Raw genomic sequence first — 234272 nt, 5'->3', positions numbered from 1 at the left:
CCAGTGAAGTTCAGAAGATGGACCCTGGAGGGGGATGGCATCACTGGTCTTGTCCATGGTCACAGGATTCCTGCCACCTCCCACCTAAGTCAGGCTGAAGGGTGGATGACAAGAGAATAAAGACTAGAAGAGATTCATGGCAGATGAAAAGTGCTTTGGTCTTGCCAGAGGGGAGGTATGCCTGAGTGAGATAATAACAACAATAATACAACTAATAATGCCCCACACGTACCTACTGGTACTTACTTATGCCAGGGGTCATGTTTAGCTATTTAGCCATTCATTCTCTATTGAGACCCTATTCTCTGCCAAGCTCTGTTCCAGGCACCAGCACTCAATAGTCAATATGCTCAGTCTCTTTGAATATAGTATCCTTATCACAGTAGATTCTATCATTGTAGTGATTTTACAGGTGAGACCACTGAGACACAGAGAGGTTAAGAGACTTGCCCAAGATCACACAACACTGGAGTCAAGAAGGCTTGTTTCAAAAGTGTATGTTCTTCCCCACTCTACAGTACTGCCTGTTCTAGGCAGAAAATAAAAGACAATCAGCATGTAGTATACTAGGGCTTCCTTACCTTACCCTCATTTGAACCTTAGGTAACACTTTGAGGTGGATATTGTTACGCCCACTTTACAGAGAGGAAAACGGGGACTGGGGGAGGGTAAGTAGTGGATCTGGACCCACACTCATGACTTACTGGGTCGAAAGCCAGCACTCGAAGCTGTGACACCTTACTGAGCACCAGAAGCAATGCTGACCGTCCCAAGGGGGTGCGGCACCACCTGGACTATGGCGTGCCTTGTGTGCGTCAGGCGCCAAAATGCCAATAAAGGCAAGGCAATGGTATATCTGGAGAGACAAGAAAAGTTCTCATTTGGAGGTCAGATTACTTGTTTTCAAACCCAATCTTAGCTCTGCTGAGATAGGGGATGTGGCAGAATACCTACAATCAATAAAAGCCACAGGAGCTGTCAAGAAGATAATAAGATCACACCCTACCCCCCAACCCCCCCATCCCCACTGAATTTATGGCTTAAAACTGTCAGAAACCCACTCAATCCAATATGGTGACTAATTTCGCCTAATGGTAACCCCTAGCCTCATTCTATGCTGACAGTAATACAATAGCACGCTAAACGGCACACCCCAAGCTGCCCTGATCAGAATGGGAAAAGCCCAGCCCTGGCTAAATGGCTCATTTGGGCAGCTCAGGTGATTGGAACATGGTCCTGTGCACCAAAACTTTGCAGGTTTGATCCCCAGTCAGGTCACATGCTTGGCTGAAGGTTTGATCTGCAGTGCTGATCAGAGGCAACCGATCAATGAATTGATGTTTTTTTCTCTTTCTTGCTCTCCCTTCCTTTCTCTTTAAAATCAATAAACATATCTTCAGGTGAGGATTTAAAAAAGAAAGAAACAGAAAGACCACATAAGCACACAAAATGGCCGATGAAACTTCTCTGAGAAATCTCCTTCCCTTTCCCTGAGAAGGTCATAAATATTTTTCCTCTTCACTGAATACCCTGCCCCCCCCATTAAGTGAACCTCAATTAAGAAAGCAAATTCCACTAAAGGGGTTCAGCTCTGTCTGTGGAGTAGCCCATTCTCTGTCTCTCTGCTTCACTACTAAACTCACTTTCACTTTAAACTCTAGCTGGCTTGAATTTGAATTATGTTCTGTGCAAAGCCAAGAACCCACAGTGGGTCACGGACTCTCAGGTCCCCAACTCCAAAACACCTACATCACTGCCACTTACTGACTAGGTTGTCCTGAGTGTGTGATATCACCTCCTTAGACCCACCATCCCCTTGAAACTGGAAAAGTCAGCATTTCTGCTGCCTGTCATTATGAGAACCAAAAGTGGAGACAAAGATTGAATCTTTATGGCTGCTTTATTCAGATGCTGGCCATCTGAGAAGATCATGGGGTTTGTACCCTCAAAAACCATCTTAACATCTCATCTCAAGCCAACCTTTTTATAAAGAGAAGAAAGGGGTAAGGAATTTGGAAAGGGGTTGATCAGATAAGAGTGAGAATCCAGCTGTGATTTTCCTAGTATTTCTTTATCTGCTGATCCAACAATTCTTTATCTGCATCACAGGTGTTCCCTCCCTGGAACACAGTGGCTCAGATACCATCTCAATTGATTGCTTGTAGACCCCCTAGGGCACAAAGGTTGAATTGCTTGTTGACCTGCTGGAGTCACTCAGGTCATTTATTCCAGTTCTTGGAATAACAGTTTTCCACATACATTAATCTCTTAAGCCTATCAACTACAACTAAAGCTAAAATCTTTAACTCTTGAGTTCCCCTATAACCCTCAGCTACAAAATAATAAAAATATCAAGGTAAATCACTTAGCACATTCTTCCTAAGACACCAGAAAGAGCTTAATAAATGCTGGCATTAATAATTTGTGTTTTTTAAACAAGACAGTGTGGGGGAGGAAAAATAAAATTTTCTCCCACCTTTCTAAGTTCTTTTGGCTAGACTATTAATCAAATTAACAGGAGAAAATAACCAAATTTATTACTCATATACACTTTTGGGTTCTGTAAGAATACGAGACCCCAGCACACATCAGGCAGTTGAGGCTTATATGCCATCTTGAGCTAAGGAGAAGGTGGAGGGCTAGGGAGTCCTTTGGGACTTCAAAGTGGGGGAAGGCAATTCACATGGGGATGGAAAAGCAAACACTTGGGAAATTAGTATTCAATGGGCCATCTTTAAAAGTGTGACACAGAGAGGACTTTGATCAAATGGACTAAATAGCAAGCTAGGATCCTTCCTTTCTATCACACCTAGTTCACATTAAACTATAGTAATCTATAAAAGCTCCCTTCTTTGAGCAGGTCCTCTAAATTCTTTTAGGCAAATTAAGGTGAAGGTTAAAAGTTTTTCCTGAGTCTTTTTTTTTATTTTATTTACTTATTTTTAGAGAGAGGCGAAGGGAGGGAGAAGGAGGAAGAGAAATATAGACAGGTTGCCTCTCACATGCCTCCAACTAGGGACCTGGCCTGCAACCCAGGCATGTGCCCTGACTGGGAATTGAACAAGCAACCTTTTGGTTCACAGGTCAGTACTCAATCCACTGAGACAAGCCAGAGCTTCCTGCATCTTTTGTTTCTTGAAAATTACAAGCTTAAAAGAATCAGTATCCCAAAAAGAATATTTTGGGGTAACAAACTCTTTCCCCTCACAAGAAGAACAAAAGGACTAAAATAAAGTACCCAATGGAATGCTGACTTGTCCCAAAATATGGATGAAGTTAGCAGCAAATGTTGAGGAGCAAGGAGGAGGAAGAGAGAGGAGGACTTCAGTTATGGATGATCTGGGGGAGGCAGGACTATGGAGGAGATGTACACAGCTTCCTATCATGTAAGAAGGTAGACAGTGCTTTGGCCAGGGAGTGGGGGAACCTGGCTCTGGTCTCACTCTGTTTATTCACTCTGTTGATTCACTCTGTCGTTTATTTACTCTGCACCAAATGCCTAGCCAAGGGCCTGGCACATGGTACGTACTTAATATTTTTTGAATGAATATAGGAAGAAGGTCTCTACTGAGTGCCTTCCAGGTAACAGGATCTTGCCAGACAGGAAATTCAACAGTGAGTAACATGGACCCAGTTCCTGAGCTTGGGGAGCTGAAGGAGGAGCTGCCACAAGAGCAGTAATTAGTGGGACTGGATGGTGGTGGAAAGGAAGGCTTTTACCACTTGGGAACACGAATGGAGTTTCAGAATTCCCGGGTGAGAACGGGCCCCTTCTGAGCCCCTATGTCCGCATTGCTTCGATTGAGGATTTCAGGGTTCTGGTCCACTTAAGAGCTGCTCTGAGTCTGAATGAAACTTCCTCCATATGACTGAGCTAAACTGTGTCTCATTTTTACTTATCATTTTGTCCTAGAGCTGTCCTTGAGGCTGTCCTCCTTTGGCCAGTGTCTCGTTCCTGTCAAGCTTTTTCTTAGTTTTTTAAGGAAATAGAACTAATTGGATCAACTCATTCTTGCTAATGATGCCAGCGAATCAATGTGCTGCTTCCTTCCTTTTTGAAGGCAACGTCTGAAGACAAGATATCTTACCCAAAAAAGAGAACCTTCCAAGCTGGGCAAAAAAATTAAAAATGCTGAGAATCCTAGAATGTACATTTTCTTAGAATCAGTGGTTCTTGAGTTTAGAAGGGAATTTGAAGAAGTAACTTCCCATCTATTGTAAAATGCAGCTTCTCTCTGTAACATCCCCACCAAGTGGTCATCTTACCTACTGCCGGTACACCTGACTTTCCAGTTCAGGATGGCTCGGTGGCTTAGGAAACTCCTCTGGAAAGAGCTTGACTGACATTTGTCCTTTCTTTCTCACTTGAAATCACACAGGCCACGTCTAGTCCCCATTTCTTTCAGATATTTGAAGATTGTTGGCATATTTTACCTTCTCTAGTCTGATAGTCCTAGATTCTCTGAATTGCCCCATATATACAGTAAACTATGGCTTATCTGGTGCTAAGTGACTGAAATGGTCACTTTTTAAGGTTCAAACATTTTAAAAATCATGTTGTTGCAGTAACTAAAATGTATGATATTATGGTTAGTGTAGCATGGTAATGGCATAATTCCCCAAGTAGAGGATGACTGTTTGTTGATGTCACAGTGACCCAAACTTCAAGATATGGACAGGGCAGTACAGGTCATAACAGATAATCTCAGGGATATCAAGATGATCTTTCTGGTAACACAAGTTTTGTTGTGGTTTTCAAGATTTGGGGCAATGACTAATGCTTTAAATGTTGAATCGTAACATGCAAATATTATATATGTCATTCTCTATTTCATACAGTGGGGGGAGGGGGAGGGGAACGAGGAGAAAACAACCAGAAGTTAAAGTTGGATCAAGTCATTGTATTATTGTCACTGAAATGTTGTGGGGTGTAAATGTCTAAACTCCACAATATCAGGGGGAGTCAGATTCCAAATAAGTAACATCTCATTTATTGTACAAAGGGTTTCAAAAATCCTTAGTGTGGATGAAAAAAGGTTCTAAAAAAAGTAACCTCACAGAGTGATCATAAATTCCTAACTGGGCAGGTCTTGGTGGGTAGTCACTTTCCAGGCATTTAACTAAAAACCTTTGTAGTTAAAGGTTTATCTTTGCCTTCAGCAAGCCCTGTCCATTGTTTCTGTGCATCTAGGCTAACGCACCTTTCAAATAAGAGAGCACATAATCTTGTTAACTATCCTGTAATCCAATCCTCACCATACTTTCTTCCAACTTTATGGAATCTTCCTTATGTTTTCTGATTTCCAAATTCATAAAAGAAACTGCAAACTTATTCTTGGGAGCACTTGAGATCTTACTTTACAACAATCGTCAGTTTGGGCTCAAAAAGTCTTATAAAAATTCTCCACAGGTTTGGATGTTTTTAAGTTGACATAGCACCCTGGCCCTTCTTAGAATGGGATTCAATTATATCTCCCCTGGAAAGGTTGGGCCAGATTGGGGCACAGTATTTTCAGTACAATAATATATTATATTATATATTTGTTTCCATCCCCTTCTCTTCTCAGAACTGACAACAGCAAGGGACGATAACCAAAACAAGAATGAAAAAGTCAAACACATACACACCCCTTTCTTTAAGTTCCATAAGTATGATTAAGCACAGATTACAGGGTAGTTCTCTTCCTGTCTAGGACATTTGTAATCTCAATTGAAAAGATTTACATATTCCTCTACAACTCTGATGGCTTTATGTAGAAATAGATAAATGATCTGAATATTCCCAAACCTTTGGCTTTCTGGGACTTCTCACTCATAAGGCTGGAGTCCAAATGCCTCACACAGAACTCTCCATTACCTCTGAGGATTTAGGGGGATTTACATTTCTCATATAGTATTTCCTGGTACCAGCAGGCCCAAAGAGGTCTGGCTCCTACCAGCAATTCAGTTCCCTTGGGCCCCCAGCAAGTCCCTTCAGACTGCTGCCAAGACTCTGAGCTCAGAACCTTTTCTTCACCCAACAGAGGGGTGAGTTGGGACAGGCTGCACTGTCCCACAGTATCCCGCAGCACCAGCGAGACAAGGCTCTTATACATAACAGACTTTTGCTAGAAGCTGGAAGGTGGGGGATGGCAACAAAGAGGGCTATACTAGAAGCACCCTGGGTAGTGTAGTTCAGCTGGTTGGAGTGTTGTCCTGTAGACTGAAGGGTTGTGGGTTCAGTTTCTGGTGAGGGCACATACCCAAGCTGCAGGTTTATTCCCCAGTCAGTGTGTGTATAAGAAGGCAACCAGTCAATGTTTCTCTATCTCTCTCTCTCCCCCACTCTCTCTCTCTCTGAAGAAGCACCAATGGCATGGATTGGCTGACCATCATTGGTCATTGAGACCCCTTGGCCCTGCCTGCCCCTGGAGAGCTTTCTCTGGATGACCCTCTCTCCTGGGATTCTGCAGTCTGCTTGTTTGCAAATGTTTTAAACCATGGGCCCTTCTGTGCAAATGAAATAATTAAGTGGAATAATAACTGGTGGAACAAAGGCAAGTTTATCTGTCCTGGTGGAAGCCGAGGCGAGGGTAGGTGACCATCAAGTTGGGCTTTTCCCTCATTACTGAGGCAGCCCCAAGGCAGCTGGATATTTGGCCATTGATTTATCTAAACTTGCAGTGAGGAACCTGAGGAGCAAACAGGGTGAGGCAAGATAGTACGAAGCTAGGGAAATTCCTTGACTAGTGGAATAAAGGAAACGGAGACAAAATAATTAAACAAGGCCAAACCGTGTGAGCAACTAACAACCAGCTAATGAATCAGCTAACAAGGTTTTATCTTCCCTAACCAAGGACACTTCAGAGCAAATGGTTTATATATTTCAGATTGTCTCAGGACAGAATGGCCTAGGTCTCAGTCCCTCTTCAATAACATTCTTTAAAAATAAAACTAACCAGAAAATAACCCCTGGCCCCACTATATGCACATTTTGATGACTCTGCATATTGAAGGACATACCTGAAAAGCCAATGAGTATTCCGTTAAGACCTCCCCTGTGATTCTAGCTGACCAAAGAAAGATAAAAAGCCTCACGACAAAGGACACACAGATTGCTCTCACTAGAGCATGACCATGCCTTGTATCTCTTCTGTCTTTTTCCTAAACACTAAGGGTCCCCATGAGACTTGCAACCAGGGGAGCAGTGGGCAGCAGCAGCTCCTCCTGGGCTAACCCCCTGGACCTCTCTCTGAGGCCCCCTTTTTCTCTGACTCTCCCAGGGAGCTCACTTCTTTTACTGTGACTTCTCTTTCTTAGAGAGCCAAAGCATCCCACCTAGGCTCTTTCCTGTTGCTTCTTGTACCTTAAGCCCTTCCTTTGTTTTACTATCCCCAGCTTTAATAAAGGTACTCTCAAAATCACCTGGACTTGTGTTGTGAAATCTCTCCTGCATGAAGTCAAGAATATACACACTACCAGCAAGCGTGAGGCAGACCTGCTCTGAGCCCAGACTCTGTCTGGCAACAAGGAGACAATGCTTAACCAGAATCATAAGGACAATGAGCACCAGAATTTGGTGTATGACCAGTGCTCTTGCCATGTGTGTGTGTGTGTGTCTGTCTATGGTAGTATGTGTGTATATGTGTACACATGTGCACATGTGTTTATGTGTGTAGTGTGTATGAATATGACGGTGTATGTGTGTGTCTGTGGGAATAAGTGGGTGTATATGCATGTGTATATGCATACATATGTATATGTAGGTGTAGTTATGTGTATGCACACATGACATTGTACATGAGGGTATTTGAGAGATTATACATGTATGTGTGAGGGGGTGTCTCTGTGTGTTACATGTGTGCATTGTGTCTGTGAAAGGCTGATGTGGGTTCCATTCTTGCTCCGTTACAGTTCTCAAGTCCTGCTGCCAAGCATCTCGTTGGGTTCTGTAGTCTGTAAACAGGAGACAAAATTAACAATACTTCTCTCATTGTGTTTTTAGGGAATCACATGAGCTCAGTGCTTGGTGGTCAAGTATTTAGTACAGAGTTTTCATCAATAATTGTTGACTTCAGGAACCTCAACCTTACTTGTGAGTCAGAAGACCACCCTGACCTACTTTTTCTTTACCTGTCCTACTTCCTTTCTGTCAGTGGAGACCATACACAAGCTGACTTATGTCATAAGGCTTATGAGCTACTGATGACCATAAATACAAGAATGAAGCAATGTGGATGGGGTGGGGTGATCTAAAATTAAGCAGTAGCAGATTTGCCTAATAATTGGCTTGTAGTACACTTCATGTTATCATTTACTAAGTGTCCGTTCAGTGCCAATAATTGGAGGCCCAGACCCCTCCGTGCCCTGAGAGACTCAAGTGTTAATGAGAAACTGTACTCATGAATCCACTGTCCTCGCCTCCCGCACATTGTATATCAGAACAATAGTATTAGTAAAGGGACAGCTTGAAAGATCACCGAGTTCTATTTTGTTTTATCCACTTGGATACTTACAAGGGTTCTCCTCCTATATTGCTCTATTTTCACAAACCCATTAAGAAATCAACGTGTATAAAAATATTTCTGCCCATGTGTAGAAGGAAGTCTGTTCCATGACAGACCACATGACCGCTGCCTGAGTGCTGCCAGACCTGCCAGCTAGGTCCTGGTCAGGACAGCCAGTGTTTCCCCCAAGTCCCCTCAGAGGTCGTCTGACTGACCTCTCCCCTACGTGTCCCTCCACAGCAGCTGGTTTATGCTGGCTCGTGGAACGGGTCACTACCTTGCCCCAGGCAAGCACGACAGGCATTTTCCCCTTGTCTTGGTGGGTCATGCCCCAGTACCCCCATGTATCCTGCCATGTCCTATATATTTAACCCCTTCATCCCTGCTGCATGGTATGGAGGTTATCCATGGTGTCTTGCAACCACCCAGGATGCCCTCTATGTGTAAGTTTCCTTAATACACTCTTAATGTAATGATAGAGTTGTCAGCTTTTTCTTCTGATCTCTCAGCCCTGGGAAATTTTCCCAACACCATACATCCAAATATTTGTTTCTCTTCTTAACCACTCTCTTAAATGTATTAAAATTAGTCTACATCCCCTGTCTCCACTTCATTTCCTCACTCTTGGGAAGGACCAGAGCCTGGCAATTCTGCCCTGAATAGAGGTGAATGATGGCACAGATGCTCTGCTCTCTGGGCTGAATGTTTGCCAGCTCCTCCCTGGAGAAGAAGGGAGGTTATCCATCTCTTTCCATGTTGGTCAACCAAGCCAGAACAACTACCCCATCGAGGCCGCACTAACAACAGGCCCACTGGAAGCAATTCCTAGATGTGGTATAGAAATAGCACCCACTTCACACTGCTCCATGACGCAATGACGGTCATCAGTAAGGACAAGGCACCGAGTTTTCATAAGATTAAATTCATTTAACTTGAAGGATTGTCTTCAGAGATTATAGCTTTCCTCTCTTTCTGGAATTAAAATATCTTTTCATGTGTAAAATAGTGGTAATAGAATATCACAGTGAGTTGTATCTGTTTTGATGCCCTAACTTTGCAAAATGAAAACCACAATGAGATATCACCTCACACCTGTCAAAATGGCTACCATCAATAAATCAGCAAATAACAAGTGTTGGCGAGAATGTGGATAAAAGGGAACCTTCACACACTGTTGGTGGGAATGCAGACCAGTGCAGCTACTATGGAAAACAGTATGGAATTTCCTCAAAAAGTTAAAAATTGAACTGCCTTTGACTCATGGGTCCCACTTCTGGGAATATACCTGAAGAATCCCAAAACACCAATTCAAAAGAATATCTGCTGTTTTCATAGCAGCATTATTTGCAACAGCCAAGATCTGGGAATAGCCCAAGTGCCCATCAGTAGATGAGTGGATAAAAAAACTGTGTTACATTTACACAATGGAATGAATGCTATGCAGCAGTAAAAAGAACTCCCCTTTTGTAATAGTATGAATGGACCTGGAGATTATTATGCTAAATGAAATGACAGTCAGAGAAAGACAAATACCGTATGGTCTCACTTATATGTGGAATCTAATGAACAAAATAAACGGACAAACAAAATAGAAACAGAGGCCTGGATACACAGAACACACTGACAGCTGTCAGAAGGCATGGAGGTGGGGGGTGGGGGAAGACTGGATGAAAGAAGCTGAAGGAATTAGCCAAAGAACATATACGCACAACCCACAGACACAGACAACAGTGTGGTTGATGGCCAGAGGGTAAGGGGGCAGGGGCTGGGTGGAGATGGGCAAAAGAAGGGAACAGGGCGGGGAAAAGTTGGCTTATATATCTGCCCAAATTTTGATCTGAAATCTTACACGTGTTCAAGATTCAAAAACATGGGAGCACCACTAACAGACCCTGGATAGAAATCTAACTCTGCTACTTGACTGTGTGAACTTCCTTCTCTGCTTGGAGCCATAGTCTTCTTGAGACAGGTTAGTAAGACAGGGCAAGTGGAATAGGGAAACTGAGCTAGACAGTAAAATGGCCAAGCAGTTCACAGCCATCTGGTAAATTGCGAAATCCTATCTTCCCTAACAGAAGACACTTAAGAGTAAATGGTTTACACTTCTCCCCCACAACCAGAATATAAATAGCTTAAGTCACCCTATTCAAGGAGATAGATAACAGAAATCCAGGTAGTGCCATTTGTGCCAACCACACCCAAGGGCAGATGCCGTTAAGGGAATAAATCTCATTTTGGTGCCTCAGCATAAAGCTGATGAATATTCTATGGACATCCTTCCCTAAGACCTTCCCTAAAATCCCCACCTTTAGAAAACAGGTAAGAACCCTTTGGACAAAGACCCAGCTCTGGAGCACCCCCATGCCTTTCTTCCTTCTCAGGCATGCGTTTTTACTTTTCTTTCGTAAACTCTAAGGGTCCCCAAGAGACTTGCAACCAGGAGAGCAACAGGCAGCAGCAGCAGCTTATCCCAGACTAACCCTCTGAACCTGTCTCCAAGGCCCCTTTTCCTCTGACTTTTCAGGCAGCTACTAACAGCCCCACCATGGCTCACTTCTTTCCTATAACATTTCCAGAGAGTCAAGGCAGAGCACCACCTGGGCTCTCCTGTTGCTTCTTCTACTCTAAGCCCTTCCTTTGTTTCATTGTCCCCAGCTTTAATAAATGTAATAAATGTCCCAAAATCACCTGGACTCATGTTGCAAGATCTCTACTGGGCAAAGTCAAGAACCCACAGACTACTGGCCAGCCCAAGGCAGACCCGCTTTTGGCCCAGTTCCTTTAACATGACATTCTCACCAATAGTGGATAATAATTTATTCCTCATATTTGTTATCACGATATCTATGTAAATACTAGCATAGCAGAGTTTTCTATGGCAGTCATTACTAAAAAAATCTTTTTTTGTCTCAATGAAAACTCCTTCAATGTAATTCTTTCGGTTTCTTTGCCTTCTTCTTGGAACTTATGAATTGAGGTTAGGAACTAAAGGCAACCAATGCACAGTGTGCACTTCTCTCCTCAGGTCTCGGCTCCCGGGCTGAAGGTTCACAGAAGGAAACACACTTGCATCTGTATTTCCAGAAGGGAGATTAAATCTGGGATTAGTCTATTACAAAGGAGACATTTCAAAATTGGGAGCACAGCTGAATACCAAAAGTAAATTACACTGTAAGCCAGATGTTCAGGGAACTTCTTTTCCATTTTTTTTGTTTTGCCTGAAGGAAAAGTTTTAGTTCATAAAGACAACAATGAGCAGAAATTGCTATCACAAAATTGTTCATCATTATTTAAAATGAGCCCATCTGAAAATAATCAAAGATGTGCACAATGATTTACAGAGAAAGTTGTTCATTTCAGTGTTATTTATCATATGTAAAACATAGAAACATTCTAAATGGCTTACCACAAAAGATTTGTTATATAAATTACAGTACTTTCATTTGATATACTGCCACACAAACATGAAAAAATTACATTGTTGAAGAATATTTAATGACTTGAAAAAGTATTTGCAATATTTTCTGAGCAAGGAGAGCAGGTTAAAAAATAGGTTATATAGTATGATAATATTTTATGTCATTATAACTCAGATATAAGCTGGAACTTCCTAAAACTTTGGGATTCAGATAAAATTGGCACAAATTTCCAGTCCCATGGCCTGGGAACATTAAAGCCCTGACAAGATTTCTCCAATATCATAGGTACCTACCTCTCAGTTTCTTCTGCCTCTTGTCAGTCAGCATTTCTGTTCTCCACTTTGAACTCAGTGTGAAATTCAACCTCTCTTTTCTATTTGCAAAACAAACGTTATAACAGTATATCAACTTTGTCAAAGTTCCTCTTACCTTTTGTGGTTTGGAGGTTGGGATAGAAGAGATGGAGTGGGTGGAAGACACATTTATACCACTGTAGTGGGGTGAATAGTGACCCCAAAAAAACATGTCCATGTCCTAACCCCGTGAACCTATGAATGTGACCGTATTTGGGGGGAAAAGAGAGTATTTTGCAGATGTAATTGAAAATCTCTAAATAAGATCATCCTGGATTAGAATGGACCCTAAATCCAATGACAGGTACCCTTGTAAGAGATAAAAGAGAAGAAGATGGAGGGAAACAGAAGGATACAGTCATGTGAAAAGGGAGGCGGAAATTGGAGTTAAGACGACACAGCCAAGGGACACCTGGAGCCACCAGCAGCTGGAAGAGGGAAAAAGGATCCTCCCCTAGAACTTTCAGAAGGTGCATGGCCTCGCCACACCCTAACTTCAGACTTCTGGCCTCCGCACCTGTGAGAGAACAAGTTTCTGCTGCTTAAGCCACCGAGTTTGTGGTATTTTTGTTATGGCAGCCCCGTGACACTAATTCAGTCATTAAAGTGCATATAAGGATAAAAGACACTCTATTTACTAACAAGATCCTTTATTTCCTCCCACTACGACCACTGTGGAGCTTTGCCAACATTAACGATGCTTCCTTGAGCTTCTCTCTCTCTCTTTAACCCCCTCCTCTTTCTCCTTCCATTGTTGTCTTGTGGACTCTAACTTTTCTTCCCTCTATCCTACAGAGTTATCAGCTCACAGCTCACTCTAACTCCTGTTCCCCAGCTTACATGTTCCAAATTTACTCCACCCAAGCCTTCCCCATCTCAGTGAGGGCAATTTCATCCCCATTAAAGCACAGCATACAAACATTGAACTCCCCTTGAGGGCTCTACTTTCAGAATATATTCACTACTGCATCACTCCACTGCTAGTAACCGGGTCCAAGCTACCATCACCTCCTACCTGGATGGCAGCAACAGCCTCCTAATAGGTCCCTCTAGTTCTACCCTTGTCTTCCTACTATCCACTCTCAACCTAGCACCAGAGAAATCCTTTTATAAACTTAGTCTTATCACATTACGCATTTGCTAAAAACCAGGCAAAGGCTCCCCATCTTACCCAGAGTAAAAGCCAAAGTCTTTAAATGCTTCCAAGCCTGGATGATCTGGCCCCTGTAGCTCTTAGACCACATCTCAGACTCCTATCATCTCATTCACTCCATTCTAGTCACAAGGGCCCTCTAACCACTCTTCAAACACATGGGGCACACGCCTGCTCTAGTTTTTCCCTCTGTATGGAATACTCTTTCCACTTTCCCAATTCCATGGCCTCCTATATTTCCTTACTCAAAGGTCTCCTGCTCAAGGCACCCTGCCCCCATTCTTTCCCCTTTAATGTGCTCCAAATTTTCCCATAAAAATAATCTAAGTAACAACATCATGGCACCAAAAAGAAACTCCACAATCAATCAATCAATCAATCAAATAATCTACCGACCAAAAATGAACTAGTTGTCATAAAGGTGCTATGACACCTTTATGTCATAAAGGTGTCATAAAGGTGCTATTATATTTATGTAAACTGAAATATGAAGTCATATTTTTCTAACAGCTGATCATTAAGTATAATTTGAAGCATATAACTCAAAACAAATTCAAATCCTTTGATCTGGTTGATTGATTTGACAATGTGGACTGGCTTGATCAATTATATGATGAATATTTTCCATAAGTTGAATGAGGTAATCCTTCAGTTATGAGGTTCCTTGAAAATATATTTAAGCCCTGGCTGGTGTTGCTCAGTGGATTGAGAGTAGGCCTGTGAACCAAAGGGTCACCGGTTCAACTCCCAGTCAGGGCACATGCTTGGGTTGTGGGCGAGGTCCCCAGTTGGGGGCACAAGAGAGACAACCACACAATGATGTTTCTCTCCTTCTCTTTCTCCTTCCCTTCCCCTCTCTCTAAAAATAAATAAATAAAACTTTTTTTTAAGATTCACAAGTATCATTTTATTTTTATTTATTTTTTATTTTTTAATATATCTTATTGATTATGCTATTACAGTTGTCCCATTTCCCCCCTTCACTCAACTCCATCCTGCACACCCCCTCCCTCTCACATTCCCCCACTATAGTTCATGTCCATGGGTCATACATATAAGTTCTTTGGCTTCTACATTTCCTATACTATTCTTACCCTCACCTGTCTATTTTCTACCTACCATTTATGCTACTTATTCTCTGTACCTTTCCCCCCTCTCTCCCCCTCCCACTCCCCTGCTGATAACCCTCCATGTCCATTTCTTTGGTTCTATTCCTGTTCTAGTTGTTTGCTTAGTTTGCTTTTGTTTTTGTTTTAGCTGTGGTTGTTAATAACTGTGAGTTTGCTCTCATTTTTACTGTTCATATTTTTTATCTTCTTTTCATTTGGTAAGTCCCTTTAACATTTCATATAATAAGGGCTTGGTGATGACAAACTCCTTGAACTTGACCTTATCTGAGAAGCACTTTATCTGCCCTTCCATTCTAAATGAAAGCTTTGCTGGATACAGTAATCTTGGATGTAGGTCCTTGCCTTTCATGACTTGGAATACTTCTTGCCAGCCCCTTCTTGCCTGTAAGGTCTCTTTGGAGAAATCAGCTGACAGTCTTGTGGGAACTCCTTTGTAGGTGACTGTCTCCTTTTCTCTTGCTGCTTCTAAGATTCTCTCCTTATCTTTAATCTTGGGGAATGTAATTTTGATGTGCCTTGGTGTGTTCCTCCTTGGGTCCAGCTTCTTTGGGACTCTCTGAGCTTCCTGGACTTCCTGGAAGTCTATTGCCTTTGCCAGATTGGGGAAGTTCTCCTTCATTATTTGTTCAGATAAGTTTTCAATTTTTGTTCTTCGTCTTATCCTTCTGGTACTCCTATAATTCAGATGTTGGAACATTTAAAGATGTCCTGGAGGTTCCTAGGCCTCTCCTCATTTTTTTGAATTCTTATTTCTTCATTCTTTCTAGTTGGATTTTTCTTTCTTCCTTCTGGTTTACACCATTGATTTGAGTTCCAGTTTTCTTCCCATCACTATTGGTTCCCTGTACATTTTCCTTTGTTTCTCTTCGCATAGCCTTCATTTTTTCATGTAATTTGTGACCAAATTCAACCAATTCTGTGACCTTCCTGGTGACCAGTGTTTTGAGCTGTGCATCTGATAGGTTGGCTATCTCATCATTGCTTAGTTGTATTTTTTCTGGAGCTTTGATCTGTTCTTTCATTTGGGCCATTTTTTTAATCTTGGTGAGCCTGTTATGTAAAGGGGTAGAGCCTTAGGTATTCACCAGGGCCAGTAATGCTGGTCTCTGCGTCCTAAGGCTGTATGTGGGGGAGGGGTCCGATAGGGAGCAATGGTGCTTGCTCCACTCCCTGCCGGTTTTCAGTCACTCCCTCCACTACCCAAAAGCAAATTGGGCCCTTCTGGTGCTGCTTCTCGAGTGGGTGGGTTTGTGTGCGTTCTTGGACCCAGTGGCTCTCTCCAACGAACTCTCCTGTGAGGCTGGGAGCTTCTCCTGCCACCTCAACCCCCACAGGTTTTTCCAGCCAGAGGTTTTGAGGCTTTAGTTTCCCATGCTGGAACCATGGGTTGCTCAGTCTTTCTCTCTCCCCAGTTGTTCCTCCCAGCTTATCTGCACACAAATGTGGGACCACTGGGTCTGCCAGCTGCTGCCTCCCCTGCCCAGTCTGCCACTTTGCCATGGGTCCTCTCTTCCCTGGCTACCCATTTCTGCCCCTCCTACCAGTCTGGATGAATGTGTCCTCTTTAAGACACGATTGTCGATGTAATCTTTTTTCATAACAATGTTACTGAAATGTAATTAACATATGATACAATTAATCCACTTAAAGTATACAAATCAATAATTTGTAGATTCATTGTGCACTTCCACACAGTTCAATTTTCTGGCAGTTCTGGTTTTCGTCTTTAAATTTGTTGTTACCCTTCTTTTGGTTGTTTGAGGAAGCAAAGCATATCTACCTATGCCTGTATCTTGGCCGGAAGTCAGGAGAAAGGATTGTGCAGGATCCTGTCAGTAACAGAAAAATTTAAATACACAACCAGAGAAGAAAGGTTCTTTGCAAAAAGGAAAATCTAAATAAATGGTAAGTTTTAATTTGTTTTACATAACTAAATCCCTAATGAAACATCTGTGCAAGAATTGCATTTAATACCATCTTATGAATTCATAACATTCACAGCACGTCCTTTAGTTTTGTAGATCATTTGAATGGTATACACGTGCTTTTCTAGAAACATCACCTGGATGTTCTTTACAAACAGGATGGAGAAACTGAAGCGGCTTCATCTCTGGAGTGTGTACCACCTATTCATATTATTTTGCACTGCCATGATCACTGAGGGAGGGAATCACTTGGGTATACTGTGGGCTAGGTCAACACCCACTAAATATTTATGCATGTGTAATTAGAGTGACTAAAATAATCTTGGCATAAAATTAGAGGAGAGACTAAATGAAGTAATTTGATTATGAAAATTATTACAAGTTGACTCTTAATTCTCAATGTAGTTAATTGAAAACCACTTGTTATTCAAACCTAACTTTCTCTCCTGGCTTGTACTTTTTTCTCCTTTCCCTGAGAAAGAGGAAAGTGAGAGGATTCCCAGAGGGGAAAGTTGTCATACTGAGATAGTGGAGTGAGAGAATTATGCTTGTTTTTTTTTAAGGCAGCAGCTCCTAAACTTTTACCTCTATTCATTCTGCCACCTGTGACACACTTCTGTGGGCACGTCTGGGGTTGCTAGGCCATGCTGTCCCCTCCCCCTCCAACAACATTGAAATTACAATGACACGATCATTGGTGTAATCTTTTCTCATGACAATTTTATTGAGATATAATTAACATATGATACAATTAATCCACTTGAAGTATACAAAGCAATAATTGTTAGTATTCATGAGTCGTGCAACCATCACCACATTTCATCACTCCATTAGTAGTCACTTCCCACTTCACCCCAAAGCCCTGAGCCACTGGCAACCACCAATCTGTTTTCTGTGCTATGGATTTGCCTGATCAGGACATTTCATGGGAATGAAATCATGTAATATGTGGTTTTTGGTAACTGGCTTCTGAAATTGGCTAATAAAAATATGAGGGAGGGTCAAGTCAAGGAACATGTATAAAGGACCCAAGGACAAAGACAGTGAGGGGGAGGATTGAATGTGGGCGGTGGGGGGTGGGTAGGGCAGTGGGGAGTGATGAGGGGAAATGGGGACAATTGCAACTGAACAACAATAAAAAAATATATGAGCATATTGTTTTCTAATCTCATCCATTGTTGTAACATGTATTAGTGCCTCATTGGTTTTTATAGCTGATTAATAGCCAACTTGTATGGATATATCACAGTTTCTTTATCTGTTCATTCATTGATGGACATTTGGGCTGTTTTTTTCCTTGGAGCTATTATGAATAATGCTGCTGTGAACATTCTTATACAAGTATTGCACATGTAATCTTGAACTTGATCTCTAACAAGAGCAGCTAACATTGCCCAGGGGTTGTCTGGGGTAAACACAGGCATCGTCTTATTTCATCATTTCAGGAATCCTCTGTGCAAAGCTGGGATTCAAATCTTTATTGCTCCAACTCCAAAGTTTCTAATCTCCTTAAATCTAAAGATTAGAGAAGTAAGTCATTCATTACTTCGAGTTAACTGTGTACCACTATATAGATAACTAATGTCTGACATTAGTTAATACACCTCCTAGCTAATTATAGCACATCTTATTTGAAAACCAGTACCCCTAACAGTGTGGCTCCCTAGAGAAATTATCTACAGAGGCAGAAGGAGACCCCTCAAAGTGTATGAGGACAGTACTTCCAGATGCTGCAATCTGCCCTTACCACAGCAGAACTCTAAAGAAGCTTCCAGAAGCAGTCAAGTGAGTTATTCTGAGAAAGAGGGTATGTCAGAAAAAAAGTTGAATGTCGGATCCATATCATGCCTTTTCCTCCTGCAGACGTCTATCATTTTTTATTTTCACCCGAAGACATTCTCTATTTCATTGCTTTTAGAGAGAGAGGAAGGAAGAGAAAGAAACATTGATACAAGAGGAAAGCATCAATTGGTTGCCTCCTGTACATGTCTGGACCAGGGATCCCATGCACCTGGACCAGGGAACAAACCCACAACCTAGGTATGTGCTCAAACCAGGAATCAAACCCACGACCTTTTGGTTACAGGATGATACTCCAACCAACTGAGCCACACCAGCCAGGGTTAGACTTCTTCCATCTTGCTGTGTTCTACTGGGCAATCCCAACACATGGGCCAGGTGTTCTTCAGATTAACTAATCTGAGCAGTACACAGAATGGTGTCTCCTTTTTCCTCCCAGCACAGACATAGCCAGCACCTCTTCACCTCTCAGGCACATGGCACTTAACCCTGACTCTATGCTTTTACCTATTAGTTCTCCCACCAAAATGTCTGTTTCCTCCTTTCTCTTTGGGCAAATTTCTACACATTCCATAGGACTCATGTCACAGGCCACTTTCTCAATAGACACTTCAGGAATTGTGCCCAAGGAAATGACTGAGATAGGAGAGATACTACACAGCAACCTCAATATGAAGGGCCCTTAACAGGCAAAGCATTACAGGGTTTTAGTGTGTATCATATGCTGGTGCCCCACTGTCAGCCCCTTCCACCTGTCACATCGGTGCCTACCTGCCCAGCTTCCAAGTGCCAGCATCTGTATTGCTTTCCATTGCTCTGTCATGGGAAGACCAGAAGTGACAGGGAATAAATGCACCCATATACCAGTACCAAAACATACCCTCAACTCATCATCAAAGTGTGTTAGTGAGTAAATATGAGCTGCCTTGCCCTCCCCAGATGGGATAACTCTGAGAAAGCTGTTTACACCAGATTGCAGCATTTCCCCAGAAGTAGTAAGCTCCAGCCATCCTCTGAAGAGTTGGGTTCTTTTCTCTTCCCTGTCTCACTTCTTCACTCCCCTACTGATATTTCCTGAGATCACTTCCCAAATAAACTACTTGCACTTGACATCTTGCCTCAAGGTCTGCTTCTGGGAAATTTCAAAATAGAATGTAGTGGCGATCTCTTACACTCCAATCAATAGAATTCCTTGCAAAGCCTATTCTGAGTTTCATCACCCCCTCCTCAGAGGAGACACCCCACACAAGAAGGAAGTATTGATGGGGTTTGCTTTTCATGTCCTGAAGGGGGTTCAGAAAAAGCAGGTATGGAGCAGATGTCTTCCAGGGGACCTAGACATTGTGAGAATGAGCAATAGGGAGCAGGCAACAGAATAAACTCCTGGTGGATGATAAACATAACCAGTGTGGCTGTCATTCCTAGGACTGTCTTACCTCCCATTACGTTACCTCCCAAACTTGACATGATGCTTGGTACACAGCTGGTGCCCAGTACATGCTGACTATCATTTAATAAAGATATTCTTTTTGACTAGACAAGAAATGCAAAGAATATGGCTCATAAGCTGCATAAGAAAACGAATTCTCCTCTAGAGCCTCCAGAGGGAATCAGACCTGCCAACACCTAGACTATAGCCCAGTGAAATTTATTTCAGATAATATATCTGAATATATTACAGATATATTCAGTATCTTCTGCCTTTGAATACATCATTCTTTCTTGGCACATGTTGTTTTCACCTGTCTTGTATTGATATAAAGACCAAGCTGTTGTTAAAAAAAGCAAACCCTCAAATTATAGTGGTTTGATACAAAAACTTACACGTGATAAAAATTGTAAAGAACTAAATACACAAACATACACATGCATACACTTAAGTGAATACATGTAAAACAGAAAATCTGAATATGATCTGTGAATTGTATCAATGTCAATATCTTGACTGTGATGTTATACCATACTTTGGCAAAGTGGTACATGTGAATCTATAATTCTCTTAACAAACATTTAAAATAAAATGTTTGGTGACATAAGTAACAGTACAGGCAATCTAGATTGGTAAAACAGCTCTACTACACAAGGACACTCAGGGACCCAGGTTCCTTCTGTCTTGCTCCAGCATTCTCTAGGGTACTATTCTTATCTACAGTGTTGAAGCTGATTCACTGACAGCTGAGTTTTTACAGCAATTTTGTGTTGCAAAATTTGGACACACCATTTCCATTCACACTGTATTGGCAAAAAACTTAGCCATATGGGAACATCTAGCTTTAGGGTTTAAATGTAGTTTTTATTCTAGATGGTCATGTGCTAATAAAACACTGTTATTATGGAAGAAGGGAAAGACATATTTTCAGTAACAACTAGCAGTCTTCCACAAAGCAAACATTGGTTTTATTGCTTGGTTGGTATGTTCTTTGGTTATGTATCAAGAATCCCTTTTTGGGGGGAAACCATACCGGTCATGTTCTATAATAATCTTTCTTTATCCAGCGGTTGGGTGGAACTGGATCCCCTCTGTGGTAGGCTGAATATTGACCCCTCAAGACATTCACGTTGTAATCTCTGTAACCTCTGAATGTTACCTTCTGTGTCAAACAGGACTTTGATGGTATGATTAAATTAAGGATCTTGAGATAAGAAGATTATCCTGGATTATCTGAGTGGGCCCTAAATGTTACTACAAGTATCCTTATAAGAGGGAGGCAAAAGAAGATGAAACTGTAGAAGACAGAGAAGGCCATACAACAACAATGGAAGCAAAGAGATTTAAAGTTGTTATGTTATTGACTTTGAAGATGTTGAAATGGGCCATCAGGCAAGGAATGCAAAGCACATGGCTCATTGACTGCAAAAGACGAGGAAACAAATTCTCTTCTAGAGCCTCCAGAAGGAACCAGCCCCACCAACACCTTGATTTTAGCCCAATAAAATTGATTTTAGATTTGTAGCCTCTGGAACTGTTAGAGAATAAATATGTGTGATTTTTAAGCCACCAAGTTTGTGGCAATTTGTTACAGCAGCCATAGGAAATTCACACATCATCTCAGGTAAATAATAATCCAGTCTCAGTCAATCAGAATATATCATCTCCCAGCTACAGTGATTGGTTAAAAGATGATCAGATGACCCATGACTATCCAATCAGAGTCCTCCATGGGACTTCTGCCAGAAGAAAGGGGGGCAGCAGTCTTTCTCAAGAATCTAAGAAGCTTCTAAGGTATTAGGAAGTTGTTGCCTTTGACTGCCAATGAAACCCATCTTGTTGCCACAGGAAGATTACCAGCCAACCACTAGCAAGAGGAGCTAAGAGATGGAGAGACAGTCCTGATGATATTTGAGGCCCTGAAGCCAGAGCCACCTTTTGAGTAGGGGGGCCTCCTCTTAGGATGTGGTGATGTAACTCAGAATAGGCTTCCAGTTATAGGAGCCAATCATTCCTACCTTTGATTTACCTATATTGGGATGAATTTCTGTGATTTTAACCCAAAGAGACCAGACTAACATAATTGGTATCCACACTTTTCAATCTCTGAAAATAGTAAAGAACAAAAGTGGTAGAGGGAAGTTTTACTCTCTCAGCAGGTTCTTTGTGTCCTTCTAAGAAATCTCTAATGCTTGAGCCCTAAACAGAAAGCCTTTGGCCAAGACACTCAAAATAACATTTAGTTTTAATCAGCACTATTGAAATACTTAGTTTAATCAGTACTGAGAAAGGCATGGATCATAATAATGAGATATCTCAAATTCTTAAAAGGAAAAAGAAAAACCATTGACCCAAATACAATGCTCAATAATTTTGAATCAGTGCTATAAATGGTTATAAAAGAATGTTAAGATGTTTAATTGCTAAGTAAATGAAATATAAACACTTATTTTGTTACTTGAAGCATTCTTTATTATGGGGGAAACATTTTATCAAATACACTGTAAATGATAAATGCTAGTTTCCCTTTTGAAAACAAATCAATTCTTAAAACCATTAACCACCAATTAAATGTAACTATTTTTTCTATTTATTTCTTCCTTTTAATTTTTTTCCACTAATGGAAGAAAACCAATTTATCCAGAAGATAGAGTGCATGGTGGAAGGAGCATGGGGTATAGAGGGATTTGGAGTCAGAAGCCTTGGCTTTTAATCCCAGCTCTGTCACTTACTGGTTCTGTGACCTTGGGCTAACCACTTAATTTCATTTGGCTTCCAGGTGTGGCATGGGACTACTACAAGGAATCTCTTACCCACCTCAGGAGTTACAGTGGTAAACACCTTTTAGGGCAATATGTCTCACCCTTTACTATATATAGGCAGTAACTGGAGAATTTCGTATTTTGCTAGAATTTTTCAGATGCTTGTTAGGTTTGGAGTAGGACCCTTAAATCTGCATTTCTAATAAGCTCCCCAGTGATGTTGATGTTGGTGTTTCACACTTTTGAGTAGCAAAGTTTTATGGTGTCTTCAAGGCTCAAATGACTTCCCTTCTCTAGAAGCAGCCTCCGTTTACAGCAGTGGGCCAGTAAGAGCTGTTCTTGTACCCCCTTGCCACAGCTGACTATAATAGGGGTGACTTCTGACCTAACCTGGGCAGAAAGAAGGTCTCACCTGCAGATCTGGTTTTGAACAGAGGTTATCAGAGGTGTGACATTTGATCACTTGCTCATTCATTCAGTAGCTCTTTTAAATTCTATGTCAGACACTACAACAGAAGTGGAGATGTGCCATCAGTCAAGCAGATCTCTCCCTTCATAGAGCTTCCACTCCAGTAATATACAAGATAGTTTCAGGTGGGCTAAGTGTTGTGAAGGGACTGGAGAATGTCAAGGGTTGCAGGAGACCTGCTTTAAATGGGGATGTTGGGGAAAGCCAACCTCTTGCTTCCCTTTCTGCAGAAATCTTGGAGGCCACATGTTGAATTTCTGTGTGAATCCAATGAGCCAATAGGCGTGAAAGTACTCTGTAAACTATAAAGTGTACGCCTGTGAGGAACTATGACTGCGAATTGATTTTTATGCACTGTAGTCCCTGTGTGGACATGTTAATGGGAGAAAGAAACTAAATAAGCATTGACATAGAAATTCACACTGAGGTCAGTTTCTTTCTCTGGTTATTTCTATCTTTGATTTCTTGTTCAGATCTTTACAAAATCAACCTTATTAAATTTCACTAAATTGCAGCAGAAACTAAGGAAGTAATGATAAAGTTTGTAATTTTCCTTTAAAGCGTGGTGCTTAGATTTTAAAAGAGTCCTTGGTGACACAAAAATATGAACATTTAAATTTGCCACACTTATTCTCATGTGCCATCCCTCCATGCGGATCTGGGCATCCCTCAGAGACGTTGAAATCCCCAACAGAAAATCTGTCTCGGAACTGCATCCTCAGAGGGGTCTTTTCCTCTTAGACTATCAGTCTCAAGAGCATGCAGCTGCTCGCCCAACCCCCTCACACGTTAGAAGAGGGAAGCCTTCCTCTTTCCCTCTTCTAGTTTTTGCACATCCTGGAAAGCCAGAGCTAAGTTGCTCCTCAACACTACTTGGTACAACCATATCTCAGTCCCCTAAGATTTGTGGCTGGACCACAGTTGAAGACAAGACAGATGGACATGATCAGAGAGGCCAATGCTGGGGTCTTAGCTTTCTTCACCTGACCTTTATTAATTTTTATATTGCTGCTGTCCTTGTGACTTTGTGTTCTTAATGGAAACAGCAGTAAATGACATACTTCATATGAGCCTCTTTGAGTCTGAATGCAGCAAGAACAGAGTATGAAGTCAAAATCTCCATCCTTTGAGCCACAAAAAGGAAATACTCCCAGCCAGGGATCAGTGTGTTTGTGTGTACGTGCACAACTTGCAAGCAAATTATCACGCAGAGCCTCGTTCCATAGAACTAGACCCCTGATAAGGAGACAAAAGACAGGCCTCTGAGGAAGACCTTTGAGTGAGGATGCCAACCTTCCTTTTTACATGGCTTTTCTAAGTCTTCGGTTCCTTCAGCAACAAGTTAGTCCTGGCCTTATTGTCCTCAGTGGCCAGAAGAAGTGGAACTGGAAAAAAATAGTGAAAATCAGAAATGCGGGAAAATACATGGACACGCAAATGTGGAAACTCAGAGATAAATAGAAACTTAAAAAGATAGAGGGAGACTTAAAAATATTTAGGAGTCTCGTGGAGCCTCACCTAGCATGCATCCATCCATCCATCCATCCATCCATCCAAGCAATACTGACTGAGTTGAGCCCCTCCTATTTATCAGGCACTGGGTTGAGCTAGGCGGAGCAGGGCAGGGGTTGGGGGGAGGTGGAGGTACACAGAGATGCAGGTGGGAGTCCGAAAGCAGAAATTGCAGGTGGGAATAGCATTAGACCTGACTCTGTAAGAACTCCCACGAAGCTGAAATACAGAGGCTGGGCACTTGGGGGAGATTCATGGAGTGAACCAGCTGCCCCAGCACAGGTGAGAGTGAACAACAACAACAACAACAACAACAATAAAAACCACCTGTACATCATAGAGATGCCAAGACCTCCAGGCTTCCTAGAGAGAACAGGAAGTGGCTCCAGGAGGCCGGTCGGAAGGCTCCGATGGCGCCGAGCTGGGCTGGCCACGGGCACTAGAGTTCTACCCTCCCCGGTCTCGCGCAGTTCGCTGTTGCGGCGTCGTTTGCCGTCGCTGTGAGTGGACCGGGGTCGAGGGGGTCGCCCCTGCTTGGGGACTCGGGCCAAGCGGGCTGGAGCGCCACGGCCCCGACGGGCGTGGGGGTGGTGGGGGCGCTGAGGGTGCCCCTGGCTGTACCTGCGCGGGGTGGCAGCCCGGGTGGGATGAGCCCAGTGGCAGGGGGTACTGACCGCAGTAGTGAGCGACGCTGACCCTAGTGGCCGGGAAATCCTCCCCTTTTCAGTTCCTTAGGATTCTAAGGAGCCGGGCCCAGCGTGGCCTTCTAGAATGTCTCTGAGGCCTGAAACGCTGGCTAGTTGCTGCTGTTCTTTTTTTCTTGATTTTTAAAACAGCACGCCCCAAGCTCAGAGCTTTCAGCAGGCATCCCTGTGTCTAGCTAGATTCGTTTTCACATATTTTGTTTTCATCTCACTTTTTGGGGAGAGATTACCCACTACTTGCAACAAATGACAGTGGTTTCCCATTTAAAGTGCCAGTGATGGGCCAGCAGATTTAAATAAAACATAATAGGTAAGTCATAGTACCAGAAGCACCGCGTGTGACAAGTGGTGGAAGTGCCAAGGGAGCAACACTGCATTGTCCCAACCCACCTGGGGAGCCCTACAGACCTGGCTTCAAGCCCTGGGTCCAGCTCAGCCACTTAGGACATGTATCTGTTTTGGGCCAGTTTCGCTTCGGTTTTTTTTCTTTTTTGTTCTTTAGATTTTTTTTTTCTTCCAGCTTCATTGTCAGTTATATAACTGACATATAGCATTGTGTAATTTTAAGCTGCGCAATGTGATAATTCGATACATGCACATGTTGTAAAATTATAACCACAGAAAGGTTAGTTAACGTCTCCATCACCTCACATAATTAGACGTTCTGTGTGTGGTGGGAACTTGAAAGATCTCATTTGGCAACTTTAAATGATATAATACAGTGTTGTTAACTGTCGTCACCGCATGCTGAATATCAGATCCCAAGACCGTGCTCGGTCCATTTAACTGAAAGTTTGGACCCTTTGACCGACATCTCATCCCCTCATCTCCTCCACTCCCAGCCCTGGCAACTGTTTTATGAGTTCATCATTTTTAAGAGTCCACGTATAAGTAATATACAGTGTTTGTCTTTCTCTGTGTGACTTATTTCACAGCATAATGCCACCAAGATCTGTTCGCATTGTAACAAATGGCAGGATTTCCTTTTCATGACTGAATAATATTCCGTTGTGTGTTTTTGTTTATCCATTCATCTGTTGATGGACACTTAGGTTGTCTTCATGTCTTGGCTATTGTGCATTATGCTGCACTGAATATAGGGGTGCAGATATCTCTTTAAGGTAGTGATTTCATTTACTTCACATATATGTATGGGCAACTTTCTTAACCGTTGAGCCTTTATCCTCCTGTGAGCTGAAGCTAATACAGGGTGAGGCAAAAGTAGGTTTACAGTTGTGAGTATGTGAAACAGTTTATTCTTGTATTATTTCCTAATTAAAATGTTCTGTATAAACAACTGTAAACCTATTTTTGTCACACCCTGTAATAACTATCTCAGAAGATTGTTCCTGAGGTTTCAGTGGTAAATCTTTAAATCTCATAGCCCATAAAAGATAATAAATGTAGCTATAGTTGCTATTTTCATTTCAGAGAGGAGGAAAGAGGGTCAGGGAGATTCAGTGAACTGCTCAGAGCCACACAGGGAACTGGTGGGAGAGCCCAGTCTACGACCCTGATTTTCTAGTTTTCAGCCTAGGATGCTTAACTCTGTATCCCCTTTACCTCTGTCTCATGGGAGGGAATGGGGCACCTCCTTCCTGCCCCTCCAGGAAATGGAAGGGCTCCTAGGAGATTTCACAGTATGTCAGTTGTGAAAGCCCCCATGGGACTCAGGTCAGTAAATTTGGGATTAACAAATTAGTACTTGTCTCTGGAGGTTGTTAGGAGCATCAGAAGAAATTGGTGGAAAGAGCTTAGTACAGTGCCTGGCACACAGTAAGTGCTTAATAAATGGCAGCAGGTATTCCTTGGATATGCTGAAGTGGCAGACGTGCTGACCTAGAGAGGGGAGGAAGTACAAGTGTAGTATTCCTTGCAGACATGGCAGGTGGGCATTTGAAAAGGTTGCAAAGCACTCATTCCATTTGGACTTTATGGTCTGCCAGATACCCCTTGTCCCTGAAGATAGTCCTGAATGGCCTATTCCCGTATGGAGCCTGGGAATCAAACGGGAAATACCAATTATAAAATTATGTAATTACTTTTGTCATAAGTAATTTTGTGAAGAATTGCAAGAATCTTTTGTGCAATAACTACTTGGGTAAAAGGAGTTTGGGTAGGGAGCTGGACAAGGTTTGATATACCTAAGGTGATAAGAATTAGCTGACCTGCCGCTTTTCAGTTTTCCCCAAAACAATGTGTGCAATTCCTCTCTTTTGTGAGTATATCGACTTTTCACTTGATGTTGTGCCTTTCGTTAATTTCCTCCCAAATGTGTTTGGTCTCTTGGTTTTACACCTCATATTCCTTTTGCCTGTGTCAGGGGTACTCTCCTTATCGTTGCTAACTACTTCTGCAGCTTTATTGCTTTGACTGCTTTATATGGAACACAAATAACTTTCAGGTCAGGCGTGGAATTTGAGCAGCACCACTTCTAGGCCCCGCAGCTCCAGTGTATTTTCCGGCTCTCAACTCAGTAAGAACACGGGTATCTTTTGCCTCTGGTCAGTACTCAGGCCGTCATTTAAAACTTGCTCTCTTGGGTTAAACTACCTGGAGGCATTTTTATCTTTCTTAACGTACATACAGTACATTTTAAAAATAAAGCAGTCTTCAATTCTCCTCTCCGTTCCATACTCTAGTGCAGGAGTCCCCGGCCTCCCTCCTCCCCACCTCCTGTCTCCCACCCCGATCCCCGGCCTGAGCTCCCCCTCCGGTCTTCCCCTGCCCCCAACCCCAGTCTGTGGAAAAACTGTCTTCCGGGAAACCAGTCCCTGGTGCCAGAGGGTTAGGGACCGCTGCTCTAGTGGAACCTAGATTTGTGTATTGCATTATGATACTAGAGGGTTAGGAACATAATCTTGAGCTCATGGGATGAAGAACTGTGTGCATAATCTAAGGTTCTTATTACTGATCCTTAGCATTTAATTAGGCCTTTGTAAATCTAAAGCACTCCTAGTCATTTTGATGAGTTTCTTCTCATAACTTCCCTGTGAAGTGTCAACTTTATTACCCTCACTCTATCTCCGTATTATCAAGAGGTCAAGCAGGTTTTAGATTTCATCTTTTTCCCTGTTTGTAATTAAGATTCCTTCCCCTTGATCATGTATTTAACTTTAACCTGTACCCACTGAAGTGACGGCTCAGGTCAGGTGGGACCCTTCCCCACCACCCAGGGGAAAGCAATCACTGAACACAGCCACGTTTTGGAAGAGCCTCAAAGCAATTGCAATTATACATGCCAGTCTGGTGCCCGGCCCCTAGAAGGAATCACCATATTTTTCAGACCATAAGATGCACCTAGGTTTTAGAGGAAAATAGGGGAAAAAATTTTGAAGCAAAAAATGTGGTAAAATATTTAATAACATCCTTTAAAGCAGAAATCCTGTAGAGAGCCAGGTAAGCTACATTTGGACTGTAAGATGCACCCCCATTTCCCTCCCAAGTTTGGCGCATCTTACAGTCCAAAATATACAGTAGATAGAAACAAATTAATAAAGCAGAAGCCATAAAGTATATGAAAATCAGGCAGCTGATTGAAAAAAAAACTGTACATAGGCTTTTTTTTTTTTTTATCCCTTCTGGCTTAGTGTTTATGGGAATTTCTTACGGTTTTCTGCAAAATATGCTTGCTGCAGTTTTTCTGATCTTATTGATATGGTACCAGCAAGGGGGCGAGTGGCTCCTGGGTGGCACCATTAAAGCTGGTGACCTACAATCCAGAAAGGTTTTACTGACCTGGTAGATAGGCTTCTTTTCATTGCTGTTTGTCCTGCTAAATCACTCGTTTTTCCTTAGTCATTGCCACCTTTCTCTCCTGACCTTCCTGATCAGGTCAGTTGCACAAGTTCTTGCCTCAGTTCGTTCTGGGATTAGTTGGAAGGTAATGAGGAAGGTAATTTGAACAGGCCGGCATTAATAATTCGAACTTGTACGTCCCGGCATGATTAGTGTGAACGTGAGCCATGATTGACCTGTGGCTGGACTGGAATGTGCAGTTTTAAAAGCAAAGAATAATTAGAGATTAAGAAAAATCTCCATTGGAATTTTCTAAATTGGACTCTTGGAGGCCATATCCATTTTTGGAATCCCTTGCAGTGGAATGCTTGTGGAGAGGTCAAGAATATCTTAAAATTTATCTGGCATCCTATCAATCAAAACTCTATTACCCAGACAGAACATTTCTAAAACCTGTGTGCTTTTTACTTCGTGACACACCTTCCTCAGACTGTACCGGGCACTGCCTGCTGCCGTTGCAGTCAGGTGCTGGCCAGCCTCATCCCGATTTCAGCCCAGCACACTGGCCCTCAGCCCAGATCCGCATCACTTCCTACCCAGCCTTTTGCCTGTTTTTAGGCTCTCGCTTCTGCAGGGAAATCTTGATCTTTCACAATGACCAAGTTAGCACGCCAGTTCTATAAACCTAAAAAGGCTTTCTATTGTCTACAGAATAGAATTCAAACTCCCCAAAAGGGACTCCAAGCTGTCTGCAAGCTAACCCCAGGCTACCTTTCCACCCTAACCCACCAGCTGTGTGCTGTGGCTTCAGTTTGCACACCAGCCACCACAGACCTGCCACAGTAGTTGCCCAACATCAGCCATCCCTCTTGCCATTCCGTTCATCTATGATGGTCCCTCAACCGGTTGTAACCCTCTGCCTCATCTGAGCCTGCCTAAGGCTTCCCGTTGTCTCAGTTCAATTCCAGTGCTCACTCTTTGATGGAGTCTTCGCCGATCTGACTTTCAGAATCGGTTTCTGTCCTCACCTCACCTCGGTGCTCCCTTAGTACCTTCTTTATACCAACGCTATCACAATAATCTTATTTTCTCCTTTTCACCTTGTACCTTAGATATTTGCAGAACCTCTCTCCTCCACTGTAAGCTCCAGGAAGCAAGAAATCTTTCTCATTTAACTTTATGTTGTTTTCACTTCAGAGCTTCATGGGAAACAAATTAAAATGGCAGCATTAATTTGCATACATAACAATGATTCTTAGACACTGCAGGGCCCTACATAGTTTGTGCCCATCATAATTTTACTAAACTGGATGTATTTCATAGCCCAAAATCATCCATAAATTCAACGAATGTTTGTTGAACATCTACTGCGTTCTACGTTCTGGTGGGGACACGCTAGTGAAAAGGCCAAAGGTCCGACGTCTCCTGGCACTTACATTCTGATGGAAGGAGATCAATAACTTAAAACATACAAACAACCCCAGCTGGTGCGGTTCAGTGGATACAGTACCGGCCTGCGAACCAAAGGGGGCTGCTGGTTCAATTCCCAGTCAGGGCATGTGCCTGGGTTGCAGGCCAGGTCCCCAATAGGGGGCGCATGAGAGGCAACCACACATTGATGTTTCTCTCCTCTTCAAACTGCAGAGCTTGAAGTAAAGGAAATCCAAGCAGAGACACACAGGGAGCACCCATATTATGTCAGGTAGTTAGTTTCCTGGACACTTTTTATACACTATCTGATTCAGTCTTCATAAGACTGTGAGCTTATTATCACTATTTAAATGCAGCTACAGGTTCAGAGAGATTAACTTGTCCAAGTGGTAGGATTCTTGGTTGCTTGCAGTCTCCTGCCTAACCACACCTCTGAGTCTCTCTACTGACGTGTGTGTGCGTGCGCGCGCACTCCCAATGCATCTGAGGACCTGCATGCCTCCTGTTCCATTTCTTCTTAAGTGGAAAGAGTTGAGTGGCCCACTTTTTGCTTGTTCTGTCTTGTTCTTAACAGAATGTGGCCTTGGAACCTTGAGAAGATATTATAGATATTTTTGACAAAATATAATTTATGATGTATAACAATTATTATTCTTTTGGCATAAGGGAAAAGTGAGACCCTGATGGGCCTTGGGCACTTATAAGTACACAGTGCTTACAGGCTGTCCTGGCGGTGGGGAATGTGGTTTGCTATGTGAAGGAAATTTTTGCCCCCTATTTTTTTAAATTTAGGGTTAACAAAATACCAGTGTTAAACAACCATGATACACATGTTTTATTTTTAAATAAAAGATGTTAGAAATTGGATTTAGAGTTCTGTCCTTGATGCATGGGAGAAAATGCTTCTCTCTACCAAATTTGAATGAATTCTTTCAAAAAGGCTCTAATTTTTTCCAAGGATTAAGAATAATGCCTTACATTTGGAGAGTGTTTTGTGGTTTAGGGTAGTTATCTTATTGAACCCTCACACTGACCTTGTGAGGTAGGCAGAGCAGATATTTCTGTCCACATATAGGAAGAAACTTGAAACCCAAAAATTAAAAGAAGAGGAAAAGTTGGCTAACTTCACACAGCCATGACTAGAACCAAGGTCTTAGCCCTTCCTTGTACTGGAGCATCCTGCCCGTTTGTTTTTGTCACCCTGAAATTAGGGTCAGTCATATTTGCGTTTGGGTCAGTAACGGTGTTGCACACTTCTTTATTACAGGTCTGGTTTTCCTGAGACTGCCCCAGATGGACTCCCAGCCATCTCCAAAGGGAAGTGTCCTCATTACAGGAGGAGGTGGCTACTTTGGTTTCCGGTCAGTACATCTATATAATGTGCCCATGGGTTATTTTAATGTTAGCTGTTGGGGAAAGTACACCTTTCAACGCTGACATTAATGCGGGACAGACTTTTACTTGTTTGTATCGTGTTGAGCCAGGAATGAACTATTTTGCCCCCTGCTCAGATACTGAAATTGAGAGCTACAGATATATTCCATGTCAAGAAAAATGCTTTAAAAGCCATAAAATTGGGGAGGGGAGATGTTCACATCACCAAAAACAATGGAAAATAATAGGGATTCTTTCAGTTCTGTTACCATTTATAAATATTCCAAAGAATAGGTGATGGGTCCTGGAACAGAGAGAAAGAAAATGTAACATGTAGATACTACCATCTCGTTGTAATTTAAGTGAATGTGAGGATTCTCACTTTGGAATATTTGCATAAGACTTACCCCAATGAACATGTAAGTAAGGGACTGAGGGTAAGTGGAGAAGCGTTGGAAAATTATTTTGCACACTCTTCCTAGGCATAGCTTTCGAGTGATTGGATCTAAGTTTGACTCCCCATCATTTCAGCCTGGGCTGTGCTCTGAACCAGAGGAGAGTCCACGTGATTCTGTTTGACATCAGTGTCCCTGCTCAAACCATTCCAGAAGGAATCAAGTTTATACATGGGGACATTCGCCACCTCTCCGACATAGAGAGAGCATTCCAAGATGGGGACGTCACTTGTGTGTTCCACATTGCCTCTTACGGCATGTCGGGGCGGGAGCAACTGAATCGAAACCTGATTGAAGAGGTCAATGTGGCAGGCACGGACAACATCCTCCAGGCTTGCAGGAAGAGAGGGGTGCCAAGATTAGTTTACACTAGCACTTTCAATGTCGTCTTTGGAGGTCAAGTTATCAGAAATGGAGATGAATCTCTGCCTTACCTACCTCTTCACCTCCATCCTGATCACTACTCCCGGACCAAATCTATTGCAGAGAAGAAGGTGCTGGAAGCCAATGGTACATCCCTGGAAAGCAATGGTGTCTTAAGAACTTGTGCCCTGAGAGCAGCTGGCATCTATGGGCCTGGAGAACAAAGGCACCTTCCCAGAATAGTGAGCTACATTGAGAGGGGCCTGTTCAAGTTTGTGTATGGGGATCCCAGGAGCCTGGTTGAGTTTGTCCATGTGGATAACTTGGTTCAGGCTCACATTCTGGCCGCAGAGGCCCTGAAAGCTGACAAGGGCTACATTGCCTCTGGGCAGCCCTATTTCATCTCAGATGGCAGACCTGTGAACAACTTTGAGTTCTTCCGGCCTTTGGTTGAGGGCCTGGGGTACCCATTCCCATCCATTCGCCTGCCCTTGACCATCATCTACTGTTTTGCTTTCCTAACAGAGATGGCCCATTTCATTTTGGGTCAACTCTACAACTTCCAACCCTTTCTTACGCGCACAGAAGTTTACAAAACTGGTGTCACACATTACTTTAGTCTAGAGAAGGCCAAGAAGGAGCTAGGTTATGAGGCTCAGCCATTTGACCTCCAGGAAGTGGTAAAATGGTTTCAAGCCCATGGTCATGGCAGAAGGCCTGGGAGTCGTGACTCTGAGTGTCTTATTTGGGGTGGGCTCTTGGTCTTACTCTTGGTTATAGTTGTCACATGGCTGTCTTCTGTGACTTTGTTGCTGTGAAGAAGGAGATAAAAATAAGGTGCTGATCACACTTGCTGAGATGATTTTTAAGAAAGAGGAGTTTTAAAATATAGATGGATAGATACAGATATCTGGTGCCAAATTTCTCTTTAAATTGCTACTTAAGAACAGATTCTTGTATTAAGTCTTCATTTCTCACCCCCTTGTACAAATCCTGATGGGAGGAAAAAAGAAGCAGATAAATTTGAAAATTGATTTTTTTCATGTCCTCCCTCTTTACATGGGCGTGGCAGAAGTCATTTCGGAGCCACAGAGCTAAACTTAGTTAGACTGGAGATGTCTTACCTGAATTCGTCAGAAGCCAAAACTGTGCTTGTTTCTGTTCCATACACTCTGTAACTACTTAAAAGAGACTAAAATGCACATTGATACGGGAATGGCAAACTAGTAACAGGCTTGGAAATGTGTGGAAAACACCAAATTGGGCCAGATCCCTACAGACCAACTATGGGGAGATGGAGACTATTGTAGGGGAGACATTAGCTATTCACAGCGTAGGATTTGGGAATCAGGTTTTGCCCTTTGTGATACAAGCACATTACACCTGTGTGACCACAGGCCAATGTTTGATGTTTAAACAAATAGACCTTTGTCTGACCTCATAAGATTCTTTTGAGGATTAAATTAGACACAGCATATAAAGTGCCACTCAACACACTTAAGCCATTATTTTCATTAACACTTTTACTGTACATTCCTTGTGAGGGTTTTCTTCCTCACAGTATTCTGTTTAAAAGATGCTGTTGCTGCTGACCTTTCTGGAAGGCCTTGTGGTATGCCCTCAGAGTCTGTAACAAATGTGATCCAATATACTCAGTGTTTGTGAGCTTTTGGTCTTTGAGGACAGATTGAAATTTAGGAAACAGTTAAAATTCTGATATTTAAGGAAGATGATCAAGCTAATGATGCTGCTTGTGATTTTTAAAAACCAAAGCATGACTGTAAACGAACAGACTGGTTTTCTTACGGGGGAGAATTTTGGTTCCCTGAAGGCAGTTTCCAGAAAGGGATGTTTTGAACAATGGCAGCATTGTCTGGCCACCCATGGGGACTGCCTTCGAAGACCTTCAAGGTACACCACTGCATAGGAACCAAAGTGGAAAGAAGACAGAGAATCTTTACCCATTCCGTGATTCCAGCTACAGAAAGGACTGTTAAAGCGTTGTACAGCTTTATAGGTTTCTGGGGAAAGTAATGTCAGAGTTGTCCTGGGAGAATCTGTGGAAGGGGGGTGCCAGACGTACAGTCCCTGGTGAATGCTGCCTGGAAAAAGCGCTCAACCTCACACCACCGGAGCCGCCACCGTGAAGATCTTGAGTGGCCTTCACCAAGTCCCTGAAGCCTCTTCCGCCTTCCTCGGTTCCCTCATGGGGAAGTGGGGATGACTACATTTGCCCTTTCTATAAACCCACCTACCCACCGCACAGGGTTGTTGTGAGCATAAAATAAGGTGTGGTGAAAATTTTTAATATATAAATTGCAACATAAGTGTGGTGGTAGTGACTGCTTTTGATAAAATATCCTGGGAGTGTTGCAAGATGCTTTCGTTTCATAGTCTGGGATAACTTGTGTGAACACCTACAGCCCATCTAACACTCCAGGGGCTATGGGGCAGGTTTATCTGCCCTCACAGTCATCCAGCGTAGTAATGATACGGTGTGTCTGTATGAGAATGTCCCTGCTGGCCAGGTAAATATAGTAATGCATTTATCCATTGCCGTTGACAAGGATCACCGGCTTTCAAAACATCTTTTTAAGACTTTTGGGCTTTCAAAAGAATGATAGATCTCAGTTTTCTCTACCCAAGTATACCAAGCATAGTAGGGTTTTGCTTGTTTTTGTTCTTCACAATCAATAAATCTAAATGAAATTCAGGATCAATATATGAGCTTTATTATCATCCATTTGGCCATTTCACGGCATTTGACATAGTTGTCCACTCTCCTTGAAACAGAGTTCATTTACTTTTCATGAACTCACACTCTTCTGGTCTTTTTCCTTGTGGTAATTTTCTATGGCTACATAATAAACTACCCCAAGACACACCACCTTAAAGCAACAAACGTTACCTCCTGGTTTCTGTGGGTCAGGTATTTGGGCACAGCTTCACTGGGCAGCTCTTGCTTAGGGTCTCTCGTGAGGGTCACCTCGTGGTGTTGGCTGGCACTGCAATCATCTGCAAGCTTGACTAAAGCTGGAGGGTCCACTCCCAGGAGGGTCCGTCCGCATGACCGTAGGCAGGAAACCTCAGCTCCACGCCGTGTGGGCGTCTCTAATCCTGCTCTAATGTCCTCATGGCATGGCAGCTGGCTTCCCCCAGAGCAGGTGATTCAAGAGAGTAAGGTGGGCCCTGGCCATTGTGGCTTATTTGGTTGGGGTGTCATCCCGTACACCAAAAGGTTGGGTGTTCGATTCCCAGTCAAGGCACATACCTAGGTTGTGGGTTCAATCCCCAGTTGGGGCTCATATGGGAGGCAATCAATGTTTCGCACATCGATATTTCTCCCTCTCTAAAGTCAATAAACATTTTTTAAAAAATTTAAAGAGCAAAGTGGAAGCTGCAATGTCTTTCATGACTTACCCTGAAATACCATACACTCTTACTCTACAATATGCTGGTTACACAGGTCAATACTATTCAGTGTAGGAGGGAATTACCCAGTGGTGTGAACAGCAGATGGGGAATGTCGGGGGCCATTGTGGAGACTGGGCTCTGCCTCCACGCTCTGAGTCATCCTTTTCTACGAAATGTAGCCCATATTTATAGCTACATACTTTTCTCATTCTGCTTCTGCCCAGTAGAATTTTGGGCATCCAAAAGCCTCTTTAGATTTTGTGCTGTATCTCAGTCCAAGCTAGTAGTGTTACTACGAATATAATTATTTTGAACACTATATATTCCCTATGAGTCTTATTTTGAGTTCAGTCCATTAAGCAAAAGTTACATCCACAAATTTCTTTGAGATAATTCTTTCTCTACATTGGGCTTCTGTTCAGACTGCCGAGGGACAATACCCTTGGGATTCTTATTGTCAGAACATCTCCCTGAGGTCTTAAAACATTTTATACCCACAACCTTAGCCCTGCACTGTCATTTCTGTAATATATTGGCTACATAGGTTACATTAGCCCTATTCTGTGAGGAAGGAGACCACACAAGGATAGAAACACCAGGAGCTGGGGGTCATTGGAGGCCACACGGCTGCATCTCATCAGTTTTCATATCTCCTCCACTCCCACTTAAAATGGTAGATTTCTTCGGTGCTCAGAGCTAAGTCCTCTTCTAATACCATACTTTACCCTAAGTGATCTTATCCAAAACTGTGGCCTTAATTTCCATCTCCATTCCAAACACATAGTACTAAATCTAAAGTTCCAGCCCAGACCATTCCTCTGAGCTTCAGACCCATCTATCCAACTACCTCTGCACCTTCACCTGGATATTTCATATGTACCTTTCAGTCAGAATCCAAAATGAAATTCACAATCCCTCCAAATTCTTGTGGGCTTTCTTTCCCTAGTAGATGTCAACAGTATCCATTGAAATTCTCATGCCAGAAATCAGGGATAATCTTCCATCCTTTCCTTCTCTTAGCTTGGCGCACCTAATCCACCTTTAAGCCCATTGATTCTACCTTCTGCTCATGCTCAAAACTGCCCAGTGTGCAGGTGTTACCTCTCTCCTCTGGACTCCAATAATTACTCTTTCCTCTTCCACCTACATCCACCCCTGCCTCCCTTCGGTCTGTTCTCCACATGCCAAGCAGAGTGGTGCTATAAAGATGTACCTGTCACTTCCTTGCTCAAAACTCTCGATGGTTCAGGTTGAAAATCCATAATGTAACCCCAGAGGCCCTGCCAATCTGGCCCCTGTTTACTGCTCCATGCTCGTCTCATACCATACTTCTCAGCCCTGAATGCACCGGTTTCTTGGAGGTTTGTGAGTCCCAAGTTCCTCACACCCCCACTCCTTTTTTGACTGTATAATGTTTACTCCATGCTTCAGGTTAAGTCTCTTCCAGAGGCCTTCCGTGACCCCAGCGAGTTAGGTTTGCTCCTGCTACAAGCTCTCACAGTGCTCTGCTTTTCTTCTATTGCCTGTACTACAGCTGGTAAGAGTTCGCAATTATTTGTTTAATGCTTTTAAGTTCCATGAGGGTGGGAACTTTGTCTTGCTTACTACTGTATCCCTAATGCCTGGCACAAAATAGGAGTTAAATATTTCTGGAACAGATGCTATTTTTTCTTTTTTGGCACATACATATATAATTTACTGTTTCTAATCTGTTAAAGACTGGGGAAAATAGCCAATGTACTAGAATTGTGTGTAAACTAAGTCAAGACTAGATGCGGTCCAGTAAATAAGCAAGGTCATTCAGCATATGATATGCTGAAGCTGTTAAATGCTGTAAGAGGTTCAGAGAAGGGAGAGGAATGTGGTCAGAGTAGAAGGTTTTATGGGCTCCTTCCAAATCTCAGCTGAAAACTGATCACTTTAAAGAACTCAGTGTATTACCTGAAAGGTAACTCCCTTCCTCTCTAAGGTAAGGTGATAACTGCAGTTCATGAGATTCCATTAGTTCCAGAGCTCCCAGCTGCCGTCACCTTCCCTCAACCTCGGATTGAATCCCCAAAATGCATACAGCTAGGGAACAATGCTCACGCTTGTGCATGTAGGGGCACTCCTGGACACCTGGGCATAAGCCACCCGGCACTGGCAGCCCAAGGTGGCACTTTCAAGGAGTAGGTGGGCGATTATCCATTAGCCTGTTGGAGGGTCACATTGGACAAAGAGCCCTAAAGTGGAACCCAAAGGTAATGTGAAAACTACTCACGTCTTGGGGGTGTGGGGGGAGGGAGGGAGAGAGAGAGAGAGAGAGAGAGAGAGAGAGAGAGCCCATGAGTGCGAGCACCCAGCACTCCTGTTGAAATACCTGATGTCCTTAAAAGTCCTTGAGGAAAACATTGGCAGGAAAATCTCAGACATTCCACGCAGCAACATCCTCACAGACACATCCCCTAAAGCAAGGGACATAAAGGAAAGAATAAACAAATGGGACCTCATCAAAATAAAAAGCTTCTGCATGGTTAAAGAAAACAGCACCAAATTACAAAGAGAACCAACAGTATGGGAAAACATATTTGCCAATGATACCTCAGACAAGGGCCTGATCTCCAAAATATATAAAGAACTCACACAACTGCACTCCAGGAAGACAAACAACCCAATTAAAAAATGGGCAAAGGACTTGAACACACACTTCTCCAAGGAAGACATACAGAGGGCCCAGAGACATATGAAAAGATGCTCAGCATCACTAGCCATCAGAGAGATGCAAATTAAAACCACAATGAGGTACCAACTCACACCAGTCAGAGTGGCCAACATAAACAAATCCACAAACAAATGTTGGAGAGGATGCGGAGAAAAGGGAACCCTAGTGCACTGTTGGTGGGAATGCAGACTGGTGAGGCCACTGTGGAAAACAATATGGAATTTCCTCAGAAAACTAAAAATGGAACTGCCCTTTGACCCAGCAATTCCACTGCTGGGATTATACCCTAAGAACACTGAAACACCAATCCAAAAGAACCTGTGCACCCCAATGTTCATAGCAGCACAATTTACAATAGCTAAGTACTGGAAGCAACTGAAGTGCCCATCAGCAAACGAGTGGATCCAAAAACTATGGTATATTTACACAATGGAATTCTACACAGCAGAGAGAAAGAAGGAGCTTACACCCTTTGCAACAGCATGGATGAAACTGGAGAGCATTATGCTAAGTGAAATAAGCCAGGCGGTGAGGGACAAATACCATATGATCTCACCTTTAACTGGAACATAATCAATAGAAGAAAAAAGCAAACAAAATATAACCAGAGACATTGAAGTTAAGAACAATCTAACAATAGCCAGGGGGGAGTGGGGAGGGGACAGTGGGAAGAGGGGATTACAGGAACTACTATAAAGGACACATGGACAAAACCAAGGGGGAGGGTGGAGGTGGGGGAGGGAGGTGGGTTCACCTGGGGTGGGGTGGAGGGATGGGGAGAAAAGGCATATAACTGTAATTGAATAACAATAAAAATTTAAAAAAAAAAAAGAAATACCTGATGTCCTTAGTGCTGTTCTGGTCATGACTGGCAGAGGGACCTACATTAGGAACAATAGCAGTTATTGGAGGCCAAGTGACCAACTCTGGCATCACACTTATCTAGGCTGTAGCATTTCTCAAGGCTGCAGCATAGGCCTAGGGATTCTTTTCAAGAAAAGTTTTTATTTTCCTCAATCACCTAACATAGTGATTATGAGAAAGCCAGTATTGTTTTGTCATAGATTTAATAAGTTTACTAACAGTCGTTGAGGTGTCCCCTACCATCTATTCCTTTCCAAATCCACGGCAGCTCAACTAGCCTTGTAGACAGGTGGAAGTAGCCTGCAGAATTCTACTCTCAGCCCAGACCCAGCTGTGCACCCTGTAGCTAACGGCCCCCTGTGAGCTGCCCTTGGCAGTCAACACCAGCAGTTAGTGTCTTATTAAAATTGTCACTGTTTGCTAGCATCCCTTGCTTTAGAGAATGACACCCCACTGCCCTTTTTGATGAGAGAAATTCATTCCCAGCCCTTCCATGGGGCTGACCTCCACTTGCAAGGCCTGGCCAATCAGAAGATTGCCATAACTTCTGACCACAAGCTTTGGGACTAGGTGGGCCAACCAGCGTCCTCTTCTCAACTTTTCTCCGGGTGCTGTTCAGAGAAACTCTGTCCGTGGTGGTTCCTTCATCAGGAGTTTTGGCCTTGTGACTGCTGTGGCCTCTCCTACCTCAAAGGAGAGACCGAGCTCTGATAATCTTGTTTGGGCTCCTGGCTGCAGCCACGCATTAGTACAGCAGAGACAAGAAACGCGGAGAAAACAAGGCCTTGAAGACATCCCTTGGGCTCTGCCATGCACCCGTGCCCTGGGCTAACTACCACTGGGATTACCCTATCATGTGAGTCTTAGTTCATTTTCTTTTCTGCTTAAAGTCTTTTGACCTGACCTTTTTCTCCATGAATTGGAAAAGTTCTTTGCTTATGGTCTCTAAAGTCTTCTGGGCACAGGTGACCACTCTCTGTGGCTTCCAAAGGTACTCACTCTCCTGTGTGCATGCGTCCTTACACAGGGGCTCTCTTTTAGCCCCTGGGGCCCAGCATTTGCTGGAGTTCTTCCTCCAGAGTCAGACGGCTTTCCTTTTCTAGAGTCATGTATATTTGGGCAGGGCCTGCCTTGAAGTCGTCTAATTCAAGCTCCCCCATTCTATGGTGAGAAAACTATTTGACAGATTTGTTCCCCAGAATTGTGGTGTCTTGTGAGGGCAGGCCCATGTGTGGTTTGTCAACTTCTATATCCAGAGAACACAGAGCAAACAGTCCTCTCATCTGCCCAATAAGTGCTTATTGGTTGGTGGAATGCATTTATCAGCCAGGTGATTTCATCTGAGATTATGACTGATCTCCCAGTTACCCCTTCCTTTAAGCCTGGAACTCCCCTCCCCACCGAAAATAAGAACACTAGAAGCCCAAGGTAAAAACACGGATGCCAGTATTCAATACGGCATTATCAACCACGGTCCTCATGCTGTTTATAGAGCTCTAGATCTATCCCAGGTGCTCTCATCACCACAGAAGCAGCTCTGTGCGGAGAAATGTTAGCTTGACCGTGGTAATCATTTCACTTGCCATATGTATATCAAGTCATCATGGTGTACACCTTAAATGTACACCAGTTTTTTTTTTTTGTTCTTTTTTTTGTGTGTGTGTGTTTCAGTTTTTTTTTTTTTTTAATTTTTTTTTTTTTATTGTTATGCAATTACAGTTGTATGCCTTTTCTCCCCATCCCTCTATCCCACCCCAGGTGAACCCACCTCCCTCCCCCCTCTCCACCCTCCCCCTTGGTTTTGTCCATGTGTCCTTTATAGTAGTTCCTGTAATACCCTCTTCCCACTATCCCCGCCCCCACCCCCCCACCCCCGCCCTGGCTATTGTTAGATTGTTCTTAACTTCAATGTCTCTGGTTATATTTTGTTTGCTTTTTTCTTCTATTGCTTATGTTCCAGTTAAAGGTGAGATCATATGGTACTTGTCCCTCACTTCCTGGCTTATTTCACTTAGCATAATGCTCTCCAGTTTCATCCATGCTGTTGCAAAGGGTATAAGCTCCTTCTTTCTCTCTGCTGCGTAGAATTCCATTGTGTAAATATACCATAGTTTTTGGATCCACTCGTTTGCTGATGGGCACTTCGGTTGCTTCCAGTACTTGGCTATTGTAAATTGTGCTGCTATGAACATTGGGGTGCACAGATTCTTTTGGATTGGTGTTTCAGTGTTCTTAGGGTATAATCCCAGCAGCGGAATTACTGGGTCAAAGGGCAGTTCCATTTTTAGTTTTCTGAGGAAATTCCATATTGTTTTCCACAGTGGCCTCACCAGTCTGCATTCCCACCAACAGTGCACAAGGGTTCCCTTTTCTCCGCATCCTCTCCAACATTTGTTTGTGGATTTGTTTATGTTGGCCATTCTGACTGGTGTGAGATGATACCTCATTGTGGTTTTAATTTGCATCTCTCTGATGGCTAGTGATGCTGAGCATCTTTTCATATGTCTCTGGGCCCTCTGTATGTCTTCCTTGGAGAAGTGTGTGTTCAAGTCCTTTGCCCATTTTTTAATTGGGTTGTTTGTCTTCCTGGAGTGGAGTCGTGTGAGTTCTTTATATATTTTGGAGATCAGGCCCTTGTCTGAGGTATCGTTGGCAAATATGTTTTCCCATATTGTTGGTACTCTTTGTAATTTGGTGCTGTTTTCTTTAGCCATGCAGAAGCTTTTTATTCTGATGAGGTCCCATTTGTTTATTCTTTCCTTTATGTCCCTTGCTTTAGGGGATGTGTCTGTGAGGATGTTGCTGCGTGGAATGTCTGAGATTTTCCTGCCAATGTTTTCCTCAAGGACTTTTATGGTGTTACGGCTTATATTTAAGTCTTTTATCCATCTTGAGTTTATTTTCGTGTATGGCGTAAGTTGGTGATCGAGTTTCATTTTTTTGCACGTAGCTGTCCAGATCTCCCAACACCATCTGTTGAAGAGGCTGTTTTTGCTCCATTTTATGCTCCTGCCTCCTTTGTCAAATATTAATTGATCGTATAGACTTGAGTTTATTTCTGGGCTCTCTATTCTGTTCCATTGGTCTATGTGCCTGTTTTTATGCCAGTACCAGGCTGTTTTGATTACAGTGGCCTTGTAATACAGTTTGATATCAGGTATTGTGATCCCTCCTGCTTTGTTTTTCTTTCTCAAAATTGCTGCAGCTATTCGAGGTCGTTTATGGTTCCATATGAATTTCTGCAATGTTTGTTCTATATCTGTGAAATATGTCATGGGTACTCTAATAGGGATTGCATTGAATCTATAAATTGCTTTGGGTAGTATGGCCATTTTGATAATGTTGATTCTTCCAGTCCATGAACATGGTACATGCTTCCATTTGTTTGTATCTTCCTTAATTTCTTTCTTCAGTGTTGTGTAGTTTTCTGAGTACAGGTCTTTTACCTCCTTGGTTAGGTTTATTCCTAGGTACTTTATTTTTCTTGTTGCTATATCGAATGGGATTTTTTTCCTGATTTCTGTTTCTGCAGTTTCGTTGCTGGTGTACAGGAATGCCTTTGATTTCTGGGTATTGACTCTGTATCCAGCTGTTTTGCCAAATTCATTTATTAGGTCGAGTAGTTTTTGAGTGGAGTCTATAGGGTTTTCCATGTACACTATCATGTCGTCTGCAAACAGTGACAGTTTCATTTCCTCCTTTCCAATTTGGATGCCTTTTATTGCTTTTTCTTGTCTGATTGCTGTGGCTAGGACTTCCAATACTATGTTGAATAGGAGTGGTGAGAGAGGGCATCCTTGTCTTGTTCCTGATCTTAGTGGGAAAGCTCTAAGTTTTTGTCCATTGAGTGTGATGTTGGCTGTAGGTCTCTCATATATGGCCTTAATTATGTTGAGGACTGCTCCCTTTATTCCCACTTTGCTGAGTGTTTTTATCAGAAATGGGTGCTGTATCTTATCAAATGCTTTTTCCGCATCTATTGATATGATCATGTGATTTTTGTCTTTGCTGTTGTTGATGTGATTTATTATGTTTATTGATTTGCGAATATTGTACCATCCTTGCATCCCTGGGATGAATCCCACTTGGTCATGGTGGATGATCTTTTTAATGTATTGCTGGATGCGGTTTGCTAATATTTTGTTGAGAATTTTAGCGTCTATGTTCATCAGCGATATTGGCCTGAAGTTTTCTTTCTTCGTTGTGTCTTTATCTGGTTTTGGGATTAGGATGATGTTGGCTTCATAAAAAGAGTTTGGGAGTCTTCCATCAGTTTGGATTTTTTCGAATAGTCTGTGAAGGATAGGGGTTAGTTCTTCCTTAAATGCTTTGTAGAAATCTCCTGTGAAACCATCTGGTCCAGGGCTTTTGTGTGATGGGAGTTTCTTGATGACTTCTTCAATTTCCTTTGCTGATATTGGTCTGTTCAGGTTTTCTGCTTCTTCTTCATTCAGTTTTGGAAGATTATATTTTTCTAGAAATGTGTCCATTTCATCTAGGTTTTCAAATTTCTTAGCATACAGGTCTTCATAGTAATTTCTTACGATCCTTTGTATTTCTGTGGTATCAGTTGTAATCTCTCCACTTTCATTTCTAATTCTGTTTATTTGGATCCTCTCTCTTTTTTTCTTGATGAGCCTACTTAAAGGCTTGTCGATTTTGTTTATCTTTTCAAAGAACCAGCTCCTGGATTCATTGATCCTTACAATTGTGCTTTTAGTCTCTATGTCATTTAGTTCTGCTCTGATCTTGGTTATTTCCTTCCTTCTGCTTGCTCTGGGCTGTCTTTGTTGTTGTTCCTCCAGTTCTTGTAGGCGTAGGGTTAGGTTGTTTGTTTGAACTGTTTCTAACTTCTTAAGGTAGGCCTGTATTGCTATGAACTTCCCTCTCAGGACTGCCTTTGCTGTGTCCCATAGGTTTTGGGTTGTTGTGAGTTCGTTTTCATTTGTTTCCAGGAAGTTTTTGATTTCTTCCCTAATCTCATTCTTGACCCATTCATTGTTTAATAGCATGCTATTCAGTCTCCATGCTTTTGAGTGTTTTGGGTTTTTACCCTTGGGGTTGGTTTCTAGTTTCAGACCCTTGTGGTCAGAGAAGATGCTTGATATGATTTCAATTTTCTTGAATTTGTTGAGGCTTGCTTTGTGTCCTATCATGTGGTCTATCTTTGAAAAAGTTCCATGGACACTTGAAAAGAACGTGTATTTTGCTTCTTTGGGATGAAAAGCTCTGTATATATCAGTTAAGTCCATTTCCTCTAAGGTATTGTTAAGTGACACAATATCTTTGTTGATCTTTTGTTTGGAAGACCTGTCCATTTTTGATAGTGGGGTGTTAAAATCCCCTACTATAATTGTGTTGCTGTCAATATCTTTCTTGAAATCCTCCAAGATTTTCTTTATGTATTTGGGTGCTCCTATGTTGGGTGCATATATATTTACAATGTTTATGTCTTCTTGGTGGATTCTTCCTTTGAGTATTATGAAGTGACCTTCTGGGTCTCTCTTTATGGCCCTTCTTTGGAAGTCTATTTTGTCAGATATGAGTATTGCTACCCCTGCTTTTTTTTCCTGTCCGTTTGCTTGGAAGATTTGTTTCCAGCCCTTCACTTTCAGTCTGTGTAAGTCTTTTGTCCTGAGATGGGTTTCTTGTAGGCAGCATATGTGTGGGTCATGTTTTCTTATCCATTCAGCTGTTCTATGTCTTTTGATTGGAGCATTTAATCCATTTACGTTTAAGGTTATTATCGATAGGTAGTTATTCATTGCCATTATTTCCTACCTGTGTTCCTCTGTCTTTCTCTTTTCCTTCCTTTCCTTAAAGCAGTCCCTTTAGCATCTCTTGCAGAGCTGGTTTGGTGGAGCTGTATTCTTTTAGACTTCTTTTGTCTGGGAAACTCTTTATTTGGTCTTCTATCTTGATTGAGAGCCTTGCTGGGTAAAGTAGTCTTGGTTGGAGGCCTCTGGTTCTCAGTACTTGGAATATTTTTTGCCATTCTCTTCTGGCTTGCAGCGTTTCCATTGAGAAGTCAGTTGCTAACCTTATTGGGGCTCCCTTGTATGTTACTTCCTTTTTCTCCCTTGCTGCCTTTAAGATCCTCTCTTTGTCTTGGAAATTTGCCATTTTAATTATGATGTGTCTTGCAGTGGGTCTCTTTGGGTTCCTCTTGTTTGGGACTCTCTGTGATTCCTGGATTTGGGTGACTTTTTCTCTTCTCAGATTAGGGAAATTTTCCATCATTACTTTTTCAAACAGGTTTTCTATCCCTTGCTCTTCTTCTTCTCCTTCTGGTATTCCTATTATACGGATATTGTTACGTTTCATGTTGTCCTGCATTTCCCTTATTGCCTCTTCATTCTTTCTGAGCCTCTTTTCGTTTTCTTGCTCCTTCTGGGTGTTTTTTTCTACTTTGTCCTCCAGCTCGCTGATCCGATCCTCTGCTTCGTCAAGTCTGCTTTTAATTCCTTCTACTGTGTTCTTCAATTCAGAAATTGTATTCTTCATTTCCTCTTGGCTCTTGTTGATATTTTCTATTTCCTTTTTCATGTTGATATAGTTTGCAGTGAGTTCATTGTAGTTTCCTTGTAGTTTCTGGTAGTTCTCTTTGAGCTCAGAGAGCTCAGTGAGTTTCCTGATGACCATTGCCTTGAACTCAGTATCTGATAGTTGACTTGCCTCTTTTTCGGTTAGTATTCTTTCTGAGGCTTCCTCCTTTCCTTTCATTTGGGAATTGTTTCTTTGTCTTCCCATTGTTTGTGAGGCTCTTCTTGTTGGCCTCTGCGTCTTAAATTGCTTTGTTCTGACTCCCTGGATTTATGATATGAACTTCTATGGTAGAATGCCAATGGGATTCGGTGGTGCTGTCTCCTTACTCTCCTGTGCTCACTGGTCTTGAGCTGACGTTTATGTGTTTAACACGGTCTAACTCTAGTCTTTTCAGCACTCCAGGTTTTGTTGTCTCACCTGTGGGAAAAAGAGAAAGGGGGGGCAAAAGAAAAGAAAAAAAAAAAAACACACACACACACACAAAACAAACCAAAACAAAGATGGGAAGGAGGGAAAAAGGAAATAGGAAAGGAGGAAAGGAAGGAAGGAGGGAAGAAGGAATAAAGAAAGATCGGAGGCAAGATAAGAAGGAATTTTAGCAAAAATTAAAACATAGAAATAGATAAAAGAAGGCAGGAAGAAGACATAAAAATGGTAAAGGATGGGAGGAAGAAGGAATGAAAAAAAAGAAAAAAAGAGAGAGGAAGAAGGAATTCAGGGGGAAAGGAAAAAAAAGAAAAAGGATAAAAAAAAAAAAATCTTCTGTTGTCTTTAAACCGGTCAGGTTATTTCTGCTGGTGTCCTGTCTGTGCAACGGGAGGGGGTGGTTGGAAGGATTGGTTTCACTTTTCTCTCTTCCTGGGTCACACTCTTCGCTGTTTTGTAGGTGTGGTCCCTGGCAGTCAATCAGTCCGTTGATCAGCCAATCCAGCCGCTTTGGCTTGTGACACGTGCGTGCGCAGCAGGGGAATCCAGCCGCTTTGGGTCTGTGACGTTATTTTGTGCCCTGAGCGCGCAGCCGGCGGACCAATCGAGCCGCCAGGGCTTGGAACGCTGGCGCGCAGGTGGCGGATTCAGCCGCCTTGGGGTTAGGACACTCGCCAGCAGCTTTGTATTTGGAAAACAGGCACCCAGCCGGCCCTGTGCTTGGTGAGCGCGCGCAGCCCGCTGAGCCACAGGCTCTGTGCTTGGGGGCCCGATCCAGCCGCCCTGGGCTTGAGTCTCTCGGGCGGGCGGGGCCGCCCTGGGACTGAATCACGCGGCACTCGGTTCCGAGGTTTTGGGCCTGTGGGTGGAGCAGCTAGTCTCTGCTCCAAATTATCTCGGAGGTTTCAGGTGTGGGCGCCCCTCCGGGGTTTCAAGTGTGGGTCCCGTTTGCTAATCTGCTCGCGCGCGCGACCGGACCTCAGGTGAGCGTAGCAGTCCAGGGGCGGAGGGGGGAGGGGCGCCAGGGGCCTCGGTTACTACCGAGAGTTCTCTAATTAGCCCCTGAGTGTCTCTATTTTCTTTTTCTTTTTGAGAAATTCCTCCTTTTCAAGCCCCCCTGGTCTAATCAAGCACCTGGCTGCTCACAGCGCAGCCTGGCTCTCTCCCAAGACTCCTGCCGCAGCCCCTGCGCCAGGGCTGGCGCTTCTGCCGCCCTTGTACCGCGCGTTCCCGGGTCCCGGGGACCTTATTGTCCTTGAGCACTCTTCTTACCGTCAGATCTTTCAGTGTCCTCTATCTTTGGTCTCTGATCTTCGTATATGCTGGAATACTGTTGGCTGTTCGCTCTGCTCCTCAGATCAGCTAGGTATTTCCCTGGCGTTGAGGGGAAGTGGACTCCGCTCCCACCTATGTTGCCGCCATCTTGTGTCTCTGTACACCAGTTTTATTTTAAAAAGAAAGTAGACTCCAGAGGAGTGATATCATGCAGAATAGCTGAGTGGGAAGCTCTAGGGGGTCAGTCCTTTAGCAAAAACAACCAGTGAACTGGTACGGGGGTGGGGGTGGTGACCAGAACCAGCAATTTCAGAACTCTTGATGTTATGTCTACTTTACCACAATACAAAATATATGAGCAGACTCCCAACTCTTCCCCTGGTGGTTCTGATTGAGAAGGCCTGTATGGGTTGGGAATCCTTATTCCAGGTGTATCTAATCTTCCAACAAGGAGGTGAAATGCTGCCAGATACCAAATACGAGCTCCCTTTGCAGCCTGTTAAGTGAGAGGCTCCCAGATTCTCCATCGCTCCCTGCTTCCCAGGGCTTTGCCACAGCAGGTGCTTGGCACACCTTTACTGAATGAATGGGGAGATGGGGCCCACAAAAGGACTCTCCTCCTCCTCCTTTTTGCAGGCCCAGTTGCTGTTTGTTGACTGACAAGCAGAGCCGTATCTCAGTGCTGATTTCTCCAGCCTGCCTGGAACCTGCTTCCTTTAGCCAAAGGGCTCCTGTCGGGATGCGTCCAGCTGGGCCTGGTTACCTGATCTTTTAACTCCAGATAGCCATTCACAATTAAAAATCTTACCTGAAATGGAATCGACCAGACCACAGCATCTCTAAGTTGGACGACTTCATATGATGTTACCCTTCTGTATGCTAGGTCATGTACAGGGAAAGATACTTTTGTCATTGAACTGAAGCAATTATGACTGAGGCAAAATCTAGCTCTCCACAAAGAAATGGTCCATAGCAAAGGGAACTGGGAAAGTGTCTTTCTGCCAACAAGGGGTTAATCTGCAGTAATTTGCAATGTTTAACAGAGCTGGTTGAGGCGTAGTAATTTAAAAATTCCACATTACACCCTGGACAGTGTGGCTCAGTTGGTTAGGCGTCATCCTGCAGACTGAAAGGTCGCGGGTTCAAGTCCGGTCAGGGCACATGCCTAGGTTGTGGGGTTGCCCCCATTTAAGGCATGTATAAAAGGCATCCAATCCATGTTTCTCTCTCCCATTGATGTTTTTTCTCTCTAAACCCTCTCTGCCTTCCTCTCTCTCTAAAAGCAATGAAAACATATCCTCAGGCAGGATTAAACAAAAAAAGAAATACTCTGCATTACTAATATGTAGGAATTTTAATCCTGGCAAATATTCTACATATCTTTTTCCCCAGTCCTCCAGGGGCATCTATTACAGATCTAAAAGTGAAATACTTCCATACCAATATATATTTTTAATGTTTTTCAAGGCACATTAATATCAAGAATGCATTACAAAAGGCCCAAATACAGTGAAGGCACACATTCCCCCATTAACACCAACAACTATGCTCTTTCAACATGTGCTTGTCGAATGGGGATTTAATAAAGTTTACAACTAAAAAAAATAATGCAGTGAGTCTCATCATAACCAATGTCCTTATACAATGCAGCTTTGAGTTGAATGTTTATAATGCTTTACACACTTTAAACCTAAAATTTGATATCACACCTTCATGTGTGTACAGTCCTCAGTAAGATTACCTACAGGGTTAACAACCACTCAAAGGTCGATTGAAACCACATTTTTTTAAGGCTCCTTCAAATCATATAGAGCCCCAAACTTAACGGCTAAATATATAAACTGCTTGTACTGATATCTATTATTCGATTCTCTCATAACTATTAAGTTTTCTTAGCAAATAAGCTCTTTAAAGGCAAAATTTACCTCATTGGAGCTCTGACCCAGAAGTTTAATCACAAAACCCACAGTCCTGTTGGCAAAACTGGTGTGGAATGTCTCTAAGTCGCTGTGCTCGAAGTGAAGCGTTGCATACTCCATTCGTGCATTTTACTGGAACTTTCCATGTTCAAGTCATGGTTTTAAGTCTCTCGGTTCTTATTTCTCCAAACTGTTTAAAGACACAAACGTTTCTCAAGTGCCTCCATTGTTCTAGAAGGGGAATTGGTCAGAGGCAGCCACTTCTACATAGTCCAATGCCATCAGTCCTCTGAAGCAAGGGGAAGCGGAAGAGAAAAAAGCTGAAACACAGAGTTCATCTGGTAAGTTTTACTTTACCACTACAAGCTGGATATAGAAGAATGTGGCTTTATTTTTCTCTAAAACACTGTGTCTTGGTGTGGAAATGCGTGCTTAGCTGTCCCAGCTTAGCTTCCCGTAGTGGGACTATCAGGGAATTCTTGACGGGAGAGTCTGATTTGTCTGCCTGTCTGGTATGGAACTCCAGGCACTCAGTTCACTTTGGGCTTGGTCCAGTTGGTCTGTTCCAGCTCACCGTTCATTTTGAGGAAAACATGTTGACCGCTGGGTCTACCCCTGGTGATATCAGCGGAGCAGCACTGGACTTTCGGAGGTACTGGGTTTGAGGAGTGCACTCTGGCATAGCTTGCTCCCCAGTTGCTAGTGTCGTTACAAGGATGTTTTCCCTGCAGGCAGACTCTTGCTGTTGTTGCTTTCATTTTTATTTCTGACTCCCTTAAGTCAGTTCCAACACTAGAGTTCAGATCTGTATACTTGCCCTCCAAAGCTTGCCCATATGCTTCATACGGTTTCCATCTTAATATTAACTCATTTCGTGCCCTCACTTTGAAGTCTGTTTCACTCAGCTGAACCTTTTTGGGAAGAGGTTGCTGGTTGGTCATCTGGAATCCTCTCCAGACAAAGGCCACATGGGCACCACCCAGTCACAGAGGCCAAACCTGCTGCTGCGCCCGCACAGCCCCCATGCTCCCCTTCATTTGCAGGTCTTGCTGCCACAAAATGTTGCTAAGGGAGGAAGTGAGACTGCTGCCCCTGTATTTTTAGATTTTGTTTTGCAGATGAGTCATCTTGTGCTTCTCACCATCCCTGAGAGCTATTTGTCAAATATGGGACTGAAATGCTTTCCAACTTTAAAAAGGAATGATTTGCTGTGTTGCTGCAGCAATTATAACACCCCCACTGAGCTGCGGGCAAGTAATTGTCACTGAGATTTTGCTTCTGGGTCTGTTCTACCCTGGGGTAGTGATTGATATTAATTCGTCACCCTTGTTGACTAAATTGGTCAAGGACGCTCATCTTAAGAGTTACTTGCTACTACTTGTTGAGTGTTTGCATACTACATGTAAGGCTGTTTCTTAAGCTCATTTAGTTCTCTCAATGACTTTAAGAAGTGGATATAGGTCTTTCCAGTGTACACATGAGAAGACGGCGGTTTGGGCCGGTGGAGCATCTTGCTCAAGATCACCCAAGTCACGTGGCTAGGAAGTGACAAAGCTTGGATTTGCGCCAGGTCGACTGAATCCAGACACCAAACCGTTGACTACCGTGTCTGAGGTGGCTTAATCTTTTTAGTGTGATGCTATTCAAGGCCAAACATGACCCAAACTGCATTTGCAATTAAAATAAACTATTTTATTTGCTGCAAAAAACACGTAACTGTACATAGTAACTTTTGCTGCAGAGTCATAAGTTACATCAAAAAGCAAAACATCATTTTACCATGTGAATGTGTGTGTGTTAATCTACTAAAATTCAACTTATTTAAAGTAAGGAGTATGCATGTTAGGACATCTTCCCAGAACAGTGGATTTGCTTTTGTACCTGATTGTACACTGACACTGGTCATATTACACATGTCTGAAGCTGCTCTCCCCGAGTTGGGGTACTAAAGCAGTTTGTCGAGAGCAGAGCTCACGTATTATTCAGCTGATTGATACTTGCCTCCCCTGCAGTCTCTTGCATCACTCTGGGCACGGAGCAAGGGCCTAATAAAAAATCTGCCAAAGTAATAAAAATGCAAAGTCCAACTTGTAGAGATCCCTTAGGTGTCTGAACTCTCCCACACAAAGGTAGACTTTTCCAAAGCACTGCAGAAGTTTCTCTAAGAGCTGGAGACACCTTAGACCTTTGGCCCACGAGGAAAAGATTTCTTTGGCGGTGGGTGATCATGGCTCCTGAAAGCTCAAGCGATAGATGCTCTTGCTTGTGCTGCCTCCAGCAGAATCCATATCTTACTTGCAACCAACTTCAGGCACATCTGCCCTCATCTGTAGAAGGGGGGTAATGCAGTCCCTGCCCCTCCCACAGGGTGCTTGTGTGGACGAATGGCATGGAGGCCATTTTGGAACCTGCAAAGAACTAATGCACATGTCAGGTTGGCCAAAAAGCCCCTTACATTTTTTCTATAAAATAAAAGACACACTTTGTATTTTTACCAATGATTTTATTGATTTGGATATTTTGAGTGTCGGCTATCTACCACTGTTAGCTTCTAGTGGGGTGAGACCAGGGGTGCTGCTAAACATCTTCCAATGCATAAGACAGCCCCACAGCAAAGAATTATTTGACCGAAATGTCAATAGTACCAAGAAACTTTGCAAACCACTTTTGACACATTCGATCAGTCATAGCACCTTCTCCATATGCTGCATAAATGATTTTTTCTTTCTGTTTGTCAGTTGTTTTTACCTTTCTTGAAATAATAAAAGTATAACACACTGAAAATGTTGCATATTTTCTTCCATCTTCAATACTAAAATGGCTGCACAAAAATTCACCAATTTTGATGTTTTTCTTTAAATGCATGCTAATATAACAGCTGTCACAATACAATGTAACAAAATTGTTTTAAGTGAAGTTAAAGATAACTAAGCACTAGTAGAGCCATTGTCCAAAAAAACCCTAAAACTACTTGGCCAATCCAATATATTCTTAATTAATGGTGGTTCTTCTGGGAGAGGCTGAAGGATTTGAAGGGGAAGCTGGTGTGTGCAGGAAGAAATGCTAGTTGAGTTGAAAGCATTCAAGTGGAATGTCAGTAAGTAAGTGGCACAGTAGGACCGGAGTTTGAATGAGGACTGGTTGTTCACATAGTGGTGGTAGTAATGAAAATGTTTCATTGATTCACTGCTCTGTAACAGGTGCTTGTTTGTTTACTGTGGTTTTAAATACCTCGATTTGAGCTCTAAGCTGAAAATGGGAGGATTTTTTTGAAGTTGCAGAGTAGACTACTCTATGATAGAGGACAAAATGGTAATCTTTGCCACCCTACTTTAAATTTTGATGTGTTTAAATACTCACCATGGTATGCGCTGGTTTTAAATCACACTGGGCTGAAAAGCCAACTCAAATATCAGTCAAGCTCTTCATTCCATCCACTCAAAATACTTTTCTTTAGTTGTAAAAGTAGCTATACAAGTAATACACTAACATATTTTTGTTGTAACAAGTTACAACACTGCAAATAAGGCCAAAGAACCGTTTTACCACCATGCCCCAGATTCTGTTTGTGTGCACACTTGTGTAGAAAATAGGGCTGGAGCGCCCATTTTTCCCACACTGTCGTCTCCTACCCCACATTTCCTTCTGCTCCTTGTGTGTCTCACTAAGTTATACACCATGTGACCCACTGACATTAGTATATGGGTAGCTATTAGTATGTGAGTATTCCTTATCTGCTGACGTAGGTATGCAGGTATATAAATGTGGTGATTATATGTCCTGGTTTGCCCAGGACTGTTCCAATTTTATGCTTGTAGTCCCATCCTAATTTTTAAGTGTCCCCTATCACTCTTAAATGTATCCCACTTCCATAAGTTGTACAGTCACCATATATGTGTACTATTACAATTACAAAAAGAATTAAGCATTTTTCCTAATATACGTGTCAGAAGTTGTTATGAAGTGGTTTTGAGGGGGAAATGCCATTTTGTACATGTATAGTAGAATCTGGTAGGAAATCCTAAATTCTGAGCACTGAAATATTAGTGCAAAATTACCTAGCTAAAGACAATTTTATGTATAGGAGTTCGTCAGTGATCCTTTTATGCAGCAAAACGCATGGACTGGTGGAAAAGGAGATGATTGTGCGAAAGTGTGAGGGCAAACACCAGCACCTAGTTCACTGAATGCTGGTAACTGAATCACGTCACGATATAAAGTATATTTGAAGGAACTCCTCTACAGCGTATGCAAAATAAAGCAAATGTCACTGAAGATTGTTAAAGCCACGTTTGAAACGATCGTAATACATTTGAATAAACTCCTCAGCCAGTAGCCACTGTGCATGTGGAAAAATAAATATTTCCGTAAATATTGGTACGAATTATGCAGCACAGTGAATGGTACACTTGAAAGGATTCCAGTATCAACCTTGTGAATGCAGTAAAAATAAACTCTTTCACCAAATACTGTAGCATTCAAGCAACAAGGAAACCATTTCAATGAATTCAAATGGAACTTGCTATTTCAGTAAATATAGAAACATGTTCAAAAGTATTTGTAAAATACATCATAAATGTTTTACTTTTCATTTTTCAAAACCTAAAAAGCCTGAGTACAGGAAGTTCTCCTTATAATTGGCCATCACTGTGTTAACTGCAGAGTCAATAAGAGCTTCAAATAAAGCATTGTTTTGATACTGTGCTTATTGTTCTAGTCATTCTGCCTGAGCCTTGCAAAACAATAACACGTGCCCTGGCGGGGCCAGTCCTTAGGAACAGAGGTGTTCAGAGCAGGTAGAACTGCTGGCCTGGCCCCCACCCCAGGCTGCTCTAGAAGCCTGTAGCCCCCCCGGGTGTGGGGAGCACTCTTGTTCTCTGTGCACCTCAGAACTTCCCTAACTCCAGTTGTCTGCCTGCCTCTAGTGATGGTACCCCTCCTTCTCCCACCTGCCAAATTCCCAAACTCACCAGATGACTCATCTACCTCCAAGGGAGAAGTCTGCGAGTTGGGAAATCTCACTCCTGGACTGCCTTTCTGCTCTTTCTGCTCCCCAACCTGGGCACACATGCTAGGCCTGGCTCAAGGGAGAAGCCTCAGCCCCTGACCTTGACGGTTCCCAGCCTACATCTTGCCTTTGCAAAACATAGGATCCATGGAAGGGTGATACTTTTTGATACAATGGCACAGAATGTGTTTTCTTTATGATCATCAAATAAGATAAATATATACCCAACTCTTTTCTACCAGCTGCACAGTATTCTGTAGTGGGAATATACCACCATTGATTTAGCTGCTTCCTTAGTGGTGTTTACTCACTTTTTCTAGCTTGCCACTTTATCAAACAGCACAGCCACAAAAGCTCTTCTACCCTTCTCCAAATGAGTCTTAATGGTAGATACCCAGAAGTGGAGTTGGAACTTTCATAGGTTCTACTGTATCAAGCATGCATGTAGCTACTCATTTAAAAAATTACCTGAGCATAGCTTAAAGAAACAGGGGGTTCTTTTGTTCTCAGGTAACAAGAGGTCCACAAGTCAGCAGGTCTGGGGCAGTGATATCAGGGACCAGGCCCCATCTTTCCACACTCTTTCACTTTAATAATCCTCACCCCATGGTCCTGGGAAGGTGGCTGCACTTCTAGGCATCATTCCAGGCAAGAAGAAAAGAGAAGACAAGCAAGGTCAAAGGGAATGCCAGCTGCTTCTGTTCCTTCTAAAGAGCTTTCCTGAAAGCCCACCCAGTGATTTCTTCTTACCCTCCTTGGCCAGAACTGAGCCCTGGAGCCACCCCGAGACCAACTCTGAAAGGGAGTGAGGGAGATGGGGTTACAGACTGGGGTTGGGTTGGCCACCAGGTTTATTTGCTTTCTGAAGCGGCTGTACAAATGCTCTTCCACCAGAGTTCCCAGTTCCCTCACACCACGGCCAGAACTTTCTCACATTGAAATGTTTGCCAAACTGCTGAGGAAAACTGTTACCGGGGAGAGGGCCTGGCCCTGAGCAGGGCTGTCCAGGGCCAGCGGCAGTGTGCAGGCTCTTGACTTCGTGCAGGAGAGATTTCATAATATGAGTCCAGGTGGCTGTGAGGGCACGTTTATTAAAGCTGGGGACAGTGAAACACGGAAGGGCTCAGCATGGAGGAAGCAACAGGAGAGCCTAGGCTGGGCTGCCTCAGCTCACTGGGAAGTCAGAGCAGAGGGGTCTTGGGGACAGGTTCAGGGGATCAGCCTGGGATGAGCTGCCACTGCCCATTGTTCCTCTGGTTGCAAGTCTTGTGGGGTCCCTTAGAGTTTAGGAGATGCCTGCCTGTGGGGGAGGAAGTGAGAGAAAAAGAGAGAGAAGGAAATGGCGTGGGCTGCTTCCCAGAGGAGACCTTGAGCTGGGTCTTCTGTCTTGAGCTCTTGCACCTTCTCCATACACTGCACAAATCTTTGCGTGTGGTGTTTCAGTTGTATTTTTACCTTTCTTGAAATAATAAAGCATAATATGCTGAAAATGTTGCATATTTTCTTCCATCTTCGATATTAAAATGACTGCACAAAAATTCACCGATTTTGATAAAGCACACTGATAAGACAGCTGTCACACAATACAGTCTAACAAAATTGTGTCCAGTGGAGTTAAAGATAACTAAGCACTATTAGAGCCATTATACAGAAAAAACTACATGAACTTTTTGGCCAACCCAATAAAATGATGTGGCCACAATGAGAATATTCTACAGAAAACTAAAAACGACTGCCATATGACCCAGCAATCCCACTTCTGGGCATTTATCCAAAAGAATCAAAATCAGAATCTCAGATATCCGCACCCCCATGTTTACTAAAGCATTTTTCACAAGAGCGAAGGTGTGGAGTCCATCTAAGTTCCCATACACAGGGGAATGGATGAAGAAACTATGGTGTGTGTATATACAATAGAATATTATTCGACCATAAAAAGAAAATCCCAACGTGCCACAGTGTGAAGGAACCTTGAGGACGTTATGGTCCGAGAAATAAGCCACCCACACAGGACAAGTGCTGAAGGAGGGATTGAAGGCACTCACACTCAGGGGAGCGGAAAGCAGTGCGGTGGCTGCTAAGGGCTGACCGGGGCAGGAAACGGGGAGCCCTTCAATGGCTATCAAGTGTCAGTCTTGCAAGACAAGAAATTTCTAGTCTGTACAACATTGCGCTTATAGTTAACAGTACTGTACGAGATACTTAAAAATTTAAGAGGGTGGGTACCGGTTTCTTAAATGTGTCTATTTTCCTCCTGAGTTAAGAAAACGTGAACGGGAGACGGCGATGGCCCGGGCTGTGCGGCACTATAGCACCACGCTGCGTGCTGCTGTCCAGGTCCGGAAGTTCTGTGCTGCCCCCCGACCCCGCGTGCAGCTGCCAGGGTGCCGGGTGACTGCAGATGCCCTGGAACTTCATCTCCCCGCCTGCGGCGCGTGGAGCAGCAGCGAAGAGCTCTTGGAATGTCCTCCACTGTTTGCGGTGACTGGTCGGTGAAGAGAGGACACAACCGGGTCTAGTCCCCACACCACACTGTTTTGTGAGGTCTCAGAAGTGTCTCATTTGCCCAGTGACCAGGCCAAACTGTCAGCTCAATTACATCATCTACTAAGGATACTAAGTATATCATCTACTAAGGATACTAAGTATCCTTAGTTAAAGTGAAAAAGCATTTACAAAACAAAAATTTAAAATTTAAAAACACATGCATCACGTGTTTTAGCGCACATGCACACACACACACTGTTCTCTTTTTCTTCATTGTTCTGTAGAAGTTGCCCATAAAGTCACCTGGAGTTGGTGCCACCTAAGGGGCAGGTCTTTGGCTGCTATTTCTACTTTGGCTTCTTTCATTGTAATTGGATTAGTCAGATTTCCAGTGATTCTTGGATATTTAGTCATTTTTCGTTTTAATATAATGCCTGTTTGTCTAAGCTAGTCTTTTCCTTTCTTTTCAAATCTCTTCCATAGTTACAAAACTCATTTTTTTAAACTCCTGATATGGCTCCTTTGTGCTTTTTTTTTTTCTTTATTTCATTAGCCTTTAAAAAAAAAGAACCATTTTGTAAATTATATTAGATTTTAATTCTCTGCTTCATGAATTTCTTTTATAATACAAATTTTCTTTTTTTTTAGTTTTGAGGGTTTTTTCCTTGCTTCTGAGTTAAAAGTTCAGATCATTTATTTTAACCTTTTATTGTTTTTATAATAACTGCACTTAAAGCTCTTATTTTTTCTGAGCAAAAGTTTTGTTCTATCTCTTTAACCTAAAAAATATATTAGAAATAGGTTTTAAAGTTTTCAGGTGTAAGTGCTTCACGGGGATATCTTTTTGTCTGTGGCTTCCATGTGGCCATGAATTTAGACTTGTGTGAGAGCAATTAAAATAGTCCTTCCCGCAGCCCCGGCCCTGTGGCTTGGTGGGTAGTCAGTATCTGTCAGTGTGCTGTGCCCCGACCGATGATCAGGGTGTGTCAGTGGGACCTATGTGTACATTTGATCAAACTTGTGACATATTAGAGTCTCTATGTCCTTACGATACATTAACCTAAAAGTAAAAGGCCACAGTGAGAGGTAACAAGCATTTATTTGTATTTTTTTTAAAAAGAGTAGTTATTTGGGAAGCACTGACTCAGGCAGAAACTCAAAGAGTGTTCCTATCAGGAGACAAAGACAAGGGGGGGTTATGAGAAATGGAACGGGAACAGCCACGTCAATAGAAGGAAGGCATTTCTGTAAGATGACATAATGCTATTCATTCTAAACAATGTTTTTAATTTTCAGTGGGGCACCCATCAGTCCAGTAGCCACTATATCTGCTTCCTTGTTACCTTTGCAAACAGTTCTGTGAGACACAATGTAGCATGAGGCCCAGTCTAAAGGTTATTTTGCCCTGTGTTAACATTCCAAAGGTTTGAGGCATAAGATGAGCAAAGTAATTCCTCTGGGATGGCAGCTCCCACTCCGTTTTAAGGTGGCCCCATTTATCTTTTTTTTACTCCTCCTTAAACTATGGTTTTCTGAGAGACGACTCTTGATCTCTAACTGTAATTGTGAACTTGCTGATTTTCTTCCCCAATCTGATTTTAAAAACTTTGCTGCAAGGAGCATAAACATTGGTGTCTGTTACAGTTTATTGGTGCAGTGTCCTTGTTATTGACATAAAACATTGCCTTTCTTAGTGGCACCTACCTTGCATTGTATTTTGTCTGATATTAACAGTGCTACACTGGCTTTATATTTATTAGAATTTACCTGGTACATCTTTTTATAGCTTTATTTTTCCTTCCTTTTTTTTTTGAAAACAAAATTGGAAAAAATAGGAAAGTAAAGATAAAAACGTAACAGCGTTTTCTCACTACCCAGAATTGCTAGGCACTCACACCGTGTACTACTTATTTTAGTCTAAATCTCTCAGTCTCTCTGATTCCCTGCCTCCTACCTTTGCCTCTCCCTTGTTTATTTTTCATTATTTTTTATTCTTCTCTTTAGGTTTCACCTAGGAAACAGAAAGCTTGAATGTGCCTAAATCCATTTTTGGTAGAACAAGCCTGCTTTTACATTTGTGCCAAGCACAGTGACACTTCCAATAAATATTTTTAAAAAATAAGACATAGAACAGAGCTCAAACTACCTTTCCCTACCTCAGTCACATTGCCTTTACTAACCTCCACTGACTCAGTCTTTACCAAGTGTTCCTTTCAGCCCATTTCTATACTTCTGCCTATCTGTCTGTCACAAGAAATATTGTTTTGCATGTAGTTTTCTAAAATGTGTTTAAGAGGCATCACTGTGTACACATTGTTCTGTATCTTACTTTTCTCCAACAATTTGTTTAAGTGTATCCATGATCTCTGTATGTGCCGGGTTCCATACCATTTCACTTCCTTGTACTGGTCCATCTTGCAAATATCCTGTGTTTCCCTATGCCCTTCCGATAATGTATATTGTTCCATTTTCTCCTTTGGTACATTTGTGTGTCCAGCTTCTTTCACTCAAACTTATGCTCACGAGATCTGTCCATGTTGTTACAAGTTGGTATAACTCAGTTGATTGCCATTGCTATATATGCCCCATTGTAAAAACACACAATTTACCAACCAATTCTGCAGGACAGTGGGACTCTCCATCTTTGCCTATTGTGAATAACTCTCTGTGGGCACTCTCGTACATGTCTTGTGTTGTGTGCATTATGCATTCCTAGTAGGGATACAATTACAAGTGGAGTCGCTGGGTCGTAGGGGTGCATACAGTTAACTTCAGTAGAGAGTGCCAGACATCTTTACAATGTAGTTTTGTACCAGTTTACACAACCAGCATGCCAGTTGCTTTATACTCTTGTCAATAGTTGGTAGTATTGTTAGGCTTCTTACTTTTTACCACTCTAATAAACGTGTAGTGGTATCTTGTAGTTTTAATTTACATTTCCTCTTTCGAATGAATGAGCATATTTTCATTAGTTTACAGCCATTGGGATATACTGAGGTGTTTACTCATGAAATATGCCTATATTTTTTTCTAATGGATTGTTTTTATTGACTTGGAGGGATACAATCATATTTGATTGAGGTTCTTTGTCAGATATATTATTGCCAATATCTTCTTCCACTCTTTGGCTTGCTTGCCTTTTCACTCTTCTAAGTATATCTTTTGATAAACACCAGTGTGAACTTCAGCAGCAGCTAATTTAGCGTCTTCCTTTGTTTAAGCAAGTTTTCCCCACTCCAAGGTTGTGAATATCTTCTAGGAATGTTATTATTTTATCTTTTACATTTTTTACCCTCACCTGAGAGTATGCTTATTGACTTTTTTTCTTTTCTTTTTTTAGAGAGAGGGTAAGGGAGAGAGAGAAACCTCAGTGTGAGAGAGAAACTTCAATTGGTTGCCTTTTGTATGTGCCTCCAACCAGTGAGCCACACTAGCCAGGGCTCTTTTACATTTTGATCTAAAATCCCCTGCACTTGACTTTTGTGTGTGGTGTAAGTTAGGCATCTGGTTTCCTGTCCATCAGTGATGCTGAAATATATTTGCCTAGTAGATACAAAACTGGCAGTACTGGTCAGTGTCAGGGAGCAATGGTCAACTGATCTCCACTGGACACAATTTGTATTTCTACGGACAAGAATCAACTGAATTACTCAAATAATGAAAAGTATAGAATCATGTAATTTTGACAGTTGATAGCCTAAATACTATTGTTCTTTGACTTCACCTTTGAATCAGTTGTAACATTTTATTGGTTCCTTTGTTAATTAATGAGTTAAACATATCTTTTGACATGTGTTTCTTCTATATCTTTATGAGTTACGATTTTATCCATTCAAACATGGTCTTTTAGCAGTTCTAATTCCTTCTTTGCTTTTTACCATTTGCTGTTCATCTTCTAATGTGGGCTTTATTGTGGGCTGTTTTTAAATTTCTGGGCCAGGGACTTCCAGCCAAGATGGAGGCATAGGTAGACACACTGTGCCTCCTCATACAACCAAAAGAACGACAACAACAATTTAAAAACAAAGAGAAACCAGGACTGACAGAAAATCAAACTGTATGGAAGTCCAACAACCAAGGAGATAAAGAAGAAACATTCATCTAGACCGGTATGAGGGGCGGAGACAGGGGCGGAAACAGGTGGAGAGGACTCTCAGCAAGGCGGTGGCTGGCGGACCCAGCGAGGTGGCGGACCCAGCGAGGTGGTGGATTGTGGAGCTGGGTGGGCAAAGCTGCAGCTGGCAGGAGAGGCAGCAGCTGGTGGACCAGGTGACAGACCAAGCAACCCAGAATTCCTGTGTGGGGAAATAAAGCCTCAAACCACTGACTGAAAACATCTGTGGGGGTTGAGGCAGCAGTGGGAGAAACTCCCAGACTCACAGGAGAGTTCATTGGAGAGACCCACTGAGTCCTAGAATGTACACAAACCCACCCACCCAGGAAGCAGCACCAAGGGCCCAGTTTGATTGTGGGTAGCAGAGGGAGTGACTGAAAACCAGCTGAGAGTAGAGCAAGCGCCATTGCTCCCTCTTGGACCCTCCCCCATGTACAGCGTCACAGTGCAGCAACCAGCATTACCCCGCCCTGGTGAATACCTAAGGCTCCGCCCCTTTATGTAACAGGAGCACCAACACAAACAAAAATGGCCCAAATGAAAGAACAGATCAAAGCTCCAGAAAAAATACAACTAAGCAGCGAACAGATAGCCAACCTATCAGATGCACAGTTCAAAACACTGGTAATCAGGATGCTCACAGAATTGATTGAATTTGGTTGCAAATTAGATGAAAAAAATGAAGGCTATGCTAAGAGAGACAAAGGAAAATATGCAGGGAACCAATAGTGATGGGAAGAAAATTGGAACTCAAATCAATGGTGTGGACCAGAAGGAAGAAAGAAACATCCAACCAGAAAAGAATGAAGAAACAAGAATTCAAAAAAATGAGAGGCCTAGGAACCTCCAGGGCATCTTTAAACGTTCCAACATCCGCATTATAGGAGTACCAGAAGAAGAGGAAGAGCAAGAAATTGAAAACTTATCTGAACAAATAATGAAGGAGAACTTCCCCAGTCTGGCAAAGGAAATAGACTTCCAGGAAGTCCAGGAAGCTCAGAGAGTCCCACAGAAGCTGGACCCAAGGAGGAACACACCAAGGCAAATCATAATTACATTCCCCAAGATGAAACAGAAGGAGAGAATCTTAGAAGCAGCAAGAGAAAAGGAGACACCTACAAAGGAGTTCCCATGAAACTGTCAGCTGATTTCTCAAAAGAGACCTTACAGGCTAGAGGGGGCTGGAAAGAAGTATTCCAAGTCATGAAAGGCAAGGACCTACATCCAAGATGGCTCTATCTAGCAAAGCTTTCATTTAGAATGGACAACACAACTTCCTGTGCACTGGGGATTGTTGGCAAGAAAACACAATGACTGACAGTTCTAGCGTGGCCCATCACTTAGCTCGTTGCTCCTCTAGCACCAAACATTCTTACAGTGTTTAATTCAGTGATGAATTAAACAGTGGTCATGTAGTAAATTTGTGAACTTGGGTTTCTACATTACATGAGTTTTTGCTGAAAGATAGACTTGTAACCTACAGAAAAGTGTAACAGGATAGAAAAACACATTTTTTTTAATAACTAAAAAAGTGTATTGGTCTTGGTGACAATTAGCAGTGATTCCCAAATCTGCAGCTCCCGACCCTTAAACATACCCCTTACCTTGGAGACTCTCCTAGCACAGCACCTTCACTCCTTTTTTCTTTTGGTATTTAACAAGAAAAGCAAAGCAGAAGACCCAAATTTCGCCCTTTTTCAAGCATCAATGAATATCCACTCAGAATAAAGTTCTTTTCGTGGATATTCCTGCAGGCAACAGGGAGCCTGTTTAGCTTAACCTGTCAGTGGGCTGATTAGGAACTGCCCACCACACTCAGGTACTGGGCATGCCTGCTGAGGAGTTCAGAGTTTAGGACCAGGGTGGGTGGGGAGATGGGGGAAGGGATGAGGACAGCCTGGCAACCACGAATACCCCCCAGCTCAAACAATCACGGAGACAGCTTCTTCAGAACAGTGGTCTGTTGACCCTGCAAGCCTATGCCACAGACCTAAAAACTGAGCAAGATTCTCTCAGAGGTTAGGAGGAGAACCCCAAACTCAGCTGGAGGGAGCAGCAGGCCTTACAGGCTGGTTATGGTCAGATGATGATCTTACACCTCTTGCTGGAACTGACAGGTTAGAAAAACACATTTTAAAAAAGAATTATAACTGTACCTACCTCATGGCTGAAGTAGTTCTTTATTGTTTTATGTGGGAGCAACGAATGAATAGCTTTTAAAAAAGTAGTTCTGGAGAGATTGTTGCATTCATTGAGATCAAATTTTTATTTTTAAAAATGTGATACAGCCATTTAATTATCACATTAACGATAGCCAACATTCATGTGACTCATACACATTATTCTCTATGTACACAAAAGCACACACTATTTATATAAAAAATAAATTAAGCTTTAATAATGAAACAAGTTTACAAATGCAGCTTTTTAAAGCCTAATGAAAAATAAAGTGTGGAAATTTCTGAGAGACAGCAATCTGGCTCTTCAAGATAAAAATATTTTGAAAATTAAAAACCTGAGACAAATCATTGAGTATTTTTTTCAGTGCCAATTTTTTAATTCTGCATATTTCTTAATCTAATTATTAACTTTTTATTGGCTAGAATATGACTTCTAGGGTTGCCTCCAAAAAGTTAAATGTCACACAAGTCGAAAGTTTAAGTTACATTCCTTTTAAGAGTTAAAAGTATTATGGCCCCTTTCAGCCATTCTTGCTTCCAAGTACAACTCATCATTTAGCGACCCTCGATGAGACAATTACAACTTGATGCTCAGACACCTCCTACGTGAATTTTTAAATTTTTGCCTAAAAATTTTCATCATAAATAGCTGCAAAGGATAAATGTGCTGGCATATTGTCGATATTGCATCTTTAAATAAAACCGCCACATTCCATTTTAAACTAAGCCAAGAGGCTCTACACCCAGCGCTCTTTTGATAAATGCTGTCGCCCTTTCGGAAACTGTGTGAAGAAAGCAGTTTTTCAGAGTAGGAAGTGCCACACTTTGCCTTTTACTCCTTGAATTAGTATTGTTAATTTACTTCCCCCTCCATATTTTAGCTTAATTACTTTTGGCCTTTTTATTGCTTAATTGTAGATCTGTAACAAAATGTTATCTTATAAAATTCTATGTATTTAAAGTTTTTCTTCTGGATTGAACTTGATCGATAAACAAAGTACAAATTTTAATAAATTATCAACCATAGTAAAAGTTAATTGTCCACGTATCACTCAGTGAGATGAGGAAGGCTTCCCCCAAGCCAATTATTTCCTCTATCTGCAGATTAATATTCTTTGTTAGAATGGCCACGGCACAACAGCAATTCTATTCTTTTAAATTTTCTGTATGAAAGTGTTGATAATCCTGGTTCACAGAGATAAGTAGATGGGAACAGAAGGAGTTTGGAATAGCAGGGTAACTGAATTCCTCCAATGCTTTCAGAATTACATGCTAAAATATTCAGAAATCTTGGGTGTTTCTTCAAGTTTGTTGAAAGCAAAGAATTGGGAACCACCAGACTTGCAAAAGGATTTGCACCCTGCTGTTTAGAAGCCTTCACTGTCTAAACACCCATATTTTGAATTTCACACCGTGAGTCATGCTCTACAGGAAGACTGAAGATGCGGCAAGATGTATTTTCTTTTTTGAGAGAGAAAAGAGCACTTTCTCAGGCAGATGATTCTTAAGAATATTTACAGTAGGAAGGTGAAGATCTGAAAATTGATCCCCTAGAGTCTGTGTATTCCTTGGAAAGCTCTGGAAGACTGCTAGGGGTAAGGCTGGCCCAGTTTAAAGATCAGTGGCCTTGGTGGCTTAAGATTGTTTAACTAGGTCACAGGACATACACAGTTGAACACAGGTTTCAACTGCACAGGTCCACTTATATGGGGATTTTCCCCAATTAATTCTGTAAATTTTCTCTTCCTTATGATTTCCTTACCATTTTCTTTTCTCTAGCTGACTTTATGGTAAGGATACAGTATATACAACATATATAACATACAAAATATGTGCTAATCAATGATGTTATTGGTAAGGCTTCTGGTCAACAGTAGGCAATTAGTATTTAAATTTGGCGGGAGTAAAAAGTTACATGTAGATTTTTGACTGCATGGTTGTGGGGGAGGACGGTGGCCCTAACCCCTTTGTTGGTCAAGGTCCAACTGTAAATTATCAGATTATGTTGCCTGGCTGCCTTCTTAATAGAGCAGCAAGTCTCCAAATGTATTCCACTGTACATTAGCCCCACGAGAGACTCCTTGGCAAAAGGGTCCTGAGATCGAATATGGGAAATGTGATATTCTACACCACTCTTAACTGTGCACATTAGAATATCCAATTCTCACAGAAAACAATTATTTAACTTTGTATAACCCAAATTTTCCAAACTCCAATGATCTAACCAACTCCCCCTCTCATTTGTCCATGTAATTACTGATGCCTCAGTCATAACCCAAGGAAAATGATGGTGAAGAAAAACAGTTTAACACATACACCATCATGGTTTTGGTCCATCAACACTGCTGCCATATTTCAAGATGTTCCTGTCCCTACTCTTGATTTGAATGAACTGTGCTTAACCCATGACTGTCAAACCATAACCTCAGCCAGATCTTTTGTAGGACTTAGGTTTTGTGGCATCCAGGCAGACTCTAGAGGGAGCAATGATGTCATCTGCACCCTTCACTTTCCCCTCCTGTGTCTTTCCTGAGAGAATCCTACCACCACCAAGAATTAAATTCATGTGTTGCCCTATTAAAAGAATGTGGCAACCAAAGCAAATATTCTCTAATGGTGGATGTGAGTTACTAGAGCACCTAGGAGGAAGAGACTGTTTTAGGGAGAGGGTTCTTCCCAGCACCATTTACATAGTATAACCACCCCCACCACCACCAACCCCTGCCTGTTCTTCCTCTGCACCTGTGGCTGGTTATGGATTTTACACAGTGGCAGTCGAAAGATGCTTAACTCCTGCTTTCTTTTCTATGCCACCACTTCTCAATTTCTTTAGCAAAACATCCACTTTAAGCAGAAAGGGGGTCCAGGCCTTACTAAACTTTTTGGCTTTAGAATGGATTGAAGTGGGAAGGTGCATGTCTTTTCCTCACTCCTGAGCTGAAAACAGAGGTAATGACAGCAAAATCTGAGCTCTACTGTGTAGAGGTAATAATGGAGCCAGTAGGGAGATGGGTGGTACAGTGCGGGTACAGTAGTCAGGCTCCAGTGGCTACCCAGCCCAGGTGGCTAATGGGCTACTAGCTTACGGAATCTATGTTCCTTCCCTGCAGCCTGCAGCTCAGGGTCTTTTTATCCAGCCTTTCCTGAAAGTTGCTTTGAACACTTGCTACCATCAGCAGTATGTTCCCTGAGTTGCTGCCTGCCAAATAAAATAACCACCCCCAATTCAAGGAATAACTAAAATAATGTTACAAAATGAGAGCCCCACCTCGGTCAGACTGCTACTACCTAGTCTCCTGGCCTTCTAGAAGGTAAAATGCATTTCTTTTAGAAGCATATGGATATGTTGTTCGCTAAGACCAGTAACCATGGGGTTTTGATTTCCTTTAAAAACTTTTTTTGTTTAACATTTTACCCCCGACCTTGCCATAGTGCCTGGCATATGGTGATGCTCAAGAAATTTTTGTGGAATGAAAGGATAAAGTCTTTTGGTCAGAAAGAGCCTGGTCGTTTTTCACATACTCACCAGCAGTCCGTGCACACAGAGCCTGGGGTAATCAGGGGAGGGCAGAGTGGGCTGCTAGGACCCAGTGCCATCCGATTAAAGCCACCAGTCTCACCCCTGCTAGTTTGCTCCTCCCCGCCACAAAAAATCTCATTTTCAGTTACATCTTTTCCCTCTAAATCTGTTCTCAATTCACTCTAAGCTGCCACTCTACTGACCACACCCTTGATTACTGTCCTCTTTAAAAAGCCTTGTTAAATCATCACACTGTACAAATCATTATATTGTATCTCGAGATGCAGAGGAGTGTTATCTTGTCCTAGGTGGACTTGCTGCGTTGAGGTGGCTGCATCTGAGATTTTCTGTAGCTTTCTAATGCTGAAGCTCCAAGGCTCAGCTTGCTGCTACAGAAAAATTGGTAACCCAGAAGAATTCCCCACTGGAGCCTAACTTGCATCACCTCATTTAATCAGTAAATTGTCCTCTTGCCTGTTGGAGCTGCAGACCCAGGGCCCTCCCCCGTGGTCATACAGCCAGCTCAGGAGTGGGCAGAGCAGGGGTGAGCAAGAAGCTGGCTGGGTCTCTGGTTTCTAACAGGCTTTTTAAATCAAAGAGGCTCCAAAGTTTCCACCTCTCACTCCCAATAACTCCAGTCACAAAGCAAGGCTCTACCATTAACTAGAAATTGTTTTAATGAACGGACTCTCAGGTACTGTAGCAGGTCTGTCTAGCCGGCCAGCCAGTGGTAGTTAAAGTGCATTGAGCTGAGCCCGCTGACCTGGGGCAGGGAGGCTGGGCAGATGTGGCAGTCAGGGGCAGGGCTCCTCTTTGCACCCTAGTGAACTCCGATGGCCTTAACTGTAGAATTGTTTGCCCTTCAGTTAAAATCCTTTTCAGAAGCTAACTTATTAGTTCCTTACATTGTGGGCTCATCTTCCGTGGAAGTCAACTACCCGGGCTTTTAGAGGCCAAAAAAGGAATCCTGTTCCCTGTCCAGGTCGTGTGCAGAAGGTCCAACTGTTCAAGGTTTTCACTGCTTTTATTCAATGAGGTTTGGAACACAAGAGGCCAAAAACGAGGAACGTGATTTTAGGATCCCCTAGGGAGAATTATAAGTTAAGAAATTGTCCAAGATGAAAAGACTAAGAGGAAATCACCTCAACTCATGCTGACTGGATCTCCTTCAGAAATGTCATCTTGATGGTAGACTTGAACAGAGGGTGACGTCACAGATTGGCATGATCCCAGGGTCCGAATGCAGCACATTCTTCTACATGCAAACACACGCACACACACACACCCTTACACGTATACCCCGGCTTCTATGAGTAAAACTTGCTGTTGCTGACTCTCTTCTCTCTTAACCTGAAATGAAACAGATTTCACTGTCACCCACTGGGCTAACACACAGGCCGTGTGTGGCCCATAATATTTCTCCATCCACACATTTGCAGGTCATTCATGGCTGGATGGTGACCTCTTGGCAAGATATTTTACCTCTCTGAGTCTCAATTTCCTCATTGGTCATTACTGCTTGCTAGGCTGAAGTAAAGATGCAGTGAGAATAATATGGGTAAGGAGTCTACACGCTGTTTCCCACCGGAGGCTGCCATGGGCGTTTTGGGGGGTTAGTGCTTTGTGGAGCAGGGCTGTCTGGCACTAGGCGTCCTGGCTGTGCCACCCCCATTACATGTCTGTAGCACAATCCAAAGCACCCCATGGTGGGGCGGGGGCGGATTCTGCCCTGCTTAGAACCACTGGCCTAGCCCCTTCTTGGGAATGCGATAGCGGCTCTTTAAAAGGTAGTGGTCATCATTCACGTTCACTATTATACTGAGTGTCCCTCTAGGATGACAGTTCAGCTGAGGGAAGGTGCAGATGCTCAAGAGAGTACTGAAAGTTCATTTATTGAGCAAAGAGCTAAAGTCAAGGGTATTGGTCAAAGGATTTCGAAAGATGGTGGTGCCTTCCCAAAGCCTGGCCCCAGGTGCCCAAGGTCGCTGTGCTGAGAGGAGCAAGACCTGAGGGTCTGCAGGTGGGGAAGGGGCTGCCCTACCTGCGGTTGCACTTCTCCTGGTACAGCTGCAGCTGGTTCTCGTTGACATTGAATTCTTTAATGAGGGCATCCCGGTTGGCATTGCGCAGGTTCTGGTGCGTGTCATATAGAAAGAGCTGGTTGTTCAGCTCCTCTTGCCGCCTCCGCAGCTGGCGACAGGAGGAGTACAGTTCCTCTTCGCTCTCCTGGAGAATAGAGAAGAGAACCACCACGTGATGACAGTGTCTTCCAAACCAGAAGGTGGGCCATGCCATCTTACGAGTGTGACCGAGGGAAGCATAGGGCGGAAGGTTTACCACTGGGATTATCCTGGGAGATCCAGGGCCTACTTTATCCAAAGATAAAACTGGCCATCATTTACTGCCCTGGAAGCAGGCAATCTAAAAATCCCTTGTTCACAGTAAAGGATGGCTTCATTGTGAAACACTGAATAACGATGCATTGCCCATTGTTATTTCTTAACCAAGTCTGGTTTTTCATGGGTCTACACCACCTTCAGGCCCTTATCCCAACACAAAGGGTCTCAGCAGCTCTGTGAGTGAAGTGGAACCCAGCAGGCGAGGGAGACAACAGGCTAATATGAGGACAGAAAGGTAGTCAGCAGCCAGCAGATCATTTAAGATTTCATAAAGGGCCTTATTAAAAGGCAAAGTAACACGCTATAACATGGATGAACCTTGAAAACATTACACTAAGGGGGGAAAGCCATTTCCAAAAAACCACATACCATGATTCCACTTACATGAAATGTCCAAAACAGGCAAATATCAATATGTAGAGACAAAATAGATTGGTGGTTGCCTGGGGTGGGGGTGGAGTGAGTGGAGACAACTAATGAGCAGGAATTTCTTTTTGGGGTGATAAAAATGTTCTAAAATTGATCATGGTGATGGCGGAATAACTGAGTATATTAAAAGCCATTGAACTGTACACTTTAAATGAGTGAATTGCATGATATACAAATTATATCTCAAGAGGGCTGTACTTCCCTCCCCCCAAAAAGCCAAGGTAACACAGGATATGCCCCACAGATGAGCATGTGACTCAATTCTAGCCAGTGCTGATCTCTTGCTCCCCACCACGTCCAGGCGCACGACCCAAGCCAGGCCAATTATAGAAGCACCCATGGGGCTTTGGTTTGTGCTCTTGGTTAAACAAGTTTCTTTTCTTGGGGATCTGCTGAGTGATGACTATTTCCAGTTGCCAGTGGGCCCTTTGCTGTCACATATAAAGTTGGGAATGAAGCCACAAGAGGGTGTCAGAACCATTGGGGAGCACCTGGATCCAGCTGTGACTGAAGCAAGTCCACTCGTAAACTTCGCAGTGTCTGAGCCCAAATATTCTCTTCATTATGCTAACAAAAAACTTGTCAGGGAAAGAAGTTTGGGTTTCAGCAGAGGAGGAGGAGGAGAAGGGCAGCGAGGGTGTGTTGACCACTGATGTTTTTAAAAGACTGCTGACTGTTACCGTGTACAGAATGGCTGCTCGGCAGGTCAGTCTATTGGCTGCTACCACAGTTCGAGTGAGAGACTCCGGTGTTACAAGAATGTGCATCAGTGTACACAGACGAGCTGCTCCTGTCATTTATTTTTACAGAAATGGACTCGGACCATATCTTGCTGTACACTTTTCCCCCCACCTTAATACCCTAACAAACCATCGTGGACTATCCAGCCCTCAGGATAACGGGTCGAATCTGACTCTGGACAGGGCGACAGTGATGGTGCGGGTTACTCTGGCCACTCACAAAGGTGCAGAGGAGTAAAAAGGTGATTTTCTTTGCACAGGAGTGGAGGTAGAGTGACCAGTCCTTGGTGACTAAATCAGTGTATTGAGGGAGGCATTGGGAACAGTCACTAATGACTTTGCTTAAATGTCTGCCCTTCATCAAGGAGATCAGCTTTCCTTCCTGTGAAGTAGAAAGCAAAGCAAAACAAACAGCTCATTTAAATATTAACCCTGTACTACAAATAGTCTTCTTCCCCATCTCCCCACCTAGAAGAAAACCACTTCTGTTGCTCTCACATACGTAATGACCATTGGTTACTCAGGTTAAGTTCAAAGTCTACCTTTTCTACTAAGGCTTTTATGATTAAAGCCCTTTATCTCCTTTTCTAAATCTGAAAGCTTTTTATATCATGTTACATAAGTTAGTCCTTAGTATTCCACATATGTAAAATCTATATGTTATCATATACACAGTCAGAAAAGTAAACATATACAGCAGGGCCTTGAATAATGTTTCGTTCTGCGTCCTTTTGTTCTAATGCTGACAAAAAAATTGATTCCAGCCAGGGCCTCTGTCTGTGTGGAGTCTGCATGCTCTCGCCGTGTCTGTGTGGGTTTCCTCCAGGTACTCTGCTTTCCTCCCCGTCCCAAAGGTGTGCCGGTCAGACGAACTGGCCTGTCTACACTGTGCCCATCCGAGTGAGTGTGGTGTGTGTGCATGTGAGTGCGCCCTGTGCCGGAAGGGTGTCCTGTGCAGCTGCTGGGACGGGCCCAGGCCACCTGCGACCCTGAAGTGGAATAAGCAGGTTGGAGAAGGATTATATTACTTATTTTTATTAACTTTTCTTAAATGTATGTCTAGCTCGCATTTACCTCAATGTTCAATGTTAGAAGTGTTTTGGGTCATTATTTAGAAGTTTGGTGATGTTTCTGTGACCAGAAATATGCTATAGGAGCTTAACTCTTATTTATGTCAATTAGCCTATGGTAAAATTGGTCTTGTTATATGTCATTTTAACACTGCAGTTTCCAAGAACCTACTGAGGATGTTAAGTGAGGACTTACTGTATACAGTTTAATGATACAGTAAATGTGTTCAGTACATTTTGTAAGGAATGTACACAGTTTGCCTCAATGAATAAAGCACACAGTAAGGAAGCCACCGCCACGTCAAGATACAGAGCACTGTCCGCTTATCTAAGCGCCCTCCCAATCCAGGCTCCCCCCATAACTCTCAGGATCTGCCGGCCATTATCACCTGTTTCTCTTAGGAATCTGAGTTTTCACACGAAAATTTAGTGGTTTTCGCTTCCAAGTCTTTAGTTATTTCTGTTTTCTAATATATTTTACTGATTTCTTTGATCACCATGCTTCTTGCTCTTAAGAGCATTTTGGTAGTTCTTTTACAAAGGTTTATTAGCACTAAATTATCTTCCTGGGTATCTCTGAAAATACCTCCCTTTTGCCCTCACTCTTGAATGACTGTTATTAGGATATAGAATGTCTAGACTGACAGCTTGTTTCTTAAACAATTTTGAAGATGCCCCTTAGTCTTTAGGCTGCTACTGCTGTCAGTGGGACTGTTGCTGTCCTTGGTCGATCCTCTGGAGGTAGTCTGTCTTCTCTCTGTCCTTTACAATTTTGTTTCTCCTGGGTCTGCCAAGTCACTGAAATCTGACGTGGCTATACACGGATCTACACGGTAGTGTACTGCTGTGTTCACAGCTGGAGCGCTCGGGTCTCTTCAGTTCTGGAAAGTCCTCAGTCATCAACGTCTCAAATGTTTTATGTTGAAGTTTCTCATCCTACCATCCTTTTTCTAAGTCTTATTTTTCATATTCATAGCTTGTCTTGCTGCGTTCAAAGCTAATTTCTCTCATATAGTCTTCACATTTACTAATTCTTTCTTTAATTGCATCCTTCCTAGAATTTCCCACTTACTAAGCTTTAAAGTAATATTTTCTATTTAATTGATGTTTGAGGAAGGCAGGGGGAGAGGGAGAGATGGAGAAAGAGAAACATCTATTTGTTGTTCCACTTATTTATGCATTCATTTGGTGATTCTTGTATGTGCCCTGGCCAGAGATTGAACCCACAACCTTGGTGTATGGGGATGGTGCTCTAACTGAGCTCCCCAGCCAGGGCAGCAATTTTTTTCATAATTTTTCAAACTGTATTTCCAGGATTCCTAATTGGTCCTTTCATGCCTACATGTTCTAGATTAATAGTAAGAAGGGTTGTTCTTTTTTAAAATACTACTTATTGGGTTTGCTCTGGAAAAAAATGTACTTCAAAGTCATTTGCAGATTCACTGGAGTGAATTCCCTTGCTTTTACATTTGTTAGCTATTTTGGCATTATTTTCCTTGAGTGCCTTAAGATTAACGTTCAGGCTCACCTTGGGTGGGAAGGATGATTCCTCCCTTGAATCTGTATGTTGGTATCTGGTTTTCTGAATGTTGTAAATGGCAGAGGGCAGGGGGACTCCCAAGGGCAGGATCAATTAAGTGTTAGGGTGATGACTGGGGGCTCTGGGCTCTCAGGAATAGTACAGGCTGCAGGGCTGTGTCCACTCTTATCCCAATCCCTCAAGCAAGCAGCTGACCATGGCCTGAGTCCTGGGCACTCGCCAAATCTCTTTGTCCGGAGGGTGTTTTGGGAAAGTGAAGCCCACCTCGCCCTGAATCGTCTGTTTATGCAGCCTTCAGTGCCTACTGCATTAGGCACAAAAGTGAAATAAGTGAATTAAGTATCCAAACACAGGGGGTACAAAATCAATAGAAGTTTAAGGAAAGCAGACTGAATCAGTAAAGATAAATATGGAAATGGCTGAATCAGAAAACCAAAATATTCAATATAAAAATATAAAATAAATGCAAGAGCTGGGTTCTGTGGGAAAAACACAAACAGAACCAATGAAGTAGATAATCCATTATCTAAGCTAGAAATGTGTGGAAGTCCAAATAAGACATCAGCATAGATACACAACTACAGATAAAAAGAAATGGAAGGAACCTGTGGAATAAATAAAAACCAAGATGATAACAGAAAGAATGAATATATGTGTTCATATTTACTTATTATAAGGCTCTAGCTCCAATATATATAATAGAAATAGACATCTATATTTCCTATTATAGAAAATTATCCCATAAGAGAAAATAATTGAAAAGACCAATTTTACTCCAGAAGAAAATGAGAAAGTTTTACAATCAAGCCCAGGAACTTTCATAAATGATGTCTTTAACACCTGTTACTTGTAGGTAGGAGTTAACTCCAGTCCTATTAAAAATGTGCCATAGCCCTGAGAGAGAAGGAAGGTCTGTCTCCAAGTAATTTTTTAAAAATGATTATTGTTATTCAATTACAGTTGATGCATTTTCTCACCATCCCTCCACCCCACCCCAGCCAATCCCACCTCCCTTCCCCACCTCTATCCTCCCCCTTGATTTTGTCCATGTGTCCTTTATAGTAGCTCCTGTAACCCCCACTCCCCACTATCCCCTCCCTACTCCCCTCTGGCTATTGTTACATTGTTCTTAATTTCAATGTCTCTGGTTATATTTTGTTTGCTTTTTTCTTTTGTTGATTATGTTCCAGTTAAAGGTGAATCTCCTAAGAACCCTGAAACACCAATCCAAAAGAACCTGTGCACCCCAATGTTCATAGCAGCACAATTTACAATAGCCAAGTACTAGAAGCAACCTAAGTGCCCATCAGCAAATGAGTGGATCCAAAAACTATGGTACATTTACACAATGGAATTCTACGCAGCAGAGAGAAAGAAGGAGCTTATACCCTTTGAGACAGCATGGATGGAACTGGAGAGCATTATGCTAAGTGAAATAAGCCAGGCAGTGAGGGACAAATACCATATGTCTCCAAGTAATTTTAATGAAGGCAGTGTAACAAAGCCTGACCAAAAACTATAGACTGAATGCTCAGTGAAAACCAGTGCAAAGATCCTAAATAAAATATTAATGAATACATCATGGAAGCACATTAAACAATACCACCTATTTCCGCTACGGAATTCTTTTTTTCTGCTCTCTTAAAATGACTGTTTCACGCCTCGGACTCTCCTCAAACCTCCCTAATCTCAGCTATGGCCTTGCTTCCTGTTTCACATACAACACAGAAGAAATGACATGGGAAATCTCCCCGTCCCAGGCCCCTGTACCACATTCGCTGCCTTCTTTTCTGCTGGCTCCTGGGTCCCATCTCCTCTCTCCTACTCAGTTCTTCTCATGCATAGTCCTTCTCTCTCCCATATCACAGTTGCCCTTCTGTATGAACTCATCCCCTCCAGCAGCGTGCAAACACACCTTAAAAAGCTCTCCCTTCACCCCACATCCCCCTCCACCAACTGAGCCATCTCTCTTCTCACCCTCCCAGCAAAGGTCCGTGAATAACTCATATGCTCCTCATCAATGTATCATCGACTCCCACTTTCATCCTCAAGTTCAATTTTAGCTTGTATTACTTATGTGTGCACAGAGTTGAAACAGTCAAGAAGTACTACAGGGATTGTTCCCCCAAACCAGCTGTCTCCTTGTTCACCATCCCCCACCCCTCATGACCCCTCCTTCCCCAAATCAACAGTTGTTTCTTTGAATATTGACAGTTCTTAAAAAATGTTTATACTGCATGCTCTTGGTTTTTCAGTTTTTAGGTATTATCTTCAGAGAAAGACTTGGCAATTTCCCCCACATGCTCTCTTATCTTCCCCCATGGAGGTATGTCTATTTGGGGTTATATCAGTTTATGTTTATATTGTGATTTTAGAGTTATCCCCACTTGTATCTCCTGAAACCCCTTGTTTTAAATGGGTGTGTATAGATATTTTTAAATTTAAGACCCCTGAATTCTTAGAGAACATCATTGGTAATAAATTGTACCTGGACTGTGACAAAATCTTCATGGAGTTCGCTACCTTTAGTTTTTCCAGTTTTTGTCTCCCCCACTGCCCCACTTCCCCCATGCTTTATTCATTTAATTATTTTATGATGAAATTTTAAAACTTACATAAAAGTTGCAATAGAATAGTAAGCTCTCATATACCCTACACACCCGAGATTCCCCAGGGTTAACATCCCGTACAATCAGAGTACAATCATCAAAACCAAGAAATTAACACTGGCACAATACTGTTGACTACAGAGTCTATTTGGTTTTCTACCAATGTCCTTTTTCTGTTCCAATATCCAGTCTAGCATCCCACACTGCATTTAGTTCCTGTGTCTCCTAGGAGTCCTCCAATCTGCGGCATTTTCTCAAGTCTCAGCTTTTGTGACCTTGCCACTTTTGAAGAGTACTGGTGGGTAATTTTGTACATGATCCCACCCTCTGGGCGTGCCTGTGTTCCCTCATGATTTGTCTGCAGTTAGGCAGCGTTGGAAGGATTGGCACAGAAGTGACGTACGCCTCTCAGCAGGCACCTTCTCATTGGTGGTAACACCGATCATTTGGTTAAGATGGTGTATGCTGGGTTCATCCAGTATCAAGCTGCTATTTTTCTCCTTCCAATTAATGAATCTCTTGAAGGGAGACTCTTTGAGACTACACAAATATCCTGTTTCTCCCCAGGCTTTCACTGACCTTAGCATCCACCGGCAGACCTTACCTGTAGCAATCACTGACTGTGGCACTCCAACAGTGAGTTTCTAGTTCTCACACTCGTTTTGCATTTATTAATTGGAATTTTTCTGTAAGAAAGAGCTCTCTCTTCTCTCTCATTTAATTATTAAATATTAACATGTCCATGAGTGAATAGTTTTATTCTCTGTGTTATAATCTGATATCATTACTTTGTTGCTCAAGTCATTCCAACTTTGGCCACTGGGAGTCCTTTGGGGCTGGTTCCTATACCCAACGATGTGTCCCCTATCCTTTTTCAGCACTTCTTTACTTAGCGGAGCTGCCAGACAGTCCAGGCTCATTTTACATTTCATCCGTCTCAACTCTGGAATCAACCACTTGTCTAAAGAGCTCTGATTACCTTTATTGGAGAATGATATTTAAAAGCAAAACCAGGGTGCTTAGTCGTGCTCATTGCTACTGGGGTGTCACTGGGTCTAGGCCCTCTCAGCAGACAGAGCCTGTGTGTGTGTGTGCACAGTAACTGATGCAAACACATTTGTTTCTGTATCTATCTATATGTCTCTCTACACTTTTAAAAGTGAATTTATGCCAATACCTGATTCCAAGCAAACATTAATTTTGCAAGGGTTGATATATATTTCTACTTGTTCAGGTGTTGCTTTATAAGCCCTGGACCTTTCTTATTTAAATTTCTCCTAATGTGTTGCTATAATTTCTGTTAATATCAAATGAGATTTCTCATCTGTCCCTGCTTCCCACCCTGTATTTTCTAGAATAAAGTGGTCAGACTTAACAAATACCACACAAACAAAAATCAGTTTCCTTAAAACTATACCCTCTGTTTTTGTAAATATATAACCATAATTTGAGAATAGGGAGTTTTACCTCCTCACCACAATTTATACCGATTATTTCATTTAACTTGATTCATTTGTGGCATCTAGTGGTTTATGCTTTTTCTCACTAAATGTGTTGCTAATTGTGCCAGTGTTAAACCATCCTTGCATTATCACAATAAACTACTTGGTTGTAATATATTGTTCTAGTAAATAGCTGGAAATGACTTGCTATTTTTTTTTGGAATTTTAACATCTGTATTCATAAATGACATCAATCCATGATGCCATTTATGAATGCAGTACAAGGGGGGAGGAGAGATGCCATACTATCTTTCTCGTTTTTATATGAAAGTCATACAGCTTCGAGACATTAATTGGAGCATTTCCACTTTTCTACTGATGTCAATGCATTAAACTTGGAATTATGTTCTCTATATCCAGGTAGAACACAGCTATAAAACCATCTAGATCTGACACCTGTTTTATCTGATAGGTGTTTTACGACCCTTCAGGTGTTTCCTATAGGATTTTGTAAGTTTTGTACTGCTTCTTGAAACAACGTTAGCCCATTTGCATTCTTCAAGGCAGTCACCCATTTGCCCTCATATTTCAAATTTATCTGTACTTCCCATTATTTGGAGGTTCAGTCCTCTTTTCCATATTTACTCCTGCATGTTTTTGCTCTTAACTTGTTCATTAAGCAGAAAAAGAGTTTGTTTAATTGGTCTTTTCAATGAATCAACATTTGTTTTCTATCATCTTTGTTTTGTGTTTCATCCAGTTGACTTTTCAACTCCATTTAGTTTGAGTATTTATAAAATTTTTAAGAGGAATGCTTAGGGCCTGTGTTTTAAGTCTAGTTTCCAGTGTGAAGTGGACAAATCTGGTGTTAGCTTTGATTTTCTCTGTTGATAATTTAGTGTGTTGGGAAGTTCAGGTTTTATTATTTATCCATGGAATTCAAAACTTATATTAAAATACAACTAGGGGTGGGTGTGTTTTCCATTCAACCCTTCAGGAATCCAGTGAGCCTCTCGAGCACCAAATCAGACAGAGCTCCCTCTGTTACCCGTTTCAGTAATGGCTCCTCGCCCCTCTGTTCCACTCTGTGCTTTGGAACATGCCTGCCTGTCAGGCCATTTGCATGTGTCCCCTGAGCTTATCTTTTCCTTGATGAGCTTATCTTTTCTCATGATGGTTCCACTCTCGATTGTGAGACATTTCTTTCATGTTATCTTTTACGTCACTAATGTGAATGCCTGTGTTCATATGCTGAATTTTTAAATTCAAGAAATCGGTTTTTTGTTTCAAATTCCACAAAGTCTTTTCCAGGGCTCTACCTGGGTATCTGTGAAAGCTTTCATGACTTATGAGTTAGGGTTCTCACTGGCCGCTTCCAACGGCTGTGTTTCAACTCTACCTGTACCATGTCTACCTGGGTCCATCTTCCTTTTACTCCTCTGCGACAGTTCTTTTTCTCACTGTGTCCTCGTGGGTTTGTCTGTTCCGTAGTCATGTCAAGTTGTCAGATCTTCATGGCTGGCACAGCAGTTTCTGCTCTTAGGGAGGGACATTGGGCAAACTGGCAAACATACCTATTTATGTACAAGGAAGATCTTTCTCTGTGCCCCAACTGTAAGGAAATCTTCCCTAACCTCAAAAACCAGGACCAGCTCAGCTCCAGACTGCACCTCCCCCTCCTGGTCCTCTATGACTCTGGAATGTGCGCTGGAGCCTTTCTGCAAAGGGACTCACATGGGTCTTGTGGCTGAGCACTCACCAGGAACCACAGCATCCTGGCCTTCCCACTAGGCTACTCCAGCCCCTGCATCTTAGCTCCTACCCAGTGCAAAGCTAAACACCATTCACCCAGGGAGCAGTATTCAAAGATCCCAGGGCAGCCAATTTCCTCAAACACAACCTCCAGCTACTGCCAGCTTGCCCACCGATGATGGTTAGGATGGAATATTCAAGTTTCCATACTTTCTCCTGTCTCGTTTCTGAATCTCCCAAGTTTAGATCAGTTGAGTGAAGGCCCTTTTCAATTAATTGCAAGACTGGATATAATACATCAACTTAAAAGAAACTATTTACTTTCAGAGAACAATTCAACATGTATCCAAAAATATATGGTCTTTTTTTCCTCTCTCTTTGTTCTATTATTCCATTACTAAATATCTAGCCTTAGGAAGTAATTTTTAATCAAAAAGTGTTATATAAAGATTTTCATTATTTATAAAGTAACAAACTACAAACAACCTAACTGTCCATCAGTGAGAGAATGGCTAAGTGAATTAACGACCCACGCCTAATGAAACAGGCATTAATGGCTTGGAAAATCAAGCAATAACATAGAAAAATGCATAGAGTCATCTGTGAAGTAGTAAAGGGCACACATTCATATGCATTAGATGACTCTAACCATGAAAATATATGCAAAAAATTATCAGGCAAAGGAAATATACCAAAGCGCTAACAGTGGTTATATACAGGTTGTTTATGGGAATATTTTCAAATCCCTCCTTCTTTTCTTTTCCTGCTTCAAATTAAATATAGTAGGTAATAAAACGGTACTGAAAATACTCTTTGTAAACCATACACACACCTGAGTAAAGGACTGAGAATTGATAAAGTAATTGTGACATGTAAATAAATGGTTCCTTGTGAAGGGACTTAAAGTGCTTATTGACAGTTTTCTGGGGCTTTACACTCTATCTCAGCAGATGTTTTATGAGTAAACTCCATCTCAGCCCTCACTGGATCAATCGGCTGCTCAGACAAATCTCTCATGAAGCTGTTTACCAGTCTGTCCCTGACATCACAAGGATACGGTGATAAAACAAAGTTTGACCTTGGGCACGAGAAAGCCCAGGTCTACTGAACACAGCCCAGCTCGGCTTCCCAGGAACTCCTCATCACAGTGTGGGGCAGAAACGCCAATGGCACCTGTGGCTTAGAACCAGGTGACAGGCGTGGAATTAAAAAAAAGCTCAAACACCAGTAGCTGAAATGGAATTTACACACACTCAGACAACTTTTCTTCCAAAATTCCTTCACAGAGAAACAGTGTGGCACCTGGAGCCCACACCACACCCATGCTCCTCCCCCACTCTCCACTGGCATCCCCAACAGCATGGGCCTCCCCCACCCAAGTGCGGGTAAACACATTTTCTTTTAAATATGGTAACTTTCTCTGCTGCCAGCAGTACCTAATTATTTACATTATTCATGCTGTTTCCGAGTTGTTCCCAGCAGCTCTGCACAGCAGTGCCTAGACAAATGCCTTCTGACCGCCTTTGGAAACCACTTCTGTTGCTTGTTTTTTTGGTGAAATGTCTGCAAAAGGGTTTTATGTACACGGAGAGGCAGTGTTGGTTTCCTTTCCCCAGGCAACAGAATCCCAGCTCTGTCAGTGGGCCGGGAAGAGGTAAGCTTGTCAAGCCAAGGGTCTGCAAACTTATTTACTCCAGGCTTTTGCTGAAGGCCCAGGTTTTACCTTCTTGCCATCCTGCTCAATGACCTGATCCCACTAACTCCATATCTAGGAATCGATCCTAAGGAATTCATTCTGAATTATAGGAGGAAAAGAGTAACCACATGAAGATGATCATGAGAGCTTTACTTATAAGTGGATTCCATCTAAATGCCCAACACAGGGGGATGTTTAATCTATGGTTGTTCAGCTTGATGGAAAATCTGCCAGTCATTCAGTGCTAATGAAGATTAGGTGGCAGCACGAAAAGTGCTTATAAACTTGCTTTAAAGCAGTGGTTCTTGACTGGGGATGATGTTTTTTTACCACTCAGGAGGCATGTGACAATGTTTGAAGATAGTTTTGGCTGTTATACAAGGGGCGGGGGAAGGGAGCGAGTAGGGTTGCTACTGGCATTTAGTAGGTCGAGGGCAGGGAAGATGTTAAATGTCTTACACTGCGTTAGGCCACTCCCACCACGAGGTATGATCTGGCCCCAAATGTCAGTAGTGCAAAACGAAAAAATCACACATGTATACAGACATTTGCATTATTACCACTATTACATTTCCATATAAATGCGTTGGCCTGGAAATGGAGGAAGCAAACAGAACAAATGCTAGCTTTATCTACTCATCTCTTCCCCCAAATTATAAGGCTATGTTTTCCACACAATCTGAGCTGTGTGCAGTTTTAAAAAATTATTTATACAAAATGATCTATATTGACTTAAGTTTTTTAATGGATTTCTTAAAGACTTCAGATAGGTTTATTAATGATAAATTGACAAATGCATAATTTAGTCTAAAAGTAGAAATGGAAGACTTGCTCATTCTCAACAAGGACACATTGGCGGACTCAGTCGCCTGGTAAAGGGAGAAACTGACATAAACTTTAATGACCAGGTATTTCTATCATTGGAAAAGTCACAAAGGGTGATTTTTTGATCCGTAACTCAAGGTTCAAGTGAAAACTATAATTTTTACATAAACACTGCATTTATTTTTGACAGCGTCCAAAGAACTACCATTTAAAAATTAGTCCAACATGGAAAGCCTTCTATCATCTATCTCTTTATCCTTTTGCAACCAAATTTCATCATCATAAGTTCACTTTTTACCAACAAAAAGTGATGCCTTGGCTGCCAGTGAGAGTCTAGGGCCCCCAACTAGTGTGCCTTTTAAGTCTCTACTTCCTGTTTTTACTGCTTTCTGTCTTATTTTTACACGCTCTTTCATTCCGATGCTTCTAACATGCTTTGGGGTGTAAAACTATCATGGTTACAAGAACTGAATGTAAGGGAAGCAGCTATGCAGAAAAGGCTAACATTCCCTCCTCTGAATTGAGTTCATGAATCTTTACTACATGGACTATGGCTGTTAAGAGAAACCCCCACCCCTGCCACCCTCCCTCTGCATTTGGTAGTTCTCAGCTAGATTCTGGAAGTTCCCAAATAGGCAACTTCCAAATCACTGTGTAGTTCTTACAGTCAAAAGAACAACAGGACAGGCTGTGACTTCTCTACCCAGAAAAGAACCAGAGAAAACACGATGCGTATCCAGGGGCAGTGACCAAGCCCACCTCAGCCTGCTGGGGTCCGGAACCATGGTCTTGCTAGGTTATCCCAAGCGAGCTGGACTGACCACAGAAATCCCCCAGCCCACACTGGGGTTTGTGGCAAGGGAATGGAAAGATCTTGGGAGATTGTATTGGCCACATATGAGGCCTTGTGAATGCACACACTGAGTGGGTTTCATTCTGTGGGCAAGGCCATCAAGAAGATTCTGAACTTCCAGAACCACAGTAAATATTCCATCCAACCCAAGACCTGAACTATACCTACAGCTTGGTGCTATGTTCTCAGCAACCTATCTCAGTCTTAAGTAGTTCAAGGAGGCCAAGCCCTTTCTTCTACATCTCCCTAACTGGTCAGTTAAAGCAGGGATTAAATGTCTTCAAGGCCTTGGCAAATGAAAGGACAAAAAAAGGCAGGCTTCGCCAATGGCAGAGAGAACCACAAGAGGAGTGCCGCTCAGTAGGGGAAGCTGTGGTCTATGAACAACCTTCCCCATGACAAGACCTTGTTGGATGCTCTCAGACTTTTTAAGGGATTACCCAAGACCAACAGGCAGAGCAAGACATGCAGGAAGGAAGAACTTATCTAGAAAAGCATCACCTTTGCCCCGCTTTGCTGAAATGAAACTATGGGGAACTTCCAAAGAGCTTCACCTTTCCAACTATATCACCTACTCATAGAATCAATCATATGGCACTCTCCAAGACGGCTGGATGCTGGGAGAAGAAACCTAGGCCCTATGGGGAGATCTGTTGCTGAAAGGAATTCTTTTTTAATGATGTGGTACATTTGGCTAGATAATTCTCAATGGGTTTAAGCCCAGAAGCTAAGCATACTCATCAACCACGTCTACCCTCCAGCAGATGTAGCTCAGAGAACCCCTAGGAGCTTCTCCACTCACCAGCACTGGCCGCATCTCACAGAAAACCAGGAGGGAGGCCAGCTCAATGTCTTCGCTGTACCCATTCTTCAGAGGAACAGATCTAAATCCTGCAGCAGAAAGGAAAAACAATGCAAAGGCAGGTAATTAATGTCTGACCATAGCTTTCTGAGGGGTACCCAGGGATCACATGCCTAGTTCAAGGAGCAGAGAGGTCAGTGCCCCATACTGGGGCTGACTTTCTGGAAGCCAGAGGTCCCGTCCTGATGGTTACGGAGAGGGCCTCCAGAATGCAGGAGAGCCAACACGTTTTGTTGACTGACAGGTCTGTACAGAAAAGGGGAGTTAAAAATATCTGCCAGTGAGAAATGAAAATGATTCACTCAGAAGAAATGAAAACCCACAGAACATTACACATTGAATTTAGAGTGACTGCAGCTGTGGTTCAATTCCTTAAATACTCCAGAGACCAAGATTCAAAGGAGTAATGAATCCTCGCATCCATTTCCTCCACTTAGCCCTTTACAAAGCACAGGACGGGGGGAGTGCCTTTAAAGATTTCCAATGGGAAGAAATCTTTCCGTCCCTTGGCAGTTCGGAGCACTATTGATCGTCCTCCTCTGAAAGCCATTCCCTGTTTACTTAAATGTTAACTGAGAGGAGGGTTGAAGTAGAGCTGAATTCCCCTGCCACCACCACCCATTAAGGAATGTTTAAGGCAACACATCTCAAAGGTGGTTTGTTTGCTTGTTTTAAGTAGTGTAAAAGAACACGCCGTGAAGGCCCTGGTGGGTAGCTCAGTTGGTTAGTGTCGTCCCGATACACCAACGAAGGCATAAATAAGTGGAACAACAACTTGCTGTCTCTCTTTCTCTCTCCCCTTTTCCTCTCTCTCTCAAATTAATAAATTTTTAAATATACAGAGTAAAAGTGAAAGTCTCGCTCCTTATTCCATAAGGAACCACTGTGAACAGTATTATCTCAAAATAGTCTATGCATTTGAGTTTCCTATAAAATCGCAAAGGACAGTACTCTGACATAAGCAATTCCGAGCCTTACATTTTTCATTTTAACCCTGTACATACAGTGAATTGGGGACCCACTGTATGGCCCTGCATTGATTTGAAAGTTGTTTTTAATTAAACTTTTAAATTTAAGTGAATATACAATATTATACTTAGTTATATTAGTGTCAGGTGTACAACATAGTGACTGAACATTTTTATATCTTACAATGTGACCATCCCACTCATTCTAGTAACTATCTGGTGCTGTGCAAACTTACCACAGTATTACTGACTATTTCTCTTTACCTTTTTCGTCCATTCCCCCCATCATCCTCTCCCTCTAGTAACCTCTTTGGTCTCTGTTTCTGTGATTCTGGTTTTGTTTTGTTATTGTTTTTTTTAGATTCCACATATAAGTGAAACCACATGGTACCTGTCTTTCTCTGACTTATTCCACTTAGCATAAAACCCTCAAAATCATTCCATGTTGTCACAAATGGCAAGATTTCATTCTTTTTTATTGCTGTATAATATTCCATTGTATGTTTTGTGTATGCATCATATCTCCTTTATTTGTGGGGCACTTACATTGCTTCTACATCTTGGCTATCATGAATAATGCTGCAATAAGTATAGGGGTGCATATATCTTTTCAAATTAGTGTTTTTGTTTTCTTCAGATAAATACCCAGAAGTGGAATCTTCATACTGTTTTTTCATACTGTGTTGGGAACTGCCCTGCCTGGTTTCAGAAGCTGTAACCCCCCAATGGTTAAGGCTGAGTAACAGACCTTGGGACCATAAGCCACTAAGGAGACAAAGCTTATCTCCCTGGCAAAGGTGCCGCCTTTGCCCACTTTACTTTACCCTGCTTGGCCCTGAGCCTAACCAGTTAGCCAATGACGGGTAAGATTCCTCAAGGGAGGAATGACCTGAGACAGGCATGGTCATGAAGAGGCCCTCAGGGAAGGACTTGGGGGGCTATAGAAAAAGGGGGTGATGGACCCTCGCCCCTCAGCTTTGACATAGCCTGAGTCCCCATTCTGTCTGCAAGAAGTCTCCTAATCTCTTGGCTGCCTTACTTCCTCTGCCTGACTAAAGCCTGAAACAATGACAGAGGGTGGTGCAGTCCTGTGCTGGAAAGGGTGGATTCCCCTGGGCAATCAGGCCTAAGAAAGAATGCATAAAACCCTGTGAAACCTGCTTTGCTAAGAATGCCCTCAGTTTTCTGATAAGGGTCCAATCATGAAATGAGCTTGTTTCCCAAAGTTTTATAGCCCATTAGCTAACTGACCCTGACTCAGAATAAGCCCTCAGATTCTTTGTATGTTATCTATTGTTTGATCCTTACTGCCTGACAATGATTGATGAGCTTTACCTGTATTCCTGTGCAAACTGAACCCAAAAAAAGCCCATTGAGGAAAAGGATCTTGGCCCTTCTCCTTTGAGACATCGCCACTTTTCCTCCCCAAGCAGATCATGTGTTGGTAGACTTATTCTCATTCGTGGCAGATGGGGGGATCTGCGGGCAGAGCCCTCCCACATCACCAACCTCACCAATTTGCTGTCCCACCCACAGTGCACAAGGGTTCCCTTTTCTCCACATCCTTACCAACACGTTTTGTTGACTTTTTGATAACAGCCATCCTGACTGATGTGAGGTGGTATTTCATTGTGGTTTTGATATGTATTTCCCTAAATATTAGGGATGTTAAGCTTCTTTTCATATATCTGTTAGCCACCTGTAAGTCTTCTCTGGAGAAACGTCTTTTCATGTCCTCTACCCATTTTTTGATCAGGTTGTTTATTTTTTTGTTACTGAGTTATATGAGTTTCTTGTACCTTTTGGATAACAACCCCTCATCACATGTATCATTTGCAAATATATTCTCTCATTCAGTAGGTTGTCTTTTTTGTTTTGTTGATTGGTTTCCTTCCCTGTGCAGAAGCTTTTTAGTTTGATGATGTCCCATTTGCTTTTGTTTCTCTTGCATGAGGGGATATATCCAAAAAGATGTTATTCAGACTGATGTTAAATAGTTTACTGCCTATGTTTTCTTCTAGGAGGCTTATGGTTTCAGGTCGTACATTTAAATCTTTAATCCATTTTGAATTTGTTTTTTGTATATGGTGTAAGAGTGGTGCCATTTTATTTTTTGAGTGATTTCGTCCATTTTTACAACACTACTTGTTAAAGAGACTGTCATTTCTCCATCGTATATTCTTACTGTCTTTATCATATATTAGTTAACCATATAAGTGAGGGTTTATTTCTGGGCTATTCTGTTCCATTGATCTATGTGCTTGTTATTGTGCCAGTACCATACTGTTTTCATTATTCTTGCTTTGCAATATAGTTTGAAATCAGGGAGTGTGATATCTCCAACTTTATTCTTCTTTCTCAAGACTGCTCTGGCTATAAGTTTTAGAATTATTCTAGTTTTGAGAAGAATGTCATCGGTGTGTTCATAGGAACTGCACTGGATCTGTAGATTGCTTTGGGTAGGATGGTCCTTTTAATGAGCATGGCACATCCTCCCATTTATCTGGGCCCTTTTCACGTTCTTCCATGTCTTATAGTTTTCACAGTACAGGTCTTTCTCTTCCTTGGTTAAATTTATTCCTAAGGATTTTATTCTTTTTGATGCAGTTATAAATGGAATTTTAAAAGTCCTCATCCAAGGTTATGTTTATTGATTTGAGAGAGGAAGAGAAAGAGAGAGTAGCATGGATGTGAGGAACATCTATCACTGCCTCCCATACATGCACTGACCAGGGATCAAACCCACAACCTCGGCCCTGACTGGGGACCGAACCCACCACCTTTCGGTGTATGGGATGACACTCCACTCAACTGAACTACTTGGCCAGGGCAGGAACTGTTTTCTCTATTTCTCCTTCTGATTGTTCATTATTTGTGTATAGAAATGTAACAGATTTCTGTATATTAATTTTGTATCCTGCTACTGTATTGAATTCTTTTATTATTTATATTAATTCTTGGTGGATTCTGTAGGGTTTTCTATATATAGTATTGTGTCATCTGCAAATAGTGACAGTTTTACTTCTTTTTTTTCCCAATACGGGCACCTTTATTTCTTTGTCTGACTGCTACGTCTAGGACTTCCAATACTATATTGAATACCAGTGGTGAGAGTGGGCATCTTTCTCTTGTTCCTGCTAGAGGAACAACTTTCATGTTTTCACCATTGAGTATGATGTTAGCTGTGGGCTTGTCATATGCAGCCTTTATCAAGCAGAGGTGAGTTCCATCTAAAATCACTTTAAGAGTTTTTATCATTAATGGATGTTAAATTTTTTCAATTTTTTTTCAGCATCTACTGAAATTATTATGAATTTTATCCTTGGTTTTGTTGAATGTAATGAATCACAGTACTTGTTTTGGGGATGTTCAACCACCCTTGCATCCCTGGACAAGTCCCACTTGATCATGGTATATAATCCTTTAAATGTACTGTTGAATATGGTTTGCTACTATTTTGTTGAGAATTTTGGCAACTATGGTCATCAGGGACATTCTCTTTTTATGTGGTATCTCTCTGGTTTCGGTATTAGGATTATGCTGGCTTTGTAGAATGAATTTGAAGTGTTCCTTCCTCTTCTTTTTTTGGAATAGTATGAGAAGGATAGGTACTAATTCTTCTTGAAATGTTAGGTAGAATTCACCTAAGAAGCCATCTTATCCTGGGCTTTTGTTTGTTGGGAGTTTTTTTAATTATTGTTTCAATATCATTACTAGTAATTGGTCTGTTCAGATTCTCTGTTTCTTCCTGGTTTAGTCTTGGAAGGTTGTATGTTTCTAGAAAATGTATCCATTACTTCTAGATTGTCCAATTTGTTGGTATATAATTGTTCAGAGTATTCTTTAATGATCTTTCGTATTTCTATTGAGTTTATCGTAATCTGTCTTTCATTTCTGATTTTATTTGTGTTCTTTTTTTGCTTGATGAGTATTGCTAGAGGCTTCCCAATTTTATTTATCCTTTCAAAGAAACAGCTTTTAGTTTCATTAACTTTTCTATTACTTTTCTGTTTTCTATTTCATTTATTTCCATTTTGATCTTTATTATTCCCTTCCTTCTACTTGCTTAGGGTTTTTGTTCCTCTTTTTCTAGTTTCATTAGATGCAAATTTAGATTGTTTATTTGGGATTTTTCCTTCTTGTTGAGGTAGACCTTACATAGCTATAAACATTCTTATAACTGCTTTTGCTGCATCCTATACATTTTGTAAGGTTGTATGTTCATTTTCATTTGTCTCAAGGAGTGTTTGACTTCCTGTTTGACTTCCTCTTTGACCCATTGTTTGTTTAGAAACATGTTGTTTAATCTCCATGTATTTGTAATTTTTCCACTTTTCTTCCTGTAGTTGATTTTGATTTCTAGTTTCATGCCATAGTAGTCAGAAAATATGCTGGATATAATTTCAATCTTCTTGAATTTATTGAGGCTTATTTTGGGGAGTTGTATGTGAAAATGTTCCATGTGCACTTGGGAAAAATATATAATCAAGTTTTGGGATGAATGCTCTATAAATGTCTATCAAATCAAACTGGTCTTACGTGGAAATTAAGGCCATTATTTCTATATTAATTTTCTGTCCATAAGAAATCTACCCACTGAGGTTTGTGTAGTATTACAGTCCCCGGCTACTATAGTATTGCTATTAATTTCTGCCTTTATGTCCATTGACATTTACTGTACAATCTTAAGTGCTTCTGCGTTGGGAGTGTAGGTAGTTACAATTGCCATATCCTCCTCTTGGACGGGCCCCTCTGAAATCATGTAGTGCCCTTCGCTGTCTCTTTTTAGTCTGTTTTGCAGTCCATCTTGTCTGACACGAGTATTGCCTCCCCAGCTTTGTTCTTGTTTCTGTTTGCACGGAATGTATTTTTCCAACCCTTCCCTTTCAGTGTGTGTGTTTTTCCAATCTAATGTGAGTCTCTCATAAGCAGCATATAGATGGGTCATGTGTTTTTGTTTATCCATTCTGGCACCTTGTCTTTTTTTTTTTTTTTTTTTTTGAGAGGAGAGAGGATCTACCCGTATATCTTTATTTTGCACTTAGTCACCAGAACCATCAGCTATAGATGGGCGCAGAGTTCCTGGAAGGAGAACGTGGGTGCATTTCCACAATTTCTTCCACCAGAAACGCCTTCAGCTCCCCTTACCCTTTTCTTGCCCGCCTAGTGTTACATTGTTACTGCTCTGGCTCTCGGTGCTTCTTCCACATGGGTTCAGTTTCCTTCTTCAAGCACACCCTTCTCACGAGGGTGTCGGAGTAGCACATTCACTCGGCCTTTGAATATATCGTTTTTTTTATATATTTATTGATTATGCTATTACAGTTGTCCCATTTCTGCCCCTTCACTCTCCATCCTGCCCACCCTCTCCCTCCCACATTCCCCCCCTATAGTTCATGTCCATGAGTCAAAAGTTCTTTGGCTTCTACATTTCCTACACTATTCTTACCCTCCCCCTGTCCATTTTCCACCTATCATTTATGCTATTTATTCTCTGTACCTTTCCTCCCTCTCTCCCCTTCCCAATCCCCTATTGATAACCCTCCATGTGATCTCCATTTCTGTGGTTCTGTTTCTGTTCTACTTGTTTGCTTAGTTTGCTTTTGTTTTTGTTTTAGGTGTGGTTGTTAATAACTGTGAGTTTGCTGTCTTTCTTACTGTTCATATTTTTTATCTTCTTTTTCTTAGATAAGTCCCTTTAACATTTCATATAATAAGGGCTTGGTGATGATGAACTCCTTTAACTTGACCTTATCTGAGAAGCACTTTATCTGCCCTTTCATTCTAAATGATAGCTTTGCTGGATACAGTAATCTTGGATGTAGGCCCTTGCCTTTCATGACTTGGAATACTTCTTGCCAGCCCCTTCTTGCTTGTAAGGTCTCTTTTGAGAAATCAGCTGACAGTCTTATGGGAACTCCTTTGTAGGTAACTGTGTCCTTTTCTCTTGCTGCTTCTAAGACTTTCTCCTTCTGTTTAATCTTGGCTAATGTAATTATGATGTGCCTTGGTGTGTTCCTCCTTGGGTCCAGCTTCTTTGGGACTCTCTGAGCTTCCTGGACTTCCCGGAAGTCTATTTCCTTTGCCAGATGAGGGAAGTTCTCCTTCATTATTTGTTCAAATAAGTTTTCAATTTTTTGTTCTTCCTCTTCTCCTTCTGGCACCCCTATAATTCGGATGTTGCAACATTTCAAGATGTCCTGGAGGTTCCTGAGCCTCTCCTCATTTTTTTGAATTCTTGTTTCTTCATTCTTTTCTGGTTGGATGTTTGTTTCTTCCTTCTGGTCCACACCATTGATTTGAGTCCCAGCTTCCTTCTCATCACTATTGGTTCCCTGTACATTTTCCTTTGTTTCTCTTAGCATAGCCTTCGTTTTTTCATCTAGTTTTCGAACAAATTCAACCAATTCTGTGAGCATCTTAATAACCAGTGTTTTGAACTGTGCATCCGATAGGCTGGCTATCTCTTCCTCGCTTAGTTGTATTTTTTCTGGAGCTTTGAGGTGTTCTGTCATTTGGGCCATTTTTTTTTTTTTGTCTTGGTGTATCTGTTACTTAAAGGGGCGGAGCCTTAGGTGTTCACCCGGGCGGGGTAATGCTGGTCATTGCGCTGTGACGCTGTACGTGGGGGAGGGGTCGAGAGGGAGCAATGGCGCCCGCTCCACTCTCCACCGGATTTCAGTCACTCCCTCCGCTACCCACAGTCAAATTGGGCCCCTCTGGTGCTGGTTCCCTAGTGGGTGGGCTTGTGCACGCCCTAGGCCCCTGTGGGTCTCTCCAACGACCTCTCCTGTGAGGCTGGGAATTTCTCCCACTGTCACCCTCAACCCCCACAGGTGTTTTCAATCAGAGGTTTGGGGCTTTACTTCCCAGTACTGAAACTCTGGATTGGAAGGTCTGTCTGCTCCCCAGTTGTTCCTCCTAGTTTATCTGCACTCGAATGTGGGACTGTCCTGTCTGCAATCTGCTGTTTCACCGGGTCCGCCAGCCGCCGCCTTGCCACAAGCCATCTCTGCCCAGCTTTCCGTTCTCACCCCTCCTACCGGTCTGGATGAATGTCTCTTCTTTAATTCCTTGGTTGCCTGACTTCCATACAGTTTGATTTTCTGTCAGTTCTGGTTGTTTTTTGTTTTTAAATTTGTTGTTGTCCTCCTTTTGGTTGTGCGAGGAGGCACAGAGTATCTACCTATGCCTCCATCTTGGCTGGAAGCCTCCTATTTGTATTTCTTAATCCCCTCACCTCTTTACCCATTATCCCAGACCACCCCTCACATTTATCTTTAACCTTTGGCATTTTAATTATGATGTGTCTTGGAGTGGGCCTCTTTGTGTCTATTTTGTTTGGGTGTCTATTTCGTTTGGGTGTCTCTTTGCTTGCTGGACTTGCATGTCTATTTCCTTCATGAAATTAGGGAAATCTGCTTTCATTATTTTTTCCAAGTAGATTTCCAATTTCTTTCTTTTTCTCTTCTCCTTCTGGCACCACTATGAAGCGAATGTTGGAATGCTTGAAGTTGTCCCAGAGGGTGCTTACACTATCCTTGTTTTTTGGGTTCTTTTTTTCTTCTTGTTGTTCTGGTTGGTTGGTTTTGTTCTTTTTTTTTTTTTTTTTTTTTTTTGCTTCCTTATGTTCCATATCATTGATTTGAATCTTGGCTTCATCCACTCTACTGTTGTTCCCCTGTAAATTGTTCTTTATTTCAATTAGTGTATCTTTCAATTCTGACTGGGTCTTTTTTATGTTGAGGTCCTCACTAAGTTCCTTGAGCATCCTTATAACCAGAGTTTTGAACTCTGCGTCTGACAGATTGCTTATCACCATTTCATTTAGCTTTTTTCTGGACTTATGATCTGTTCCTCCATTTGGGCCGTGTTCTTTGCCTCCTTGTTTTGGCAGCCTCCCTGTCTTTATTACTATGTAGTAGGTGTTTTTATATGTTTTTGGTATGATTACCATGAAGTTCATATATACATATATATATATGGAGATACACACACACATTTAGTGATAAGCATTTAGGTTCAAGCAATCATATTCTGAAAGCACTACATTTTTACTCCCCCCAATCTTTGTTTTTGATGTCATGTTTTATGTCTTTTTGTTTAATGTATCCCTGATTATTGTAGTGATAGTTAATTTTGCTACTGTCTTTTTACCTTCATATTAGCTTAAGTGATTGATTCACTGTGATTATTGCATATTTGCCTTTACCAGTGATAAATTTTTCTTTCCTGTATTAGTTCTGGTTATAGCTTCTTCTTTTCTGCATAAAGAAGACCCTTTAACATTTCTCATAAGGTCAGTTTACTGGGTGTGAATTTCTTTAGCTTTCGCTTGTCTGGGAATATCTTTCTCTCTTTCTTTTTTTTTTTTTTTTTTTAATTGTTATTTAATTACAGTTGTATGCCTTTTCTCCCCATCCCTTAACCCCACCCCAGGTGAACCCACTTCCCTCCCCCCTCTCCACCCTCCCCCTTGGATTTCTTCATGTGTCCTTTATAGTAGTTCCTGTAATCCCCTCTACCCACTGTCCCTGGCCCCACCCCCCACCCCCGCCCTTGCTATTGTTACATTGTTCTTAACTTCAATGTCTCTGGTTATATTTTGTTTGCTTTTTCCTTCTATTGCTTATGTTCCAGTTAAAGGTGAGATCATATGGTATTTGTCCCTCACTTCCTGGCTTATTTCACTTAGCATAATGCTCTCCAGTTTCATCCATGCTGTTGCAAAGGGTATAAGCTCCTTCTTTCTCTCTGCTGTGTAGAATTCCATTGTGTAAATATACCATAGTTTTTGGATCCACTCGTTTGCTGATGGGCACTTCGGTTGCTTCCAGTACTTGGCTATTGTAAATTGTGCTGCTATGAACATTGGGGTGCACAGATTCTTTTGGATTGGTGTTTCAGTGTTCTTAGGGTATAATCCCAGCAGTGGAATTGCTGGGTCAAAGGGCAGTTCCATTTTTAGTTTTCTGAGGAAATTCCATATTGTTTTCCACAGTGGCCTCACCAGTCTGCATTCCCACCAACAGTGCACGAGGGTTCCCTTTTCTCCGCATCCTCTCCAACATTTGTTTGTGGATTTGTTTATGTTGGCCATTCTGACTGGTGTGAGATGATACCTCATTGTGGTTTTAATTTGCATCTCTCTGATGGCTAGTGATGCTGAGCATCTTTTCATATGTCTCTGGGCCTTCTGTATGTCTTCCTTGGAGAAGTGTCTGTTCAAGTCCTTTGCCCATTTTGTAATTGGGTTGTTTGTCTTCCTGGAGTGGGGTCGTGTGAGTTCTTTATATATTTTGGAGATCAGGCCCTTGTCTGAGGTATCATTGGCAAATATGTTTTCCCATATTGTTGGTTCTCTTTGTAATTTGGTGCTGTTTTCTTTAGCCATGCAGAAGCTTTTTATTTTGATGAGGTCCCATTTGTTTATTCTTTCCTTTATGTCCCTTGCTTTAGGGGATGTGTCTGTGAGGATGTTGCTGCGTGGAATGTCTGAGATTTTCCTGCCAATGTTTTCCTCAAGGACTTTTATGGTGTTACGGCTTATATTTAAGTCTTTTATCCATCTTGAGTTTATTTTCGTGTATGGCGTAAGTTGGTGATCGAGTTTCATTTTTTTGCACGTAGCTGTCCAGATCTCCCAACACCATCTGTTGAAGAGGCTGTTTTTGCTCCATTTTATGCTCCTGCCTCCTTTGTCAAATATTAATTGATCGTATAGATTTGAGTTTATTTCTGGGCTCTCTATTCTGTTCCATTGGTCTATGTGCCTGTTTTTATGCCAGTACCAGGCTGTTTTGATTACCGTGGCCTTGTAATACAGTTTGATATCAGGTATTGTGATACCTCCTGCTTTGTTCTTCTTTCTCAAAATTGCTGCTGCTATTCGAGGTCGTTTATGGTTCCATATGAATTTCTGCAATGTTTGTTCTGTATCTGTGAAATATGTCATGGGTACTCTAATAGGGATTGCATTGAATCTATAAATTGCTTTGGGTAGTATGGCCATTTTGATGATGTTAATTCTTCCAATCCATGAACATGGTACATGCTTCCATTTGTTTGTATCTTCCTTAATTTCTTTCTTCAGTGTTGTGTAGTTTTCTGAGTACAGGTCTTTTACCTCCTTGGTTAGGTTTATTCCTAGGTACTTTATTTTTCTTGTTGCTATATCGAATGGGATTTTTTTCCTGATTTGTGTTTCTGCAGTTTTGTTGTTGGTGTACAGGAATGCCTTTGATTTCTGGGTATTGACTCTGTATCCAGCTATTTTGCCAAATTCATTTATTAGGTCGAGTAGTTTTTGAGTGGAGTCTATAGGGTTTTCCATGTACACTATCATGTCGTCTGCAAACAGTGACAGTTTCATTTCCTCCTTTCCAATTTGGATGCCTTTTATTGCTTTTTCTTGTCTGATTGCTGTGGCTAGGACTTCCAATACTATGTTGAATAGGAGTGGTGAGAGAGGGCATCCTTGTCTTGTTCCTGATCTTAGTGGGAAAGCTCTAAGTTTTTGTCCATTGAATGTGATGTTGGCTGTAGGTCTCTCATATATGGCCTTAATTATATTGAGGACTGCTCCCTTTATTCCCACTTTGCTGAGTGTTTTTATCAGAAATGGGTGCTGTATCTTATCGAACGCTTTTTCCGCATCTATTGATATGATCATGTGATTTTTGTCTTTGCTGTTGTTGATGTGATGTATTATGTTTATTGATTTGCGAATATTGTACCATCCTTGCATCCCTGGGATGAATCCCACTTGGTCATGGTGGATGATCTTTTTAATATATTGCTGGATGCGGTTTGCTAATATTTTGAGAATTTTAGCGTCTATGTTCATCAGCGATATTGGCCTGAAGTTTTCTTTCTTCGTTGTGTCTTTATCTGGTTTTGGGATTAGGATGATGTTGGCTTCATAAAAAGAGTTTGGGAGTCTTCCATCAGTTTGGATTTTTTCGAATAGTCTGTGAAGGATAGGGGTTAGTTCTTCCTTAAATGCTTTGTAGAAATCTCCTGTGAAACCATCTGGTCCAGGGCTTTTGTGTGATGGGAGTTTCTTGATGACTGCTTCAATTTCCTTTGCTGATATTGGTCTGTTCAGGTTTTCTGCTTCTTCTTCAGTCAGTTTTGGAAGATTATATTTTTCTAGAAATGTGTCCATTTCATCTAGGTTTTCAAATTTCTTAGCATATAGGTCTTCATAGTAATTTCTTACGATCCTTTGTATTTCTGTGGTATCAGTTGTAATCTCTCCACTTTCATTTCTAATTCTGTTTATTTGGATCCTCTCTCTTTTCTTCTTGATAAGCCTACTTAAAGGCTTGTCGATTTTGTTTATCTTTTCAAAGAACCAGCTTCTGGATTCATTGATCCTTACAATTGTGCTTTTAGTCTCTATGTCATTTAGTTCTGCTCTGATCTTGGTTATTTCCTTCCTTCTGCTTGCTCTGGGCTGTCTTTGTTGTTGTTCCTCCAGTTCTTGTAGGCGTAGGGTTAGGTTGTTTGTGTGAACTGTTTCTAACTTCTTAAGGTAGGCCTGTATTGCTATGAACTTCCCTCTCAGGACTGCCTTTGCTGTGTCCCATAGGTTTTGGGTTGTTGTGAGTTCGTTTTCATTTGTTTCCAGGAAGTTTTTGATTTCTTCCCTAATCTCGTTCTTGACCCATTCATTGTTTAATAGCATGCTATTCAGTCTCCATGATTTTGAGTGTTTTGGGTTTTTACCCTTGGGGTTGGTTTCTAGTTTCAGACCCTTGTGGTCAGAGAAGATGCTTGATATGATTTCAATTTTCTTGAATTTGTTGAGGGTTGCTTTGTGTCCTATCATGTGGTCTATCTTTGAAAAAGTTCCATGGACACTTGAAAAGAATGTGTATTTTGCTTCTTTGGGATGAAAAGCTCTGTATATATCAGTTAAGTCCATTTCCTCTAGGGTATTGTTAAGTGACACAATATCTTTGTTAATCTTTTGTTTGGAAGACCTGTCCATTTTTGATAGTGGGGTGTTAAAATCCCCTACTATAATTGTGTTGCTGTCAATATCTTTCTTGAAATCCTCCAAGATTTTCTTTATGTATTTGGGTGCTCCTATGTTGGGTGCATATATATTTATAATGTTTATGTCTTCTTGGTGGATTCTTCCTTTGAGTATTATGAAGTGACCTTCTAGGTCTCTCTTTATGGCCCTTCTTTGGAAGTCTATTTTGTCTGATATGAGTATTGCTACCCCTGCTTTTTTTTCCTGTCCGTTTGCTTGGAAAATTTGTTTCCAGCCCTTCACTTTCAGTCTGTGTAAGTCTTTTGTCCTGAGATGGGTTTCTTGTAGGCAGCATATGTGTGGGTCATGTTTTCTTATCCATTCAGCTGTTCTATGTCTTTTGATTGGAGCATTTAATCCATTTACATTTAAGGTTATTATCGATAGGTAGTTATTCATTGCCATTATTTCCTACCTGTGTTCCTCTGTCTTTCTCTTTTCCTTCCTTTCCTTAAAGCAGTCCCTTTAGCATCTCTTGCAGAGCTGGTTTGGTGGAGCTGTATTCTTTAGACTTCTTTTGTCTGGGAAGCTCTTTATTTGGTCTTCTATCTTGATTGAGAGCCTTGCTGGGTAAAGTAGTCTTGGTTGGAGGCCTCTGGTTCTCATTACTTGGAATATTTTTTGCCATTCTCTTCTGGCTTGGAGCGCTTCCATTGAGAAGTCAGTTGCTAACCTTATTGGGGCTCCCTTGTATGTTACTTCCTTTTTCTCCCTTGCTGCCTTTAAGATCCTCTCTTTGTCTTGGAAATTTGCCATTTTAATTATGATGTGTCTTGCAGTGGGTCTCTTTGGGTTCCTCTTGTTTGGGACTCTCTGTGATTCCTGGATTTGGGTGACTTTTTCTCTTCTCAGATTAGGGAAATTTTCCATCATTACTTTTTCAAACAGGTTTTCTATCCCTTGCTCTTCTTCTTCTCCTTCTGGTATTCCTATTATACGGATATTGTTACGTTTCATGTTGTCCTGCATTTCCCTTATTGCCTCTTCATTCTTTCTGAGCCTCTTTTCGTTTTCTTGCTCCTTCTGGGTGTTTTTTTCTACTTTATCCTCCAGCTCGCTGATCCGATCCTCTGCTTCATCAAGTCTGCTTTTCATTCCTTCTACTGTGTTCTTCAATTCAGAAATTGTATTCTTCATTTCCTCTTGGCTCTTGTTGATATTTTCTATTTCCTTTTTCATGTTGATATAGTTTGCAGTGAGTTCATTGTAGTTTCCTTGTAGTTTCTGGTAGTTCTCTTTGAGCTCAGAGAGCTCAGTGAGCTTCCTGATGACCATTGCTTTGAACTCAGTATCTGATAGTTGACTTGCCTCTTTTTCGGTTAGTATTCTTTCTGAGACTTCCTCCTTTCCTTTCATTTGGGAATTGTTTCTTTGTCTTCCCATTGTTTGTGAGGCTCTTCTTGTTGGCCTCTGCTTCTTAAATTGCTTTGTTCTGAATCCCTGGGTTTATGATATGAACTTCTATGGTAGAATGCCAATGGGATTCGGTGGTGCTGTCTCCTTACTCTCCTGTGCTCACTGGTCTTGAGCTGACGTTTATGTGTTTAACACGGTCTAACTCTAGTCTTTTCAGCACTCCAGGTTTTGTTGTCGCACCGTCAGATCTTTCAATGTCCTCTATCTTTGGTCTCTGATCTTTGTATATGCTGGAATACTGTTGGCTGTTCGCTCTGCTCCTCAGATCAGCTAGGTATTTCCCTGGCATTGCGGGGAAGTGGATTCCGCTCCCACCTATGTTGCCGCCATCTTCCCGTCCCTCTCTTTCTCTCTTTCAATTCCAAATGACAACCTTGTTGGATATAGTATTGTAGGTCGTAGATTCCTTTTTTATTTTTCAGTTTCTTTTATTGTTCAATTAGTTTACATTCATTCATATTCTGTACTAATTTCAATTAGTTTACATTCATTCATATTCTGTACTAATTTCAGATGTATAGCATACTGGTTAAATAGATTCCTTTCTTTCAGCACTTTAAACATCTCCTCCACTACCTTATGGCCTGTAAAGTTGCTTCTGCGAAATCAGCTGATAACCTTATGGGGTTTCCCTTGTATGTGATTTTGTTTTATTCTTGCTGCCTTTAAAGCTGTCTATTTACCCTTAACTTTTTGCCTTTTGAATTACAGTATGTCTTGCTGTATTGTAGGTCTCTAGGTTCATCTTGTTTGGAACTCCCTGTTCTTCCTGGACCTGGATGTCTGTTTCTTTCTCTAGATTAGGATAGTTTTCAGGCATTATTTCTTCAAATATTCTTTCTACTCCCTTCTCTTCTCTTTCTGTAATTCCTACAATGCAAACATTAGGGTGCTTGATGTTATCTCAGAGATCTCTTACGATCCTCATTAATTTTTTTTCATTTTGCTGTTCTGATTGGATGATTTCCACTATTCTGTCTTACAGATAACTAATCCATTCTTCTATATTAATCAATCTGCTGTTGACTCCTTCCAATATATTCATTTAAATTATTGTATTCTTTATCTCTGATTGGCTTTTTACTACATTTTCTATCTCTCTGTTGAGGTGCTGAGTTCCTCTATTGTACTCTCAAGTTTGTTGAGCTTCCTAATGACCATTTCTTTTAATTCTTTATCAAGCAAACTACTTATCTCTGTTTCATTGGGTTTTTCTCTGGAGTTTTTTTCATATTCCTCCATTTGTGGCATATTCTTCTGCCTCCCCTTTTGTTTGACTTACTGTGTTTGCTCCCATGAGTTGAATGGAATAGATATGCCTTCCAGTCTTGAAAGAGTAGTCTCTGTGTAGACTGCATTGAATAGTTTTGGCAGTCTGGTTGTAGTCAGGGCAGGCATGTGAGGTACCTTGTGTGTCGCCTGGCCTGAAGGAGTGGGTTCCAGATGGGGCACTCTGGTGTGTCTGTGCATCCCTGGCATTTTAATCTGGGTGTGGCCACCTGACAGACAAGGCTGCTAGGTGTGTTCTCAGAGTGCCCCATTGCTTTAACTGTCTGTGATCAGAGCAAGGTCTCGGTGGGGCTGCTTTGCATGCCTGCATCTCAATGCCCAGTTGCATATGCACACACAGCTGCACTCTGCTTGTTCTGCTCCCTCTCAAGGTAGTGCTACTCCTCTGAACTCAGCTGCACCCCTCCAACTCTGCACAGCAGCCCTGTTGCTTTAATTGTACACCCTTAGAGTAGGGTCTGGGTGAGGCTGCTCTGCATGCCTGCTTTTCAGTGCCCTACTAACTCTGCTATTTCTCCAGGGTGGGGGGGAACCTTTCCTGCACATAGCAACACCCCCTTCACTCTGTGTGGGGCAGCCTATGGGTGGGCACTGCAAAGTTTTGCTTGCTCCCCAACTTTCTTCTGCTGAGGCAGCCCCACATGCATGGGCAGCAGTGCCTCACTATCTCTGAACTTTCTCTAGAAGGGACAGTCCTACATGTGGATTCCTCAGTGTTTTGCTAGTTCCACATTCTGTCCAGGCAAGGGAGTCCCTGGTGTGTGCAGACTAGTGAGTGAGCAAAGCAGAACCCTGCTGTATCCTCTGGATCAATCTCCTGCTGGAGGCATCCCTTGTATGCAGCAATGGTGCCTTCCTCTTTCTGCTTGCTCCGGCTCCAAGAGGGGTACCTGGGGCCTGAAGGTCAGCCAGAGATCCTGGATGGAGCTCCTGCCCACTGTCTACATTTAAGGAAAATGTAAACAATGGTGCTCAGTGGTTCCTCCAGTCCTGGGTTGTTTCCTTCAGCTCCCGGAGAGCTGTCATGGTACTCCACCCTTCTCCATGTGGTCGCTTTCTCTTACTTGTTGTGTAGATGCTTTTCAACTGTCTCTCAACAGGAACTGCTCTGCATATAGGTGTACATTTGATATGTCCTTGGGAGGGGGCAAGCTCAGCGTCCACCTACACCACCATCTTGGGCCCACCTCTCTGACCTGAAAGCTTTTTATTTGCATTGGATCTACTGCTTCCCAGGACAAGCAACACTCAAATTAGGGCACTCCCACTATTTCACCATTCAGGTTTTAGCTTGTTCAATGATTAGTCTTATTTCTCTTAGAGAACGTTTTACACTATCAGTTACAACCTTTAATATCTATTGAATCAATTGCTTTTCACTGCTTAAGATGAGGAAATTGGCAAGCTTACACAACCCTGTACCTTCTCTCCCTCTTTGTCCCTAGTTTGTTAAAACATTATTTCTAAAGCAACATGGTATTGTAATGTGTGTGTTCCAGTTTGTAACCATAATTCTCCCACAAAGGTAGGCTTGGTTATATTTTTCTGACATTTATACAGCAAAGCTAAGAGAGTATTAAAAGAAGCACTTGTACGATCACCACCTAGATCTCACCATTAGCCTTTTACTATGCTTCTTTTATCACACTTCTCCACACATCAATCTCTCATATGTGTGCATTTCAAAGTAAGATGAAGACTTTGTACATCTTACACTTTCCCCTGAATATGTCACCATGCATCTCATTAACTAAAGCTCAGTGTTTGTTTATAGTGTTCTTTTTCTGATATAAAATTGGCACAATGAAATGCACAATTTTTTTTTAAGTGTCCAATGCTTACCACCCTTTTACTGAACATTTCCATTGGCTAAATTTGTCTTTTGTTTTCTTCAGTTTGAACTCATGGACATATCCCTGAACTGTGCATGTTTGAACACACCTGCCCTTTAATTTTATGCTTGAGTGACAGTGAGTGGGTATAAAACCCTCAGGTCTTACTCTTTTCCGTGGAGGTTTTTTGGGGACATTGTTCTCCTTGAATACTGCTAAAGGAAAGTTTTCTGACCGAATTACTACTTACACAGGTGATGGGAATTTTGTTGTTGGTTGGTTTGGTTGGTGGTTTTAGCCCAGATGCCCACAGAATTCTTGCAGTCTAGCCCTGTGCGTCTCCAACTTTGATGCAGCTATAAACCACCTGTGGATCTGATTACGGTGCAGATTCTGACCCTGGAGGTCTGGGGTGGGACTGAGCTCCTGGCTGGTCTGTGGACAGGGGAAAGAAGTCCATCTAGGTGTGGATCGACTATTATAATATACTGGGATCTGAGCACCCCCTGGTGTCTGGGGAGGCTGCCAGGCAGCCTGTGCCATTCAGCTAACATGGTTCCAAGCACCATGGTACCGTTGCACTCAGTGTGTGCCTCCGGATGGGGTCCCTGTCCCCTCTGCCCACATCTCCAGCTCCATGTACCTCCTCTCCCTGCCCAGGTCCCATGGTTATGAGCGGCCCTTCCTGAATATTGGGAAGTAGGACTGAAAGGGGTTTGCCAATTTCACCAAAAACAGTTTAATTATGTTTTTATTCTTGTGGGTTTTTGTGTCACAGAGGAAAGGGAGCTAAAGACATCTTTGGAAGAGTGAGCAGTGTTTTGGCTTGGGAGGGGTAGAGGAGGCCTGGAGAGCAGGACGAACAGGGGTTTGGAGTCAGACATCCTGCGTTTGCACCCAGCTCTGGTCTTACAGGTGTGTGACCTTGAGCAAGTTAATTAACATCTCTAGGCCCCAAAGTGCTTCTATTTAGAAAGCAGAGATGATAAAAACCTCTTTCATAGGATTGCTATGAGGATTAAAAGAGAAAGAGTTTAAGGCACCTAACACAATAAATAATGTTTTTCTTCCTGAGCTCCAGCTGGCTTAAAAGCTTAAGCATATCCCTAATGACAATGGGCAAAGTTTATTTTTGAGTTCAGAAGGCCCCCAATGCCTTATGCACAAAGGGCTTGTTCATTTTATTTCATTCCCTCCATAAATATGGATGTGCCAGGCATTGTTAGAAGCTGGAGAGGGAAAGAAAAGGTCCTTACTGAGTATCTCACAGTTGGGGGAAGGGTCACGGTTTTCATCATCCTTGAAGCTTTGTGCTTTGTTTGTTAAATCTGCAAGCTAAGTCATAGCATTTTCTAGATGAATTGATATAATTTGGTGGCTGTTAAGGAGGATTCATCAACTTTCCTCAAGGCACTGGGAGGGGCTGCCTTGTTCACAGATATACCCTCCAAGTGAACATGGGTCAGGAATAGGTTGGCATAGTTACCATAAAAAGGACTCTGTCCTAAATGTTATTTATTTTAAAAGAGGCAAATTACAAGCCCTGGCTGGGTGGTTCAGTTGGTTGGAGCGTTGTCCATATAGCCAAAGGTTGTGGGTTTGATCCCCTGTTGGGGCGTGTACCAGAGGCAACCTATCAATGTTTCTCTCTCTCCCTAAAATCAATAAACATATCCTCAGATGAGGATTAGAAAAGAAAAAGAAACAATTTACAAAGTTAAGAACTGCACCTAAATTGCTGGATTTAACATAGTTTACAGCATAGGGGGCAAGTTAACCTAGAGGGGTTGCCAAATATCAGGCCTCTGGTACTTACAAAGGAGTACCTGTTACTCTTATTGGAGTAAGTTAGGAAGCTGGGCGTTCCTAAAGTGCTAAAAGGCAGTTTAAACATTTTTCAAGTTCTTGCTTAATCTAGGAATTCGTTTCCATGATGATAAGATGGGCAGTCTCAGTCTACCTGTTTTCTCGAAATGCCACCCAAGGAGCTGGCTAAACACACAGGGTCCTAGATCCCAACCTGAGCAGGTTGAGTCCCACCAAGGAATGGACTCAGGAACCTGCATTTTCTAACCGGGGTCCCAGCAGGCCTACCTGCGCAAGTGCCCAGTGGTGGGAATGATCAGATTTATGATCTCAAAGAACTAGAAATTTAGGGAATATCTGATATGTTCCAAGTCTGGGGGTGGGGGGGACCCAGAAAACAGGACCCAAGGGCTCCAAACATCAAGAGACAAGACTGTATTTGTATATAAATCACTAAAACGAGATGACCTTTTTCTCTTGAAAAATAATGCTTAGAAAACAAGGAAACAGCGACCTCGTGAGGAGTCCAGAAGGATCTGTGCTCTAATGTCTCAAACACGAAGGAAGGGGAAAGGGAATTCAACATCAAGGGAGAGTCTGCGGCAAACACTCTACTGGAAATCCAGCAGGTAAGTAAATGAGACGAACTGTATATGGGAAGCAACACCAAGCTCACTATGCTGCTTCCCACATCTCCTCCCTCCCCAGTGTCTCCCTGGCTTGGAGGGGTGAGACTCAATCTCCTGCTTCTTAAGAGCTGATCACATGACCCAGCTTGGCTTGTGTTTTAGAATAAAATTGCAACTGGAAGAAAAAACTGTCCCACTTTTATAGAAGAGGAGAGCAAAGCTCTGAAAGCTTCAGCCACTTACCCAGATGACTCAGGAGAGGTGAACCTACAACTCTAACTCACTCCCACCAGTGGCTGAGGGCCTTTTCCTTCCCAGCCAGGGAGAGGGTGGGAGCTCCAACCAGACATAGGCCCCTGGCTGAGGACAGGCAACAGGCTTCTAACCTTTCTAAATGAAATCGAATCACAGTGCCAGGTGGAAAAATCAACCAATAGTCCAATTTTGCACGTAGACGTCTGACTTTGAAGGTCCCAGAATCCCATCTGGTCATCGCCACCTGTCCCTGTGCTAAACCATAGACTGTACATGTGCCAGCTCGGGGAAGTACCATGAGATGAGCTGCCCAAGCCACCTAATTGGTTTTGCAGTGGTTTCCTAAAAGCCAGGAAAAAATGTTTTTTTATTCTTTTTAAAGCCATCAGCATAGACCAAAGAACAGTGGTAGCCCAAACTGAACATCTTAATTAAAAGCCGCTTACCTGATTTGATTCCTTTAATGGGGTACGTAGCATGAGCGAGAAAGTTGGGGTCACTGAACATATCTTCCTCATACACCACAAAGCGCAGAAACGCGAGGTTTGGATCATAAATTTCAAATGTCACCTTCTCCTGTGTTGGAGCCCAAACAGGGCTTAGGCCATTGTCATCTGGAAGGTGATCAAGGCTTATCAGAGGCCCCATTCGTCCTGCGCCCTCCTGGAAAAACCATCTCTACATTCATCAGCTTTGAATCTCCTTAGCAACCATGTAAATATGCATCTATGCCAAGATCTGAGAAAATATGAATAATCTTTTCCCCAGTGGCAATGCTGGTAAAGCTGCTGTCACAGGCCTGAATAAGGCAGGGGAGGGCCCCCTACCCCTTTATACAGCTCCCACTTCAACTTCCTGGGGCATGGAAGGGACGGGAGGCAGTGCTGGAGCAGGAAGAGGTGGGCTTGGAGGAGGTAAGAGGGAGGGGGGTGGGTTAGGGCATCTGAAGAGGTAGAGCCAGGGTGGGTTCTATAGTTGTCAGGGGACAGCCAGCCTCATAGAGCAAGGCAGGCAGTCAACCTGCCACCCTCCACAAACGCCAGTTTCACTGGTCAGCATGTGAGTTGTCCTTGGGCCGGCCGCCTTTCACCAGGGGCTGTGACCCAGGCCGCAAAGGGCCCCCAGTTCACAGTTTCTTCCTGGCTTAAAATGGAAGAACACATGTTTGTCTAGGCCTCCTTGCCCTCTGTGGGAAAAGATCACCCAGGTTAGGCTGCAGTGTTGGGGTCAGATAGTCACCTCCTCTCTGTGTCTCTGCTTCTTAAGCTTGGACGACGGAGGTAAAGCAGGTGGGGCTGTTGCACAGACAGCCAGAGCCTTGCTGGCCTGAGTTATAGGCAGAATCACAGGACGATGGTTGGGTACAAGTCCAACCATTTAATCACATGGTCCTTTGTTTCCCCTCCCAGAGCTGAACTGTAGTGAGCAAGAGGGATGAAGGAAAAGACCTGGACAACCAAAGTGCGTTACAGAATCCCCAGGGAAGGGCATCCCCAACATGGGCCACAACCCACTTGAAGTATAAGAGAAGGAAGGACCCATGCAACTTACTCACAACCGTCGTCTTAAACTTGTTGTTGTCATATTCAGCGCCACATATTTCCACCTCCACAAAGGGACATGCAATGCTCCGTCCAGGCTTGGGAAGATGGCGAGCCCCGAGAACCTAGGACACCAAGAGTGAGTTCTGGAATTCTCCCAGGTCCGTTGTGGGAGGAGCTAACAAGTTCTACAGGGGTGGTCTAACAGAGAGCTCATTTTGGGTTCTAGCATCAGACTATGAGTTCAAAGCCAGCCTCAATTTCTTTACTGGAGAAGTCCTAACAACCTTTTGAAGTGCATATCACCACTGTTTCCCTCCCATGGATGAGGAAATGGGGGTGGATTCCCAGAGCTGTTCAGATGAGCCAGAATCAGAGCGCCCATACCATCAGAGTGAACAGGTGCACCCCATCAGAGTGAACAGGTGCGCCCCACCTGAACACAGAACACATCCGCCCATGCTCAGGTGGGCACCTACAGACACAGGGAGTTTAAACACTTGATTTCCCAGCTCCCAGGAAAGGATGAGGGAGTGTGTGATTTTCTTTTAAAGGCCCTTGGTTACAAATGCTTCATTTTTTTTTCTTAAATCTTATGAGAAATGCAGTTTATTTTTCTATCTTTCATATTTTCCCAAAGAGGAAAAAATAAAAATTCTCACAGAAGTACAACATATTCTCTGAAAGTTGAGTGAATTTTGAAAAGCTTTTACCCTTGAAACTGGACATTGTGGGGACAAATGTGCCCTCCATGGAGACCAAGTGGCTGTTCTCCCACATGCTTTCTTTCCTTCTTTTCCTGGCCAGAAACCATCCTCACTGGGACCCAGGAGAAACCCCCCCGAACCCTAAAGCCATGCCTGGGTGGTGATGGTTTAAACCAGACAACAGGCATCACTAGGCACAGGGCCGGGCCTCCCAGTGCCGCCCTGGCTCCCTGGGTGAAGAAGGAGAGTGGGGCCTTACCTTGACCGTCAAGGTCATCTGAATCTTCCTCTGGGACTCGGGTGGCATGGGGTCGTACTTATCTGTCCTCATGCTCTCGGGCTGTAGGACGTAGCCGGTCCTCCCATTGAGTGAGAACAAGGCCTGATTCATCTGCATGTACTTGTCTGGGGAGGAAAGGGCACTGCTGCGGTAAGTCCGGTAAGTCCGGCAGGAAAGGCTGGCCTCTGGGGCCGCGGGGCCGGCGGGCCAGGGTTTACACAAGTGATTATTCCCAAAAATAATATGAGCCGGTTGTTAAAATAGACACCTAATCTCAAAGAAAATATGGGCTTTTTAAAAATCCACCAAAACCCCATATTACTGGAAGGAAAACATGGACTTTTTAAAACATCTCAGATGAGGGAACACCTTTCCAAGTATGACACCAAATCCAGAGCCATCAAAAAAAATAAAATGATTATTATAAACCACTCAAAGCTAAAAATGTCTACATGAAAAAAAAAATTCCATAAAAGTTAAGACACACTGTGGAAAGAAAAATCCTTTTAACTCAAACGACAGATAAACAAATACATCTAAAGTTAACCCACTGAGAGAGCTGTGCTGTAAGTCCGTGCACCCCCTTAGAAGAGCTGGGTCAGAAAAGAAAAGGCAAGTGCTTCCTTAAACACGTGAGAAACTGGTTCATGTGACTCAAGATAAGGGCAGCACCCATAAGGGCAGCTCTAATGACAGTGTGATGGCAACTTATCCTATCAGATGGGCAAAGATTGATCAAACTAAGACTAAGCTCGTGAAGTTAGGCTGGAAGGGAGTATTCGAATGCTTCGCCAGTTTGCATTCCCACCCACAATCTCTACGGGAGCACGTGGCCGAGGGTCTCAGCTCAGGTACCCCTGGACACAGGTGTTCAGTGGTTGTCCTCAGGGCACTTGATCAAAATGCTAGTGCTGTTTAACCCTACACATCTGAGAATTGTCTCACAGATGCTGTTACAGAAGACAGTGCCATCTGGAATAGCAAAGGATGGGAACTAACCTAAGTATGCCTCAGCAGGGGGCTGGTTGAATAAACAATGGTTCTAATCATTGGAATCCTGTGCAGGCATAAAAGCAATAGAAAGGACATAACTGATGAACAGATCCCCAAAAGAGACTGAAATAACAACAAAAGTGCAAAACACTGTGATTTATGCTACTGTTTATGTGAAAAGGATTTCACGTGTTGGTTTTGCTCAGCACATGAATATCTCTGAAGGAGAGTCTGAGCATGAAGCCCTCAAAGACAGATGCACCAGGAGGGAAGGCGAGTGCAGAAGGAAGCCACTGAACACCTTGATCCAGCTGTGCCTGAAGCTCATACAACTCATATACTTTTTAATTACATGAGCTAATGAACTTCCTTTCTTTCTTAATCCAGACTAACTCAGTGTCTGTCACTTGCCATCACAGCACCTGCGGAATACAAGTGCCCACTGTCAGATGTGCCCATCAGTCCCCTTAGTCACTCTATTCAACTGACGGGCCTCACACTAGCATGCGGTTGAACCAGTTCCTAAGACAAATCACAGGTACTGGGACAGCATGTTCCGCCAGAGGCCCCAGAAGACTGTGCCTGGAACGACACTACCATCATCTCAGATTTACTGGCCACAAGCTGTCCCCCTTACCCGCAGTCTGAAAATTGAGTGCCACCATTTGGGAGCCACACAGCCAGAGACGGAAGGGATCGTAGTTGGAGGAATCCACCCTCTGTCCCTTCGGGTAAACGCGGGTCAGAGCCTTCTGATTGTACTTCAGGAGATCGATGGGTTTCTGCCTGACGACGCTGTCAGCCTTCGTCTCCACAAAGGAACGGATTTCTCGGAAGTCGGGATTTTCTGAACAAAGAGACAGTCGCCATTTACTGTGTGTCTCGTGCATTTTATGAATGAAGTGGAGGCTTATAAAACGAAACCAGGAAGCTCTCTGACGAGACATGCACGTGGTCCTGATGCCACTGCCATAATTGGGACTGCTGTGGCTCCTGCCCTTCAGGGATCCTAGCTCTTAAAAGGGATCCCAGTGTTCCCACAGCCTTTTCATCTAGGATTATTGTAACTTTTTTGTTGTTTAAAATTACCAGCAGCCTCGCACAAGAAACACAAAAGTGGTACAATTATAGAAAGGGGGAGGGTCAGGGAATGGCCTCAGGGATCAGCAGGTAGGAGGAGAGTCGATTCTCACCTCTTAGGAATGGCTTCCTCATCAGAGATGCTATAGGTTCAGATGAGTGAACCAAGCCTCTTGGCGGAGGGAGAACTGACTGCCTGCAGGAAAGGCTGTGATAGAGGAGGGGGAGAATAAATGGGAGGAGAAGGAGGGGAACATGCAAACAATTCTTTGCTTGGGTGAAGCTTTGCTCCTTCACGTCCAGCTGTGGTGGGGCAGCCCATAAACCTGCAAAGTGGAGGTGCCCGAGAACAGCCTCCTAGTGACCGTTAATTCTGGGGTTTAGTACTGTTTCTCTGGTTCTTGGTCCTAGAATCACATGTTATTAGATCAAAGATAGGATCTGCTCCAACAGTTCAAAGAAAGGAGGAAGGAAATGTGAATGGGATAATCCTAAGGTCAAAGAACTGGCTGCTTTGGAGAATTTGTCGTAAGAGTCATTTTTGAATCCTTCTGTGCTGGATAATTGCCTTATATGGCAAAAGGAGCTTTACAGATATGATTAAATTAAGGAGCTTGCCATTGGGAGATTATCTGGGCCCTAAATGTTACCACAGACCCTTTTAATAGGGAGTATTTTGACTACACAGAAGAGAAGGACATGTGACCAAGAGGCAGATTGGAATGATGCAGCCACAAGCCAAGGAATGTTGGCAGCCACCAGAATCCGGAAGGAGTGACTGAAGTCTGTCCACAGCTTGATTTCAGCCTAGAGATACCGATTCCAGACTTCTGGCCTCCAGGACGGAGAGAGAGTAAAAATATGTTGTTTTCAGCCACCAAGTTTGCAGTAATTTGTTATAGTAGCAGTAGGAAACTACCCCGCCCTCTGAGAGGGTTTTTCTCCTTATATGCCAGAAGGGCCTGTGTAACTAGCACCCTGGCTCTGAGCAAAAATTCAAGGGGAAGCTCCGCCTAGAGCAGTTAAGAATGAGCAGGAACCACACTCGCTGCGCCCTGTGACAATGCCATACTCAGAGGAACAAGAGTTTTCACCACGTGCGGAGGCAGAGTCACGGGAGACAGTACCTAAGTTGTCTTTGGTCTTGCTGGTTGGTTTGCAGTACACGACCAGGTCCGAGAGCTCGATGGCGATCGACTGGTTCTTCTCCCAGTACTTCATGTTGTTCTCCTGTTTGGGCCAACTGTCTTTAGTGTTGGCCCTCGAGCCAGCACCCAAGGAATCCCATCCCCCAACCCACCTGGCATGCTTTTCTCCCCTCTGACTGCCATCTCTCCTCTGGGCCCTCCTGCATGCTCAGATCTTTAATATAGTTGAATGTCTTCCTTTCCCCTGTCCCTCCTCTCTTTCCTTCCTCTTCCTGTCGAAAATTGTTTCCCCCCAGGATTGTGATCTGTCACCACACCACTCTCCTTAACCCTCTGCTCTCGGCTTGCTGGCCTATGAACCCCTGTTCCAGTTCATCCAATTCTAGTTCTCCAAGCCCATGACCTCATGTCCTCCTGGGCTCTGCAGAACACAGCATCCTTGTCATAAATTGCTGACCTGGGCACCCCTCCTCTCTGAGGCTGAGGCAATGTGCACAGTACCCGCCTGCCTCTGATTTCTCTAAAATGCCCCAGAGCTCACATCTCAGGTCCCCAGAACCACAGCAATGACCTCCCAGCTCCTCACCCTACAGTCCCCATCCTCCCTCCTCTGCTGTTCCATCAGACCCCTCCTCCTCCTCCTGGACCCTTCCCAGATCATGCCTTCTCCAGGAAGCCTTCCTGGATAAGTCCAGCCAAACTTGGAAAAGGATATTGCTTCCCTCAAACCTTTGAGAGTGTTCACTATTTCACCCAGGCCTGGCCTTACTTGGCCTCAAACTGTACTGCACTGATGTCATTAATCACTATAGCCCAGACCTTGTTTCCTCACTGAGACATGTCCCTTTGGAGCAAGCCCCGCGGGTATCAAGTGTTCAAGTGATGGGGAGAAAGAGGGGCTACAGAACACAGTGGTAATGACAGTGAGGACTGGAGTCGGAGATATGGGCTTGAAAGCCAACCCTGCTACTTATTAGCTGGGTCAGCTGCTCCTTCAGGTTATAGGCTCTCTCTCTGCACCTCAGTTTCCTCAACTGTTAAGCAAGGCTAACACGAGTACCCCACTCCTAGAGAATTAAACAAGGAGGCCTTGGCACCCCGCCAGGCATGTGGCAAACAACAGGTAGGGTCACTCAGGTTGCTCCAGAAATGTCCCCCAGGCAAGGATGGAAAAAGTCCACTCTAAACAGGCAGGTGTTGGCACCCAATTTCTTCTGGAAGAATGCCTTCACCCATGAGTGCTCACATAAATGCTGGGGCTGCGGTGGACCTTAGCAATCAACCACCAGCAAAGGAGCCTTTTATATGAGCCCCAACAGCGACCACATCACCAGATTTGAGTGTGACCAGAAGCCTCCAAAATTTGCTCCAGTAGCTAGCTCATCTACACACACACACCTAAGTGTCACCAGCCCTTCCCACACTTTCTAAATGCAAGCCACAGCGCTGAGGCCAGAGGGGGGTGTAGTGGATGGGATGGACCCGGAGTGAGAGGCAAAGAAGAGTCAGCCGCAAAGTCAACAGGAAAATGCTGTCAGGGAAACAGAAGCCTTATTTTTGGGCTTCGGGTGTTTTCTCCTAGACCTTGTGTCAACTCGGCTTGGTGGTTTCACCATGGGGTTGTTTGGAAACAGGAAACACAGCAACAACACAGTTCAGCTCTAATGACAAAAGGATTGCTTTCAATGCAGGGGGAGGGGGAGCCACACCTATGGTGAATTATGGAACTCTGGCCTCACAAAGCACAGAGTTTGGACATCATTTTTTTTTTTTAAACCTTAGCAGAAGACATTATCAGTTTAAGATGAAGTATCAGTTGCTTCCTCAAAATCTTGTAACAGTTACTCTCCGGGCTGGCAGATTTTGCCTGTCGGGCCATCTCAGAATATGAAGTCGCAGCACATTTCCTTGGTCAGGCTTTGGAAGCTCACTCCAGGAAGCAGACGCATCTTAGTGACTGGTCTTGCCCCAGGCACTAAAGCAGACCAGAGGTCGTGCAGAATCACAGGGCCCTGAGCATGTTTGCAGGGACGGGCGCCACTGTGAGGCCTCAGCCAGGCGCCCCCAGCAGTAAGCGGAGAGCTCCCCAATGCATGCTGCTCTCCCAGAGGCAGGATGGGGCCTCCTTCCTCAGTCCCCCACCAGCTCTTCTTACAGCTGGTTGGGCCCCCGGCAACACTCCGTCAATTCTGCTGATTCCTGTTTTTTAACCCTTCATAGACAATAAGACTTTACAATTTTTTTCTACTGAAATCTTAGCAGATGTAAAAACCAACTAAAGAGGAATGTAGATCAAAGCAGCCTTGAACAGCGAGGCTTAACTTCAGAAACCTTCATGCAGGCGAGGAGAGGAAGGGGCACAGAACCTTCGAGTGAAGTCACATTTTTCTCCATGAGAAGTGGAGGGCCAGGATGCAGCTGGCAGAGCATCATCACCACGTCGGTACAGCTCTGCACCCGACACTCAGCCCCCTCAGGAAAGGCTTGGGTGCCTGAGACTAAAGTCTCCAGAGAACAGTTGCTAAGGGCTTTCTCACTATCGCTTTTCTCCATCCTCATCTTTAGTGCCCAGAATCGCAATTAGGGGGTTCACATGCTGGCAAATGGCGCCATACAGCTCATGATGACAGCTATTCAATCCGCTAAGTGAACACACGTGTGTGAGATAGAGGGAAATGAACTTCCAAATGAGCCTTGGGACAGTGGTGCACCCCAGTGTCTGGGAGCTGTAATACATTGAAGGCACAGGGGTAAATGAGATGCCCCCACCAGGAAAAGCGAGAAGAAAGAAACTCGAGGGCCACAGCTCATTGTGAGTGACTGGTGATGTGTGACAAGCCTTGGGAAGAATGAGGACCCAGGTGTGAGGCCTCTGACTAGATCATGGGATGGGAAAGACGACGGGCCCCACCAGGGAGGGTACTCAGGCCACCAGCTCTCTATAAAGTCTTCTAAAAATGAGGACTCCACTCCAGGGTGCCGAAGGGCTGAGTCACAGTGACCAGAGACTGGCCAAGCTGTGAGGTCCCCCAGGGGGAGGGAGAGACTAGGCTGCTGGTGCCTGGCCTTCCAAGACCACTGAAGGAAGAGGACCCATCGAGGGGCCCAAGAGGTCCTGGGAAAACTTTAAAGTCAGTCCTTTGGGTCAAGACCTATCTTAAGAAACAAGTGGGCACACAGAGAACCCCAAAACTTTCTTCCCAGTTCTATGGCCACAAAAAAGAGCAGAGCACCTCACACTCCCCATGCCCTCCTGGTGTGACAACAACGTGACGGTTAAATGCCATCACGAACTGCACCCTCGCTGAATGCCAGGGGCCACGCCTAGCACTTTTCACGCTGCATCCTCCCGTCCCCCTTTCAGTTAGGGGGACGGCTCCTCGTGTGGCAGACAAGGAAACTGAGGCCCAGAGATGTCTGGTTACTTGCCCCGGGTGCATCCCTTCCAGGAGGCAAACCAAACCTCCTCTTCTTACCCAGAACCTGACCCTTCTCGAAACGCTTGCAGCCCAACACGAATGCACCACTCAGGAAACCCTGCGAAGTTCATGCCCATCAAGAGTGGAAGTTCCTGCATAAGCACACAAACTTCGGGAGGCAGATGTCAGTACAGTTTACCCAGGGCCCACTGCAGGCCCAGGGAGGCCAGCCCAGTGCCTGCCTTTCCGGCCTGCCTTGAATAATTCTTAGAGACAAGAAAATACTCACAATAAGAAAGGCGAAACCTTCTTGTTAACATCAAGAGTACCTGCACGTACTCTAGGCCTTCTGAATCTTCCCAGGGGGACCTCCAACATCCCTTTCCTCTATCAAAATGATGGATGCTACCCTACTGTCTGAACCCACCCCATCGCGACTCTGAATTCTGTGTGGCCCCTGGGCCTGCTCCTCCTGCTGCCCAAACCACCTACATCTCTGCAGAGTGCCAGGGGCCTAAGAATACCAGGCCCACCTGAGCCCAGGTGAACAGAGGGCCTACCTTGGTGTCAATCTTCCAGGTGATCTGCCGGATGCTCTGAAACCATTCAAAGAGCTCTTCCACCCTGTCTGTGGCAAACTCCACCGGAGGGTCCCCCTGCTTCTTGGGCTCCAGGATAAAGACGAAAGGCTTCTGGTTTTTCCCCTGTGGGGCTTTCACTTTGGGGAGAGAACACCACAAGTCCTGATCAGCCTGTCAGAAAGCCACGAAGACCAGACTTCACGGTGCCTGAACCCTCTGTCATGGGCCCAGCGGTCAGTGCTGACTGGGACATCTGCTTCACATCAGGCAGTGTCTGGACTCCTAACACACGTTAGTGGTTAAGGTACGCAGCAACCTGAGCTGTGTTCTCCAAAAAGGTATGCCCACAGACCGACCCCTGGTGCCTATGAACGTGACTTTAGTTGCAACCAGGGTCTTTGCAGATGTACCTAAGGATCCAGGATGAGACCATCTGTGGAGTCAGGGTGGACCTTACCCCTAAGAACTAGTGCCCTTATCAAGAAAGAAGAGCGAAATCTGAGACACAGACACAGCGAAGATGGCCATTAAAGACATAGGCAGAGATTGGAGTGACACAGCCACAAGCCAAGGGACACCAAGGACAGACCACCAGTAGGAAGGAGACATGGAATAGATTCTCTCTGTAGAGAAAGTGTTTTCTAGGTAAGAAAATTAAGGCTATGGGAGGAGAAATAACCTGCCGAGTAAGATTATTCACTAACATCCTGAGCTCCTATGTGCCAGGCAATATTCTAAGCAGATTACACGCACTATATCTTATTTAACCCTTATCACAACCTTTTGGGGTGCTTTCTTGTCATACCCATTTTACAGGAGAGGACACAGAGACTTGTTGAGGGAACGTGACACATGCAAGGTCACATAACTAGTAATGGCGAAGCTGAAGCCTGAATCAGACCTGACTCCAAGCTTCCTGCTTGTCGCCACGCAGCCATGTACCTGTGCCCTGTAAACGCGGTGCAGGAGACACTACACAGGGCAACACGAGTGAGTCCCAGATCGTCCGTTAACTTGCCTGGGAACCTCAGGAAGGGCTTGTGGGCACTCACAGGCCTGGTTTTCTCATCTGATAACTGGAACCAGGAGTCCCTCTCTTACCTACCCTATTAGATTGTTATCGAGAAAAAAAACAAACAGACAATAAAGGGAGAAAGCAAAGTGCTGACGCTAGAAGCAGAAATTTCCCGGCACTGTTGTTATCTGAGGCCTTGGACCACGCTCAGGCCTCCCCAGCAAAGGCCTTGGAGGGAACAGGCCCAGGCTGATGAACTAGTGGACTGCTTGGAGCTGTGGAAATGCAGGCTGCCCCGAGAAGAACGCTGCGTGGGCTTCTCGCTCAGCTTGTTCTCCTCATTGCCTTCAGTCCCTCCCAATGGAAGCTGCTATGTCCCCACTTAAAGCCGGCATGGTCAGGGCTCAGGAAGCCCCTGCAATTCACATCCCCTGCACCGCTGTGTGTACCTGTGTGCTTGCACCAGACTCCAAGGCGGGCAGGCCAGGTTTCCTGATGCCCAGCTGAGCAACCAGGAAGTGGAGGTTCAGAGAGAAGTGACAGGAACAGGGTCTCATAGCAACCGAGAGGCAGAGCTGGGCTCAAAACCAGACACTCCCAACTCCATGCTCCGCCGCAGCTGGGCCAAGAGCCCAGCCCCTCTTAGAAAAGCATGGGAAACCCAGGCAGAATCCTGAAATGATGATGACATTGGGAATAACAACATCTAACACTCGTCTAGCACTTACTCTGCACAAGACTCAGCGTTAGCACTTTGCAGATATGAATAGCAGACCTAACACTGCAATCAGCAACCAGCCTGGCCCGATACTCAACTTCAGGGAGAGCTGCCTCCCTGCTGAGGGTGGTTCTGAGGCCAGAGCCGCGGTGGGGGTGGGGGGACTTGGATGGGAATCCAGGCTAAGGCTGTGTGTGAACGTACCAACATTATAGGCATTGAGATCCAGTATTCCTCTGCAAAGAGACCCTAAGGGATTGTCTTCAATAATCTGTGAAGAAATAAGACATAACTCATGTTAGTTTTAACAGGTATAATCATAAAAGACAACCAGTTTCCAAAGCACACCGTTTAGCAGAGACACTGCCGGTGGAACTGTTTAAAATGCATTTTCATTACAGGATACGTCCAGGGGGAGAGAGCTAAATAATGAAGCCTGTGACTGACAGGGACCGAGCAGTGAGCAGGTGCTGACAGGTTTGGCATTTCATTTTCCAACCCATAAAAATGGGCCTTGTGAATTCTAGAACTGGTTTTGGAGCATTTCCATGGATCTGGTTTCAAAAACATCCCAGGCCCTTTTTTCTGACATTACAAGATGGGACTATCTGGCCTCCTAAAGTCCAGCTCGAGAGCCTTCTGTGACTCTCCAAGTCCTGTGGAAGCAACATCCACACCCTGTGATCGGACTTTCGGGCTTTCTGGGAGCCCTGCTCAGCCTTCCAGCTCTACCTCCCAGGGCCCAGGTGAAACAGGGAGCACACTGGTGTGAGGAATGCATATGCCCACTGCATTCCTCCACCAGGCTAATGCTGTGTGGGTAGGGGCACATGGACCAACACAGTAAGGGTATAATTCCTCTGCCTCGGGCTGAGCACACTGAACACAGTCACGTTCCCACCACATCTTTGCTTGGGCTGTATCTCCCACCTAGAATTCCCTCCTGTCAGTCTTGCTGTTGATCTCTAACTTGTCTTTTAAGGCTCAAATGCCCCTTCCTCTATGCAGCCTTCTCAGATTGCCCCAACTCCCTTAGAAAATTCCTTGGGCTCAAACAGGACCTTAAAGTCCTCCATACAAAGAGTTTGTCCCTGGTGCAGTGCTGTCACACTGAAAGTGGCTGCTCTTTGAGCCTTCTGGGCAAGAGAACACAGGGAACAGAAACCAGGTTTGCAATGCCACCAGGAAGGCCTCAACTCACCTTGCACTTTGGCCTGCTTGCTTATTCACACCAAGCATGTTCCAAATGTCGGGCTGGCTAAACTAAATGTGTTTCATTTGCAAGCTACTTTAAGCAAAGGACAAATTCTCCGTTTGGCCATTTTCACTCTAGAGAGACTTCTCCTGCATATGCAAAGCCTTCCAGCCTAGCACAACCTGATTAAAACACGGTCAGTAACATGTGACTTTCACCCATGACAGCTCAGGGGACCTTCCTGCTTTCCACGTCACTCTGTTTCAGGGCTCCACAGGGACCACACGGCAGTGCGGTGTATACCCGCTGAGATGGCTCAGTGGATTACCCGAAGGAGCGGCAGGTCCCTCCCTGCAACGATGGAGACTCACCTGCTTCTCCAGATCCTCCACATCAACCGATGAAATGTCCTCAACGTAATTGGACGGGAAGTACTGCTGGATTTTGGTTCCATAGTCTCCTTTCCACCTAGGTAACAACAGAGGGCATCATGGGCCTCGCCGGCCAGTGTTAACAGTCCATTACTGCTCCTTAGATCCCAGCTGCAGGCGGGGGAAAGGCGGCGAGTGACCGAGAGGCCACAGGAGGTGCTGAGATATGGAGCACTCCAAAGGGCTCCGCTGCTTTTCTTTATCAGCAACGAGCACGACTGGGAGGAAACCCTCTTGCCTTTTGGTCAAAGACACCACAAGTCAAAAGTTTCAGTGCTTCACGTGGACTTCACAGGCCACAGGAGACAAGCTCTACTCTAGAGCAGGGAGCACCGTGAGTTAAAGACAAGGGTGAGAAAGAAGGTTCTGGAGCCAAAGAGCCTGGAATCAAATTCCAGCTCCATGACCAACTACGAGGGTGCTCTGTGCCATCCGTAAATTGGGGGTAATCCCAGTGCCTCCCTCAGAGGACTTATTGGGACTGCATGGGTTAACACATGCTGAGAGCTTTAAATAGCACCTAGTACACAGTACACACTCAACAGTGCTCTTGTTGTTCAGCTAAAACACCACCCCAACCTCCTTCCCACCCCTGTAGCAGCACCGATACATTCAGCATGGGACATAACCGAGCTACCTACATGTCCTGACTCAACTAAACTGTGGCATTTCCAAGATCCTTGCCCCACGTCCAGTGCCTGGACGTGCAGGGCTCCTCCCTCCAACACCCTCGTGGGCCACCTTCTGCAGCCAGGAGCACTTTCCGGAATGCATCTCTGACCACACCACACTGATGGCTCCTGAGCCCATCAGAATCAGGTCCAGACTCTTCAGCCTGGCGATCAGAGCCCACATGGTCTGACCCCAGGGGCTCTTGGACCTCCCTCGACTCCTGACTCTCCATGACTCAAACTTGACATTCTTTCCAAACAACCTGTCACCCCTGACTTGTGCCCCTGCTATGCTGCCTAGCTTCCACGCCTTGGTCTGTGCCCTTCATATCCAGCTTGCTCCTACTAACCATTTAAGGTTCAGCTCAGGTTTGCCTCTTCCAGGGAGCCTTGCCTGACTGCCTCCTAGGCTGACTGCTCTTCTGTGCTCCTATGGCATCTGTCCCCACATATGTCAGAGCAGTCCACCGCTTATATTTCTCTCACCCACCCGCTTCCCCCACTATGTGAAACCTTCCTCAGTCTCAATCAAAGCTGTACCAGGGGTGGTGGGAAACATTCCACTGTTTATCGACCTAAATGAGCAGAGTAAGGGCCAACTGTGCCACAGCCTCGTACACAGGCTCACCAGTTGTACACCATTTTCACCTTTGTTTCTCCAGGTCCGTCTCAGGCAAAAGCTGGCTGTATTCAGGGGGACTGTTTGCCCAGCACTGAGTGATTTGTGCCTGCTGTCCAGGTATAATTATTAACAATAACATTCTCTTCACTCTCAAATACATCCCAGGATGCACAAAAATTATTTGCCCCCCTCAGCTGTACTGCAACCGGTTTGGGAAGATGCACCAAAAGGGGATCTGACACAGGCACCCCACTAGATGGCACAATTGTCACTGGAGAGGAGGAGAAAGGGGGGAACCCCAGCTGGGTGGTTTGCCCACAGTGTCTCAGCAAAGGCCCTCAGGCCAGGCTCTTAGTTTTTCTCAAGACAACAGCCTTGGGAATGTGTGGACTTCTGTACCAGAGGAGCGGAAAGGCTGCTGCCCACATACATATGGGTGTGAACTGCAGTGATCACCTGGGCCCCACCCACAACTCCCTATGCCAGTCATCCTCACAGACAGAAATGAGACCTCAACAGAGGCAGGGTGCAAAGGCCCAGTGAGGGGGCACTGGGGCCTGGGGGAGACCTGGATCCTGGCCGTGCCACTCAGCAGGAGGGACCTTGGAAAGTCAAACCTCTGTCTTGCAGGGAGGCAGGTGGACAACACTGTGGTTGGCAATCTGGGGCTGGGATCTTGCAAGGAGGACCTCTAGGTTCCCGCGGGGAGGCCAGATGGGGGCTTCAAGCCCAGGCTCCTACAGATAGCTCTGCTGTTGCCTGTTTTTGACTCTGGGAAATCCAGGTAAGAATTGGGTTGGAGAGAAGGTTCTCCAAACTAAAAAACTTTGAAAACCTCTGGACCCCATACATGAGTTAGGTTAGGAGTGTGGGCTCTGGAGTCAGAAGGCCTGGCTTCAAATCTCAGCTTGCTATGTGGCCCTGGACATGTTACTAGACTTCTCCGTGCCAGTTTACTTGTCTGTAAAATGCAGGTACTGACAGAACCAACCTTATAGGGTCATTGTGTGGATTAAATGAGTTATTTCAAATGAAGTGTTTAAAACAGAGCTTGTCACATGGAGGCACTCAATTTGAGCTGCTATTCAGATTTCTAGGTCAGGTTCAGCTATTTTGTAGGAAGGAGAGATCCTGATCTTGTGAGGTGCTTGAATCCATGCCGGTGCTTAAGGCCATGAACAAATCCTCACAGCACAAAACTCCCTACCCTGGAGCCTGTGGCTCGGCAGTGAGTTTTTTTTTCCCACGTGAGAAGAGGGAAGAGCTAATAAACCCTAGCACACCAGGTACCTTTGGCTTAAAATGCGCCCTCTTCAGCCCAGGATGGGACCATTACATAGGGCACAGGACTAAGCCATTGCATAAGAATTTGAATTTAAAATAATGCACAGGCTTATGTAACGGGAAGATCCTGTGCATTTTAATAGCTGTGCAAGTTTGGAAAGCCTCATTCACCACATCTGTAAAATGTGGACAATCACAGTCATAACTCCACAGGGTTGTAATGAGGATTCGGTTAGATGATGTACGAAAGGAAACAGCATAGTACCTGGCATACAGTAAGACCTCGATAAACAGCTGCTATTACAATTAAAGTAACATATAGTATGATGGGATATGAGGTTAACTTATGTGATATAATATGATAATAATTGTTATTATTGCTTACCCACTCTTCTGAATAGAGCACGCATGCATCAAGCCACTTCCCAGAGAAGGTAGAACAGGTCAAAGACAGCTCAGAACGCAGATAAGAGGGGTCAGAGCTCAGCCAGCACTTGTGTCTCACTACCAAAAAGTGACCAGTCAAGTTCATCCAGCAAGCAGCTCAGCCTTACCAGCCCCCAGGCTCCTTGGAGACGTTGTGAATGAGGGCGCCACGGTAGAAGCTCAGCTCATCACTCTGCTTGGCTTTGTAGTCATACAGAGCTTTCACAGTTCTCTGAGGCTTTCGGGGGGAAAACAGAAAAGAAAAGGTCAGGCCCCTGACATGAGTAGAGGGAAGCGTCTGTATTCACTGGCGCATTTGGTTCTTCTCCTTAGGGAGCAGAGGCTTCAGTCCAGGGTTACAGCGCCATCTGCTGGCACAGCACAAGCATTGCGGAGGCTCCACAGTCTCGAAACCACCAGGGAGTACAGATGGTGACTGGCCTGGTCAGAGCCAAGGGCACCCAAAGTCGCTCAACTTCCTCAACAAAAAAAGGATATGCCTTTGAGATTAAATCACAACCAGCACTTCTGAAGTCCTCAGTGTCCGCGCTCAACATTCCTCCCAGAAGTTCAAACTCAATACCATTCCTGGCCATCCTGGGCCTCACCACTATTTGCCTAGGCTAAGGGTCCCCTAACTAGGCTCCTGCAGGACACTGACATTCCGCAGGAGTAACTGAGGAACTCCATGAAATTCATCAAAAGGTGATCGTTGCACTGGGAGAAACAAGCCAGAACTTACTCAGAATAAAACTTGTCATCAGTGAAATCTGTTTTAATGCCTGCTTGGCAAGCATAAATCCATGGCAAAATGAATAACGCATGCAGCAAGCAAATATTAATGCGAAAACCTCTGAAACTGTCAGACCTGTTTAGATCAGCAACTTCCCCTCCCCCCACCCAAGGGAAGGGGAATGGGTTTTACAAGGAATCCAGTAGAACTGCTCCTTAGAGCCGAGACTCTGGAGTCAAACATGTGGGCTCAAGTTACTGCTCTGGTCCTTACTTCTACACATAACCCTGAGGCTCTCTCAGCCTCAGTTTCCCCATCTGGGAAATGGAAATTAAAACTTTACATGCTTCACAGGGTTGTTAAATAGATGATGCATGTAATGACAAAAATGACAACATCTAACCTTTATTCAGGCTTGCTATAGCCAAAACCAATGCTCTAGGCCATTTATCTATGGTATCTCCTTTAATCCTCCCAAAACCCCTAACTGGTAGGCAAGCAGCATTATTATGCCCATTTTACAGATGAGGAAACTGAGGTACGAAGAGATGAAGTATATCCATGCCCAAGGTCAACCACCTGGCAGGTGACTGACTGCAAAGATGAATCAATTAACATAAGTCACTGCCATAGCTCATGGATCTTCCTTAAGGAGCAATCTAATCTGGGATCTGCAAGTTCCACGGGAACTTGGACCAGAGGCTAACCAGGCCTCCTGCCCTTGTCTCCTCCACTGCAAACAGAGCCTGCTCTGCCTGTGCATCTTGTTCCAAGGGTGGACGTGAGATTCACAGCCACATCTTCCCCGCGGAACTCCACAGGTCACTGCCAGCCTCCAAGAAAGACACAGCCAGTGGCAGAAGTGGGGGTGCCACACAATGGCTTCCACAAGGAGCAATTCTCCAGCCTGACAGGTGGTCCTTCGTGAACTGCCCAGAAACAAGCCATCCATCAGATGACCAAGCAGGCATGCAACAGTGCAAAGTGGCTAAGAGCACACACCTCACAGCCAGGCTGCCTGGGTCCAAATTCTAGCTCCACACCTTTCTAGCTATGTGACCTTGACTTCAGTGTGCCTCAACCTCCTCATCTGTATAATGGGCACAAAAAATAGTATGCACTGTATGGGGCTGTTGTGAGAATTAATAAGCTGTCAAGTGCTTAGAACAATGCTTGATGTGCGATCATTAATATGTTACCTATTATTATTGGCCTCGTCATTCCAGTTCTAAGATCTCATCTAAAGGAAATACTGAAAAAGATGCCCAGAGCCTCTCGCGTGAAGTCCATTTTAGGGTTAACCAGCAAAGCAAAGACCAGAAATGACTCACATGGCTGCTGATGGGGACACAGCTAAACTGGCACAGCCACCCAGAATATTGTGCAGCACTGAAAACATTTCTTTTTAAAGTTAAAATTCCAAGCCATGTATTTCATCTAAATTCCTTGGCTTCCCAGGCTACACAAAACAGTCATTAAGAGGATTAGCAATGGAGAAGCCCACACGTGGCCAAGTGGCAAGTGACACAGCGAATAAAACCGACAGACGCAGGTGGTGAGGACTGTAACACGCAAACGCAGGCCAGCGGAGGCAGACCACCCAACAAAAACGCAGGTGGCTACTGCGCTAGGATCCTGAGACAAGGCTGATTATTTTTCCTGTTTTCAAAATGTTTTCTCTATTATTATATCATTTTTCAATCATAATAACAGTAATAATTTCACTTTGAGGCAGTCCCCTCAGCTGAGCAACCTGCAATCAAGTTCAGCGTGCAGTCATGTTTTGCTTGCCTCATGCAGTAGAGGCAGATGTTTCTCTACAACTTCATTTAGTTGCCAGGATTTGAAAATGTGGAGGTTGCAAATAAGACACGTAAATTACTGGCCTATCCTGAGAAGTCAGAAGGCCCAGCCTGCTCTCTGGACCGCTCATGAGGAGTGGCTGCCCTTGAGGTGGGCGGCGTGTTCCCCAGGCTACCATGGTCCCCACCATCCCCCCCATCGGGCTGACATGAGGCCATGCCATTCTCGTAACCAAAGCATTTGTCACCTCTAATAAAAGCTTTTGCTATCAAGCTATGTCCCCTAACACATTTTGCACACAGCTCCACTTGCCAACAATTGTTCAAGACTTTGTTTCTTGCTGAAAGGGATTTGCATTGGCCAAGGATTATAAATTTAAAAAGTAATAAATGTGTCTCTGGCTTTCTACAGAGCCCGCCAGCGGGGCCCCTTCCTGATCAAGAACTTTACACTAACTGTGTGCCAGATCGGCCCTCAAACAGAAAATGTGCATCACTCTCCCTCCGCAGGCTCAAACCACATCTGAGATGAAACCAGAATGAAGGGCTCAGAGTAAAATCCAACCCACCGCATGAAATTACACCACAGGCGGGGTGGGAATGTGAGATAGTGTTCACACCGTGAGGAGGTCAGTGAACCAGGCGGAATTTATAACCACCACCAACTTGTCAGGGAGCAAGAAACATTTGAAAAACTTTTAATTAGAAGCCATGTGGCCCAAAGGTGATTCATCAAACCTCAGAATTTTAGCAAGGCACGGTCACGTTAGGAAGAATTCTATTAACCTCTTCCATGACATGGAATGTCATGTTGTCAATCATCATTTCCTCTTTAAAAAAAAAAAAAAGAAAAAAAGAAAATATTTTTTGGCCAAGTTTCCCAAAATGTCCTCTCGCCCTGTTACAGTTGGGGTGTGGACTCCATGTCAATCCAGCACCCAGGAAGTAGTGTGAATTAAAGGTCCAGACTGTACCATAGAAGGACTGATCTCACTGGGATCCACATACATTCTGCTGACGTCATACAGGGAGTTTATGTCTCTTTCCTGAAAAAAAACAAAGAAAAATAAATGGAAGCGTCCATGCTCCTGTGACAGCCCCTACACAGTACAAGGATTCCAGCTGCCCTTGGGGTTTCCTGCCCTCCGGTGGAAGAGATGAAACCTCACAGTTTATTCATGTCTTGTGGGGAGAGACAGTAAGAAGCTATAAAGAAGTTCCCCCAAATTTGGAAACTTTACTCCAAAATGAGAAAGGCCCTATCCTGGCCTACTATGTGCAAGGCACTTTGCCCGTTGTTAAGACACAAGCCCTGAGTGTGCTGGAGCGGCCGTATGTCTCTTCCTGACCCACAATCAGGGCCGGTGCCTTGAAACTGGCCACCAGGAAGTATTTACACCGCGGAAATTGGCCAAGGTCACAAACCAGGGCTTCGTTCCGCAGAGAACTGGTTAAACATTCACTGCACACACTGAAAAGCCACCCTACCCTCCCTCTGCCTCTCTTTCACTAGGCTCTGGCCACACCAGCCAACTCTCTGTCCCTCAGAGTCACCTCAGGGCTTGCATGGCAGCTGCTCCCCCAGCCAGAACCTGCTTCCGTCACAGCAACCGTGGCCAATTCACTCCCTCTTCTAGGTTTCTGCTCACAGTCCAATCCTCAGCAGGAGGCCTTCACTGACCTCCCCGACCCCAATCTACCGTAACACCCACCCCTATGGCACCATCCTGTTTGATTTTCTCCCTTGTAATTCACACTGTCTGACAACATCCTAATTATGTGACTGTTTGTTATCCAGCTCCCCTGACTAGAACCCAGATTTCCCGGGGCAGCCTTGTTCCACCTCACTCTAGGGCAGTTCCTGGCACAGGGTAGGTGCACAATAAATCTCTTACTAATAAGTTAATAAACGCACCCGATCAGGACTGAGATAAGGTAATCAGATCAGGTCTCCTTCCTGTTCAGGACCCTCCAATGGCTCGAAATAGAAGCCAGTGTCTGACAATGGCCCTCCACCATGCAGGCCCCAGGAAACCCCATTCTTACTAAGTTCTGCTCCCACCCCGGCTCACTCAGTTCCAGCCACACTGGCTTCTGCCCTGCACCTCCAGGCACGTCCTCACCTCAGGACCTCTGCACTTGCTGTCCTTCCTCCACACAGCTGTACGGCTCACTCCTTCACCCCGCCGCTGTCTGCTCAAAAGTCTCCTCAGTGAGCTCTGCCCAGACCCCCTTGGAGAACCACGTCTGCATCACCCTGAATACACCTATCCCCCTCCCGTTTGTTTTACTTCATAGCACCTGCCACTACCTTGCAGTGCTCTGTATACTTTTAAATTTTTCTCATTTATTATCTGTCTCCCCCACACTAAACTCCAAGCAGCGTGAGGGCAGGGTCTTTGTCCACTGTTCTCGACTCTGTACTCCCAGGACTAGAGCAGCATCAGACACGTGGTAAGTGCTCAGGAAAGGTTTGCTGAGTATACAGATGAATCACAACCCCAGTTGAGACATTCCACCGAACAGCGTGGGAGTCGACCACCTACCATACTGTAGCGCTCCAGGAGATCGGGAGTCACGGGGTAGCGCAGCTTCATCTTTCGGTACAGCGCATGCTTCTTGTAGTAACTGACGAGCTCCACCAGACTCTCGAAGTAGGCGGAGGTCCCCAGCACGAAGTGCCGGCCGTCCCGGTTGATGCGACAGTGCTTCACCTTGCCCTTGGCCCTGGAGGGGGAAGACCACAGGGGGCTGACACCCTGAGATCCTGGCAGCCCTGGACAACTGCTAAATATAACTGCTATATAATTCCCACCTCTCAGAAACAACCTAGTTATCCATCCTTACGGGACCAGATAATAAATAGGGTGCAACATGTCCGTGGAATACGATGATGTGGGTCTTTTCAAAACAGATACGGAAGAGTCTGTACCTCGGAAGAAATGCTGCTGAGTGACTCAACAGCTAACTCCTCTCGCCCTTCCTCTCCTCCCCAGCTACAGGACTTGACTTTGGGAACACCAGATCAGGGCTGGCAAACTGCGACCCACAGGCCAAGTCCTCCCCACCCCTGTTTTTGTAAGTAAAGCTTTATTGAAACATGACCACATTCATTGTTTACATATTGCCCGTGGCTGCGTTCACTCTATAATGGCAGAGTGGAATAGTTGCAACGGAGACCATCCGGCCTGAAAGGCTTAAAATACTTATTTTCTAGTCCTTTACAGAAAGTGTTTGCCAGTCTCTACTCTAGAACTCTGGGACTTCATGCCTAAATCCTTAAATCTTATCTAAAAATGTCCCAACTAGTCAACAATGGCATTTCCCCCCAAAACAAAGTGTCTTTTTTGTTTAATCCTCACCCAAGGATATGTTTTATTGATTTTAGAGGGGCAGGGAGAGTGAGAGAGGGAGAAAAAGAGAGACAGGGAGAAATACGGACGTGGGAAAGAAACAGTGCTTGGCTGCCTTCCCTACGCACGCCGACTAGGGATTGAAACCACAGCCCGGACCAGGAACTGACCCCCATCCCTTCGGTGTACAGGACAACACTCCAACCAACTGAGCCACCCGGCCAGGGCAAGGAAGCCAGTCTTTTATTTCGTCACCCGTCTGAAGCAGGAGGCAGAAAAAAATCCACAAGAAAACAGACTCCTCAGTCTTACTAGCTTTTCCCAGCAGGAACAGAAACGTTTGGGAAGAGAAGTTTTGACCTGAACTTTACAGCTAAGAGCATCTTTTTATTAAAAACTGTCTCACAACAGTTCCTATGGGCAAACTACTCATCTTTTTAAAAATGTGGCACCTTAGAGACATTTTTTTTATGGTTTTAAATAAAACACACTTCCTCTTTAAGCCATCTCTTCAAAAAGCCCTGTTAAAAAATGCTACAAGACTTCTGTTTCAATAGCTTATTTGCTGTGATATTTTTATAATTTTTAAAGAAATACTGCTGAACAGAAAAACAAGTTGCAGAATAAAACCATAGTATGATCCCATTTGTATATTTAAAAATAAACACACTGCCCACGCACAAATGGCACTATACATTTTCCATAGTATATAACATACGTGTGTAAGTTTGTTTTTCTAGATGGAGACGCTGGTTAGAAAGCTGTGCTTTCCACCAGGACAAGGATTGAGATAAACAGGACCACAAGGGGCATTAGCCTTCAATGCAGCGTCTCAATTTTTTATAAGGAGACTATACTTAGACAATTAAAAATTAATTTTAAAGCTCTTTATAAAAGCCCCCCAGGGCAGGGAGGCTGCAGGATGGTAAGAGCCAGGTCAGGTTCTGGTTTCTGCTCTGAGCCTGCTTCCTCACCGTGGTGCCGGGGAGCCGCAGCACCTGTCTCCTGGGCAGGGCTAGGACTACTGTCTGTCAGGTGGCCCGGGGTAAGCCCTGTGCAATGTGTCCTGCACCCTGGGGGCACTTAATAAATGAAGGGTTAGGAGAACAAAACAAGGTCAAGCCAAAATGAGCTTCCCCGGGCAAGGGGAGGAGACGGGAGTGGGGCTACAGCATGAGCTGGGGTTTCAGGCATGTGTGTTGCTACAAGGCAGCGGTCACCACGTCCTGAGGTCTCAGCTTCCCCATGAAACGCCTGGTCCAACCAAGGGATGCCTCTGCCCTTCACACCCAGAGGACCATTTCACCTCTTCCCAAGGGTCTGAAAGCTCATGCTTCTCCTCTGCTGTGGAAATGCACCCAGAGGTCCAGTGCAGGCTCCCAAGGATCAGAACCCCGCCCGGCCCAGGAGAGGCACCCCACAAACATATGTACGGGGAGGAAAAGGGCCCCAGACTTGTGTCCTCCTCTGCCCAGAGCACATGCCCCTCCCCATCCCCCAGAACCCCTACTCCCTATCGCCCTGCCTGACCTGTCTCGGTGGCCCTTGTCACACAACAGTGCAGCAGTCTGTTTGCGTGGCTGCCCTCCCAGAGGCAACAAGGGACAGCAACACCACCCACACCCTGACCAAGTGAGTTTGAAAAAGTATGTGTGTCCAGGACAGGAGGAGGTCTTATTTTTTTTTTAATCCTTACCCAAAGATATGATCTTATTTAAAAAATGTATTGATCTTAGAGGGAGAGGAAGGGAGAGAGAGCAAAAAGGAAAACATTACTGTGAGAGAGAAACCCTGCCCTGATCGGTTGCCTCCTGTATATGTCCCAACTGGGGATCAAACCCAAAACCTAGGTACATGCCCTGACCGGGGATCGAACTGACAACTTTCTGGTGTACAGGATGACACTCCAACCAATTGAGCCACTCAGCTGGGGGAGGAGGAGGTCCTTTTTGACTGTTATGATGACTGAGGGCCCCCGACAGGCACGCAGCAGGTGAAAGCCAGACAGACAGTGACCATCTCACACAATGCAAACAGCCTTCCCCGCCCCTCCTCTTCGAGATGCACCTGCTGGACCAAGCCTTCCTGATGGAGAGACTCACTCAGCCTGCACTTCCTGACCGCCTGCTGTCTCCCAGCACATGCGAGCCAGGAGGAAACTGGTTAATGGCAAGGAACACTTGAGAGTAAGATGACATCTCTCATCCCCACCGACCGCTGGCCTTGTGAGAGCAGGAGCGGGCTTTGTCATTCCTGTATTTCTGGAGCCCCACCCAGGGACTAGCACATAGTAGGTGCTCACTGAACATTTACTGATACCTTAAATTAAAAACTCGGGCTTTTAGGGTGCCTCTGGTCTCATGGGGATGACAGACGTGCAGGCGGGATGGTGGACATACATAAATCAGGCACCAATCTTCACCTACATGGTTCCAGGGAACTGACCCTGACCCCATGGCCAGCTGAAGGTGCCAATCAGCATCATGGCACCCAGCTCAAGCAGGGGCCAGTGGGGGTGTGTGACAGGACCCGTCCTTTCTGTTGAACCCTGTCCTGACCCCCCAGGTAAAGCCACCTGCAAATGAAGCCACAGAGAGGGGCAGCATGGCACACAGCCAGCCTCCTGAGGACTTTCAGGTGAGGCCTGCACCCAGGCCTGTCAGAACCTCTCAGCAGGTAGCCAGCAGATCCCACCTATCTTGGTCGGTTGAGCCACTGAGTTTGGTGTATGTCAGTCGCACCCAACAGCATCCTGACTGCGAAGGCTACAACGTGAACCTCAGCACCCAGCGTGGTGGCTGGTGCAGCAGATGCCCCTTCAAGCCAGCCCAATCCCCATCCAGGCAGAGGAGGCACCCCTACAAGCTTTGGGGAAAAGGGCAAAGGGCAAGGCCAATGCCAAGATGGCCAGGGTCTCCCTGCTAGCAGCACAATACACAAAAGAGCCATGCTGGCCAGCGCCAGCACATAGTAGGTCCTCAGTAAATGGCAGTGATAATGACAATCACCCCCCACCCCTGACCCACCACTATACACACACACACACACACAAAGGCAATTCAGAGATAACTGACTGCAGAAAGGAAAGCCTGGTAGAGGAACCCAGGGGGCAGCCAGAGCAATAGGACTGGAAGGAACAGGGGTGGCCCGGGCACACCAGGGCCCCCACTGTCAGCTGGTAGCCTCCATCACTGTGCAAGAACATGGGCCCACAGTTACCACCTCCTCCCATATTTCATAAGAAGCAATTTGAATTTTCAAGTGAAATTTCTCAGTTTTTAACATCTCCATGCAGGCTGCGCAAAATAGCCATTTTGACCCAATTTGAAGGCCGCTTGCTTGAGACCTCACAGTGAAGAGCACAGGCTTTGGAGGGGAGCAGGCCCAAGTCAGAAATTCAGCTACACAGTGTGGCTCCAGACAGCTCACTCTACCTCTCTGAGCCTCCATGTCCTTACTTGTAATAACCAAATCTACCCCTCACCAGCTACAGTGAAGGGCTCAACCAGATGAAGTCTCAAAGGCAGCCCAGTGTCTGGGACATTAGTTAGGAACCTGCATATACAGTAGCCAGTCTTCTATTAGCATCACCAAGAATCCCCTGGGGCTGGAAGGACAGAGGGACAGCATGACGAAGCGGGTCTGGACTCTACCTCCAATGCCGCCATTGGTGGGGACTGAAGGAGTCCAGTGTCATGGAGCAAATTAAAATAGAGAACACAGTCCTAGGGATGGTTGGTCTACACAGCCTTCTCACTGGCAGTGCCGGGTGGCAAGTAAAGCTGGGAGGAAATCAGATCTGTAACATCACTCCTCTGCGCTGCCAGAGATGCCTGGGTTTGAATCCCAGCCCCACTACTTACTGGCTGCATGTTTCAGCAAGTTACTCAACCTCTCTGTGCCTCAGTTTCTTCCTCTGAAAAATAACGATCACGATCACAGATCGTTAAGAATATAGGCCAGTGCCCAGCACACTGAAAACACATATTAATGTAGGCTGTTGTCAGTATTGTTGCTGCCATTATTGTTGGCCCTCTAAGGAGAGAACACTGAGCTGAACCTCCACCTGCAGTTCTCCCTCTGTTCTCCACGCCTGACCTTCCTGAGCCTCCTCGGGAGAGCACACAGCAGGGGAGAGCACACAGCAGGCTCCCCCCGCCCCCCCACCCTGCACCGTCCTTGCTTACCTGAAGGTAATGGCGTAGGAGTCGCTGCCTTCCCGCTTCCGGATGAGGAAGGCGCCGTCCCGGGGAACTCTCATCAGCATGTCCTCCGCTTCTCCACGGCTCAGCCCGTCATAGTACCACCTGCAGCACGGGGCCGGGAACAGCCAGGTGAAGGGCCGCCCACAGAGGAGGACACAACGCACTTGAGGGTGCCTAAAGGCCCCAGAAACCACCATGGAAACCTGTGGGCCTCCCGTCCAAAACGCCTCTGAAGAGCACATTTGTGAAAAGACCACCAAGGTATAGCTTGGTTGAAATGTTCATCTAGTGCGCCTGTTTGAAGCATAAGAGAATAAATCAACCAATCTTTACTACCCCCCACCCCCGCCCACCTCTGAATTGCCAGTACCAGGGTGGGCACAGAGAATGGGAGGCAGAGACCACAGCGAATAGCATTGTAGACGGGGGTTTTTGTTTGTTTGTTTCGTTGGTCCTTGCTTACTTATAAAGAAGTGAAATAGCAAATTTTAAAAGGCAATCTGTATGAATATAGACAAGAGAAATGAAAAATAAAGTTGCTCTAATTTATGCAGCTGTCTCAGAAATGTGTACTTAAACAGCTTCCTGCTTAATAATTCTTGTATTTTTCTTTGTCTCCAGAATTGGTTCACCCTTTGCAAGGCATTACTGATATTCACTTTACCAGGTAAAAAATGAAGGGAAACCTTTATCATTTTTTTCTTGTTCGCTGTCAGGACAAACAGGAACGATCTTTGACAAATAGAAAAACATCACTGGGCAAAAATTAATCCGAAATTATTTTGGACCAGGGGTTTGGCCCTTGGTTTGGACCAAGATGAAGTAGAAAAAAGGAAGGGAGAAGAAAGAAATGGGGCAAAAGTAAGGGTGTTTGGAAAGGAATTTGGAAACTCTGGCCACCCTGGGAACTTTAAGGGGCCCCAGAGGAACTTGGGCCCCAGCACACCCACAAGGCAGGCTTTTCTGATTGACGACCTCAATCGGCCAGGGTGTCAGCACCAGCTAAACCCGTGGATATGCTGCCCCAAGAGCTTGGGCTCACGTACGGTTTTGACTCGTGGGGGTTGGGGTTGGGCACAGGGTCAGTGAGCCGAAGCTCGAACTCGGCGCAGCGCAGGTGCGTCCCGCGGTAGTACTGGATGAGGGCGTAGATGCTGGGGAACATGAGGTTGTCAGTCAGGTAATACTTCATGACCCCATCCTCCATGGTGGAGCGGATCCGGCAGTGCTGGACCCGGCCTGACCGCCTGTGGGCAGAGGGACAACATCAGTGCTCAGGCCAGGCCAGCTGGCCTTCCTACGCCTGCGCATCAGGGAACACAGGTTGGGGCCAGAAGTGCAGCCAGGGGTCCTGAGAGGGGGACACTAGGTGTGGCCACACAGGACTCCCTCTGCTCCTAGAACAGACCCCAGGCTTTAACACAGGCTGCTGGTCCTTTTCTGGATTCCAGCACATTCTACCTCCCTCTTCCACCCACTGCCCCCTTTTACATACATAACTCCTACTCTGGAGCCACAAGACCTAGGTTCAAATTCTGACTCTGCCACATGAGCTGTCCTCTCTGAGCTTCTGTATCATTATCCTAGTAGCCAAACGAGGATAATAATAGTATCCACTCAGAGAGTTGTCCTCAGACCCCACATAAAGTGCGCCTGGAATGCTGCCTGGCATGTGCTTCGAATGGATTAGCTATCAGTTATTTGTATTTTATTATAATTTTTATCCATCAGGTCCCAATTTAAACACCTCTTTCTTCAGGAAGTCTTTCCTCACCATCACCCTCCCCTGCTACATGAGATCCCTCTCTAACAGACCCCCAATACTACATGAGATCCCTCTCTAACAGACCCCCAATACTACATGAGATCCCTCTCTAACAGACCCCCCAATACTACAGGAGATCCCTCTCTACAGACCCCCCAATACTACAGGAGATCCCTCTCTAACAGACCCCCAATACTACAGGAGATCCCTCTCTACAGACTCCCCAATACTACAGGAGATCCCTCTCTAACAGACTCCCCAATACTACGTGAGATCCCTTTCTAACAAACCCCCATACTACATGAGATCCCTCTCTAACAGACCCCCCAATACTACGTGAGATCCCTTTCTGACTGACCCCCCAATACTACATGAAATCCCTCTCTAACCGACCCCCCAATACTACATGAAATCCCTCTCTGACCCCCCAATACTACATGGGATCCCTCTCTAACTGACCCCCAATACTACGTGAGATCCCTCTCTAACCGACCCCCCAATACTACATGAGACCCCTCTCTAACAGGCTCTCATAACATCGTGCATTTTCTCATTGCACTTACCACAACTACGATCATGTATCATTTGCATGATTAATCTTTCACTGCCCATCTTCCCCACCAGACTAATCTCCATCAGGACAGAGACCCTGCCTGTCTGATCACTGCTAAAGCACAGTGCCTACCACAGAGCAAGCACTGGATAAATGTCTTCTAATGAATGAAGGCATTGATGAATGAGCTAGTGAATGAGTGAATGCATGAATGAATGAGAGAGCTCACGAGAGCTGGATAAAGCTGCTTTTAGAATGTCTGTTTTAGAGACAAGGAGAGGGAGAATCCAGGAGGCTGAGGGAACTGCCCAGGCTGATACCACCTGACCCAGGCCTGGGACTAGGGGAAGGTAAGTGAGGCCACATTGTCTTAAGTGCAGAGTCAGATCCTGTTTTTATTTAAAATGTTGATATTTTCTTCAACACCATTGCTTTGCATTACTTTTAATTTTTTTTTAAATATTGCATTGAGATGTCAGTAATCGTGATTACCAAGTTTTGGGGCCTCACCCACTGCACCCAAGCCCTGCCCACACCGCTCACTAAATGAAATCTGGGTTCTGTTCCAGGCCAGCCCATGTCTGACCTGAGCTCCCACTACTCACCACCCAGCCCCCCAACCATCCCACTGTGAGCAGGCAGGGGGCATGCCTCGGGCACAGAGCCATTACCAGAAGGACAGGGTGTAGTCATTGGGGAACCTCTCGCTCTCCCGCACCAAGAAGGTTCCGTCCTTGCCCCCCGTCTCAGAGCAGTATTCCTGCAGCAGCTTCTCAGCACTCGTCCTCTTCTCCACCTTCTTATGAAACCACTTCTCTCCAAAATGCAGCTCGGTGGGAGGCGTATCCTGGGCCACAGAGAGAGGAAGGGTTTCTGAAAACCTGGGCCAGACCCCCCCCGCCCCTCGCATCACGAGACTGGTCCCTCTTCACACGCTGATTCTGGGGGCTGAAAACAGGCTGGCCTCTACCTGCCCTCACCCCAAGAGGTCTAGGAAGACAGTTTCCACTGGCCTCACCTGCCCGTTAACCTACTCTAGACAGCCCCCATCTGTGGTAGCCTCCTGAGACAAGGGGTAAGGGATTTCCAGTGGAGCCCTCACGCTATTGCAAAGAAGTCTGAGAGCCATGCCCTGGGACCAACAATCAAGAAACAGCACCAAGAATGGCCAGCAGCCTGAAGGGAAAGCAGGAGACCAGGCCAGGGCATGGGGCCAGACAAAACATTGAATGCCCCAGTTTTCTCCAGGGAGCACATGCCTTTCAGACCCTTCAGAGAGCAGGAATGACGCTTGAATCTCATTGGTTAAGCCCTAGGCCAGCCAGCCAATCAGAGAAGAGCCAGGGAGGCCTTGGTACCCAAAGAGATGAGAGGAGCCATCTAGGTCTCCACCTACCTGGGGCACTTCCTCTTCCATGGTCTGTTCAATGTCATCGCTGAAGGACAGCTTGGCATCGGCGATGGCGCAGTAGTGCCGAGTCCATTTCTAGAAAGTGCAACCAGCATTAACTTGTCCCCAAAGTCTCTACCCCATCAACTCAGAGGCCCAGAGTCTCTGCCTGGCAGCATCACCCAGCATTACCTGAGGTCTCACCTTTCCCACCTTCATAGACATTGGTGGTGGTTCCACAAAATTCAATCACCTTTGAGACATGTCTTTTAAAACATCTATTTATTTGGAGTTTCCTTTGGCATTTTCAGAACTTTTCTATTCAGTGTATCCAAGGGTAGATATGACATAATATCAAATTTCTATTTCATATTTAATTTGACACCGTTATGAATGATGGGATTGTTTTTTATGTCCTCATGACTTTTTCTTTTTTTTTATGACTGTCTTTTTCCATTTCATTCACTTTTTAAGACTTGTAGGATTTCTTAGTTTGTTTAGAGACCCTTTCTTCCACATTTCATTGTGACTCACTTCTTTCTTTAAATCTTAACCATTTTTAACGTTTATTTCTAGGACATAAGAATAGACACATAAAAATATACTCAAGTGGATTTGCATGTTAGGTGAAGGGATATGAAAAGTGGTGTTAGGGCTCAAAATGCCTCTTCTCATCAAGAAACGAGGTTGCCTGTGGAACTGTCTCAGATTGGAAGATACCGAGGAGTTAGGACAACTAAAAGCCTTGTTGCAGCCAGACGTGGTTCTTGGACCAGAAAAAGGACACTGGTGGACAAATTGGTGATATTGGAATAAGGCCCATGAATCGGTCAGTATTGTGCCAATGTTACTTCCTGGTTACAGCCATCATCCTCTGATCATGTAGAATGTTAGTACTTAGGGAATCTGGGTGCAGGTATATTCTTTGTGGGGGGGGGGGGGGTAAGTATACAGTATGTTATACTGAATACAAATTATTTCAAAACAAAACATTAAAAACGTAAAAGAAAAATAAAGCTTCATTATAATGATAATTCACTTGGGTCAAAATGGGAGGAAGGCAGGAACATTCCCCAAGCCATCCAGCAGGCCTCGAACACGCTAGAGACCTGGGAAGGGGTGGGTGCGAGGGGCTCACCTGGTCGATGGAGTCCCACATGTACAGTTCGCCCTGTTGCTTGTGCTCATCTTTCTTGTCCTCCATGTTGACATCTATGTCGCCTCGGGGGCCCAGCTTCTTGTGCTGAGGGGGAAAAGTACAGATCACCTGTCCCCTCAAGGCCCCGGGCTAGCGTGTTTGAGCCAGCAGGTGTCCATCTGCAGCGCCACACCTCGGCGCCTTCGCACTGTCTGTCCTGCCAGCCTGGCTCCTCTCTCACTACGTCAGCTCTGCGCTCGCTGTCACCAACTCAGAGAGCTTTCCTCAGCTACTTGGTCTGAAAAGAGCCCACACCTCCCTTCCCACCCCTGCATTCACTCTCTAGCCCTTGGTAGCTATTTTCGTACTCTTAGTCTATGTGTTTCTATGTGTCTATGTGTTTGCCTTCTAGCTTCCCTGCTAGAGTGTAAGTCCCATGAGGATCACGCAAGTGGACCATTAAAAACAGTTAAAGGTTTCCTGGGACTTTGTTTCATTCCCTGTTGAATCTCCTGTGGTAGCTTAGCAGTGAGTAAGTACGCGATAAATACTCAGTGAGTCCATGATACGGCCCGCGTGCCGGGCATTCTCCAGCACACAGAGGGGAAAGCGGGGTCACAGCCAGTCCAGGGGCACAGGGCGTGCAGGGCAGCGGAAGGCACGTGAGGTGGGGAGGGAGAAGACTTGGTGCAAACAGCACTGCTGCCGCTTTACCGGCTGTGTGACCCGGGGCAAGTGGCCACACTTCTCTGAGCCCCCCACTTCTCATCTGCAAGACTGGCATGATGACAAGATGCTCACCTGGGTGAGTACCGACCACCCACCTAGACAAGCATTTGTAAATCGCAGGTAGTGGTGACTGGTGAAGAGAGTTCAGGATAGGGAGTCAGACCTGGGTTTGAATCAAGGCTTGTCACCCTACTAGCTGTGTACCCTTGGTCATGTGACAATCTCTTTCTCAGTCTCAGGAACTTTCTCTGTCAACTGGGTGTAATGACATCCCTGTGGATTCCTGTATGCCAAAGGGCATGTAAGACACCTGTGAACAGCAAAGCATGACAGAAAGGGTCCGGCTTGCACAGCCTTGAATTAGTTCTTTGTCAAGAACTGAGCAACCTCGGCTGAGTCACTGAACCTCTACACCTCAGCGCCCACACCACAAAGTGGGCTGGGGGCCTGGGTAAGCCTCGCAGGGTTATGATGGGATGGGATAAGCAAACACGACGTGACTAGCCAAGGACCAGTGTGTGGCGCACACTGGTTGTGTCACGAATGCCATTTCCATCCCCTTTCCCTGCAATAGGACGGGGTGAGCCATGGAGTACCACAGGTGGGGCAGTGGTTGTTCTAAAAGGGGACTTCGCACCCTAAAACAAGAGCGGGAAACCCCTGGGGACACACAGAGAGCTGTCCTAATAGAAACAGAGGGCAGCGTCCCATGAGCTGAGGACAGAAATGCCATGAGGTGCCCTGAAGACTCTGACTGAAGGCCTGAGACCCTCCTATGGACCCTCCTGGCCTCAGGTCCTGTCCTGCCTTCTCTTGGTGTCTCAGAGAAAAGGGCCCCAGGACCTTAGCCAAACCCTCCAAATATGCTGGTGCTTTTAGCCCTGAGGACACCAATGCCCCCTCACACTGCTGGGTACTACTTGTTGATGGGTTGGTCTCCCCACTAGACCATGACCTCCTGGCACATAGGGACTGTCCCCAGTGTATCTGCCTAATAAACACCTATCCATCCTTTCAGATCAGCCTGCTGTGGTCAATGAAATCCATCTCGCTCCTTCCACTACTGGCTGCCCAACTAGAGACTGCCTATCCCAGGCTCCCTTGCAGGTGGTGTGGTCGTGTGACCAGGTTCTTGTGTACTGAACAGGGCAGGCCGGGATGTGTACAGCTGACATCTATACATTTACCAGAAATCGCTGGCCCTGGACCCTGGCACATCCCCCTTCCTGCGAGCTGGAGCTCTACCACGCACACCAGGGTGGTGCCCTCGGGCAGAGCCTCCACCATTCATGCCTTGGACTCCCTTTGAAGTCTGCGAGAAGACTGAGGACCGCTTCCTCAGAATAATGTTTTTAATGTACAAGATGATAAGACAGCCCTGACCAGTGTGGCTCCATTGGCTGGACATCGTTCTGTAAGCAGAAGGTCACCGGTTCAGTTCCCAGTAAGGGCACATGTGCGAGAGGCAAATTGATCAATGTTTCTCTCTCACAACAATGTTTCTCTCCCTCTCTTTCTCCCTCCCTTCCCCTCTCTCTAAAAATACATAAATAAGATTTTTTTAAAGATTATAAGAGAAACTATGTTGAAATACAATTATTAGTATATTAAATAAAAAATATTTGCAATATACAAAATATGTGCTTTCTTTATTAATATCTTATATTAAGATCTAGAGGCAGCTCTAATAACTACCATAATTTCAAAGTGGTGACGAGCCCAACATTACTCTGAAATATTTGCAGTAACTCTGACTGTGGTATGAAAATATCCATGATTTCTGTACCTGGTAGCAAAGCCCCAAGTGGTTTGTTGCCAATATTCATAAATGGAAGGAAATGTTAAGTGTTACTTATAGGTTAATAAAAATAAAGAGGCAACATTTTCCCAAAGTTCACACACCACCCCTCCCGAGTTCCATTGGGGATTCCTTGGGGATCTGTGGAACCCCAGTTGAAAGCCCTTCCCTGGGATACTGTAGAACAGGACCCGGGGTCCCTGGGTGACCATGTGGGCCAGACTTCAAAGCTTCCAGAACACTCTCCTTCAGATGAGGAAGAAATAAACCGTTCTACGCTTCAAGCCCCTGTATACCAGGTTTCTTTCCCCTAGTTACACACGTGCCCCGTGTCACCCTGTCCGTGGCATCTTCGGCACTCTTGGGCACGGCAATCACTCATCTCTCCCATGGCACCTGGCATGCCACCCATGTGTGCATGCAGCCCTTTGGGGGCAATTGTCCACCTCCAGCCCACCTCCCACACTAGACTGGGAGCTCCCAAGGGTAAGAGCACCCCTAGCACCTTGCACGGGACTCGGAAAGGGGCGTGGTGAAGGTCTGCCCAAAGAATGGATGAATTAAAATCTGTATAGCACTGGTGCAGTTATAAGCACACAGCACACTAACCATGTGGGTTCTATTATTACCCACCCCACAGACTGACGAGGACATACAGGCACCAAGACGCTAACTGACCTTGCCCAGGGTCACATTAGTAAGGAGAGCAGCATAAGCCAGGGCAGTGAGACCTGGAGCCTGGCGCTAAGCCTCTGGCTCCCCTGAATGAATGACAGTAGCCCGAGGCCGCCTACCTTGATGATGATCTTTTCCCGCAGCTGGCTGGGTGAGGGCAGCTGGTCGGCACTGGCCTCCGTGGGCTTCATCAGCAGCATGTCGCCAAACACCTCCTTAAACACTCTGGCCATGTAGCGCTGCTGTTCCACGCCACAGTGCTCCTCGATGGACAGGACCACGGGGAAGCTGCAGGTGGTGGGGGCAAGGAGGCAGGCCCTCTGTCTGAGCCTGCCTGGCAGAGCGGCTGCTGCCCCACCCAGGCCAGCCCAGCAGAGGGGCAGGTGGGCTCAGCGTGGGGGAGCACAGGTCACTGAACAGCAACATGGTTTCCCAGTGCCAGTCTCCTCCAGGCTCTGAAACAAGTCAGTGACTTGTGCTCTTGGCCTGTAGGGGGCGCCATCACCCAGCCAAGGACTTGGGAGTGACTTTAGTTAAGATGAAGTGCAAGCTGGTATGTTTGTGTCTGTGTGTGTGTCTGCGTGTTGGGGTAGGGAGGGGTGTCTGTCTGTCTGTCTGCTCAACCTTAGCTGTCTTTCCCTTAAAGGTGAACCACCTGGAAATCCGACAACTGACCTCGAGGTGACAAAGGCATGGTCTTTGATGGCCTGCACGACATCATCAAACTTGATCTTGGTGGTCCGTGTCCAGCCGTGGTAGATGATGGGCTTCCCGTCAGGCCCATCCCAGCAGTCCACTGTGGGGAGAAACACGCGGCCTCACCACCGGTCTACCACTCACCACCTCACGAGTCCACTGACGGCAGACACGTGCCCTGACCCCCGCACCAGCTCAGTTACTAGAACAGGGGGACAAACCTAATAATTGCACTTAGGGGCCACCGACATGAGGACAGGTGTTACCTGTGTGGTTAGAGGAAGATTCTGGTTGTTTAAATAAAGGTCCCTTTATAATTCAATACATTATCAAAAAAAAACTATTTTAAATGTTTCTTTTCTAAAAAGATATTTACATTGTATTTCATTTTCTGATTTTACTGTTTCTGGTCTAACTGTTGGCTTGCTTTTTCTGCTTGTAGAAGTAACATGCAGCAATGTGAAAATTTATCCTGAAAGGTTCGGAGAAAAATATTCAGACAGAACTGGATTATGTAGGAGGTGAACACCCCTATACGTCATCCCCCAGAGGTAACGGGAGCTGACAGTGTCAAACTTCATTTTTCCCACATTTGCTCTCTCCCGAGAGGGGAAAAAAGTATAAAATAGGCAATACTCTGTAGGAGTAAGTGCTGGTAAAGTCTGATACCATGACGCTTTAAAAAATAAAGTAAAATTGGAGCCTAAACCACTGATTAGCCTTTTCTCAGCTTAACACACCAATGAGCCTCTGGCGGTCGAGTCAGGCCAGGGAGTAAGAGATGAGGAGATGGGAGGAAGCGGCTGGACCCTGGGCATGCCCAGGTGCCTGGAGTCACCTGTCCTGGGGTGTCTGTGAGCAACCACGACAAGAACGATCAGGATGGCATCCAGCAGCAGCTGCCAACACTCAAAGGGCATATACTTGCCTTCCTCTAAAAAAAGCCTTGAAGGGAACCGAGGGAGGACAGAAGGCCAGTAAAGCCGTCACTGCTGCCGGCCTCCCAGGCCTTCCACTGTGTCAGGGTGCCATCTAAATGGGCTTTGGGCCCCACCCAGCCAGGCTCCACACCACTCCTCTAGTGGGGACAGTTTTCTGCTGGGGAGAGGTCCCTGCCCCTGATGGCCACATTCCTTACCCCGGATGCTACAGGCACTGGTGTCTCCCTTGGCCTGTCCCACCCACCCCCACTATTCACCTTTAAAGCCAAAAAAGCATCCAGCTGCAGGCGGCAGGGGCCGGCCAGCTCAGCAACGGGGGCAAGCACTCCATCTGTGCCTGCCCGCCAGACCAACTGGGGACCCCATCTGTGCCTGCCCAGCAGAGGGTTAGGTGGGCTCAGTAAGGAGGAGCAGAGGTCACTGAACAGCCAGTAGTTTCCCAGCCCCAGGCTCCTCCAGGCTGTGGGACCAGAGAGTGACTGGGGTTCTTGTCCTGTAGGGGGCACCAACACTCAGCTGAGGAACTGGCAGGGACCGTGAGCCTCTGGGAGAGGAAGGTGTTAATCTCCACCAGGGAAAGGCTACTCACACTCAATGCAGCGACAGCCCATGCGCAGACAGCGGATGTATGCCTCCGTGGACGACTCACTCCGCAGCTGGTCACCTGTGAGGTACCTGAAGGAGAGAAGGCAGGCCTGCACCTCAGGGTGTCTTTGGGGAACTTCTCAGCCCAAGCCCCCAAAGGCCTGAGTTCTTCCTGGCTAGAAAGACCCAGGGTTAGGATCTAGGCCAGAAACATGCCCTCACGTGGCCACGCCTTAGACGCAGGCCACAATCACAGGATGTAAACAGTAACCACCTTGGTAATCCACGTGTAGGGTTGAGACCATGTCTTCTTTTGAGAACTGGGTCAAAGGGTGTCAGGAGTGAGATTTACAGCACATGATAAGTGAACAACTCTCCCCTGGCTGCCCCCTGGCCCTCGGTCTAGACTGGGCAGAGACGGGCCATCATTTTGATACCAGGGAATCAGGTGCTGAGTAAGTGATCAACAACTACTGGTGGAATATACTATGCTGTGAACTACATCCATCAGACATAAAAACATGTATTTTTATGCATTCTCCTCTCCCTCATGTTCCCCTTTAAGAATTTATGTTCTTAACGGTCTTCTGGGTTTGGTAGAATTCACCACTCTAAGACACAAACTCTTACACCAATGGATGTAGTAGGGAAGAGAGAAGCATGAAACCAATTTGCCCCTGAAAAGGACTTTTAGCTTCCAAAATGCCTGGAGATAAGCTCAAGGGCCTGGCCAGCCCTGCCTGGAATGGCACTTGGGAAAGCACCAACCTATACCTCTTGGGTGCCCATGAGCTGAGGCCTTCACCCTCTTACCTGTAAGGCAGACTAAATACTGGAACTTAAGTGCAACATCGTTTCTCTCTTCCAGTCTACTCTCTTTTTTGCAATCAGGGTAATCTTCCAACAATGTAAATTTCAGCATGTTGATCTCTGGCTTAAATGCCATCAGTGGCTCCCACTGTCCCTTAAAGATTCGCACTTAAAGATTCTACTCAAGCTGACCCTGCCAGCCTCCCGTCCTGCCACACAACACCCCCTCCCCCACCCTGGATTCTACAGTCTAGTTTTAACAGACCCCTCTCAGTTCCTTCTGCCCCTGGACCTTTGCACATGGTCCCTCTGTCTAAAACCCTCTTTCTCACTTCACCACCTGCTCTCTTCCCACCAACTCCTGTCCTTTGTTCAGAGTCAAAGGAGGTCTTTTCCCCTCCAAGCACATGGCAACAGTGCTGTTCTGTCCTGCCCTGATTACTGCTACATCCTTCGTACCCAGCAAGCACAGGGTAGGCAGTAAATACCAGTTCAACGACTCTCAATTGCTTTGCTGTGGCTACTATAAGATGCCCAAACCGTGAAAATATCAGCTTTGCTGACTGGCTTTTCAGGGTCACAGAAAAAGAATGATCCTTGTAATGCCCCCCTTCCAGAAGCATTTGTATATTCCAGTCTGAGCGGTGTGCCCTGCACTCTGCCCGCTCCCCACAGGCTTTGCTGAAGCAGCGCACTGGGGTGCCCGCCATATCACCCATCACCTGCGACCCCTGCCAGGCTGGGGGCGAAACTCACGTGTTATGTGATGAGGAGATCCAGTAATGGGACAAGGGGTTGTTCATGTCCTGCATGTCCACCACGTCATACTTCTCATCCCAAATGCTGTTCTCCCGTGAAAACAGGTACATGAGGAACTAGGGGGTCACACACACAGAGACAGGATCACCACGATGAAGACAAGGAGGGGTGGTAGCTGGTCCTTTCTGCTCTGTGCAGCACAGGGAAATGGTAGCTCGGACACAGCAGGCGGCCTCCGGGTTTCCACGCAGAAACTCACGCGACAGGCTGGACCGACACACGCTTCACTGACAATGCTTCCTTTTAAATGCGTGCCCTAAAATATGCTACTACAAGAATGTGTGCTTCCCACATGCCATAGGTTTTAAGGTGCAATAATACCAGAAGCATCTGTGAACCCACCAACTTGATAAACAAAACATTAACAGTATCATACCATTTAAAGGGCAGGAAATGTAATATCCCAATTCTTCACCCCTTTAAAAATAATTGGGAGGTTCAGTGACACTGGGGTGACACTCTGCTTTCTGGGAGCAACATTACAGGGAACAGGAGCGGCCAGTTCTCCCTTAGCCTTACCTCCCCTGCTGCCTCACTCAGGGCCAAGCACAACTGTTAACAACAGCTCACAGGAACCCCCAAAACCTTTAAATTTGGTGTGCCTACCCTGCTCTCCAGGGCAGCAAATGCCCTCTGGTGGTAAAAGCAAGAAACGCACTCAGGAAACAAGGTCAATAGGGCAAGGATGAGGGAAAGGAAAGACTGGAAGAAAACCAGCCCTTGTGGAACAGCTCACAAGAAGCCCACTCACCTCATCAACAAATAGGAAGGGCTCCGCAGTTTCCCTCATCGTGTCGTCGATAAACTTAGTCATCCTCTTGCGGACTCTGTTCAGATCCTGAGCCCAGAGCTCCTTAGAATGACAGAGAGGACAAGACATCACCAAAAAGAGGACTGGCAAAAAAGTTATGCCCGACCATCAGGGTGAGTTGCCTGGTGGACCCCGGGCACGCCACATATCCTCTCCGTGCCTCCCCACCCACTCCGTGGGAGTAATAATATCCACACACAGTTTATGTGAGAATGCGTGATGTAAAGTAAATTTTATTGTTTTCCTCTCCAAACCCTACAACCTCAAGTATTCATCAGGCAAAGGGAGAACACGGGACCCACAGATTCAACTTCGGCTAATGCTTTCTGGATTCGGAATATTCTAAAGCCTCCACCTTTAAGAATAATAAAAGCAAATGTGCAACTGGATTTGTGTGTGGTGGGGTAGGGGCAGTCAGAGCAGGAAGCAGGAAAGAAAGAAACGCCTAAGGACGGACACAAATGAGGTGGTGGAGACACGGCCTCCCTGGCGTGTGGCTGCACATCAACAATGGGCCTCGCTGTTGAGTCTTGCAAATCTACTTGGATAAGGGACACAAAACAGCTAGGAGACTAGGGAACAGCCCATTCATTTGAATGCAGAGGTGTTGGAATCTTTGAATACTAGAACTGAAAGTCAGTGGAGGACACTCATGTGAAGGCCTTGCCAGGCTCTGATGTCCCCAAAAGGTTAGAAGCTTCCTCCTTCCTTCTACAAAGCTTTCTCTGGAAAAGCATGGCGCTTAGCTGACATAGCCTGGATCTTGATGACTGGCAGTAAGAAATCTTCTGCCTGCCCTGGCTGGTGTGGCTCAGTTGGTCGGAGCATCCTCCCCTAGACTGAAAGGTCGCAGGTTCAATTCCCGGACAGAGCACAAACCTAGGTTGCGGGTTCCATCCCTAGTCAGGGCGCTTACAAGAAGGCAACCAATCAATGGCTCTCTTGCATCGATGTTCCCTCTCCCTCTCCCTCTCTCAAAGCAATGCAAAAACGTCCTCGGGGGAGGATAAAAAAAAAAGAAACCTTCTGCCTGAAGTTCAAAATATAAACTGGGGGTTAAAAAGTGAATCTACTTGGTATGGGGTATTGCGCTAGGACTCCATATTAATGAAAACAAGAATAATGGTGAGAGGAGTTGTAAGCGGTGATGGCAGTCACACTGGGCGCAGACTGCAAGCCAGGCTCTGCGCTAAATCTTTTCCACGCGATGGCTTACTGCGAACGCACACAGCCCCAGGAGGCACGTATTATCTTCCTCGTTATATAAATGGGGAACTGAGGTGTCAAGTCATTAAATAAAATAACTTGGCCCAACACTGAGCTGGAGACCAACGCAGGCACATCACTTGTGAGGTCTTCCTCTTAACCCGCTTTCTACCGTGTGAGCCGTCCTCCCAGGGCTGGACTCAGGTATATTTAACCAGTCCCTAATGGAGATTTAGATCAGTTCCAAGTTTTTATTGCCATTGAAAATGCTGCCATTATTGCTTTAGGGTAAATTTCTAGAAGGGCAATTATTTAATCAAAATATATGCCCTTTTGTCAAAGTTTTCGTTTTAATTGCATATTGCCTAAGTGCTTTCTAGGAAAAGTTGTACTAATGGGCACACCGAGTGCTACAGTGATTACCCCACATGTGAGCACCCCTCACAGCAAACAGATGTCCTAGGTGACTGGCTCCACTCATGCCGTCACCTCGCAGAGCACTGGGCACATGGGACATTAAGAGTCAGCCAGGCTGTCACACAGATGCTCACGAGCTGTCTCACATGTGAACAGCTTCTGCAATTTGCTCTTGGTCCACATCCCTGATCTCTGAGGGCAGTCCAGTGAAGGGGCCGGGGCAGTGAGGGGGGGCCTGTCATTCTCCCTTTTAATAAAATTAAGCAGCACTAGGTGGTGAATTTTGGGATACAAGGCTTCTTGTCCCCAGGAGGTTAGCCGTGTACCTGCTGACAAGAAGAAAATTCTGAGACGCCCTAAATTAAATTACCACGGACTAGAGTGCAGAAGGAGCGGACAAGAGGGGTTAATCAGTTAACTGCAGGGCAAAACCAACACAAGACTGCTTGCATCCTTCATGTGTACTGAAGCCCTGAATTAACTTCCAGGTGGCTATTTCCACAATTAGCTAAAGAGGACAGCCAGGTGCCACTGACCACCAGGCGCCTCTGCTTCTTGTTTACAAAGGAACTTCCTGGGCTGTGGCCCACCACCAATCCGAAGGCGCACACACCTCTTCCTTTCGGACTCTGCCCCTAACCCAGAACAAGCCCGCTTCACCTTCTCCTACCCCCTTTATCTGTAGCCAATGGAAATTCTTTCAAAGCAACTTAGACCTTTCTCCCCCACGCTGTTTCCACAGAAGAGCTCATCAGCTCCAGGACCGTGGACATTTGTGCCCACTGGCCCTGCTGCTGGTGGTGCAGACTGGATGCCCCAGGACCCGGTCCTTTCCTGACCAGCTTTTGGACAAACCCTGTTTTCCAGAAAAGTTTTGGCCATGAACTTTTTTTTCTTGGTGTAACATTTCAATAGCTCCCTACTAAAGTGAGCGATTCAGTGCAAGGAAGAGTATGGTGGAGAGAAAAAACCATACGCCGCTCTGTCTGCTTCACTATATTGGCAGCTCAGTACTGTGTGTAATTGTACCAAAGAGAACTCACTTATCCCCGCTCACTGGCTCAGGCTGAGCAAAAAACCCTTCTCTTGATCACTCACATTCAGCCCCCACATGGAGAAAGCGTGACACCTTAACGTCCTCAGTCACCACTCACCGTGTCCCCGCAGCCACCACACCACCGGGGCCTCCGTGTGGCTGCCCTGCGCGGAGGGCTGCTGTGTGTCTGTTCGTTACTTTCTCTACAATCAAAGAAACTGAACATGGGCTGTGCCTTGGATGACATAAAGAAATCAGTGTGCACTGTGCAAGGTATAACAGGAGTGGCACAATTTTTTTTTTAAAGAAAAAGAAGTCCATTTCATAAGAGAGGCACGCTGACTATTGACGAGTGAGATGATACATTGACTTCATGATACATTACATTTTACTTTAGAATTTTCCGGCAAAAAAAATGAAGAAGGGGAAAAGGGAAGGGAGACACAGCAGTGTGCGATGCAGGATGGATGTCCCAAAATTGGCAAATGCTCATAATTTTTAAATCGGAGTGACGGGTACTGGTGGTTCAATGCCAGCCTGGCTACTTCTGGGCATGTTAAAGCATTCTGAAATGCAAAGATTTTTAAAATACAAATCAACTGAATATTGTTATGACCCTAAAACTTCTCTTTAAAGAGTCTATTAAAAAACAAAAAATTAAATAAAGAGAAAATGTAAATGAGACTCCAGTGGTATAAATACATTGAAACAGGTATGTAACTATGCATAGAGATGCGCAGACCTACACACAAAGCTCAACACGATATTCTGACCCCCACGATTCTGAGAGGTGGGGTTCTCATCCCCATTTAAAGAGAAAACTAGGGCACAGAAAGGTCAATCTGCCCAAGGTCACATAGCTAGTAAGAGGGAGGATCTCAGCCTTAACTCAGTCTAAGTTTTCAACTGGGCACTATAACACTCGGGGCAGAGTAATTCCTTGCTGTGGAAGGGTTGACCTGTGCATTTTAGGATACTGAGCAGCCTCTCTGGTCTGTACCTACAACACGCCATTAACACCCCCAGCTGTGGCAACCAAAACTGTCTCCAGATACTGCCTTGGGTGGCAGAACCGCCCAGCGGAAAACCACTGCCCAGCATGAAACTTTGACTCTGCCACCAGCTTGCAGCCCGTACGTGAGCACTCCTGGAGACTTCTCACATGTCATCTGTTTAAGGACAATTGTGCTACCATATCCCCCCGAGAACCAGGCAGGCTCACCGCCTTAGTCACATCCTCCATCGGCCAGAGATGGCTTCCTGAGGAAGTGACACCTAAGCTGAGCCAGGAGAAGCAGCAGAAGCCAGGCAGGTGAGGACACCCCTGCCCGTGGGCTGTCACCCTGCCTGCCTGCCTGCCTTGGAGAACCCTCACTCTCGCCTTTCCTCAGTTTGTGCCTTAAGAAGGAGCTACCATGAGGCTGTTCTCATTCCAGAGTCTGTGACAGCAAAGAGGCATTGGTCAGGGAGACTACAAATGTTTTGTGACTACAGGTGGCCAGGTGAAGGCAGGTGGAAAAGAGGTAAGAAACCATGCAGGTAGCTCCCCCCGCCCCCACCCTTCTGTTCTCTCACCTGCTGCTCATGTAAGAGAAACCGCTGGAAATCGTGCAGGTGAACAGCGGAGGCATCCGGCCGGTCAGTGTTCCTGCCCTCGGGGAAAGAGAGGGTGTTCAGAAAGGCACACACCTCGATAGTCAAGAGGCCATTCCCGCCAGCAGGCAGCCTGCCACCCAGACACCCTGCAGGACCCTCCTCAGTGGCAGGCGCAGGCTTGTCAACGGGAAGACAAAGGTGACCTACATGACATTCCTAACCTACAACAATTCAAAGAGGACGCAGAACCCCAGAGGGCAGGCCAGTTCAGCTGCTCCTAGGCGGCCCTCGTGCCGAGGAAGGAGGAGGGAGGGTGGGCATAGACATGTGCGCGCAGCGGATGCTTGGGTGGGCTGGTGTGGACGGCACTCTGGGGGAGCTGGAGAAGTGACTGGGGCCACACCAACGTGTCTCCTCAGAAGCCACCATCCAGAGTTCGCTGAGCCGCCGACAGCGCTGAAGCAGGAGTGAGGGCCAGATGAAGCCCCCCAGACTCTGGGTGGATGGGACAATCAGCTGGAACATGCAGGCCTCGGGCCATGGGACCTGCAGAGGCCTGCTATTGGGAGAATGTTCCATTTGACACGAGGGAATGCTTCACCCTGAATAACAGGAGGCTCCACCTTGACTGGCAGGCAGCTTGCTGACAGATGGGCTTTGGGAGAGGATGTTCATTCATGGCCATCAAAAAACCTAGGGACCTCACTGGATGGGCACAGGAACCTTGGCCTCTACAGAAAGTGCACTCTGCAGAGCAGAGCTATCCAGGGCAATTCAAACTTGGCCTGAGCACTTGCAAGCAGGGTGGAGTGGGGTCTTTTTAAAATATAGGAGATAAAACATGCTTTAAACTTTCTTTCTTTGCTAAACACTTAGGGTCCAAAAGTCTATTGTCTTTACTGTCTTTACTTATTAGTGTATTTCTAACCTTCTTTGCTAAACAGCCTCCTAAGTTTGCATCATATCTTTTCATTAATACACTAATCTTCTCATAACAATACAATGTAAACATCAGATTCGGGTTTTTTCATACACTCTGAAGTGTTGAGGTTTCTTGTTTAGAAAGTGATAGAGGAATAATTGCTGAGTGTCGGCATCGATGAGGGCTGGTCCCGGAGAGCTGGCCCAGGCCACTGTGCCGCAAATCGCGTTTGAGGCGCTGTTAGCTCCATGGGAAACCCCTCCCGGGCAGACGGGCTTGGGAAACACAGACACCCCACCGAGCCCCTACTCAGGGAACGGGCAGCACAGGAAAGGCCCTGACAAGTCCTGCAGCACCTCCTGTCTGGTAACATCATTATTACTGTATAGGGTCCTTGACACACGCCATGTGAAGCACTTTAATGTGCTTCGCCACATTTTAATTCAGTTAAACCTGCTTAACCAGCAATTTCCCACATTCACTTGGCCACTAATGTTGCTTTAATTTATGTAAAAAACCTGTTCACCAGTCATGTTCTACGAAGCACACTCCAGGAAAGCAGGCCCTGAAGCATGCAGAACCTTCTGGGCCACCCTCCCAACACTCCACAAACTCTGCTGCTACCGTTCACGCTTATCCACACCACAGGGGCGGCAAGGCCAATCCCCGGATAGGAGGACCTCCGCCCACTCCCTGGCCTGTGCCCACCGCGGAGGCGACCCTCCCAGAGCCAGCCAGCCGCAGTGCGGCACCATAACCAGCATGCCCACCGTGAACAACAGTAACTCAGAAGAGGTGCCTCACCCCAAGATGAACACGGAGGAGTCTTTTTTGAATTCGTCGAGAATCTGAAATAGAAAACAGAGGGAAAACACACAAAATAAGAACATTAGACAAGTCAAGCCACTTAATGCAAAAGAACAGATGCTAAAAATTAACGGTATAATTTGTGTCACTTATTAATGCACATGAACAGACTTCTTTCCTCTTAAATTATCCTTGTAATTCTTGTGACTTGTATTCAAATATAACCAAAACTTAAGAAGCAAAAGGCAGAAGTCTTCCTTATCTCTTTCATCATCTTATTCCTGAGACTCTATCACTCTTAATAAGTTAGTAGGTTTCCTTCTAGGGTTTATTTTATGGATATTAGTCTAATTTTATCTTATTATAATATATTGTATGTCTCCCAACTTGTTGCTGTTGTTTCAAGCTTTATGTATTATTCTGCAACCTCAAATAGCCTGCGCCTCCTACTAAAAAAGCCCCACTGTATCCTACAGCATGCGCATCATCGATTTGCTATCACATGCGTTATTACAAAGAAGGCCCTTGTTATATCTTTATCCACTTGTGCCAGTACTTCCGTCGGGTACGTTCCCAGCCGGAAACGCACCTGGACATGAGGTGTGCACATGAACTTCAGGAGACTCCATCAATTGGATCTCAAAACAGTTGTGCTGACCGGCACCGGCACCAGTGAACACACAAACTCTCTGCACCCTCACTGCTGCATTTCAAATCCTTAACATTTCAGAGCATTAAATTAAAGTATTTAAGGGAAGATTTACACAGGGTCATACGAGAAGAGAGAAGTGGGTAAGTGCATGGATGAAATAAGATGGCCATCAGTTGATTGACCATTGCTGAAGCCGGCTGACGGCTGCGTGAGGGTTTGTGATGCTGTTATCTCTGCTTGTATATATTTGAAATTTTCTTAATACAAAGCTTTAAAAAATTAAAATCAGTGACTGGCCACTGAAGGCGGGCAAAGGAGAACGCAAACCCTAGCTGCAGCTTTCTAGTGCGTGACCTCCAGGAAGGACCCTCTCAGACCCAGTTTGCCCACCTGTAAAATAGAGGATAATAAAAGTACCTCTATTAAATATTTAATATACGCAAAACACCTCGCACAGCACCCAGCATAGAGTCCACACTTAGAAAACGTTAGCTATGATCTGCGTACATAATACTCTTCTAACAGCCTGAGGAAAGGCATATTCTTCACCAGGGGACACACATGGAATTACACTTCTTATCTTCCTGCTGCTGCCTAACTTTTAGAAGCTCTGAAACTTCAAAGCAGCAGCATAAGCAGGTGGTTAGATACAAAGAGGAACTGACAACCTCAGGTTGAAAACCTACAACTATTGATGAGTAGGAACCCACTCCCTGGATTTATATGTAGGGGTCATCAATCACCATAAACAGCCCTGTCTCCCTGAGGAGCCCAGGAAATCCAGCTGAGCCCCTACTAATTAGTCGAGTCCATGACTAATACTTTCCTCTGCACTCTGCTCCCCTGGAGAGCTCAGGAAGTAAATTATACGCTAACAGTGAGGGGAGGGGCATTTACCTACCACCAGGCAGTGCTGTTTCTCAAGCCAGCCAGTAACTATCTACAGAGCGTGGGTCTTTGTTATGCAAATTCCAAGTCACTGAATTAATATTATACATGCAGTGGCCAAACCGGACAGTTGCCCTGTACAAGGGTGGAGATCAGAGGATGCAAATCCCCAAAGTCCCTAGGGCCAGGTAGGCAACATGAGTTCACAGAGAGCCAGTGCGAGTGAAGGCTGGGGCACACCAAGGAATGCTGCTTCCTTTCCGCTCAGATGTCACCGGGCAACGCAGGACCCACACACAGTCAGATCGCAATTTTTTTCATGAGAAGCTAAAAAATCTGGATCTTAGTAGGAAATTTCCAATTTTTAAATGTAGGCAATTCATTAAAAAAATTTTTTTAAACCGTTAGGCCAAGTACAACCGAACACAGGCCAAATGTGGCATTCTAGTCATTAAGGACAATCTCAGGTACAGATGTCTTTTCCCCAAAACTGGGCAATCAAGGCACCCCCAGGGATTCAGAGATTCTGCAGGACTCTGACTCAAATTTCTTTCTCTCCGGTCTCCCTCTCAAACACACACACATTCGCCTTAAAAAGAATCACACTGAAAAGCACAGGCTGACATGCATCTCACACGGAATTTTACCACACTGCAGATTATCAATGGGTTAACCTGTGCTGGCAAGTGAAATCGCTTCTTTGTAAACCTTATTCTCAAGCTTTGCCTGCCATCTGTTGGATGAGACAGCACCCTGAAATTTCAAGGCAACTGATTACAAAAACTGTTCCTTGCAACCACTTATCTTGAGTGAATGGAGCTTTTGTCAATCCTGGTCTATTGGCTCAGACAGCAGTTGTCATTATTCTGGATTTCACAGGCACACTGCTGTCAAAACACTTCATCGTTCCCAAGGACCGACTATAAATAAAAGCTCCATATTTTAGCCTAAAAAGGGGTTCTGATCAGCTTCTGTGCAGTAGATTTATTTTTATTAAGATCCCATATTAAAAAGGGGAGGAGAGTATATAGTTTTAAAAGTTTTGTAACTAATAACCTGCTTTAATATCTTCATTTTATAGAGGAGGCTGAGTGAGGAGGAAAAAGGTGGCTTTCCCCAAACCACTCGGTCATTAGAGGTCAAGTTGGGGCTGGAGTCCAGGTCTTTCAACTCCCAGTGCCTACAATCTTTCTACTCTATTTAGCAAACAAGAACTAATTATTATACATGTGAAAAAGTGAGCACACTGCAGTGAATTTTTTACTCTATAAAATAATGTATTTCTGCACTGCTGCTCCCATTTCTCTACCTCAGAGACATCCAAAATCCTGTGGCCATTGGTCACCTATCAAGAGGCCTCCCGCTGTGGCCAGCCTGCCAACCTGCACGTGGAAGGCAATTATAACTGTCTTCCAGCACTTTCACACTCAGCCACCAATCCCCCATTCGGTCCTCCCCAGAGCCCAGCGGGGCAGGGATCACAGCCCCCACTGCAAGGATGAGAACGCTGAGGCTGGGAGTGGGCAGTGGCTGGCCCAAGATCACACACAGCTGATTGGAGAAACCAGATAATCGATCTGGCTCCAAGTCCCACCTATTCTCTGCACCCTCTCAGCTCTGCTTTGGGCCCCCCTCTGCCAACAGTCACAGCAGCAGCTCCCGTTTGGAGCATGCATGACACCCAGCAGGCACTGTGCTCCGTGTAATACACCAAATGCCCCACTTTTTAAGCCTTGTGCTTTATGGGACTTTTTTTATTGCAAATGTAATGGACCAACTTGGGCCAAGTCAAAGAAAACTGAGGTGTGCAAAGAAAAATGTAATCATCTCTCCTGCCCATCTTCCCAAACTCCTCCAGGGCACACACAAAATCAATACTAAATGTGAGGTGTGCATTCTTCCATACTTTCTCCTTCTTCATAAAAACACACACAAATGATACATAAGTGAGGAGGATTACTGTAGTCTGTTCTGTTTTTATAAAAACATCGGATCTAGCTCCTCGTGTGAATCTGCTACTGGCTTTCCTAACAAAATATCAAGAGCATCCTTCCACATCAACAGCAACACAGCCGACCCAGAATCTCCATCAGCTGCATGATGTTCAGAGTACGGCCGGACCACAATTCGCCCCGCTGCTCCTCCACTGAGCGGCTCCGAGACGGGGCCCAGGGACTTCGCCCGCACGGTAGTGCTGCAACCCACAATCTGGTGACACATTCTCAGGTCCCAGTGCTTTCGTTCCTTTAAAACAGAGTCCCCAAAATGCCACTGTGGGGCCAAAATGTATTTTCAATTTAAAATAGCACATCATCTTAAAGTTCAATTTTCATTTAATTTAATTCTAAAATAGCATATTGTCTTAAAAATATATTCCCATAAAAATGAAAAGAAGGCACACACACATAATCCCTTCACCCAGGGATGGTTACTATTAATAATTTGATAACTTTCCTCCCAGAATGAGACTACACAGGCGAAGTAGTTGCCATTTTTTACTGTAAGAGAACCAGACTGAATTCCAATTGGACTTACAGCCATTCATACTCCCCCCAAGCGGGGAAGCGAGCCCAGCTCCCCGCACTTTCCCCACGGCGCTCTCACGTTGAAAAACTTTTGCCAACCTACCAGATGAACGTGGTATGTCACTGTCATTCTCACTTTACATTTCTGTGACTAGAAAGGAGCCTTCTCTGGTTTTCTTAGGGGGTGTGCTGGACTTTGAAACACAGGGGAAACAGAAACATCATTCGATCATCTACTCAAGAATCATCTTACCGACTTTTGCTGTTCAAACATAAGTTTTTTATAGAAGAGATGGAACTGTTCAAAGCTGAGTTCGTCTTTGTGCGCGCCTATTTCCTGTAAAAGTAAAAAAAAGTGACCACACGATTTTTGGTGTCCACCACAAGAATGCCTCCTCCCTTTTACCAAAATAGAACGCCTTTTCTACAACACTGGCTAAAATCAAACCAGCGTTCCTCTGAACCCAAACCGTCCACAAGCTTCCTGATTTACCTGCCTGCAGAACATACCCAACAGGGACCCCGCCAGGGAAAAACCCTTCCTTTGACCCCCCCAAAAAAGAAGAGTCTCAAGCAGAATTCCAAGGGCCATAATGAGAACTCCTCCTTGGGGGCATCAAAGACACTTTCAAATGCAGACCTATTTACAGGGTATTTTTTAAAGCTTAAGAAAACAAAACAAGCTTTGAGATTAGACAGAACTCAACTCCAGTCAAGACCTGTCCCCTGATTTGCTCCATGGCTTTGGGCAATGGCTTTTTGACCCCTTCAGACCCTCAGTTTCTTCATCTGTAAAGGGCAGAACCACCACTACCCCCCTCGCACTCCCCTGAAAGCAGACTAGATAACATCAAGGGAACACCTGCTCAGTAAAGGCTCAATAAAGAACAAAACCCATTACGTGGTAATCAGTGGTGAATGCTTCTCCCACCTCTCTTCTCTTCTTTCAATCCCCACCCTCCTCTGTTTTTGCCTTTTGAATTAGAATGTTGAGCGCAAGTCATAAAATGGCCTGATAAACCACGAAATGGGTTAACTCTTCCAGGAGCTCATTGGTACAACAATGAATGAGCTTTTGCAGCTGAGGAATCCTGTGACTGGGGCTGCCATTGACATGCCCTGCGTCCTCCAACTGGGGGTCCTGGGATGCAGTGTTGTGGGGTTCCTTGACAAGAACAGGTACCTCTCTGGGGCTGTCTTTCTACATAGCCTCCATCCTTACATCATTCGGAAAAGCACCACTTGACCTACTCTGTCCTCTCACTCCTGGAGTGACTTTACCTGCCCCAGATCTACCAACAGCTTAATTACTCAAGAACATAAATTAAATGATGGGTGGAAGGAGGGAGAGGTAGAAGGAGGGGTGTGTGGGCAGAGGGGTAGGTGGAAGGAGGAGTGGGCGGAAGAAGGGGTTGGGTAGAGGAGAGGTGGGTGGGAGGGTAGATGGGTATAGAAAGGGTGGGTAGATGGAGGGGTGGGTAGATGGAGGGGTGGGCGAGTGGAAGGGTGGGTAGGAGAGAAGTGGGTGGGAGGACTGACGGTAGGAAGTGAGGAGAAGAGCCAACTCTGACAACTACACTATCAGGACTTGCTTGCAAAATGCCACATCCCTGGCAAACTTACATGAGGAATCCTTCAAAATACGTTCCAAAACAAACACATTTGTTCGTATTAAAAGAAGGAAAACAGGCTGCAGGATGGGGAGAGAAAGGCAAAGCTGGGATGGTGAAAGCATTCCAAGCCAAGCAGCTCCGCAGACATGGTCTCCGTGGATGACATCGTCTGCTGGGATTGAGGCCACGGTCCTCAGGCCTTCACACAATTCCCCTGTCTGGACTAAGAAGGTGAAACTGGAGGTGAAGGACTTTCTTGAGCCCTATTCCTCAGAGCTCAAAGGCACACAGTGGCTTCACATGAGAGGCACCAGTAGCCCCGGGTTACTATGAAACTTACCAAAAACTTATCCTTGAGGAACTTGGCACTGCTCACTTTGAAGTTGACCAGGGGCAAGATGGTCTTCAGCTCTCGGAGGCTGATGCTGCAAAAGAAAGGAACCCCAGCTCCGTCAACCTTGAGGGATTTCAACAGGGAGGGTTTGGCTATGCCCATCAGCTGCTGCCTCAGGTGGCCCTCCGTGAGAAGACCCCACCAATAGCTGGTAAGCAAGAACAAGAGACCTGGGTTCAAGGTTGCAGTGACAGCCCAATGTGCAAAACTGACCTCCAACCTTCACTGATGGCCGTGGACATGGTCACGTAGGCAGAACATGGCATTAGGTGACCAGATAACCTCTGGAGATAATAAAATGTCACAAAGGTTCAAACCAAAGAGAGGTCACTGGAGGCCAGAGAGGAGGAAGGGGAAGGACCCAGCCTTAGCTGAGCATCTACTATGTGCCAGGATGTCATCCAGGCAATAATGTTCCCTAACTCCGTACTACATTCGACCCCTACACAGTGTGCATCACCAACCCCCGGGTTTGGGACCGGCAATGTGGGGAGGGGGGTCAATACTCAAGGTCAGAGCCAGATGCAGCAGAGCCTGGGTCTGAATCAAAGTCCAAAACATAGTCATTTGACCACACCACAGGGACCTTCACAAGTGTGTGCCCCCAGGTCTGACTGTAACCACCACAGTTGTCTGCCTCTCAGGGAACAACATGAATGGGGGTGGGGGGCATGGTGGATCCGGGTGGTGCGTCAGGGGCACGAGATCAGTCCCTTGTGGCTACAGAGCCATGTCCCACAGAGCAACAGAGGGTGGGAGGGAGGGGGCACTGGTGTGGCCAGAGAAAACTGCTCTGTGTTCTAGAAACATCAGACTGGTCAAGGGCTGTGCATAACTAAGGAAGGAAGCCTGCCCAGGTTGTGGGCAGCAAATGATCCAGTGTCCCAACACTGCCAACTCGGCCTCTGCCAGTCCATCTGGAAGCAAACAGCATGTTCGTTACATTCAGCAGGTGCCACTGGAGACCACCATGGCACTGGGGCTCACCTGCTCCATAAGTCCCACCTGACAGTGAGCACCTGAGCCTCCAGATAAAGGTAGGGGCCAAAGAGCCTCTTTGGGCTCCTGTGCTGCAGCCTCCCTGCTCTACTCCCCTATCCACCCCTCCCTCACTCCCCACTCTGGGTGTATGGATCTGCGCTGCATGGCCTGGCCCCAAGCCAGGACAGGCATGCCAATTCCCCAGCTGCTGGAGGGCAGGAAGCCAGCAGCTCACGAGTTCACCCCTCTCCCCATCCAGGACCTGTCATCAGATAAAGAGAGGGCCTCAGCCAAGGTCATGCCTGGCATTCAACGATAGGTTAGCCTCAATTCAGGACAGCTGTGCAGGGCTGTCCCCGGAGCTCCCCATGGAGTCGGCTGAGCCTGTGCTCTGCACAGCAGCCCAGTGCTCCTGCTGCCATCACTTCCGTGGGCGCAGATCCCCTCCGCAGCCCTGAGTGAGCTTCCTGCACACAACCTACATCTCAGACTCTGCTTCCTGGGTGCTCCACCCATGACAGTGGGTTAGGAACCAGGACAATCCCTATAGGAAGGGATGACAAAACACAATCCACCCCCTGCTCCGCCCACAAGGAGCCACTGACAGCCCTCCCTCTTCCATGGCAGATGCCACTAAACAATCATGAAATCTCCACTTCCTGGCCTGGCTTCGTCCCAGCTCCTACGACACTTCATCCTATGGAAGCCTGTACTGAACCAACAGGCGAGGCTGGCAGCCCCCAGAAACCTGCCTGCCACCCTGAGACTTGCCCTACACCTCCGCCGCCCACCCGTTCCTCGTCGCAATCATGACAATACCACACACGTGTCAGTGTCTGCCGGCGAAGCCAAGCACCACACAAGCACGCTTCAGTGCTAACTCACTGGACGTGCACAGCAGCCCTAGGAGGTAGAAGCTATTCTCTCTTCTACAGATTAGGGAACTATGGCACAGTGAAATTAAGTCATTTGCCCAAAATCATACAACCACTACGTGTCAGAGCTGAGATTCAAATGTCAGCACTGCCCAGAACTTTCTGTGATGATGGACATGTTGTAGACTGGGCCGTCCAAGGGGGCAGCCACCAGCCACATGTGGAGTGCGTGGGACATGGCCAGTGCAACTAGGAAACTGAAGTGTTCACTGTAGTTCATTTTTGTTCTTTTAGATTTAAGGAGGCACATGTGTCTAGTGGCCCCACGTCGGCCAGTGCAGCTCTAGAAACTTGCTGCTCGGGAGTCCCTGGACCAGTAACATCAATGTCAGCTGGGAATTTGTCAGAAATGCGCATTCTTGGGCCCCAGCCAGAACGTCTAGTGAAACAGAATCTCTGCAGGGGAGGTGGTGCACACCTGTGGTGAGGGCCCCCAGGTGGTCCCAAGGTGCTAAAGCCACAAATATTAACTCCATGAAAGCCATCTGCATTCCTGTTGAAGCAGAAAACTGGACCCACACACCTGCCTCCCACCTGCAACTCTCACCCCCTTTGCCTCCTGAAGGCCCAACTCAGTCCCTGCTCTGTCCCTGCCAGGCTGAAGAAGCAAGGGGAAGGCATGGGCGTGTGCAGACTCAGTGTTATATGCCAAGGGGTCAAGGGCAAAGGGGGAAAAAATGTCCCCAGCAGGCAATCTGCTGCCAGCCCTTGGGGCTACTGCCCCTTCAGTAGGACTCTGGGCCCTGAGGAAGCCTCACACTGAGGAATGCAATTCCAGCGACCTTCATGAAGGGGGCGGGGCAGGGGCTTTCTCAAGGGGCATCTCGACCACAGAGAGTTTCACCTTATGCACTGACCTTAGAACCTAATTCCCACATAAGAGACAATGAAACTCTAAAGGCTCATAAAGGGGAGGTCTCTGGAAATCTGGCCAAGATTACACAGTTAAAACATGCATGCATTTGACCCAGTCTCCCCAGGTCTGAAAAGGTCATAAGAAAAACTTCCAATACTGGTACCCCCTGTTAGCCCAATGTTATGTCTAGGAATAAAAAGGGAGCAGTTTCGTTCATCCAACAAACACTATTAAAACCAAGCCAGCCAGATCCCTGACCTCAAGGTGCCCTGGCCAACACTGAGCAGCAGTGGCAACAAGGGAAAGACTTAAAGAAAAAGCAGAACACGTCACCCTATGGGGGGCTGAGCAGTCATAACACGAAGGCTGAGAACCCTACAGTGACCCCTCAAGTGCGTCCCATGGGGGTCACATCACAGGTTCACTTGGAACACAACTCCATGACAACAGGAACATGAAAAACCGGACACAAACTAAATGACAAAAAGAGGCAATTTCCAAGCCAAGTATCAAATTCCCATCAGCTGAGTCATAATGTAGGCACTGACATAATGTTCCTGAAAAGTTGCAATGAAATGTAAAAGTTCTTATAGTTTGACATGAGGCGAAAATAGTTTAATCCTTCCCTCCTTTCGTGAGGGATAAACTTGAGTTATTCCCAAAGAATGGAGGGGCAGGTAACTTTACAAAGGAGAAATCTGGAAGAGACCACCTTGGCCAGGTATTCAAGGTTGACAAGCCATGTGCTGAGTATATTCCTCTTGATATGATACATTCAAAACCTTCACCTCTGTGATAGTCTTCGCAAATACCCACCCCAAGGCTGCCCATAACTCCAGTCTAATTATGACAAAAATATCAGACCAACACAAATTGATGACATTCTACAAAATACATGAGACACACTCCTAAAAACTGTCAAGGGCATGAACACAAGGAAAGACAGAGCAAGTGCCACACCCCAGAGATGGCCAAGGGGACAGAACAACTAAGTACAATGCAGGGTCCTGGGCTGGATCCCAGACCAGGAGAAGGACATTGGTGGGGGAAAAAGTAAACTCTAAATACACCGTGTAGGATCTGAAGATCAGAGAGAACTGGGCAAAGGGGGATATGAGAATTCTCTATACTTTTCTCCAAATGTAAAATTATTTCAAAATTTAAAAGTTAATTAAAGAATGGGATATAAGAGCATATGTGCGGTTACATGTTAATAAGGAAAAGTGAACAAGGAAGTAAGTAAAGTTGAGGATGGAAGTAATCTACTAAAAAAAAAAATTGTAGCCAGAGTTTAACAGTGCTTACCATTCATTGTAGTGTCAAATTTTTTCTAGTTTTCAGCATTTCCAAAATTTTCTATAATGAACAGGAGTGACTTTTCTCATTTAAAAAAAGTCCATATGCAGCTGCAGACCACCCACTCACCTCCACAAGCAACACACTCAGTGGCAGACTCAGTGGCACCACAGCCCTGCTGAACTAAGTCCTGCTCTGCGGGGCGGCCCCTGCACAGCTGATCCTCCTTGGTGGTCACTGGTCACATACAGTCTCTTCAGCGGATCAGGCTGGTAGTAAATCTCTTCCACTGATGCGCTAACAGATATCAAGGCTCAACTACAACAGGAGGGTATACACAGCCCACACTGGGGCGGGGGGACTTGTGTACCTGGAGTGCCCAGCCTGGGTGATTGGGAAGGCTGTGCCAGTGCACCCTACAGAACACCTACTGCACAAGGCCACTCCACCAAGCCTGGGAGATGTAGCAGCTCTACCTAATACATAGAAACACACACAGGGAGGCTGCCAAAATGAGGAGACAAAGAAATGTCCCAAGTGAAAGAACAAAACTCCAAAAAAAGAACTAACCAAAATGGAGACAAGCAATCTACTAGATGCAGAGTTCAAAACACTGGTGAGAACTTAGAACTTAAACAGCATAAGAAGGACATGGATATCATAAAAAAGAACCAGTCAGAAATAAAGGACACACTAACCGAAGTGAAGAATAATTTACAGGAAATCAACACTACAGTAGATGATGCTGAGAATAAAACCAGTGATTTGTAATATTAGAAAGCAAAAAAACACCCCTCAGAAAAGCAAAACAAAAAAAGGGGGGGTTGTGTAAAAATGCTCTCGGACAACTTCAAGCAAACCAATATTCACATATGGGGGTGCTGAAAGGAGAAGAGAGTGAGCAAGAAACCAAAAACCTATTTGAAAAGTAATGACAGAAAACTTCCCTAACCTGGTGAAGGAAATAGACATACAAGTCCAGGAAGCACAGAGAGCTCCAAACAAGATGAACCCAAAGAGGCCCACTCCAAGACACATCAGAATTAAAATACAAAAGGTTAAAGATGAAGAGAGCATCTTAAAAGCAGCAAGGGAAAAGCAGTTAGTTACATATAAGGGGTCTCCCATAAGACTGTCAGATGATTTCTTAACAGAATGTCTGCAGGCCAGAAGGGACTGGCAAGAAATATTTAATGTGATAAAAAGCAAGGACCTACAACAATGATTAGTCTACCCAGCAAAGCTATCATTTAGAATCAAAGGGCATATAAAGGCTTCCCAGACCAAAAAAAAAAAAAAAAAAAAAAAAAAAAACCAAGTGAGTTCCTCACCACCAAACCAGTATCACATGAAAGGTTTAAAGGTCATCTTTAAGAAGAAGGAAAAAAAAAAAAGATTAAAACTGTGAACAATAAAATGGCAATAAATACATATCTATCAACAGTTGAGTCTAAAAAACAAAATAAATGAACAAGCAGCACAGAAACAGACTCACAGACTCAGAGATCATTTTGATGGTTGCCAGATGGGAGGGGGTGGGGGGAAGGGTGGAACAGGTGACAGGATTAAGAAGCACAAATTGTTTGTTACAGAACAGTCGTGGGCATGTTAAGTACAGCACTGAGAATGGGGTAAATATATTGTAATGACTAGTATGGTGTCAGAGGGGTATGAGATTTATCAGGATGATCACTTAGTAAGTTATAATCACTGGGGTGATTATATCTGTCTAATCACTGGGGTGTATAACTGAAACTAATATAATATCGTATGACAACTGTAATTTAAAAATGAAAAATGATTTAAATTTAAAAATGAAGGCACAAGAAACACAGACACACAATGGAGCTTGAGAAAATTCAGAGGACATCTTAAACTACCAACCAATGAAGGACAGAAAGTGCAAAGAGTGACAAGGACCACCAGACTGGATAAACACCCAGAAAGGTGTCAGGAGGACCTCATCCTCTTCTCTAGATATCTAATTCCTACCCAAACTGAAATTCCCAGATCAAATTCCTCCTTAATCCTTAAAGGTTTCCTAAAGCACTCCAACCCACTTATCCACACTTCCTTCTCCAAACTCCCAGGAAAACATGTTGTCCTGAATTTCATTTGGTACTGGCTTGTGCTATCTAATGAACTTTGTTGTGCTGTTGACTTTAAAAAAAGAACCCATGTGCATTTTTTAAAAGGAAACAATAAATGAAAGTGTAAAAATGAAAAATAAAAGCTTGTGTAGTCCCTAGCCAAGGGTCAGTGCTTGGAAGTTCAATAAGGATTAAAATTATAATGTCAAATTTTAAAACAGGCAAAGGACTTGAATAGACATTTCTCCAAAGAAGATATACAAATGGGCCCTGGCTGGGGTGGCTCAGTGGACTGAGCAGCAGCCTGCAAACCAAAGGGTCACTGGTTTGATTCTCAGCTAGGGAACATGCCTGGGTTGTGGGCACGTCCTCAGTTGGGGGCACATAAGAGGCAACCACACATTGATGTTTCTCTCCCTCCCTTTCTCCCTCCCTTCCCCTCTCTCTGAAAATAATGAAATAAAATCTTTTTTAAAATAAAATCAAAGAAGCTATACAAATGGTTAAAAAAAGCCCATGAAAATGTGCTCCACATCACTAGCCATTAGGAAAATGCAAATCAAAACCAAAATGAGATACTACTTCACACCCATTGGGGTGGCTATTAGAAAGCAAGAAAGTAGTAAGAGTCGACAAGAAGTAGGGAAAAAATGGAACCCTTGTGCACGGCTGGTGGGAATGTGAAATGGTTACAGTTGCTATGGAAACAGTATTGAAGCCTGTCATTGGATCCAGTAATTCCACTTGTGGGTAATGCACAAAAGAATCTGAAGCAGGAACTCAGCAAGGGGAAGTAATCCAAGTGTCCACCAACAGAGGAACGCATAAATGAAATGTGGTCTGTACATACAGTGGAATATTATTCAGCGTTAAAAAGCAAAGAAATTCTGACACGCGCTAGAACATGAACAAACCTTGAGGACATTATGCTGAGTGAAACAAGCCAGTCATAAAAAGACAAAAACTGTAGGATTCCACTTATATGCGGCAACCAGAACAGTCAAATTCACAGAGAGAAACGGAATAGAGGTCAGCAGAGGCTGGGAGGAGGACGAAATGGGGACTTAGTGTTTAATGGGAACAGAGTCTCAGTTTCACAAGATGAAGAGAGTTGCATACAGACGGCAGTGGTGGCCGCACGGAATGGATGTACTTGATCTTACAGAGGTGTACACTTGCTCAGATGGATCCTTGCAAGTCCTTCAGACAGAGCTGTCTTTCTAAGCTGGTCCAGAACCTTCAACAGAGAGGAAGTCTGTGATAAATTTTATGTTCTGTATGTTTTACCACAATAAAACAAACTAGATAATATTTTTAAGTCAGCATGGGGAAGGAAAGGTTTTTGCCTTTTCCCAGATTTCAAGAGCACAATTAAAAAATAAAAAAAGGAAAGGCAATGTCAAGTACAGACAGGTGAGCCTCAAATCCTGGTGCCATACCTGACGAGGTGAGTTGCTGTGGACAAGTTATTTTTTTTTAATTTTGTATTCATTGATTTGAGAAAGAGAGAGGAAGGGAGAGAGGGAGAGAGAAACATCAATTTGTTGTTCCACCCATTTATGCATTCATGGGTTGATTCTTGTATATGCCCTGAGTGGGGATCGAACCCACAACTTTGGCATATTGGGATGATGCTCTAACCAATTTACCTACCCAGCCAAAGCTATAAACAAGTTACTTAACTGCTCTTGGCCTCAGTGTATTCATGAAATGCATCCAAGGGTCCCTTGCTCACCAGTCTGAGAGCACTCTTTCCATCAGCCAGCCTTCCATAAGGATGTAAAGTGCTCAGCACCATGGCTGCTGCAAAGCAAGTTCTCAACAAATGCCAGCTGCTACCACTTTGTCTCTAGAGATGGGGACCATGAAAGCAGGTGCTCGGGCCAAGGAAACACCTGGGGGCTGTGCACTGCCTGAGCAGAGCCTGCCTTCTCTCGCCTTGAGCCCTTCCTTTGCTTCTGTTGCTCCTTTGTTTTCCTTCAGGAAACCAATTAGTAGTGGGTAACAGGAAAGGAGGGGAAATTGGCAGAAATGAGTTGCCCTTTCATTGGCTCCTTGGTCAAAGTGCCTTTTGAGAAACCCCCTTGGGGCTGCACAGAACCACAGGAAAGGTGGAACAGTCCACATGTTGACAGACAGAGGCGCTCTGCCCACTGGGAGGCTGGGGAGAAGGAGCAGTAAGCAAGAGACAATGAGTCGAGGTCCAAAAACAGACTTCCTCTCTGCTGAAGACTCTGGACCAGGTGATGGAAAGACAGATCTCTAAGAACAACTTATAAGAATCCATGCTGAGCAAGGGAGCCATTTCCTGACAAAGGAAGTTGGAGACAGGACTTTGGCACAAAATCAGCAACTCAGTACAACCACTGTATGCAGAGAGGGCCCGGGAGGCTCCACCTGTCACCCCGGTGCCAATCTCAACTATGAGTCACCCCTCAGCCACTGAGAGAGGAAACACTCACAGGAGGCACACCTCTGGGGCTGAAAGAGACCAGTGTGTACAAAATCCTCCAACGCACGGACCTCATTTGATCCACCTCTGTACCACTGGAGCATGGCCCAGGGTGTGGGACCACACGGTGAATGCTGGGTAGGAGGAGGAGGGTGGGAACGACAGACAGACAGGGGGACATGGAGTGTGCTGCTGGCTGACCTGACAACGTTACTAAGCTCTTCAGTGCTTCATGGTTACTATTTCCATGTCAGGACGTCGCTGTGTAGAGAACGACTGTGGAAGGGTCCCCAAACTCTGCAATTGGCAAGTGACGGGACACTGGCGTGACATAGAAGTGCCTTAAGAGATGGGAAGACTTGCAGGAACAAGAGAGAGGGTTGTAGAGGTTAGTGATTGCCTCGTATATGACACTGACATAGCTTAATGGAGGAAAGAAGAGAATATGTGGAAAGTGAAAAAAGGTCTGAGGTGAGGCCGCAAGAGACAATGATTGTAACATGCTCAGCACAGTGCCTGGCATCTCAGGAAATGGTAGCTGTTACTACCGTATTAGGAAGAACTGGCTCAAACCTAAGAAAAAAACGGGCGAGAGGATCTTCAACTTCACCCATACAGAAAGAATGCAAATGTAAGCAAAATCCGCTGCTGCCTTGCACCCATCAGACTAACAGAAGTCCAAGCCCAGGGACACAGGGCGCAGGGAAACGGGCGCTCTCCTGCACCGCTGGTAGGACGATAAAGTGCTGCCACCTCTCTCAGAATGTTAGACCAGAAAACACCTTGCTGCTGGCATCCCGCTTCTAGGATGCCACCCTGCTCATCTCCTCCTCACACAAGTTAACTGAAAGGTGTCTAGAGCCAAAGCTCTCCATGCAGCCCTATTCGCAAAGATCAGGAAGGACCAGGGACAGCTCTGCGGCCCATCAGGAAGGAAACGATTTCTCACCCATGAGGAAGTTACGCCGCGGCGTCCAAGGACAAACCACGTTTGTCACCCAAAGGTCGGGCACAGAGCACCTTGTGCGCTGACAGGGAACCCCTCCCAGACACATTGTTTCGTGAGCAGGCCGAGTCCACTGAATCACACATTACCACGCTGCCATCTCAGGTCTGCCCTGCCATTAGGACCACCGCTGCTCCACTTGGTTTACTTGTGTGTGGCCGATCTCTCCTGCCACCAAGCAAAGACAGGCGCCATGGTGATCCTCCAGGGCACAGAAGGGGCTCAAATGTGAGGGCCAAAATGATGAGGTCCAAATGTTCTGTGACAGAGAATTCATCTCTGCAGGTGGACTCAAATTTCCCACCGGAACAAGGATCCACACAGGCAGACTTTGTCGCTACCCACCTGCAGCACCTAGCATGGCGTCTAGCTCGTTGTGTTAAATCTGACCTCATGAGGACCTTTCCACAGCACAACACGTGATCCATCCGACTCCATTAGAACAGTTCAAGGAAGAATGAAAGTCGGAGTCCACCACAATCTGGAGAAAACCACAAAAATGTGAACAAATCTTACCTGTTTCTTCTGGTTTGGTCCACTGAATAAATCTGCTTTCTCAGCCAACTGGGAAGAGAGTGGAGACAAAAAAAAGAGAAAGAGAGAGAGAGGGAAAGTTAGAAAATAGTATAAGTCTGGCCCTGGCTGGAGTGACTCAGTGGACTGAGTGCCGGCCTGCAAACCGAAGGGGTGCTGGTTCAGTTCCTGGTCAGGCACATGCCTGGTTTGTGGTCCATGTCCCCAGTTGAGGGTGTGCAAGAGGCAACTAGTCAATGTATCTCTCACACATCGATGTTTGTCTCCCTCTCTTTATCCCTCCCTTCCCTCTAAAAATAAATTTAAAAAATAGTACAAGTCTGAGTTGTATGGGACAGGGACAGAGGAAACTGGGAAGAGTTTTCCAACTTTCTAAATTGGAAAGCAGTTTCCTCCTTGTGGTCAAAATGCCCTGGCTGAGCCAAGAGGCCCCTTCAGCTCGGAGAGGCTGACATTCTTTAAACTGGTGACTCCCTCCGATGATATCCGTTCATCCCAAAAGAGCTGGTAAATAGAATACTGGAAATCATAGGGCTTCAGTTTATGGGGGTAGGGGGAGAACAATAATTCACACACCAATCCCAGCTAGACATGCACATCACTGACTGGACAGTCCTGAGTGGCAGGTGGAAAATTCTGGGCCTTGCATCTGACTGTCCTTTGATGAGTTAGCTAATGCCTTCCTAAATCCTTTGAGAAGGAAGCCTCTGGTACTCCTCTTAAATACAACACCAAAGCAGGCTTCTGTCTCAGTTTCAATGCACTCCTCACCCTAACAGGCCAAGGCCATGGCCCCAATACCAAGAGAGCCTCTTCTGTGAGACATTAGAGAGACCACAGCCACTATTGGGCACCTGCATACAGGAACCTCAATGAGCCTCCAAGATGAAATGTCCCGTTTTTCTTTCCTTTACCCACATTGGCTAATGGCAGCAGAAGAACTGAATGAATCAGTGAACACAGATAAACAGGCAAAAGGCAGTACCTCTCAATAATGGTGGGTGTGGATGCACTCATTGCTTCTTGGTGTAAGATTTTCAAGCCAGAGAGCCACTTGGTTGCATCTTCCTTGGAGTCAGCTGGAGAGGTGAACAGGAAAGGAAATGCTGCATTGTGCCCTGGGAAGACTACGGCTTAGGGACCGGGCTCCCTGTCTCCCCCGCCCCATTCGGATCGTGGGGTGGGAGAAGCCTGTGCCAGTTTGCGGTTTTGCAGGAGGGCACCAAGAAGGCATCCTTCCTCTTCACAGCTTCATGATTCTAAGACCTCCTTTTTGTCTGAGATGAGACCACATGCCCATTATGAGCCTCCTACAGCAGAGGAGACAAGTGGGCTATTTTTTTAAAAAAAGAGTTTTAACTTTTAACCCTATGCTAATGAATAAGGTGCAGGGCCTGGCGTAACTTGTACCACAATCCTGAGCAACCCTCAGCTTTTCCCGTTTCCAACCAAGGCCAGAGAGAGGGTGGAAAGTAGGCTATGCTAGTGCCCATGAGGGAAGCAGCAACAAGCAGTGGTTAAGGGCTTGGCATCATCTCCAAGTCCCACTGCACCACTCAGGGCTGTGTGATGTTCAGCGGGATACTTAACCCTTCTGTGCCTCATTTTCTCATCAGTGAATGGAGCTAGCAGTGCAAACACCTGGTGGAGTTATTAAACATCTAACTAACCACCAGGCATCTTGTTCGTTCAGACAGGACCATGCCAACGTGGCTGCTCTCATTCTTCACACGGGGATGAAGGGAAAACCAAGGCTCAGAAGGTTAAGACACCTGTCCCAGAGCCAATAAATGAGAAGCTGGAGTCTGAATCTAGGCCTTGCTCATCTCCCCACCTGACCTGGAATTCCAGAGCTCTGGAGGAAGGGCACCGGAGTGAGACAGACTCGTATCCTGGGCTTCACGTCTTGCTTGGGTTCTCATGGTCTCCCTACCAAGCATAGCAGCCAGGCTCAGCCTGAAGTGAGGCTAAATGGACACAGCTCTGAAGATTCACGGTCATGAGCCCCTCTCCCTCCTGTCCCATCTCTGCCACCCTCCACACACCATCAATCAGAGACACTTATCATTTCCCATACTCAGCTTGCTTTTTCCCTCATCCAAATACTTGTATATACAATGCCCTCTCCCTGGACCATCTCCTCTCTTTCCTCCCAGCTCGTACTGATGCCTCAAAACCCAGTTTAAAAGTCACCTTCTCTGCAAAGCCTTCCCTGGAATTAGATACTCGATACTCCTCAGCACACTGTATCATGCTTGGACTATCGCTCTTATCACAGCTCCCGTCCTCACATCTGTCTCCCAAATAGACTACGAACTCCTTAGAGGCAGCAACTGCGTCTTACTCATCTTCAGAGCCCCACGGACTTCCAGCACAACCTAGCTCAGAGCCTATGCTCAAAAGCTGCCTCATGAAAAAAATGAAAGACAAATTAAATCGATGACAGCTATTTGACCCTAAATGAAATGTCTCCTGTCAAAGCTTCCCCCCACTGTTGTTTACTTCAATGGTATTTATTTACTCTCTCTTCAGTCGCGATTGTGCATGCAGTTCTAAGCCAATGATAAGTTCTAGGACTGGATGTGAAGGCAGCTCCAAGCTTCTGCTCCTGAGAAAGTGCCTGAGCTTTTTCACAGCTCTTCCTCTGGGCTCTGGGAGGCCTCCTATGACTTTTTGGTGGATTCGCGTGGATGACCAGAGATCTCACCTCCAGACACACATGTCTGTGCGTGTGCCATATGCATGCACACAAGCAGGCGGATGTGTGCATGCATGTGTATACTATGTGTATGTATGTATATGCTCGTGTTTACTTGTGTGAGACATAAAGTTTCAGGATAGTTCCTTCAGATCTGTTAAGCTGAATAATAGTGCAGGCCAGGCTCTGCTGGACAAAAGTGTAATCTGCCTTTAGCTCTCAGCATGAGCGAGGCAGGCCCTTAATATAACCCTTACAACACCCCACCGAGGCCAGCATTATGATTCTCCCATTTCCCAGCTGACCAAACAGCAGCTCAGAGGTGTTGACTAGCTTGCCCAAAGGCACACAGCCAGAAAGGAGCAGGGTTAGGATTCAAAACCACGATGCCCCCAAACACGCATTAGTGGGAAGGCAGGCGTCAGCATCCTGCTACTAAAAAATGTCGTAGGAAGGAAACCAAGGCACAAGAAAGGAGAAAAGCACCCAGACATGCACCCACCTGCTAAACTGAGTGTGCTGAGGGTGAACTGGGTGCCGTACAGGATGGTGAAGCAGCAGTCTTCCTTCTGGCGGACTGCTTTTGCACGCTCAAAATCCTTGGAGCACTTCCCCGGGCGGATTTCCTTTATTTCCATGATATCCACTAAAAGAAAATTAACACAAACCAATTAGAAGCTGGAATTCACTCCCCTTGAGGATGCACCCCAGACACACAGCCCAGCTCCTTCATTCCCCAGCCCCTCCGCCCTGCCCAGACTGCAGGATTATGTGCAAATAAATAAAATGATTAAGTACTGTAATAGTTCTGCAGCGACAGGTAACAGAAACAAAGAAGAATGATACCTCCACCCGGGGGAGACCCCCTTTCCTGCCGTAGGATGACCAGTGACCTGCGCACTGCTACAAAGAGACAAACTCGACTGGTCCCTTCCTCCCCTTTTCTGTCAAAAAAGCACCTTTCCCTGGGATGAACACATTCCACATGCTTCAGATGAATCTGGTCCATCTCTCTTGACCTCCTACCACAGTAGTCTGAAGACGGGTCCTGGGAATGACCAAGGTGCCCACTCCTGGCACAGTGATTAGTTCAGGGACAAGCACAGGGCCCAAGGGAGGCCCATCAGAAACCTCCTGGGACTTATTTGGCCAGAGCTACTCATAAAATTTCTACTGCTGCCACCTGGCTGACAGAACTTGAGTCTGTGGAAAGACAAGACTGAGCCCTGATGCACTATTTGAGCCCCTGGGTCCGGTCGAGCTTGAAGCCACTTCTACCCCAACATGCTACTTACATGACCCAATAAATTCTCTTTTTTGCTTAGGTTAGTGTGAAATAAGTTTCTGCCCCTTGCAACCATAAGAGTCCTGGTACATGCATCTCAGTGCTCAACAAAGAAACAGGCAAGAGAGATATTCCTGGAGAAGAGAGGGGAGGGGAGGACATCTCAGCTCTGACCAAGGGTCAAGGAAGAAGACAGACGAGGTGCAGAAGGTGAACGACGGCACCGTGGAGTCACGGTGGGAACAGTGTTACTGGTGGACAGTCTTCCCCCCTGCCAAGGTGGCGGCAGGAGGAGGTTCCCACACTGAGCATGCTAAAAGCCCTTCCTCCCACCCTTCTGGTACCAGACTGGGGGTGAGACCAGGAAAAGGCCAGCACTTGCACCATAAAAATCAAAATGGCAGCAGGGGGAGGTGCTGGACCGAAGAGGCCTGTCAGTCTAGCCTGGGGAAAGAAACAACTAAAAGGGAGGAGAACTGACCCAAACCATGCAAAAGTTTGGGGAGCTGATTGGTCATTTTGAAAAAGCACCTGGTCCATCCCACACCCAAGCTAATATAAACCCAAGGGAACAAAAAAGGCTCCCTCTCTTGCTCGTGGCTGGCTTGCTTTAGACCTGCACTCAGATGGTGGACTTGCCTGTTCTGTCCATGGTCCATGTGCCCTGAGCGGCCACTTGGCCCACGGCCTCTAGGTGGGAGCTTCTCTTGCTCTCTTGCCAAGCTGGTGATGCATTTTCTGGTGTGTTCATGCTGTCCTTCCTGGGAACACATAATCTTGTGACCCTAGCAACCGCCCATGACCCTCTGGAGGGAACCTGAAACGAGCAGCAGCCTGAAAGAAGCTAAGCTACTGGATGACCACTCAGCAGCCACCTGTGAGCTCCCAAAGACTGCACTTTAAATTGGAGCAGGAACTCTGGGCACTGGCTTTTGTCTTGGTCTTGCTGAGGAGACGGACTTTGAGACGGAGTTCTCGCCATTCTCCTAGAACACACAGCACCAGAATAAAACCTCCTTCCTTTTTCACCAGCACCTGCCTCAAGAGTTTGGATTTTATGGTGGCAGGCAGCCAAAACCCCCTTTTTTGTTCGGTAACAATCAGTAACAAGAGCAGAAAAGGTTCATGGCCATTCACAGGCAGCTACTGGAGTGTGGGTGCAGAGAATAAAATCGGAGAAGACAGGATGGAATGAACTAAGCCTCCTGCTTTCTTACCAGGATCTGGCTAGACTGAAAACGCTTTGGGGGACCAGGGTCATGAAGTGACGTGAAAAGACTCTAAGCGAACAGCATGTGTTCTGCATCCCGCATGTGACGGTGGTCACACAAATCTACGCGTGTGATAAAATTCCACAGAACTACACACCAACCCCGGAACAAAACACAACCAAAGACGACTGCATGTAAAGAGTAGTGAAAGCCAATTGTGGCCTGTAGTGTATTTCATAATATTGTAAAGCGCCAATTTCCTGGGTCTGATAACTGCGCTTATGAAAGACTTCCCACTGGGGGAAGCTGGATGAACGGAACACAGAAACGCTGTCCTAGTTTTGCAATGTCTGCAGGAATCTAAAATTGTTTCAAAATAACAAATTTTAAAAACCACTGATCAACTATGGGTGGCCCTATTATTGGGGGGACTGGTGTCCATAAACCTTGGGCAGGTAGAAGGGAAGGGGTCATATCCCCATTCTTCACCCAACCCTGCAATCTGGGAGTCTTATCTCTTCTCTGTATCTTCAGTCCACAAAACAAACAAAACAAACAACAAAACACAGGTCCTTTGTTCTGAAATCCACAGTCTTCTAGAAAGAAATCAGCATTGCTGATTTAACTGCTTTTGCAACCACCTAAGACCATGAAAGGTATTAACATTTGTTCTCAGAAATTACTTACCCACCCAGCTGACTGCTAGTCAAGAACTTAGTGACTTTCAGCAAATATTCTTTATTATTTCCTGTCTAGTCTAACAATGATTATCTAACCAGTCTCTTTCCCCATAAAATATCTCTAAGAGGGAGTCTCTGAATTAGCCTACTGTGAGCTTTTTTTTCTCTGCCACATTATAATAAAAATATGACACATGTATGTAACTAAAAACATTTTTCAGATAATGCAACATGGTCTTCAGGCAATCACCAAGTCTGACCAATTCTCCTTTCTAAACCACTCTTGAATTTGTCAGCTTCTATCCACTTCCATGGCCAACACCCCTGCTCTATCCTACCTGGCCTTCTGAAGTAGCCGAAGTTACCCCCAGAGCCACTCTTGTGACATGCAGGTATGCTCATGCAGTCCTGGGCTGCAAACCTTCTGCAGTGTCCAGTGCTGCGAGGACTAAGAACCAAGGCCCAGGGCTGGCCCCCGCGTGCTCCAGCCACACCGGCCCAACCTCAGAGCCTCACACCCCAGACATGCTGTTGGCTCCGCCAGGAATGCTCTTAGCCTGTTTAGCTCCAAATTCTCCCTTCCATTCGCAGCCCAATCACCACCAAACTCACGGAAAACCCTCCGACCCCTTCTGTTATACAGACCAAGCCCCTCTCCCCACAGCAGTGAGCAGAGGCTGTGCTTATGGGTGTGAACCGTGGACTCAGAACTCCTTCCGTAGACGGTGCTGCCTTCCTCACCACTGCATCCCTACTGTAAGCAGAGATGGTGATATACAGTGTAGCCTAATGAATAGTTGTTGAAAGAGGAAGGAGACAGGGGGAGATGGGGACACAGACAGGGACAGACATGGGAATGGGACAGAGGGAGAGACACAAAGAGACAGGCACACAGATATGAACAAAGACAACTGGAGACACCCAAACAGGGTAAAAGGACAGAGACACCAGACAGGAACAGAGGACAAGCCACCCAGACAAGGAGAGAGATACACACACACACATAGAATGTCAGAGAGAGGAAAAAACACGGGCAATGGGAAGACAAGGAAATAAGAGCCACTCTAATGATGCCGATGGCCCTGGTCACCCACACACGGTCTCTCACGTCAGTGGAGACAGCATCCTCCACCCAGCCCCAGCCCAGGTGAGGCTGCAGGCACCCACCTTCCCCAGCCAGGACTGGTCACCTCTGTTACGTCATCCTGACCATTTCCCTATCTCCTCCCCAGAGAGGTACTGGCCATTCATCATACTTGGGAAAAGACTATGCTTCCTCCACTGAATTGCCTTTGCTCCTTCATCGGAGATCAGTTGACTCTATTCGGATGGGTCTATTCCTGGGCTCTCGGTTCTGCCCCGCTGCTACATGCTTATTCTTTCACGACACCATGCCGTCCTGACAACCATGGCGTCAGAGTAAGTCTCGAAGTAGGGGAGCATCAGCCCTCTGACTGCGTTCTTTGTCAGTACTGTGCTGGCTGTTCTGGGTCTCTGCCTCCCATACACACTTTAGGATCAGTTTATCAACAGCCACCAAATAACTTGTTGGAATTTTGATTGAGGTTGTGTTGAATCTATAGACCAAGTTGGAAAGAAGTGACATATTGAACATTCCTATCCATGAACACGGACTAGCTAGTCATCATACCTTTAACCACGAGCCAGACATTTCACAGGATGCACTTGGTCCTGGCCCCCAAGCATCTTACAGGCACATCAGTCTCATCCATGAGGATAAAATTAAAGGTGATAATAATCATGTAAAATTCTCACAGAACACTTAGTATGTGCCGGGCACCATGCTGATGCTTCCCAGGTTGTTGCAGATGGGTTCCCTAGAAGCTGAGCCTCCGTGAGGCAGGGATTTCCGTTCAGGTGTTTACTGGGGGATGGGGGTGCTCGAAGGAGAAAGGAGTGTGGGAGCGGGATGGGGCAGGAGGAGAAAGCTCAGTTCGGCTGCAGCTCCAGCAGCAGACGGCCTTCAGCCTGGTGGCACAGGGGCTCTGGAGCATGGTCACACCAGGGAAGCGAATTCTCCTAGAGGCAAGGAGGCTGGCCTGTTGCCCTCCCCGCCTTCGGCAGCTGGGAGAGGGGTGTCCTGGCCTGGGGATGGGATCTGGGTGAGCCAAGACAGCACCTCTGCACTGACTCTCACTCCTCCCAACACCAGGAGGCAGGTACAGAGATCGTCCCCATATGCAGATGAAAAAACCGAGGTATGGAGAGGTGAACTACTTTGGCAAGGGCCACCCACTGGCAAGTGGAAGAATCAGGATTAGAACCCTTAAATAGCTTCCTGTGGTCAAGCAAGGGACTACGAGAAGCAGCACCAGAACACGCAGCCCTCATCCCGCTGTGCTCCACCAGGAAGTCCCACCGCACACACGTGTGTGTGCACACACACGCACAAGCTGCCTCCTGCCCACATCAGATCTCGTTTAAGTGACTTCTCCACAGTACTGTCCTCCTTCTCTATCTCCCTGAATTGGTACATCCCACTATTTTCATATCTGTGCTATAAAGTTTCTCACCAGCTCCATTTGTATTTTTAAGTGTATTTGTTCACCTGTGTTGTCTGCTCCCTCTCTAGGCCCCAGGAGAACAGAGGTTGTCTGTCCCATTCACAGCCGGAGCCTCACTGCTGCCTACGCCAGCGCCTGGCTCAGAGCAGAAACTCAGAGGCCCATGGAATGAATGAATTAGGTTCCTCGGGTGCCTCGGTCTGGCTTCCCCCAGAAGCAGACCCTGAGGGGAGGACTGAAGCACAAGCGGTTTATTTGGGAGGCAGTCTCCAAAGCAGAGGTGTGAGGAAGTGACAGGAGAAGGGAAGGAGCAGAGAAAGGGGTGGCTATGTTATCAAGCTGGTACCCCCGTGGGCACCTGGAGCTGAGCCCACGGGGGCTCTGACAGTCCTCAGAGTTAGCCTCACTCAGAAGCAAGGGAGCTGGGGTGTTTATCCCCTGACCCCACCCGCTGTGGGCTGAGGGCTGCTTCTGGGGGCCTCAACTCCCCAGGCCTCAAGCAGAGGGCTGCTGTGCTCACACCAAGCTGCCTTCCACGTGCAGAAGAGAAATATAGCAAACAGGGTCAGCCCTCAGCAGCCTCCACTGAGTCAGGCTATCAGTTTCTGTGCCACCCCCACGGGACGCAGGATCATTATTTTTGAGGGCTCACAGTCCCACTGCCTCTCTAGTTCAGGCAGAAGGGTGATGAGTGTGGGCAAGTCCCAGTTACTGAAGTTATTAGCTTCCCTTGGCTCCCCCAGCAGAGCCATGACAGGGATCTGGGGCAAGATGTTACTGCCCCTCGCCCCCCAAAGGTATCTCTGATCAGCAGGTGGTCTGAAATTACAGATATCAGTGCACACTCTCTCTCTTTTAAAACATATCTTTATTAAGATATAGTTCATGTGCCAGAAATTCATCCACTTAAAATGTACAGTTCAGCCCTGGCAGGGTGGCTCCATTGGCTGGAGCATTGTCCCATGCACCGAAAGGTTGCGGGTTTGATCCCCAGTCAGGGCCCTTACCTAGGCTGCAGGTTCTAGCCCCCATCGGGGCGTGTGCAGGAGGCGACCAGTCAATGTTTCTCACATTTGTGTGTGTGTGTGTGTGTGTGTGTGTGTGTGTCTCTCCTCCCCACCCCGCTCTTCCTCTGTCTCTAAAATCAATAAATACATCCTTGGATAAGGATTTTAAAAATAATAAAAATAAAAACAAAAATAAAATAAGACTAAAAAAATGTAGCGCTCAGTGACTTTCAGGAATCCGCAAACGAGTGCAACCGCCGCGAGAGTCGATTTAAAGCATTTTAATAAAATCACCACAGAAAGAAACCCATGCCCCTGAGCTGTCACTCCCAGTCCCCTCTCAGCCCCACGCCAGCCCCTACATAGACCAGTCTACAGATTTGCCTACTCAGGGATTTCATGCAAATGGGATCATATATAACATGTGGCCTTTGGTGTGTGGCTTCTCTCACGTAGTGTAACGTCCCCAAGGCTCATCCGTGTCGCAGTGGGTCCCCAAGGCTCACTGTGTCGTAGCGGGTCAGTGCTTCACTCCTGTCTGTGGACGGGCCGCACTTCGTTTCTCCATCCATCCACTGACGCACATGGGTTGTTCCCTCCTCCTGGCTACCGTGGACAGTGCGGCTATGAACACTCACTACAAGCTTCTGTTTGAGCACCTGTTTTCGATTCTCTCAGGTCTCTCCCCAGAGTGGAAGGCAGTCCTCTTCTGACCACACCCTCAGGGCTGCAGGTGTCCTGGTGAGGGTCCCAGCCATCACCCTGAGCCAGGGAGGGCCCTCACATGCAGGTGTAAAGCCACCAGCTTATGCTCAGCAGGTGGTTGGGGACTCCATGAGGAGAAGGTGGCGGTGGTTCCATCACCAAGCCCTTCACAGCTGCCACTACCACTTCCCAGGCCTTCTGCGTAGGCCGGGGCCAGCTCCACAGGCCCCAGCAGGCTGCCCACTGGCCACCCCCTTGATTACCAGGAGCCGTGAGAGGGCAGGAAGAAAATCCCCCCCCAGCAGGGGTGTTTTCTACAGTAATCGACAGCCTGAGGGGCCTGTTGGGCACTTTTGTTGATGTGCCCCGCAGTTGCTGGTGATTAGCAGATGGACTCGGGAACTAGCCCACCTGGGCTCGAATCCAAGGTGGCTTCAGGCAGGAGCCTCACCTCCATGCCTCCTGGTGACCAACAGAAGCACTAAGTGGTCTTTGAGGATTAAATGAGTGTGGGTGTGGGTCTAGATATGTGTGTGCACATGCATGTGTTATAATAGTGCCTGACGATTTTAATAAAGATGTAGTAACTTCTAAACTCTTGTTAGCTATTATTTTTAAGATGAATGCAATTGAACAAAGAGGGACTCACAGAAGGAAAAAACAGTCTCTCAGTGTATGTGTTGTGGGAATTGAAGAGGCAGATCTGTATGTACCGATGTGGAAAAAACTCCCGAAGGCTTGTGTAAGCAGGATCCTGGATGTATGTGCCGGTGTGTATACGTGTTGGTGTGACCACATGCATGCACACATGTGTGCACATGCTACACACAGGTGTCCTTTGCTATGCACATGCTCACTATTGAACGTCCACTATAACTTGTACACAGTGTTGACGCAAAATGCACCGCCCAGATCACACGCACACCTGCTCTGGGGCACACCTGCAGAAAGCGCACCTGCGCACCGGCTACAGGGGAGGGCAGCATGCCCGGCGCTCCCACGTGGAAAATCCTTGTACAGCAAACCCGATGTCCTGCCCGTACTCATCCTTCCTGAGCCCTAGTGTTTGCTTCTGACAAGCAAATCACAAGGGTCCAATTTAAATGATTATCTTTAGTATTATTAACAGACTATTTCAATGTCCTGTCTATTAAGTTATAGAGCAGAGGACAGGGGAAAAAAACAAATTTTACAACCAATGCTATGTATTATAGTATCCTATATACTTTCACAAGCATGCCCAGTGACAAGTCCATTAAAGCGTCACACAATCAGGTATTTGTTGCTGTCCATGCAGAAATATTTGATGGGTTCGTTTCTACGTGGTTAAGGGTGTTAAGCAATCTGGGGAAATCGGTTGGGGTTTTTTTCATCAGTTGGTTAATACACTACATTTGTATCCATGTAATGTAGCGTGATATACTGCTGTGCTGTCCAAAGGAGATGCTCTCCGTCGTGTTTTTAGGAATGTGTTAGGCTCAGCTAAGAAGGGATGCCTATGTTTATACATGTGCATGTGTGTGTAAAAGCGTGAGAAAAGGTTAAAACAAATTTCCCCCAGCTTGCTGACTATAGGAGTTACAGTGGGAAAGGTGACGGGCAAATGGCTGCAGAGGTGGCTTGACCTGCACTGGTGAGAGTTTCTGCCAGGGGCACACAGTCACTCAGATGACCGACTTTATTTTCAAAGTTGGCTGTGGTGGCCAGAGCTCAGACCCTGCGTGCTGGTGAGGTGGGGCTCAGCAGCCGTGTTTCCTGCTTGAAGAAGTGAGATAACACAGCCACAGAAGCGAGACCTCTTTGCACAACCCTCCCCCCTTTCCCAGCCTCACCGTGGTCTTCCCCAGGCCCAGCTGACCTCCTACACCCTCCCCACCCGTCACCTGTAGACACACACTTGGGTTTCCAGCGCCCTCCTGCTCCCTGCCTGACTCCACTGCCCCCCTAGCTGGCTGTCCTCGTGACCCTGTTCTTCAAACTCCTGTTTCCTCTCTCCTCCCACTCTTGATGCTGGGCCCCTCTCAGGCTGCCTGCCACCCCACCTGGACATCCGCCTACCTGCACAGCAAACACGTGGCCTTTTCCCCAATTCCCACACTCCAGCTCAGGAGGCACCATCTGCGAACAAGCTTAACAAAGTATCTTCAAGGAATCATCAGAGGAATTCGAGAAGAGAGGAGACAGGCCAGTTTGGGGCACCTTCCCGCATGTAGTCCCACCCTCCTTTCCTGCTTTCTGCCATTCGATCAGCCAGGTAGTGGCTGAGATCACACTGAGGGAGGGGATGAAACAGACAGACCCAGTCCCCAACCTTGGGAGCCCAGAGGCTGGAAGGGAGGACAGGCCCTGTCCAAAGCAGCACATGAACCCGTAAACCTACAACCACACTAAACATCTCAGAGGAGCAAAACACCAACACAGGACTCCTTCCAGCAGCAGGAAGACAGGCTTCTCTGAGGGCTTGCATCTTGGCTGAGTTCTGAAGGCTGGAGTTAACCCGATGAAGGGGGAGGAGACAGCCCTCCCCGTAGGGAGTCCTGGAGGGCAGAGACCTTCAAATCCCTGCTCTGTGCCACAATGGCAGGTGGGAGCTGGGGCAAGTCATGGCTGTGTCCTCATCTGCACACACAGCGATAACAATACCTCCTTCACTGAGCTGTTCTGCAACTGAGATGCAATTACACTGACTAAAAACCCTGTGGTTCCCAGGAGGTCTCAGTCAAGGTTAGTGTAGCTCTTGGGATGATGTTCTTTTGTCCCCCTTTCTATAACACCTTCACCACTGCTGGTGGTTTCACTTTGCCTCAGTGTTGCTATGTCTCAGGGAAGGACCCTGCTGTAAAAGTCAGGGGCACCGGGCTACTTCACCTACATAGCAGCATGCGACCTTGAAGCCAGATAAGTAAGTGAGAGCCACTGCAGAACACGTGGCCAGAAAAGGTCTAATGTGGGAGAGTAGAAAGAGCCCAGCTTTAGAAGAATCTAGCAGACATGTGCCTTAAATCCAACTCTACTTGCCCCAACTATGCGACTTGAGGTAGGTCTCTTTACTCTGGCTTTGCCTCTACTTTCTCATCTGGAAAATGGGGAAATAATATCTATCCCATAGGTAGATACATCTGAAAGAACTTGGTTAGATGTAAACTGTTCTATGAGTTTTAGATATTAAAAAATATTTTAAAGCCCAGAGATGGGGGGCTGCCCTTATCTTTGCTTAAAAATAATTAACAGTTGTAAGCCTTTGTATTCACCTGGAAATGCTTGCTACTTTTTTATGGTTGTTTAAGAGTTTTAAGTGATCCTAGAGAAATTCACCAAGCTTCTCTTCCCTCTGGGGACTCCCTCTCCCCAGGGGAGCAGGGGACTCCCTCCGACAGAAAAGTCTGGAAGACAGAACTGGGCGTGCCCAGCTCAGCCTCCGTGGCCAGTTCTGGTCTATCTATGCCCCGGGAACCACAGGCTCTGCCCTACTCCCTGCTGCTCAGAGGGCAGCTGCCCCGAAGAGGCCTGTGGGCATCCGCCAGTGCCAGTGACAGAGTCACCAAGTCAGAGGTCAGGGGCCAGAGGTCAACATAAGCCGGACTTGCACTCAAACACAGAGTGAACCTTTTCATAGCCACTTATCAGTTACCTGTGCCTCAGTTCTCAATTGTTTTCACACTCAGGAGAAGATGAGAGAAAGAGCAGCTTTATGAATTGACCAGCTAAAACCCCAAACACCAATCATCAAATCATTCTTCATATATTCATTGTAATCGTGTCACTAAAATAGGATGTTTTCTCCCTCCTGCTGGAAATGAACCGAGAATCATTTTGTGCATGTGATACGGGAGATGACTTTAAAAGGCACCCACATTTTGTTATGTATTAATTGTGATGTATTTTAATGTGAATTGGAAAGAATACACATCTAGCACCTCTAAATGGTGAGATCAAAGTGTCTTCCATATAAATTGAAGTTTAAAAATGCCCTGGCTGATATGGCTCAGTGGCTTGAGTGCCAGCCTGTGAAGCAAAGGGTCACTGGGTCAATTCCCAATCAGGGCACATGTCTGGGTTGCGGACCAGGTCCCCAGTAGGGGGCGTGTGAGAGCAACCACACATCAATGTTTCTCTCCCTCTTTCTCCCTCCCTTCCCCTAAAAATAAATAAATAAATATTTTTTTTTAATAAAAAATAAAATTAAGTCAAAAAGAGTGAGTCAATGTTAAGATAAGTATTCAGAATAAAGCACATGGTGTGCGAATGTGACAAAATCATTAAGACATGAAAGGAAGGACTTACCACCTGTACGCAGCCTCTTAAATGTTTTTGGCCTGAAAACAGTACTGTGTGTCAAAACTGCACCCAAGATCCTCACTACATAAAGACAAAGTAGAGACTTTCCCCCCACCAGACCAGTTTTTAGTTTCCCTTTTTGTGTTTGTATTTTGTTTCTGGTTTTGTTCTGGAGGGGACTGTGTGTGTTTCTGACACTCTCAAATCTCAGTCACTTGACTGTCAGCTTTATACAGTTTGCCGCGCCTGCTTAGTGCTGGCGCTGTTTGTCTAGCATTTGTCTCTAACTCGACTCTCCCTTTTCACTTGGAAAGATGGATTTTAAGAAGGACTTATACCTTTGGTGAAAAGCAAACCTGTCCCACCACCCTATAGGATAGGAATTATAAAGTAACACCCGCGGAAACAGGACAACGTGACTAAGTTCTGCGGCGCAACCACCGATGCCGAAGGCACAGCCCTCAGCATGTCCGAGTTATGACAGGAGAGAAGCGGCCATTAGAGGGAGTGAGGCCAAGGCGGCCACACAGGACGCACAGGTGCAGACGGAAGGCAGAGGGTGGCCACCCCACGAGCATTCGGATTTGTGGGGGCAGTCTGGGGAGGGGGAGAGTCGCGTGTGTCGATTCGAGCTTGCACTTCCCTGTGTGTTGCACCATACGTGTGTTATATCTATTAAACGTAGGCCTTTCGGAAAGAGACATGTTCAGAGTTTAGAGGTAGGGTGGGTGTGGCTATTAAGAGGGACGCTGAGGGACCCTTGTGGTGATAGAACCGTCCTGACTACTGACTGTGGTGAGGTGATGCACGCAGGAACCCACTCGTGGTAACAGTGTACAGAACTATACACACACACCCTGCACACACAGAGCAGGGGAAACTAGGGAACCCAAACCAAACTGGCAGTGGATGGAGCCAATGTGGCTGTGACATCACCTGTAGTTTTGTAAGATGTCACCCCCAAGGGAAACTGGGTGAAGTCTACATGGGAGCTCTCTGTATTATGTATTTCTTACAACTTTATGTTGATCTACAACTATCTCAAGTTTTCAATTACAAATGCAGGATATCCAAACAGGAGAAAACAATGCCGGTACCAAACAGATGTTCTCTTTGACTTCATCAGAAAGGCCATAAGCACCTTTGAGGCAATCACGTTCCCGCCTCTGACTCACGATCCCTGGGCACCCTCTGGAAACCAGGCTTCGCCATGGCACCCAGGGCACAGTCTGCCCGGGGACACAGGGAGAGCATTCCCCACTCCCTCCCTATGGGCCACTTCACCATTCTAGAAGCCAACTCCACGCTCTGCTTTCCGCCAGGACCCACACTATTTCTAGCCAGACCAGAAATAGATGCTCATGCTGCCTTCTGATAAGCCAGGCATTGAAACCCAGAGGAAATGGCATTGCTGGGCCTGGCGTGGGGGCCCACCCATGTGCAAAGGACGACGACAACCGAGAACACAATTTCTATGAATGTCTGCAAGGAATTTGACAGTTCTCAGTACCCACAGAAGAGCCAACACAAATTCCCCTTTTAACAGCAGCCTCTTATTCCGTCACACCCTTCCCTGACCTCAGGCCAGCCAGCAGCACTGCACAGAAACATACGCTCATTTCTTGAGTCTTGTGGTTTGTCCCTTGTTTTTTTATAGGAAAAGAAAAGTTCTGAGAACATCAACAATTATCTCAACTTTGACCACAGGGGGTAAAGAAAATCCTAGAGGATGATTGATGTTGAATCCTCCCATGGAAAACGGTGGCCCTCATCTTCCTACCAGGGACCTCTTGGATTCAAGGGAAACCAAAGAGGAGAAAAGAGAAGGGGAAGCCACATTTACAGAAACATCCAGCACAGCCAGGCAGCATACCAGAGATCCTGACACATGCGCTCATGTGAGGCTGAAATGGCCATCTGCTTTCCCCAGGCGGGGAAAATGGGGCAGAGATGCGATGACTTGTCCAAGACCACTCCGGCCTAGCCTGGATTGGACCCCAGCAGTCTAGCACCCAGGCCTGCACTCTTAACCATGACACAGGGCAAGGTGAGTTCCTTTCCAAGAAATACCTCCCCCTGGCCTAGCGGGGCCCTGCTGGATTCTACTCAGGAGCATCCTGGGAAGGATCTCAGCCCAGAAACCCCTCTAGGCAGCGGTCGCTCTGAGAGTTTGTGGTCTGTTGACCACCAGCCAAGTGCCTAGTGTCTGTCATCTCAGGGGCCCGCCTGCAGTCCTAAGAGGTGAGTGGCGACTATTATCAACACCTCCATTTTGCAAGACAGGAAACTGAAGCGCCAGCAGGTCAGGTGAGCTGGGGTCTGAGCCCCACCAGTCCAGCTCCAGAGACAGGGTTCCCCAATGCCACCCCACCAGCTCCTACAGAGACAGACCTACAATTCTGCCATCAGAAAACAGAGCCCTGCCAAGGTCAAGCCCAGGGCAAAAACACCTGATTTGGACAGAGAACAAACCAGACCCTTTTTACAAAAATATTTATTAGGTGCCACGGCTGACTTCACCATCTCCTGAATCTTCCCTGCAACCTTAGGAACAAACCCCCATTTTCCTGAGACGGCTCAGGAAAGTGAAATCATTCACTCAGGGCCACCTGGGCGAGCCTTGATGCCAAAGACAACACAGCAGTGACGTGGGGGCGTCTCCCAGAGACAGACCTGCAGCCCAGCCAGCCCAGCCCTTTCCCTCCCATTTCCATTTTCCAGAGGGCTGCTCCCACAGTGGCCTCTCAGAAAACCCTGGGGTGAACAGGTTAGACTCTGGCTAAAGGTGGGTACTTTCTTTGAAGCCAAGAACCCACTGGCGGAGATGCCAAAAGTAATCAGGGCTCCCACTGCCAATGTCAGTCATCAGATAAAACAGGCAGAAATACCTTTTCAACTTGTTAGTGATCAGAACAGGCCTGGGCCCCCCAGACACCTCCCGCAGCAGCAGGCCCTCCTGCTTCACCAGCAGCGACTGGGCCACACTGGCCAGGCCACGGGCTCAGGGTCCTCCAGCTGACAGACAGCCATGGCCAAGAGAAAGGGCTCGGAGGGATGTGGACAGACTACAAGAGAAGTCCTGGTTTCCAGAAGCTCCCCTCAGAGCCCTGGGGTGAACCCACCACACACCTGGTAATGTCCCCCACCCAGCCCTCTTGGTCTAGAAAGCCCTCCATCAAGAGGCAAAGCCCTTGTCCTGGCTGGGTGCCTTAGTTGGTTGGAGAGTTGTCCCATACACCAAAAGGTCGTGGGTTCCATCCCTGGTCAGGGCACATATCTAGGCTGCAGGCTCAATCTCCAGAGCAGCACGTACAGGAGGCTACTGGTCAATGTTTCTCCTTCACATCGATGTTTCTTTCTCTCTCTCTCCCCCCCCCACCTGCCTTCCTCTCTAAAATCAATAAATATATCCTCCTGTAAGGATTTAAAAAAACAAGAACAAAGGTAAAGCCCTCATTCTTAAAGGGGTGATTTCATCCTGGGCCTTCGCGGGGTCCTTGAACACCAAATGGGGTGCCCTCACAGTGCAAGTTTCTCCCGTAGGGAAGGAGCAGGTCCTCCGAGGAGTCCATGGGCAGCGACGAGCATTCAGCTCAGCTCAATGCCCGGCTCAAATGCCCCCTCCCGGTGAGGGCCTCCCTTCCTCTTCTCCACTTCCCCTTTCCTGGCCCTCATCGCATTTACGGTAACTACTTGTTTCCCTGCATTAGTGCTACAGGCAGCACCGTGCGAGCTGGGCACACGAGAAGCCTTCACACTGCTCCTAGTGGGGAATGCCTGGACCCCTGGCACATGGACACCCTCCCATTCTGGCACTCACCCTGCTCCCTTAGAGCTGACAGGGCACCCCCAGCCTTCCCCGCCAGACGTGAGGCAGGAGGGCCTGCCTCTGTCTCATTCTTCAACTTTGTAGAAACGGGGTCTGGTCCTCACTGTGTTCTCAGTCAACTCAGTATCAGACTGTTCACCAAAGTTTAACTAAAATGGCAAATTCTTCTAAAAAAGGAAAAGAAGAGCATGCATTAGAAGATATTCCTTCATGTCTGCTGCTTAACCTGAAGATTACTCCTAAAAATCTGCTACTGTGTGCAGGCCAGGAGAGGGACGCCAACAATCCACCACCACCGCGGATGGGTCGGCCAACGTCCCCCACATGTTCACAAGGAGTCAGGCCCTGGAGAAGGCTTTACATGTGTTCCCTCGTGTGAGTTTTACGCTATCACCACAATATGACTGTTCTTACCCCATTTAACAAAGCAGAAGACTGCAGGTGAAAAGACTATGAAGCCCTCAGCTCGTAACTGTCTCCAAGCTCCCAAGCCCAAGGATGGGGCAAGGCTGGAGAGTGGTTCCCACAAGACCGTGGCCTGCAGAAGCCTGTTCCTTCTGCTGGGGGCACAGAAGGGCCCATTGCCCCTGCTTTGCCTTTGCAAATGAGTCTTCATTGTGGTTAGCAAGCCAGCCCTTCATTTCCCCACCAGGCTCTGTTTTGCAAACTAGGGTGGGGGGTAGGGGGTGTGGGGGGGGAGGGGCAGTTCCTGTTACAGTCAGCTAGAAGGTGAGAATCTTCCTTCCCTTTCAGAGAAGGCAGGATTAGGGCAAGAGAGCCCCCTGGACCAGTCCAGCCCAGGCAGGTGCCTCCCAAGTCCATACCCCCATAAGACCTGAGTCTGGCCCAGGGGGTACGAATGCTTGTCTAGCTCTGTAGTCTAGGGCTGAAGCCTACAACCTGCCTCCCCCTTTCCCAGCATTTGCCAGGGACCCAGCTGGGCTCCCAGCTGGAGCGTAGGGTCAGGCCAGGCAGAGGTCCACATCCCAACTGCACTGTGCCGCAGCCACCCAAGACAGTGGGGCTGTTTCATGGAGCAGACGAGAGGATTTAAGGAGAGAGCAGCTCCCAGCAAAGAGCTTAGCCATCTTCCACAGATCATCACAGTAATGGCAATGCCCACCCTCTCATTCGGTCAACAAAGAACTGCTCAGGGCCCATGTGCCTGGTACAGCTGTGGGAGCTGGAGACGTGCAGGGAACCAAACAGACCAAATCCCTGCCCCCAAGGAATTACATCCTAAAGCAGGGGGGCAGGGCGAGGGGGCAGGGGGAGCAGGTTGGGAAGCAAATCAATACATATTATATCTGGTAGCACTGAGTGCTGTAAGAATTAAACCAAAGCAGAGTGAGGCATGGGGGTGACGGGACAGGGGAGGAGCTCTGGTCGCAGGTGTGATCTGGAAAGCCTCCCCTGGGGAGGTGCCCTCTAGGCTGAGGCTTGAAAAAAGTGAGGGAGGTTGTGGTGGTTGTTTGGAAGGAAGATTCCAAGGAGATCAAACACCAAGTGCAAAGGCCTTGAGAGGGAAATGCGCGCGCATGGTGTGTTCTAGGAAGGGCAGGCGGTCACTGGCTGGGACACAAGGTGTGTGCTCCCCGGAGCCTACACTGTCCCTGGTGCCTGCACGCTCTGACCACACCAGCTCTGCACGCACACGTTCAGTCATTCCACCTGCCTGGAGCCCCATCCCCTCACCCTTCTCATTCCTCCCCATCGTCACCCACTGTGTTCATCCAGCTCCCTCAAGGGTCCTCTGGTGTCCGCTGCAGCCCTTGGCGGGTGGTCTTGCCTCTATTTATTTAGTTCTGCCCTGCTCGTTTTCATATCTACAGTGCCTGGTGCCAAGTAGGAACTCAGTCAAGAGGCAGAAGGAGGCCTCTGGCGAGGGATTTGGCAATTACCGACTACACTAGAAATGTACACTCCAGCCCACCAGCAGATTCCACCTCCCAGCACACACCCGCCAGGAACTCCCACACGCACTGGCTGCAGCGCTGCTACACACGCAAAGGAGCAAGGACACCACCGTGAGTGTCCAGCATGAGAAGAGTGAGCAGACTGGCCCCAGTCATCAACGGTCACTCTACAACAGCAATTCGTAAAAGATCTACATGCACTGACGTAGATAAACTAGAACAGCTCAGTGCAATGTGGGATTCTGGATGGATCCGGAACAGAAAAGGAACTACAGTGGGAAAGCTGGTAAAACGCAAATGAAGTCTGGAGCTTAGTTAATAGTCAACGCACCAATGTTAATTTCCTGGTTTGGGCCCATTTACCATGTAATGTAAGAGGCGGTAACCTGGGGGAAGACAATGTAGAACTCTGTAAATCCAAAATTATTCAAAATTAAAAGTTTCTCTTCAAAAAATGCTGAGCAAGAAAAACATTGTAGAAAGTTTTAAAGTATAGACACGTGGTAATGACCTAGATAAAAGACACAAGCCCATTATCAAGGGTAATGGTGATTCCAGCAATCCCAGTGTATTTAGAGTATAAAGCATAAAAGTGAAGGGTACTAACCAACTCCACAAAGTGGTTATTTCTGGGAGAAATGACAGAGGGCTTTATAGCCATATCTATAACATTTAATTAAGAAAAGATCTCAAGCCAGTATCATAAAGAAAATGCTAAGAGTTAGTAAAACTGGGACAGGGTGCAGAAGTATCACATTATATTCTATGCTCTGCGATGTATTTTGAAACACTGCATAACTTAAAAACTCAAACATGTATTAATTAAAATAAACAGAGGCTCATGAATGGATGAAAACCACAAAGCAGAAAAAGCCAGGGCAGAGCTGAGATACGCCTCTCATCATCATTAGAACCAAGACTGTGATTTTGACTCCTCCTGGGTCTAGAAATGCCTGAGAGATTCAACATGCACAACAGAGAATTAACTCAATAACGATCCTTCCAAAGCCAGGCTGCGGTTGGTGAGACAGAAACCTCTTCAGGGGAGAATACGCCACGATCTATTAAAAGGTTCACTGTGCGCACCCAGCGACTCCTCTGCCAGCAGCACCCCCTGCAGAAGTGGCAGCACTGGGGCACAGGGGCGCAGGCACAGGGGCTACATGGGAAATGATCCCTGTCTACCAGTAGGGAACTTTGGTTACCGGAAGGAAAGGGGGTGGGGCACAGTCAAGGGCAAAGGGGGTCAAATATATGGTGATGGAAGATTTGACTTTGGGTGGTAATTATACAATGCAATATACAGATGATATGTTATCAAATTGTACCCCCGAAACCTATATAATTTTATTAACCGACATCGCCCCAATAAGTTTAATTTAAAAATACTATACACAAACTTACATACATAAGTATATGTGTACATATGAATACGTATGCACACAGAAAAGATGTAAAAAAAAAATACCCTAAAAATACCCTTGTTTTCACTTATATTGCTTGAGTTTGTTACAGCAAGCAGGTATTATTTTTGCAATAACAGGGCAAGAATGGGGCCCCTTTATCTCAATGTTCGCTGTGGCTAAATAAAAATGTAAAACCTAGAAATACAGAGAAGGTAGAAGACTAGCTGAATTGACTGTGGTTCAGCCACTCTGTGAACTATAAGGCGACCAGTAGAAAAGGCATCTTAGATTATGTGGGTCAGTTGAATTGGAAACTTCCTGCGCTATTTTTCAGTGAAAAAGCAAAATGCTACATACATATAGGTGGTCAAGTCATAAAGAAAAGTGAAAGCCAGTTGGGAAGGGGGGAGGGGCGACCTGAGGACTCCTGTGGGGCTTTCTGGGAGCTGGCAACGTTCTAGGTCTGGATTTGAGTGATGGTTATGTGGTAGTTTGTCTTCTAATTATTCACTATTCTGAATATTTAACATGTGTTGCATCAAAAAAAAAAACTCTTCAAAACACAAGATCAAGTTTATGCAGTGGAGTCTCCATAATGACCGCATGCCCACAGCTCCTGACATCACTCCAGCCATCTGCTCCCAACACCCTGCCCCTTTTGTCTATTTGGTTTAAACACAGCAAACACTCTCTGACCACAGGGCCTTAGCACTTGCCAGGACTCAGAACCGGTTCCTTGCAGGGCTCACTCTGCCCTCTACCCAGGCTGCCTCAGGGCATCTCCAGGCTCAAGGCAAGTCCGAGCAAGGCCGACGCAAACAAACAACAAAGAAACCAAAACAGTGGGCTAGGTGCCAGGATGCCAGGATGCCTGAATGCCGCGCAGTGTCACCCTGCAGAGTGGCCTCTAGTGATGAACCCCAGGCTCTGGTCTTTCTCAGTTCCTTTTTTTCCAATCCAAAATTTGGAAAAGAGAAGGAATCCAAATTGAGGGGAAGGAAATTCACATTTATTGAAATCTATGTAACACACCCTCCCCCAGGCCCTGTGGAAAGGGCTGCCCCCCCCCAAGCTTCACAGCAGCTTTGGGAGGGGGGTACCATAAAGGCCAGCTTCTGTATGAGGAAACTGAGTCTCGGATGAGTTTCACAACTCGCATAAGGTCCCACAAGGGGGTCTTCCCAGGATCCCCACCTGCCCCAAGGACCCGCTGATCAACAATGTGGCTGACAAAAGCAAAGGAGGGGACACCATGCAACAACAGAAATCACAAAAGTCCTCAACAACAATCTCAGACTATAAAGTATTGGCTTGGGAACGCCACACGTATCTGGCTGCAGACGAGCCTTGTTAGGTCAAGATCATGCTGCTTATTTATTTGTTTCTTTGACTTCATACTTTGTAAAAATGAGAAGTTTACAACAACAACCTATATTTTTCACCCACAGATCTGCTGACCCTGAACCTGAAGTGTGGGGTACAGCCTGCTCACCTTGTAGCAGGCACACACATGAGCTTCCCACTAACCATGGTTCCCACCAAACCTGACACCTCACCCACTCTGCCGCCCGTGTTTCTTGTCATTTGTCCCCTAGACCCAGCTCATTTCTCTTATTTAGATCACCTGCCTGGCATTCTACAGGTAGTTGAGTTTCTGATCTCTCATCTGGAAGAGAGAAGGAGATTTTAAAGGAATAAATGCAAAGTCCCAGTCTTTGGTCTGAAAACTTAATTGCAGCTATACAGAAGCAGCCAGACCGCGAAAACCCTACTGAGCTTTAATAATTGCAGCAGATATTAATTTACTAGGCACCTTCCCATGTATCCCACCTAGAGGGGTCCCATGAAAAAGTCAAGGTCAACAGGGAAATGCAGCCTTAGGCCACATGAGCGTGGTGATGGGAAAATCTGTGGAGCCTGAAGCAATTCCTATGAGAACTGAGGAGGCTGAATACAGAGACAAATTCAGGGCCCGGCACCCTGGTTTCAGTGTCTGACCGGTTGTCCAGGGGAAGCAAGAGGCTGGTTCTGCAGATCTCCAGCAGTAAATTAATCCAAGACTTGCAAATGGATACAAAGAAGAACTTGCAAAACAAAATAAAACAGAACAAAAAACAACAACATCGCAAACCAGAGTTGCTCAAAATTGTCTCAGGCTGCCATGAAAGACATATTAGAAAAAAAAATCACAGCAGAGCTATTCCAGCTAAGTGGCTTAAGGAAAGTCATGCTACTTTTTGAGGCTCAGTTTTCCCATCTGTAAAATGGGCAGGCTCATCAAGCAGCACAGGGAGGATTTATAAAGCACCAAGGACAGAGGTTAATAAAACTACTCAGAGGACATGGTAAGTGGCTGCTGCTGATTTTTAGTGGCTTCTCTATCAGCTGCCACTGCCATTTATTATGTTACTCTAAGTGCTTTTCATATATTAACACATTTCATTCTAAAACATCCCCATGACATAGGTACTATTGTTATTCCCACTTCATCAGTGAGGAGGAGGAGGAGGCCCTCGAGTGGAAGCAATTTGACCTCAAGGTCACACCCATCAGCTCAGAGCTGGAATTTGAACCTGGGAAGTTTGCCTTCACAGTTCATCCTTCTGGCCTCACACTTACTGCCTCCTGCTTCCTAAACAAGGAAACAGCTTGTACTGAATGTTCTTCTCAGTCCTTCCCATCTCTGCATATCTCCAAATAGAGGCAGATTTGACATAGCAGGGGAAGGAGCGGTCAGAAGGACACCAGTGTTCAGAAGTGGGCAGCTGGGTGGTGGTCCTGTACTTCTCACTGAGATGGGGAGCAAGGAGGAGTCAGTTTTAAAGGAGGAGACCTTAATTTTTGGGTGACAAGTTCGGTTTTGGACAGGTTGAGTCTGAAGGTCTTACTAGGTGCCCAGGTACAGATAACCAAGAGGCGCCTGGACCTTTCCAGAGTTGCTACTTCAAGTTCGAAGTTCCCCTCAATGACTTTTCCTGAGAAACCTTCCATGGCCCCCCGTCCGATTCTACGTCTTTTTCTACCCTACACGTACTCTGTCTTAGCATCGTCACCTTCATGTGTATCTCCCCCTTATGCTGTGAACTCCTGAGGGATGGAAGTTGCTTTACTCAACCTGGGAGTCTCAATGTCCAGCAGAGTCTAGCACAGAGCTGATGTCCAATAAATACCTACCAGATAGACCCCTGAAAGGGACCCCGCACAGAGATGCCTGTTTGGGAGTGCATGGGTTTCCTACAGCTGCTCTGACAAATTACCACAAACTTGGAGGCTTAAAACCACCCAAGTTTGTTGTCTCACAGTTCTGCGGGTCAGAACCAAAATGGGTCTCGGCAGGCTAAAACCCAGGTGTCGGCAGGTCTGCATTCCTTCTGGGGGTCCCAGCAAAGATCTGTTTCCCTGCCTTTTTCAGCTTCTGGAGGCTGCGTGCACCCCTTGGCTTGCGGACCCTCCCTCTACCTTCGAAGCCAGAATGTTTCACTCTCTCTCTGACTCTGATCGTCCACCCTCCCTGTTCCATCCTTTAAAGACCCCTGCGTTGGCACGCCCCACCCAGACCATCTATGATAATCTCCTTTTCTCAGTCTCTAAACTTAACCACATCTGCAAATTCCCTTTCACCAGGTGAGGCCACAGATCACAGGTTCATGGGCATCTTTGGAGGCCACCTTCCTGCCTACACAGGAGTCATCATCAGTAAAAGGGGATGTCAGGACAGGAAAGGACAGAGATCACAGATGGCAACCAGTGAGGCGAAGGAGATCGCAGCCTTGGGGTGTTTTTCATTGCTCAGCCCCAGGGTTATTCCTTAAGCGTAACGTTACTGAATGTGAATGCCCAGCGCCCACCACCCCTGTCACCTCACAGGTGTGGCACAGGAAGAACATGGCATGGAAAGAGGACCCAAGACAGATCCAAACAGGGTCCCAACAGAGAGGCCCTGCTTCTCCACAGGGACTAGCAGCAGTCTCTAACACTCACACTGCCAGCAGCTATTTGGTGCCAAGGCACAATGAAACAATTGTTTTTTAAAAACTTAAACACAAATCCACACCAGACAGGGAGGAGCTCGCTTCAGAGATCAATGGGCAGTGATCCCCACGCCCACCCCACCTGGACCCCAGTGCAGTGGGCTGGCGGCAGCAGCACACAGGAAGCCTGACCTCTGTGAGCATGCAGCTCGTTTCCCTTCCTGCTCGAGAAAGCGCGAGAGAGGAAGCCTCTCTGCAGCAGTTATCCTGGCCACAGGGGCTCACAGCCCTGACCACAGACACTGAGGCACCGAGACCAGGTCTCAGGGGAGCCAGAGTCCCCCAAGTCTCGAACGCCAGACAGAGACAGTCCATCCAAGTGAGAAGGCCAAAAACATAGGAATGAGCCAGATATCATCATCTGAGAAGTTACCTTCCTATGAAACCATAATAAACCTACCATGTTTTCTAAATGCCGTATTGCTGCTATAACAAATTATCACAATTGTAGTGGCTGAAAGCAACAAAAATTCAATCTCTTTCAGTTTCAAGGTCAACATCAGTCTCCCTAGGCTGAAGCTAAGATGTGGGCAGGGTTGGGCCCTACTGGAGGCTCTGGGGAGAATCGATTTCCACGCCATTTTCAGCTTCCAATGGCCTGGCCTTCTTGCGCTCCTTGGCGTGTGGCCTCTCCCTCCACCTTCAAAGGATGTCACCTCTACTCACTCTGATGCTTCTGTCTCTTTCTTATAAGGACCTTGTGATGACTTTGGACCCACCTGGACAAACCAGGATGATCTCCCCATCTCAAGACCTTTAACTTAACTACATCTGCAAAGTCCCTTTGCCATATAAGGGAGCAGATCCACAGGTTCCAGGCATCAGGATGTGGACATCTTTGGGGCAGAATTCATGCCTACTATGTATTCCTACATTTCGGCTTCCTCTCCCGTAACCTGCAGAGGTGGAGTACATTACTTCACAGACAGTTCTGGAAGCATCCTCCTAGGAAAGCCAAACATTACCCCTCCCCTCTTGCCTGCCACACTTAGGAAGCTAACAGAAACTGAGGCATAAGTTCTAGAACAAGAAAAGGGCAAAATAAAGGGGGAGGAAAAGACACTCCATATTTATAGGATCCCACCCCGTGTCAAATGCAGCGTAAGGTGCTTTGCATGCACACACAGCGTCTGGTCTCATCTTTGCCAGTGACTACAGGAAAACTAAGGCTCAGAGAGGGGAAGAAACTCACCCAAGATCACACAGCCTGCAAAATGGTGGATCTGGAATTCACACCCACGCCTATCTGGCTCTCACACTGCTTCTCAGGGGAAAAAAAAAATTTGGATCTTTTTAATTTTTTTTTCTTTTGGTCCCAAGAAGTTGTTCACAGCAAAACTTTTCGTTTAGGGGAGGAAATTATGCAAAGCACTTGCTACTGCCTCCACTTGCTCGGCAACTTAGCAGAGAAAGATCTATTTTGGTGCTTTGCGCTCCAGTGATCTGCTCACTGGGCCTAAAGCTCATCACCCGCTGCTTATACCTTTTTTTTTTTCTACAGAGGCCACTTCCTGAGGCTTGTGTGAGGCAAGCTGGTGGGTCTGCCCAGCAAGACCAGAGACAGGTTCAAGGCAGGACACAGGGCGAGAAGGAAGGCCAGCACTGAGGAGAGCAGAGCCCCCGAAACGAAGCACCCAAACCTCAACACAAAACCTGCCCATCTCAGAAGAGGCAGCGGCTGCTATTAGCCTGTCCCCAAGATACACAGCTTCCGAGCTGCAACAAAGGCAGTAGCCATCCAAGCTTCCCTTTTTCTTATTATTCATTCATTCACATCATTTAAAAGAGCCTCGAACTGCAAACACTTACAATGTCTCCCACCAAGTTCTGGGGGTAGTGTGTTACAAGGTAGGTAGTAAGTAACTAAAACCATTATACTATCAATAACAACCACCATTCATTTGGTACTTGCTGTGTGCCAGACATTCTTCTCATCACTCATAGGAACTCAGACCTCACAGCAATCCAGTAAAATAGATACAATCCCCCCTCTTATAGAAGGAGAAATAGAGATGCCCAAGTTCGCCCATGAGGAGAACGGGTAAGGAGATGGCACTGCGCTCAGACAATGGAACGCCACTCCACAAAGGAAAAGAACAGACTTCTAAGACCCACAACAGCACGGACAAACCTCAGGGCCACTATGCTGAGCATGAGAAGGTGACCACAAAAGAGTACAGACTCTATAACTCAATTTATGTGAAATTTCAAAACAGAAAGTAGACCAGGGGATGCCTGGAGTGGGGGGACGGGGGTGCGGGGTGCTAACTGCAAAGGGACACTTGGGGGACAGGAGTGTCCTTTGCCATCATCAGGCTAGCAGTAGTCACCAAGTGTACACATGTGTCAGAATGCACTATAATATATACTTTAAGTGGGTGCATTTCATTGTATGGCAGTTATACTTCATGAAGTTCATTTTAAAAGTTTTTTTAAAAAAATACCAGGCACATCTATCTAGCAAGAGATCGTGACCCTTAAAGACAAAGTACAACTAATGCTAGCTTGGGTCCAGCGATCTCTGGATGGTAGGCAATGGGATAGACTTTTGGCTGTGTTTTTCTGTATATTCCAACCATTCCACAATGAATGTGTATTCCTCTTTCAATGGAAAATAAAACCATAGTCTACATAATTTAAAACACTCAAACAGGATATGGTCCAGTCTTCCTGAGATGGCTTAGATGACTGCTTCCCCCCCTCACCCCAGAAAGCATGAAAGGACACTGGACGAGGAGTCAGGAGTGGTACCTGGCGTGGCCTCGGGCTTCCTGGACACCGTGGGCCCAATCCTTAGCTTCTCTGAACCTGACTTTGCATGGGAATTCAGATGAGCCTCCCCTGCCAGCTGTGCCCAACCACCTGGCTGTGGAAGGGACACAGACTATCTCCCCCAACCCCATGCATCCCTGGAAGCAGTCCCGCACCCAAAAAGATCTTTACGTTCCAAGCCCAAGGCTTGCCACTCCCCACCAAACTCCAGAGACAGGCAGACCAGGGTTTGGACCCCAACTCTGCTACTCCCTGGCCGTGTGGCCTTGGGCAAGTTGCTGATCCTTTCTGACTCAGCTTCCTCATCTGAAAATCAGGGAAGTTGCACCTGCCTAGGAGAGGGTGCTAGAACAATGAAATGAAAAGAGAGTATTGGCTATACCCTAAGTTCTCACTCAAAGTCTATGTTTGTTTTTATTTTTGAATCAAAGAGTCCCCCACTGGGGGTGGGGGGGAAGAAATTTGGTGAGTTCTCACTAATTTATGGAAGAGGAAGCAAACTGCCCTATTCATGATCCATCTAAACACCCTCCCTTATGCCAGGGTGATGGGGTGGACAGCCCTCGGTTTCCATGGAAACTCATGACAAGAACACCCTCATAAAAACTATTCTGACCATTTCCCTCTGCTTGTGAGCGCCAACCGGGCCTGCCACATCTGATGTAGGCTGTGCTTGACAGCTGGCTCTGGCCTGGATGTTGTCCAGGCCACCAAGGCCTCCAGAAACACAGCCCTCGCCAGACAGATGGTCCCTGTAGCTCAGCTCTCCAGAGCTCCATTTCACTATAGCCCAGGCAGGAAAAGAACAGTATTCGCCCCTCAGACAATGTCTACGGTGTACCTGGTGAGTGCCAGTCATCATGCAGGGCACTGGCTCTGCGAGTGGAACAAACAAAGCCCCTCTCCAGGGCTGACAGAAAGGCAGGAGGCACCAGATGCCCGCAGACATAGTATGTAATCACAGTGTGACAGAGCTCCCAAAGAGAAGGGCGTGATGGGATACGAGAGACTAATGGGGACACATACAGAACAGAGAGGTGGGAGGTGAGGAGCTGACTGAACCCACAGACTCTCTGAGCCAGAAAGGCCCTCACCAATGAGGAAACCAAGGCACAGGGGATGGAAATAATCAGAACAATTGTGAAAGCTTAGCACACCAGCCCACTGAACCATCACAGCAGCCCGGTGAAGTACTGTAATCCTCACTTCACAGGCCGGGACTTGGGCCCGCAGAGAGGAAATGACTGGGCCCAGGTCACGTGGTAGGAAGGAACAGAGTACATGACAACCAGGTCTATCTTGTCCCCTCCCTCCCAGAATTTGACTTCTCCTTTGAGTTCTTGCTCTCCACCGCAAGGGTTCACTGAATCCCTTTATTTCTCCCCCAATGAATAGAGGCACCAGACTATATGCCCCATGAGGACAGGGAACTTTTCTCGATTTTGCACACCCTGGGCCACGCCTAACAATGTCGTAAGTGTTAAGTGAAAGGATCACCATATGCCCTCTGATATTTTCGATACACATTTGGAGTCTTCTTGAAGGGCAGGTGCAATCTGAGAAATCCTCTTTCACCAACTATGCTTACCAAAGCTGTAGTCATACAAAACAGAATTGATAAAGGGCATTCAAAACCACGCTAGTGCTCCATGAGGAAGTAGACAGTGACCCTCAAGATGAAGATGATGAAGATGAAGATGATGATGATGATGGATGATGAGGACACTGTGGTATATTAAAAAGCACGACCACTACATCTCATAGCTCCTTCCACCAAAAGAAGGGCCCATTTCCCTCCTCTTGAATCTGGGCCGGCTTTCTGACTGCTCTGACCAACAGGATGAGCCCAAAGTGATTTTGTGCAAGTTCCAGGGGCCACAAGACAAGAAACCTTGCAGCTTCTGCCCTCTGCCTCTCAGAATGGTCTTTGGAGACCTGCACTTGAGGAAGCCAGGCTAGCCCACTGCAGGACAGGAGGCCACATGGAGAACGAAGCCCCCCGCCGACAGCCAGTACCAACTGCCAGCCACGCGCACAAAGCAGTCTCGGAACTCCCATGCAAGTGAGGTCGGCACAACTAGAAGAGGGACTCCCTCAGGATCATGCAAAATGACCAACCATTGCAGTCTCAAGCTGCTACATTCTGACATGGCTTGTTACACAGCAATAGAAAACAGAAATCATTACGATCACTACCGACAACCACCACCATTCATTTGGCAGTTACTATGTGCCAGGCATTCTTCTAATCACTCATATATTAACTCATTTACTCTGCACAACCATCTGATAAAGGGTCATAGAAGGGGAAACTAAGGTGTGGAGAGGTAAAGTGACTTACCCAAGGTCACCCACCAGTGAGCATCTGAACTCAGGACGGTTGGCTTAGGTCCACAAGACTCTCTCTCAAGCCGAGGCAGGAAGTCAGATGCATGCTCTCCCACCTATCCTCTGGCTTCAGCACACCCCACTCTTCTAGCATTCACATCATTGGCCCAAGTGGTGGGCAGACAAAAACAGACCTGGAGGCTCATCCCTTAACTGACATACAGAGCCAATTCTCACCTCGCACAGCAGTCCTGCTCCGTGCGGTCACCGGGAACACTGAGTCAGCCAACACCGAACCAGTGCTCCTGGGACAGACAGACACACAGTCAGGTTCCTGCCAGCCTCTGGTCGCAGTATTTTCATCAGCCGATCAATACGTACTCTCGGTTTTATGTGTGTTTCTGCATAAACACCTTATTTCCTATGTGTTAATTCACTGACATTGAACTCACAGCCAACAGCAATATGACTTAACTCCTAAACGAGCTGGTCTAACACATGCTCTTTTCCCATAAGGCACATCACAGCCTTCTTGTGCTTAGGAGCATGAGACAGCACTTGGTGGTGGCATTTTAAACAACAAAATCACCGACAAGAGCCCAAAAGTGAGAAAAATGCGGCCGTTGTAGTCTGTGAAAAGGACACTTGTTAACAGCAGGAGAGCAGAACCGAGAAGGCAGCTGGCTGGGAAAGCGCGTGTGGGACGACGACTCAAATTTTTCACAGCTCTACGCACGTCCACAAATGTCTGCCCAAGTGCCACAAGTTGGTTTAGGAGTCAGGAGTAAACTGTAGCCAGTAGGCGAACTTGGCAATGTCATCTCCACGAATACTGAGACAAATTGTGGATGCTGAGAGAAGGCGGCACTCTCAGCGAGCTGCTGAGCTGGGGCTGTTCACGGCCCCGCAGTCTGCTCTGCAGACCAGGCCTGTCTGAAAATGAAAGAACACGGAGTATAAAGGCTGGCGGAAAGATGGACTGAGAATGAGAGGCAGCTCCTGTTCCTGCTCCCCAAGGTCCAGGTTCCTGGGACTTGTGAGTTACTGGGCATTCGTCTCAGCCCCACATCCCAGAAAATTCTCCTTTTTGTTTAAGCTAGTTTTTGAGCCCACACCAGTCAACGGATCCCAGCCTGTGTGTTGGCAGTGGTGAGTGACCACCACACTCTCTCTGGAGTCAGGACAGGTGGCAGGGAAGACTGGGTAATCAGCGGGGAGAGAAAAGAGCCACACACATATGTCCTGGCACCCGTAACGCGTGCGTGCCCACGCAGAGCACAGAGAAAACGGGGAGTGTCGAAGCGGCCAGTTCTGACCCAGTGCTTCCTGACACAGGTCTGATGCCTCTGTCTAAGAGGCCCAGGTGCTGAGGCTAAGATGCACATCCAAGCCTTTTATCCAGGAGTCACCAGGAGGGGTCCAGGGCAGCGAGCCAGGCAGGGAATGCAGCCAGTACAAGGTTGTTGCCAAGCCCACTACCCTTGTGGGCAGTGTGACTGAAATCACCAGGAACCCTAGCTGCCAGTGGAGAACACGCCTCAGAGTTGTCCTAACCAAGGGCAAGCGCACTGGGGTACTGGCCCACCAGCTCCCCATCTGTCCTTAGTCCCCTCCAAGGGCACTAACTCTCCCAGACTGCCCTGCTGCAGAGGCCAGCAAAAGCCCGCAGGCACAGCTGCAGGTGTTGGCAGAGGTTTGCCACAGAGCCAAGGGCAAGCAGCAGGAGTGTCTCCAGTAGTTTCTGTTCCCTGCCACAAAACCAACCAGTCCAGGTCACCGGCTGCTACAGGAGACTGAGACCCAGCTCGTGCCTGTTACACTCTTCCCCGGAGTCCACAGAGCTCACGCCTCACCTTTTCCAAGTCTTGGCTCAAATGTCACCATCTCAGTGAGGCCTTCCATACCCAAATCCCCTCCCTGACCCTCACTATGCCCCCCAGCACTCTACTTTGTTTCCATACACATATAATTTACTCAATCACAATTTACAAGGGCAGTTGCCACCCTGTGCCACATGCCACATGACCCGTGAGTCTCGACAGGCACTGAAGCTGATCAGTGCTACCTGGGACAGGCCACACTTCCTGGAGAAGGTTCTGCTGGGACTACCCAGTAATTTGCAGAAGCGCAGCTGGCACTGGGTGCTCAGGCCCCGTGATTGGGTATCACGCCTAAATCTGAGACACCCAAGCAGATGGCAAAGCCAGCAGACATGCACAATTGCACATTTTTGGCCTCCACGGGAAAATACAGCCACCTGACCTCACGAAGTGGGACATGATTCACAGCGTATCATCACAGCCGCTGTCACACGGAGAACACCTTTGCTGCTTGGGGGAGAAGGAAGAATATGGAGATGACAAAGGAAGTGGGTAGTGCAAAAAGAGGAAGGAGGCTATTCTGGAAGAGCACTGTCTGATACGGCGGCTGCTGGCCCAATATGGCTATCGAGTACTCGAAACTCAATTGGTCCAAACTGAAATGTTCTGTGTGTATCAACCACACACCAGATTTTGAAGACTTAGACCAAACACAGGGATATGAAATTTTGTTAAGAATTCTACTGTGTACACGTTGAAATAATACTTCGGATATATTAAGTAGCATAAAACTTATTGTTAAAATTAATGTCACCTCTTTTTCTTTTTACTTTTTTTTATGTGGTGACTAAAAAAATTTGAACGATGCACGCGGCTGGCACTGATGGCTCACGCTGTACTTCTACTGGGCAGCACTGGTCCAGGAGGAGCTGTTTGTCTACAGCTGGGCAGGTGGGCCGGGCAGCGTGCGTGGGAGTGGGGTGTCTGTTCAGATCTTTTACCCATTTTTTTAATTGGGTTGCTTGCTTTATTATTGTTGAGTTTTAGGAGTTCTTTTTATATTTTGGATACAAGTCCTTTATCAGCCATGTGTTTTGCAAACATTTTCTCCCAGCCCGTGGCTTCTCTTTTTAATCTCTTAATCTACATTTTTACAGCACACGGTCTTTGGGGGAAACTGGCCTGATACAGTTCCTCTAGAAAGTCCGGTATCCTTTGGCAAGTCATCCAAGCTCACCTAACTCACAGGAAAAGGTGCACTGTGACTCCTGGAGACTGCGCATGAATCCATACACACAAGGGACGGCTACATGGGTGCTTGCCGCGCTCAGCACAAGGCTGACTCGTGGCACAGGCTCAAGAAATGCAATCATTACTATGTCCTCAAGGTGCTCCCAGACTTTTTATTTTTGGAGACACAGGAAGGGAGAGCAGAAGAGAAGGACAGAAATATCCATGCAAAAGAGAAACATCAATCGGTTGCCCTTCAAAGGCACACCAAATGGGGACCAAAACCACAACCCAGGCACATGCCCTGACCGGGAGTTGAGCCCACAATCCTTTGGTTTGCAGGAAGACGCCCAACCAACTGAGCCACACTGGCCAGGGCAAGGTGCTCCCGAACTTTGCAGAACACTCCCTGTCCCGGTGCCAGCGGTGCCTCCCAAATCCATTTCCCCGACTCCTCCTCTTAAGGGGTGGCTGGCAGTCAAACGGCAGGCAGAGGGGCTCGAGCGGGCACCTAGGAGGTGAGAAAGCATTTCCAGGACTCTGTGAAAAGATAACTAAGTCTGGACACCTTAGTATCCAGACCTTGAAAGGATGGAAAATTTGTGCCACACCTCACTCGCAGCATCAGAATGAACTTGAACATTTACTAAGAAAACTAGGGAAGGCTACACTTTCAAAAAATGGTCCTTTTGTCCCCAAAAAGCAGATGTAACGGTTCAAACTTCATGGTTCTAAAGTCAAGCCAGGAATCACATCCCTATTGATCAGTGTCCACGCCCACAAGCTCACGCTAACCTTTCCACAGTTTCTTCACTCGTCTGCCCCATTGTAAGCACCAGATGGCAATGCTTAGCTCCAGGAAAGTGAAAGTAAGGTCAGAACCCTGCCCACAGAAAGCAAATGTTTCATGGGAAAACATGGCATCAACTAAGCATAAATAATGAGTTTCTGTGTAAAACAGAACAATGAGCCATCAGGGAAATGCAAATCAGAGCCACAATGAGATGCGACCTCACCCCCACTAGGATGGCTACCATCAAACAGACAGACAGTAACAAGTGCTGGTGAGGATGTGGAGAAACTGGAACTTTGTACAGTGCTGGTGGGAATGCGGAGCGGTGCAGCCAGCTCCTCTGGAAAACAGTCTGACAGTTTCTCCAGCAATTACACACAGAGTTACAGGTGACCCAGCAACTGCGTTCGTAGGTATGTATCCAAGAGAAGGAAAATATACTCACACAAGACTTTGCACACAAATGTTCACAGCAGCATTATTAATAACAGGCACAAGTGGAAACAACCCAAATGTCTATCGAGTGATGAATGGATAAAGAAAAGTGGTCTATCCATGCAGCAAAATATTATTCAGCCAAAAAAGGGATAAAGTACTCTGTGATGCGGATGAACCTTGGCAACACTATATTAAATAAAGTCAGATGCAAAGGCTATGTACTGTATGATTCCATTTATATGAGATGATCAGAATGAGCAAATCTATAGACAGAAAGTAGAGTCCTCCTTAAAAAAAAAAAAAAGTGACAGCCCAACAGCAACGTTTACTGAGCACCTACTGGGGCCACCCAGTGCCAGACACTACATGTACGGAGACAAGACCCCACTCGCCTCAAAGGACTGAAGACCTAATTCCGACTGGCAGCTCGCCGCCAGCCATACATTTTTTGGAACCAGCTTCAAAATGGAAGGTCATTAAAAGGCTTATTCTTGCCCCGGCCAGGTAGCTCAGTTAGTTGGAGCACCATACCATGCACCAAAAGGTTGCAGGTTTGATCCCTGGTCAGGCTGCGTGTTTGAGCCCCAGTCCAGGTGCGCACGGGAGGCCAGATCAATGCTTCTCTCTCACACCGATGTTGTGCATGCATTCTCTCTCTCTCTCAAATCACACATATCCTTGAGTGAGAATTTTTTTAAGTTTTTAAAAAATAATATAAATAAAATAAAGATAAAAGCTTTATTCTTGAGAAAGGAAAATGACACTCAAGTCATATCCCAGAACATGGCTGTTCTACTAACACACAAGTGGAGCAATTAGAATCCCTAGAATGAAATCCCAGCTGTCGACCTTGGAAAGCTCCCAGGCTGCCCACCACACCACGTTTCTCGAGATCGGGAACATAGCAACTTCCTGTGCGGACTGAATGAGGACAGACCAGCAGCCTCGGTCCACAGACCAAGCGCATCAGTCTTCCTACCACTGTCCGAGGTGGTCATGTTGATGTCATGGTGAGACGCACCAGTCTTCGGGGGAATCACTAAGCAAGCTGCTGCTTTCGAGCCTGGACCAGAATAAATGCCAGGCCAGGAGGAGACCAAAGGACAAACCACACTCATAAGACCCTTCATTGGCTGAAGAATTCCCTGTCTGTAGCAGATGGAAAAGCGGACGGACGCCCAGGTGCTAGCAAGGGTGCAGGGCGACGTGAGTCGGTGCAGCTTCCCTGGGGACAACTGAACACTCTGTGCCCTGAGCCCGTGACACAGCCTTTCCTTCCTCCCAGAAATTCTTTCAGAAATTTATCCCATGGATAAAGTTAGCTAGAAAAATGTTCCCAGGATCAATGGCTGACACAGCAAAATAATAAACTATGTCATGTCCAAAAATAGGAGATTGGTTAAAAAATAAAAATAAGGTGGAAAACTATAGCCATTTCAAACAAACAGGAGCAAATACTTGGAATGGGAAATTTTCCACAATTGGAAACAACCTGTGTCCATAATCAAAAGGACAGGTGAATTTTGCAAGGTGTAGACCACCAACAGCAGTTAAAAATAACACTACCAAGATGGACGCGGATACCTCACAAACAATATATTATGTGCCAATTATAGAATAAAATATTTGAAGTAAATGTAGAAAATATGCATGGGAATAGTAATTATCACATGATATTGAAGAAGGAGGGGTATATATGAGATTTCAGCAATATTTATAATATTGTATTTCTTAAAAAAAAAAAAAAAAAGAGCCCTGGCTGGTGTGGCTCAGTGGATTGAGCGAGGGCTGCAAATCAAAGGGTTGCTGGTTCGATTCCCGGTCAGGACACATGCCTGGGTTGCGGGCAAGGTCCCCAGTAGGGGGCACATGAGAGGCAACCACACACTGATGTTTGCCTCCCTCTCTTTCTTCCTCCCTACCCCTCTCTCTAAAAATAAATAAATAAAATCTTTTTAAAAATTTAAAAAAACAAAAAATGACAGATCCAAAGCAAATACTGTGATTTGTCTAAATTGGTCAGGAGGGTGTATTCACTTCCTGAGGCTGCTATACAAATCACTACAAACTTGTGGCTTAAGACAGCACAAAGTTACCGTCTTATGACTCTGGAGTTAAGAAGCCCAAAACGGGTCTCACTGGGCTAAAATCGAGCTGCAGCAAGGCTCCAACGGGGGATCCGTCTCCTGCCTCTTCCAGTTGCGGGACGCTGCCGGCACCCCTTGGCTTGTGGGCCCTTCCACCTTCCAGGCATTGATCCCATCGCTCCGACCTCTGCTCCTGTCCTCACACCACACCTCCTTGCACTCTGACCCTCTGCCCTCCCACCTCCACTTACAACGACCCTTGTGATGGCATCAGGCCCACTCAGTAATCCAGGATGCCCACCTCAAGATCCTTAATCACCTCTGCAGTGAGCTTTTAACTATGTAGCATCACAGAGCCATAGGTTCTGGAGATTAGGACGCGGACATCGTTGGGGGGTGAGGGTGCACTTTATTCTGCCTAACACAGACTACACAGAAATAATAACAGCAACGACAACATGGCAGCTAACTCTCACGGAGTACTTTGGGATACTTTGAGGCACCATCCCACAGTACGCTACATAATCAGCTTACCTAATGCTCATAGAACCCAGCAGGACAGCACCGCTATTACCCCACGTTACAGATGGGCACACTGAGAGGCTGAACCACTTGGCCATGGTCACAACCACTTAAGTGGCAGAGCCAAGATTTGAACCCAGGCAGTCTGACCCTGGAAGGCTGACTCTTGAGTACATTGGTGTTTGTCTGTCATCTTAGTCTCTACACCCACCTCAAAATCTAAAATAGCTAATAATAATGATAATATGGTCACAATGTAGCGCAAAATGAAAAGGACATATTACTAAAGAGTGTTATGAAAGGCTGCATTCTGTAAAAATGGATCTATATCTCGAACAGAAAAAAGATCTGGCAGGGTGTACACCAAGGGTTAACACACATCCCCCTGGGTGCCGAGTGTGAATGAAGGGGTTGTTCCCCTCACCAGGTATAGCTAAAAATGTCTCTACTGATGAGTACATGTTACTTCTACAATGACAGAAAACTAAAAGTTGTTTTGATTAGGGGAAATAAAACAAGGTCAGAGCAGGCCAGCTCAGAACTACCTTAAACAGGAAATCACCATAAGGTTCACCCTTGGTCACCCCAGCTTCGGTCCTCCTTGCCTCCCCAGGGACACAGGTCCTCCTTAGGCCAGTCCCCAGGCCAGCATGGGGGCCGGGAGGCTGCTCCCACTGGCAGGGGCTGGCAGCAGGCCAGGAGTGGTCTGGAGTGGCTGGGCGTGGTGTGAGGTGACAGTTGGCCAGCAGGACACCCATGTTGAGCCCGGTGACTCCCCTGTGAGCCCTACATGGTCCTCTCTTCCTGCCACATTTGCTGTCTCCTGGGCTGGGCTCACTGTAACTTTGCTAGTCTCCACTCTACAAATGAGTAAGTTCCCATGTTCTCCTCTTCTCCTTTGTCAGAACAGAATGCTTCTGTGAACACACAGACATTGCACCCCCCCAGACCCAGTTCCACAGTGGCCGCCAGCACGACTCATGTCAGACGAAAGCAGCATCTCACAGCTTCCTCCCAACTGTGCCAGGAGAGCGAAAAGGCCTCTTGCGCCCCAAACTGGCGTCATTACTGATTCTGTTTACAAAACTTCACCACTGCCCTGTTCACACTCCCGCTCCAAGTCCTGCCCCATCCTGACTCGCAGAGGGGAAAGGCAAGGTGCTGAGCTGCCTGCCTACACCTCTTTGCCCAAATCCAAGGGCCCTGAAGCCCGATCGGACCCTTACCCCACGCCACAGAATAGCTGGAGGAGGAGGCCTCTACGTATGTGGGCTCCACAGCACCTCCACACACCCAGAACGCAGGCTCTGACACACCATCGGGGCAGCAGGAGCACCAGGCCCCTGTCAAATGCATGCCCCATGCACTTACGGATGTCATGTTCACAAGATCCTACGGGGTGGCTCTGCCATTGCCCCATCTCACAGATGAGTAAACTGAGGCACTAAGAGGCTAAGAGGCTGAGTGGATTGCCCAGGGTCATGTAGCCAGTAAGTGCAGGGCCAAGACTGAAACCATCGTGTAGGGTTAAAGAGGAAGTTGTCACAGAGATGTCCTATCTTAACCCCAGATACTTCTGTCTCTGGAGAGAAAGCGAGGGCATCAGGTCCTTTCCCTGAGTCATCTGTTATCCGTGTGTTTGTGAAGCGTCCGCTGTGGGCCAGGCACAGGCGGTGCTGGGGGTCCTCCCTGGTGAGCAGAACAGATAGATGGGTCCCTGCCTCCCAGAGCTCATAGTCTGGGGTGAGGATCCTGAGGACCTGGCTCCGAGGTCAGGCCCTGCCAGGGGACAGGAAAGTCACCACCAACACATTTCTGGCTTCCACTTCAAACTGCACGGCACTTGCCTCTTCCAGGACAAAACAAGACCCAGCACTTAGCTGACATGTGAAAATGCACACTGGGGTCGATGGGGGGCGGGGAACAATCTTTTTGCCCAAAAGGATGCACCAAAGGATACCTTCTTACAGCCCCCTCCCCTAGTTAGGCATCCAGAAGAGATCTAACTCATACTAACTATTCAGGAGCCTCTAATTACACAAATTGGGACACACCTGAATTCCAAGGCTTGGCACTATTGCAAGGGACAGAGGCTTCCTGTGCCTGGCCCTCTGGCGTCTCAGAGAGGGATGTGTCCACACTCCAGTTGCCTCTCCTCTCCCCACCGACAGCCAGACGGAGTTCCGGGCTGGGACATCTCATTCCCGAGAGCCAGACTGAGAGAGACCCATGTCTACACCCTGAGGCCAAGGGAACATGAACTGGATCAGCTATAACTAACTGGACATGCATGGGATTCTCCAAAGGGGAGGCTTGGTTGCTTGAAGGAGAGTTTTCAAAGGAATACAGGAGAAAAGCATGAGGTGTAATAAGAACAAACCTTACCTAGTATTTCCCAGGCCCCTTCTAAATGATGTGCCTACAGGAGCTCAACTGATCCTCCTAACAAACCTACAAGGTGGGTACTATCATTCTTCACATTTTACAGCTAAGGAAACAGAGGCACGGAGATAAGTCTCTTGTCCAGGATCACACTGCTAATGAGCCACAGTTGGGATTCAAACCCAAGCAGGCTGGCTCTAGCTCCCACATTTAATCAGTACACTTCACTGTCTCTCATGCCCTCGTGGCCCAAGCCAAGTCCAATGCAACCAAGAAATAAGATGGCACTTGGAATACACTTAAATTCCTTTCCAACAAACTCCAACTCATCCATGATCTCTGTGGCCAAACAGGTGCTTCAATTGCTGTGCTCACCCCACTGCTCCCCTTTGCTAGGGCTGCTGTGACAATGCACCACAAACAGGGTAACTTAACCAACAGAAATCCATTGTCTCACAGTCTGGAGGCTGGAAGTCCAAGATCTAGGTGTTGGCAGGGTCGGTTCCTTCTGAGGGCTGGGAGGGTCTGTTCCGTGCCTCTTCCTAGCTTCTGGTGATGGCTGGCAATCTTTGGTGTTCCTTAGATTGCAGGTGCACCACTCCAACCTCTACATCCATCATCACATGGCCTTCCCTCCGTGTGTGTGTGTGTTCTTAGGAGGGCACCAGTCAGATTGGAATAGGGGTCCACCCTATGCCAGCATGACCTCATCTTAATTAATTACACCTGTAACAACTCAATTTCCAAATAAGGTCATTCTGAGGTGCTAGGGGTTAGGACTTTGATGTGTGAATTTGGGGAAGAAGGTATAGTACAATTCAACCAATTATAGGGACCCGCCCCTGCCCACAAGCCCTGAAGAAGCCAGACTACGTTCCCCAATGGGAGACACCGTCTAACCCACTACCCCCACACTCAAGCTGACCAGAGAGGACATTGGCATCAAAACAGCCAACTCCCCTGCACTGACTCAAAATATCTGGCCAATCAGAGGCCTCTCTCAGGAGTCCATCCTTGGGAGGCTAGAAAAACAAAGCCTTCACTGATGAGGCCACACATCAGAGTCAAGGTGGAGAGAGGCTTTGCTGAGAAGGGTCAAGCCATGGCAGCAAGGTAACCTAAGAGGGCAGATGAGGCTGGTCTATGGACAGCGTCACTACCAGTGTCTCTTGTCATAGACAAACAGGAGAGACCTCAGTATCGCCATTCCCTTCCCACAAGGCCCAGTGGGAAGGCTAATCATTTTCCTAGATTCATATAAGACCTCTCAAATTTACCAACATTCTATTCTTTAGCATCAGTGGGGCTCTTACAGCCACCTCTGCATCTTCCAAAAGCAGGGGCTGTTGAAGAGCCTGGGAGGTCCTGCCAAACCCATTTCCCATATTTCCCAGCATCCTTTGCAGCTAGTCAGAGGCCAAGTCCTGCTGACTGGAAGGTGGGGAGCTTCTACCTTCCAGGACTGGGACATAAATTCCTCCTAAGCCATCTTCTACACTTCCTCTTCCCCCACATGCTCGCTGGACAGAAGATCCTGGAGATGGCCTCAGATGCCTCAGGGGATGGTGATGCCACCAGACAGCAGAGCGCGCCCCCCCCACCCAATCCCACTGCATTACGACTTGAGTGATAAAGTTGTATCATATCAAGAAGTCATGTGTCACTGCGGTTAGCCTACCCTGATGAATCCAGAAGCCTTATAGACATGCCCTCTGCCTGGAACACTCTCTCCCCAGAGCCTCCCGTGGCTTCTTCCTCCTCACCCTTCCAATCTCAACTCAATGTCACCTTCACAGAGAGGCTTCTCTGATGCCTGCCCTGTTAAAATAGCATTTGCCACTGGTTCCTCTTTGTCACCGGGCCCTGTTTCTTTCCTCCCTGGCATCCATCACCACCCAAAATCACTGAAGGAGTTATTTAACGTTTTCTGTCTTTCCTGTGAAACCGTAAAGTCCTCTTGGGATCCCCAATGTCCTGTTCACTTTATCCCCAGTGACACCCACAACATCCAACACACACCAAGTCCTCTTTGAGTGTTTGCTGAATCAACAAAAGAACAAATTCTAAGAACATCAAGGGATCATCACCCAGGACAGAAGACAACCCTTGAGCAACCATAGAAACCAATTCCTCAAACGTCCAGCATACAAGTAGGTCTGTCTCAATGTCAGGAATAAAAACAGTTCTATTTCCACAGCAGTGGGCTCCAGTGTGGAGTATATCCCAGAAGGGGAGCTGGCCGATCCATTGGGTACAGCAAGAAAAATCATTGTATAAATGCAAATCCTAAACATTGATCTCCTCCTTTCTGTTGCACAGCCCCATTTCCCCTTGTTTGATAATGATGCGGAGGACAATGACCACGACGATGATAAGGAGGACAAGAGCAACAAATACTGGAGCACCTACCTCCTGTGTGCCCAGCCCTGTTGAGAGCATGTGACATATATTACTTCATTTAATCCTCCCCAGACCCTAGGGAGACAGGTTCTTTTATTAGCCTCATTCTACAGATGTGCAAATGGAGGCCCAGGGAGGTGCCAAGAGTGGTCCGAGGTCACACACCCACGCAGTGGCAGGGCTGGCATTAGAACCCGGCACTCAGGCCCAGCGTCTGTGCTGCCTGCTGCAACCGTAACTGCACATCTGCAACTGGCGAATCAGCCAGTGTGCGCCGCTGGCTCTGCGTCTTACTCCCAACAGATGCATGACCGGAGGAGGCCGGGGGCCACTTCCACAGAGTGGACTTCTCCTCAGACAGCAGATGCCTGCGAGAAAAATCTGCTTTTTACTATTTGGAAAACATTTTGACAAAATGACAACTTTCAAAAAAATCCTCACCTATTTTTAATGGATAAGAGGCCCAAGGGTGGATCTCAGAACTAGCTGGATGCAGCACAGCCCCATCTCACTGCCCCTGCTCTGTTCGCACTTGTCCGTGCTACCACGTCCGTGGTCTCCCTGGCAGGTCTGTTTCCCAGTAACCAGGGCGCCCCCCGCCCCGAGTCTCCTTCCTCATGGTATCTCCAGCACCCAGCAGAGCGTGTCCTCTGCACGTGGCAATGGCCACACTTCCCTCCCACTGTGACAAAGTCTGAACAAAGCTGTGGTTCTCAGGCCCCCGACAGGGTGCTCCTCTACCACACACAGAACTGAAACATCTGAGATTATGTAGGAGGAGAAAGCAACACAGAGCAGGAAGGCAACTGGAGACCCCAAAGGCAGAGAGAGGCAGAGCAAGTTGTACTTCTGCCCCTTCCCAGCTGTGTGGCCTTGGGCATGTCACCTTGTCTCCCTGGGCCTCAGCTGCCTCAAAAATAAAGTGGGGATGAGTCCTGCCTCGCAGGGTCACTGTGAAGATCCATTAGAGGTAGCTGCTATTATTATTTTTATTGCTATTACTATTTTATTACTATTATTATTATTATTATTATTATTATTATTAGGCAAGCCAAGAACCTAATACCAAACAACTGCTCGGTTTTTTAGCATTCCTCATGCATGGGCAGCCACAGCTTGCCCAAAATAAGCAGATGGAGAAACGTATGTGAAAACATCAGACTAAAAGCCTATTCAGTCCATATGGACACCATCCAAGCCCTACATGTGGCTTATTACCACACCAGCCCAGACTCCACAAACAGGTGGCACCGAGGTGGCTGCCTTGCAAATGGTTGAGATGCAGGAGAACCCCAAAGTTCAACCCAGAAAGAGCCAGAGCAGGCGGCTTTGTACATGGAGGCTGCTCAGCCAGACCCGGGAGGAAGGAAGAACCACAGGCCGCACTTCCAGAGCTCCCTGCCTGAATCACAGATTCTCAAGGAGCCACTGTGGGAAGAAACCTCTTAATGTACTCTGTTCCCATTGCACAATATTTCCCATATATACAAAAGCGCATGAAATAAAATCCATTTAATTCTCACCCAGTAAGTTAGAAACTATTATTGCCTCACTTGACAGGGAAACTGAGGCACAGACTGCCTTGGATCACGCACCTAGGAGATGGTAGAGCAGGGATTTGAACCCAAAGTCAGGATCCAGAGTCCAGGTATGCTCCTGGTCGCTTGGCTCCAAGGTGGTCCCCATCAGTTTCTTCCCATCCAAGATGTGCACATGTGGCAGCCACTCCCTCTCCATGAGGAAGCTCCCCGATCTTGAAGCTGAGCTGGCCTTGGTGACCTGAGCTTGTGCAAGTGACTCTCTGGGACTTCTGACGCTAAGTCCTGCAGCTTTTGCCCAGACTCTTGGAAATGCACCCTGGGGGACACCAGGAGCCATGTCTCACGTCCAACTACCCTGGGGCCACCAGGCAGTAGGGGCTCAGTCCATGGTTCCGGCCGAGCCCAGTCCTCCAGCATCACCACCAAGGCACCAGACATGGAGCAAAGATTCTGGAACCTTCCAGCCCCAGGGAGATACCAGCTCTGTACCCCCAAATCACTGCAGTCCAGGCCACAAAGAACAGAAGAGTTACCCAGCCCAAATCTCTGGCCCACATATCTCCTCACTCGAGTTCAATGGCGCCCACTGATCCCACTTCGGGATGACCGTCCTGCTGGCCACCTGGCCAGCCTCTCCCTCTACTCTCCATGCAAGCAGCTGCTCTGCTGTGAGGCCTCTCACACTTCCCATCACCTCCACCATGCCCACATGGACAGAGCCTCCCTCCTCACATGGCACCTGGTCCAGACCCTCACTGTGGCAGTGACCACACAATCCCACGGTGGCTGGTTGCTGCATCTGTTTCCCATCCAGGGCAGGGACCCCACCCCCATCCCTCAGCAGAGTCTAGCCCCCAATATGACGGTAAATATGGGCTGAACACATGAATCAGCTCCATCACAACAGGGTCCAAAGAGAAGCCCTAATATGCCCGATGATGTTTGAGAGCTCTAAACAAAGTCAACACATGACTCCAGACCAGGGTTTCTCAACTTGGGCACCACTGACATTTTGTACTGAAAATTAATTACCTGTGGTGGGGGCTTTCCTGGGCATTGTAAGATGTTTAGCAGCATCCCTGGCTTTGACCCACTCACTAGATGCCAGGAGCACCCTCCCCGCAGTTATCACAAGTAAAACTGTCTACAGATGTCGCCAAATGTCCCTGGGTGGGGTGGGGGAGGATCACCCTGGTTGAGAAACACTCACCACTCTAGATAGTGGGGTCTGTGTGTGTACCTACCTACATCCAGGCCCCCACGGAGGATGCAATACCTGCCGGAAGTCACATGCCACTTGCCAAGTACTCCAGAGCCACATGCATGCTCCCGCATGCTTGCCTGCTCCTTGCAGACCTCAGAGTAACCTATAGTTCCTGCTATTAAGACCCCTGAGGGAACTCAACAGCTGGGGGTTCCCTATGGACATCACACTGACAATGGGAGGCTGAGAACATGGACCTAGAAGTCGCTACCCAGGACCCAAAGGCCTGCCCCCTGTAAGTGGTCAGCGAAGCACCATTTCTAAGCTCTTTACCCCAGAACTGGCTTCTGTCTCTTTACAACCACCACCAACACAGCATCTCACACAGGACAGCCAGTGCATGCTTGAAAACGCAAATGCATTCACACCATCCCTCTCTGGACACCCTTCAGTGGATCCCCACTGTTCACCAAAGTCCAAACACCTAAGCAAGACTCTGTCACCCCGGAAAGCAGGATGCCACTCGTTAGCAACAACAATGGCGAAAGTTACAGCAACGGTGCCCATGGGTTGAATGCTTATCCCATGCTACGTGCTGTGCTGAACCCCCCTGACGTGTTCCCTCCTTTATTCACTCCCAACTATAGCTCTGCAGAGTGGACGGCATTATTATTCCCATTCTACAGGTAAGAGAATTAAATCTCAGAAAGCCACGCAACTGGCCTGCAGTCAAACAGCAAAGCCCATCAAATGGTGCTGGAAATCAAGCCCCACACTTCTGTACTTAGTGACAGTGTAGGCTCCGTGAGGGTTTGAATCTACCTTAATTATTGCTGCAACTCCAGTACCTAGAACAGTGCCTAGCAGAGCAGGCATTCAAATATGGAAGGGGAGAAGGGTGGGAGGAGGAGGGTGGGAGGAGGAGGGAGGGAGGGAGGGAGGGAGGAAGGGAGGATGGGTGAGTGGATGGGAGGGAGGCTGTAGAACAGTATATCTCAAACCTGGCTAATTACCAGGATCACCCGGGAAGCCTATTAACTACAGTACTCAGTCCCAACCATCCTAGCAAATGACAGTCATCCTCGGCCACTCCAGGGAGAAGGAAGAATTGCTTTTAGTTAACTGAGGTGGGAGAACTACAGAGCATGGATTTCAGAAGCCAAAATCCTGTCTGGTGCCCCTCAGAATGAGCTTCAGGAGAAGGTTCCAGCAGCGTATACTTTTAATAACCCCTCAGGTGTTTCCTATGGTCAGCCAGGCTTGGGGCCAACAGGTCAGAAGATAAAGGGCCAATCCACTCTCATGTAGCACACCTGTATTTACGGTCAGTGCCCCTGCAGGCCCCACCCCATCCCAGCTGCAACAGGTCTCTGAGCCACCTGGGAGGTCGTGTGGCCAAAGCAAACAAAACCTGGAGGAAAGTTGGCTGCCTCCACGCGTTTTCAAAGCAGGGCTTCTGGCTCTGGGCCACCTGAGGCCTCCTTGGCTCCGAAGCCAGGAGCAACCTTTTGGAAAGCTGTGTGACCTCACTCCCGATAAGAGAAATCAAATGAAGAGTTATGCCAAGCTACCTGAGTCTACCTGTGACTGGCCACATCCAGAACCTCATAGTGCGGATGAAGGTATGGGGAATAGGCACTCTCACGCATCATGGGCTTTTCTGGGGTGTTGTCAAACTGCCAAAGTTAAAATATCCTTTAACTCAGAAACACACTTACAGGAAGCTGTCCCTCAGATACACCCATATGTGTATGTAAAAGAATAACACGTGGATAGCCCTCATGAACTGCTGGTGGGCATGCCAAATGCTGCAGCCCCTGAAAAACAGCCTAGCACTTCCTAGAATGCTCGAACATGGAGTTGCCACATGACCCAGCAGTTACACTCCTGGGCATGGGCCCACGAGAAGCGAACCCACATGTCCACGCAAACACTTATACGTCGATATTCACAGCAGCACCGTTCCTACTCGCCCAAAAGTGGCATCAACCCAAATGTCCATTGGTGACTGGATGGGTAAAGAAATGGTGGGACATCCGTGCAATGGATTATTATTCAGCCGTAAGAAGGGAGGAAGCACGGACACACGCCACCACATGCACGAACCTTGAAAACAGTATGCCAAGTGCAAGAAGCCAGGCGCAAAAGGCTGTGACTCTCTTTAAAGGAAAGGGAAATCCAGAGAGGCAGAAGGTAGGTGAATGGTCGCTTAGGCAGGGGAGGAGGGTGAGGAACCGAGGGGGATGGCAAAGGGTCCAGGGTTTCTTTGTGAGGTGATGACAATGTTCTAAAAGGGACTGGGGGGGGGGCTCAGATCTGTGATTATACTAAAAACCACCGAACTGTTCCTTTTAAATGGCTGGATTGCATGGCGTGTGAATTACAGAGGAGGAGGAGGAGAGGAAGAAGAATGTAAGTATAGTTGCTGCAGCTGATAGCAAACAACAGTTCAAATGTCCGTCTCTAGGGGCTAAACAACTACCCGGCGGCAGAATGCCGTGTGGCCGTGAAAGGAGGCAGATCAATGTGCTGGTCACAAACCACCTCCAAAATAATTATTAAATTTAAAGAAGGAGTCAAGGTGCAGAAGTGTATGTAGGAGGTACCCATTTGTGTAAAAAAACAAAACAAAACACGACACACACATTAGCACAGAGTAATTCTGGAAGACAAAAGAACTTGATAATGAGCTTGCCTGTGGAGCACGGGGCTGAGAGCTGAGGAAGAGAGGCATTTATGAATTTTTCTGGTTTTCCCAAGTGTACATTTTAATTTTTCAATTAAAAAGTAGTCAACAAAAATGCAAATTAAAGCAAGTCTCTGCAACTGAAAATTGCTTGAGTCTCCTCACTTTATTAAAAAATAGTCTTAGAAAGTTTAAGAACTGAGCCACTTGCCCAACCCCCGGGGGTTGGGGAAGGGCAGGCGCCTCCAGCAGGACCCACCCGCGTCCGAAAGCTACAGAACCTGCACTGTCCGCGCGAGCTTGAGTGAAGGCCTCTCACTCTGCGGTTTGCAGCAAAGTGAAACGGGCATTAATCTGGCTACCGAGCTGTGAGTGTCCACCAACTCTGGCCTGTCCGCCCTTAAGATGGCAGACAGCGTGGCGATCAACAGGAACCACACAACCCCAGCTGCTGCCAGACTGAGCACACCCCCTGCCAGCCCAGGTGTGCTGTCTGAATGTCACTTCCAAGGTGGCCCACACCGGCCTCTGTTACTCTGAAGAAACTGATTGAACTTCCTTCCCCCACCTGCTCTAAACCCCATCAGAGACCCAGACAAAATGGCCACACTTCCATTTTTGGAAGAAAAGAAGGAATCAAACCAACAACTGCAGTGACAAGTCAAGGTAGGAAGGTGAGGAGATGCATGGGCCCAGACTCGGGGACAGCAGGCCACCTGCCCACCCAGTAGGTACTCACAAAAGCCTTCGATCTTGTCGGCTGTCTTACTCCAGGCCACCTGCCGCGTCTCCATGATCACCTGCACAGTCCTGCGCTCCGGGGTGGACTTGCGGAAGCTGAACACGGTCATCACTGTGCCCAGCTCCAGGGCTCTCTTGATCTGACTCTTCTCATACTCCGGAAGGCCATCCACATTGACCATGGTGGTCATTGTTGGCCTCTCCAGGGAGGAGCAGCAGTGAGGGTACAAGCTGGCTGGGAGGACAAATGAAGGAGGTAATTGGTTTTAGTTGACTAAAGGGGATTTAGTTAACAGGGCTTGGACCTCAAGAGCCAAAATCCTGTCTCATGCTCAGCAGGGTGTTTTAGGAGAAGGTTCTAGTGGCAGCGAATTGCTGACCACTCAGAGCCCACACAGAGGTTTAAATGGAAGTGGAGATGTGGGAGGAGACCCCTGACCTCAATGACCCAACCGTTATCCAGGCTTTGAATACGCAAATCACCCCAGCCTGGCTGTGAGCCCCTCCCTCACCACACACTTTTATGCTGTAGAATATTTGAATAGCCAAAGCAGCCCACACCTGTTCCCAGCCCCCACCCCCCAACACCAGCACCCCCTTCTACCCTGCCTTGAAATATATAACCATCCCTTTACTTCCTTAATGACATTGGGACCAGAAGAAAACAAATTTTTTAAAAAACTCCAGAATGTGTCCATGGAGACCTTTGCATGGACATGGGGCCAACAGGACAGAAAACCTCAGGGCCCAGCAGCCTCAGGTTGAAATCCCAGTGTCGGTTTCTTCTGCCTGTGTGTCCCTGGGTCGGCAGTGTGACCTCTGCAAGCTTCAGTGTCACCCTTTCTAAAACGGGGGTGTTGGGACAGTTAGAAAGCTTGGAATGAGATGTCACCAGCAAAGCACCTAGCATGCTGCTTGGCGTCCAGAGAGTGACCTTGATTGCCACTTATTCCCATGCATAGTTGATGTCTGTCAGAGACATGCTGGGGACCCAAATCTAAGAGCAAATCTAGGAGCCGGCCTGTGCGGCCTCTCTCACAACCACATCCCATGCAGCAGCAAATCCAGAACCCAGCCCTGTGGCCCCTTCATGGGTTCCTCCCAGGATCCTGTATGTGGAGTGTTCGAAGCACCCACTAACTGGCCTCCCTGCTTCCGCCTGCCTCCCACAGACAGCTCACGGACAGTAGCCGGAAGGTGCTCTTAGAACACGAGTGAAATCGTGTCACTCCTCTGTTCAACCCCTGCAGTCACTCCCTTGCCCTTGCTCTGCACCCCCAACCCAATTCTGCCTCCCAATGTCCAAAGACACACTGCCTGCCACTCGAAGGGGATTTGAACTGAAGGCTGGCTAGCTGCAGGCCCTACACCACAGGTGGCAAACACAAGGCCCTAGGGCCGAATCCGGCCCTCCACCTTGTTTTATCCAACCCTCCACCTTGTTTCTACCTGGTGGCAGCGCCGAGCTCCTTGCCCCTAGTTAGGGGATATTTACATTTACACAGTCCGAAAATTACATTCGGTCCTTTGAAGGCAACTGTGATGCTGATGTGGCCCCCAGTGAAAATGAGATTGACCCCCTGCCCTACACCAAGTCCCTTAAGCCCCCTGGGCCTCATTTCCACACTTGTAAAGGGGAAAACAGAATTAAACCCAATTTGTATCTTGGGTCCTTAAAACAATGATGCAAAAGTCAGTGCTCCTGGGATTTAGCTACTGCTACATGTACTGCTGCCCATTGTTCTGTGTGCCTCTCTTATCTTCCCGGGTCTCCAAACCCCTTTAGGAGCCCACAATTGTTACTCTGCAGAGAGGCATGTGGTCAGCCGGCTGTCTGGGCCTCCATTCTGGCTCTGCCTCCCCCAGAGCCTCCAGCCAAGATACTCAAACTTGGGGCCTCCATTCCCTCATCTGTAAAATGGGGATAACAGTACCACCCCAAAGGGGTGCTGGAAGGGCTGAGTTACAATGTGTACACAGCCCCCAGAATTTAGCAAGGCCTCAGATATTAATCAGGCAGGTAGTCAACACCTTAATCAAGTGTCAACTCTTCACCAGGCACTGGCCTGGGGATGAGTAGGTAAATGAGGGGGAGGGAGAGACACCCAGGCCTAAGCTACCCCCCTCTCCCACAGCCAAAGGCACCACCGCAGGTGTGCTGGGAGCCAGAGATAAACATTGGGTTGGCCAAAAAGTCCATTACGTTTTTTCCATAAAATAAAAGACACACTTTTCATTTTCACTAATAACTTCATGGATTTGGATATTTTGAGTATGTCGGCTATCTCCTGTGATTGGCTTCCAACGGGTAGAGGCCAGCCAGGCCAATGCATAAGATAGCCCCACAGCAAAGAATTATTTGGCCAAAAGGTCAATAGTACCAAGAAACTTCGCAAACCACTTTTGACACATTTGATCAGCCACAGCACCTTCTCCATACACTGCACAAGTCTTTTTTTACGTTTCAGCTGCATTTTTACCTTTCTCGAAATAATAAAGCATAGCATGCTGAAAATGTGTGTCTTCTGTCTTCAATATTAAAATGGCTGCTAAAATTCACCAATTTTGATGTTTTTTTAAATGCACACTTATATGAGAGCTGTCACAATACAATCTAACAAAATTGTCTCAAATTAAATTAAAGACAACTAAGCACTACTAGAGCCATCATACGGAAAAAATTGTAATGGACTTTTTGGCCGACCCAGTAAGAACATGAACTACACCTGTCTCTGTCCACCTGGCAACACACCTGTCAGTCGGTGTGAGGACTCTGATGTAGAGAGCAAGCAGGGACACTGGGGAGGGAGTGCCAAGGGAGCAGCAGGAAGGGTCCCCGAGTTTAGTCTGGGGGGATCAGGAGTTTAGAGGGCTCAGAGAAAGCCTCTGGGGGAGAGGGCATCTAAATCCAAACTTAAAAAAAAAAAAAATTAAGCAGGAGGGAACCATGTTCTAGGCAGAAGGACAGGCTTAATTAAGCAGAGGCCCTACCACAAGACTGAGAAAGTGAGCCTCCTGCCTCTGCACCTTCTGCTCCAGGTCAAGGCAGGAATAAGGTGCCCACAGCCAGCCTCACCCAATCACTGCTTGTTGGCCCTCCCCAGGTGCCAGCGTCTGCTTTATACCCGGCTCATCTCGCTCATCTCAAGGAGAAATACAGAAAACAAGTCTGAAGGGGTGAAATGACGTACTCAAGGTCGTGCAGACAAGTGGCGGCACCACAACGGGAACCCTGGTCTGGATCCCACCCCTCTGCTCCTTCGGCACTTGCCTCCTGGAATTCAGAATCCCATGGAAGGATGTGGCCAGATAGTAACTAATCTGGCAGACCCTGTCCCTCTCTACAGAGAGGTTAAAGGACTTGTCCAAGGCCACACAGCTCCAAAGTGGCACAACTTTGAACCTGGTGCCAGCTCTGCAGCTCTCTGTCATGCCCACCCTGGAGTTCCCCACTCCCAGGTCTCAAGGCCAACGTGCAGGAGGGCTTACAGAGGAAACACACGCCCTGTCACGACACCTCCACCTCTGATTAAACTTGCCAGCAGGGAGGCACTGGGCCCTCGACTCTACCTGCCTCTGGCTCTGGGAATCTTGAACTTAACTGTCTCTGGATACTGATAACTTCCTGCTTAGAAGCCCCACAGCAAGGATTGGCTCGACCATAAGCATCAGGTCTCTCCCACTCCCCCTGGCCAAGCACTGGAAAGACATCCTCATGGCCATCAGATCGTTGGAATCAACCACCAAAATCCAGCCTGCTCCTGACCCAGGCTTCCAGAGTTGGATGTTCAGCAGCCCAGGGAAGGGCACTCGCCATCAGAAGCAATTTCCATTTTGCTTCTGAAAAAAAGAAGGAAGGAAGGAGAATAAGAGAAAAGGAAAGGAAAGGAATAGCCTTGAAATCCCATTTTTGTCCTTGTTCCTCATCTTCCCTGGGTAACTTTGTAAAATAACTTATGATATCAATACAAACATGGCTGAGATTCAGTATGAGGTTTCACCATTTCTACTTTTCATGTCCTTCTCTTCGAAATAAACTTCTAGGACACAAGGACCCAGCACCAGGAAGCAGGGGAGTTTTCTTCTCTTCACAGCTTCCTGCACACATTAGGCCAGTGCAGGATATTATACAAAATCCCACGAAATAATTCTTTGTTAAAAGTCAGCAGTCACATCCCTGAGAGGGAAGCATCCCTCCTGCAGCTTAGGGGTGTTGTAGCTGCCCCCGCCCCCACCCTGCAGCGTCAGTTTTCACTGCAAGAACAGGCAGTATCAGCCTCTGCAGGGAGGAGTGCGAATCTGCTCTGCTTTTTTTTTTTTTTTAGGGCAACCTGTGAGCATCTAGTAAAACATGCATATGCTTTGATCCAATAGTCACTTAAGTGCAGAACGAAACCCGCACAAAGATGTTCACAGGGGCATCACTTGTAACAGAAAAAGAGAAAGAACAACAACCCAGGAAACAACTCAGCTGCCCATCAGTTGGGGGAGAGGGGTGATTAGGGAAGAGTTCTGTAAATAAATAATTAAACACACACACTAACGAATGTACGAATGTACCGTAGCTATTGGAAAGAACAAGGACGACTTACAAGTGATTTGACCTGGAAAGACCATGAGAGAGATGAAAAAGATCTGCAAACCAGTGGAGTATAAGACTTTTAGATGGCTGTCTGCTTATAAATCCAGGGAGAGGGGTTACTCTGGGGGCGGGAGGTGGAAGAGGGGAGAAAGGACAACTTGATTTTTTATTAACTGAAGTGGTGACATAATAGAGAAGTTTTTCCTTTTTGTGTTTTTACTGTCTTCTAAAATAAGAGCTGTTTTCAAGTTTACTCACTGGTCATTTCCCACTGACTCCACCCAGTAAAGAGTACACAAGGGGTCCCAGCTCTTCAAGGTCAAGTGGTACGGAGGGTGGGGAGTGAGGGGATAACAGCATCATTAGGCAAGTTCAGCATCAATGAAGCCTGCAGTGGTCCCGTCCCTGAGCCAATACACACGTGGCACACACCTTTGTAACAGGGTAAGCGCCTGGGGCTGGAACTAGCCCAAAATTAGTAAGCCCTCCCTGGAAAACTGTAGCTAAGGTTGATGGCCTGAACCCCCACGCAGGGGCCTTAACCAGAGGGTAACAAGCCAGGTACCCTTTCCATAGATAAGCCCCAACTCTCAACACAGCCCTGGAGTGTAGCCCAGTGTTCAGGGGAAGAAACTGACGCTCAGAGAGGTTCTTCAACTATCCCAGGCTCACACAGCTGGAATTGAAATTCAAATTAAGTTGACTGAGAAGGCCACCTGTTTCCCTCGAGCCACATTCAGGCCCCTCACCCCACCACACTCTTTCAGTCTCATTCAAGATCAGGGTGCCAATAGTCCCTCCCCAGCCTCCACCGGAACCCAGGAGCCAACCCCAGTCCAAACGGGACTCATCTTTCCCACGAATTCTCCCGCTTTGGGGGTAATGACTTCTTTGGGATTCCCAAACAGACCCAGGAAAACGCACAGACGTGCACACATAATCAGGCATACAACTGGGGCCCCGAACACTATCCGGGTCTCCCTCGCCTTGGGGAAAGGCTGCGCCTTCGTGGTATTGCGCCGCCACCCACCCATCCTCAACCACCTGTACAACACGGGGAAGTGCCGGACCGCCGCGCGGAGTGGGCGAGCCCTAGGCACAGAGGTGGCCAAAAGCACGGGGCCTTGAACGTCAAATCCAGCGCTGGCTCCGACCCCCTCGGACCACAAGCCGCGCCACTGCCTCTGGGTCCCCTTACAAAGCCGGGGCTACCCCAGGACACAGACCGGCGAAGTGGCGGACCCCGGGCACATTGCGCGAGGTCCCAGCCGCTGCTCCCCACCACGGCCCGCTGCGCCCCGGCGCAGGTTCCCTCTGGACGCAGCCCACCGGGCGCGGGCTGCCCCGGGCTCAGATCCCCGGCGCCCACTTGCGCTCCTATCAGGCCAGGCCACCCACCTGGCCGTGCCCCGGCCGCAGGTCCCGGCTCCGGGGTCCCGCGCGCAGTCGCCCGCCGTCCGGGCTCCGGGCACTCCCTGACGCGCAAGCCGTCCGTCGCCGGCGCTGCTACTTCTGCTTCTGCGGCAGCCGCGCCACGTGACTCCTCCGGTGCCGCCCCCCGGGCCCTGGCCGGCCCCACCCACGGCGCGAGGCAAGCCCTGCCCCGCCTGCATCTCTGAGCACCCCCGCGCGCGGTGTGCCTGGCCTGGGACTCGCGCACCAGAAACCGAGGTAGCGAGAGTGGAAGCGAAGTCTTCTGCACGTTTTGCAAGGACGAAAACTTCCACGTAGAGTAGCATTTATGGAGCACCTACTGCATACACGTGTTTTACACACATTTACTACATTCCTCATAATCACCAGGAATTGGCTGGTGGTGCTTCTAAGCTGAGCTGGTGTCTTACCACCTCTTACTACCTGCCGCAAGCCATTTAAATACCCTCAGATTCACTTTCCCCATCCTTCCGACAGGAAAAAATAGTGCCGGCTGCAAAAGGTTGTTGTAAGAAACAAATGATTGAGCTCCCATTTTCCCAATGAGACTTTTTTCCTGACTCACTTTATAAACTTCTAAGCATATAGATGACTTAGTCAAATGCCTAGTTATGGTAGTTCACTCACTTAACTAGCTGTGCCTATTTCGAGTCACATACTGTATGATGTAACACATTCTTCAGGAGAAATACTGCTTTTCCCCACTTTGATTTCACGAAACAATGTTATGCAAAGCTTTCATATGTATCTCTGGTTCAAATGTCTTCCGTGTTGACTGTAGCCAGCTTTAGGGTCACCTATAGAGCTGGAAGACAGAACAAATGTTTTACTCCTAAATTGCTCAAGCTACACTTTGATCTACGGATGTTGCTGTAACTGACAATGTCATATTTGAAACCTCAGGACTCATGCGCTGGCATTAGAAAACGCATGGATTCATTTCTTTCACCGCTCCTGTCTCGGGTGTACCAGGGCTACTGGCCCCAGACCACTTAGTGCGCTGTTTCCAAAGAGCTCTTTGGGAGGCGTGTTATAACGTTAACCACTGGGAATCACAGGGCCAATTTGCCAGGAATAATGGCTAAATCTGGATTATATTTCTTTACCTTTACCTTGTTTGCTGGTTTGTTTTCGAACTTCAACTTGTATTTCCATCCATCCTTTTAAAACTTCCATTTTGGAATGTTACATAATTAATGTACATGATAAATTAGTACAACCATGTATGTGCATAATTTACTATTGGGTTGATCAAAAAGTCTACTTACTTCTTTCCATAATGTAAAAGACTCATTTTTCATTTTCACCAGCAACTTTACTGATATGGGTACTTTGAATATGTCGGCTGTCTCCTGCGTAGTACAACACTGCTTGCTCTCAATGTCTCCATTTGATCACCACCAGCTTCAACTGGTCCACCACACCGTGGAGCATCATCCGGCCAGAAATCTCCAGCACAAAACTTCGCAAACTGCTTTTGACACATTCAATTAGCCACAACACCGCCCCCTTACACTGCTCAAATCTTTTTTTTTTTTTTGCATTTCACTTGCATTTTTTCCCTTTCATGAAATAATAAAGCATAATATGCTGAAAATGTTGCTCATTTTCTTCCATGGTCAATATTTAAATGACTACACAAAAGTTCACCAATTTTGATGGGTTTTTTTAATGCACACTGATATGACAGCTGTCACAATACAGTCTAACAAAATTGTTTCAAATGAAGTTAAAGACAACTAAGCACTACTAGAGCCATCTTACAGAAAACACCAAACGAACTTTTTGGCCAACCCAATACTACAAAGTCTACATGTGTAGGGAAGCATGTGGACTCTCTTGCTGATAAGTGAGACCGAATACAAGCAGAAGCTCTGGCTCCTCACCTCTGTTCAGACAGATGCTAATTCTGGCCGGAGTTTTCTCTGGTCCCCTGTGATCAAGCAAGAAAAGAACATATAGAACATGCTTCCATTGAAAAAAATGCTTTTAATCTGTGGCTGCAAGCCTACAGCATTTTTGGAGTGAAAACGTCCGCGTGCTATACGAGATAATGGTACAGTAGATGGCAGTTTGCTTTTTTCATATTTTTTAATCACCTGTTTTTCTTTGCCTCATTTTTACCCTCAGGTGAACAGCTAATGGAATCCGGCACAGTGAATAATTGTTTGGGGCTCCTCGCCTCCTCTTTTTCTCAAACATCACCTTGTTGTTCAAAATAAAGTAATTGAGACAGCAGCCCTGGTCGCTGGAAGGACTTGAATACAAAATGACACTTCTTTTCCAAAGCCTGATGGCTATGGGGAGAAGTCAGCCTGTATGTTCAGGCACATATGGCAGAAAGCCCCTGTCGTGGGTTGGCTATGGCAGGATGTCAGTTAAGTGGGTGGGTGGTGGCTGCAGGATTTGAACCCACATGCACGCAGGTCCACTGCTTATCCCCAGCATTAATAGGAGGCATTCAGGCAGGGAGAAGTGAGTTTGTAACCAATCCTCAGAGATTCACAAATGGGTCAGGAAGTGACCTCAAAGGGTGGAGGGAACTTTCTTTTCCTTTTCATATAACAAGAAAGAAGAAGGGGAAGGGAGGATAACCTAAGAGAAAATAGTCTTTTAATCAGAATCATTTCAATTTTCTATTCTGCAACCCTCACCAGTCCTCAGAAATGCACATGTTTTTTCCCATAATCCTCTTCCATCTGCTGGCAGCCATGATGCATTGGTCCATTAGTTCCTTGGAGTCTCAGTTTGTCTCTCTGCAAAATGGATATAAAAACTGTACCTACCTCCCAGGGTGACGGTAAGGATTAAATGTGACAATGGAGGTAAAATAAGCATCCCAGTTCAACCATAAGGGCTGACCATCTTTCACATTGTTAGTGGGAAGGAAAAGCTGCATGGTGCTGTGGGATGATATGGACTTGGAGAACAGGAAAATCTAGGTCCAAGTCTCAAGTCTTTTACTTCTTTAGCTGTGTGACCTTGAGCTGGTCAGTTACCCTCTCTGAACCTCCCAGTTTCCCTGCTTCACTCTACCTTTGGGATGTCCACAGCAGGCAAACCCATAGAGGCACAAGGTGAAATAGCAGTTGCCTCAGACTGAGGGAAGGGGGTGTTGGAAGGATATGACTCAGGAGTACAGGGTTTCTCTTTGGAGAGAGGAAAATGTTCTAAGACCGATTGTAATGGCAGTTAAACATCTCTGAATATACTGAAAGTCACTGAACTGTGTACTTTAGATGGATGAAATAATTGTATGCTATATAATTACATCTCAGTAAAGCAGTCCAAACAAAATACCTACCTAAAGAATCCAAGGTAATGGGTAACATAGCGCTTAGCACAGCACAGCTGTTGATAAGTAACAGCATCTCATTAAAATAACCATTACTATATATGGACCTTCCACAACCAGGCCTCCACTCCCAGCAGCCAGGCGAAGGCCCACCAGCCTGCCCCAGGGAGCTTGCCAACCTCCCCCTCCACCCCCACAGCCAAAAATGACCAGAAAACCCCTAAGAGCCCTTGAGTTTGGTTTCCTTTCCCGACATTGTTCAGAGAAGTAATGTCCCCTGGGACCAAGCTGAGTCCCGGCTGCTGGCTGGCAGGCCTCTGTGACAGGAAGTACCACCCAGCGCTGGCGCCCAGAACTTGTGAGGGTTAGGCCCAGCCTAGCGGCTTCTGTGTGGGGAGTGGACCCCTCTGTTTTAATTGGCATACAAAACAGCTGCGCGTATTTAATGCACACAGTAGGATGAGTTTGGACATATGCATACGCCTATGTTACCATCACCACAATCGACGTAATAAACACGCCCATCACCTCCAAACATTTCCTGCTGTTGCTGTCTCTCCTGTACTTTGTGTGTACTTAACATGGTACCTACCCTCTTAACAAAATGTTAGGTGTACAATACAGTGTCGTTAATATAGGCACAATAAGTGCAGCAGATTGCTAGAATGTATTCCTGTGTAACAGAAAGTTTATACCAACCACCGAACAGCTTCCCATTTCCTACTGGCCCCTGGCAACCACCATTCTACTCTCTGCTACTGCAAGGCTGACTACTTTAGATACTTCACATGTGAGGAATCATGCAACATTTGTCCTCCTGCGACTGGCTTATTTCACTTAGCATAAAGTCCCCCTGCGCCCTGGCCGCATGGCTCAGTTGGTTGGAGTGTTGTTCCATATACCAAAAGGCTGCAGATTCAATTCCCGGTCACGGCACATACCTAGCTTGTAGGTTCGATCCCCATTCGGGGTGCATACAGGAGGCAACTGATTGATGTTTCTCTCTTATATCAATGTTCCTTTCTCTCTCCCTTCGTCTCTCTCAAAATCAACAAATATATCCTCAGGTGAGAATTTTAAAAATTAAATAAATAATAAAATAAAGTCCTCCTGGTTCATCCATATTGTCACAAATGGTAGGATTCCCTCCTTTTTAAAGGCTGAATAATATTTCATTGTATGTATGTACAACATTTATTCACTCGTCCATCAGTACACATTTAGGGTGTTTTCACACCTTGGCTCTGGTGAATAATGCTGCAGTGAACTTAGGAATGTGATCCTGCCTTCAATTCTTTGGGATACATACTCACAAGTGGGAGGACTGGTTCATTTTTTTTTTTAATTTATTTATTGATTTTAGAGAGAGAGGAAAGGAGAGAGCAAGAGAGAGAAACATTGATTTGTTGATCCACTTATTTACGAATTCATTGGTTGATTCTTATATGTGCCCTGACCGGGCGCGGAACCCACAACCCCGGGCGTATTGAGACGACACCCTAGCCAGCTGCACTACCCAGCCGGGGCCAGCATTTCTATTTTTGATTTGGAGGAACCTCTTCACCGTTTTCCACAGTGGCCGTACCAATTTACATTCCCACCAGCCGTACACAAGGGACCCCTTTTTCCACATCCTCACCAATACTTACCTTTTTTTTTTTTTTATAATAGACATCCTAACAGGTATGAGGTGATATCTCATTGTGGTTTTGGTTTGCCTTTCCTTGATAATCAGTGGCCTTTATCACCTTTTCATTCACCTGTTGGCCATTAGCATGTCTTTTTTGGTGAAATGTCTGTTTAGGTCCTTTACCCTTCTTTTTATTTTTAATCCTCACTGAAGGATATGTTTATTGATTTTAGAGAGAGAGGAACAGGGGGAGAGGGAGGGAGAGAGAGACATTGATGTGAGAAGCATTGATCAGTTGCCTCTCATATACACCCAGCCAGGGATCAAACCCACAACCTGCAGATGTGCCCTGACTGAGGATCAAACCCCCAACCTTTTGGTGTAGGGGACAGTGTTTTAACCACCTGAGCCACCTGGCCAGGGCAGTCCTTTGCCCATATTTAAATCAGGTTATTTGTGGGGGTTTTGTTTTGTGTGTGTGTTTGTTTTGTTTTATTTGGGGCTTGCCATTGTTGTTGTTGTTGCTATGGAGTTGTGGGAATCTGCTATTTAAACTGACAGTTGCTTGGAAGAACCTCAGGTCCCATGGTTTTTCTTCGGGCTTCTCAAGCCTTGGATTCCTACTGGGGCTCATTTATTCATTCAACAAACACTTGCATGCCTGCAAGGGGCCAGGTATTGCTGGGCTCAGGGAGGTAGAATTAAGGAGCAAAGTCCCCCCCACAGTGAGCATATGTGTAGCTGGGGGTGTGGGGGACACACAAAGGGGCATTAGGGTCAGACTTGCTGGGTTTGAATCCCAGTATGGCCCTTCACGGTGTGCATGGCTCTACAAAGAATTTCCATACTCTGTGAGGCTCGGTTTCTTCCCTTGCAAATAGGGTTGCTGCGGAAGAACAAGTCAGCCAATGCCTGTCCAAGTCCTGGGCACTGTCCCTGGCTAAATGGGACCCAGAGCTGACATGGCAGTCATCACGTTGTGATGGAGGCGTTGATACACTGTCCCTGCTGTGCTGAGGACCTGGCTGCCACTCAGCCTTTCCCAGGCCCTAAGCCTCATGCAAAATCAAGACACAGAGTTTAAAACCAAAAGCAAAAGTGTGCAGGAGCAGCTGAGAAGGTAGGTCAGGGAGACACACAGGCCTGGGTGTGAATTCTGGTCCCATCACTTCCTATCTTGCATCCACAATGAAGTGACATAGTTTCTTGGAGCCTCAGTCTCCCAACTGCATGGCTGGAGATAAAAGCTCCTGCCCATAGTGGCTGGAGAATCAGGATGTGCTCGGCTTCCATGGAAAGGCCACCTATAATCTCATGTCGCTAGAAGCCCAGGAGGGGTTTAGGGGTGGGCACGAAGCAATCAGAATTTTACATATGTCAACGGGATGAAGGTTCTTTCCACGTCCACCACTCCTGGCAACCAGGCCTGCAAGGGAAAAAGCCAGAAAGAGGAAACTCTCCTTCAAAGCCCCTGGCACACTTCCCTTCCTGTGTCATTGACCAGAATCAGGTCACAAGCACATTCTGCCTCGGTTACTCTCAAAGGAATGGGATCCCATGTCTGGCTGATGGCTGGGGACAGGGTCAGCTTCCTCCAAGTTATGTGTGGGTCCCCGTGGGTGTGTGACAAAATAGAGTAGCCATTAGCAGAGAGAGGATAAATGATGTCACATGTGCAGTCCAAGGGGTCCTGCAATTGTCACAGAGCTACATGAGGTGGCTGGCACAGAGACAGAAATCCCAGTACCTCCCTTTGTTCCCACCATGGGCCAGCAAGTCCCCCTTCCCAGTTCTTTTATTCATTCAACAAACATGGAAGCCCTTATTCCACACCAAACCCTGTGTATTGGTGCCCAGGGGCTGTGTGACAAAGTGCCACAGACTGAGAGGCCTAAACCAACAAGTTTATTCTCTCACAGTTCTGAAGGCCAAGGTCTGAACTCAAAGTGTTGGCAGGGCTGGTTCCGTCTGGTGGCTCTAGGGAAGGGCTCTTTTAGCTTCTGGTGGCTACGGGCAGTCTTTGGCGTCCCTTGGCTCGGAGCTGCCTCCAAGACACTCTAGACTGCCTCCACCTTCAGGGGCCTTCTCCCCTGTGTGTGCGTCTCAAATCTCCCTCCCCTCTCTCTGATGAGGATTTAGAGCCCACCCTAAATCCAGGACGATCTCATCTTGAGATCCTTAACTTAATTACATCTTACAAAGACCCTATTTCCCACTAAGGTTACATTCACAGGTACAAGGGGTTAGGACTTAGGTCTGAGGCAGAGGGAGGAGGGGCTCACGATTCAACCCACTATACCTGTATTAGGTAAATAGGAGAGACTCTCTATGGCTCAAGAGGAAGATGGCAGGAAGAGGCATTTCTACCGCAGAATGGCCAGAGCTGGTCTAGAAGGATAAAGTCAGGGGCTGGGAAGACTTCTCAGGGGAGACGACCTCAAAACTGGGACTTGGAGGATGTGCAAGCACCTTCCGAGGTCCCTGGAGAGAGAGAAGCTTTGTTATAAGCAGGGCGGTTTGGACAGAGCTGATTAATTGCATGAGAAGTGAGAACAGCGATTCCCTCTGCCTGGGAGGGAGCGGAGCAGAAGGAAGGACCTTGGGGGGCTGTGAGGGTCTCAGTTCTGATCAGGGGCTGCATGGAGTGGTCTCCTGATGAAACGTGTTGAGCCTTACACTTACAACTTGTGCAACTTTATACATGTTCTATCTCAATTAAAAATTATATTTTAAAAAGGTTGTTCCTATGCTAATAGACTGTCCCTGCTTTGTTTTTCTGCTTTCGGTGTTTTCTAAATATTCTTTACTGAGCATGTCTTAGTTGGTTCCTAGAAACCAACACTGTTTTAAAATCAAGGCTGGTATAGGTTGGGAGACTTGTCACTTTGGAAGGCGGTGACGAGACGTGAGCGGAGGGGAGCCCTGGGGATGTGGGCATGTTCTGTTTCTCCATGAGGTGTGGGCTACATGGGTGTGAAAACTCACTGAACCACCCACTTACATTAAGTGCACATTTCTGTATTATGTTACGCATCAGTAAATACATTAAAACATAAGGCGTTACCTAAGGGGGAAGGAAGCATTTATAATCTTACGGTTTCCCCAAATCGCTAACACTTATTGAATACCTACCTTACCCCAGGACCCTTCACACAGCAAACATGCATGGTCCTCACAAGAGAGTTGGGGCGCTCAGTTCTTTTCAGATCTGTTGGACAGATAAGGAAACTGACACTCAGAGGCATCAAATGACTCACAGAGGTCACCCTCCAGTTGGTGGCAGAGCTGGAGTCTGAAGCCCGAGGGTTCTTCAAAATCCGGAGCTATTCCCACTCCGTCAGAGGGGTGCTGCCTCTCTTGGGGGCTCTCAGGGAGGTCTGAGAGGCACCCAGAGATGCGGTGCCTACTAAATCAGAACCTCGGGCTGGGGCCTGGGCACCTGTGTTTTAACCACTCCTACCTCCACCCCGTGATCCTTTTGCCCCCTCTAGTACGGGCACCAGTGCCTACTGCTGGAGCAATAGGGACGAAACACACAGTGAGCCTTCTCGGAAATGAAAAGCATTCTGGGCACTTTGGGCAGATACAGGAAGGTATTAGCCATACAGATAAGGAGGTTTTGTTTGGTAGATTCCAGAAAGACCCCCTCACCCTGGCTGGGTGGCTCTCAGTTGGTTGGGGCGTCCTCTCATACACCAAGAGATTGCAGGTCTGATCCTTGGTCAGGGCACATACCTGGGTTGAGGGTTTGATCCCTGGTCGGGGTGCCTCCGGGAGGCAACTGATCGATGTTTCTCTCTCACATTGATGTTTCTCTCTCTCTCTCTGTTTCTCTCCCCTCACCTTTCTGAAACAAATAAAAACATATCCTTGGGTGAGGATTTCAAAATAATAATAAAAGACCACCTCATAACGAATTCCTTTGGGAGACTGGGCATTGACTGACTCTTCCCCCATGGAATTGAGACAAATTCTCCTTAAACACCAAATCAGTAAGATCATTCAGCCATTCAGTCATCCAGCCCACAAGTGTTTACTAAGTACCGACTACATGTAAGTCACTACTCTAGGCTCAGAGAATAAGGGAAGGATTCATCTTCTATCAGGAGGTCACAGTTGATGGAAGAAACTAGTGGTAAAAAAAAAAAATCGTATCTTTGTTAAAATGGCTAAACTGAAAACAACTGTCCGTGCCCAGGGCTGGGGCTGCAACTGATGGGAATGAATGCAGCCTCTTTGGAAAACAGCTGGGCAGTTTCTTAAGAAGTCAAACATACACTTACAGCATGATCCAGCAACCCCACATCTAGGTATTTGCCCAAGGCAGAGGAAAACACACGTCTATGCGAACACCTGTGCGCGAATGTTGACGGTAGCTGTATTCATTGTCACTGAAAACTGGAATCAACCCAACTGTCTTTCACCCAGTGAGTGGAATACGTCCATGGAAAGAGCACTCAGTGACAAACATACACAGACGGGCACAACACCAGGGATGCTAAGGGAGAGACGCCCGAATCGGGAGGCCACAAAAGTATGATTCCATTGATACAACACTATGGAAACGGTAAAACCACAGGGACCTAAAACAGATCACTGGTTGCCAAGGGCTGGGGGTGGTAAGGGGGTTGACTATAAAAAGCATAAAGTAATTAGGGGGCGGAATTGTTTAATATTTTGATTGTGGTGGAAATCATACAACTTTGTGCATTTGCCAAAACTGATATAACTGTATACCAAAAAGGACAAATTTAACTGAGTGTAAATCATATTTTACTTTGAAAACTAGATACAATATAGAGGATAAGGCAAGGAGGGTTGAGGAAAGAGGAGTAATTAATGCAGGAGTGGTAAAAGAGGGTCAGGAAGGCTTCCTGAAGGCGGTGACCCTGGCGCTGAGACTAGTGAGAGGAGGAGAGCTGTCAGGTGGATGGGGAGGGGCGGGGGAGGGTGGGATTTCAGGCAGCGGGAGCAGCACGCATGACACACGCCCCGGGAGTGACTCACTTCTGCACGAGTGGAGGGTGCCAGTGCCCAGCAGAATGGCAGGCCTTGGCGCAGGCAGGGCCGCTGAGCCTTCCAACAACACCGGAACTTCCCCTGGGGGCAATGAGTGGGGCACTACGAAGGTCTTAGAGCAGAAGCAGGATCTAGACAGACTTCTGGTTTGGAAAAATCATTTTGTGGGCAGCAGGAGAGCGCGACGAGGGAGCCAGGCTGGAAGTAGGAAGAATGGTCAAAATGGCCCTTCCTTACGGTCGTGCATTCTCGGCTGAGACATCTCCTCCCTCAGCACACTTTAACCAAACACTTGCCATGTGCCAGGCACTGTTATAGAAGCTGGGATACAAAATGGGCTCTTACACGCTAGTGGGAAGACAGACACAAACAAGGGAACACGTTAATCACTCCAGATGGGCGTGTGTGCTCTGATAAAGCAGACGAATACAATGGGGCAGCCGAGGGCGGCATTTCGATACAGTATCAGTCACCAAGGCCTCTTGGAGGAGGTGACATGGAGCAGGACCTGAGGAGGCAGAGGATCAACTAAGTGAGGGTCTGGAGAAGGAACTACTCAGGCATTGCAAACACGCTGCAGAGCAACCTGACTGCTTTTGAGGGTCCCCTAGTGGGTACAGAACCAGAGTCCCTGGAATCCCTGGGTCGGGGGCCGGCAGCTCCACCCTTCCCAAGGGCTCCATTCCAGCAGGGGGCAGAGCCTTTTGCGCTGGGTTTCTATCCCCAGCCCCACACTCTCCATATTTTTGGTGAATAATAGTTTATGGCCCCGAGTGTGGAGAGGAGGCCTGAATCCATAGAGCAGCTTTTCTCTTGGTTCCAAAGGTCACAGCTGTTGCCACTGTAAATAGTGCCCATGTTGACAAAATCACACCAGCTCCGGAGACCGGGACACTTAGGACACACCTGGGAAAGCCAATCTGGATTTTCAAATTAAAAAAATAAAAGTTAAAAAAAGACCCGCATAAGCACACACAGGTCAGCGTCTGATAACTCATCTGCTACCTGAGCCCTCCCCGCCGAGAGAGCTGGCCCTGCCCCGCTTGGCACGTCACCTCCCGCAGCCACAGAGCATAGCGTCCACAGCGGGCATCCTTTCACAGATCGGACCTTTGCGTCAAGTCTGAACTAAGCTGCCAACCAGGCAGCTAGACCACCGATTTCTATGGGGCTAAAATGCCACTGACAAGGTGCCTTAGTTTACTGTGGCTGCAGCTACAAAGTACCACTAACTGAGTGGCTTCCAACAACAGAAACTGATTCTCTAAGGGCTCAGGAAGCCAGAAATCCAACACTGAGGTGTCAGCAGGGCTGGTCCCTTCCAGGGACTCTGTTCCACCCCTCTCTCCTCACTTCTACAAGCTGCCAGCAACCCTTGGTGGCCCTTGGTGTGTAGATGCATTCCTCCAGTCTGTGCCTCTGATGTCACACGTCATCGCCCTGTATGTCTGTGTCTTCACACCATCTTCCTTCCGTGTCTGTCTGTGCCCTCTCTTCTGTTTGTAAGAATGTCAGTCATGAGAAAGAAGGACAAAGCAGGAGGTATCACAATCCCTGATATCAAACTGTATTACAAGGCCACGGCAATCAAAACAGCCTGGTACTGGCATAAAAACAGGCTCATAGACCAATGGAACAGAATAGAGAGCCCAGAAATAAACTCAAATCTATACGATCAATTAATATTTGACAAAGGAGGCAGGAGCATAAAATGGAGCAAAAACAGTCTCTTCAACAGATGGTGTTGGGAGATCTGGACAGCTACGTGCAAAAAAATGAAACTCGATCACCAACTTACGCCATACACGAAAATAAACTCAAGATGGATAAAAGACTTAAATATAAGCCGTAACACCATAAAAGTCCTTGAGGAAAACATTGGCAGGAAAATCTCAGACATTCCACGCAGCAACATCCTCACAGACACATCCCCTAAAGCAAGGGACATAAAGGAAAGAATAAACAAATGGGACCTCATCAAAATAAAAAGCTTCTGCATGGCTAAAGAAAACAGCACCAAATTACAAAGAGAACCAACAATATGGGAAAGCATATTTGCCAATGATACCTCAGACAAGGGCCTGATCTCCAAAATATATAAAGAACTCACACGACTCCACTCCAGGAAGACAAACAACCCAATTAAAAAATGGGCAAAGGACTTGAACAGACACTTCTCCAAGGAAGACATACAGAAGGCCCAGAGACATATGAAAAGATGCTCAGCATCACTAGCCATCAGAGAGATGCAAATTAAAACCACAATGAGGTATCATCTCACACCAGTCAGAATGGCCAACATAAACAAATCCACAAACAAATGTTGGAGAGGATGCAGAGAAAAGGGAACCCTAGTGCACTGTTGGTGGGAATGCAGACTGGTGAGGCCACTGTGGAAAACAATATGGAATTTCCTCAGAAAACTAAAAATGGAACTGCCCTTTGACCCAGTAATTCCGCTGCTGGGATTATACCCTAAGAACACTGAAACACCAATCCAAAAGAATCTGTGCACCCCAATGTTCATAGCAGCACAATTTACAATAGCCAAATACTGGAAGCAACCGAAGTGCCCATCAGCAAACGAGTGGATCCAAAAACTATGGTATATTTACACAATGGAATTCTACGCAGCAGAGAGAAAGAAGGAGCTTATACCCTTTGCAACAGCATGGATGAAACTGAAGAGCATTATGCTAAGTGAAATAAGCCAGGAAGTGAGGGACAAATACCATATGATCTCACCTTTAACTGGAACATAAGCAATAGAAGGAAAAAGCAAACAAAATATAACCAGAGACATTGAAGTTAAGAACAATGTAACAATAGCAAGGGCGGGGGTGGGGGGGTGGGGGCGGGGACAGTGGGTAGAGGGGATTACAGGAACTACTATAAAGGACACATGAACAAATCCAAGGGGGAGGGTGGAGAGGGGGGAGGGAAGTGGGTTTACCTGGGGTGGGGTGAAGGGATGGGGGAAAAGGCATACAACTGTAATTAAATAACAATAAATAAATTAAAAAAAAAAGAAAAAAAGAAAAAAAAAAAAGAATGTCAGTCATTGGATTTAGGGCCTGTCCTAACCCAGTGCGACCTCATTTTAAGTAGTTACAGGGTCAAGAACGCTGTTTCCAGATATGTTGACGTTCTGAAGTGCTGGGGGACACTACTCAACCTGGCATACAAGGCAACAAACTAGTAGAGAAAACCAGGCTACCACAGGCCTCAGCTTACAGCTGAGCAGTTTGCTGCAAGGGCCGAGGGGGAGGCCCTCCCAGGACATGCCGGGGTGAGGGTGGCTGCTAGCTAACCTGCCTTCTGAGGAGAGCGAGTCTATTCAAAAGCCAGCTGTGTTAGATTGTATTTTCCCACACATCTGTCCATCCCACCGCTCTTTCACAATGTGACCCTGGCATTCTTCCACTGAGAGCTGGGGTCCAGGTTCCCCGCCCTTGAACCTGGCCAATCCTGGTAACTTTTTATAACTGACTCAGTATAATGTGTCAGAGGGGACAATGCATACAGCTTCCATCTGACTCAGGACACATACCCTGGGAGCCCCAAGCTGACTTAAGGCCGGCTACCCTGAACTCACCATGCTAGAGCGACTGCATAGAGGGACTGCAAAAGAGAGAGATGCCTGGAGAGCCCTAACTGCTCCAGCCCCTCAGGACAAGTCTTCCCAAATGAAGCCCCACCCATGAGAGTGAAGACGCCTTTGAGATGACCCCAACCTAACTCAGCACCCATCTGCAGCTCCTGAGGAGACCCCAAACCAGACTGCCCCACCATGCCTGAATTCCTGACCCAGAGAAACCATGAGAAACAATCACACGTACTGTGGTTTTAAGCCAGTAATTTTGGAAATGATTTGTTATGCAGCAATAGCTAACTGATACAAAGGGTTTGCTTTGCTGAGTGGGGCTTGCGAGTCTGGGGCACAGCAGAATTGTCCAGGGCAGCAGAAGAGAGGCAGGGCTTTGCCATCTGGAACCCTCCCTCTTTGCCCTTTCCTGGGACCTCTTCTTCTGCCTCTCCTCTAAAGAAAATGTGAACAGGAATTTTTAAATGTTCATTTGAAGGGACATGGTATGATCAGCCTGCCTCGAAGGGGCCCATATTCCAGTGTGGCACTCCTTTGCACAGGCTGTTTCCACTCTCAGGAAGTCTTGGCTTTCTCACTCTTCCCTCTTTCTGATGAATTGTTTCATCCCAAAGGATTCGTCTCGTGACGTGAAGGGGAAGGACAGGACGGATTCTACACACATGTTATTTAACAGTTGAGAGTTGCTTTAGAGAAATAGTGAAGGCATATGTACACATTTGCTATAACTCTGAGGTGCATTAAAATTAAGATGTGTTAATAATGGGAAAGAGACACAGATGGATAGAGGTGCTCACACAACACAGTCAAGTCCCGGTGGGGTCAGAGGTGGTGGTTATACGGAGAGTTGCCATACAACTTGTTTATCTTCAGTGTGTGTTCCAAAATGTTCATAATAGAATGCTGGGAAAATAGCAGTGCCACACTGGAACACAGGCCTCCCCGAGGCAGGCTGATCATACCATGTCCCTTCAAATGAACATTTAAATATTCTTGTTCAGATTTTATTTAGAGCAAAAACTGCACAGCGAACACAATGGGCCAGATGAGCTTCTAAACCTTAACATTTGGGAACTCATTCAGTCTTTAGCCTAACCTCCTGAGGGAGGTTCTATTATTGTTCCCATTTTATTAACGAGAAAGCTGGGCATAAAGAAGTTCGAGTCAAGCCTAAGGTCACAAAGCCGGTAAGGTGTCGAGGTGGAACTTGAACGCCGGCAGTCAGCCCCAACACTGTGCCCATTCAACCATTACATGTCACCTCTCACACATGCAGTGCTCTCCTAAGTAGGAAAAATATAGATACAGATACAGATACAGATATATATAGATGTAGATATCTCCTCACCCAAGGACACGCTTATTGATTTTCTAGAGAGAGGGAAAGGAAGGGGGAGAGAGAGGGAGAGGAACATCAATTCATTGCCTCTTGTACTCGCCCCAATCAGAACAAAACCTGCAACCTAGGTATATGCCCTGACCAAGAACCAAACCTCTGATCTCTTGGCTTCTGGGACAATGCTCCAACCAACTGAGCCACACCAGCCAGCGCAGAATTATTTTATAATTAAAATACGCAAAGTTTTATGCAGTTTGAGCTTCTGCCATTCTTTTTGGCTGCCCAGTGAAATCTGCCCTCCTATGTCTGGGGCATCCCTCC

The 234272-nt window shown here is 46.1% G+C and overlaps 2 protein-coding genes, 1 long non-coding RNA gene and 1 pseudogene across 5 annotated transcripts; 2 read left to right on the top strand and 2 right to left on the bottom strand.

The window, feature by feature from the left end:
• The first annotated feature begins 24832 nt into the window (after positions 1 to 24832).
• Positions 24833 to 41121, top strand: SDR42E1 (short chain dehydrogenase/reductase family 42E, member 1). Of its 3 annotated transcripts, XM_024556239.3 has the most exons (4): positions 24833 to 24938; positions 31579 to 31672; positions 32217 to 38157; positions 39969 to 41121. In XM_024556239.3, exons 2-3 carry the CDS (start codon positions 31605 to 31607, stop codon positions 33319 to 33321), a joined length of 1173 nt encoding a protein of 390 aa, XP_024412007.2. In that variant the 5' UTR covers positions 24833 to 24938; positions 31579 to 31604; the 3' UTR covers positions 33322 to 38157; positions 39969 to 41121. The 3 variants fall into 3 exon arrangements, with proteins under 3 accessions (XP_024412007.2, XP_071075941.1, XP_045047881.2); XM_071219840.1 differs by lacking the exon at positions 39969 to 41121 and having other exon boundaries at positions 24836 to 24938; positions 32217 to 35223; XM_045191946.2 differs by lacking the exons at positions 24833 to 24938; positions 39969 to 41121 and adding an exon at positions 24971 to 25452 and having other exon boundaries at positions 32217 to 35223.
• An 8753-nt stretch (positions 41122 to 49874) lies between these two features.
• Positions 49875 to 50589, bottom strand: LOC128779803 (pre-mRNA-splicing regulator WTAP-like; annotated as a pseudogene).
• Positions 49875 to 107578, top strand: LOC123479304 (uncharacterized). The gene is made up of 4 exons (XR_006654881.3): positions 49875 to 49989; positions 103025 to 103158; positions 104823 to 105093; positions 107322 to 107578. It is a non-coding gene; the product is annotated as an uncharacterized lncRNA (long non-coding RNA).
• Positions 67963 to 219141, bottom strand: PLCG2 (phospholipase C gamma 2). The gene is made up of 33 exons (XM_053916242.1): positions 219029 to 219141; positions 213047 to 213283; positions 167734 to 167877; positions 165519 to 165612; positions 164516 to 164563; positions 154330 to 154414; positions 152630 to 152713; positions 148309 to 148352; positions 146562 to 146634; positions 142268 to 142369; positions 141454 to 141572; positions 139892 to 139977; positions 138341 to 138461; positions 137785 to 137953; positions 134464 to 134568; positions 133332 to 133421; positions 132607 to 132782; positions 130664 to 130864; positions 129600 to 129719; positions 124606 to 124786; positions 123034 to 123105; positions 119653 to 119762; positions 116462 to 116558; positions 115100 to 115166; positions 113142 to 113299; positions 109142 to 109244; positions 107572 to 107781; positions 105921 to 106066; positions 104965 to 105079; positions 103860 to 104027; positions 83115 to 83203; positions 68999 to 69183; positions 67963 to 68307 (listed from the first exon to the last, which is right to left on the bottom strand). The coding sequence occupies exons 2-33, from the start codon at positions 213237 to 213239 to the stop codon at positions 68265 to 68267; spliced, it is 3798 nt and encodes a 1265-aa protein (XP_053772217.1). The 5' UTR covers positions 213240 to 213283; positions 219029 to 219141; the 3' UTR covers positions 67963 to 68264.
• Positions 219142 to 234272: the final 15131 nt, after the last annotated feature.

The sequence above is a fragment of the Desmodus rotundus genome, chromosome 12 (assembly GCF_022682495.2).
Source record: "Desmodus rotundus isolate HL8 chromosome 12, HLdesRot8A.1, whole genome shotgun sequence".
NCBI lineage: Eukaryota > Metazoa > Chordata > Mammalia > Chiroptera > Phyllostomidae > Desmodus > Desmodus rotundus.
Note: the sequence above shows the minus strand (reverse complement) of the source record. Positions and strands in the feature narration are given on the sequence as shown.

Coding starts and splice junctions, on each gene's coding strand:
- SDR42E1 (XM_024556239.3), top strand. CDS start 31,605: ATGGACTCCCAGCCATCTCCAAAGGGAAGTGTCCTCATTACAGGAGGA. Junction 31,673..32,216: donor GGTGGCTACTTTGGTTTCCG/GTCAGTACATCT, acceptor CCATCATTTCAG/CCTGGGCTGTGCTCTGAACC.
- PLCG2 (XM_053916242.1), bottom strand. CDS start 213,239: ATGACCACCATGGTCAATGTGGATGGCCTTCCGGAGTATGAGAAGAGT. Junction 165,613..167,733: donor CAGCACACTCAGTTTAGCAG/GTGGGTGCATGT, acceptor TCACCTCTCCAG/CTGACTCCAAGGAAGATGCA. Junction 83,204..103,859: donor CATTAAAGGAATCAAATCAG/GTAAGCGGCTTT, acceptor TTTCTGCTGCAG/GATTTAGATCTGTTCCTCTG.